The sequence below is a fragment of the Leucopleurus acutus genome, assembly GCF_964270905.1.
Source record: "Leucopleurus acutus genome assembly, chromosome: 15".
Lineage (NCBI taxonomy): Eukaryota > Metazoa > Chordata > Mammalia > Artiodactyla > Delphinidae > Leucopleurus > Leucopleurus acutus.
In genome coordinates this window covers 18022729-18311086 of record NC_139157.1, presented here as the reverse complement: position 1 = coordinate 18311086, position 288358 = coordinate 18022729, and the positions used below count along the sequence as shown (strand labels likewise).

The 288358-nt window shown below is 36.1% G+C and overlaps 1 protein-coding gene across 4 annotated transcripts; it reads left to right on the top strand.

The window, feature by feature from the left end:
- The first annotated feature begins 93711 nt into the window (after positions 1–93711).
- Positions 93712–260883, top strand: STXBP5 (syntaxin binding protein 5). Of its 4 annotated transcripts, none has more exons than XM_082855293.1 (28): positions 93712–94640; positions 95833–95930; positions 121428–121509; positions 124665–124765; positions 143674–143808; positions 145582–145645; positions 149569–149652; positions 157247–157370; positions 167215–167293; positions 182952–183106; positions 184305–184377; positions 185709–185856; positions 186060–186127; positions 186392–186432; positions 187245–187465; positions 187955–188133; positions 193142–193267; positions 195630–195781; positions 205489–205551; positions 210008–210067; positions 210170–210217; positions 226468–226518; positions 231824–232063; positions 235197–235566; positions 235874–236039; positions 246880–246991; positions 255136–255356; positions 257106–260883. In XM_082855293.1, the coding sequence occupies exons 1-28, from the start codon at positions 94485–94487 to the stop codon at positions 257145–257147; spliced, it is 3459 nt and encodes a 1152-aa protein (XP_082711419.1). In that variant the 5' UTR covers positions 93712–94484; the 3' UTR covers positions 257148–260883. The 4 variants fall into 4 exon arrangements, with proteins under 4 accessions (XP_082711419.1, XP_082711418.1, XP_082711420.1 ...); XM_082855292.1 differs by having other exon boundaries at positions 205486–205551; XM_082855294.1 differs by lacking the exons at positions 210008–210067; positions 210170–210217 and having other exon boundaries at positions 93713–94640; positions 205486–205551.
- Positions 260884–288358: the final 27475 nt, after the last annotated feature.

The window sequence follows — 288358 nt, the reverse complement described above, 5'->3', positions numbered from 1 at the left end:
TTGAAAAGGACATAATGCACATGTTCCAAGGCCAAGGGAATCATGAGGTCTTCCCCCTCGCTATTATGTTATTCTAACCAACCTATAGAACCAGCCACAGAGTACAAAACCACGTAATTGTTTGGGACACCACCATCTAAAGAAAGATTCAAAGTACGTTAAATAGATGGTAAAAACCCTGACCCCAGAAGCTGGTACCTTCTTAAATCTTTCCACATCACTGACAAGAGATTGAGGTGTGAAGGACATTCAGACCACTATTAATAAACTCTGGCCCAGGTGAGGTTTAAGACCCCTATTAAATGTTTTTTCTCATTATAACCGTTTAATTAATTAGACTGATTTCTCTTTTTTTTGTAATAACATTGATATACAGTATTATGTATGTCATAGGAATACAGCCCCATTTTCAGGGATAACTGAAGACCCCTATTAAATTTAAAGGTAAGTGTATCTGAGGATGCTGTTGGTCTCAAGTTGATGGCAGGAACAGGGCATTTGCTAATTCTCTCCATTTCAAACAAAACTATTTTAAAATGAAAACTTCTTCTCCCCCACCCCAAAATGCTATAATAAAATATTAACATCCATTCTCATAAATAACAGGTGATTTCTGAAATGTACACCATTTTCACAAGCATTTCCTAAGGTGGGTTTTTCAAAAGCATGGCTGATGCTGGTTTCTAAAATGATCTTCTATCGGACTGACAAATTCATTTAACGGTTTATTTCTCCAGCAGCTTGAGTGACTATTTCCCCTAGACATCTTTTGCAGAGCCCATACCCTAAAGCTTCATAATTCCATTAAATCAGTGCACAGCTGGGCAATTCTTTCTTTGCTCACATTATAGTGATCCCTGGGGAATTTATGTAAATCTGTGGAAATTCATTTTCAAGTCTGTACTCTGAAAAGGAGGATGCATCCTCATAAGCAAGCTAAAAGCAACATGTTGGAGAGCTAAACTAAACGTTCCATCAGGAAAACAAAACCATTTGCTTTCATGTGTAGGCTTTACCCAAATGCCACCAAAATTATAAGACAAAAGATTTTTATGGGGCTTCCCTGGTGGCACAGGGGTTGAGAGTCCGCCTGCCGATGCAGGGGACACGGGTTCATGCCCCGGTCTGGGAAGATCCCACATGCCACAGAGAGGCTGGGCCCATGAGTCATGGCCGCTGAGCCTGCGCGTCTGGAGCCTGTGCTCCGCAACGGGAGAGGCCACAACAACAGTGAGAGGCCCACGTACCGCAAAAAAAAAAAAAAAAAAAAAAAAGATTTTTATGTAGTCCAAATAGATACCAAGGAAAGTGTAGCTGAGCAACTATTGCAGGGCACAGCCTCCTTTCTGGTACCACCACTTAATTTCACTTTGGGCGATGCTATGGGAATGGGTTCAGCCTTAGAATTCATGGGCCCTCAGGAAAGACTTCTCATACAAGGGTAAAAAGACATGAACTCCCCTAGTCCTTCAAAGGGCACCAAAGTCAACCGCAAGAAACCCTGATAAGACCAGAGAGTCTGAAAATTAAAGGACAGATATTGTGAGCTGGAAAGAGGACAGGCCTTATTTAGTTAGACTTACCTGCATTCCAATCCTTTATTAACTGAGTAAATCACCTAGACTTCAGGGTCTCAGTTTCTTCCTCTGTACATTAGGGATAATAATTCTTTACAGTTATAAATTTTTAATGAGTTAAACTATGTAAAGCGCTTAACCCAATACCTAGAACATGGCTGATGCCCAAATGCCCTCACCTGGACCAAAAGATAAGGTCTGAAAAGATCTAGGCTACAGAAATGAGGAATTCCTCCACTTAAATGTTTTGGGTCCTCAAATAGCTATGGTGCCTTCCCATCTTAGTAGATCTGCCCACCTTTCCTACTGCTGGGAAAGTAAAGCTAAGGGACCCATGGGAACATTGACTCAATATTACCACATCCCTCTCTTCTTAAGCCATCCCACCATTTACTCTTTTGAGCATAGACCTTCTCATATCTGAAAACTCCAGACTCTGTTATCTCCATCACTGGCCAATTTCTCACATCCCTAACTAACAATATCCCTCATTGCTTTCTTACATATCAACCACAGCCTCTCAGCCTCATGTGTCTTTTTGTCTTTTGTCTCAACTGCTGCTGCATTAACCATTAACCAGCTCTGCATGAGTTTGGAATGATTTGATTCAGGCAGAACCTGGCAATGCCTTACTTGAAGGCCATGCCACGTGCCTCTCATCAACTTAGGACTTTCTTGTTGACACTGAGGTGTGAGTGGTCTTGCTTAGTATCCACAGATGCATTCTGGAGTTTCAGGGAAGTCCCATCCCAGCAGAGCAAACCTTTAACCAACGGCTGACAAGAAAAATAGATAAATACTTCCCCTTTCTCCTCAACTATCTATAGTCCTGAGATGTCCTTTCACAGGACAGTCCAATGACAGGAAGCAGGCTTAATTAGTGCTACTAGTTCAGCAACACACCTTCCAATTATCTTTCCCTCCTTCCCTACCTTGGTTCCTTTATACTCATTCTTGCTTCCCTTCAGAAAAACAGTAGCATAAATTATTGTATCAGGCTCTGCTTTCTGGGATACTCAGGCTAAAACACCTGCCCCTGCTGAGGGGACATGACCTGTACCTGTACCAGGTAACTCTCCCCATTTTGCAGGGGAAGATTGAACAGGGATGAACATCTAACACAAAGGCTGCCACTCTACTGCCTAAGCCAGTAAGCAAGACTCTAGACCTTGTCTGAAAAGATGAGCTACACAAACTGAATTCCTCTCTAGGGAACGGGAAATACAAAATAATAGGTGAAGCTAATTAGCAGACTGTGTCATAAAGAGAGAAGGTAGCAGGGCAGCCATGAGGGTCTAATCGATCCATTCAGCAGGGGAGGGAGGAGGAATTGTATTCATTTATTTGTCATTGTAACCCAGTACCTGGTACAGGGCCTACCACATAGTAGGAGCTTAATATACTTTTTGCTAAATGACAAATAAAACTTTACTCCCACTTTTCTCCTTGAGTTTAACTCCTCTGCACCCAATCCTTCCCTGAAGTCGGGACAAGAATCATCTAGCATTTTCTCAACCGCATCGACACTAGTATCTTCCACTCCCTGTAGCGCACAATAAACCACACCTTAAACCTTGCCATATCTCTTAACTGCTTCCCCTTCAGAAGCCTCTTGAAATGCCTCTCCCTGACCATCACATGTTCTATTCTGTCATCTCCCTTCTGGCATGCTCTTTTCCCTCATTGTTCTTCCTTCATCACGGTCCTTCATTCCTTTTCTGGCCTTCCTTATTTCATGCCTCTCTACCCAGTCAGCAGCCCGTGGTTAATTATTATAATAAATACTTCTATTCCTGCATTTAACTAATCCTTTTATAGTACACATAAAGGCATAAATGTGCCAGTTCCCACATTAACAGACCACACTGTCTGTTTTCCCCATTCTGTTCCTGATCTAACAAGCACAGCTAGAAAATACCACATCTAACTTCAGCTGGACCTTCCATACAAATGAAATTATAACTTTTTTTCTTGCATCCCATGATCTTGCTCATACCACTTTAATAATTTCTCCTTCTGTAGCCCATACCTGGTAAGTGGCAAGACCTCAAGTCTTTTTCATGATTCTCTATGCGTTCATAAATGGAGAGTTGTTTCAACTTCCTTCCCAATGGACTCAGGGACACCCTGCAAATCAGAGGATGTAGCTAGATGCTAGGCATCCACCTAACTCCATCCAGTAGTATATCCAAGCCTCAGCTAAGACCCAGCCAAGACTCCTGGTTGAGTAATTCAGTGACCTTCCCCACTCACTGTGTTACAAACTTTTTATACATGTTTAACCTTAAAAATAACTCCACAAGGCTCTCGTTATCTCAGTTTCCATATGAGGAAACTAAGATCCAAAGAAGGTTGAGTAAATTTCCATAGGTCACAAAGTTAAAAAGTGGCAGAGTTAGTATGAAACCCAAGCTTTCTTATCCCAAACGATGCTCTACTACTTTATAGTAGTCTTTCAAGACTACTATAAAGATACTTAGCAACTTGTTTTTATTCTCAATGACGTCAAAATAATACTAAGCCTTCAGGATTATATCCTTGGATAACCGACAGTATCACTGTTATTGTTACTAACATGTTGCTTCCTTCTTTCTCCATCAACCCCTTCTTAGATGCTACCAATACTTATGAAATCTCTCAGAGAATAGCTTTCCTTTCCAGCTCCTAGTCATTATTTTAATTCAGCCCTTTGCCATTATCTTTGATCAATTGGGAAAAAAAGGGGGCTTCTAATCTGTATTCTCTCATCTCGGTATCTTCTTAACTCAATTCATATTATTCATAATTGCTATCTTTCTCCAACAGTTTTCATCACATCATTTTCTCTTCTACCAGAAAAGTTAATAACTCTTCCTTTTTTGATAAATGTAACATTAAGTGACTCCCCTCCTTCATCAATCCGTCAACATTAAACTCAGTTTCATCTTTTATGCTATTTTTCACTAGAATTTCACCCTCAAGCCTTATCCTTAAAACACAATGTATGGACTTCCAACTCAAAGAACACTACTTTGTGTTATTTGTTCAACAAGTCTATACTCCTAAAACTATCGAAATGACCAAAGAAAAAGTTTTAAGGGTAAAATATGTATCAGTGTTCGAAAATATTGAGTTTTCCCTTAAAAGTTGGAAAATTTGACAATTTTTATAAACTATGGTCCATGCCAGACCAGATAAAGGGAAACAATGACCACAATTCAAATCAACCGACAGAAGGGTGGAAAAAGTAGTATGTCCAGATAATTTGGATAAGACACAAAGGCTAAAATATATCTGGTTATTGGATAGACTATAGCCCACAATCTTGAAAATATTCTTCTGGATCCAGAAGAAAGTAAGGAAAAACCTCAGGGATATACTACCAGAGAGAGAGAGAGCACCATGAGTTGAAGCTGGAGCGGAGAGGAGCAAGAAAAAATAAAATCTGGGGTTACTATGAGGGAAATGCTGGTACTGAGATACTAAGCCTGACTCAGGGTTGGGTGAACAGAATCTAAAAGTCCAACATTAGAATGAGACCCTTGATTCTGAACAAAATGGATGGACCTAGGTCAGCAGCAACCAGGGAATCCAGGCAAACCAAACTCAATCGTCCTTAGAGGAAAGTACTTCGATTATAACCCCAAGGATTTCCATAGATTATGAAGTCATCATAAAAACTGAGTAAACCCACAAGGAGAATGTTTACCACAGCAATGAATAAGCAGAAAAAATATACAACATATTTAAAACCACCCCCATAACTTCAAATTGTAGAATTACCATCTATAAATGGGACGAAGTGAGAATGTAGCATTGACATATATACCCTTCCAAATGTAAAATGGATGGCTAGTGGGAAGCTGCTGCATAGCACGGGGAGATCAGCTCAGGGCTTTGTGACCACCTAGAGGGGTGGGATAGGGAGGCTGGGAGGGAGATGCAAGAGGGAGGGCATATGGGGATATATGTATATATATAGCTGATTCACTTTGTTGTACAGCAGAAACTAACACAACATTGTGAAGCAATTATACTCCAATTAAGATATTAAAAAATGATAAAATATGAAATAATTCTAAATAAAATACTGAAAGAAATAATAAATTCAAAAAAGGAAACAGCCATGATGAAATTATTTTTAAAAGATCAAGCCACTGTTAAAAATACAGTTTTTAGAATGAAAACATAATCATTGCAATTATAAAGTTTCTCTATAAGTAAACTAACAACTTAGATAAAGCTGAAGACAGAATTAGGAAATTAAAAGATTACCCTAAAGGAAGTACACAGAATGAAGCAGACAGAGAAAAAGAAATGCAATATATGAAATTAAAAGATAAATAGACTTGAAGAACTGAATGAGAAGGTCTCATAAAGTAGTAATAGAAAGAATGGAGGAGAGGAAATATTCAAAGACATAATGTTTGAGAATTTTTCAGAACTGATGGAAGATTCTGAAAGATATATGAAAGATGTCCATACCGACACATATTGTAGTAAAAGTTCAGAACACCACAGCTTAAGAGATCTAAAAAATAGTCATTTCTTCTACAAAGAAATGATAACTATCTAAAGGCAGGCTTTCAATAGCCACAATAAAAGCCAGTAGCCATAGAATTATGTCTTCAAGAAATTATTTCAAGAAAATAACTCTCAACCTACTATTTTGTATCCATCAAAATTTCTTCAGGATTGAGAGTGAATTAAACATATTTCAAGCATTTTTAGATGAACAAAATCTGAGAGAAAAACAGTATACTTTCATAAGAAATTTCTGAAAGATATACTTCTGAAAAAAAAAAAAATCCCAGAAAGAAGATCTAAGAAGAAAGGTGAGCAGAAATTGGTAAACATACAGATAAATCTATATAAACTGTGTCTTATAAAATAATAAATAAAATGTCTAATTTGGGAAGTTAAATGATAGAACTTAAAGAGTAATAATAGCATGGAAGTCAGAAGAGATGATTGGAATAATTGTTCCAGAACCCTTGTATTGTTCAGAAAGGGGAGGGTATAAATGGTTGATTAAATTTAGTCATTGTTAAGTTAGTGGACACCCCCTTAAAATGTCAAAATTATAAAAGAAAATAAGTTAGAATATATCATTTCTAATCAGTAGAGTAAGATAATTGGATAATAAAACAAGCAAATTTGAAAGAAAGAGAAAGAAAAAGGAAAGAGAAAGAAAAAAAGAAAGAGGGAGAGGGAGGGAGGAAGAAGCATACAAAAAAACAAACAGAAAGTATAAATGAAGATCATAGAAATAAGTAAATATATATCACTAATCACAGTACTTATGTATTGATATATAGACCAAACTTGCCAGTTAAAGACAGAAATTTTAAGGCTAAATGTAAAAATTCTACATTAGACACACCTAAAATATAAAGAGAAAATTGTTGAAAGATATGTCCAACAAATAATAGCCCAGAGAAAGCTAGGGAGAGCTATATTATTAATATAAAAAGAGTCTTTAAGATAAAAAAAATTATTACGAAGAACAAGTGATACTACCTAAAGTTTCAAATTACAGTAAGATTTAACAACTAGGTATGTAATATGGTCCTATCTCAAATTACACAATGCAAAACATTCAAGAACTCCAGAGAAAAATTGATAATCATCATGATAATATAAGAATGAAACACACCTTCTTCAATTATTGATAGTTCAAGCAGAAAAAAGTCTATAAAAATATGAATATTTTGGACTACCAAACTTGATTTAATGAAGACAGATAGATAGATAGATTTCTTCTCAAGCACACGATACATTTATCAAAATTGAATACATTAATCCATAAAGCAAGACTCACCTTACATACAATGTATATGTGTGTGAATATATATATGTTCTACATTATACAGAGAGAATATAAATAGTCTGTGTGGCATGTGTTTTTGTGTACTTGTATATATATTGCATTCTCTAGCCACAAAGCAGTTAAATCAGAAATCATTATTTAAAGAGATGAATTTTTAACATCTTCTCATGAAAAATTTCTAACACATGCAAGAGTAAATGAAGTAGTATATGTTGAATGCTCATGTATCCTTCATCTAGCTTCAATGATTATTCAACTCGTAGTCAATCTTTTATCATCTATACATCCACTCCCATCTGAATTTTTCTGAAGCAAATTCATCCATAAATATGTACTCTATAAAAGAAGGACTTTTTTCTTTAACAGTATGATAATACCATTATATATATTTTAAAATACATAAAATTCCTCAAATATCCAGTCAGTGTTCATATTTCCTTGATTATCTTATATGTTTTCTTAGTTTGTTCAAGTCAGGATCCAAATAAGGATCATACATTGCATTCAATAGATAAATCTGTTAAGTCTCAAGTGGGTATATTATTAAGACCCCATATGATTGAAATTCTAAAACCACACTTCCAAATAACTCATAGACCACAGAAGAAATGATAATGGAACATTGAAAATACTTGTGACTGAACAAAGAGCAAAATACCAACGTAGTATTACTTTGAAAAGCAATGAAAGCAGTAATTTGAGGAAAACTTTACACTTTAGTGCTTATATTAGAACAAACTGTGGAAATTAATGATTTAAACATCCAACTTAAGAAATTGGGTAGGGGGTAGAATGATAGACTATAAACAGAAAACAGAAGGAAGAAATTTAAAGCAAGAAGGGACTACTGAAATAGGAAACTAAAATATAACATGGGATCAATGTGATGGAATACATAGCTCCAATTCTTTGACACTCATCCCATTGATAGGAGGGGTCTATTTCCCCTCCCCTTAAATCTTTGTTGTGCAACGACTCTGACCAAGAGTATGGCAGAAGGGATGCTTTGCCAGCTCTACGTCTAGCCTTTAAGAGGACATGCAATTTCCACTTTCCATAGAACATTCTTAGCATTTCAAGCTGCAATGTAAGAAGTATAAATACTCCATTGGAGAGGCCACGTGGAGCAGCCCTGTGATACATGGATAGAGGGAGAAATCTGGCTGAGCTCAGCCCTCTAGTTCTCCTTGCCAAGGCATCAGGCATGTGAGTGAAGCGATCTTGGACTCTCCAGACCAGACCAAGAACCAATAATACCACCAGGTAAACCCAGTCAATACCATGTGACGCAAGAGAATGAGCCAGGAAAACTATCCCTGAATTCCTGACCCACAAAATCATGAGATAATAAAATGGTGGTTGTTATAAGCCAATAAATTTTCAAGGCTGTTACACAGCAAAAGATAATGAGAGTAATAATGCCAAAAGTTGGTTCTTTGAAAAGACTAATAAAATTTGTCTCTAATCTCTAGTGATATTTGCCAAGGGAAAAAAAGACATAAAACATTTTTTTTTAATTAAGGAAAAAAAGGGCTTGGATGCTAACTAGACTTATTGCGGTGATCATTTTGCAATATATACAAATATTGAATCATTATGTTGTACACAAGAAAGTAATACAATGTTATATGTCAATTATACCTCAACTGAAAAAAAAAAGGACTACGTATCAGACTATATATCGAAGAGGAAACTCTGGATTAAAGCCATCAGGCAGGATGGGGACAATCTGATGCAGCAGAACAAGCAGTTGTTTGAGGTTTGGATTCTTCCACTAATTAACTTCGGGAAAGTTATTTAAATCTATCAGACCTCAGTTTGATAAAAATGAACTAACTAAAGCTCTTTCTATAGTTATAATTCTTTGACATTGTGATTTTTCATATGTTTAGTCTCTGCTATTTATAGGGGCTGTACTTAAGAAATAGTGAATTCAGGGCAAGGAACAAAGTAGAGTTCAGAAGGTAACCAATACTACTTGTTCTCTTTGCTTAAACTGGGGAAAATAATTTGGAGACTAACCTGCCTTTTTTTTTTTTTTTTTTTTACAAAATTTCACTATGTCTATTCAAGATCTTTTTGGGTCAATAAAGTCAATAAATATCTGTTGAATTAAATTCACACCAACACACAAAAAGGTTATTTCCCAGAATAAAAGAAATATCACATTAGCTAGTCTGATAGACATAGCCTACGATGAAAGAATTAGTTTTTATCCTTATATATTCTATACAAACACTGTATACTAAATTCTGGTTTTATAAAGATTTTTCAAGACTTTGAGAGTCCTACAAATGGCTCATGCTACAAATATGATGTGAAGCTCAATTGCATTTAAGTGCTTATCGAAAACATGGCCACCATTTCTACTTTGCTCTACATTTTCAGCAGTAACTTAAAAGTTCTGTAAGACTTAACAATTTATTTGTGTCTTTCTGTTGGTTTTTAACATGGAATTTAGTTAATGATGTTTTGTAGCATGTTAAATTTCTGCTGATATTTTGGAATGATTTTGAACCTTATGGATGGAGGGGGTGGAAGGGCCATAGTTCCATCAAAATGTTCTAGCTTGTTACCTTAGAGGAAATAAAAAGCTCTATCATGTTTCCACCTTAGTTTCTGGTGAGGAAGTTTATTAGTTTAAATGCCTTTTTAAATTTCAAAATACTTGTATCTCAATTCTAAAATTTATTGTACAAAAAAAAAATAGCTAGACCAACTGACATAATGAACAGGTTATAGGCTGCAATGGAAAGATTAGGCCATCCTAAAAAAGATATCACCAGGATTTTTGAAATTTCATTTTAAATTAGCAAAGCCATTTCCCATATTCAGTTGTTTTCTAATGAGGATAAATATTTGCATGGTAAAATTAAGAAACAGTTATGATTTAATGTATGCAGTATAAACATAAGAAGCATCATACTCACAAATAGATACAGATTACTCTTACTCTGAACATATAAAGACATCTTTAAATAGATATAGCTATATAATATTGACATATTTATGTAAGAGTTCTTTACATTCGTACTACAATTAAGATTAGGACATCAACCTTGACGTTTACCCATTACTATTTCAAAAAATAAAATGAAAAAACCCTAGCCACATGCTTTTTTATTTCCAAGTGTCTTCTTTATCTTTCTGAGCTAGTTCATCTACTACAAGGCATTAATAATTTATTTCTTTCCAAGTTATTTTTAGGGTGCTTTAGCTTTATTAAGCTGTCTACCAAATGCTAAAACATTAAATAATGAGTTTTCTCTTCTATGCCTACCCCATAGATAGGAGATTTCTTGCTTCAAACCTCAGTGCACACATGTAAACACAATTACTCAAAACAAAGCAACAAGTGAGAAGGAGGATTAAAATAAGAACTCAGACATTCTAACTCACAATCCAGCATTCAACCCCCTAGAACTTGCTGTTTTCCTTTGTCCTCTTTGCTGTGAACCAAGATACTTGTTCTTTAGCAGGGTGTTTCTGCTGCAAATCCAGTTGCTACTGCATTATGCAATGAAGTCAGAAGCCTGAGCTTGTGACATCAATATAGGTTGCTATGGTAACTCTTTCCATAAGTATTACAGGTTCATTGTAGGCTCAAAAAAGAGGACTTCAGCAGAGTAGCAAAATAGCTGGCATTATTCAGCCTAAATTACAACAGTAATTGATGCAAAAAATGTCTTATACTAGCTATAGTAAATGCAGATTTTTATATTTATGTCGTTATTGAAAGTCATTTTCTATTTTTTTGAAAGAAATGAAAATTCTTCAATAGAAGTAGCATTGCCACTGACCTTCTGATATAACAGATCTACATGATCCAAGCAGAAGAGAGTCACACTGTAATATAGTTAATTATTCCCCACATTGTGTCATTCCAGAAGTCAAGTAATGTTATACATTATCTGTTATGAATACATTCATAATAGCATGATTCCAATCCAGTTTTCTCATTACAGGCATTATAAAAAGGTCCCACAGAGCTGTTTGTATGAAAGCAATTTTAGATGACAAGTTTTCTCAATGAGTGTGCCTATTTTTACCCAAACAATAGAAAAGATCACCTTTTTATTGCACATGTTCATCCTTATTTCCCTGAATATTTTTGCTAATGCCTCAGTTTTAACGGTTAAGTCCATCTCCCTGTGTAGGAGACATTTGGAAATATTCTTTATCCATTACATTCTTCCAACCTGAATTTGAAGCTTGTGGCTGACAATTACAAAGCCTGAATTCCTTTCTTCCATAGCTCTTTTTTTTTTTTTAAATCATCTACCATCATCAACATGAGGATGTTAGTTCAATTCTGCAACCATGCTCAGGCTAGCCACTAGGGTTACAATGTGTCGGGCATTAGGTATAAGAAGCATAAGACATACATGTCACGCATGTAATAGCAGCAACAACACTAACAATATTTACTGAGTACCTGCCATGTGCCAGACACTATGGTAAGCACTTTACATCCATTATCTCATTTAATCCTCACAACAATACAGGGAGAGAGGGAAGTACTTTTATCCCCATTTTCTGCATCGGAGAACTGAAGCTCAGAGGGGTAAAGTCACTTGCCTGAAGTTGCAGAGGTAGCTAGGGAACACAGCTGGCATTTGAACTTAGATCTGACTCCAAATATTTATCTTTTGACAGAAATTAAGGAAAATTTGTTACTGTGTTAAAATTTAAAATTGCATCACAATCCTATTGATAAAGAACTCCTTCACATACACTTCACTGAAGCATAAAGGCAATGATAGTCTTCAGGTTGACTTCATAAACACTTTGGATGACTGACTTTCCTGTTTTTGTAACACTCAGCAGTTCAGAAAGTGTTTGCATGAAGATATTTTTATTCCCTTAGGTTATAAATGAAAATATCTCTCAAAAATATTGGTCTATACCTTTTCTTAGACAGTTGCATTGATATTCTCATACACTCCAAGCTACTGGACTATCTTCAGCTCAGATAAATATATTAATAATGTGTATAGTGTGGCGCAGTTTACAAATCATACTAAACATTCACCCGTTCAGCACATTTTCACTGAGCCACTATTATGAGTCAGGCACTGTGCAAACTGTTAGATATGAAACTACAATAAAAAACTGAAATGGTCTCCAAATTAAGGAAGCATATAGTCTAAAATGGGAGTCATTGATCAAATAACAGCATAATAAATGTAAAACTGGAACTGTGTCCAGACAGTAGAAAATAAGAAAGGCTGAAAATAAACAATCTAAGCAATTCAACCCTGAATGATACAAAGAGAACAGAAGAAACACAAAGAAGCAGAAGGAAGAAAATAATAAAAGGAAAAGGAAAACCTGAGGAAATGTAATGCAACATATGATGGGAACATCAACACAGCCAACTTCGTTCTTTGAAAAGACAAATAAAATTGACAAACCTCTGGCAAGGGTGATCAAGAAAACAGAGGCAAGGCAAAAGTAAACACCTTTTGAAATGACAAAGGGAACACAATTAGAGATACAACAGAGATTAAAAAGGAGATAAGATGCAATGAACTTTATGTTAATACATTTGAAAGCATAGATAAAAGGAACAAACAAAATTGATCAAGAAGAAACAGAAACTTAAATAGGCCTAGACACACCAAAGAAATTGAATTAGAAATATAAAAACTTCCCAGATCAGAAGTGTGGATGGTGTCACAGGTAATTCTACCAAAATTTAAGAATGGATAATTCCAGTCTTACAAACTCTTCTAAATAATTTTTAAAAGCAGGAACTATCCAAATAAATTATTTTATGAGTCTAGTATAATTTGATTAAAACAAAAAGCTAAACAAGAACAGTATGAGAAAAGAAAAATAAAGAACAATATCTCCCATGAACATAAATACAGAAATCCTAAATAAAGTATAAAATCCAGCAAGTGTAATGAAATGCTGTATCCCTCTTTTCTTCCAAATGCAACCATTAATCAGCATTTTTGAATCTATTATTCTCCACTTCTTATTTTACATCTTAGTAATAATACTGAACTGTGGCATTTCCATGGACATACCTTACATTTCTCACCTCTGTGCCTTTCCTGATAATAAGTCCTCTACCTTGGCCATTCCTCGTTTAGCTAGATAACTTACTTAATCTTGAAAAAAATCACCTCATCCCTCTCTCCTTCTGGCCAGAACTTTTTCTTATGATTTACCATATAGTACAAAGTATTTTAATGGGTGTCTTTCCCACAAAGAACCATATGGTTACAGATTATGTCTTTTTCATCTTCTAACCCTTGGCTATTAATATGTGCCTGGAATGGCACTAAATCTTCTAAATCAACTTCATGTAGTTTGCATTTCGACCACATAGTCAGTCTGATGAACTAATACAATGACCTTCATTTAGATTTTCAATATCACTTATATTTACCTCCAGTACTCAGATGGTAACCTTATTTGGAAGTAGGGTCTTTACAGAGGTAATCAAGTTAAAACAAGGTCATTAGGATGGGCCCTAATTCAACATAACTGTTGGCCTTTTACCAAAAGGAAATTTGGACAGAGAGACATCTGCAGAGGGAAGACTATATGAAGGAAGAATGCTATGTAAAGATAAAGGCAGAGATTAAGGTGATACGTCTACAAGGCAAGGAATGTCAAAAATTGTCACAAATCACCAAAACCTAGGAGAGAAGCCTGAAACATAGTCTACTCGACAGCCCTCAGAAGGAACCAACCCTATTGACCCTTTGATCGTAAATGTTTACCCTCCAGAACTGTGAGACAATAAATTCCTCTTGTTTAAGCTAAGCCACCCAGTTTGTGGTACTTTGTTACAGCCCTAGGAAAATAATAAGTATCTTCAAGAAATCTTAGAATAAATCTAAGCTTCTTGCTAATGAATAAGGCAATTCCCAACACTTTCTTTCATTGGGTACCATATTGATAGAGCCAGTTCATGATAAAAATAGCTAGATCGAAATTTCACCTGTGTTTTTATAGCCTCACAGGGAAAATTTGCAAATAAATTTGTACAACCTAACACATTGCCACCATTTGCTAAAAGAAGGTTAATATTTTTTCTGGAGAGAATGCTTTCCTTTCTTCCAGAAAACAGACATCTGATTCCTAAATGATCATTAAAATTTTTTTATTCTAGGCTTCTAAGACACATCTAAATACTCAGAATGGATTGTTTACCCATCAGTACATAGTTAAATTCACATTAAAACAGTCTCAAATATCAAAAAAGTGTTTTATTTTAACAACAATTAATAATTCATCTAATGTCTAACTTTAAGGGGTCTGATGGGAAGCACGGTGGAAGATTCTTACTGAGGTTTTGGAAGAAGACAAAAACATGACATGAATCATAGTTAGGAATCTATATTAATAGCCACATTACCAAAGAACATACAGAGCTAAAACATTAAACATTTGCTATGTTCCTGTCGAACACTGCAGTCCCCTTTAGGCAAAAAGGCATAAATAAATGTGTCCCTCTAAACTTACTTTTTCCAGATGGGTGGAACTTGAAGGATGCTCTGAGCCAGCAGAATGGTCACTCCCATGCACCTTCAGGGGGAAACGTATGGCTTTTAGTAGAATCTAACAGAGTCACTGATCCTGTTCCTGGACTTGATATGATTTCCTTCCTTTCTCCCGCCTTTCTTCTACTGTCCTTCCTTCCTTTTTAGTATAAACGTGCTTTTCTATTAAAGCAATGCATGTTTGAAGTTTTAAAGAAGCCCCATTGTTTTGTGCACAGAACTGTCAAAATGAAGGAGCATTTTGAAGCAGGCATCCTGTTTCTTATTTTCTCAGTTCTGAGTATGAATTTAGCAGCATAACATATTGGTTGGGTACATGTTTCAGAGTCAAATAGCCCTTGTCAAACTGACAAGATCTCTTATTAGCTGTATACAACTTTAGGAGTAGTATTTAGCCATCCTGTGCTTCCACACCAGTAATTAAGGATGAAAATTGTACTGCCATCACATGGTCTGAGAACCAAAAAAAGATGGTACCTGAAGAGCACATAACATAGGGACAACCACCTGGTGAATACTTAATAAATGTAAGCTAATAATTATGCTTATAAAGAAAGAAAACACCAATTATATGACATTCTGGAAAAGTCAAAACTATAGCAATGGTAAAAAGATCAATGGTTTCCAGGGGTTTGAGGCAGGGAGGGCGTTAGGTGAGGTTTGAACACATTAAGCACCTTTTTAAGATGGTATAACTATCTGTATGATACTATAATGGCAGATATATGATAGCACACATTTGTCAAAATGAATAGAACTTTATAACATAATGAGTGAACCTTACTGTATGCAAATTTTTAAAAAAACCTATTTGGAGGTCAGGGTATTCCTGGATGGAATGAAGAATGTGATAAAACTAATTATATCATTAATGTATGAAATAAATATAACCATTACAAATGTATGAAGCAAACTCACTGCAGGGGCTGGGGGGAAAAGAAGACCTAAGTAAGTCTGGAAATGAATGAAGTCTAAAAGACTCTAGGCAAAATAAACTGTTACATAAGCACTGTGTGTTGGTAAAGTTGATTCTCATGAGGGTATCAGTAATTTTGATACTGCTGTACATATATACTGGAATTGAACAATTAAGTAATTAGATGCTGGATGTTGGAAGCCAGGTTTCTCACTGTAGCTGTGGGAGATTACAGATAAGAAAGAGGAGGAGGCCAGAATGAGCCATGTGGTAATAGATGAGCATTGGAGACATCAGTATGAACGCATGTTTAGCTTGGTATAGATACAGATGATTACATATAGAAATAATTACAGAAATATGTACATACATGGGTTAGTATATACACATATAACCCCTTGCTCTGTCAGTAGAGAGGGCCTAGAAATAATGACACCCCAGCAGCAACAAGCACACCTATCATTCAGATCTTGTTTTCTAATACCATATTCCAATTTTAAAACATCAGGGCTTCTTGGAGAAAGGCTGATTCTAGGACTGAGACAAAAAATATATAAGATGATCCTAGAGCATCTTGTAGTGCCAGAAAGTAAAAAAAAAAAAATGCTTTTTAATAAATAATGGAGTATGCAAAGGGACATAGCAGACAACTGAAAAAGTCCCCAATTGTCAGGTTGGAAAATCTTATCAACAAAATAAGTGGCATTGGCTTATAATCCAAAACAAAAAATAAATCTATGAGTCCATACTGATATAAATAATTGAAAAAATAAATAAATATCAATCAATAAATAAGGGAGAATAGACAAATCTCCCACACAGAAAAATTCCAAATAATTAGTGTCAATACTCTGCCCTCGAGGAGGTGAAGCATAAATTCCCACACGTTGGATGTGAGCTGTTCATAGTGACTTCCTTCCAAAAAGTACAGTATAGAAAAGGGGGAGAAAGAGCAACTTTATAGAAAAGAAACCTGGCACACTAACTCAGCCAAGTGACCAAGGTCAACATGGACAGTAATAAGTCATGTTGATAGTACATACCCTTGACATGACGCGATGAAAATGGCACTTTACCTTTTTAGTCTTCTTCCCAAAAACCCACAACCCCAGTCTAATCATAGAGAGAACACATCAGGCAACTCCCAATTGAGGAGCATTTTACAAAATACTTGACCAGTACTTTTCAAAACTGTCAAAAGTCACCAAAAACAGGGTAAGTTTGATAAACTATCACAGCCAAGAGGAGCCTAAGGACACATGAGGACTAAATACAATGTGATATCCTGGAGGGGATCCCCAAAGAAAAAAAGGACATTAGGTGAAAACTAAGGAAATTAGAATAAATTATAGACTACAGTTAAAATAACATATCAATATTGATTCAAAATTGCAAAAAATAGGGCTTCCCTGGTGGCGCAGTGGTTGAGAGTCCACCTGCTGATGCAGGGGACGTGGGTTCGTGCCCCGGTCCGGGAGGATATATGGGAACTTTGTAGTGACTTAATCTGTTTTAAAATTTAGAATTTGTTTTAAAAAAGAAAAAAATTAAAGACAATTATATTGAACCTAAAAACAAAAACATTAACCAGTATTACTAAGTATTATTTTTTTTAATTTGGTAGACAATTAGTACAGGAGATACCTAGCAACTACTAGGACTTATAAACTTGAATGGTTTAATCATTACTCCAACTAATCCTGATCTAATTATTATACTTGATTCAATTCACGTTGAATCTCTTCTCAAAGTGAGACCCTCCTTAAAGTTCATCTGTTATGTTCAGAACCTTTATCACCCACTTTAATTTGCCTACAAGGAAATCTTACAGATGTCAGTGGCTTTTATACTCAACCTGCAGTTCCTAACACTCTACTCCATTTTTCAGCACTCCTTGATTTATAGCTCAAAGGCCAATTTGCCCTTTTCAATCCAGTGAAAAACTATTTAAAAAGCAAGAGGTTAGTCACAAATTACATTAACTTACTAGTAACACAAATCCACACATGATGATTTTTCCCAATGTAAATTAGGTTTCACATCACTTATGTCTCCTGTGTTTAGTTCTTGGCCTTCTGAAGTCAGAGTTTACATATTTAGTTTTTTCCTCAAGTAATTCCTCATCCAACAAACTTCACCACCCACAGTAGATTTTATGTGGTACTATTTTCTTTTAAAAATGTGAAAGTGCAAAAAAAAACAGTAACTTAATAGTTTTCTATATGCTCCCAGGAAGTTGTTCCTTCCCTCCCTACTGTAACACAGAAATGTACCTCTCTGAATTGAAGTTTTTTGTGACGCCTATGCTTTGGGGGGGCTTGAAAGTGACTATGAACAGAGAGATGAAAAGTAACAGTAGAGACAGGAAGTTGAGCTCCGCTATCATACAGTTTTTGAAGGAGCTGTTTGCATATGGTTATTCATCCCATTTCTCTCTCCTCTGCACACTCTAGATTATACTCCATAATCTCCCTATCAGTGTTCTCAGGTCTTGCACATGTAGAACCTGATATGAGTATAAGATAAGCATAACTTAGAATTTTATGATTCTTCACAAGGTCCTAAAACACCTAGAGACAATGGCCCTTGACTTAGATGGGGCAGGTAGAAACATAGATGAAAAGAGAGAGACTGAGAAATTTCACCACTTCTCAAGTGCTCAAAACCAGCTCATCTATTCCCAAGCCCAGTGGACCTTCCCCCCCACACGCTGTGTACATACCACTCGGAGCCAACTTGAACCTACATCTGGAGGATATTTTACTCAGTGTGAGTATCCCCTTTCTTCCCTCTTGGTAAAGTATAAAGTGATGTGGTAAGTTGGTGATCAGCTCAGTGCTCCTACCTTGTTTACTGGAAAGAAAAAGACTTCCTCTGGTGACTGGTAAAGGGAACCAGCCTTGTGTCGAGATTGAAACTCTAACTTGAAAATTCCTCCCAACCATAGAGAATATTTGCAAACGAAGCAACTGACAAAGGATTAATCTCCAAAATTTACAAGCAGCTCATGCAGCTCAATATCAAAAAAACAAACAACTCAATCCAAAAATGGGCAGAAGGTCTAAATATACTTTTCTTAAAGGAAGATATACAGATTGCCAACACACACATGAAAGGATGCTCAACATCACTAATCATTAGAGAAATGCAAATCAAAACTACAATGAGGTATCACCTCACATGGGTCAGAATGGCCATCATCAAAAAATCTACAAACAATAAATGCTGGAGAGGGTGTGGAGAAAAGGGAATCCTCTTGCACTGTTGGTGGGAACGTAAATTGATACAGCCACTATGGAGAACAGTACGGAGGCTCCTTAAAAAACTAAAAATAGAACTACCATACGACCCAGCAATCCCACTACTGGGCATATACCCTGAGAAAACCATAATTCAAAAAGAGTCATGTACCAATATGTTCACTGCAGCTGTATTTACAAGAGCCAGGACATGGATGCAACCTAAGTGTCCATCAACAGAGGAATGGATAAAGAAGATGTGGCACATATATACAATGGAATATTACTCAGCCATAAAAAGAAACGAAATTGAGTTATTTGTAGTGAGGTGGATGGACCTAGAGTCTGTCATACAGAGTGAAGTAAGTCAGGAAGAGAAAAACAAATACTGTATGCTAACACATATATATGGAATCCAGAAAAAAAAAAAAAAGGTTCTAAACAACCTAGGAGCAGGACAGGAATAAAGACACAGATGTAGAGAATGGACTTGAGGACACGGGGAGGGGGAAGGGTAAGTTGCGAGGAAGTGAGAGAGTGGCATGGACACATATACACTACCAAATGTAAAACAGATAGCTAGTGGGAAGCAGCCGCATAGCACAGGGAGATCAGCTCGGTGCTTTGTGACCACCTAGAGGGGTGGGATAGGGAGGGTGGGAGGGAGATGCAAGAGGGAGGGGATATGGGGATATATGTATACATAGAGCTGATTCACTTCGCTATATAGCAGAAACTAACACTGTATTGCAAAACAATTATACTTCAGTAAATATGCTAAAAGAAAAGAAAATTCCTCCCAACCAAAATTCCAGCCTGCCCAAATTTCTATACAGTGTGGCTTCTGAGTGAAATGGAAAAAGCAAGTGGAGCCAATTTATATACCCTATACTTTAACATATTTGGTAATTCACAAGCCTTAGAAAGCCTTATGCAGCTGAAAGCTTGGTGTCTATGGTTGAGTTTGTGTGTGAGTGTTGGGCTGATTTGCCTTTTTATGCACCTGAAAGTCAGTTACAAAAGGAAGATAAGCTATTTTGTGAAACTCAAACTCTTTCAACCATAGTACTTGTGACAACTGCTACTGCATGTTTTATCAAATGACATGTGGACTTAAATTGAGATAACACATTTTTAAGCTACTGGGACTCTTTGAAATTAAATGTACATGCAAGGTTATACACATTGGAGATGCTAGATCCCCACAGAACCATGAGATAACATGGTATAGAAGACAACATAGCTATTTGCACCTTGCCTCACCTCCAATTCTGGAAGCTGGCTTAATTCCATAACCAATCCTGACTGCGTCTGGTCAAAGGTATCTTGTTCTGTTCCACAGAAGCCCTGTGAATCTGACTTGTCCCTGGTCATCTTCATTCTGTAGTACCCAAGGGAGGCCAGATTATTTTACAGTCAAACCTCAGAAATGTGCCTGCCCCACAGCAAAGCAAGCAATCCATTTAACACCTTAACTTTTCCAACCAGACCAGACCTAACCTAAAATTAACCCTTCCATACAAAGTGACCCAAATCTGGTGTCTGAATACAGGCCTTTTAAAAGACTTGTCCAAGGGAAGGCATAAGACTAACTACTCCAGTGTACTCACAATCCTTCTTTCTTCTGCTACCACCCCCCTGCCCAGATCCCACTTCTGTGATGATTCTGGATTAGCCTACTGAGTGCAGGATTCAAAACTAGAGGCTCAGGTTCTCATAAAAATGTTCTGCAACTTTAGGTCAAAATCACATTATTCATTGTGGTATTTTGCTCAGTTCCCAGCCAGGGTAATTTTATTCAGTTCACCAAAGTATGCCTTTGCAGTTTCAACTGAACTCCTTTTTTTCCTCGTTATTAAATAGAATAGCCAAAAAACTATAGGTCTGCTAGTTTTCACCCTACAAATAGATATATTTTTCGGTAGGCGAAGTGATGCCCTACTTATTCCCTTTCCCTGCCACAGATCTGAGTCTTGTACTAACCGCTCTGACTCTCCGGGACCTGCAAAATTGTCAGTGCCTTTCAGTCTAATCCCTTTAAACTTTAAAAATTATTATTCTTCTGACATATTGTTTTTTTATGTCATGCTATTTTTCAGAGAAGTGGTTAGGAATGAACAAGTGATTATAGAAATGAGCCTCTCCAAAAAGAGGAAACATAAAAAATAAAGGTGACACTGAGAAGCAGAATCTCTTTTTTTTAAGCTCCAAGCTAAAGTACACTGCCCATCGCACTGTGAAGGAATTTTAAGTAAAACTCAGTTTCCTTTTTTTTTTTTAAGATTATATCATGTGCACTAAGTTTATAGAAAAACAGCCTCTGCTCTTATGGAGCCTGAGAGTCCTTGCTTTATCACAGGAAGAAATCTGCAGACTGTCAGGTTCTAAACAGCTGTGGGTTCATTCATTGGTCAGAAGGCAGCATGATGACAATGGGCCAGGGGTGTTTAGGCTCTGAGGAGTAGTACGAGTAAACAACACTTCCTAACATCTAGTAATGAATAAGGTTCTACTTAGTCTTTCCCCCAAAATAACCCCTTGTCACTTTTCCCATTCACCTAATACTCCCCTATATAAATCCTAGTTACTGTAATTTTACTTGTTATAAATATGCTCAGGAGTAGACCTGGTTTTACAGAATCAATCATCTCTCTACTCATTGGTGTCTTTATAAAATTTTAGACTAGTAGAAATCCAGTAAACTAATACATGACAGAGTCAGATCTACTACAAATGGCTGTTGCTGAACAGAAGCAAGGGCATTATCTTGACATTTAGTGATAGAACTTTAGCAAATGGCAGTTCTTAGAAAAGAGTTTAAGTGGGAGTGAATTTTGAAGGCCTCTATAAGAATAGGAAATTTTGCAAACATCATATGTATAATTGTTCTTGCATTACCCAAAAATTTAAGGTATGTAGACTTGAGCTCACAAAAAAAAGTAAATAATAGATGTTCTCTTAGTCAACAGTTAACAAATGTTTATTGAGTACCTACTACATGCCAGGAAATTTCTAGGCACTGAGGATGCAATGGAAACAAGGCAATGTCCCTATTCTCAATATAAGCTCTTATATTCAGAAGAAGAAAGAAAGAGGGTAAACATGTAAATAGACAAGATCATTTCAGGAGATAGTAAGGGCTATGAAGAAGATAAAGTATAACTGGGAGTTACTGATGAGACGGCATTTGAATTGAGATGTGTTGAAGTCATGCATATCTGACCATGTCTTTATAAACGTGGTTCTGAGATTGGCTTTCCCAATTTGAAATGGGTGTTTCTGAATAAAGGCCTTACCTCCATATCTCTCTCCACGTACCTTTTTTTTTCTTTCCCTATCTTTTTTCCTGTGTCTCCCAATCTAACCTTCCTCTCTTTCTACCTTTATGCCTACAGGTCACTCTCCTTTTCCTTCTCTCTCCCCTTCCCCTTTTCCCTTATATCTTCCATTTTGCTTTCTTCCTACCTCTTCCCCTCAAGCTCATTGCTCACTCTCTGCAATGTTTTCCTTAGCTTCTTAAAAAACGTGCCTGCCTGGCCCACTGGGGCCACCTGAATTTCTGTTCTAACACTTTCCTTCTTACTTTCCTTACCGTAGAAGGAAAACTCTTCTACGTAGAGCAAAACTCTTTGCATTTCTTGAGGAATTTAACAAATATAGTCTTACATTTGCTTCTCTAAAGTAGTTACGTCCTTCTTAACTTACTTTAGGCTTTGAGCTCTCTCTCTGTGCCCCTTACTAGGAAAAAAAATTGAGATATGCAGTGTTATGCCAGGTCAATAATACATAAATATTTGAAAATTTTTGAGTGTTTTGATTCTCCTGAATACACGTAAATTTTAAAACACAGTGCTATATTTTATATTTGGAGGAAGTATGTGCTCCAATTTTATGCTTTTAACTGCAATCTCATCGATGTGTTTCAATGATTTTCTCTACAATTAAAGTATGCAATTATCTATACTTATTATGAAAGTCATCTTAATAGAACTTTTATTAAAACGGTGAAGGCTTAATGTACCATAATAAGACACACTGAAAATATTTATTTTCAGCTACAGCCTCATAAAAGATGTACATTTCCTTAGAAAGGAACTCTGTACAGAACTATTTTGTGTTAATTCTACTAAAATGGAAGTACCTTTTACAAATTAATACATACATAAAGTAACACATTCTGGTAGGTAATTTCTAATTTTTGTTGTAATTTTCTTGAATGAAACTATAAGTTTGAAACTCTTTACAAAGTCAATAAATGACTTAAATAAGACTGGATAAAAATAAGAAAGAATAAGGACATAAACATTTAAACAATGTCAAACAGGACTCACTGTAAAGATATTTCACCCCAATACATTCTCATTTCAGAAATATGGTAAATACTGGGACTTCCCTGGTGGTCCAGTGGTTAGGGCTTGGCCCTTTCACTGCCAGGGCCCAGGTTATATCCTTGATCGGGGAATTAAGATCCTGCAAGCGGTGCGGCATGGCCAAAAACTAAACTAAAATAAAATAGAAAATTTTAAAAATTAAAAGAAATGTGGTAAATACTGCATGTTTATCTGGTAAAATATACAGTAATAAGACACATCCTCAAACTGATGAAACTCCTGTATGTTTAGAAGATTCTACCACCGCAGACAGTATTCCCCGGCCAATAACCCTCCCTCGACATGCTCACACAGTGTCCCATCTAGCTGCCAGCTTTGGCCTAAGGAGGTTATAGTTTGGCCCCACAGCTTAAACAGGAAATTTTTTTCTCAAAAGGGAGTACACCTTTATCTTCTGAATTTAAGGATAGGCAGGCCCATCTTCCAGAAAGCAAAATATTCCAAAGAGGAAACTCTAGGTGTAAGGGGACCACGGTGAAACGAGAGCGCCAGTAGAGTCTGAGGGCTGTGGCAGAAATCTGGGACATTGGCTACTGGGTATTCGTTTCACTCCACACCAGGACTTCAAGGGGTAATTCTAGGACAGACAGAAGTGTTAAACAAAAGAGATTTTCAGCATGTTCTCAAGTGAAAAAACCTACTAAGTCATTTCCACTTCACTCTTCTTTTATTTTTTTGTTTGTTTTTTGCAGTACGCGGGCCTCTCACTGTTGTGGCGTCTCCCGTTGCGGAGCACAGGCTCCGGACGCGCAGGCCGAGCGGCCATGGCTCACGGGCCTAGCTGCTCTGCGGCATGTGGGATCTTCCCAGACCGGGGCATGAACCCGCGTCCCCTGCATCGGCAGGCGGACTTTCAACCACTGCGCCACCAGGGAAGCCCCACTTCACTCTTCTGACGTAATTACTCTGTGCCTTCATTTCCGCAGTTTGAAAATGGGAACTGGATAAATCTCATAGTGATGTTGTGGGGATTGAACTAGTTAATTCAGTTAAAACACTTAGAATCAGGCCTAAAACATATTTATCATTCAGTTAATGACAGCTATTGTCCTTGCTGCCACTGCTGCTGTTCTTATGGTAGTTAATAGTACCAAATGCAGAGATGGTACTAATTATGCGGTTGTGGGACTTAAAAGGATCTGTAAATCTGAAACATATACATAACCTAGATGCTAGAAACATCCATGCTAACCATCTTTTTCTAAGATCCTTGTCAGATATACTTCATCATTAAACTCATCTTTCTAACTACCTAGAAAGAAAGTTTTATAAGTCTAGTTTTATTTAATATATTTTAGGCAAATATGCTTGAAAATGCTTTAAGGAATAGAGAAAACAAATTCAAATTATGCTCCTAGTTTTCAGGGAAACAACCAACATAAGACACCATTAACATCTGTGGGAGAGTTATTCGGAAACTATGGGATTTACCATGTAAAACAGATAAGGAGGACTTTGCCTATCTTGGTAAATTGTTTGCAAAATGGCTGATTTAATATCCTTCTCTGCACCATGGGGAGTTCCCTCCTATGATGACTCTGCATCTGGCCATGTGACTTGCTTTGGCTGAAAGAATAATAGCAAATGTGGTGCAAGCAACAGAGTGAAAGGTGGTTGTATTAGTCAAGGTTCTCAAGAAAAGAAGAACCAATAACACTCCCTAACACCATACACAAAAATAAACTCAAAATGGATTAAAGACCTAAATGTAAGGCCAGACACTACCAAACTCTTAGAGGAAAACATAGGCAGAACACTCTATGACATAAATCAAAGCAAGATCCTTTTTGACCCACTTCCTAGAGAAAAGGAAATAAAAACAAAAATAAACAAATGGGACCTAATGAAACTTCAATGCTTTTGCACAGCAAAGGAAATCATAAACAAGACGAAAAGACAACCCTCAGAATGGGAGAAAATATTTGCAAATAAAGCAACTGACAAAGGGTTAATCTCCAAAATCTACAAGCATCTCATGCAGCTCAATAACAAAAAACCAAACAACCCAATACAAAAATGGGCAGAAGACCTAAATAGACGTTTCTCCAAAGAAGATATACAGATTGTCAAGAAACACATGAAAGAATGCTCAACATCACTAATCATTAGAGAAATGCAAATCAAAACTACAATGAGATATCATCTCACACCAGTCAGAATGGCCATCATCAAAAAATCTACAAACCACAAATGCTGGAGAGGGTGTGGAGAAAAGGGAACCCTCTTGCCCTGTTGGTGGGAATGTAAATTGATATAGCCACTATGGAGAACAGTATGGAGGTGCCTTAAAAAACTAAAAATAGAACTACCACATGACCCAGCAATCCCACTACTGGGCATATACCCTGAGAAAACTGCAATTCAAAAAGAGTCATATACCACAATGTTCACTGCAGCTGTATTTACAATAGCCAGGACAGGGAAGCAACCTAAGTGTCCATCATCTGATGAATGGATAAAGAAGACGTGGCACATATATACAATGGAATATTACTCAGCCATAAAAAGAAACGAAATCGAGTTATTTGTAGTGAGGTCGATGGACCTGGAGTCTGTCATACAGAGTGAAGTAAGTCAGAAAGAGAAAAACAAATACCATATGCTAACACATATATATGGAATCTAAAAAAAAAAAAAGGTCATGAAGAACCTAGAGGCAAGATGGGAATAAAGACACAGACCTACTAGAGAATGGACTTGAGGATATGGGGAGGGGGAAGGGTAAGCTGGGACAAAGTGAGAAAATGGCATGGACATATATACACTACCAAATGTAAAATAGATAGCTAGTGGGAAGCATCCGCATAGCACAGGGAGATCAGCTCGGTGCTTTGTGACCACCTAGAGGGGTGGGATAGGGAGGGTGGGAGGGAGGGAGACGCAAGAGGGAAGAGATATGGGAACATATGTATATGTATAGCTGATTCACTTTCTTATAAGGCAGAAACTAACACACCATTGTAAAGCAATTATACTCCAATAAAGATATTAAAAAAATTTTACAATGACTTTAATATATAAATTGGCCAGGTTTCTGGAAATTGCAAGAGAATTTTTAAAATAATAAATAAATAAATAAGTTTTAAAAGTTCATTAAAGAATATCAATAAACTCCAGTATATTAAGAAAGCATAGAAATTAATTAAGAGTAACAAACAAAGAAAAAGAGTGAAAATGAAATCTACAAAACTTGCAACAATAGAAGAAATCAGTCTAATATATAATATGTGTACCTGTATATCAGTCCTAAAAGAGGAAGTGACTTTGGTAAAGATCTAGTTGAACTTTACCTCAAATTAGAGAATCAAAGCAAAACTGTGGAAGGTCATCAGTAAACATCTGACACTGATGTAAATGCAATTGTAAATTCAGTTAAAATGTTCAATATTGAAGGTAACATTATTTGATTTTTGTTGATAATATAATAAATACAAATTTTGGAAGAAAAAAGAAACAGTAGACTTTTATATTATATAAAATATTAATATTATATTATTATGCTAAAATATATTAATATTATATTAATGCATATAGGTTTATAATTTAATATATTAAATATACTATAATGATAACATTTATAATACAATAATATATTATTTGTATGTATAAAACCTATTGGTTCTGTTTCTTTTTTGAACACTAATACAAGCATCTTTCACTCCTCTGCTTGCATCACATTTCTCTCTCACTCTCTCTCTCTATAAATATATATATATATATATATATAGAGAGAGAGAGAGAGAGAGAGAGAGGGAAAGAGAGATTTATTTATTCTAAGGAATTGGCTCAGGTGATTATGGAGGCTGAGACATTTCATGATCTGCCACATGAAAACTAGATACCCAGAAGTGCTGGTGGTGCAAGTTCCAGTCCAAGTACAGAAGACTGATGTCCTAGCTTGAAACCAGTCAGGCAAAGAGAGCAAATTCCCTCTTACTTACCCACCTTTTTTTCTAGTCAGGCCTCCAAGGAATTGGATGAGGCCCATCCACACTGGGGAGGGTAATCTTCTTTATTCAAACTAACAATTCAAAGGTCAGTCTCATCTCAAACACCCTCACAGACATACCCAGAATAACGTTTAACCAAATATCTGGGCACCCGTGGCCCCATCAAGTGGACACATAAAGCTAGCCATCAGTGTTCATCAGCGGGCTTCCCCTCCTTTGCTGCTGGACTCTTCCTCCATCATGTAAACAAGTTCAGGTGAGCCAGCCGGAGGCTGTGGGACCACATTGCAGAGAGAGACTGCAAGTCCACCTGTCTCAGCTGAGGTCCCAAATGCATGATTGAATTCCACCTCCACCAGCCAGACCACACAGGCCCACAGAAATATGAGAAACAATAATTGAGGTTTAAACCATTAGGTTTTGAAACAGTTTTTTATATAACAAAAGCAAACCGATTTGCTAACTGAACACAGTTTTAAAAGCTGATGTCACAGTTAAAACCAAGACCATATTCTAATCTGTGCTTAATAAATTTCAGTCTAAGACAGAAAATTCTACTCTGTACCTGTTGCTTGGATACAGAGCATGTGAAATATGTAAAACTATTTTGGTTTTTTGTTATTAGCATCAAAGGATTTATACAAACTTTTAAAATAACAGATCGAACTTTTAAAAATCATAGTTGAGTAGACACAAATGTAAAATGAATCCCAAGGTCAACTTACATAAAATGGCAAGAAGCAAATTAAATTTTATGGGAGTATAAAAAAATACTGGAGATACCACTTCATTTCTAAAATAATGACATAAACATTAACTTCAATATCAAATAGTAAAAGTTTTTGTAATATAATTCACATTCTATAAAATTCATTAAGGTGTACAATTCAGTAGATTCTAAAATACTTAGAGTTGTGCACAAATACCAGAATATTTCATCACCCCAAAAAGAAAGCCTGTACCTGTTAGTAGTCACTGCCCTCTTCTCCCCCCGCTAGTCCCTGGCAACCACTAATCTACTTTCTGCTTCTATAGATTTGCATATTTTGGACATTTTACATAAATGGAATCATACCATATGTGGCCTTTTATACCGGCTTCTTTCACTTAGTCTTGTGTTAAAGTTCATCCATGCTGTAGCACTTATCAGTACTTCATTTCTTTTATTGCCAAATAATATTCTACCAGATGGATATACCGTATTTTGCTTATCCATTCATCAGTTTATGGGCATTCAGGTTGTTTCAGTTTCTTACTACTATGAATAATACTGCTATAAATATTTGTGTACAACTTTTTGCATGAACATATGTTTTCAATTCTCTTAGATATACACCTAGGAGTGAAAATGCTGGGTCATATGTTAACAGTATGTTCAACATTTTGAAGAACTTCCAAACTGTTTTCCACAGTGGCTGCACTATTTTTCATTCCAGTCAGGAATGTATAAGGGTTCCTATTTCTCCTGATCCTTAACATTTGTTATTTTCCTTTTTATTTTTTTTTATTATAACCATCCTAGTTGATGTGAAATGATTTTGGTTTTGATTTTCATTCTCCTGTAACTAATGATGTTGAACATCATTTACATGCTAATTTTCCAACTGCGAATCTTCATTAGAGAAATATCTGTTCAAATCATTTGCCCATATTTTAGGGTATTTTTCTTCTTCTTTTTGAGTTGCAAGAATTCCTTATATATACCAGATACAATGTTCTTATCAGATATATGATGTGTGAATGTTTTATTCCATACTGTGGGTCATTTTTTCATTTTCCTGATGTTCTTTGAAGCACAAAAATTTTTAATGTTGATAACGTCCAATTTGTCTATTTTTCTTGTGTTGCTCATGCTTCTTGTGTTATATTTTTAAAACTATTGCTTAAACTAAGATCATGAATATTTACTCCTATGTTTTCTTCTAAGAGTTCTATCACTTCAGCTCTTACTTATAGGTTTTATCCATTTTGAGTTAATATTTGTATTGATAGATAGGGTGAGGAAGGGTCCAACCTTATTCTTTTGTATATGAATATGCAGATGTCCCAGCATCATATGTTGAAAACACTATTCTTTCCCCCATTGAATTGTCTTGGCATGGTTGTCAAGTCAATTGACCATAGATGTGTGGGTTTACCTCTAGACTCTCAGGTTAAAATGTTATGTGATCTATGTGTCTATCCTTATGCAAGTACCACACTGCCTTGATTACTGTAGCTTTGTAGTAAATTTTGAAATCAGGAAGTGTGAGTCTTCCAACACTGTTTTACTCTTTCAAGATTGTTTTGGCTTTTCTGGGTCCCTCACATTTCCTTGTGAATTTTAGGATTAGCTTGTGCCTTACTGCAGAAAGGGGAGTTGGAATTTTGATAGGGATTGCATTGTCTGTAGATCACTCTGGGGAGTACTGTGACCTTAACAACAGTAAGTCTTCCCACCATGAGCAACATATGCCTTTTTATTTATTAGGTCTTCTTTAATTTCTTTCAACAATGTTTTGTGGTTTTCAGTGTACAAGTCCTGTGCTTCTTTCGATAAATTTATTCATAAGTATTTTATTCTTCCTGATGGAATAGTAAATAGAATTGCTTTCTTAATTTCATTTTGGGATTTTTTTATTGCCAGTGTACAAAAATACAATTAAATTTTGTACAGTCATCTTGTATTGTGTAACTTCACTAAACTCTTGTTTTGCTCTAATACGCTGTGTGTGTGTACACTTAGTGTTTTATGTGATACATATTATCATATATATATGATATTGTCATCTGCAAACAGAGATACTTTTACTTCTTTCTTTCCAATCAGGATGCCTTTTGTTTCTTTTTCCTGCTTAGCTGCCCTGGCTCATACCTCCAGTACAATGCTGAATAGAAGGGATGAGAGGGTACATCCTTGTCTTGTTCTTTATCTTACAGGGAAAGCATTCAGTCTTTCACCTTAACTATGATATTAGCTGTAGGGATTTGTAGATGCCCTTAATTAGGTTGAGGAAGTTCCCTTCAATTCCTAGTTTGTTGAACGTTTGATGCTGAAATAGTGTAGGATTGTGTCAGATGTTTGTTTTGTCAAATGTTTGTCTTGAATTTTTGTCTATTGAGATAATAATTTTTTCTTTATTCCCTTAATATGGCATATTACAATGATTTTCATATGTTGAAACAACCTTGCATTCTTCGGATAAATCTCACATGGCCATGGTGTTCACTTTTTATACGTTTTGGATTAATTTGCAGGTATTTTGTTGAAGATGATGGTATATTTATTCCTAAAGGATATTGGTCTGTAGTTTCCTTTTCTGTGATGTTTTATCTGGTTTTGGTATCAGTGTAATACTGGCCTCATAGAATGAGTTGGGAAGTGTTCTCTCCTCTTCTTTTTTTTTTGGAGGGTGGGAGCTATGTGAATAATTGGTATAAATAATTTTTTAAATGTTCGGTAGAATTCACCAGTTTGCTTAGTGATATTCCTGAGCTAATTCTGTAAAGTCTCTGTTCTTTGTCATGTGTGGCCACTGAAATCTTCTTCAGTTAGCTTAAGAATCAGCTAATGATAAGTAATTTTTTTTAAATTCCTGAAACCAATAAATCTCCCATTCTTTATTGAGGAGCTTTGTACACATGTTAAAGTAATCTCCAATACTCAGTTTACAACTCTGTCTTAGCTTCCACTTCCTGCTCGGCTGCTTCAAGGTCAGCCAGAGGTGAGAACTAAGGGCCTTCTCAGGTTCTTTCTGAGAATGCACACAGCACTACACATGTGCATGAACTTTTAGATTCCCAGGAACACGTCCAAACTTTCCAAAGCCTCTATGGACACCTCATTGCTCGGCCTTTTCTTTTCAAGCTGTTTTGGTTAATCTGTTGTCTGTGCCAACTGTTAACTATCACTTTAGGCATTATGGTTTTGAAACATTTGCCTGTAAATGTTTTTCATAAATGCCCCTTGGGGAGAGGCTTTTAGTACTGGGCAACCTTGAGTCAGATCAAATAAAGACAAGCTTTTCCAGTTGGAAAACCATCTAACAGACCAAATAATATCAATTCTTTGCGAATGCAGCTTTGAAAGAGCCCCAGCTCTGTTCTACTTCCTCAAGTATTGGGAATGCAGGCTCTTTTTTTTCAAGGCCACTGCTGAGTTGGGGAGTGGGAGTTTGGAGTTGCTATCCTTACCAATATTTGGTAGTTTTTCTTGAATAAATACTTCCTGGCTTGCTTCCTTTGGTTAATTTCCAGAGTTCTGGAAAAAAAAAAAAAAAGATCCTATTTTGCCAGTCTGTTGATGTTGCTGTTGTTGCTTTTACGGAAGGATACATTTTTGGATGCCAGTTTCACTACGCATCTCCATTAATAGTAAATTAACCTCATCAAAATTGAACTAATATGATACAGTCAGTTCACCAGTATTGACCAGTAATCTTATGACAACTCAATCTTGCATACTAACAGAGGGAAAAATATACTATAATTAATTAATTAACTAAAATAAATAAAAATATGCTAGTGCAAATCAGGTATTTCAACCATGAAACATGGCTGCAGGTAGTGACACAGGAATATCTTCTGCAAATATGAAGAACAATTAAGTATAAGCATACTTGTGTAAGAGAAACACTATTCAATGGCAGATCCAGGATCTAAAAGAATAACTCAGAATTTTTAAAATTAGGACTAGAAATTATAAGATGCAGCTAAGAAATTAAGAGTAAATTCTATTCGCAGAGTTAACTCATCAAAATGAAAGCAAAGGCTCTTTATTAAAAACAGCCTGCATAAGAATATTAAACTCACTTTGTACTTAAACTCTCATCAAGGATGATTGATGACAGAAGAAAAAACTAAGAAGGAACATATTTTTGTGACCATACTTTTATTTGCTGACACTACAGAAAACCAAATCTCTACTACACAAAGAATGAGTTCATAATGGAAAAACACCGAAGCATCTAAACTTGACTGTATACTGTACTAAGGCAAAAACAAACTCAGAAAATGCTCTATGTGAAAACAAAGTTGATTTGCTGTTGATCGTATTGGTAATTTTGCATTTTCTTTCAGCTAGAGGTTTATTTTAAAATTCAATCTCCCCTGACTGAAATGAGGTTTTTAAAAATCGTGTATTTCATATTTGTCCTCACAGCAGTCAATGAGGTAGATGAGATAAACAGAACTATTCTGGGAGACACAGAATTCTAAAGTAAATGATAAAGTGTGCCTTAAAGTGACATGCAGTACTTTGTGACCACCTAGAGGGGTGGGATAGGGAGGGTGGGAGGGAGACGCAAGAGGGAGGAGTTATGGGGATATATGTATATGTAGAGCTGATTCACTTTGTTATAAAGCAGAAACTAACACACCATTGTAAAGCAATTACATTCCAATAAAGATGTTTAAAAAAAAAATGAAATGGACTAAGTGCTCTTTCAGTTGGATCATTCAGTATTTAAAAGGCCACTTTAATCTGATACCTTTTGGGGCACAGACAACAAAAACAGTTAGTTAATGATTGTGCATCATTATAAGGGGCAATTTAGAAGTGTATACAGAGCCAAACCCTACCTACAAAGTCATCACAAACCCCTAGGTTAACTAAGAGGACTGCCATTGTCCTTCAAATTACACCACATGGCTTTAAGAAGCTAACATCCTTCTAAGAGTTTGCCTGTCTCTCAGGATAGTGGATTAATCCCTAATCTCACTTATCTGACTTCCCATTGCAATTACAGTCACTTCTACAATGTGAACAATTTATCATCCACTATTAGTTTTATGTGTTTTAACACTGTCTTTTTATGTAGATAATATGCTCCAGGCGTTCTTAAATTTCTCTATCACCCTCTCCTCTCCTATCCTCTCTTCTTTTATTCACGGGGTCTCCTTATTCCATTCCATCCCATTCTTTCCTGGGCAACAAGTGCCTCAGTGCTTCCCTCTGCTAGAGCAATTCATTCAAACAGTTTTGAAACCCTAAAATCTTGCCTAATTAATTGAAAGAAACATTTCAACTTTACAGTGGTTCTGTCCTGTCTAAATATAATTTTGAGACTTTCTCCTGTTTCATTCCTCATTTTCAAAAACTCACTGTCCAGTCTTATGCCTGTAGAGGGTTGCCTATTTTACTGTCCCCATTCCTCATTATCTAGTCACTGAAATATGGATTCTACCTCAACTATGCCACTGAAACAATTCCGAAAAATGGTACAGATGAACTTATTTGCAAAGTGGAAATAGAGACACAGATGTAGAGAACAAACATATGGATACTAAGGGGGGAAGGGGGTGGGCGGGATGAACTGGGAGATGGGATTGACATGTATACACTACTACGTATAAAATAGATAACTAATGAGAACATACTGTATGCACAGAGAACTCTACTCAATGCTCTGTGGTGACCTAAATGGGAAGGAAATCCAAAAAAGAGGGGATATATGCGTATGCAGAGTTGATTCACTTTGCTGTACAGCAGAAACTAACACAACATTGTAAAGCAATTAGACTCCAATAAAAATTAATTTTTAAAAATTCCACCTCTAGAGATTTTGATTAAGTAGGTCTATAGTGGGACTCAAGAATTTGCATCTCTAACAAGTTCCCAGGTGATGCTAGTACTGCTTGTCCAAGGAAAGTACTTTAAGAACCACTGGTTTAAATCACTGACCCAAGTTTCCTACTATGTGCAGCCAAACGCATTTTAATGGATAAAGCTACGCACTCCATTGTCAAAACCAGAATCTTGTGTCTCACTCCAAACTCTCTTCTTTTCTCCACATGTATAATCTATCCTGAAATGTTATTCATTCTACCTTCTACATATTTGTATGCTTTTTCCATAGGGAACATCATTTCTTAGTTTAAGGCACCGTCATCTCTCCCTTGGATTACTGCAACACTCCAACTAGCCTTCTACTCCCACTCTCTCCCCTTTTAGCAAGCAGTTCACTGCCATCAGGGGAAGATTTCAGAAATGCAAATTTTGTCATTTCTCCTTTGCTTAAAACTTCACAGAGGCTCCCCGGCCTTCTAGTACCTTGAACAGCACTCCTCGGTCCCACATACTGCAGACCCATTCCTGGTCGCTCTGCATCTTACACTTGCCTACAACAGCTTTAGGTTTCCGGAATGTCTCTACTTCAGAATGTCTTGAGTTCACTGTGCTCCTGGCTCCTCTGTGCCTTTCATATACTCTTCTGTTCTCTTCCACCCTAGCCCTTCTCCTTTACTTGCATGGACCTTATTTATCTCAAACTAAAGGTTCTGTTTAGATATTTCTTCCTCAAAGGATTCTTCCCTGATCTCCCAAGTATGGGTCTGAGACACCTCCCTCGAGCTCTCACAACACTCTTTGCTTCCCTTCCAACAGCATGTCTTTTATTGCCTCGTAATGACCTCTCTCCTCATCCGTACACTTAGGGGGATCAGGGACCATGTCTACCTCATCCGCCTTATGAATCCCTCACATAATGCTTAGGACCCCATTGCCATTATCCTCTCGTCATCTTCATCATCATCTTCATCATCTCACCTTCCTCCTCGTCATCTAACAGACACTAAACTAAAGGTCTTACATATTTAATGTTCTAACTACCGTATCTTGCCCATAAGGAAAATTAGGTCCAAAGAGATGAGGTAATTCACCCCAGGGGGCAGTTAGCAATGAAAGGGCAGGATGTGAACCCAAAGCGAGTCTAACCCTAGAGCTCACTCTCCATTCCTTCTTCTTCTGCTAACAGTACAAGGACCCCTGATTTTCCTCCAAGAAACCACCCCCTCTCCACCGGTTCCCCACCTTCCCTTGCCTGAGATCCCACTTCTTCTATTACCAGCCATCCCTCCCACCCCCGGCAGCACACCTGTGCCACACATCCAGTGGCCTGCGGGAAGAGGCGTAATTGCAGTTTGCCAGAGGGGTGCAAAGCCTGTCACTGGTCCCATTCTCAGTTCACCCAGGTATCTCTTTACCACTCTCTGGGGAATAACTGCCCAGTGACCCTTTTCACTACACAGGTAAGACTGGGCGTATATTGGAAACAAAGTGCTATCCTTTCAAGAATTTATGTAGTATGCCCCAATCCAAATTCTGAAAACACTAGGTTCTAAGAGGAAAAATAAGTGTCAATGGACTCTTTAGGTTTGATAAATTAATAAAGCTAATAGAACAAAAAGAAAAATTATTCTGAAATACAAAAATGAAAAATCCAACTGTTTATAAAGCCCATCTCCAGGCCTCTCCTGACACTTGCACACTCCTCTGTTGCTATCCTGTCTGTCTCTGTGGCATATGACAAATTCTGTGAACTCTTGAGCACAAGGACTGTTTTTCATCCCTGGATGCCCATCATCGACAACAGTTCCTGACATAATACTAGTGGTCAAAAAGAATGCGAAAGCAGTTGTGCATATAACCCAATGCTTCCATCAAAGTGTCCTCCCTCTCAGCAAGATAGCTGAAAAAGAAATTTGGTTGAATAATTTTGAATTTGAGCTTTAAATTTGTCTGACCAGAGGCGAGTGTTAGTATCTGAGAATTAAAATGGAAAGTTAAGTTGTCCTCTCTTCTGTCATCTCCCATCCTCTGAGGCAGAGAGATTTACATAACTGTCACCCTGCCCATATTCCATCCAAATTTCACTTTGCTGCCACGCATGGCCCCTCTGACCCTGAAGTAGCACTCTCTTACGCCTTAATCAACTTCCTTCACTCTGGGGCAGCCTATATACAGCCTCTCATTTTCTACACAGGCAGGCATCTTGATACCATTCAGTATTGTCTAGTGACAAGGCCACGCAAGATAGAGCAGAGGGAAGGGCAAGGTGAAGGACAGACCCCGGGGCTTTCCTGCCATCACTCCTCTCTTTCCTTAGCCAGGCAGTGGCTGCCCTGGAGAAACAGTGCACAGATGTCTGGCAGCCCACTGGAGCAATCTATTCTTGACACTGAAGAATTTTTTTTCTAGTCAGCACTGTGATAATGTAATGAGTAGACTCAGAGCCTCAAAATTAAAGTTTCCTGAGAAAAGAACATCCTGAAGATTGTTTGACCTGTATCACTGAAATTCGTTTTGATGCGTGGTGACTCAATCCTCTTTGTTCATTGCAAACATAAACAGGGCTGATTTTTAAGGGTGTGCCTGGTTAAACATATGGTAGACACCCTCTTTATTAAGACTAACACCTGGTTAGAAGCTGCGGTTTATTTTGTGGAGAGTGTTTAGTTTTCACACAGAATAGAAATTGAGAAAGAGGTAGTTAAATGATATTGACAGATGTCAGATCATGAGTGTCCTTCTATATCCTTCATTTTTACTACAAAGGACATTATTAGGACACTTGGCAAAACTTTGAATGGGGTCTGAAGATTAGAGGGAGGTGATGTATCATTGTTAATGTCTGATATTGATGGTTGTATTACCGTCATCTTGGGCACCTACCATATGCAAAGAACTGTGAGGTACAGAAAAAAAGGACAAGAATTGTCCCAGGTTAATTACAGTGTAACAGGAAAGATACCAGGTGCATGTAAAAGACGGGACCTCAGACACTCCTGAGAGAAACTTTAGTACAGTTTTTTGAACCAGGGTTTCTCTATGGTCCATTAGAATCTTTCTTCAGCTATTTTTACATCTTGATTCTGATATTTTGTCCTATTTTAAGGGACTTACAGAGTTTGGTTTGTTAGGTTGGGAAAGAAAATCTTATGTACTATTTTGTTTTAGTGGTACATTCCACAAAGCTTAACAGTTCTTCCTTTATTTACCTTGTTTTTCTAGGAGAAATGTATGGAATTAAAACAGACTAAAGGACCAGGCTGTATAACACTATTTCAGGAACCTCAAACTTAAAGCCAAGGTACATGAGCTCCAACCCTCACTCTATTAATAAACTACTTGCTGTGCAAATTTTGGAAAATATTGACCTGTCTCCCTCAGGAGGTTGTCCTGAGGAGCATATTAGATGATTTGTAAAAGTAAGTTGACGGGGGCTTCCCTGGTGGCGCAGTGGTTGGGAGTCCGCCTGCCGATGCAGGGGACACGGGTTCATGCCCCGGTCTGGGAGGATCCCGCATGCCGTGGAGCGGCTGGGCCCGTGAGCCATGGCCGCTGAGCCTGCACGTCTGGAGCCTGTGCTCCGCAGCGGGAGAGGCCACAACAGTGAGAGGCCCACGTACCGCAAAAAAAAAAAAAAAGAAAGAAAAAGTAAGTTGACAACCATTGTAAAGTAATTATACTCCAATAAAGATGTTAAAAAAAAAAAGTAGGTTGACAAAATATAATATGCAGTATAAAAATAGGGTGTCATATTTAAAGAAGTTACTAAAATAAGATAAACACAAAGCCTGTGTGAAAAAGAACACGTGAGACTACTTGTTGCTAGAATTACCTATTTTCTCTGCATACTTTCAAAGACCTTTGGAGTAGGGAAGACTTTCTGAATCTTAAGTGCTTGTCTGAGAAGTCTAAAGAGGTAGAAGTCCTCTTCTACTATGTGATATTTAAATTACATCTATAAGTAAATTTAACCCAATAGGTGCTAGACTGTATTTTTGGTTATTTGGCGTAAAGGTCCAAATCAAAAATTGAAGTTCAAACTCTTCTCTCTGGATAATTTGATCAATTATTCCTTAGAACTATTTAGAAATAAGGCATGACATAACCAAAAGACCAACTGACTATGACTAATATCATCAGTGTGGGGAGCCTAATTGCATAATTTGGGCTCAAAGTGGATATGAGGAAGTGGACCCCATTTTCTCCTGTGCACAGAGCTTAGTTCATACCCCAGGCTTTCACAGCACTGAAGCCACTCACAAGAGAATAAGATTCTTACCCAAATGTCTAGGACTTTGTTCCTGCAGCATAGCATAACCACCTAAGCCTTACATCTAATCATTATTTCCTTCTATCTCAAACAGTAACCCTTACATTTATTAGCAGAAAACCACCGTATAACACCCTTTAGTCTACATTGCTTTTTTTTTTTTTTACTGTGATGCTTATATTCTCAGTACTACTTATGTACCATATTTTCACAAAATTAAAAAGGGTTAAAAACTTTTTTTTTTTTTGGTCTAAATATCGAAGATCAGCTCATTCAGGTAGTACAAAGTAGATGAGTTTTCTAAAAGAAGATTTCTTTTCTTTCATATGTTCTTTGCAGGCTGGCCAAGAAAATGTATAAATACTCCACCAACTCACATCTTGTTACGAGTCATTTGATTACTGGTAGCTGGCATGTAGAGCAATGAAAATGCAGTTTTAAAAACTTAAATGCTGAGCTGGTCGCACTCAGACACCAGGCAAATATAAATACGAATCCTGTGATTTTATCATAAGGAGGCTACTTGTCTTATTTATTTCCAGCTTCCAGCACAGTGTCTGATCAGAGTAACCACTCAGTAAATATTTGTTTTATATGATCTGGTAAAATAGAAACAGCCAGAGAAAATAGCTAGATCTGAATATGGACTGTGGTAAGTTTTCTTCTTTGCTATGCTTTTCCTTTCTCTTCTAGAAGCCAAAAGTGTTTTCTATACAGGTAATTCACACCAGCAATTCCCTTACAGCAAATTTCCAAGTAACTGTAAGTCTCCTTAAAAGGTTACATAGAGAAAGTCACTGTTCACAGTGGTTAGAAAGCATTCTAATGAGACAGACTGCAGCTTTTTGAAAAGAATATGAAGTAACCTGAGCCCTGCACAATAGGCTCTTACCCCAGACCACCCTGTACAGAACTGCTCTTACAACACGATTTGCAGGGGGAACAATCACCAAGGAAGAATAAATTAAACATGCAACCATTTTTCAAAGTGAGTTATTTTATATTCTAATAGTTTTTATATGAGACACTTTCTAATTAATCTCAAAATCTTCAACATAAGCAATGAAAAATAAATCCTTAAATTTCTTTTCTCTAGGCAAAATGTAAAATTGAGGCTAAGAATCTATACTGATTGTGGGTCTGGTTCATCCAATGACACTGCAAATTCTTTAACTTTCTTCCCATCTCCCTACAAAGTATTATAAACCAAGAAGAATTTTCAACTTAAACATCATTATAAATTTAGGGGATGTGGTAGACACAAATGACAAATCTGTATTAAAATGAAAATATAGACACAAGGTCTAGAAACATTGTTTGTCTGTTTTTAATTTGTTTAAATGGATGTGCTCTATGTCGTGAGGCCAGGAAGGAAGCAAGGTTATCATGTTACAGTCAGAACCTGGAGAAGTTAGAAGCCTTTGTCCAGACAGGTATGGACACAAACCACCCAGAGGAAGACTTTTCCAAGCTTTGAATATGCCGGTGCAAGAAGGAAAGAGTACAAAAAACAACTAAGATAAAAAGATCAAAGATGGTGGGTCTGAGAGACAGTAATACGAGGTGGGCGTGAGAGAGAATGAGGAAGTAGAGGAGGAAAATCAAAGATAAATATGTCTATTCCAACGTACTTGAAGACTTTTAAGAATGTTTATATACACAATGGAATATTACTCAGCCATAAAAAAGAATGAAATAATGCCATTTGCAGCAACATGGATGGACCTAGAGATTGTCATACTGAGTGAAGTCAGACAGAGAAAGAGAAATATCGTATGATATCACTTATATGCGGAATCTAAAAAGAAATGATACAAATGAATGTATTTACAAAACAGAAACAGACTCACAGACTTAGAGAATGAATTTATGGTTATGGGGGCGTAAGGGTGGAGGGAAAAGATAGTTAGGGAGTTTGGGATGGACATGTACACACTGCTATATTTTAAAAGGATAACCAACAAGGACCTACCGTATAGCACAGGGAACTCTGTTCAATGTTATGTGGCAGCCTGGATGGAAGGGGAGTCTGGGGGGAGAATGGATACATATATATGTGGATACATATATATGGATATATATGGATACATATATATGTGTAGTTGAGTCACTTTGCTGTGCACCTGAAACTATCACAACGTTGTTAATTGGTTATACTCCAATATAAAATAAAAGGTTTAAAAAAAAGTGTTTTAAGCTAGGACGAAGTGAGAGAGTGGCATGGACATATATACACTACCAAACGTAAAATAGATAGCTAGTGGGAAGCAGCCACATAGCACAGGAGATCAGCTCAGTGCTTTGTGACCACCTAGAGGGGTGGGACAGGGAGGGTGGGAGGGAGACACAAGAGGGAGGAGATATGGGGATATATGTATATGTATAGCTGATTCACTTTGTTATAAAGCAGAAACTAACACACCATTGTAAAGCAATTATACTCCAATAAAGATGTTTAAAAAATATAAAATAAATGTGATGCTAAGAACTCCAAAAAAAAAGAATGTTTAGATACTTTGACATGGTAATTTTACTTCTAGGAGTATATAATAGAGGAATAGTGCGAACTTTGAATAATGCATAAGAGTAATTTATGTTGGAAAAATACTGGAAACAATCTTGTGCAAAAATAGGAAAATATTAAGTAAATTATGAAGCACTAATAAGATGTTTAATCTTGAATAGAGTATTTCAATGACATGAGAAATTATTATGGCAGAATGTTAAAAAGAAAGAATAAAATTGTAACTAGAATATAATGTCAACTTTGAAAATAAAAAAGAAATAAAGCTTGAAGTAAATATTTTTAAATGGTAAAAAAAAAAATAATTATAAACATGTCCATTCCAAAGAGAAATTCCTGGGACCAAAGACAATGATCCCACCTACTACATGGCCAGCAGTGGTTCAAAACCCTTCTTAGCATATTTGAGTTCGTAAGACTTTATCTTCTCATGACTCTTTGTCCCTAGCCCCTGCACCTACTCATGCTGTTTATTTCACCCCATGTCAACCTAATCTGGAAACCTCAGTATCAAGCAATTTTTTTTTTTTTTTTTTTTTTTTTTTTGCGGTACATGGGCCTCTCACTGCTGTGGCCTCTCCCATTGCGGAGCTCAGGCTGCGGACACGCAGGCTCAGCAGCCATGGCTCACGGGCCCAGCCGCTCCATGGCATGTGGGATCCTCCCAGACCGGGGCATGAACCCATGTCCCCTGCATCGGCAGGCAGACTCTCAACCACTGTGCCACAAGGGAAGCCCCTTCATCACTTTAAATATGTCCTGCCAGTCCCTCCTGGCTTGCAGAGTTTCTGCTGAAAGATCAGCTGTTAACCTTATGGGGATTCACTTGTTTGTTATTTGTTGTTTTTCTCTTGCTGCTTTTAATATTTTCTCTTTGTATTTAATTTTTGATAGTGTGATTAATATGTGTCTTGGCGTGTTTCTCCTTTGATTTATCCTGTATGGGACTCTCTGTGCTTCCTGGACTTGATTGACTATTTCCTTTCCCATATTAGGGAAGTTTTCAACTATAATCTCTTCAAATATTTTCACAGTCCCTTTCTTTTTCTCTTCTTCTTCTGGGACCCCTATAATTCGAATGTTGGTGCATTTAATGTTGTCCCAGAGGTCTCTGAGACTGTCCTCAGTTCTTTTCATTCTTTTTTCTTTATTCTGCTCTGCAGTAGTTATTTCCACTATTTTATCTTCCAGGTCACTTATACGTTCTTCTGCCTCAGTTATTCTGCTATTGATCCCTTCTAGAGTGTTTTTCATTTCATTTATTGTGTTGTTCATCACTGCTTGTTTGCCCTTTAGTTCTTCTAGGTCCTTGTTAAATGTTTCTTGTATTTTCTCTATTCTATTTCCAAGATTTTGGATCATCTTTACTTTCATTATTTTGAATTCTTTTTCAGGTAGACTGCCTATTTCCTCTCCATTTGTTAGGTCTAGGTGGGTTTTTACCTTGCTCCTTCATCTGCTGTGTGTTTTTCTGTCTTCTCATTTTGCTCAACTTACTGTGTTTGGGGTCTCCTTTTCACAGCCTGCAGGTTCATAGTTCCCGTTGTTTTTGGTGTCTGTCCCCAGTGGCTAAGGTTGGTTCAGTGGGTTGTGTAGGCTTCCTGGTGGAGGGGACTGGTGCCTGTGTTCTGGTGGATGAGGCTGGATCTTGTCTTTCTGGTGGGCATGTCCACGTCTGGTGGTGTGTTTTGGGGTGTCTGTGGCCTTATTATGATTACAGGCAGGCTCTCTGCTAATGGATGGGGTTGTGTTCCTGTCTTGCTAGTTGTTTGGCATAGGGTGTCCAGCACTGTAGCTTGCTGGTCGTTGAGTGAAGCCGGATCTTGGTGTTGATATGGGGATCTATGGGAGATTCTTGCCATTTGATATTACGTGGAGCTGGGAGGTCTCTTGTGGACCAGTGTCCTGAACTTGGCTCTCCCACCTCTGAGGCACAGCCCGGATGCCTGGCTGGAGCACCAAGAGCCTTACATCCACACAGTTCAGAATAAAAGGGAGAAAAGGAGGGAAGGAAGGAAGGGAGGGAGGGAGGGAGGAGGAAAGAAAGAAGAAAAAGAAAAAGGAGGGAGGGAGGAAGGAAAGAAGATCAAATAAAGTAAAATAATATAACGTTAGTAGAATAAAAAATAAGAAAAAAAATTCTTAAAGTAGAAAAAAAAAACGTACAGACAGAACCCTAGGACAAATGGTAAAAGCAAAGCTATACAGACAAAATCACACACAGCAGCATACACATACACACTCACACAAAGAGAAAAAGGGAAATAGATAGATAGATAGATATCTTTCCTCCCAAAGTCCACCTCCTCAATTTGGGATGATTCGTTGTCTATTCAGGTATTCCACAGATGCAGGTAAATCAAGTTGATTGTGGAGATTTAATCCGCTGCTCCTGAGGCTGCTGGGAGAGATTTCTGTTTCTCTTCTTTGTTTGCACAGCTCCTGGGGTTTAGTTTTGGATTTGGACCCGCCTCTGTCTGTAGGTCGCCTGAGGGCGTCTGTTCTTCGCTCAGACAGGATGGGGTTAAAGGAGCCGCTGATTCGGGGGCTCTGGCTCACTCCGGCCCACTCCGGCCCACTCCGCCGGGGGGGAGGGAGGGGCACGGAGTGCGGGGCAGGCCTGCGGCGGCAGAGGCCAGTGTGACATTGCACCAGCCTGAGGCGCGCCGTGCGTTCTCCTGGGGAAGTTGTCCCTGGATCCCGGGACCCTGGCAGTGGCGGGCTGGACAGGCTCCCCGGAAGGGGGTGTGGACAGTGACCTGTGCTCGCACACAGGCTTCTTGGTGGCGGCAGCAGCAGCCTTAGCGTCTCATGCCCGCCTCTGGAGTCCGCGCTTTTAGCCGCGGCTCGCGCCCGTCTCTGGAGCTCCTTTAAGCAGCGCTCTTAATCCCCTCTCCGCGCGCACCAGGACACAAAGAGTTAAGAAAAAGTCTCTTGCCTCTTCGGCAGCTCCAGACTTTTTCCCGGACTCCCTCCCGGCTATCCATGGCGCACTAACCCCCTGCAGGCTGTGTTCACGCGCCAGGCCTCTCCCTGCGCTCCGGAGCCCGGGCCTCAGCTCGCAGCCCCGCCCGCCCCGGCGGGTGAGCAGACAAGCCTCTCGGGCTGGTGAGTGCCGGTCGGCACCGATTCTCTGTGCAGGAATCTCGCCACTCTGCCCTCCGCACCCCTGTGGCTGCGCTGCCCTCCGCGGCTCCGCAGTCTCCCCGCCCACGAAGGGGCTTCCTAGTGTGTGGAAGCCTTTCCTCCTTCACAGCTCCCTCCCACTGGTGCGGGTCCCATCCCTATCCTTTTGTCTCTGTTTATTCTTTTTTCTTTTGCCCTACCTGGGTACGTGGGGAGTTTCTTGCCTTTTGGGAGGTCTGAGGTCTTCTGCCAGCGTTCAGTAGGTGTTCTGTAGGAGTTGTTCCACATGTAATTGTATTTCTGATGTATTTGTGGAGAGGAAGGTGATCTCCGTGTCTTACTCTTCCGCCATCTTGAAGCTTCTTCCGGGTTTTATAATTTACATGTCTTCATACGATTATTAGATATTTTAAGTACAAATTCTACATACATCTAGATATATCTTTATACCAGAGAAGAGCCTCTAATTGTAAACCCAGTGACCATGAAAATTATAAGAATGAAACAGCACTTCTATTTTTTTCTTAAGAGTTGAATAAATCAAATTCTCTTCCCATTTGCTGTGATTCAGAGTATTTGTAGTTTCTAGGTTAAATGTATGGAGTTAGTGAAATGCCACTAGAAATTTTAAGACTCATAATACATAAAAAAGACATTTTTAGCAAGACAAATATTAGAATAATACTGTATCTTTTTATTAAATGTATTCAATTTTTATAGAAAGAACAGTCAAAATTTTAAACTCAGGTTTGGTTTTTTAAAAAAATGCTGTAGGGCTTATTTGTATTTTTCTCAATACAGTTTATAGTGTTTATTTATAATATATACCACATTATAAAATATTCCATAGAACTTTTATAAGGATCAGTTTTACAGCAAAATGTCTGTAATATATTAAATGTGCTTTTCAAATAATTTTGACTATAATAAAACATTTGAGCAAAACTCTGCTAAGCGTATCTTACCAGAATCCACTTTCTATGTCTGACCTTAAATTACTTTGAAATAAAGAGTAATAACATGATACATAACCATACCTCTAATGTATAAAAGATACATTTATAAGGAAAAATATATGCACACTTTTTGTCTGATGGAATCATTGCCCTTAATATAGATCACAATAAATGAAATGGTCTTTGTTTTTCCAAGACATCCACTCATCTTTCTCTCTTTAGAAATCCAAAACTTCTAAAATTCTCATTTCTGTGATTTGTTTATTAAAATTTGATGAAAATTTTACATTGATTTGTATAAACTTTGAACAGAATAATTTTTTTTCATTGAATAAATTTTTACTGAGCGTCTACTATGTTCCAGACACTATGTTAGGCCCTCCGGATATGCTGATAAACAAAATTATTATGATCCTTGCCTTCACAGAACTTAGAAATTGAAGGAAAATTAGACATTTCATAATAATCTCACAAACAAAAACACAGCTACACACCTGAGGAGTCCAATGAAAGAGAAGCACAGGTTTTACAAAAAAAGCTTAAGAGGTTGAGGGAAAGGGTTAACTTAGGTTAGGGAAGTTAAGGAAAATCTATCTGAGGGAGTAACTAGTTCTGCCTGGAAGAAGAGAAGGTTTTAGCAGGTGAAGCACTGGAGGAGGAATGTTCTAGGCAGAGAAAGGAGTGTATGCAAAAGGCTTCCAATACAAAAGAGCTCCATGCACCTGAGGTACTGAAAATGGCCGGGTAGCAGCAGCCTGTGGGGATGATGGGAGATTGAGGCCAGCAAGATTGACAGTGGTCAGAGCTCACCTGGTCTTATATGTTCTTTATTGAGATAATTGGCACAGCCTGAATGGGGCTTCAACATAAGACGGTAGTGATGTTAACTTCCTGGTTTTGATGGTTACATTTTGGTTACATAACACAATGCCCTTATTTGTAGGAAATATACACTAAAGTACTCAGGATTAATAAAGCATCATTTGGGCAATTCACGCTCAAATATTTCAGGGAAGAAAAAAGTTCTTTGTGTGGTACTTGCAACTTTTTATTAAGCTTGAAATTGTTTCTAATAACGAAAAAAGAAACAAAATTGGAGAGTGAAATTTCCTTTCTCCTACCGTTTAAGAGATTTCCATTCCATTTTTGTGGTTTGCTTTTTTTAACAACAATAAACATGTGAATGGAATAATTTTGCAGTATTCAAGGAAATATAACTTGTGGGGCAATTTGTCTTCCTTATTAGATACAGATTCATGTAATATGTTTCCTGTATATTCAGAAATGAGATATTAGGAAGCAGGTGTGTTTTTTTAACACCTTTATTGGAGTATAATTGCTTTACAATGGTGTTAGCTTCTGCTTTATAACAAATTGAATCAGCTACACATATACATATATCCCCATATCTCCTCCCTCTTGCATCTCCCTCCCACCCTCCCTATCCCACCCCTCTAGGTGGTCACAAAGCACCGAGCTGATCTCCCTGTGCTATGTGGCTGGGAAGCAGTTATTTTTAACCTAGCACTCTAACTGGTCTTTCTATAGACAGATACACTACTCTGTGTAGACAGGTGGTTTGGAACAGAGAGAGGGAAAAACAGGTTCCACCTGGGTGATCTACCTGTAGAGCACCTTTCTTTGACCCTTCAAAGTTCAGTCTTCGGGCTTTCCTGGTAGCGCAGTGGTTGAGAGTCCGCCTGCCCATGCAGGCGATACGGGTTCCTGCCCCGGTCCGGGAAGATCCCACATGCCGCACAGCGGCTAGGCCCGTGAGCCATGGCCGCTGAGCCTGCGCGTTCAGAGCCTGTGCTCCGCAACGGGAGAGGCCACAACAGTGAGAGGCCCACGTACAGCAAAAAAAAAAAAAAAAAAAAGTTCAGTCTTCCCCCAGGCTCTAGGACAGGAAAGACACTATCAGGCCTGCTCCGAACATTTGAGGAACGAATGGAAGCCTACATACCAAAGGTTGGAATATTTTTAAATTATAAACCAAGCTAATAAACTATCAAATAAAATATATTTTATCTTTCTTGACAGTATACCTTCATAGACATCTAGAAGGTGCATTTAGAATTTATAAATAAAAATTTGAATTCTATCTTAGAATTCCTCCCTAGAATACATAGTTCAAGGAAGAATGACCCATACCCATTCTCTTCCCACATCAGGGTCCCGCCCACATGCAAAGGCTGTTCCTCACACGTATGTGGACATCTCCATAGAGAGCTACTCCCTCTACCCCTCTACCACCACCCCTTGGGTCTAGGAATAAACTGTAGGAATTGCTTCAGTATCTCAGTGATTCTCTTGGGATTTCCATTACATGATTTTTTTATAACATTCCAGGACTTTTGATAAATATATATATTCACGTCTAATATTAGCTAAACATTATATGTTTACTAAACACCTATAGTTTTGTTTACATAGGTTCTTCTTTTCTTTTCATGTAATATAAATAATAACTTGTATAGCTCTTCAGCATGTTTTGTTGCTTAAGAATAAGGCTTGAAGATCTATCCAACTTTACCTCTGATTTTGCCCTAAAAAATCATAGATATCATTATGTACATCAGATTGAATGTACAATGGCCAGACCATGTAAATGGAACTCCGTCACACAATCTATAGCAACCAGCTCAGGAAATCAAACTATTAGCTAGAGTAACCAGCCCAGAAAGCCAGCCTGCTAACTGTAAGTCAGACTTGTAGGAACTAGCAACTGACCCAGGAAGTTAAACAATAATCCCTAAAACAGTTAGCCCACATGGCCAGGACTTGATTAATAACTGACAGCTTCCCTAACTTTTGTTCTGGCTTCCAACTTAGGGCCAATTAGGGGGCATATACGCACCCCTAACCAATCACACAGGATTTCCCACTTCTACTTAGCCCACCTACAGCTTTCCTATACCAACAGCCTTCAATCACAGCACACCTGAAGCCTTTGCTTTTATTTTGTATAAAGCTTTCTGGCTCCTCTGCCTGTCTTTGCGTCTCTACCAAACACAAGTAATAGTGGCTGACTCTTTTCCTACAACAAGCTCAGAATAAATAACCTTTGCTTGTTCTCATTTAGTTACTCTTTGTTTATTTCCACATGTAGCAGGCTTTATATCGTTTATTGTAATGAAGCAGTTGGCAAATTTAACTCTAACATATGTTTGGTTAATATTTATTTATTTTTAATTTACTGAATTAAGTAAATAATTTAACAAATAACTATTTATTATTTTATCATTAAAATCTCAGTTGGACTTGTGTCCTTTATAGAACTAGCTATGGCTCTAGTAAAAAATGGAATTTAGACTGCTTAAAAAATATATTCACAAGGCTTTATTCATTTCCACATTTAGAAATAAAAGCAAACTTTTCAACAGTAATTTATGCAGTGAATGATAGATTCCTTGAGTTCTGCACATAAGGATGAGTCATCACCAGGGTGTTTTATATAGTGAAAAACAATGCTCATACCTATAAAGACTTTTTACATAATTCACTTAACAAATAGATGTTAAATCTGAATATATAATTGATTTTATTATTGCAAAAGCATTTGGTAAGTGGAAGAAAACAGCATGAAACTTAGAGCAGTAGAATTCTAACTCATCATAGGTTGAAAATTGACATGAGTTCCCAGATATCTTCTTAGTCCCTATAGTAAACTGTTTACGAGGTCTGTGACATGAAGTTATTTTAAAATTCAAACCATGAATCAGAAGAAATAATTCTGAAGACATAAAGTAACTGGTAAATTCTAATTCCAGTATTTTCTGTTCTCCGCAAATAGTAGCAAAGCCATTTCCAAATTGCAGCCATCTCTTCCTCTCCCCTTCACTGGGTACAAATCTTCCTCCAGTCTTCCAACTCACTCCCAAAGTCATTTCTTCAACTTTTTCTTCTTCCATTTTCCCAGGAATTTCTCAAGTTGTAGATGTGAGGTTCTCCCTCAGAATCATCGGAAGGCACCTGTAAAAATGCAGTTTCCTGGGCCCCGCCCCAGACCTTCTGAGGGGCCAGAGGAATGTGCATTTTCACAAGCTCTCCAGGTGATTCTATTGCACATCTGGAGTTGAGAATTACTGTTTAAAACAATTGTCTACCTCAGAAATCTCGTCAAATCTCTTGGATTCATAGATGGTTTAATATGATGACAGCATAATATATATTTTTAACCTTAGTTTCTTTTTTGAAATTGAACTGGTTTCTCTAACTTCTGATACGATATATTTACTAGATAACTTACTGTCAATCCACAACTCAGGAAAAATAAAACCAAATTTGTCATATTTCCTGCAAAAGAATCTCCTGCCCTTCCTTCTATCAGTCTCTTAGTTACCAACTATTTAAACATTTAAAAATAAGAGTCACTAATCATGTAGCTTCTTCTTTCATTAAGTGTCTGACTATAGGCAAATTTGATCTTTAAGTCAATTACTATTACCTGAGCACCTACTATGTGCTAGGAAGCGGTGATATAAAGATGAATCAGGGGCTTCCCTGGTGGCACAGTGGTTGAGAGTCCACCTCCCGATGCAGGGGACACGGGTTCGTGCCCCGGTCCGGGAAGATCCCACATGCCGCGGAGCGGCTGGGCCCTTGAGCCATGGCCGCTGAGCCTGCGCGTCCGAAGCCTGTGCTCCGCAATGGGAGAGGCCACAGCGGTGACAGGCCCGCGTACCGCAAAAAAAAAAAAAAAAAAAAAAAGATGATCCTTGCCTTGAGATACTTACAGTCTAAGTAGCATGACAGTCCAATAAATAAATAATCCTCTGTGCTAAGTGCTATGGTATGAACATGTCAAAAGTGCTAAGAATACATAGATAGGGAACCAGTTAATGATTCCTATGGGGACTGTGAAAGGTACAAAGAGGAGGCAACATTTAAGCTGGCGTTATCTGAAAGATAGGTAGCTCACCAGTCAGAGAGCAAGGAAAGGACATTCAAAAGAAAAATATAGGACCAAGAACATGGGGATATAAAAGCAGGTTGGATAGAATAGTTCTTTTCCTGGTACATGCTGTGGAGTGACTGTGGTATAGTCATAAAGGTGGGCTATGCCCAAGTTATAGAGTATCTTGTGTGACACGCCCAATAGTTTGGGTTCATTCTATAGGCATTGAGAGTCACCAAAGGGCTCTGTTTTCTTTTTAATTAAATTATTATATTTAAGAAAAATGTAGATGTAGGAATTTAAAAGTCAAATTTTAATGGTTCTGATGAAACTAGGGGCAGGACAAGAATAAAGACGCAGACGTAGAGAATGGACTTGAAGACACAGGGAGAGGGAAGGGTAAGCTGGGACAAAGTGAGAGAGTGGCATGGACATATATACACTATCAAATGTAAAATAGATAGCTAGTGGGAAGCAGCCGCAGTGCTTTGTGACAACCTAGACGGGTGGGATAGGGAGGGTGGGAGGGAGACCCAAGAGGGAGGGGATATGGGGATATGTGTATACGTAGAGCTGATTCACTTTGTTATACAGCAGAAACTAACAACATTGTAAAGCAATTATACTCCAATAAAGATATTATTTTTTAAAAAAGTCAAATTTTATTACAAGGCTTAAAATAAAATCAATATGTTTTCTATTTCATCCCTTTCCATCCCCAAGTCCTGCTCTCCTCAGGCAGCCACTTTCCTTACTTAGAGTTACTCCTAGTATTTGCCTCCATATTTCAAAATAATATGGACCATTGAAGAAATTTCATTGTGAAATCAACAAATATCTGTATCATTGAATCTTTTCTTTTGGCTGATCTCTTCTACAAAGAGGAATTCTCTGGTCTCCTGCCCAAGAGAGGCAGTGGGATCAGGCTTCACTATTAGTTACACAGATTCTGACTCATCCATCATATGTTCTACTTACTTGACTTTTCCCTAGATGGCAGTTTCTGATGCTTAACATGTCCAGTAGACTTCCTTTGATCTGAAATTACATCAATTATTTACTATCAAAGAAATTATTACATTAATTTCAGCTTTATACTTTGAAGATTATAAGTCACCTAAATTGTATATAGCAACTGGACCTAGTTTCTATGAGACAGATGAGGAAAGTGAATACAGCTATAGTAAGGGTAAAGGTTGGGAAATGCTGAAGTCTTCTAATGTAGAAGTCAGTAATCTATGGTGCATGGGCCAAATCTGCTTCACCACCCATTTTTCTACAGCCCACGAGCTAAGAATGCTTTATATTTTGTAAGTAGATTAAAAAGCTCCAAAGATGGGGGAGACCTTCAAGATGGCAGAGCAGTAAGAATTGGAGATCACCTTCCTCCCCACAAATACATCAGAAATACATCTACACGTGGAACAACTCCTACAGAACACCTACTGAACGCTGGCAGAAGACCTCAGACCTTCCCAAAGGCAAGAAACTCCCCACATACCTGGGTAGGGCAAAAGAAAAAAGATTAGACAGAAACAAAAGAATAGGGACGGGACCTGCACCAGTGGGAGGGAGCTGTGAAGGAGGAAAGGTTTACACACACTAGGAAGCCCCTTCGCGGGCGGAGACGAGGGTGGCGGAGGGGGGAGCTTCGAAGCCACGGAGGAGAACGCAGCCACAGGGGTGCGGAGGGCAAAGCAGAGAGATTCCCACGCAGAGAGATTCCCACGCAGAGTATCGGTGCCGACCGGCACTCACCAGCCCGAGAGGCTTGTCTGCTCACCCGCCGGGGCGGGCATGGGTTGGGAGCTGAGGCTCGGGCTTCAGTCGGATCGCAGGGAGAGGACTGGAGTTGGCTGCATGAGCACAGCTTGAAGAAGTTAGTGCACCACGGCTGGCTGGGAGGGAGTCCGGAAAAAGTCTGGACCTGCCGAAGAGTCAAGAGACCATTGTTTCGGGGTGCGCAAGGAGAGGGGATTCAGAGCACCGCCTAAATGAGCTCCAGAGATGGGCGTGAGCCGTGGCTATCAGCGCGGACCCCAGAGATGGGCATGAGACGCTAAGGCTGCTGCTGCAGCCACCAAGAAGCCTGTGTGCAAGCACAGGTCACTATCCACACCGCCCCTCCTGGGAGCCTGTGCAGCCCGCCACTGCCAGGGTCCCGCGATCCAGGGACAATTTCCCCAGGAGAACGCACGGCGCGCCTCAGGCTGGTGCAACGTCATGCCGGCCTCTGCAGCCACAGGCTCACCCTGCATCCATACCCCTCCCTCCCCTGGCCTGAGTGAGACAGAGCGCCAGAATCAGCTGCTCCTTTAATCCCATCCTGTCTAGTTGAAGAACAGATGCCCTCAGGCGACCTACACGCAGAGGCGGGTCCAAATCCAAAGCTTAACCCCAGGAGACGTGCGAACAAAGAAAAGAAGGGAAATCTCTCCCAGAAGCCTCAGGAGCAGCAGATTAAATCTCCACAATCAACTTGATGTACACTGCACCTGTGGAATACCTGAATCGATAACGAATCATCCCAAAGTCGAGGCGGTGGACTTTCGGAGCTACTGTAGACTTGGGGTTTGCTTTCTGCACCTAATGTTTTTCTGGTTTTATGCTTATCTTAGTTTAGTATTTAGAGTCTATTATCATTGGTAGATTTGTCTATTGATTTCGTTGCTCTCTTCCTTTTTTTCTCTTTATATATAGATATATATATTTTTTTCTTTTTATATATAGATATTTTTTTCCTTTTTCACTTTCTGTGATTGTGTATGTGTATGCTTCTCTGTGTGTTTGTCTGTATAGCTTTGCTTTTACCATCTGTCCTAGGATTCTCTGTGTCCGCTTTTTTCTTGTTTTTTTTTTAGCATAGCTTTTAGCACTTGATATCATTGGCAGATTTGTTTTTTGGTTTGGTTGCTCTCTTCTTTCTTTCTTTCTTATTTTTATTACTTTTTAATATTTTTTATTTTTAATACTTTTTTTAATTTAATAATTTTATTTATTTATCTATTTTTTTTTCTTTCTTTTTCCTCCCTTTTCTTCTGAGCCATGTGGCCGACAGGTTCTTCGTGCTCCGGCCGGGTGTGAGGTCTGTGCCTCTGAGGTAGGAGAGCCGAGTTAAGGACATTGGTCCACCAGAGATCTCCTGGCTCCATGTAATATAAAACGGCGAAAGCTCTCCCAGAGATCTCCATCTCAACGCTAAGATCCAGCTCCACTCAACAACCAGCAAGCTACAGTGCTGGACACCCTATTCCAAACAAGTAGAAAGACAGAAACACAACCCCACCCATTAGCAGAGACGCTGCCTAATATCATAATAATGTCACACATCCCAAAACACACGAACGGATGTGGTCCTGCCCACCAGAAAGAAAAGATCCAGCCTCAACCACCAGAACACAAGCACCACTACCCTGTACAAGGAAACCTACACACCCCACTGAACCAACCTTAGCCACTGGGGGCAGACACCAAAAACAACGGGAAATACGAACCTGCAGCCTGCAAAAAGGAGACCCCAAACACAGTAAGTGAAACAAAATAAGAAGACAGAGAAACACACAGCAGATGAAGGAGCAAGGTAAAAACACACCAGACCAAACAAATGAAGAGGAAATAGGCAGTCTACCGGAAAAAGAATTCAGAATAATGATAGTACAGACTATCCAAAATCATGGAAATAGAATGGAGAAATACAATAAACTTTTAACAAGGACCTAGAAGAACAAAAGAGCAAACAAACAATGATGAACAACATAATAAATTAAATTAACAATTCTCTAGAAGGAATCAATAGCAGAATAAATGAGGCAGAAGAACACATAAGTGATCTAGAGGATAAAATAGTGGAAATAACTACCACAGACCAGGATAAAGAAAAAACAATGAAAAGAATTGAGGACAGTCTCAGAGAGCACTGGGACAACATTAAACGCACCAACATTCAAATTATAGGGGTCCCAGAAGAAGAAGAGAAAAAGAAAGGGACTGAAAAATATTTGAAGAGATTATACTTTAAAACTTCCCTAATATGGGAAAAGGAAATCATCAATTAACTACAGGAGAGTCCCATACAGGATAAATCAAAGGAGAAACATGGCAAGAAATATTAATCAAACTATCAAAAACTAAATACAAAGAAAAAATATTAAAAGCAGCAGGGAAAAACAACAAATAACATACAATGGAATCCCCATAAGGTTAACAGCCAATCTTTCAGTAGAAACTCTGCAAGCCAGAAGGGAGTGGCAGGACATATTTAAAGTGATGAAGGAGAAAAACCTACAACCAAGATTACTCTATCCAGCATGGATCTCATTCATAGTCAACAGAGAAATGAAAACCTTTACAGACAAGTAAAAGTTAAGAGAATTCAGCACCATCAAACCAGCTTTACAACAAATGCTAAAGGAACTTCTCTAGGCAGGAAACACAAGAGAAGGAAAAGACCTACAATAACAAACCCAAAACAATTAAGAAAATGGTCATAGGAACATACATATCGATAATTACCTTAAATGTAAATGGATTAAATGCTCCAACCAAAGACACAGACTGGCTGAATGGATACAAAAACAAGACCCATATATATGCTGTCTACAAGAGACCCACTTCAGACCTAGGGACACATACAGACTGAAAGTGAGGGGATGGAAAAAGATATTCCATGCAAATGGAAATCAAAAGAAAGCTGGAGTAGCAATTTTCATATCAGAAAAAATAGACTTTAAAATAAAGGCTATTACAAGAGACAAAGAAGGACACTACATAATGATCAACGGATCAATCCAAAAAGAAGATATAACAATTGTAAATATTTATGCACCCAACATAGGAGCACCTCAATACACAGGGCAAAAGTTAACAGCCATAAAAGGGGAAATCGAGAGTAACACAATCATAGTAGGGGACTTTAACACCCCACTTTCACCAATGGACAGATCATCCATAATGAAAATAAATAAGGAAACACAAGCTTTAAATGATACATTAAACAAGATGGACTTAATTGATATTTACAGTACATTCCATCCAAAAACAATGGAATACACTTTCTTCTCAAGTGCTCATGGAACATTCTTCAGGATAGATCATATCTTGGGTCACAAATGAAGGCTTGGTAAATTTACGAAAACTGAAATCGTATCAAGTATCTTTTCCGACCACAACGCTATGAGACTAGATATCAATTACAGGTAAAAATCTGTAAAAAATACAAACACATGGAGGCTAAACAATACACTACTAAATAACCAAGAGACCACTGAAGAACTCAAAAAGGAAATCAAAAATACCTAGAAACAAGTGACAATGAAAACACGATGATCTAAAACCTATGGGATGCAGGAAAAGCAGTTCTAAGAGGGAAGTTTATAGCAATACAATCCTACCTCAAGAAACAAAAAGCATCTCAAATAAACAACCTAACCTTACACCTAAAGCAATTAGAGAAAGAAGAACAAAAATACCCCAAAGTTAGCAGAAGGAAAGAAATCATAAAGATCAGATCAGAAATTATGAAAAAGAAATGAAGGAAACAATAGCAAAGATCAATAAAACTAACAGCTGGTTCTTTGAGAAGATAAACAAAATTGATAAACCATTAGCCAGACTCATCAAGAAAAAAAAGAAGACTCAAATCAATACAATTAGAAATGAAAAAGGAGTAGTAACAACTGACACTGCAGAAATACAAAGGATCATGAGAGATTACTACAAGCAACTATATGCCAATAAAATGGACAACCTGGAAGAAATGGGCAAACTCTTAGAAAAGCACAACCTTCTGAGACTGAAACAGGAAGAAATAGAAAATATAAACAGACCAATCACAAGCACTGAAATTGAGACTGTGATTAAAAATCTTCCAACAAACAAAAGCCCAGGACCAGATGGCTTCACAGGCAAATTCTATCATGTACAGAAGAGCTAACACCTATCCTACTCAAACACTTCCAAAATATGGCAGAGTGATGAACACTCCCAAACTCATTCTACGAGGCCACCATCACACTGATACCAAAACCAGACAAAGATGCTGCAAGGAAAATAAAACTACAGGCCAATATCACTGATGAACATAGATGCAAAAATCCTCAACAAAATACTAGCAAACAGAATCCAACAGCACATTAAAAGGATCATACACCATGATCAAGTGGGGCTTATTCCAGGAATGCAAGGATTCTTCAATATATGCAAATCAATCAATGTGATACACCATATTAACAAATTGAAGGAGAAAAACCATATGATCATCTCAGTAGATGCAGAAAAAGGTTTCAACAGAATTCAACACCCATTTACGATAAAAACCCTCCAGGAAGTAGGCACAGAGGGAACTTACCTCCACATAATAAAGGCCATATATGACAAACCCACAACCAACATCATTCTCAATGATAAAAAACTGAGACCATTTCCTCTAAGATCAGGAACAAGAAAAGGTTGCCCACTCTCACCACTCTTATTCAACATAGTTTTGGAAGTTTTAGCCAGTGCAATCAGGGAACAAAAGGAAATAAAAGGAATCCAAATCAGAAAAGAAGAAGTAAAGCTGTCACTGTTTGCAGATGACATGATACTATACATAGAGAATCCTAAAGATGCTACCAAAAAACTACTAGAGCTAATCAATGAATTCGGTGAAGTAGCAGGATACAAAATTAATGCACAGAAATCTCTTGCATTCCTATACACTAATGATGAAAAATCTGAAAGAGAAATTAAGGAAACACTCCCATTTACCATTGCAACAAAAAGAATAAAATACCTAAGAATAAACCTACCTAAGGAGACAAAAGACCTGTATGCAGAAAACTATAAGACACTGATGAAAGAAATTAAAGATGATACAAACAGACGGAGAGATACACCATGTTCTTGGAATCGAAGAATCAACATTGTGAAAATGACTATACTACCCAAAGCAATCTACAGGTTCAGTGCAATCCCTATCACACTACCAATAGCATTTTTCACAGAACTAGAACAAAAAAAAATCACAATTTGTATGGAAACACAAAAAACCCCAAATAGCCATAACAACCTTGAGAAAGAAAAACAGAGCTGGAGGAATCAGGCTCCCTGACTTCAGACTATACTACAAAGTTACAGTAATCAAGACAGTATGGTACTGGCACAAAAAAAGAAATATAGATCAATGGAACAGGATAGAAAGCCCAGAGATACACCCATGCACATATGGTCACCTTATCTTTGATAAAGGAGGCAAGAATATACAATGGAGAAAAAACAGCCTCTTCAATAAGTGTGCTGGGAAAACTGTACAGCTAAATGTAAAAGAATGAAATTAGAACACTCCCTAACACCAAACACAAAAATAAACTCAAAGTGGATTAAAGACCTGAATAAGGCCAGACACTGTAAAACTCTTAGAGGAGACCATAGGCAGAACACTCTGTGACATAAATCACAGCAAGATCCTTTTTGACCCACCTCCTAGAGAAATGGAAATAAAAACAAAAATAAACAAATGGGACCTAATGAAACTTAAAGGATTTTGTACAGGAAAGGAAACCATAAAAAAGACGAGAAGACAACCCTCAGAACAGGAGAAAATATTTGCAAATGAAGCAACTGACAAAGGATTAATCTCCAAAATTTACAAGCATCTCATGCAGCTCAATATCAAAACAACAAACAACCCGATACAAAAATGGGCAGAAGACCTAAATAAACATTTCTCCAAAGAAGCTATACAGATCGCCAACAAAGACCTGAAAGGATGCTCAACATCACTAATCATTAGAGAAATGCAAATGAAAACTACAGTGAGGTATCACCTCATACCAGTCAACATGGCCATCATCAAAATATCTACAAACAATGAATGCTGGAGAGGGTGTGGAGAAAAGGGAACCCTCCTGCACTGTTGGTGGAAATGTAAATTGATACAGCCACTATGGAGAACAGTATGGAGATGCCTTAAAAAACAAAAAAATATAACTACCTAGCAATCCCACTACTGGGCATATACCCTGAGAAAACCATAATTCAAAAGAGTCATGTACTGCAATGTTCACTGCAGCTGTATTTACAAGAGCCAGGACATGGAAGCAATCTAAGTGTCCATCAACAGATGAATGGATAAAGAAGATGTAGCACATATATACAATGGAATATTACCCAGCCATAAAAAGAAACGAAATTGAGTTATTTGGAGTGAGGTGAATGGACCTAGAGTCTGTCATACAGAGTGAAGTAAGTCAGAAAGAGAAAAACAAATACCGTATGCTAACACGTATGTATGGAATCTAAAAGAAAAAGAATGGTTCTGAAGAACCTAGGGGCAGGACAGGAATAAAGACGCAGACGTAGAGAATGGAGTTGTGGACACAAGGAGGGGGAAGTGTAAGCTGGGATGAAGTCAGAGAGTGGCATGGACATATATGTACTACCAAATGTAAAATCAATAGCTAGTGGGAAGCAGCTGCATAGCACAGGGAGATCAGCTCGGTGCTTTGTGACCACCTAGAGGGGTGGGAGAAGCAGAGTGGGAGAAGGAGGGTGGGAGGGAGACGCAATAGGGAGGAGGTATGGGGATATATGTATATGTATGGCTGATTCACTTTGTTATAAAGCAGAAACTAACACACCATTGTAGAACAATTATACTCCAATAAAGATGTTAAAAAAATAAAAAAATTTTAAAGTAAAGATTTCAAAGTAAAAAAAAAAAAATCCAAAGATGAATACTATTTCATCATGCACAAAAATTATATGAACTTATAATTTTAGTGTTCATAAAGTTTTATTAGAATATTACAGTATTCAATTCTTACATATTGTCTATGGCTGCTTTCATGTTACAACTCTGTAACTGAGTAGTTGTGACAAAAATTGCATGGCTTACAAAGCCTAAAATATTTACTATCTGACACTCTTTACAGAGAAAAGTTTACTGACCCTTGTTCTAGAAGAATTAGTTGTGGCAATGCAAAGAGCACTAGGTATGAGGACTAAATGCAGGTAGTCTGCGTAAAGAAAATAGATCAGTAGTAGACAAACTGGGAGGAAAGGTTTCTGCCTCAAGTTTTTTCTACAGTTCTTTCTAATAGTCATCATTCTTCTGGTTAATATTAGGTCATGGAGCATTATCCCTGAGCAAATTTCAATCATTAATATTTCTCCATGGAACTTTCCATTTCAGCTTCCTCTCTCACTCTCTCCTACATCATTATTGTCTAAACCACTTACCAATATATCTTTAATTATCTGCATACTTACACGCACATGACCTGTTGCTCAAATTAACTGTAAGCTCCTAGCGTTTGTTTTTTTTTAAGAAAAGGGAGACTGCTTTACCCTCTTTTGTTTTCTTATATTTCTAAGACCTAGAATGAGATGCTTATCCATGATGCTCATGAATGTTGAAGGTGATAATAATCTCCTGGGCATTTTTTGCACTTTTTTCTCAGGGAAAAGAAAATAAATCCTACAAAAAATATATTTCCAATTCTAAGAATTCCAACAAGATAGACTTTGATGGAGCTGAACCTTTTAGATGAATAGCACAGTCTGGCAGTTTGGAAAGTACCCAATAGAACATGTGTTCTTTGGTTGAACAGTTGATGAAAAGAGGCCTTTAGATCTCTCTTGATTTCCTTTCTTTGGGACTCCACCCGGTTGTCCAACACACACACACACACACACACACACACACACACACACACACACACACACACACACAGACACATACACATACACACACACCCTTCAATCATTCCATCCTGCTGTATTCAAAATCAGAAAGAAAACTTCTTGACAGAAATAAAAGTAGAAGAGCTTTGAAATAAGCATGTGCTAAGAGGTAGAGCAAAAAGAAAACAAAATCCAAAAATACTTCAGGCCGATGTAGCTTGTGTCTCTGAATTTCACCCAGGATTCGGAGGAAAGAGTGAACTGCAGTTTTCATTTAATTCAATAAGACTCCCATTTGGCAGGGTTAACCTTTTCCCTCTTGTGTCTTCATTGTGACTTAGTTGATACAAATTGCTTTCATTAGGGCATTAATGGGCTTCTGGCTGTGGTCTCAAATGGAACCTGTTGCAGTGGTTCAGTACACAAGTAGTCAGGATGCTGTTAACTGTGGTTTAACATTAGGAAGCAGGCTTATAAATGATTGTTGAAAGGTTCTACCTGAATGGAAATTTTGGAGCCTTAAGAGATCTAAACAGAATCACAGATTACACACCTTTCTGGACTAAGATGAAATCACTGACGACATTCTCAAACCTTATTCAGTGACATCATCTGTATATTTTATGAAGGAAGCCTTGGTATATTTGACGCTAATACATTTCTCTAATGTGACCAAGTAAGAGTCAAGTTGGAAGAAAGGGAAACAAAGTGTGTAACATGGGCTGAAGGATTTGCCAAACAGAATGCAATGGAATGCCAAAGGTTCTGAGACAGACTTTGAGGAATGATAGGACGGGAAAAACAAACTGGCAATTTTTCAGAAAGAATAATAAAGATTAAACCGTTGGACTTCCCTGGTGGTGCAGTGGTTAAGAATCCGCCTGCCAATGCAGGGGACACGGGTTCGAGCCCTGGTCCGAGAAGATTCCACATGCTGCGGAGCGGCTGGGCCCGTGCACCACAACTACTGAGCCTGTGCTCTAGAGCCTGCGATCCACAACTACTGAGCCCGTGTGCCTAGAGCCTGTGCTCCGCAACAAGAAAAGCCACTGCATTGAGAAGCCCGCGCACCGCAACAAAGAGTAGACCCCGCTCACCACAACTAGAGAAAGCCCGTGCACAGCAATGAAGACCCAATGCAGCCAAAAATAAATAAATAAATAAATACATTTATTAAAAAAAAAAAATTAAACTGTCATTATCTCTATCCCCACAATGCCAGCCAGCTGATGATGCAGAGATACCAGGCTGCTTTGGAGACAGTTTTCCCAGCTTGACTCAGAAACACAGAGGACAACATATATCCAAGATGTTTGGTACTTTGCTACTAAGTTTGGAACTCAAATGTGAGGAAATATTTCTTCAGTAATTTCAGTAATCCCATTCAAACCACAAAATAGAACAATGGACCCATTGAGCATCCTCCATCTCCATAATAATATACACTGAATATCCCTCATTGTTTGTACACTGTAAATTGCAATAATGAAGCTGAGAACATGGAATGTAGTAGGCGCTTGGTAAATATCTTTCGAACGAATGTATGGGTGGACTACTAGCTAAATAACAGGAGGTCTGGGTGTATGGCTGCACAAATCCCGCCAGTGCCGATAAAACAAAGCATAAAGGAGTTTGTATGTATCATATAAAGGCAAACATTTTAAAGACTAGGTCCAAAGCAGATTTGCTTATAGAATGCTATGTGGGAGAGTTCTTGGTGAACACATTTCTAATTGTGATAAAAATAGCAGCAGCACATTAAACACATTTGTTTATTTATTATCCAGCAGACATTACCAAATTAGTGTCTGTTCTTGTCGTTACTGTTTGATAGATCCTGTTTATTAAAGAATCAATGATTTCATCCTTGGAGAGAGAGGGATTTGTGATATTGCTATGGAATCTTTCTGCTATTCATTTGGGTAACATTTTGATCTTCTCTGGAATAGTACACATTGATCATGGCATGAAAATATTTTTTGTCATCTTGTGTGAATAGTACCTAGAATTTGGAAAATATGTTATTCCACATGAAAGTTGAGGAACTTGCTTGAGGGCACATAGAAAATTAGGGACGGGACAGAATTATGTGTCCCAAGATTTAATCTGACCCTAAATTCTTTTGCTCAGAATAATGCTCTGTATTAATCCTTTAATTCCTAGGAACACATGCCCTTCTAACCGAAAAGCCGCCTTTCTGAAATTTCCTTTTGTAAGCTCCAATAACTATTTTGTTTCCACTACTCCTTGAAAACAATGTTTTTGTTTCAAGTGTCACAAAATCAAATGTCTACAGGGGCCAGGCAGGTAAAATACACAAATGAAGTGATGAGACAAGTGGTAAGTGACCCTGAGCCCCAGTTTCTGGGGGATGTAGATGATGGGACTGCGAGAAACTGGAGATAAAAGCCCAATGTTGAGGATCCAACTTTCTGAGAGAGGGCAGAAATTCACATTTGTGTATAAGGCTTTTAAATTTCATTGTGTTTATTTTGGTAACTAATTAAAATGTAAAACACTGTCCAGGCCAAAACCACAGGCCAAACTAAGCATGTCTATGGGCTGCATCTAGTGAGAGGGACAGCTCACTTCCTTTTTATACTGCCAGATTGAGCTGCTGGGGGTATTTCGCTCTGTTTAGATTGGCTTTTAATTTATCATCAATCAATCACATCGAAGAAAGTACAGGAATGTCTTCAGTAATGCCAACATAGATGGAATTGTATAGCCTCCCAGGATGGCTACTCAGCAGGACAACACATTTGAAGTTGAGAGGTAGTGTTGTCTGCTAGTTAAGCACATAAACTCTGCTGCCAGGTTGCCTGGGATCTTTCACTTACCAGCCACGTAACCTTGGGCAACAGATGTAATTTCTTCCTGGCTCAGTTTCTCATCTGTAAGATGAAGATAATGACAGTTATCATGACAGTTACATGAATACACACACATACACACACGATACTTAAAATCTAAGTTAGTGCTATCTAATTATTTGCTATTACTTATTAATCACAAATCATAGTATTGTTGAAGAGTAACAAACGTTTACATGTTTATGTCACATTAGACAGCCACTGACTCCACAAGTGGCCTCAGAAAACTTTCTTCCTCAGACAGAACAGGTGCAAGAATCAGGCTGCTATGGTTAAATTCCCACTATTTTGTCTTTAACACCAAACGCCATCACTTCTTGGAAATGTCATAACTGCATATTTCAATGAGAGGAATATATAAACAAATTTTCAAAATACTAAAAATACTAGCAGTTAATAATATGTTAAGCTATCTTTTCATTTTTCCCTTTTTTGGAGATGATCCATTTTAAAGTCAGGGATATTCTGTTCCAGAGTTGAAAGGCAGAAAAATTAAAGGAACTTTATTTTCCTCTTTTATAGGTTTTTGAAGCATGAAACTTATTGACAGATGCTTGAGGTAGATGTAAGTTACCATGCTATTTCATCCAAGACTGTTTTCACATTCTGGAGGTTTTAGTTTTTTTAAAGGGTACCCCCAATTTTTTTGAATGTCTAGAAATAGAGAAAACAGAAGGTCACATGTCATCTTATCTATGTTACTGAAATAATCATATGTTTGTGATAGTAAATGATGACACAAAATTCATTTTCTGTGGCACAAGCATATTTACCCACCAATGAAAATTCAAGATATACTGCCCATTAAAGATTCCATAACTTTGTTTTTTATTTCCTGTACTCCTATAAATAAAGTTAAATTGTCAGGCCCATGTTCTTTCATTCTACCAAATCCTTTCTTCCCAAGGCAGGAGAAGAGAATCGTGAACTCTCAAAAATAATGCTGGTTGAATTTATTAAGGTTGAGAACATCTCCTTCCACTCTGATCTCATCAAGTGCTGCTAGACAGTGGCCTTATGCTCATGTGAAACCCAACCCAGGAGCCAAGAAAAGCAGAAGTGTAGAAGCACTGACTCACATAAGATGGGAAGGCACATTAGAAATAACAGACTCCACACACCACCTCACCCTCCATTTAACAATGAAGTACCAATGCCCAAAGCGGGATGTGATTTACAAATGTACAACTGGATATCCAGGGGCCAGAAGCCAAACCTAATATTGCCGATTGATTACAATATCTTTTCTATCCTGAACTGTGTCTACAAGCTTCTAGAAGTGTATTAAAATTGGAGATGCATAACTTACAACATTAACTGGTTTTCCTCTCATAACTATTTCAAAATGCTCAGTTCTTCTCAACTATGATGGGTGATTCATCAGCATACAAATCACCTGAGGTCTATGGAAACTACAGATTCCCAAGCTCATTCCAGACCTACTGGACGGGGAGGAGATTTAGAATTTGGCTACATGCAGTTTCAGTATACAACTCAGGGGATTGTTATAAAAAATAAAGTTTGAGAACCACTGACGTCCAGGATCTGTGATGTACATTAATACAGGTGGAATTATTGGAATAGGGAAAAACATTCCTATTTAATTTACTCACAAATTGACAAACTTTAAAATCTCAAACTTGAGTGGTTAAACTGCTTTAAGGAATAGTTGCTTTATAAATTCTAAATGTGCTCTCGTGTATGTGTACTTAGTGATTTTTCATAGTCACTTTCTCATCTGGTTTTGAATCTCGGGGAATGACCCAAAATGACTCTTACTCAACAGTCAATGAAAGCATTTAGCATATATAAGGTTAAGGAGTTGTACTTTGCTGCACTTAAAACAGATGTGCAGCTAGAATTTCATCTTGTGTTTCTGAAAGGAGACTGTACGTGCAGGGTCAGGGCATCTCAAACCCAAACAATGGCATAGGAACTATCATCTGAAGATGATGCTTTTGTGGCACACTATTTTCTTGATTTATTCCTTAATGTAAAAGAACTACCATAATTAAAATGAAACATTAATATAGGTTAGAGTTTAAATTGTATATCAAATTTAGAAACATGACAACTTTTAAAACACATTAAACCAGGAAATGGCATTTCAAATATAGAAGATCCACAGACAAATGTTTAGAATTTGAACTTAAATTTGGCTCTCTTCCTTGCCCTGCAGCCACTATTTCCTATCAGCATCATTCAGAATAAACCTGGCACTCTATGTACCATGTGGGTGAATTGAGGCTTTTTTTGAGATTCTATTTTAAGACCAAAAATATTTTTGTTTTAATTTATTGGTAAATCCCCATGGATGCATGCTTAATATTTCATGACAAAGGAGCTATTTCTCCTGGTTTTCGGAAAATGAATATAATATTACATCATTTTTGTATTCTTATTGTGGTAAAATATCTCTGCTTATTACATTTCCAGTATGCATAATTCATTTTTATTATTGCCACATTAAACTGGAGCTGTTTTCTCGATGACAGCTATTCCTTTTAGACAACTAGAAACCCAGCACTCTTCTACCCATGATTTTACATCTTATAGGAAATGAATGTATTTAGAACAATAGTCAAAATTAATTTAACAATAGTCTAGAAAGATTAAGAAAGTTAAAATTATCCTTCTGAATTGTCACAAATTCATTGAAGATAATGAACATCTATAAAGTAGGGTGCATTATGCACCATTTTCATTACATTTTCCATGCATTTGTTTTACATTGTCATATAAAGCTAGAGCCATCTGTAATATTATCACACATTTTATTCACAATTATATTAGGACATAGGTTGAGTTTCAAAGATTGCTTTCTGCAAATATTTGTGCAAAGATCTTAAATAAACTAGGTGGGGCTGGATAAATGTTTCCCAAATTTGTACTAGATTGGTTCTATAATGACTCAGAAAAATATTAGTATGCTTATATCTAAAATTTTATTGGGAAATGAGGGGCAGAGAAATTCCATCTGATTGGCTGACATTTAGAAGAATTAAGACCAATAATCAACCACTTCCCAGGAGACAAATGCAAGGATCCAGATCCTTCCATATCTGGAGTGTTATATGAATGCAAATCTATGACTTGCTGTGAAACTCTACACCTGGGACCACATTTCTGCACCTGGTCAGCCTCACACTTCTTTTTTTTTTTAATAATTTATTTATTATTTTTTGGGTTGTGTTGGGTCTTCGTTGCTGCATGCAGGCTTTCTCTAGTTGCAGCGAGCGGGGGCTACTCTTCATTGCCATGCGCAGGTTCCTCATTACCATGGCTTCTCTTGTTGCGGAGCATGGGCTCTAGGTGCATGGGGCTCAGTAGTTGTGGCACACGGGCTCAGTAGTTGTGGCTCACGGGATCTAGAGCACAGGCTCAGTAGTTGTGGCGCACGGGCTTAGTTGCTCCGTGGCATGTGGGATCTTCCCGGACCAGGGCTCAAACCTATGTCCCCTGCATTGGCAGGCAGATTCTTAACCACTGCGCCACCAGGGAAGCTCTCAGCCTCACACTTCTAATCAGTAATCTCTCCAAAGTTCATTCCGGGTCAGTTGTGCTAAATTCTTTACAATCCCATTAGCCTGTAAAATTATGAAATCTCATTCTGCAGATGAGAAAACTAAGAGTCTGTGCCCTTAATAACTGTAGCATATAATTGGAAACATCTTTTTTTCTTTTCCTTTTTTGTACATATTTTTGTTTCTTATCCTTTTACATTTGGTTGCAATTCCTTTTCTTTTACTAAAAATATTACCTAGGTGAATATACATAATACATGCTACCATATTGCACATAAATAGTGTAATATGTCCTAGGTTCCAAATGTAGATATTTGTACCTTTCTGAAAATGGGAAGCATCCTTTTTTACGTAAACGAAACTAGTGACTAGTAGTGTAATATCTTTGGACTGAGAAGTCATTCCAGTCAATCCTAGCCAGTATTCTTCTATTGCAGAATATTAATAAGGCCTTGTTGTCTATAAACACTTAACATTTTCAAAGCGGACAACTGATTATTACAACTCCAAGGTAAGCAGGAAAGAAATTATGGTCTTTACTTTAGAGATGACATAACTGAAAGGAGGGGAACTCCAGTCAACCGACCTACCCAAGATTATATAGTTAAATAATGGCAGAGTTTTGTCTAGAACCTTGGCCTTCTGATGACTCATTCAATGTTTTTCTAGTAGAATGTCTCTCAAATAACACTTAACTTTCTGATTATTCAGTCTTTATAGCTCACAACTTTTATGAATTTGATAATTTTTTCAGAAATAAATAACTGTATATGGAATACAAAATTGAGCTGAAAACAAAAAGATATGGAGATATAAAGCAAAGATGTAATAAATTCCAAGCATATCATAAACAATCATAAAAAATATTTTCTGGAACAATGGATTTGAATTCTCAAAAAATTTATTCTCCTCTCTGAATACCTACTTTCTCTGCTTATCCATTATCCCTGTTTTTCTACGTTCTGTCTGTAGTTTTGTGTCTATTTCCTTTTTCCTTTCTAAGGTCCTAAATTTTCATATTTTACAAGTCTAGCAGCCATATTAACCAGCCATAGTTTTGTCTCAATTCAAATTTTCAGTAGATATAACAAATATACTCAGCCCTGTCTTTGGGTATGTTTCAATCAAATATGATAAATAGGGTGAAGACTCATATATAAATAAAACCACTGAAGCCCACCAAGTCAGGATAGAGGGCCAGGCAAACACCCAAAGCATGTCCACCATTAATAAACACTTGTAGAACATTATCCTAATTGCCACAATAAAGGAAACACATGGTGTTATGGATGAACATGGAACACATGCTTAAACTAGACCAGAAAGCATCAAGGAAAGTTCCTAGAGGAGGTGATATATGAGGTGAGATTTGAAGGATGAATGGCTAATAAGAGTTCAGGAAAGACAATGAAGTAGTGTGTTTAAAGCAACGGAATCAACATATACAAAAATAAGAGGTATCAAAGAGTTTGACATGTTAAGGGAACTGTAGGCATTGCAATATGAATAAAGCAGAAGGTTAGAAGGGGAGAATAACAAGAGATAAATCTGGAGAGTTCAATAGGGACCAGATTACAGAATGTTAACCAGGCTCACTAAGGGCTGCGATTTTACCCTAGAAACAATAATACTCCTTTAAGGAATTATAGGATTACCTTTTAAAGGAATAATAACCCTTTAAGGAATTTTAAGAATAGTTATGGTATGGAAATTCTAATAATAATGTTAACAATAGCTAACTTGTTTTGAGTCCTGCTGTATCTCAGGAACCATGCTAAATGCTTGGCATCTAGCCAACATTAGTTCTCATAAAAACTCCAAAAGGTAGATACCGTGAGTATCCGTACTTTTCAGATGAGATCATTGAGCTAGTCAGTAATAAAACCATAGCCAAGAATAAATTTGAGGGGAGCAAGATTAGAGACAGAAAAAACAGTTATTGGGTTGTTGCATCAATCCCAGCCTAAGATGACTGGGACTTCGTCTAAAGCAACAGACAAGAGCATGGAGAGGAAGGGTTGGAGAGGCAAGCGATAAAGGCGTCAGAACCAAGATGTTCAGATTCGATATGGGCGAAAGGGAAAGGAAGTAGCCAGGAGTAACTCCATGTGCAATGGAGAGGTCATCTGGGATGATAATAATGCCAGAAATGAGAAGTAAATTTGAAGAGAAATATGTTAGACTTGAGACATCTCTGAGATACAAAAGTAGAAATACCTAGTGAGCAGTTGAATATACAAGTAGGGGACTCAGGAGAGGCACCAAAAAAAAGGTAATTGCTCAAACAATTGTAAGGTATTTCTCACTCACATGAAATTCTAGAGCAGGTATTTCAGGCTGGTGGGTGGCTCTCCCTCATGCAATTATTCAGTGGCCCAGGCTGATAGTAGCTGTTCCAGGTTCAACATGTGGTTTCTCTAGTCTCTGTGCTTGGAGAAAAGAGTGGAAGTTTGAGGCCAGAGAAGTCCTCTTAAGCAAGTGAGGAGGAAGTTGCATATGTAACTTTTAATCATATTCCCCATGCTAGAACCACTATATGTCCACACCTATTGCAACAGGGCTAGGAAATGTGATCCCTAGCTTAGTTGACACAAGCAGTCAAAATTCTACAATTATGGAAGAAGCAATAGCTATAGAAGAGTAGCTGGAGAGTTTAGAGCCTTGGAAGTGAATTAGATTACCTAGAAAGAATGTTTAAATTGAGAGGAAAAGAAGGCCAAGAATGGGATGGACATATTAATAGTCTTTTTCAGTCTATGTGAGGGCCATCAGGGAGATTTCCTTGTCTTTTTGTAAATCTTGAGTCACATTTCTTACCTTGCCCCCCTGCTTTTTTAGCATCTGATAACCTAACTCTTGATTATCTATTTCATAACATAAAATACTACGGTAAGAAATGACCCCATTTCCAGTTACAATGCCAGGTTTATCACCCTCACCGCCAAAAGTATACTGTAGTCTCAACCTTCTGCTTTATCTTCAGAGAAGGTCAGCTAAAGCCATTGAAAGCATTTTATAAAAATTTTGTATAACAGGTAATTTGTAGGACAATTAATATATTAGCTAAACGAGGTTTAAAGGGGTTTGAAGGGGATGAATGATGGTCAAACGCTAATAAGATAAAATTTCACAGGAATACATACAATACAGTTTCAAAAAACTAAGTTCATAAGAAAAGAGGTATCAGACCTTGCTTGACAACAGTTAACATAAAGACCTCAAGTTTTATTTGATCACAAGATCAATATGCAGGAACGCTGTGATACAGCTGCTAAAAATGTAAAGCAATTTAAGGCTTTATTAGTAGGTTTGGCACACACAACAAAAAATGTTGGTACACAAAACATTTTACACTGAACAGTTGGGAGCACCATGCTAGCATTTACAATGTATAGTCACCTTGAATTCTTCCTCTCCCTTTTGCTTACACTCAATTAATATCCGGTCCCATCTATTCTAGTTTTTAGGTATTTTGTGACCCTTGTAATATTGAATTGGAATTGGAGATGTGAGTATGAACTCATTTATATATATACACACATACATTCATACCCATAATATGTATACCATATAATTTTACAGAAAGAGGTATAAACACATGTATCAGTGTGTGTGTACATTTCTTAGATCTGTCAAATGGATGGGCCTATAAGTAAAGACACCACAAGAGCAATGATCACATCTAACACCCAGAATTTTGTCTCTAAATACCATTTTCCACTAAAAGGAACTAGGGATCCTGAGAGAAATGAGCCCAGGGTGGGGCAGGGAAACCATAAAATGAGTCTGGAACTTTCTGTTGTACCAGAAAGTAAGAAAGTGCTAAGATAGGGACATGTCAAAAAAAACAGGGGATCCAGCTTAATGAATACTAAAGAGAGTGAATGAATGTTTGAAGAGCAAGAAGATATTTACACAGTTTCAGCATAATCACCACAGGTTACTTATTAATTACAAAGAGAAAAAATAATAACTTTATAGTAAGTTAACCTAACAAACACAAATTTATTAAAGTTATCAAGGCTAATGTTACTCGTAACAAGACAAAACGATATGATATGCTTCCTGATATGATACCTGAGAAGGACACAACATCACTTCTATGCTGTTACACTCAGAAATACAAAACCTGAAGCTAATTGTAAGGAAACATCAAAGAAACCCAAACTGAACGATATTCTGCAAAGTTATTGGCTTTACTTTTCAAAAACATTAAGATCATGAAAGAAAAAGAAAGGCTGAGGAACTGTTTTGGATGAAAGGAAATGAAAGAAACATGACAACACAACGTGTGATCCTGGATTGTAACCTGGACAAGAAAAAGAAAACTATATATTATTCAAACAAGTTGTGAACTTTGAACAAAAACTATGAATTAGATATAACATTGTACGAATGTTACACTTCCTGACTTTGATAGAGGTACTTTGGTTATGTAAGAGACAGTCCTTAGGAAACACATATTAAAGTATTTGTGCATAAAAAGAAGATATAGAGAGAGGGAAAGAACAAATGCTAAAGTAAATGGGGCAAAATGTTCAGAATTGTTGAATCTGGGTAGAGGATATAATAGAGTTCTTTGTAATAGATTTTGTAACTTTTATGTAAGTAAGGAATTATCTCAAAATTAGAAGCTAAAAAGATAAACTTCTGCATCTGACCCAAATAATTAGCAATAGGTCATTTCCCGAATCTGGTAAATACTTCCAATGCAATCTAGGAGGTTCAATCTGCAATATACAAAGAAAAAAATGGAAAAGTGTATAAAGTCTTTGGTTTACATTACCCCTGTTTTTCAATATGTCTTATTAAAACATAACCTGTACCCGGGAAATCATTTCGTCGTCCAGCAATCATCAGGTAGTCAGCTTTCAACAACGGAATTTCAAAAACTAAGAAAAATATAAAACTAGATCTAAAAGACTATGTTTTAGGATACTAAGTGTGACCTCAAATAATCTAAAAATATGCCACAGGTGTCACATTTGGGCATTTTCATCCTTAGGATATATCTGCCAGAGCTAACATTGAATGCTAAAAAGAGAATTCTTAGCAGAGCGCTCTAGCCTCAGAGTTATAATTCAACTTCACTAGTCACTAGATGAATTTTAAAAGATACCACTTATATATTTAGTATATTTGTATTCCTAACAAGAACCCTATAAATAAAATACTATTACCCCAGTTTTACAAATAAACTAAAGTGAAGAGATGTTGAGTAATTTTCCGAAGTTCACACAGCCTGTAAGAACATGAGCTGAGACTCGAGCCCCATAGCGCCACCAAAGAGAGTGCCTTTTCTCCTTTCTCGTCTCTACTGCTATGTGACTGACATAAAGACTCTAACACACATATTCTAAGAGAGACTTTGCTCAGGTGTGGTAAGTAGAAGAAATTCTATATAGAGTCAGTGTAGCTATCCTCTCACCGAGGAGCGTCCAAAAATGTTATTCATACTGGCAAAAATACATATGAAAAAACCTAAATGTCCAATAATAGAAATTGGTCAAATGAATCGTGGTAGATAACATTTTCAGAGAACGCTAATGATCATAAGAAAACAAATGCCATAAAATGATCATTAAAAAAGAGAAGAATACAAAACTATTTAGACAGTATGATTCACGTATATATACCTATAGAATAGATTTAGTATATATATGTGTGTATATACACATATATAGGAAAAAGGCTAGAAGGAAAGAAATGTTTATCACTGAGTATTGCAGGTTACTTAGGTTTACATTTGTATACCTTATCTTTATTTTCAAAGCTTTCAAAGAGTAGTCTCCATTATTTCTATAATTTAAAAAAGCCAATCAACAGCACTAAAAAGATTCGATGTAGCTTTTGAAAAGATAAGAAGAAAAATAATAGACAAGTAAACCTAAGAAAGCTGGGAGACTGGGTCTATATTCATCAAATAGGCCAGGAAGTGAAACGAGAGAGTCCCAACCAGTTGCAGGCTCTGTAAGGAAGAGATCTGGTGAGTCACTGACCAAAAGGGCTAGTAAACAGTATGGGAGAATTGTCAGTCTCACAAATACCCTCACGTAGGTTTCCAATGATGACACCGGTGCCATCTTCTAAGTAAGGGATAGCAAAAACAAGTCAAGAGACGTGTAGTGTATCTAGTGTTTATAAAAACATTCAGAGAACAAAATCAAAAGTAATAAGTCTTTGAATTCAGAAATTAAAAAGAAATGAAAATAGAGCACTGAAACTATTCTGTACAATACTGTAATGATGGATATGTGGCATTTTGCATTTGTCAAAACCCATGGAATGTACAACATCAAGAGTTAACCTTTAATGTAAATTATGGACTCCAGGGCATAATGATGTGTCAGTATAAGTTCATCAGTTGTGACAAATGTACCACTCTCATGTTGATAATGGAAGAAGCTGTGCATGTGTGGAGACAGAGAATATATGGGAACGCTCTGTACTTTCCACTTAATAGTACTGTGAACCTAAAGCTAGTCTAAAAAATAAAGTTTCTTAAGTAAAAACTAAAATGAAAAAGAAATAAAAATGGAATTTTCTTATAAAATCTAACACAGTTCTCTAATCATTCCAACTTTAAGCTATGAAATCACTGAAGGAGATTTAATTGGATTGATTTAACTTGGATTGATTTAATCCAGTTGGATTTAATCGAATTTAAATGTTAATATGTGCCTCTATATTTTATGCCTACATTCCCTAAGAAGTAGAATTATTTTTTAGGTGAGTGTGCACATGTGTGGGCACGTATGTGGACTCATAGATGATAGAACTAGCTACTAGAGATAGAAACAATTAAAGGCAAATTCTTGCCCTTTAAGAGAGTGGATAGTCTAGCAGAGAGGCAGACATGCAGTCAGGGCCACCTCTGCTGACATACATGCTGTGTACTGCATGTACTCCAGGGGGTCATCCACATAGCTGACTAGGAAATGACTGTTATAACTTGGAATTGCTTGGCGGTCCTATAAAAAGTTACAGAACAAAAAGAAGGGTGGGCCATGGGGGCCTACACGACTAGGCACCCAGTTTCTTGGGGGCAGTGATGGAGGCTTCATAGACCAGGTGATGTAGAACTTGAGACTAACAGGATGAAAAGATGACTGCACATTCCAAGCATGAGCAAAAGCAGAACTGGGGAAGAGAAGATAGTGTTCCATGCGCCTGTAATGTAAAATGCAAGGTGAGTAGTGACAAAAGATATAATGGTGAATTATGCAGGGACCAGAGGGTTAGGATAAAGAAAGTGAAAATTTTATACTAAAGGCAGGGAGTGAAGAGACATGAGGAGATATGAACAAGGACATGACAAGATTCGATTTTCATTCTAGAAAAATAATCTTTGGGCAGCAAGGAGGTGTTCCACACTAAAGACAGGAAGCCAGTGAACTCAATACAGCAATAATCTAAGGGAAAATAATGAGGATCCAAACTGGGGTGAGTGGTGCAATGGGGAGGAGAGGAGGAAAGAGACCAAGAGCTACGGAGAAGGTAGAATCCTGGGAGCTGGCATCTAACTGAACATGGTGGTGAAAGAGAAGACAAACTCACAAATGACTGCCCAGGCCACCTGGCTTGGTCACTGGATGGATGATGATAGTCTTTTCTGAGGGGGAGAACATAAGAAAGGGATCATGTTCCAGGGGAGAAATGAGCATGCTGAATTAGGAGTGCCTGTGTGGCATCCACATAGAAATGTGCTGATGACAGCTGGATATTTGGATCATTTTCCTTTCACTGAAATAGAAGAATCAGTGCCTTCAGGATCTATAGTTCCTCTCTGTTTGCTATGTGGACACACATGAGAGGACCACACAACCTGTCAGCTCAGAGACGACCTTCACCCTGGGAGCAGGGAAAGAATGATGCTAGACTTGAACCAAGGTAGACAGTTTCCTCTCTCTAAGGCATCATTCTTCTTCTGCCTGGGCTGCTGTTCTAGAGAATGCTGGCAGGATACAGCGTGTGTTTTCTCTCTGATCAGGAGGGTGCCTAGCTAGTGTCTTCATACAAGAAAATGACACAAATGAAGCTGAGTGTACACACAGTGAGTATTTAAAAACATCCAGTTCAGAAGAAACAAATAAACCACTAGCTATCTTGCTATATTAGCACCAAAAAAACACATTTATTATTAATAATATCACTGAATGAAGCCCTCTGGTAGGCATTCCATAAAAATCATTAAACACTGTCCATCATCCAAGAGATTCTAGAGAACAAAACTTCAAATATAAAAATGGCACACAGAAACTCAGCTTTAAAGTGATTGAACATGAACAAACACATAAATATCAAAGTGTGTAGTTTGAGGAATGGGGAGCTCAGAGATCTGTACTTGGAGGCAAAATAAAATATAGAGAAACAGACGCCTCCCTTTCAAACTACTAGGACATTGAGGACACAAAACTTTAGCTGTGTGTAGAATGATGAGTTTGGACTTCTGGGAATAGGAAAACTTTCCACATAAAAGAAACAGCCTAGAATAGTTTGTAGGAAGAGGTGGGATAATCTGATAAAAGGAGAACTGTGTCAGTTTTCCTGGGGAGAGCTAATCTGTTGGATCTCTGAGGTAGAGAGTAGGGAATCATAGTTGCAACTTTCAATGGGGAGTCGTTTTGATTAATGTTACTGATATAATGCCTGCACTTATTACTTAATAATAGTAATTGCTAAATTGAACTATGTAAGTTATGAGTACATATAAAATTCACCCCATATTGTGGCTTATTAGATAGAAGTAAACTTCGAATTACATCATAGTTTTCTTATGCATTCTTTCCAGGGTTAATTTGAGTGCTGTTACTTCTATTGTTATAGGTTTCCAGTTTTCAAGTATAATGACAATGTGCTTAAAAGTGCATATTTTAGCAATTAAAAATACATTTCTATTTTAGGTGAGGGAAATAAGCTGCATAACAAGAGGAACTCTTGAACAACAAAGAAATTCTTGTCATCCAAATATCCTTAGTGATTAAAAAATAAAAAGAAATTGAAAAGAATTCAGAACATGTTCAGTACTACAATATTTCTGCCACAAAATATTGGTATGATGAGCATGTTTATAATTGCAACCAAACAACCTTCACCACTGGTAACTATAGGGGTAGAACAGCTTTTGCAAACTATAGCTTGTTAACAGAAATTTACCAGGCTAGAATTCTTTTATTCCTTATAAACATTAATGATAATATTTATTTTAAAAAAACACCCAAATAAAGGCAGTGATTTATCTTTTTAAATTTACAAGTCAGAAAGACAACACATGGGGCTTCTCTGGTGGCACAGTGGTTAAGAATCCACCTGCCAATGCAGGGGACACGGGTTCGAGCCCTGGTCCGGGAAGATCCCACATGCCGTGGAGCAACTAAGCCTGTGCGCCACAACTACTGAGCCCACGTGCTGCAAGTACTGAAGCCCGCGTGCCTAGAGCCCGTGCTCCGCAACAAAAGAAGCCACTGCAATGAGAAGCCTGTGCACTGCAACGAACAGTAGCCCCCACTCACTGCAACTAGAGATAGCCCGCGTGTAGTAACAAAGACCCAATGCACCAAAAAATAAAAGTAAATTTATTAAAAAAAAAAAAAAAAAAAAAAGGACAACACGCAACTGTCATTTAGAATTGAATACTTTTTTTTTTTTTTGCGGTACGCGGGCCTCTCACTGTTGTGGCCTCTCCCGTTGCGGAGCACAGGCTCCGGACGTGCAGGCTCAGCGGCCATGGCTCACGGGCGCAGCTGCTCCACGGCATGTGGGATCTTCCCGGACCGGGGCACGAACCCGTGTCCCCTGCATCGGCAGGTGGACTCTCAACCACTGCACCACCAGGGAAGCCCAGAATTGAATACATTTTTAAATCTTCATCAAGCTGATCTGAGAGGGATTCACTTCTCACTCCAGTGTATGCCAAAAACTGAGAACAATAATAGCAATAACAAAACAATTTCTACTGAGCATGTACTATATGTAAGGCATTGTTCTAAACGTGTTCCATGTGCTGAGTAATCTAAACCCCAAAATCCCTGTGAGGAAGTACCTTACATGATGGGAAAAGTTAGCACTATCTACAGTTTTAGGCCCTGAAACATTCTCATAAAGATTAGTTAATGTGTTCTGAGTATTAACAGGGAACAGGATACAGTATAAAAATTTCAACTCCTGAATTAAGATACTCACAAAGAAATTTAAGGATGTACTATAGGAACGTCATAGTAATTGGACTTTAAAGAAGATTTTTAATGAGGAGAAGAAAATTTGGCGGATGAAGACTGTGGAAATTTTAGAGCTGAGTCAGATTTGGCCCAGAAGAAGAATTCACAAGAAAAAGGATATTGAAAGGAATGGAGAAAATCTGGTAGAGGATAGGGACTCATCTTTAAAATAAAGCCAAAGCATAATCCTGGTTCTGTTGCTGTGGTTTTTGTTTTGGGGGGTTATTTGTCATTCTATAACTTGAGCTATTCACAAAGGCAGTGTGGGTAGAAAAAAGGGTTCTAGAGAGAGGGTCCAAAAAACTGAGTTTTCACCTTTACTCTGTCATTTATGACATTTATGGCTGTGTGACATTTTACAAGTAATTCTTCTTCTCTGAGCTCTATTTCCTCACTCGTAAAATAGGGGCAATGAGAGGTAAGTATTGTTGTGAATATTAAATAGATAATATCCTTTTAAAAGTGTAAAATGCTATACAGATGAAAGATATCATTTGCGTTAGTTTCAGGTTCAGTCACTGAACATTATTCTTCCTTTTCTTGATGTTTTTTCTTGCTGGCATAACAAAGTATCTTGGCATCAGCTTAGAATTCAACTATGCTAAGCTTTTGAAATTCTTAAGTAGAAAGGCAGTTAGATGACAGAAAGGGAAAGTGTTTCTGAGCCTGGAGCAGGACTGAATTCCTGAGCCCACACTTCAACAACACCTATACTCAGGTTAACAAGCCCCAAGTTAATAGAATTGTTCAGCCAACCCAGTCCATTGCTCATCAGGGAATCTATCCTTTGTGGACAGCTCCGGGCAAGGGGTAAGCCTGATCTTGGAATCAGACACAACGGAACAACAGATAATACAAATGACCAACTGAACAAGTCTATATTGTGGTAAGAGATAGTCTATTTTCTGATCACAGTAGATATATCTTGGAGAAGTTTAGGTTAACGGAACGTTACTGTATATATCGTAGGTCTAACCCTCTTCCTCACCACCCTGTCCTGATGAACTCAGCTGTAACAGTGTCCGGAGGTTTGGTATTACACAACAGTGAGTAGGGGAAGGAGAGGTGGCCAGTCTGTGCCTCAGAGTTACGGTGGTGGTGGCTGGAATCAGTGGAAAAATATCATACTTTGTGCCCAAGGGAGTGCCATTACCCCAGAGCCAGAGGTAATGGCAGAAAATCATGTAATGTATCCACTGGGGCAGAACAAAAGCCTGAGCCAAGATCTGGAGTAAAACAGGACAGAAGAACTGAGCCAATGAGGCAGGAAACCAGCCTAACAGAATTATGATTTGCTGTGCTGACATTCAGTGTAGATTCACTAAAGGAAGGTACAATTAAAGAGTGTATAACTAGAGTGAGTATAATACATACACGTATATTTATTATTGTTGTTGTTTTCATTTGGTTTTTGTTTTTTTCTAACATTTTGAATAAACACCTCCATACATAAAACATTTCAAGACATAATTAATTATGGATTATTGATTATGGGGACACCAGCATCAGGCACCATCACAGCAACATCACTCTGACCACCAGCTGTGATGCTGAACCTTAGGATTGTGACAGTCTTTTGAGTTTTCTAGTTGTTTGGATTGTGAGCAATCAAGAGTCTATGCAACATTCTCCAAGTTACCGATTTAGAAAATACATGAATCACAAAAAGTAAATAAAAAGTCAGTGCCAACAAAGGAAAATCACAAAGGCACAGATAGTAAAATATTAGGAGGAATGACATTTATTCCAGTAGCTGCGTAGAAAATCCACTAACAGCTTGGACAAGTGACTTGAAGTGAAATACAATGAGAACCTGGGAAAAAGATAACTGACTCCTGGAGAATGGTTAACTAAACCTGGGAGGAAAGACAAAGTCAAGGTGAATTAACAGAATATTTGCTATAGATGCTGCTTAAAACTTTGATTTCGAATCTTGAAATTTTCACTGATGAGGTGTAATATACCTCTAAATTCTAATCATGTCCACAGGTTATAAATAGATATAAAAACTTGACGAAATGTTTTAAAACAACATATAACGTGATAGTTTTTAAAAATGGAATGGGAGACAGAAATTGAAACATGGAGAAAAAAAATAATGCTCATTTGTCATAAATTCTGAAATTTATACCTACTATTCCTTTCCTTAGGTAAAGGTCAAGGGGGATAGTAAAACCTAGAGAGGTGGATGGCTTAAATTCTTCAGGGAAGCATAGGTTCAGACGTGTTATGTGGAGGAGCTGGGGTCTCATATAAAAACTACTGCACTGTGCAATGTCATCTAACATTGATAATGTATGTCAGAGTGCCTTGGTCTCTTAACAAAAAGGATTGTGGGATGTTATGTGATTTTATGTTGCTGACAGCAGCCCTTGCCTTACCTTGAATCCATGACTTTAGATACTCTGGATGTCAACATGTTTTCCCTAAAGGGAAAAAAAAAAAACTGTGACACTTTTCAAAGTATGTAGGAGAAAACCAAGGTGAATGTGGATAACTAACTCTTGGGATTTTTATGATAAAAGTTAAAATAAAATTGATGACTTCTTTCTAGAGTTTATAAAAACTTACACCAAAATAATAATAACAGTAATAATAATAATAATACAAGGATGTGGAATATAATGAAATATGGTACGATAAGTAAAATGAGGTATTTAGGACTTCTGCCCATTTTTGGATTGGGTTTTTTTTTTTTTTTTATTGAGCTGCATGAGCTGCTTGTAAATTTTGGAGATTAATCCTTTGTCAGTTGCTTCATTTGCAAATATTTTCTCCCATTCTGAGGATTGTCTTTTGGTCTTGTTTATGTTGTTTGCTGTGCAAAAGCTTTTAAGTTTCATTCGGTCCCATTTGTTTATTTTTGTTTTTATTTCCATTTCTATAGGAGGTGGGTCAAAAAGGATCTTGCTGTGATTTATGTCATAGAGTGTTCTGCCTGTTTTCCTCTAAGAGTTTGATAGTGTCTGGCCTTACATTTAGGTCTTTAATCCATTTTGAGTTTATTTATGTGCATGGTGTTAGGGAGTGTTCTAATTTCATACTTTTACATGTACCTGTCCAGTTTTCCCAGCACCACTTATTGAAGAGGCTGTCTTTTCTCCATTGTATATTCTTGCCCCCTTTATCAAAGATAAGGTGACCATATGTTCGTGGGTTTATCTCTGGGCTTTCTATCCTGTTCCATTGATCTATATTTCTGTTTTTGTGCCAGTACCATACTGTCTTGATTACTGTAGCTTTTTAGTATAGTCTGAAGTCAGGGAGGCTGATTCCTCCAGCTCCATTTTTCTTTCTCAAGATTGCTTTGGCTATTCGGGGTCCTTTGTGTTTCCATACAAATTGTGAAATTTTTGGTTCTAGTTCTGTGAAAAATGCCAGTGGTAGTTTGATAGGGATTGCATTGAATCTGTAGATTGCTTTGGGTAGTAGAGTCATTTTCACAATGTTGATTCTTCAATCCAAGAACATGGTACATCTCTCCATCTATTTATATCATCTTTAATTTCTTTCATCAGTGTCATAATTTTCTGCATACAGGTCTTTTGTCTCCTTAGGTAGGTTTATTCCTAGATATTTTATTCTTTTTGTTGCAATGGTAAATGGGAGTGTTTTCTTAATTTCACTTTCAGATTTTTCATCATTAGTGTATAGGAATGCCAGAGATTTCTGTGCATTAATTTTGTATCCTGCTACTTTACCAAATTCATTGATTAGCTCTAGCAGTTTTCTGGTAGCATCTTTAGGATTCTCTATGTATAGTATCATGTCATCTACAAACAGTTCTCCAAAGAAGATATACAGATTGCCAACAAACACATGAAAGAATGCTCAACATCATTAATCATTAGAGAAATGCAAATCAAAACTACAATGAGGTATCATCTCACACCGGTCAGAATGGCCATCATCAAAAAATCTAGAAACAATAAATGCTGGAGAGGATGTGGAGAAAAGGGAACCCTCCTGCACTGTTGGTGGGAATGTAAATTGATACAGCCACTATGGAGAACAGTATGGAGGTGCCTTAAAAAACTAAAAATAGAATTACCATATGATCCAGCAATCCCACTACTGGGCATATACCCCAAGAAAACCATAATTCAAAAAGAGTCATGTACCAAAATGTTCATTGCAGCTCCATTTACAATAGCCAGGACATGGAAGCAACCTAAGTGTCCATCAACAGATGAATGGATAAAGAAGATGTGGCACATATATACAATGGAATATTATTCAGCCATAAAAAGAAATGAAATTGAGTTATTTGTAGTGAGGTGGATGGACCTAGAGTCTGTCATACAGAGTGAAGTAAGTCAGAAAGAGAAAGACAAATACCGTATGCTAACACATATATATGGAATCTAAGGGAAAAAAAAAAGGTTATGAAGAACCTAGAGGTAAGACGGGAATAAAGACACAGACCTACTACAGAATGGACTTGTGGATATGGGGAGGGGGAAGGGTAAGCTGGGACGAAGTGAGAGAGTGGCATGGACATATATACACTACCAAACGTAAGGTAGATAGCTAGTGGGAAGCAGCCGCATAGCACAGGGATATCAGCTCGGTGCTTTGTGACTGCCTGGAGGGGTGGGATGGGGGGGGTGGGAGGGAGGGAGACGCAAGAGGGAAGAGATATGGGAACATATATATATGTATAACTGATTCAATTTGTTATAAAGCAGAAACTAACACACCATTGTAAAGCAATCATACTCCAATAAAGATGTTAAAAGAAAAAATAAGGTATATGGATGAGCAAGTGGGTATGTTAATTAGCTTGATGACAGTTAAAAAAAAAAAAGAAAATGAGGTATTAATCAACATGATTTTTCTCTCACTCATTGTCTGCCCCTCTAACCACCCTCCTGCTTTTAGGCTCAGATGTGGATTCCTGTTTGGTCCATTGGGAGATTGTGAAAAATTTGCTGGCTATCAAACAAGACATCTTAATTTTTAAGCTTAAATTTTAAAAAGCAGATTTAAGAGGCAGACTAAAGTGATGAGGGGAAGAAAAAGGAATTCTGTCTGTTCTTTCTGCCCTCCCCATACAGACATGAGAAGGGTAGGAAGGAAGGGTTGAAGAGTTAGGTGTAAGCCTGGGGAGCCCTACTCCTCCCACATCCTCAGATGGAGTGCAGAGTTGGGCAAGGGCACCACACAAACATAACCATCTTTTCAAGTATCTTCTTTCTCCTTTCACTCCCTTTAAGTTTGATGATCCACAAGTGGAGAACCTGTGCCTTCTTGAATCTGAGCAGAACCCTGCAGGGCCCCTCCAAGTACAAAGGTCCCTCCGTGTCCCCTACCTCTTGTTTGTAGAAAAGCTGAGGTATCCCAGGCTTCCCCTGAGTCACAAAAGAGCAGGCTCAAGCAGTTAATGATTAGGACAATACAGTCACAGAATCTTAAATTCCTGTCTGATGCACATTCCTGAGTTGTTTTACAGATACTATAACTGCCACTAGAGGGAAAATGCTAAATGCATGATGACCAGGCTATAGCTATGACATAAGCTGCTCCCTCTTGAGCAGCACTGAATCTATGGCTAGCACAATTCCAAGAACTGGCTTCAAGAGAATGGGATTAACACTATTGCTCATAATAATCTGCATCCTTGTGGGCATCAAAATAACCGTGGCTTGTTCTGACCATATATGTAAGCGGGCAACTAAAGCTGTCAGCAGAGAGATGCTGCAGACCCATGTCGACATCTTCCACTCTAAGAATATGGTGCCCTATGTCAGCATGAAGAAGTTACAGAAGATGAACCTTCACCCCTAATCCCATAGAAATGGAATCATGTCTGACAGTGGGGATTTATAAACAGCTCTTTGCAGGAAGCAGCTCTTTACAGGAGGCCCTTTGCCTTGTCATTTTAGTAAAGCTATATCTTAGCTAATTTTTTTTTAAATTTATTTATTTATATTTTGACTGTATTGGGTCTTCGTTGCTGTGCGTAGGCTTTGTCTGGTTGTGGCGAGCGGGGGCTACTCTTCGTTGTGGCATCTCAGTGTGGTAGCTTCTCTTGTTGCAGAGCATGGTCTCTAGGCGTGCGGGATTCAGTAGTTGTGGCTCACGGGCTCTAGAGCGCAGGCTCAGTAGTTGTGGCACATGGGCTTAGGTGCTGCATGGCAATGTGGGATCTTCCTGGACCAGGGATCAAACCCATGCCCCCTGCATTGGCAGGCAAGTTCTTAACCACTGCGCCACCAGGGAAGTCCCTATCTTAACATTTACATGAGATGCCCCCATGCTTAACTTACCTCTGGCCCAAGCACACCTTTCAAATATTTTGCTCACACAATGCCTCGCATAACCTGTTGATCCTTTTCTTAGATTAAAGAAGTAGAAATGAAGAATAAGTGATTAACAGATCGTTTCCCCAGCTTCCCCTTCAGTAATCTGGAGAGCAGACTGTGTGAACAAGATAGAATCTAAAAAAACATCACAAGAAGTCAATCAGCTTGCACACAATGGGAGATGGTGAGAATCTGACCCCCTAACTTAATGATTTACTAAGATTATTTCCCTTTTCCCTTTAAAAACTTTCATGGCTGAGCAGAATCTTCAGAGTTGGTTCTGGGACATGAGTCTGCCTTCTCCCCAGGTTGCTGGCCTCCTGAATAAAGCAATCTTTTCCTTTTCCAACCAACACTGGCTTCTCAAGTATTGGCTTTCGAACGGCGAGCAGCTGAACCTGAGTTCAGTAACATTCTGTTCTAGGTGAGGTCCAGGGAAACTGTAAGCTCCCCAGAAAAGAAAGCACCCACCCCCATCTGGTTGGTGAATCCAGTAAAGTAAAAAGATAGCAGGATAAAAATAAATTAAAAAAAGAAATATTCTCAGCTATTATGAAAAAAAAAACAACAAAAAAAAGATAGCAGGACAGTAGGCATGAGAAGGCTGAAGAAAGGTCCCCTGGTTTGAGTCTCACAACTGGACAAAGGGAGTTCATATTAGATGGGCACTCCCCCCTGGAAATCTGTTGAGTCCATGGTTACAACTCAGCAGACTGTCATCTGCAGGGAGTAGAGTTGGCCTCCTAGGACCATCTCTTTGCCTTTGAAGGACTGTGATTTTTTTCCTGTGCTGAAGACCTGGCAAGTCAAACCAAGGCTGAGAAGTTGACACTTCTCTTTCTCCACCAGGGCAGCATTGAGAGAGGGGGACAAAAAAGCAAACACCTTGGAATGACTGAGTTTACAAGCTTATGGTTGAAAAAGCCCTTAGTTTACCTGATGTGACAAGACTAATTTTCTACATCAGGTTCAAAAAAACGGAGGGTGGGCTTCAAGTCAGGAAATAATTTTAGCATTTGAAGATGAAGAAAGTTTCACTTTCTTGTACACTGTGAACTTTGTGCCTGCTGCTATAATAATCATGTTTTAAATAAGCTCTTTTGGGGATCTCTGTCCGTTTCCCAAATATCCTCCTGGCTAATTATTTGGCTGCCATCAAAGCAGCAATCTGAGTTGTATGGCAGCCAAGAAAATCTCAGATCCTACGAGTGCTAATTGGACATAACAATTCATGCTCAGGGGCATCAGGCAAAATGGACTTTACTCTGCCAGAATTGTTTTGGCTTCCATTTTTTGGTTAGCCTCAATCTCTCATTCAAAGTTTTCTGACCCCTGAAGCTACTTTCCTGGCAAATAGCACCCAATTCTCCACCCAGGTATAAGAAATGCTCATTCCACTGGATCTGGAGAGGCCAAGGCTTCCTATGGGAGAACATGAGGGTTTGCAGCTGGGTAGAGTTTTGTGCTTCTCTGAAACTTGATCACTTTAGAATTAATAAGAGCAAGTACGAGAATTAATTCACAAGGAACTAGAAGTCCCTTACAAAAAGGTGGAAAAATATGACAGGGTAAGGGGTCTGGAGTGCAGATGGGAAGTACTGGGGTAGTGTGTGTGTGTGTGTGTGTGTGTGTGTGTGTGTGTTTGGGAGGGAGGGAGGGGGTAAAATGTGGAAATGGATCACACAAATATCTGGGGAAAGAGAAATATTGGCCAGAGGTCAGAGGTTGGCTAAATTCAGCCCACTACCTGTCTATGTAAATAAAGTTTTATTGGAACACAGCCACACTCTGAGGTTAATTGTCTATGGCGGCTTTTGTGCTATATTGGCAGTGTTGAGTCATTGTGACTGAAGCTGTATGTGATCCGTAGAACTGAAAATATTTACTCTCTGGCCCATTAAAGAAAACATTTGCTGACTCCTGGTTTATGCAGAAGGAATAACAAAGGCAAAGCCCTAAGGCACAAGTGCGCCTGTTGTGTTCAAGGAATAGCAAGAAAGCAAGTGCGGCTAAGGTGAGTGAACCGGTGGAGCATGAGAGGAGATAAGGATGAAGAGAGTAGGACAGGACCCTGCAGGGCCTTTACAGGCCACTGTATAGAACTTTGACCTTTACTTAGAGTGAGACAGGAAACCACTGGAGGAGGCTGAGTACAGAACAGACATAATCAGACTTACATTTTAAATTGATCACTCTTTTTACAATAGATGAGAGCGGGTTAGTTTGGTATATACTGTAATTATCCAGATGAAAAATTATTCAGGCCTGGACTAAAACATGAAGGTGGAAGTTGTGAGAATTTGTCAAATTCTTAATATATGAATATCTTGAAAAGATAGTGCTGATGAGATTTCCTGGTAAACTTGAAATAGAGATGTGTGTGTGTGTGTGTGTGTGGCGGGGGAGGCTTGGGAAGTAGGTGGTCCCAGTTTACTTTTATGGGCCTGCACATCTGGGAGGACAGTGACCACGAACAGATGAAAGGAAGATTGTTGGGGGTGTAAGGTATAGCTTGTGGTTGGAAGTGAAGAATTCAGCTTGGACAGTAAAATTGTAGATGCCTTTTGGATAACCAAGTGGAGATGTCAAAGAGGCATATATGAATCACATCCAGAGTTCAGGGGAAAGGTTTGAAACAGGCATACAAATTTGGGAGTCATCAACGTTTAGATAACATTGAAGTCACAAGAACAGAATAAGATCACCTAGAGAGTTAGCTACAGATGTCACAGAGAATGACTTTAATAGCTACCATTTAATTTCAATGTATGTGACAGGTTTTGAACTAGGAACTTTATACTTTTTGTCTCTCATCTTACAACCCTCTACTTGGGTTGTATTTTACACATGAGGAAATGAACACTTAAGTGACTAGTCTGACACTACCTAGTTAGTGACAGAATCCAGGTATGCCTGCCTCAGTGGTAGAGCCCTCTCTTCTCTGCCAGGACATAAGGAATAGAAATACAAGAGTGAGCATCAGCTCTGCGTATCTGAATAGTTAAAAGAAGCAGCAGAGCTTCCCAAGTAGGTTACCCATTAACACGACATTATCACCAGATGGGTACCTCTGCTCTAAGTTTCAACTGTAGTGAGACGCTTCTTTAAGGAAACCACTAGGCTGGTGAACTGTGATAATGCTATCATGGAACTTCCTTCTCAATTTCCTGAATTTAACAAACTCTCTCATCATGAATAAGCAGAACATTTCTCATTTAAGAGCAGATTAAGAGGTGGACACTGCAGAGGAATTTATGCATCGATGTCATGCACTGCATTGTAGGCAAACTACAGGTTACTAAGGTTAGATGCTGTTACAGGATGCTGGACAAATCCTTGATTAAGTCAGAGGAAACAAACCTCGTGACTGAAAACTGCATATGAATCATTTGAAACAGCACAGAGACAGAGAATATTACTAGTAATTGATGTGACCCAAGATGTTACTAAAATCCTTATAGTGTTTCTTTCATCCTCACAAAGTAAAAGTTTCTTGTTTCACTGATAGTCTCAGACTTGATCTTGTTTCCACTGGCCTCTCAAAAGTGCAGTCATTCAAACTGCTAAAAAAATGTGGAGCAAAGAAAAGCCTGTTATCCTCCTTCCCTGTCTTCCTACAGGCCTGGGCTGAAAGGAGTCATCACTTATTTTATGCCTACAAAAATCAAAAGAGGCTCATCTCTCCACGTTGAAGGGTAAATAGGAACTAACCTGTGTGCATAAGTGAGAACTTCCACTTACCCCAGTAAGGGAGCCACACCTTGGGGTTACACCCTAGTTATAGTTATGAGGAAACCAAGGAAGGGAAGTTGCGTTTGGGGCCTGCTGAACAAGATTAAGTCTTGGTGGAAATATTTAGGTCACGCTGGTCTGGACAAAACGTAGTGGGAGTAGTTGGAGGTTTTGGATGAATAATAGAGAAGTGAGTGATTCCAGTGTCTTTCCTCCTCCACCTTCATGTTTCCCAACCCCAGGTGCTGCTTCCATGGTAGCCCATCCTCTGGAGCAAGGTACCATGACAATGAGTACATACCCAAAGGGAGAGTGTTATTAGTATGGAGACTTTGAAATGATATAAGGTAATAATCCTCAGGAGAATCAAAAGATGCATTTGACATTGATGCTTGTCGCTCCTTTTAGGGATTTTGCTTCTTTATCACTGTATTGCCATCTTATTGATTGCCACAAGCAAGTTGGGTCGTGTTTGTATTTCCCACAACACCGAGCAAAGTAGCTGTCACCTAGTGGGCACAGAGCACATGTTTGCAGAATGGAATACTAATCATCACCCTGCTGGTAGGTACACATAAGCAGCAGGATTCAGATTCCTGATCCTCTGTTTTTGAAACTGTACTAGTACAGCACACTTCTGTTTCACTCTTACTTTATAGACTTTAGACATTTTGTGTCCCCAACATCATGATTATTATCTCTCTGGATGTATTTATGCGCCAGGAACAAATAGAACTAAACCACTCAAGTGTACCTAGTCACATTTCTTGTCCCTTCCCTGTGAAGAGTATTCTTTGTGCTTCTGGGCTCTTCACTCTTTTTTTTTTTTTTTTTTTTCCTGATTAACTGAGAATATTAGCTGAGTGTCAGAGAGAGGGGATTGAGGATGCTACCCAAGAAAGTATATAGAGAAGAAAATGTCAAGAGGTTTGAGGAGGGGGAATTCAGAGATAGTGAGTAAGCTATCCAGCAAAGCCTGGGCTATCTAAGGAGAGAGGGATCTGGGGTATTGGAAAAACTGCCATGAGGTGGGGAAGAGTTGGGGGCGGTGGTTATAAATAGGTGAAGAGAATTCTGGGGCAGTCGTCCTAAGTATTTCATCATCCTTCAAAGGTTATCTTAAGAAATCATTCAAGAAAGATCTAAATGGTTCCCCAAGGCTTTGGGAGCTAGGGTGTGTGTGTGTGTGTGTGTGTGTGTGTGTGTGTGTGCGCGCGCGTGTGTGTGTGTGTGAGTTATTGTGCTGAGAATTAAAAGGCTCAGTTTTATTTGGGGTACAGTTACTATCTTGTATACTGACTTTAGTAGCATTTTGGTTTACTAACATGCTAGTAGGTTATTTAACAGAGATTTTTCATTAAAAATTGCATGCCTGAAGGAACTTAGTTTGTGTCATTGGTCACAGAACCAGGAACAGGACAGTGGCCACTGGAGGTAGAATTGTGACCACAGGTGTATGAAAATAGAATAACAGCGTACTATAAAAAGAGCAGATGACAAGGAGGCCAGAGGTTACCTAAAAGTTGAACTTGTTTGACCCAGAGTTGAGGGAAGCAGATACTACAACTACAGATTTGTAGGCACATGGTTGTTGGACTAAGTGTGTGGTGTTTATTAAAAACACAGTCAAGGAGTCCATTCTGAGTTTAAAGCTAGATACCTGGTCCTATTTTGAGGAGCTCCACCTCTTGTATTGAGACTATGCTTACCCATCTTCTATATACATCCTCCCACACTTAGTAAGTATCCCTTGCATATTTTCATTGTTGGTATTATTCTCTTGACTCTTGATGGGTCCTTGGAGAGAGGTTGCTCCCACTCTCCTTATGTTAAGGTTTCTGCTTTGATTCCTTTTGATTTCTCAGGTCTTTAGGATTAACCAGAGAGAAAGGAGAGTTGGCATCTAAGAGTTCTACAGCCAGATGGCGGAGACCTGTGACACAGCTGTGTCTAGCCTCAGCGCCAGAGACGGAAGGCCCTGTCCTATCAGCCAACCACAACTGACACCATCTCACTGGGCTGCCGTGTCAAGTGATTCTCTCTGAGGGAAAAAGGGTTCAGTTCGCTGTTAGCATGCTTGCACTTGACTATTGACCTGTGTGCTGAGTAGCGTTTAATTTTTTTTTTAAAGTGTGGCCTGACAATTCCCTCAGAATCACACTTGGTGTGCTTGACCTCCCCTAAGGAATACTTTTCAGAAGTATTATCATATACAATTTATTCTCTTTTGTGTGTGTATGTTGGGCGGGGCATATTTGGAGACAGGGGACAGCTGGGGTGGAGAAGAAGGGAGCACTGGGGTTGGGGGTGGAACAAAATATTAACTTTAACAGCTTTTCAAAGCTTATTCAGTTTCCACAGTATACTAAATGTATATTATACAGTGTATATTCAATATTATACACAGTATAATTAAATTTGTACTTTATTAATTGCATAAAGTACAAACTTTGTCATTAGCTCTTCAGTCCACAAATCAAATATAAGAAGTCATTTACAACAAGATTTAAATCCTAAAATAAGATACTGAAATTAAAAATTCTGGGAGCGTTATTCCTCACCTCAAATATGGTCCCCGTTGTAGGAATATTGTTCCCATTGTAAAAAGAGAATTTGAAATATTTGAGAATTTACTGAGGAAATCCTGATTGCCCAGTTTCTAAGTTTTAAGAATCTGACAGTATTTTTCACTTATATTACTGAATGCCTCATATCTTACACTTAAATGCTCATTTGGTTCAATTTGTTTTGTTTTGCACTTCTGGAATTTTCTCTTCCCTTTAATTTACTGACTTTTGCTAGGCATTTTTGTATTCAGTTTAATGATACTCTTACAAATGATATTAAATAGTGATAGAGGTAATCTATGGAATAATGAAGGCTCATTAATATCTGCCTAATCAATTTTTCTAAAAGGCTAGAGCTTGACAAAGAAGATCACAACGTAGTGAATCCTGTTTTTTCCCAGACAAGGCTTGTTTATTTAGCTGATAATATTTGTCGAGTCCACTCAGGTACGAATGGTAACTGGAGATTATCCAGGAGTCATAAATGTGGAAATTACATTGTAACGTCACTCTTCTAAATGCTCGGGCCAAAAATGGGGGCATCATCCTTACCTCTTCTCTTTCTCTGATACCCACCCTCCTGTCAGCAAATCCTCTTGGCTCTACCATTAAAATATAGTCCAGAGTCTGACCCTTTCTCACCACATACTATTCCACTCTAAGCCACCATTTCCTTGCTGGATCACTGCAGTAGCCTCCTAACTGTAGGGAGAATTGTGAGTCTAAGGTAAAAATGACAGTGAAAGAAGGCTACAATATCTCTACATTCCTTTACATTTTGGGCAGGTCGGGGCTAAATTTCTGGCAGAATATTTGATCGCAAGAACAAGAAACCTATTCAAACTCATTTACACAAAGAAGGAAAGAAAGTGTTGCCAGATTTCACAAGTAATAAAGACTGGAAACTGGAAAGTCAGGAATGGAGACTTTTCTCTCTACCTCTCTAGACTCACTTCTCTGTGTGTAGTTTGTGTGTCTGGTCTGTTCTCCTGGGTTCCATAGACGTCTGCGCACTCTCAGCTTTAATCCCAGCTCTGCATGATTTTCTAGTTGAAACTGATGAGCATCTTTATGACTCAATGCCAGATTCCCAGAAGAAGATGATCTCCCGGGTTGGCTTATTTCAGGTGTTTGCCTTTGATCCAATCAGTTTAGACCAAGACATATGGTCACCGGATCAAAACACAGTTGCCCAGTTCCAGCATTTCAGCAGGGCCTAGGGGACCCGTTCAGAAAACGGGTCATGAACTAGGCAAACTAACATCTCTACTGCAATTTACGGATAATTTAAATTCAATATTCTGTTAAATGCTGTAGTGAATCAATTATTGTCATGCATACATCCTTTGGGACTCAATAAATGAAAATTAAGTTGATATAAATGAATGCTAGCAGGTGAGGTACAGTTGGTCTACCTTCCAGAAAGCTTTCGCCAATAACATAATTTCTTTTAAAAAGATTTATTTTTAGTTTCTACTTTATTCCTCTCAGTCAGCATCCATCTGCCCCTGTGAGACCAATAACAGAGCCTTTGTTAGCCTGGTAGCCTTTAAACAAAATAATGAAGATCGGCAGATTGTTATGGGAATGTTATGGATTCTTAGTCGTTGGCCTTTCTTTCTTTTTTTTTTTTTTTGCGGTACGCGAGCCTCTCACTGCTGTGGCCTCTCCCGTCGCGGAGCACAGGCTCCGGACGCGCAGGCCCAGCAACCATGGCTCACGGGCCCAGCCGCTCCGCGGCATGTGGGATCCTCCCGGACCAGGGCACGAACCCGTGTCCCCTGCATTGGCAGGCGGACTCCCAACCACTACGCCACCGGGGAAGCCCAGTCTTTGGCCTTTCATACCAAATAATTTAGTGAGCTGCCTTTTTGTGTGTCAATTTTTTTTTGCATTTTAATTTTCATTGTATTAACTAACTATTGTTTAGAGCTGTCCTGACTCAGCTAAATGTAATATAGCTATTTATAAGTTGTCAGTGGTATATATTATTATGCCATCATCTCCTGGTCCATTCTTCAAAATGCTCAGGCCAAAAATGGGGGCATCATCCTTGCCTCTTCCCTTTCTCTGATACCCACCCTCCTGTCAGCAAATCCTCTTGGCTCTACCATTAAAATATAGTCCAGAGTCTGACCCTTTCTCAACACATACCATGCCACTCTAAGCCACCATTTCCTTGCTGGATTACAGCAGTAGCCTCCTAACTGTAGGGAGAATTATGAGTATAAGGTAAAAATGACAGTGAAGGAAGGCTACAATATCAGGTAAGAAAGCAGGTAAGAAAGAATTCCATTTGGGAGAATGTCACTTACCCAAAGGCAGAAATCTATTAAATTGTTTTGAATCAGCACACTGATTCACTCATGAAAACAAAACAAAAATAAATAAATAAAATTTTGTTGAGAGATTACTATGGGTAAATACTATGGGTATGCTATGTGCTAAATTTTAAAAGGAATAATACAAATTATTGAATTTTTAGTCATTTTATTTTAGACTTTAAATTCCTAATTAATTTTAATTCTAAATTAAAATCCTAATTTAAAAATCAATTGATCAATTTAAACTGACAAGAAAAATGAGTTTGAGGATCCATTATTTTATCTTTGCCATCATAAAGGTAGATATTTGGGAGCACTGTTTTTCTTTTTTTACCTAACAGAATTCTGGATATGTCTCTGAGCTAGGAGAAGATAGACGGCAAGTTCACAAAGCTAACCTACAGTAGCAGATACGCTCCATATTCATCTTAAATTCTACGTTTCCTCTATGAACCAAAGTTTTGGGAATGCCACGATGAGTTCATAATCTGATGAGAGGGATGAGGTATGAAAATCAAAACAAAATTCCACAAGTCAAAAAGGTGGGACTGGCTTATATTGGTGATCTGTTGAAGTTCCTTTCACCCCAAGGACACTGATAGTAGTTTTTCCATTCTATTATGTGTAACTAATGTAATGCAAACTTTACATTTTTCCCTAGTTTATCCTCCAAAACCCTAGGAAGCAGGTAGTATTAATCTTATTTTTCACATGAGGAATCTGACCCTTAGGAACAGTAAGGAATTTGCCCGAGGTTGCCCACATTACCACGGTCTGGATTGAAATCCATGTCTGGCAGACAACAAAGCCTAGGATTTTTCCACTCTACCACAAGGCCTTTCAGCAAGAAATTGTCCCTTCTCCAAAGGGTTTCATAATCCAATGATGACAAATCATCCAACAGATTTATTTTCAAACTAGATGAAAAGGTGGATCATAATCTTCTGCGGGGAAGTGATCTCTCTGTTTTGCAATTTACCCCTATGGAGGCATTTGTATTTTTAAAAAGCTCCCCAGGTAATTATGATCCCCTCCCAGCTGCCTTCCAATGCTCTTCTCCCTCCTCTTCACCTGGTCTCCTCCTCCTCACCTGGACTGAACTATGGTGAATTCACCATCGCCGGGCCTTTTCCGGCCAATTAATTTACCCTCTGCATTCCTCTTGCGTGATGCCATCAATGAGCTCATCACATCTATTCACAATTACTGATTTACATGAGGTTTGCCACCTTTTGACTAGGGAGCTTGTTGAAAGTAAGAGTTGCATTTTGCGTCTTCAGTACGTAGCACAATGTCTCACACTCAATAAAATGTGTTTCAGAGGACTAAACTGGTAAACAAAAATCCCAGAGCCACTTGGAAATAGCCTGAGAAAAATCTTCAAATCTGGTTTATCGCTCGTTACACCTAGTGAATTAACTTTGTAATTCAGTAAAAATTAAAACACAAAACAATTTTCTAAGTTCCACGCGTAAGCCATCGCCCTTTGATGCGGAAGCTCCTCAGAGAACTACGTTTGCCGAAATCCCTGAGGCCCAGTCGTGGTTGGTTTGCTGACGGTTGTTGAAAGCCTGTCACATCAACCAATACTGTGACGAAAAGTTCCCTGCGCAGGGCAGTAGGCGGCCAATCACAAAGTAGAGGGCGGGCACTTTTGATTTGGCTTCAGAAAACCCTCAGTAGCTCAGAGCCCTCAGGGCTAGGGAGTTAGTAGCCTAGGAGAGTATCCTTCCTCTCCAGCCCCTCCCCACGAATTAGAGTTAGTCTTTATGCGCTTGCATACTTCTTTACGTCTTCCTTAGTTTCTACATCCTTCCTAATCAAGTACCTCTGCTTCCCATCCACCTTTCCTTGTTGAACTCACTCTCGGGAAAGGGAACCCGCATCATTAATCTCTCCTCCTTTTCAAACTTGAGACAGATATTTGTCTCTAAGCATCCAAGTGGGATTGTGACAGTGAAGCAGTGGAAAGGTTTGAGCGAAAACTTCATTCTTCCCTCCTTTCCCCTTGCAAGAGTGGAGAAGCTACTGGGGATTACTTAGTGGATAATCAGCATTACCGGGCGGATTGAAGGTCTGAGTGTCCGCGCTGTGTTTACTTCCACCCTCGCTCCCGCTCGCTTCTCCACCCACGCTAGCGTGCGGACTGAATCCAGGGCTGGCGTGTCACTGGTCGGGGCAAACACCCGGCCCTGGAGCCGTTTCCCTTTGGCATCCTCTTCCCATTCTAGCAGCTACCTGCCATTGGCCATGCTTTCATCCTACCAACAGTAACAGCTACAGGAAAGAATTCATTTTTCCCTTTCTAGGTTCATCTTTCCTGGTACCCTTTCTAAGTCTGTCATCCCCTTGCCACAGACATAACCGTTGTCTAGACGCTGTTTTTCAAAATCCAAATCCAAATCAATCCAAAACAAAGCCCATCAATAAAGCAACAACAATAATATTGCAGCCAGCAGGCGGGAGTGTATGCCTCATTAAAGGGTGAGAATATAAACCCCCGCTTCAATGACCGATTTTGAAATAAAGGATTCCTGCTGCTTGTTAGTCATCAACATTTTTACTCTCCCAGCTGCAGGAAAAGCAGCTGCATCCTCTGGCAAGGCGATTGAGATGGGAGAAATTTAGCCACGGTCTGGGATTTTCGCAGAGGATAATTTAAGCCCCAGCTCCACTCCGGTGGCTGAGGAGGGGGTGGGTACGAGCGGTGCGCATGCTCAGCAGCCCGGCTCCGCCGAGGCCCAGCTGCCGCCACCGCCACGGCCGGTGTTGTAACCGAGGCTGTCGCTGCTGCTCCGAGCGGGCGTTGGTGCCGTGTGCCGAGGCGCCCTGTCAGGCGAGAGGGAGCGGCCGGGCGGGAGCGCGGGCGGCGGCGGAGCCTGAGGTGGGCAGCCGGGGCTCTGAAGGCGCGAGGGCGGGCTGAGCCAGCCTCGGAGGAGCGAAGCGGAGAGCTCTGGGACCCACCCCGGGCGCCCTGCGTGCCATGGCCGGCGGGCAGCGGCGCTGAACGGCCGGGAGGCCGAGCGGCGGCGGCGGACGGAGAACCGGCGACCCCCGGGAGGAGGAGAAGCAGGAGCGGGAGGAAGCGCCGAGGGACTGCGGGGCCCGGGTGGGCGGCGGGGCCGCGGGCCATGGACTCGGCGGCGGCGGGGGCGAGCCGGGGCGGCGGCGCGGCGCAGAGTCAGCCCGCCGCCAGGTGAGGCTAGGCGGAGCGGGCTCGGGGCGCCGCTGCCACTGCTGTGCCGCCGGGCCGCGGAGCGAGTCGGCGGCAGCGGCGGCGGCTCAAGCGGCGCCGCAGCAGCCGCGGCGAGCAGCGGCGGCCTCGTAGGAAGAGAGGTCGGCGCCCGGGGTTCTGGCGGCCGCGGTTCTCCCGTCGCAGTATATCCTGCTCGGATTATCTTTTGCTTCTCCCCAGCTGCCTCCTTCCCCTCACACTGACACTCTGTCCCACACCTCCGCGTCCTCGGTCGAAGCTGCCCTCGGCCCGGGCTGGTTTCCCCCCGCCTGGGGACGCCCCTTACCTCTCCTCCCGGGCTGCGGGGGACCCCGCCGAGACCATGAGGAAATTCAACATCAGGAAGGTGCTGGACGGCCTGACCGCCGGCTCGTCTTCGGCCTCGCAGCAGCAGCAGCTGCAGCAGCAGCACCCGCCTGGGAACCGGGAGCCCGAGATCCAGGAAACGCTCCAGTCCGAGCACTTTCAGCTGTGCAAGGTGAACGGAGCGCGCAGACCCGCGAAAATCGGGGTCGTTTTAGGGGCAACTCAGGCTTTACACACGAGTCGAGGGATAGAACGCCAATAATAATCATACCTCGAATAAAGGTCTAGCACACTTTGCTTGGTGGGCTATTTTGGAGATTGACATCATCTTACTCCTTTTCGTTGATTTTCACGTGCGGCAGTCATTTCAAGGTTGCTTCTAACGTATTATACTGACCTTACTCTTACGGCTTTTATATTCAAGCATTTTAATACATAATTCACTGACTTCCAAGTTTCCTTTGGGAACAGTGTCTAATGAATGTTGTTTATCAAAAAGCCAAACGTGTTCAACTAGATATTTGCTCATCACTTTTCCCTTAAAATGTGGTAGGAGGCTTAAAATATGAAATCATAGGGTCTTTCTATCATTTTGTTTGGTGAAAAAGTTAGAGCTATGATTTTTGCCTATTAATGGCACGACAGTTGCCATAGCGGTCTGTAATTCAGAAAGAATGATGCAGCGAATTAATTCACCAGCTGCTCAATGAGAAATACAAACTTGTGTTGGTATTAATACCAGGCATTCATAAGTCAGAGTTTCTTAAAAGTGTGTACATACTTTTTTGCCCCAGTGTCCTAAAATTATTAAGGATTTAATAGCAAAATGCAAAAATATATGCTGTGTTTATTTTCATTCTGTTACAGTTGCAAAATGATGAGATAGATGTTTGCTAATTGCTTTACTGAATCCTTAATTAGAGTAATTATGACAGCATTTCCTTAGAAGTACTTGTATTTAGCATCCAAATAAAGTAATGATGAAGTTAGCACACTTGAAAAAAAGCATGAATTGCATTTTTAAATGAATATACAGAATTTTTGACCACTGCAAACTTCAGTAATTTGTTCTCAGACATAATAGTATAGAATATTAAATTTTCTTCTAAAGCCTACCACTATGATGGAAAAGCAGAAATTAAGGTGTAACCCTGGGATAGTGTTTTTGTTTTTTTGGTTTCAGATTCTATGTGCATAGGTTTTTGTTTGATGTAGACTTCATAGTTTTTTTTTTATAGCAGTGCATGTATATGTATTTTGCATCAATTATAATTGCTTCTCGGTTCTAATACCTCTATTGACTTTTCTGTTTTAAAACTTTGCTTTCTGCCTTGGTTGCTGTGATGTCACTTGCCCATCCCTAGACTGTTCGCCATGGATTTCCCTATCAACCCTCAGCCTTGGCCTTTGATCCTGTACAGAAGATCCTGGCAGTGGGAACTCAGACTGGTGCTTTAAGGCTGTATCCTTTCATTTAATTTAATTTTATTTTTTAACTTTTACTGTATTCTCCCCAGTCCTTCTGTATTGCTGATTAGTTGCTTTTCCTGTTTAATGCCAAAGAAATGGTATGATCAGGTATTATGTGAAATCATGTGGTTGTATCTCTCCCCATGATTATACTTGCATGCAGGTTGTATGTTGCTGTGATGTTTCTTAGCTCAATTTATAGTAGCTAAACACGTATCCACATAGAGTTCTAAAGTTTTGCTATAATAATTACTGTCTTTGCAAGGAAGTAGAAGTTTCTAAGGGGAAATATATCTGCTTATACTAGTGGTCTATTGAACGGACTATGTAGAGGATGAGGTTTAAAGACAATAGCACAAGGCACATTTTATTTGCTTTTTTAAAAATATTGTGCATGGTAGATGTTGAAATTATGACTATTTATTCTAATGAATTAGAGGTTGAATTTGAATTTGTTTCTGACTTGTCCATCTAGAAAAATCATTAGAAAACAAATACAAGTTTTATATAAATAGATATGAAGTATTGCTATTTCTAAAAGTTTTAGAGCATTTTGTTAGTATAATGCAAATGGAGAAGTGTACTGTCTTGATATGTTTTCCCTTTGATGGTCTACGTTTGTTATGTATATGTAAATACTGTTAGGTTAGCTGTACTCTTAAGTATTAGTATAGAGGATTATTTTTCTTGGTTATGCATGAACTGTAATTGTTTTGTCATAGCATTTTTTTCCAAATACCTACTCATTCTTCAAGATAATTTTTTCAGTCTGAACAATGGAGAATACTTCACAATTCCTCTCAAACTATTTAACTTGAAATAAAATTGTGTTTACTTTTACTATGATATTTACCCATATTAACCTAAATGCCCTTAATTTTAAACTTAAACATAAAATTTTAAAAAGAAAATGCTTTGTTCATCCATCAGTAGGATATCTGCTTCCTACATATTATTGAAGTAACATGTTGGTAATAAATAGACGAAAACACTAGATGATAAGAAACACGGAGGAGCAGGAAACTTTACTCCCCACGTGTTAGATTTATCTGGCTCCTGAGAAGGAGGAGGGGAGCCTGCATTTGAGTTAAACATGTGTCTTACCTTTTTTTATAATCTTTTAAAATCTTCATTTCAAAGTAGTGCTATACGTGGTATCAGGGTATTTTATTTGTGATTAGTGTGCTATGTTCAAAATGCTTATAAAAGTTTTCACTGAATTGTGTTACTAAGTGAAGTCTATCATTCATAGTAAATACCAGTAGTGCACTCATACCTGTAAATATGGTAATATCTGACCAAGCTAGATCTGAATCTGTGAATTTCTAAGACAGTATATCTAAATAGTTCTTACCCAAATATCTAGATAGTTGACACTAAAATATTTTTTACTTTAATTGTATAGATATTTTTATTCCGGTATCCAGTGATCAATACCTTCTAGTTTAGGGTTCCTATTTTAGTCTTGTGAAGATGGGAATAAAATTAATTTTGGTAGTGTGGGTGCTAAGTGTTCAGCAAAACCCCGTGTAGTGACAAAGTAGTGTGGTATTGGATCCAGATGGACTGTTTAGAATGAAAAGCCAATTTTTTTTTTGTTCACAGTATCACCTCTGGACTAAAAGGGGGAAAAAAGAATTGAATTAAATCAACTATTTTTAGATTATTTTGGTTTTCTTTTAAGTGGGTTCAATTTTTACTATTTTCCCAGTTGAGACCCAGTGTGGTCTCAATTTTCTTACGGTACATAACTTTTTTCTTTTAACAGCCAGTCTGCTCCTTTTATAACTTAATATAATCATGAGTACCGCAAGCAAGGCTGATTTTATAAAACCAAATGTTTTTCTTAGACAAGACTTTTTACCCCTACTGCATTTGAGGAATTAGCAAATTACACAAAGGGAGAAGTTAAAATTAAAATGTTAGGCATAATGCTAACTGTCAAATGAAAAGGATCAAGTGTACGAAATCATCACTTATATGTCTTTTGCTTTTATACATTTTTTATAGTTAAATACTGTATGAAAAGTGAATCTGTAATTTACAGTTACACTCTAAATTTTTTTTAGAACCTCTCTTATTGTATTTACAGTGAAGTTAGGAAAGCAGTTTACCAAATACATTTTTATTTTACCTTTTTACGAGATTTATATGAACATTGCATAGTGATAAATTGGTTTGCCTACCAGTAATACCACTAGTCATTCCTTCTGTTAGGTTTAAGTAGGAGATAAGCTTATGAGCTTTATTATGGCTTTGATTTGTAGAAAATCTAAAGTAAAATAGAAATATTTTTTTATTTTAAAGTAAAATAAAAATCTTTATCTAAAATAAGACTAAGATCTTTTTAGTTTTACATAATTTCCACATACGTGGCTTAAAATTTGTTAATTTCTCTGTTCTTTGTTTTGAAAGCTAGACAACTGTAGTTTATTTCAAAGCTCCATATTGGTTTAATGTGCAGACTTAATAATAAATTTCTTCTCTTGCCCTAGTTCTTTTATATTTTTCACTGTTGCATGTGGCTTCTTACAATCCTTCTCTTTATTTTCTTCTCATATTAGACTCTTGTAGTCTGTCATACATTTGTTCTAAAAGATGTCTTCAGAGCAGAAATATACTTGTAAATAAAGTCTTCTTTCATCTAACTGTCGAGCAGAGTAGGAGGATTTCAAAAGTGGGACTGGGTTATTAGAATTTGAATTGCATGTCTAATTTAACTAATAGAATGTCTTCCTAAATGTTGGAGGACTATACTAAGTTATCTATTTTGAGGTTAGAAAAAAAATGATGGAGAATTTACATCTGATATCTAATGTTTGTAGACAAGAATTGTGAAAATTTGAATCCTTAAACAGTATCTAACAAATGATGAAGCAAGATAAATTTAATGTATTTGCTGCATTAACGTATAGCAAATGGCTGATGTCATTATAAACATGACTTATGTTCAACCTTTTGGCTTCTGGAGTGAATATGAGGTTGGAATGAACTTACTGATAGGAAGCAGGGAAGCATAATTTTATATGCCAAGTTGTACAGTAGTGATTTAATTATCTTAATTCTCCTCCTTTTGCCATGTAGAAATAGGTACAGTTAGGTTCTTCTGAGTAATCTAAGCATCAGAACTATTGAGATAAATTAATCATCTATCCCCATATGGAATAAGTAAAGGGGAGAAAAAAGGTTCTAAGTGAAGAATGAAGGCATTTCTAGTAATTCTGCTGTTGTCCTTATCTGGACTCCTGGTTTACTAGTATAATTTTGAAGTGCTTCATAGTCTGTTGTAACTATGGGCTACCCTGATCTTATTTTAAGGTATTTTCGTCTAAACACAACAAGGTTGTTTTATGTATGAGTATTTCAAGGACTGTGCCAAAAAATGGACTTTCAAATTTACTTAATCTTTGTAAAAAATTGAGTTTTTAAGTATCACAATTATCAAAGGATCTCATTTATTGTCTTACTGACTTGTGGAAAATATAGTAGGCAGTCTCTGCTTTGATAAGGCATGGGCTTGTCTTTTAAATTGCAGTGTAATTTTGCTGAATGCAGGCTTACAAAATGATTGCTGTACATTGGAGTTCATTTAACAAGCACTTGTTAAGCGTTAACATTCGATTATGAATTGTGGCCTTATTTCTTGTTCGTGTCTTGCCACTAAAGAATTATGCGTCCTTGAGTTAGTTTTTTCTTACTTTTAAAATGAAGGTGCTGTATTAGATGATTTCTTCGAGAAACAACTTTGTGATTCTAAGTAGCTATATATTGTTCTAGGTGAGTATGCAAAAGAAATGAAAATATGATTCTTATGTTCAAGGACTAGAACTAGATAAACATAATTGAAATAAGAGTTATTTAGGGTCTACTCACATAACACAAAGTCAGATTACAGGGAAGTTTATTGCGTTTAATGACACTTCTGCACATTAGTAGATGAGGCTTGAGAATGGCAGGGAAGGAGGAGTCGGAAAATTATTCTAGGCTAACAGTGTGGGCAAAAGTAGAGAAAAGGGATCATGGTAGTTTAGAGGAATACTAGAGACTGCTTGGAATTGTGATCCTAATTGAGTTGGAGGGAGAAATAAGGAACCAGTAGGTGGAAAACCTTGAGTGCTAGCCTGAGTTATCTGGGTGTTATTCAGTAAGGAATCATTGTAGGAATCATTATATAAGGAGATATGCTCTCAGGAAGACCTTGTGATTTTTAGGATGATTAATAATGCAGTGGTGTCATGGATGAAAAGAATAGAACCAAGGGAACCTTAATATGTAACTAAATCCATATGGGTAGTAAAGTGGATTCAAAGCAGGGGTAGTAGAATGGGAGCTGGAGAAGGACTTGATGACTTCTTTGTATCAGATCTTAGAGGGAGCAACTAAAGGTGGTGATAAAGTTTTCAAATACAGCACCGAGGCAATTACAAGACAGAAATGGAAAACTTGGTAAAGAGTGTGGCAGAGTGATGTGGAGTTTGGAATTATGTAATCTTTTACTTTTATCCTATTGCCATTTCGAGAAGGTAGCCTAGACTGATTTTAGCTTGAGAATTTGATACGCTTTTACATTTGATTTCCTTTGGGTTGGTCCTCGGTGATTTCCTGGATTTTGTTATTGAATCGAAATAATTTAAAGTCACTGTTAGCTGTTTGGCTTTGTCCATTTATCCTTGGTCAGTGTCTCTCAGTAGTGCTAGTATTTGGGGCTGGATAATTCTGTGGGTTTGCCCAGCACATTGCAGGCTATTTAATATCCCTGGCTCCCACTTACCAAATGCCAGGGTTACCTCTGCTGTTAGTGTGGTAACCCACATGCCCTCACACACTTCCAGGGGCTCCTGGTTGAGAACAACTACACTTTGTCCTAGTTCTTCACCAGTTAAGTAGGAATAATAACCCAACTAGTTCATGAAGTGAGTGTCAGGATTAAATGCAATAATGTGTATGTTTTTAGGACCATGCAAGGACTGTTTTGGTGACTATTCAATATGATATTATAAATATGAGAGTTTTTCTATGGTTTTAATGTTCAGTTCTTTCATTCATTTATTTCAGCAAATACTTGCTGAGAAGCAGCTAGCTGCCAGGCTCTGTGTAGGAAGGCCTTAATTTCATTATTTTTGTAGCTGATATAGTCAGTCTTCGAAGGAAAGGTCTTAAAGTACTGTTTTTGTCTTCTTTAAAATGGTTGTGTTCTTTTCAACCACAAGTTTTAAGGATTGCTATTTAGATGTGATAAGATAATATGTGAAAGTTTGTTTCACCTAGTAGGTGATAAATGATTGTTTAATGGCTTTGTACTATAAGATAGCTAGCATTGCAATGTTTGACTTGCTGCTTATTAATTTTATTTTATTGTAATTAACAAAACTGGAAAAAAGGTTTGGAAACAGATTTTTGTTCAAAGTAGTTAAAAATGAAACAGTTCAGCTAGAATTTAGCCAAATTTTTGTTACTCTTCTACCCCGCCATCCTTTTTGTTCATAGAAGAACTCTAGTCATTTGAAATTCTAGCCGTAGAGGAAAATCAAGGACTTCGAAATACTTCTACTTCTCAACTCTTAGCTCCTCACTGAAGAGGACTTTGTATAAAAGGAAGAATGAGTACTGTGTCAGCTGTAGGTTATGATTCTCAGTGTGGATTACTGCAGCAAGGAGAATAGGCACATTTACTTTAGAAACTACCAGAAAAGGTGTCTGCCTGGAAGCAGTTATTTTGCAATGAATTTCCTGTGGAGGGAAACAAGGTATGATAGAATCTAAATGGGTTTGAAAAGGGATATGTTAATTACTGGGGAATCAAGTCTGTGCTTGGTAAGCCTTTTTACTTTAAGTAAAATGGGTTTTTATTTCTGCTAGGTATTCTCTTTGTTTTCCATTTGTTTTTTAGTATAATTTGCTTTTAAAAATATAACTTGACTTTGCTATCCTGACAGAAAAAGGTAAAGGAATGTTCGAAGAATTCCCTTATTAAAAGCTTGTGTTCGGGCTTCCCTGGTGGCGCAGTGGTTGAGAGTCCGCCTGCCGATGCAGGGGACACGGGTTCGTGCCCCGGTCCAGGAAGATCCCACATGCCGCGGAGCGGCTGGTCCCGTGAGCCATGGCCGATGAGCCTGTGCGTCCGGAGCACAACGGGAGAGGCCACAACAGTGAGAGGACCGCGTACAGCAAAAAAAAAAAAAAAAAAAAAAAAAGCTTGTGTTCTAGTCTTCAGACTAATTTTGGATAAGCCAACTAAAATCTCTAGGCTTTAGTTTCCTTTTCTGTAAAATGAGGAAATTGGGATCTGTGATTTCTAAGAGTCCTTCCGGCTCTAGGATCTTGAATTTTTGTCTGTGGAGGATTTGGGAATGCTCTGAACCATCTCTGTCTAGAGTTGTCTTCTGATTGGTTGTTCTGAGTATCTGTTAAAGAGGGTGAAGTGTTGGACTCAATCCCATTGTGGGTCCCTTTACTTTGTACCCGTTGCCTGCATTCATAATAAGTCAGCAGATGCACAGTTGTAAACTTTTATTTACAAAAGGGAGGAGGAAAAAGCATGTGAGATACACTTTTTTCGTTGATGGAACAGCAGCTCACATTGAATACTAGGATGGTGGGTTGTTGCTTTTCCTTTGTTTAATCGGTAGGGCCTCATTAATGACATAGGAAACTTGGGCCATTTTCAAATATTATTTACAAAGTTTACTTTCCTTTATTGGGTGTTAATGGTCAGGATGTAAATTAAAATGAGATTGCTTAAAAATAATACTAATCATATGATTTTATTAATTTTTATGTAAGAAATTTAATAGAGACTAATTTCATTGACTTGCTAGCATGTAATTTGAGTAATTGTATAGTAAGTTGGAAAAGTAATAACTAGCACTGTGCATGTAAGTAAGTGGACTATAGGGGTGATTATCACTAAAAAGATAAGCTTTGGGTGTCACTTTTTGACTTTAACTTCATGCATTGGAAGTGACACCTTGTTTACAAGAAGGAAATTAATAATCAGAGTGTCAACGCTCTGATTGATAATGCTTAAATGAGAATATCCTGTCCTGATTTGGTGCTATCATCATCGGAAGGTATATTCAGTATCTTGGGATTGCAGATTAATGAAATGTCTTTGGTTCGAACTAAACAGATGTCTGTTTAAGAATATAGCAGAATGACAAAGAGAAAAGGATGTTTTACTATATACTACCTTTTATATTTGAATGCCTTTTATTAAACATAATATAGTACTATAAAACTTCCTAGGAAGCAAAACAAAGTGACTGTTGACTTGATTTTTGTAAAATAAACTAAGAGTTCATAAACTATAATCATAAAAGTCTACCAAAAGGTATTTGATACATCTCCCTTCCCTTAGTCACATGTGATGTAAATCATTCTAAGGAGGAAATATCAATAGTACCTTTGGATTTAATTACTCAAACTTCTTCCTGTGAAGATGTTCAGGCTTCTATATAATAGGTCTTGTACTTTAATTTAAACCTATTTCTAATATTTATTTGCAACACCAAAGAAGAAAGACAAGTTAGTTGTCTTCCACATATTGTTATTACAATTTTTAACATTTTTGAAAAATTTAAATAACAGTCATCTACTTGCAGATTTAGCAGTCCCAATTGCTTTAATCTCTCATTCTTTTGTATTTCATTTTAAAGAAATTTTGGGTACTAGCTCTCTTTTATGTGTAACTTTTGTTTTTATTTTTGGGCTTGGGTGGAAGGAGGGGAAGGGGAAAGAATCATTGACAATTTATTCCTTACTACTCAGTGTTCCACAATGGGCCATGTGTTTAGTGATTCCTTAAGTCTAGAACAGTGTTCCCCAACCTTTTTGGCACCAGGGACCGGTTTCATGGAAGACAGATTTTCCACGGATGGGGGAGGGGGGATGGTTCAGGCGATAACGCGAGCAATGGGGAGCAGTGGGGAGCGGCAGGTGAAGCTTCCCTCGCTCGCCTGCCGCTCACCTCCTGCCGTGCGGCCTGGTTCCTAACAGGAACCCTAATGTGTTGGGGACCCCTGGTCTAGAATACATTTTTCCCTGTTAAAGTAATCCTTTAAAGCCCAGTGCCTTTCTCTTTGTGATGTATTTTTGGTTTTAATTCCATCCCTTTTTCCACCCATGTAGCAATCTTTTTCTTAATTCAGCATTTAAAATCTAAATTTCTACATTACCATCCTTTATTCGTAATATCACATCATCATTAAATGGCTAAAACTAGTCCTTTTGGAAATTATAGCTATAATATTGAGGTATTTTTATTTTAAAATAAACTGTCAGAAATGTTAAAGCATATGAGAAGATGCAGTAGAGTCCAAAGCAGTGCAGATCAGAATCGAGCAGTATCCTCTGCCTTATAAAGAGGCCAGAAATTAGACAGTGGTCAATATACAATTATACAATCAAAACAGAAAGAACATACAGATTCTTAAATGATTAGCTTAATATCTTCTCTACTAAAGATCATATAAAAGATGTGTGTGTGTGCCTACAAATGAAGTAATGAAGGTCTAAATCTATAATTCAGGAGTCTGCAAACTTTTTCTGTAAAGTGCTAGATAGTAAATATTTTGGCTTTATTGTCTCTGACCCAGCTACTCAGCACTGCCAGTGTAGCGCAAAAGCAGCCATAGACAATATGTGAAGGACGGAGTGTAGATATTTCAATATAACTTTATTTATAAAATCAGGCAGTGGACTAGATTCAGCCCACAAGCTGAAGTTTGCCATCCCTTCTTTAGTTTATTAGGCTTCCTTGCTTTTAAATTGGAGAGGAATACTCAGGAAGGAATTACTACTGACATTTTTATAGTTAAGTTTCATAAATTACACTCGCATATCCGTTTAATCTTTTAGTCATAAATAGAAAACTATTTTAAAGAATCAATGATATATGGTACTGCTATATACCAAGTTAAATTATTTTCATAAGTATTTTTTGATCCTATGAAAGATGCATTATTTTTCTGGTGAATTATAATTAGTATGATAAGATGATTTATCAGGCATTGTTTGGGGACAATTCAGTGATCAGTTCTATTATTGAAGTATTGTTTGAGCCCTTTACTTCCTAATTTTAATTTAAAATATATTGGCATTTGTAGCTTTTTCCTAATATTTTCATTAATATTATATAGAGCTATGTAGAAACATTTAGATACTTTTAAAAATAACAGTGAATGTAAATATTTTATTAAAATATTGTGATTTCTTATATGTCTGCAAATTTTGATTAAAAGTAAATCATTTATATTGTGGGAGAAAATAACCTGAAAAAATGTATTAACAACAATAACAAAAAAAACTCATAAAGCTCGTAGAAGCAAATTTAGGTGCATTGTTACCTTCTTTAAGAGTCAGATATGTTGCATGTCCCTTCTTGGAATGAACATACATGGGACAAATTGAAAACATTATATCCGCCATGAAAAATGTTTATAGTTGCTCACTGTTTACATCGTTTTTCATTAGCAGTAAATATAAATTTTATTCAGTAAATAAGGCTAATTTCTACTTAGTTTCATTTCTCCAACTGGTGTTAATCCTTTTGGAAGTTGTTATATAAGACAAATGAAATGATGACATACTGAGCATATTTCTTTATATTTACTGGTGCTATGATTTAAAAATGAATCTTGATCTAGAGTAACATTCCCTTAAACTGGGAGTGAATACAAAGGTTTTTAACTAAAAACAATAGCTAATACTTTTGGTTTTAGTACAATCTTTGTTTGGAAGTTAGGGTTTGCTAAACACAGGATGTTAATTGGAAAAATAATATAGACTTAGAAATTATATGGTAATTATTGTTAAATAATGTTTTGTTTTATGGTTTTTGGTTGTTTCCCTTTCAGTAAGTGCTCTCTGGAACTTCTGAAGCTTTTCCTGGTGAGGTTGTCTGTTGAAGAGAGATTAATCCTACCCTTTCTTGAAAGTACATAATCTTTTCTTGTAATAGCAGCACCTCTGCTTTTTCACAGCAGTACTCTGCCAAAAGTGACTATAAATCTAGTGGCATCAACTATTGCAGTACTTTCTGCCAAATTGCTTTCCTTTTGTGTATTTTTTCCTTTTTGTCTTTTGAAAGGGAGGAAAAGTATTGAAACAGATTTTCCATCTATGCAGTCTTTGTACTGTATTTTTCATAATGTGTTTTATTTTTCTTTTAAAATTCACTTGGCCATACTTAAGAACTTAGCCATTAAGCATCTGAGAATGGATGCTGGGATAAAAGATTGTTATATGATATGTGAGAATGTATGTTCCTTTTTGTTTCTTTAACCCAGGCCATGATTATTTATGACTATATTTCATAGACGACTGAGCAAATGGTTCATTTGAAAGTATATTTATGTATCAAACGCCATTCTGAAGAATTGCCTATGATAATAAATATAATTCATTTTGACCCCTTTAGAGACAGTCCTAACTCCAAAGCAGTAAATAATAAGGATGAATATTTTTGAACCACTCTATTCAAAAATAATAAAAAATTCTTATTCAGAATAATAGTGGGAGATGTAACTAGAGGCCTATTTCAACCCAGTTAATGCTATAATTATATTTTAGTGTAGATGCTGCAATTACTTTGTTTTGGTGTTTCACTCACATGAAAAGAAAGCAGTTGACTGACAATTTTTCAAATACCATTTGACATTTACTGTAAAATATTACAATTGTGTTGGATTAAGGAAGTTTTAAATGTTGACCTATGCATCTTTCATGGTTAATTTTAGCATTTCGTTAAATTTTTACTGTAGAAATAGTGCACATTATAGTTTTGCTTAAATAGCAGACTAGCAGGATGTTAGAATTGTGAGTGAGCAGTAAAAATTATGTCTACCCTTATAATCATGAGAATGTGGCTAGCTTCATTTCTTAACATATTAATTTTTTGGCAGACTTTACTTTTTAGAGCAGTTTTGGCCTCACAGCAAAATTGAGCAGTAAGTACAGAGATTTCCCATATACCCCTGTTCCCACTTGGCACAGACTCCCCCATTATTAGCATCCCCCACTAGAGTGGTACATTTGTTACAGTTGATGAACCTACATTAACACATCATCACCCAAAGTCCATAGTTTATGTTAGGGTTCATTCTTGGTGTTGTACATACTGTGGGTTTTGACAGATGTATAATGACATGTATCCACCATTGTATTATCGTATAGAACAGTTTCACTGCCCTAAAAATTTTCTGTGCTCTACCTTTTCATCCCTCCCTTTCCCCTACCTCTTGGTAACCAGTGATCCTTTTACTGTCTCCATAATTTTGCCTTTTTCAGAATGTTACATATTTGGAATCATACAGTAAGTAGCTTTTTCAGATTGTCTTCCACTTAGTAATATGCATTTAAGTTTCCTGTGTTTTTTCATAGTTGATAGCTCATTTGTTTTTAGTGCTATATAATATTCCATCGTCTGATGTACCACAGTTTGTTTATCCATTCACCTGCTGAAGGACATCTTTAGTTGCTTCCAAGTTTGGGCAATTTTGAAAAAGTGGCTCTGCATATCCATGCACAGGTTTATGTGTGGATATACATTTTCATTTCCTTTGGGTAGATACCAAGAAGTGTGACTACTGTATTGTATGAGTATGTTTAGTTTTGTAAGAAACTGCCAAACTGTCTTCCAAAGATAGCTGTACCATTTTGTATTCCCACCAACAATGAACAAGAGCTCTTTTGCTGCACATCATCGTCATCATTTGGTGTTGTCAGTTCTGGATTTTGGTTCTGGATTTTGGCTCTTCTAATAGGTTTGTAGTGGTATCTCCTTATTCTAATATGCATTTCCCCAATGACATATGTGGGGCATCTTTTCATATGCTTATTTGCCATCTGTGTATCTTCTTTGGTGAGGTGTCTGTTAAGGTCTTTGGCTCATGTTTAATTGGGTTGTTTGTTTTGTTATTGTTGAATTTTAAGAGTTCTCTGTGTATTTTGGATAATGGTAGTTTATCAGATGTGTCTTTTGCAAATATTTTCTTCAGGTCTGTGGTTTATCTTGTCATTCTCTTGATACTGCATTTCACAGAGCAGAAGATTTTGATCAAGTCCAGTTTACCATTTTTTTCTTTCATGGATGGTGCCTTTGGTGTTGTATCTAAAAAGTCATTGCCATACACAAGGTCATCTAGGTTTTCTCCTACGTTATAGGAATTTTTATAGTTTGGAGTTTTACATTTAGGTCTACCATCCATTTTGAGTTAATTTTTGTGAAGGATGTAAGGTCTGTGTCTGGATTCATTTTTGGTGGTACGGGGAGGGGAAGCGTTGTTAGGTCGTAGTCTTTGAGCAAGCCTGTGCTTCTGGACTGTGAACTACACAGGCGCTCCTCAGTTCCCCTCTCCTCCCACTTCACTCAGAGGAGTTAGGATGGCTAGAGTGGGTTGAAGTTGTATATTTCCCTTCCTTCAGGTCAGTTAGGCTCTGATAAGCCCCCCAGCAGTTTAGGCTCTCGTTAGTTTCTCCAGAGGGCAGACCTTGTTATGAACAGAACGCTCCAGTGTATTTAAAAATGGTTGCTTTTCCCTTTCCCCCTCCTGGAAGTGGGAGGGGATTTTTCTCAGATAGTCACTGTGAAAACCTGGTAGAGCCCATGGAGGTAAAACTCACTAATGTATGGGGATCCCTCCCATGACTGGGTCCTCCTGGAGTTTCTAACAGACTTGTCTACTTTAGGCCTTCAGCAGTTCATCAAGTACAGTTTAGGTTTTCCTACCCCAGCACTGATTCCTGCAGAGGTGTCTGCTGGTTGGTTTGTTTCAGTAAGTTGTGATTTTCTGTAATGGCCTATCTGCGTCTGCAATTTTAGGGACAGCCATTTGCCCTGTGACCTCACTTGTCTTATGAATCTAAAAAGAGTTGTTGATTTTTAGTGTGAACAGCTTTTTATTTATTGTTAGGACAGAATGACAACTTCCAAATTTCTTATGTGCTGGATGACAAATAGGAAGTCTGTGTTAATTTTTATAGGTGAAAAACACATGATCTTCAAAAAGAGGTTTTTAAATTGATGTTTGTCAAGCAGATGAAACTATAGAGTTAGGGGTACTGTACTATGAAAGTGAAAATAATTGCTGTTTGACAAAGGCTTTGTATTGCAAATACATTCATAGGTCATAAAATACAAAATGAGATGTTCTTCACTATCTTAAACTTGGGTAAAGACTTAAGTTCTTGTTTTGAGCATGTTCCTATCAAGTTGATTAGGACTAGTTCAGATGGAAGTAGCAAATTTTTAGAAGTTTGGAAAGTAAGACCTGTGATGAGATATTAAGGGGACTCATAATAATTTTTCAGACTTTCTTTCTTCAAACAGAATAATTTAATTATATATATATACACAATATGTGTGTATGTATATCAATATATGAATTTTGTGGAAGATAATGTTTAGTTATACTTTAGCCCACAAGGTTTTGCAATTGTTCTGAACCATGGCTATATACGTTAGAATCATTTGTGGAGCTGGAAAAAAAAAAAAAAAAAAACAATGCCCAAACATGTGTTTGGATTTCTTCTCTAGATATTCTGATTCAGTGAGTCTGGCATGGGGTTTGACATCTGTAATTTTTTTTATCTTAAATGTCCATGGATGCTTATAATGTAGAGCCAGAATTGAGAAGTACTGGTTAAATGTTTGGTAGACAGGGTAGTAGTATTCTTAGTGAGGCAAATGATAGATGAGAATTGTGTTCAGTACAGTGTGTGTAGAAAGGATGTCATTTTAAAGCAATCATAACATCTTGAGATTTGTGGTATAACCAACCATAAGGAAATAAGCTGACACTTTGCTCTATCATTGCCTTTGGAGACAGAGCTGTGAAGCTGTACAAAATATTTATGAAGATGGAAAGGAACTGGAATTCCGGGTTTGAATTATTCCTCTTCCTAGCAGTGTATCGCTGGATATGAGAACCAGCAATAAAAAAAAAAAGACCATGGAGTCTAATTATGAGGTTGAAAAGTCTAGTCTCAAGCTTGCAGGTGATCCTCACACTGATGAGACGAAGGAGGCAGGCGAAGCACTTCACAGAAGAGAACTCTGCAGCACACATAGGTTGTCTTAGTTATCACAGATCAGGATATGTATTTCCATTTTTTCTCTGGCTATCTGCTACTTTCAGAAATTTTATTTTTTTGAATAGGTTGTATTATCTTGACCAGGATAAATGTATGATGTACTGCCCCTTTTATTTGTTGCCCCCCATTTATTCCTCATAACAGCATAGATAACAAAGAAATGAAAGCTTTCACGTGCTAATTGATTTGTTGTTTATGTTCAGGGTAAATGGTAGAGTTGGTCTGATGCTAAAGTTCACCCTCTTTTTGTTTTAAGGATGCTTTCATCAATATTCTTTGACCACACTATGGTGGTATTTAGATTTTAACTTCGTTATTGAAAAATAATCACATTATGGTTCAAGACTTAGGCCATTAAAAATAAAAATCATCCACTGATCTTTTATTCACAGAAAAGTAAGCCAATTCAGAGTAGACACCTTGAAGGCTTACTAGACTACTTAAAGAGTTATGAATTACCCTGTTTGCTAAAAGTCTAAGAATGTACTAAAAGAAATGGTAATAGAAGTTAGTGGAAATCTTCAGGGTTTCTGATGGATTAAAATTGTGCTCTTGGGTTTAGTATTTTTACTGTGGCAGGAAGGAACAATTTACCCTTAAAAGTCTTTCTTGGTTTGTTAGCAGAATATCTGCTCAAAGAAAGTTATTTCACAGAATATTACATAATTAAACATGGGATAATTTATTAGTCACTTATGAGTTCATGAAAAATACAGCTTTCCATATTCTTATTTTTAAACTTTGCAGGATATAAGCATATCTTCAGAAACTGTACAGGATATCAGAGTTCTCCAGTTCTTTTCCATTTTATAGGTACTCCAATCTTCTCTTTCTAGGTTGGAAAATTGAAGATGTCACTTCTGTAGATGTTGGAATAATGCCAGTACTTTCTTTGCCTTTTTCCTTGGTGACAGGAATTAATGAACAGATTCTCTGAGAAGGTACATAATCTTAAAAATCTTAACAGTTTCCTAAGTATATACCACTCTTGATATTACCACATTCTTCATAAAAGTAGAGGTTGTCAAATATGTGTGTAATCAGTGGTAGTGGCAGCAGTGAAACTTGCCTAGGAGTTGTACTTTCAGAACTTATCACTGGCTGGGGTCCCATTGCCTGATTCTTTTACTATATTTTATTCTACTAGTCACAGGTGATGCCTGTTGAAGGAAACAAGGAAGTACCAACAGAATTCAATATAATTATATAAAAAGGAAGGAGGAAAACAAAAGAACAGCGTGGACATAGAATACTGTAAGACAGGCTAAAGCCCAAATGAACTGACGATCGTGAAAGTAATTGGAAAGTGTTTTTTCTTTTCAAGCTAAATTCTTGTCTACAAAAATGAACACCATTTGGGAGTATCTGTGCACCTATCTGCTCTCTTGCTTTTATATTTCCATTACTAGAGTTTAAGACTTTTGAGGATAGGGACTATGATTTATATCCCCAATGCATATTAAAGTTCTCAATTAAGAGAAATGAGTGGGTTAAGCAGACATGGTTAAGGAATATTCTGTTGCTTGCTCTCTTTACCTTTTAAGAGCTACAAGATGGGAAATGTGGAGACAAAGTAGAGTCTTAGTATAAGAAGCTCTGCTTTGTTTCTTCTTTTATTTGTGTTATTATTGCCATCCAAATGGTAATTTTTTTCCTGATAGGCTATAGGGTCTTAAGCGTTTGTGCGATAAGATTTTACAGTAGTATATTTAGGTATGGGTCTTATTTCATTTATCATTCTGGGTACTTCCATCTGAAGACACATTATTATTATTATTTTTTTAGAAGCTAAGTAAAATACATTTTTGACCTGTTACTTCTTTGATAACATTTTTTTCTCTTATTCAATGTTAACCTTTCCTAAAAGTCTTTTATAGTGCATTTTTTTCTTATATTTTCCAAGTTTTTTTATCTTTTGGCTGTACTTTTTTTTTAGCAGGTTCTTAAAACAAAGTTATAGCAGACATATATGTTCAGCTTACTATCTTGAACCAAAGCATCTTTTCCCTACTTTTTTTTTTTTTTTTTTTTTGCGGTACGCGGGCCTCTCACTGTTGCGGCCTCTCCCATTGCGGAGCACAGGCTCCGGACGCACAGGCTCAGCGGCCATGGCTCACGGGCCCAGCGGCATGTGGGATCTTCCCGGACCGGGGCCCGAACCCTTGTCCCCTGCATCGGCAGGCGGACTCTGAACCACTGCGCCACCAGGGAAGCCCAGCAAATTGTTTTTTATATTGGAATTACCTGAAAATTTTTTATATGTATATTTTAAGGATTAATGTGTATTTTACACTATTAGATGGAACATAAATGATCATGATTTATAAAGGAAAAGACATATTTTTCTTGGGATTTTTCTTACGTGTTTCTAAAACCATACTATTTCTTTATATGATTGAGGTCTTCATTTGTTTAAGAGAACACTGCGTTTTCATTGTTTCTTATCTGTTGAATACTTACTGTGTTCAAATCTTGAATGAAATTAAAATGTTTAAAAATTGGGTGCAGGACAGAAAGAAAAAAGCTTAATTGCAAAAATGTTTAGTCTTATTTTGCCCTCTTACTATGCTGCATTTCATTTAGATTGCTAAATAGTTATATTCATTTTTTGCTTATAAAAGATATTTTTAAATCTCAGATAAAAGGGATTTTTAAATTATATTTAAGAATATAATGTTTTAACTTGTTTCATTAGTAACTACAATCATTTTTGCTTTAAATTCAGTCTTTTATTTTTGGCTATTTGTTTTCATTCATTCAAGCTGATTCTTTTTTAAGATATGTTTTATTGAAATATTTGAATATACCATAAAATTCACCCTTTTACAGTGTACAGTTCAGTGATTTTCATTATATTCAGAGTTATGCAATCATCAGCACTTTTTAATTTCAGAGCGTTTTCATTACCACAGTAAGAAACCTTATACCTATTAGCAATCCGTCCCCATCACCCTCTCTACCCAATCCTTCACAGCCACATATCTGCTTTCTTTTTCTATAGATTTTATTTAGGACATTTCATATAAATGTAGTCATATAATGTGTAGTCTTTTATGATTGGCTTCTTTTACTTAGCGTGATTTTTCAAGGTTTATCCGTATTGTAGTGTGTATTATTTCTTTTTATGGCTGAATATTCCATTGTATAAGTCTACTACATATTATTTATCCAGTGATCAGTTGATGGACATTTGGATTTTCCTCTTTTTTGGCTATTATGAATAATGCTGCTGTGAACATTTGTGTAGAAGTTTTGTGTATGTATGTTTTCATTTCTCTTATTTTTATCCATAGCAGTGGAATTGCTGAGTCATATGTTAACTCTGAGTATATAATAGAGGAATTACCGCTCTATTTTCCAAAGTGACTGCACCATTTTACATTCCTCCCAGCAATAATTGAGGGTTCTAATTTCTCCACATCCTCACCAAACCTTGCTGTTGTCTTTATTACAGCCATACAAGAGGGTGTGAAGTGATATTTCATTATGGTTTTGATTTGCATTTCCCTAATTACTAATGATGTTGAGCATCTTTTCGTATATACTTTGGCTATTTGCATATCTTTTGAGAAATGTCTTCATTTTTCTTTCCCCATTTTTAAATTGGGTGGTCTTTTTGTTCAGTTGTTAAAACTCTTTACATATTCTGGATATTAAATCCTTATAAGATATGATTCACAAATATTTTATCCCATTCCGTGGATTGTCTTTTCACTTTCTTGATGGTGTCCTTTGAGGCACAAATGCTTTTAATTTTGGTGAAGTCCAATTTATCTTTTTTTTTCCTTTGTGGCTTGTGCTTTTGGTCTTATATCTAAGAAACCATGACTTTATCTGAGGTCACAATGATTAACTCGTATGTTTTCCTCTAAGAGTCTTATAGCTTTAGCTCTTACATTTAGATCTCTGTTCCATTTTGAGCTAGCATTTGTATATAGTGTGAGATAGGGATCCAAATTCATTCTTTTTCATGTGGATATCCATTTGTCCCAGTACCATTTGTTGAAAAGATTATTCTTTCTCCATTAAAGTGTCTTGGCATCCTTGTCAGAGTCAATTGATCATAAATATTTGTTTCTGGACTCTTAGATCATTCCATTGATCTATATATCTACCCTTATGCTAATACCACACTGTCTTGATTACTCTAACATTGTAGTAAGTTTTGAAATTGGGGAATTATGAGTCTTCCAACTTTTTTCTTTGTCAAGATTATTTTGCTGTTCTGGGTTCCTTGCATTTCCATGTGAATTTTAGGATCAGCTTGTCAGTTTCTGCAAACAGCTGGGATTCTGATACTGTGTTAATTTTGTAGGTCAGTTTGAATATTGCCATCTTCACAATTATTATGTCTTCTGTTTCATGAGTATCGGATGTCTTTCCATTTACTTAGATCTTGTTTCAACAATGTTTTGTAGTTTTCAGTGCACAAGTCTTGTACTTCTTTGGATAAATTTATTCCAAAGTATTTTATTCTTTGTGACATTCTTATAAATGGAATTATTTTCTTAATTCCACTTCAGATTGTTTATTGCCAGTGTGTAGAAGTACAGTTGATTTTTGTATATTGATCTTATGTTGTGCAACCTTGCTGACCTCATTTATTCATTCTAATAGTTTTTTATTGAATTTTTTATTGTAAATTTTCAGATTTTGAATTTTCCATCTACAAGATCGTGTAGTGATAGTTTTACTTTATTTCTTCCTTTGCAACATGGACACTTTGTATTTCTTTTTCTTGCCTGTTTTCCCTGGCTAGAACGTCCTGTATAATAATGTTGAGTAGAAATGGTAGAAGTGGACATCCTGTCTTTTTCCTGAGCTTAGCACAAAAGCATCCGGTCTTTCAGCATTAGTATAATAATGTTAACTGTGGGTTTTTCATATATGGCCTTTGTCAAGTTGAGGAAGTTCCTTTCTCCTTGAGTGCTTTAACGTGGAAGGGCATTGGATTTTGTCAAAGGCTTTTTCTATTGGGATGATCATGTGGTTTTCTTCCTTTATTTTACTAATACAGTGTTTTGATTCTGTTTTTTGAAGACAGGGTTGTTTACTCATTTTAGTATCTTATTTAACTTTACTAAGAACTGTTCCTCTCACATGGCTATAGTCTCTAAAATGTTTGTTGGCTCATCATTTTACACATGATGATATTTGTAAGGAGACTATTCTATTCTAGTTGAAATTTTGAGATGCAGAACTCCAGATTTTGAGAAGGAAAACTCCAGCTTTTTGCTTATTCTGCTTGTCCATAGTGCTTCATTATTAAAATAGGTGTTTATTACCATGAACAAACATGAAGAATGAACCTAGAAAAAAATTTTTGATTCGTTTATTGTTTATGCCTAATTGGTTTTATGGTGTTTACTTTCTACTAAAAGTTACATTTGGTCTAGTTTTATTGTTTTAGACAAGTCTGACTTTAGTGATACTGATTTTAAGTATTTCCTCATTGTTAATTCTTCAGTTTTAAAATGACTTAAAATAAGTCAGGAAGTGACATTTACATGTGAAAATCGGCTGTTTGGGCAGTGAGGTTTGATTTGTGTGTGTCTCTGCCTATCTGTGTATGTTCTGGTGTTAGACTGTTTGGGTTCAAACCCCAGCATCCTTACTAACTAGCTGTATGGCTTTGGCTAATTTATTTAACCTTGTTGTACATAGTTTCCTAATTTGTCAAAACTGAGCTTATAATAGAGGGTACTCCTTCTGAGGTAATACATGTATAGTGCTTGACACATTAAGTGTTCAACAAGTCTTAACTACTACGATGATGATGATGTACTTAAAAGCCTCCAAATTCCTCTTTTCTCTCTCCCTTTCCAACCAAATATATATGTATATATAATAACCATTTAGACATTTGGATGAATGCTTATTTTGATTTTTAATTTGTGGTACAGTATTATAAAATAAAAGATTTTACTGGATCTAGTCTTTGTTTCTGCTTATCTGTCATTACATATGTCTTCCTGATTATTCTTCATTAACTGGTAGGTTTATTATGTTATTTTTTTCCTTAAATATTTCTTTTTCCCCTATTGCTTGGCATTACTAAGTATTAGCAGTTTTATTTAAATATGCAGGACATTTGGTCCTGTCTAAAACACTCATAAGACATTTGGTCCATGCCAAAAGTTTCTTTAAATTTAGTCCTATCCAAAATGCCCATGAGCATATTTGGTCTACGCAAAATGGTTTTGGACAGGACCCAATATCAAGAACCTTTTGGTGTGGACCAAATGTCTTATGGTTGTTTTAGACAGGACTGAATGTCTGCTCACCCTGAGGATCATGTCTGAACTCAAAGATCATGTCTGTATTCAACGACTCCGCTCCCAACCAGACAGCCTTGCCTTCTGCAGCTCCTCTTCAGGAGTTCTAATGGTGCTTATCTGGACAAAAACCATGAGTGTAGCTGTGCAGGAAGTGTCTGGCCTGTGTCATGGGTCAGATAAACTGCTGGTTTACTCCAGAAACAAAGAGGACTGGTTGGTTAGGTAGACATCAAAGCTCTTGATAGGTGAGCAGTAGAAAAATTGAGACTAAAGGTATCTAAGATAGGAAGATTGCAACATTTTTAAAAGGATACATTGGAGGTCAGAATTAGAAAGTAAGATAAATTGACACCAAGAAATATTCAGTGTAGCTTTTAATTTGGATTTGCCTTACAGTGGATTAAAAGGGCAGATGTCAGATCAATAAGTGAATATTTCTACATATAAAAAATATCTTTGCAGATTATTTATATGTAATCTTTCCTTTTGGTTTTTCTTCATTTTCATTTCAGATGCTTTGTTTTCTCATGTAGTTTTGAACATAGCCACAATAAATGTGAATTTTCCAAGAAGACCTTTGTTGTAGTGAGTGACCATTTTTTAATAAAACTGTTAATACTTAGTAATGCCAAATATTAGGAGAACCATATATGCAATAATCGTTAGAGGTAGGAAAGGATATGAATATTTGCATCTATGACATGGTCTTTTGTGATCTAATATATTGAGTTGACATTCTTACATTACGATTTGTTCACTGTAAGATAACTTTAATTCTTGTTAAAGCAGTGAATACATTGTGTTAAATAACGATAATAGCCACCATCTGGTTAGTCTGCAGTTTTAATTCTCACCACCATTCTGCAAGCTAGACTAGATAGCATTTTATAGAGAAATCTGAGTGGTGTAATAATTCTCCACAGATCCCAGCAACTAATTACGGAGCTGGCATTGTCTTGAAAGTAGGTGTCTTAATTCTCGCTGTGCCTCAGATGTTCCTGTGGCACCTAAACAATAACAGTGGACACAACAACAACAACAAAATACCCACTCAAGCTTCTTCTCCAGCAATTTGGGTTTAGTAGATCTGCAGTAGAGCCAGAATTCTGATACCACCAGGATTGAGAACTGCTTGCTCTGAAACTTGTGTTCTTTCCACACTAATATCTCTTGATTATATATAAGCAATATCCATTACTTAAAATTTAATTTTAAACTTTGTTATTATGAAGTAATGATTTGTTATAAAATTTTTCCCCATAGGGCTTTTTTAGTGTTAGGACCCTTCAGGGTTGGCTGCAGCACAGTACTACCCTTTCCAAAGGAAAAGGGAAATAAATCAGTAGTAACCTTGGGGAAAAAAAAAAAAAAAAACACTTCTCTAAGCCTCAGAATTATCATCTGTGAAATATGGATAACAAACATTATTTATTTATTTTTGTCCGTGCCATGCGGCTTGTGAGATCTCAGTTCCCCGACCAGGGATTGAATCCAGGCCCCAGCAGAGAAAGCCCAGAATCCTAACCACTAGACCACCAGGGAGCTCCTGGGATAACAAACTTTTAAAGTTACTGTGAGGATTTAAGAAACGGTGGCCAAAACTTAGTAGATACTCAGTAAGTGGTTCTTATTTTTAAGAAAATATATTTATCATCTTAGCTAGAAGTAAAATGACTATATTAATACTAATGTCATAAAAGTATAATTTTGTCTAGAATAGTGTCACACACAGAGTAAGAGTAAAACCTTTCTTGATCTCCATATAACTGACTTCCTGGATTTACAGACACTTTTTTTTTTAATCTATTTAGTTTTTCATATTTTATTTACTTATTTGGTTGCACCAGGTCTTAGTTGTGGCAGGCATGCTCCTTAGTTGCGGCATGCATATGGGATCTAATTCCCTGACCAGGGATTGAACCCGGGCTCCCTGCATTGGGAGCTCAGAGTCTGAACCACTGTGTCACCAGGGAGGTCGCTACAGACACTTTTCATTCTCTGTGAATAAATACTGATAGATGCCCACAGCATACTGAAGTTTCAAGACCAGTAGGCTATTTTCCAGGAGGCCCAAATTAGTAAATGTGTTTGCATATTCTTTACTTACCATGAATCTGTTTTGTGTATTCACAAATCTGTTCGTGCCTTTTATGTTTGATATTATAATCAAGAAATTCACTTTAATAATATATAATAATGATGAAATGTGAATGCAAATAGTGTTTTTAAAAATACAAAAATCCAAAATAGATACTTTGGAAAGACTTCATGAAGGTTAATCAGTTAAAATTTCCTGTCTGATGCAATATGGATGAGAAAGCAGTAGATGACTGGAAAAGAAATAAGAAGACTCTGTGCGAATGTTGCACTGAGTTTGCATTTCCCGTATCTTTAGAATGCCATTTAAAAAAGTAAACTGCAAATCTTATACCCGGGTAGTTCCAGCTATGTTTTATTTAAGAAAAACAATTCTGAACCCTAAGTAATAGATCCACACTTAAAGAAAATAATCTTTGGCGAATATCACAAGATTAGCAGAATTGTGTATGTTTTATGAAAAAATAGGTAAGTAGAATATTTAATCCTCTACAGAAAGAAAATAATCTTTGGCGAATATCACAAGATTAGCAGAATTGTGTATGTTTTATGAAAATATAGGTAAGTAGAATTTTTAATCCTCTACAGTAGCTTTTTTTTTTTTTTTTGCGGTACGCGGGCCTCTCACTATTGTGGCCTCTCCCTTTGCGGAGCACAGGCTCCAGACGCGCAGGCCCGGTGGCCATGGCTCACGGGCCCAGCCGCTCCGTGGCATGTGGGATCTTCCCGGACCAGGGCACGAACCGGTGTCTCCCGCTTCGGCAGGCGGACTCTCAACCACTGTGCCACCAGGGAAACCCAGTAGCTTACATTTTTAATTAACTTAGTTAATCCTGATCTGGTCAGATAAGAGAAATTTTACTCCATTTATATAAGGTGGGAATATAGAATATGCTAATTGGTGCCAGAAAGAATTTTAACTGGAAAGATTAGAATTACTTAGAAATTAGTAATTTCTTAGACTTACTTAGAAATTAGAAATACTGGCTAAAAGGTGAAGGTCTTTGCTGTCATCTGACAAAAGAAATGGATGAACAGAAATGTAGACCTATCTTTGACCTATCAGGGTGTGACGTAGCACTACCAAGTGCCAATAGTAGCAATTTCAAATTTAGCTTCATGTAGTTGCATTTGGGTAATTGATGTAGCAAAAATACTACTGATATTAATAATAGTAATAAAAATTTTGAAGTATTTAAAGAGTAGGGTACTATAGGCTAAACATGTTCAATTAGTCTACTAGTTTATAAAATAATAGAAGAGTTAATTGCTAGTAATAAAATAAAAACCATTGAAAATAAATATCACCTAGAAAGACTTCTAGAAATCAAAGGAAAAAATATATAGAGAGAAAATAGAATTTAACCTTTTGGTACAATTATTTTTAATTAAGAAGAACCATAGACCTGTTGTTACTTGCTGGGTAAAAATATGAATGAGCACAATAATGAAATTCTTTTACACTTATTATTTTGCTGTCTGCTTTGTACCAGTTGTCATTGAAATACCTGTCTATATATATTGTGGCTACCTATACATTCACATTTATTGCATTTTGTTTGTTATGCATTTTTACTGATATATCTTCTCTGTATGTATTGGCTAGGAATTCATTTAAAATCATCTTCTATCGTGTTTTTTGGTTAATAGTATTCACTAAAATAGAGTGGGCAAAATTCACTTTCATAATATTGCATGTATGGTACAGAATGTCATTTGTTAGTAAATTCATTATGCTTTGATACTTGCCACATACCCCAGTTTTCATTAATATCTATGTATTTCTTTTTCGTTATGTAATATGTTTTTCATGATTTTTCTTTGCCTTTCTAGAACTTATTGTATCTTCCTCCATATAAATCGTACACAATATATATAAAAAAAAGAAGAACCATAGGGCATGTACTAATAGAATATAGAAATAGTCTGTTCACTTGAATGTGACTTTGTATAAAGAGGGCTATAATTTTATTAAATCCCATCAAATTTTATTTTTAGATTTAACTTTTTATTTTCAGTTAATATTAACTAGTGAAAATATTAGTGTAGCAGTGTGTTAAAATGGCTAACTTATCTCAAGTTTATGAAGGTAAAAAGCGTATAACAGTACCTGGCATGTAGTAAGTTCTGTAAGTGTTTGGAGTTTTTTGTTTTTGTTTTTTTACTCAGCATAACTTACCAATTAAGAGTATAGACTCTGGAGCTAGAATGCTTATTCAAATTCAATTTCTGCTATACTTTCTAGTTGTATGACTTGGGACAAGTTAATTTCTCTGTGCTTCAGTTTTCTTATCTGTTTATATGGGGGAAATTACATATTCTTCATGGTTGTGAGGATGAAATGAATTAATATATATGACAAGTTTACTATAATGCTTAACATATAGAAAATGCTGTACGTTTCCTGTTATATGCAAATTAATGGATATTTACGTATTAATCTGTGTTCAAGCGTATTGTAAAACATTGATACATTCATTGGTGATATAACCTGCCACAATTACAAACATAGTTATGTGGTTCTTCATTATATTTTTAGCTTACACTGTTTAAAAATGACACTACAGGAATGAAAGATGCCAGTAAGAAGATTGTACCTAAAAGCAATATTCTAAAATGACATTTGTCTACTTTTCAGATTTGTTTCTTGACTTCAGCAAAATTGGAAGCACTACAGATCAACTCCCTTTTCTCTTCTTTTTACTTTAAGGGAAAGAAAAAGACTTGGGCCAGAGTAAAATATATCAAATACATGTAGCTTGGTTCTGTATATTGCTATTTTTAATTGTTTTTTTCTAGAAGGGACAGTTGTCTTATTTCTGTTAGACCTGAAATCTCTGAAAATTCTGATTATCAACAGGAACTAGCTGATTAGATTGCTGTGTAATCACCTAACTCTAAATCTCAACCTTAGTAAATAGCCTGTATCAGGTCATTGAAATATTTGAGTCTATTATATAACTTATCAATTGCTATAAAAAAGCTCACACATACCATAAACTCCTTAATGAAATTAATGACAGCTTTGGTCGTCCAGGAGTAGAATGTTATTGCCAGCATGACAGTGGAGCTGCAGTAATCCAGCTCCAGTTCCTGATTAATGAGGTTAGTGAATTGCTTTAATCTCACCAGCTTATGTATGAAATAGGGCCACATCCCATCTTTCAGAATTCTTGCATGCAATTATATTTAAATATTTGAACAAAAATGAATTTCTTTTAGGTCAGAGCTAATAGTAATTCACTTTAAGGCATCATCACAGACAGTTACATAAATAATGTAAGATGTTTCTCAAAACAGTATTGAAAATAGAATGGCATAAGGTAGATCTTTTTGGTACGGTGTGCTGCATTTAAATTTTATTTCAAGAATATTGAAAGTTATGTAACATATAAAAATCTACATTAAAGTTTTTTCAAAGATTGACCTTATTATAAATAACAAATTGTATTTCTCCAGTGGGTTGTTTTGAAATACATCCAGGAAACCAAAGTCCATTAGAAACTGGTTATTGTCCAAAGTTCTTGTTGTGTCACTTATTGGTTGAAGTAATTGATGCCTTTCTTTCTGATAGAGTGTAAAGTTTGGAAGGAGCTAGAGATACATCATTTTATTAGCAGAGTAAACAATGTGTTTGCATGTCTTAAAAAAGTATGAGCAGCTCTGACAGTAGATGTTTACTGCAAGTAGTGACAGGCAGGAGAAGCTAGAAGGAAAAAAGCTAGAAGGAAAAGCTAGAAGCTAGAAAAGCTAGAAGAAAAATTACTCTAGAAAAGATTCTGCTATACTTAGATGTGAGGATAATTTGTGGGCATTCTTTTTGCCCCTAAGTCCTTGGGTTTCATGGAATAAATTTCTAGATGTATATGAGAGAAAAAAAATACTTGATACTTTCGGCTTTTGATAAATCTTTTCTTCATATCAGAGGATTTAAGAGAGGCAGTATTGATGTAAAGAGTTAAAGAGGGTAATATAAAAATTTTAGTAAAACTGTGATCCAAATGATACGCAATCGTGTAGGTTTTTCAGGGTCAGAGGAAGTGTTTAAAAACTTCAGTATTCTGTATAGGGCTGAATAATAGGCATCGTAAAATGTTAAAATACACATAAAAATATCACAGTGTAGAAAGTTGTTGAATCCATATGTGAGATTATTTTTCCTTTTTTAAAAAAAATTTTATTATGAAATAATTAGACTGGCAATTAGTTTCAGAATAGAGAGGTCCTATGTACCCTTCCCCCATTTCCCCCAATAGTAACATTTTATGTAACAATAGTAAAATATTAAACCAAGAGAAAGACATCAATACAATACTCTTAACTAGACTACAGACCTTATTTACATTTCACCACCAGTTTCTACATGCACTCATTGTGTGTATGTGTGCAGAGTTTCATGCAGTTTTATTCCCTGCATACATTTCGTGTAATGACCAGCAGGAACAAGATTACAGATCGGTCCTGCTCTCAGTCCCTAAGCCCTGGCAACCACTAACCTATTCTCCTAGATATTTAGATATTCTCTAACCTATCTTTATACTTGTGTTGAGATTATTTTTTTTTAAGCAGTATGAGCCAATGTAAATAACACATTGCAAATAGATTACTTATATGCCTAAATTTTAGAAATCTTAACTAGTTGATGCTCTCATTATTCATAACACAAGCTGCTTTTCTATAGAATTTATCATAAAGTTCTTTGCTATGACTGTTACTTTACATGCTTAAATGTTACATTTTAAGTACTTAAAAATGACAGTTTTAAAAAAATGCTTAGCAGAATATGAATATTTACATGGTGATGGCTATGGGAATCTGACAACTGGGAGTAGCTGTTTGCTTTCAGTTTTGGAAAAGCACATGTAGGTAAGTGAGCCACCACAGGCGGTCAGCTGTGATTGCCATTTTGGCCCCACATCTTCTCTTCTTCCTTGAAATACAAAGATGGGGCAAACACCTTGAGAAAGAAGATGACCTGGTCTGAAACTGCTGGAAGTAAGAATGAAGAGTACAAAGCTTTGATACTCTGAATCCTTTTAGTTTCTCTGCTTCAAAGTGATAGAGATAAGAGGATGCTTTCTAGTGAAAGGAAGGGTATGTGGGCTTCCTATATTTCTGTTTTCCAATAGTCATGTTGTAGCAATAGGAGTTACACAGTAGAGGAGCCCTCATAGAATTTCAAATTGGAAAGTACTTGGAGAGATCATTTAATGTAAATCTTGTCTTCAGAGCTATTTTAGATAAATGATATAAATAGAAAAGATATTTTCTCTTAGATAAATGAGAAACTCTCCTATTTTAAAAGAGGGAAATTTTAAGATTTCTCATAATAACCTAAAGGACTGGAATTGCAAATCTTTTTTTGAAATTAAAGTTCTTCGTGTTGCGTCTTTTGTCTTATTCTCTCAGTGCAGATAAGGAGTATCTTCCTCTTTTGAGGAAAAACATTCATATGTCTTAATAAATCAGCCTTAGCCTATAGATTCTTAATCCTATTCACACATCAGAATCACCTCTGGAGATTTTAAAAAATACACCTGCAATGGTCCTTGCTCTGAAATTTCTGGTTTGTCAGGTCTGGGGTGAGACTGAGCCCCCTGCATGATTCTCACATACTGCCAAAGGTTTTCTTCTCCAGACTTAATAGTATTTAATAGTATCAGCTGTTTTAACTTTCTAAATTAGTCAGATTTTTCAGCCCTTTGGACACTGAAATTATACAGTGCTGAATGCTATTTTTGTTTTCCATATCATTCTAGTAGTAGAATTATGATCCAGGCAGAGTACATTCATAAGGATTCATAAGGATTTGTCTTAAGGCAAATAAAATGGGAAGGTTACTTCATATCATATATTCATAAGGATTTGTCTTAAGCCAAATAAAATGGGAAGGTTACTTCATATCATATAGTCAAGGAAGGATGAACTATAGGGACCAAGTAACTTATAGTCTGACTTCTAATTTTACATAGCTAGTTATCAACTATAACTATATCCAACTAGATCCTAGTACACTTTTAGTTAATAAGGTTAAATTATACTTTAAATTGTTGAAGTTGAAACAATTTTTATACATACGTATACACATGATACACTCTTTTACATCTGCTGTTTAGAATTTGGGTGAGGCAAATGTTTCTCAGAACTAAATCTATTGGCAGAGAGTTTTGAAATTTGGGAAGATTTTTTTGGTAGCTCTTTAGTAGCATTAATGTTTGTAAATGTGTTCTATATAAAATATATTACACTTTATTTTTAAGGGAGCTCTTGTGAGTGCCTTGGCTGATGACACCTTACATTTATGGAATTTACGTCAAAAGAGACCTGCCATACTACATTCACTTAAATTTTGCAGAGAAAGGTAAGAATTTTCTGTTATTTTATATATATATATGTTATTTGCTATTCTTTTTTGAAATTTTCCTTTGAATTTTATTCTTTAATTTCATTTTTCTGTGATGGATTTTATGCACAATCTAAAAACTAATTCAAAAACTTCAAAGCATATATGATAAAAATCAAGTTTCCTTCCTTTCCAGACCCATCTTCCTCTCCAGAGGCACCCACATAAATTTCTTTTGTGTCCTTCTAGAAATACTTACAGTCTGTATACATAAGCAGAAATCTCTCCATATAGCTATTTTATTTGCATAAAAGGGAAGGCATTACATATTCTTTCTGTAACTTGTGTTCACTTAGTAATATATCTGATAGGTCGTTTCACATTGGTATATTTAAACCTTCTTTAGTCATTTTCATAACTGCATGATATTTCATTGTATCGAAATGCCATATTTTATTCAGTCAGACTTCATCAATTGACTGGACATTTGATATATCCAGGACTGGATTTGATATAAGTGGACACATATCATTTTTAGCCTGCTGTTCATTATGCTCTGTGATGTTACATATATTTCTTTGTCCACTTACGCAAGTATATCTGTAAGATAAATTTGTAGACGTGGAACGACTTGATCAAAGAAATCTCTCACATGACCTGAGTTTTGTGCTTTGATTGGAAAGGCCATTTTCACTCCAATTTTATTAAACGTTCTCCCATATTTTTTTATAGTGCTCTTATAGCTGCATTTTTATGCTTAAATTTTGATTCATATGGAACTAACTTTGGCATGAACTGTGAGTAAGGAATATAGTCCCCCCTCCCCCATTGCTTATCTGATATATTTTTGATGTGTGTTTGTGTGTTAAGGTTAAGAAGTCTAGCTAGTATCTAAATGCAGTGGAGTTAGTGTCAGGCCATGCCTGGGGGAAGGCAGGCATCAGACTGCCCAATCCATGTCCAAGGATCAGGCCATGTCCCTGTTTTGATAAATATCAATCCATTCAGGTTGTATAAACTGATCAGTCTGTTTGTGAGCCTGGGCTTCTGCCCACAGTGGCTTTCTAAAGTAGGCAAGCTAAAGAGGCTGCTGGGAATATAGCAATCCAGACTTTTCTGGCCAACGTCAGGGCATGTCTACATTGTATGCCAGGCCAGAGCTGGCAGGGGGTCAGTAGCAAAGTTTGCTATTGGGCTACATCTTGTCTGGGAAGATAAATCATCTAAGTGGCTTGGAATCATGGTTCTACTTCTAGGAGAAGTAGAAGGAGGGGTTAATGGAAGGAGGGAGGGATGAGATAGGGAAGGAAAAGCAAGCAAAAAGTCAAGGTTCATTCTTTTCTGCCTGATGGGAGTAAGGCTATCTCAACTTGCTGGGCAGAGTTTCTTTGTCTGTTTGCCAGTGGGATCTCAAGGGGAGCCCTCCATCAGCCTCAAATGCCATAGGGCTGGTGGAAATAGTGGTGGGCATCTTAGTCCCAGTACATATCTTCTTGCCGTCAGTCTCATACTGGAAATGGAAGTGTAGATCTAGCAGAGTTGTTGTCAACCTGGTGCATTTTTACCCGCCAGAGGGCATTTGACAATGTCTGGAGACATTTTTTTATACAGTTGGGAGTTGGGGATGGGCGAGCAGTGCTAATGGCATCTAGTAGATAAAAACAGGGCTACTGTCAAATATGTTACAAATCGCAAGACAGCCCCCCATTCCATAACAAAGAATTGTCTGGTCCAAGATATCAAGTGTCAAAGTTAAGAAAACCTGTGCTCTAGCACATCAGAGTGGTGTCATTTGATTGGTGTAGTGCTGTAGAAGTTCTCTTAAACCACCATCCACTGAAGGGTTTCTTCCAGGATGTAGAATTCTAGTAGAAGAATATTCTCCAGTGGCGTGCCCATATTCCTCATTGAGACACAGGAATGTGGCAATATGTGGTCCAAGTTCACAAACATACACTGCAGGTCATCATGGTAATCTTCAGGAAGGATCATACCTCAAGGAGTTTCAGAGTGGTCAGTCCCATGATTGTCTGGTACATAGTAAGTCTCCTCTATAGTACCCCTAAGGATGGTCTCCAAGAAGTTCTGATAAATGTGGATAAGGAACAGTAAGCTAGTCTCTAAGGTACCTGTAGGCACATATCTTGACAAACAGAAGGCACCTTTGTGTGAAATACAAAAAAGTAGCCCTTCTGGGTGGATGCAGCTTCAGAGTCCACCGCTCCCCTCCTTGGTTGGGTGCTGTTATTCAGGCCACAGCCTGTACAATTGTATGAGGTGATCCTAAAAGTTACAAATGGAATGAACTGATGGAGTTCCCAGCTTTGAGTTCTGTAATACAGTTTACCCACCTCACCAGCAGAAACTAGTTGATTCTGTTCAAAGTTGAGCTTCTCGTCGGCCTTTATTAGGACAACAAGAAACAAGAAACGGTAGCATGAGTAACTTGGTCCTTGAATATCTTCTTTGGATGAAATCCTCTAGGATGGCTACAAACCTGTATGGCAGCTTTTGTACTTGCATGCTAAGAAATGGGCCTGATGCCTCATGGATGAACCTTGTTATATTCTCTCAAGACGAAAGTTCAGATTTCCTCAAATGGCAAGAAGGAGAGAGGTGGCATTTGGGAGGAGCCTACTTTTCCTCAGCACCTGGTTACAGGTTGGGAGGGGAAGGCATAGTAGAGGCTTTCCTCCAGCTCTAGCAACCTGCCTATGGTGGCAAGGCTTATTCTGCCCCTCACCCTGAGCTCTCTGTCATTCACGACTTTTCCTAATGCCCTGTAATCAGTACTCTGATGGAAGCCTTCTGTTGGAGCAGCTGCCCCACGCAGGGGAGGGATAGAAGCCTGTCACTTCCTGCCCATCCTTCCATCTCTCTTATTTGTAGAAATCCATTCTTTTCTTTACACAGCTGCCTTGCATGCAGTTTTTATATCTGTATCAGGATAGTCTGGTGTTATGCTGTGGTAACAGAATACTCAAAATCTGAAAGACTTAAAAGAGCAACAGTTTATTTTTACTTATGCTGTATGTTCTTTGTGGATTTGCTGGAACTCTCTTCCTTTTCATTATCAGTTTTATTCCAGAATCCTGGCTGAGGAACAGCCAGTCTTTACAATATTACCAGTCACTGAAGCAGACAGAAAAAGAATATGGTGAAGCATGTTTTGGCTCTTAAAGCTTCTGCCTAGAAGTGATACTATCTCTTTCACTCTCATTTCTTGGCCCAGAGCAAGTCCCATGGCCATCCCTAGTTTTACTCATCTAACCAAGAAGGAAAAGAGCTAGAATCTTTATGAATACTTGTAATAACTACCACACAGCTTATTTTTATTGTTGACATTGAAGTACAATAAGCAGTAGCCTAGTTAGTTTTCCCCTCATTCCACAGTGGATTTGGGCTAACTTAATAGTTAAGTTACTCTATTTCATTTTTATGCTATTTGCATTTTTATTTCCGAAACTAGGAAAGGGAGGAGAAATATGAAAATTTTATAAACCAGTTTTATTACATTCTGAACAAGTGTTAAATAATTCAGAGATTTTATTGTAATATTGTCTTATTTTAATAACTAGTTAAATTCTCTTATTTTAGTAGAAATTCACATAAATAGAAATTGTAATGATTTAAACTATTTTTTCATAATGTAGGTTTTTTTCTGGTTTTAAAAAAATTGTGCTATAATATACGTAACATAAAGTTTACTCTCTTAACCATTTTTAAGTGCACAGTTCAGTAGTGTTCACACTGTTATGCAACCATGTGATATGGATATTTTGACAGAATTTCACTTTTATGGTTTTTAAGAAAAAAATATAGAAATTGGAGTCTCAAGTCTTGGTTTAACTACATGAATTTAGACGTTACTTCACTGCTTTGTGTGTTGGTTCTGGTAGAAACGGAATTTGACACGTAAAATTCTATCTGGCAGTTGCCTTATCAGAATATGTTCCATTTAGCTTCTATGTTTTTTTTTTCCTTTAAAGGAAGTTTAATTGGAGGAAGTTGTGGGTTTAAAAGCAACTACAACTGTCAGCTAGTCTTTCTTCATCACCTTGAATTAGCATGACCAATATTCTTATCCATGTTAAATTTTTGCATAACAGTTTTTAAATAAGAATAAACTATATATCTGGGCTTTCCTATTTAGGACTTACTATTCCCTAAGTGAAATTTCAGAAGATAGAATCTTTTCTCCATAAATATATTAGACCCCTGAATTGCTGAGTCTGTATATTGAAACCAATACATTTCTTTTAAAGGTATGTTTTCTTTTACTCTAACACTCTGAGTTACAGTTTATTTACTCTGACTTAAGCTTTTTCATTTGATGATAGATACATCTATTGGTTTAGGGAATAAAATAAGCATGCATGCATTCTAAACTAATGGTTAGGAAAATACAGTCTTATATGGATTAATAATCCATTAATAATCAAAATTTCATCTTAATAATTATCAATGGAGCATCAATGTCCAAAGTCCTCTAAAGGGGAAAAAGAAAAACTGATAAAAGGAGTAATCCATTCAGATAACAACACAGCAGTTGGGAGAGTTGATGCTTATAAGGTACTTCAGGAACTGACTGCTGCCGTAGCATCAGATTTTCTTAGTAGCATAGATAAAATAATGTAGAAACAAAAACTTAATTTGTCCCATTATATTCTTATTATGATACTACCTAAATACTGTGTTTTGCCTATTTGTGAGGCTTACAGTTTGCTTAGTCTGCACAAGAACAAGGCATAGCTGTAAAAGAGAATTTAGCTAGATATCGCCCCTCAAAAAGTCTACACAGGTCTTCCAAAGCTTTTGAATTAATTCATTCACGTATTTAACAAGAAAAAAATCATAATCTTGGAACAGATTCTACACCTAGAATTACAGTTTTTGTGGTAATGGCAAAATATTTTTCTTTGAAAGCAGGTTAATGAAAAGTATACAAGCATTAGAAATGAGAACGATTTGGTGAGAGAAAATTCAGGACTGGAACAAAGGAATGGAGTGATATCCAGGCTTGTTAGGAAGGCAGGCAGAGGGGTCTACTACTCCAGACTAATTCTAATCCACAAAAAAGAGTTGCTTGTTGATATGGAAATGATGAGTCACCTTGGGAACTTTAAGTGTAGAGAACCACATACTGAGACACAATTTAAAAAGGAAACAAACATTCTCAGGGTTCAGAGAAAAAACTTTTGATTTGTTAGCCTTGAGACTGTGAAAGTCAGGAAATGTTGGATAACTTCCTAGAGTAAATTAGTAACTAAGAAATCCTGACAAGGGAATTAGAGACAGTCAAAGAGACTGGCCTAGTTGCACAAGGGCTTTATAATGTACTCAGGTATAAAAAGATATGGAAGGAGGAGATACCTGTAACAAATACCTACAGATGTAGAAATCACTTTGGAATTGGGCAGTGAGCAGAGGAAACATGATAGAGAGGCCTAAATTGTTTTGACAGGCTGTTTGCAGGACTCTGGACTTGGAGACTGCTGCCAGAGAGAGCTCAGAAGGAAGAGAGGAACATGATTTTGGAAATTGGAGGAAGTTCCTTGTTATGTAGTGGCAGGAAGCTTAAAGGAAGTGTCTCTTGCACAATGTATAAGTGGTAACTTGTATATTTAGCTGAGGAGATTTCCAAGGAAAGGCTTGGAGGTGTGATCTGACTTTTTCTTGCTGCTTTATGGTAAAATGCAAGAGGAGAGAAATAAATTGATGGAAGAATCATTAAATGAACCAGGACTTGATGATTTGGGAAATTCTTACCCTGATCTATATGGCAAAAGGGAGATTGCTTCTGAAAGTGTGGCAGAGGGAAAAACAAGAGGGTGTGGCTGAACAACTTTTCACTAAAAATCTTCTATAGACCAAAAGGTCAAAGTATTTAATCACATAAAGGGCTCTTTTAAGATATTGAGAATCTTACAGATCTTCTACAGAAGATCTACAGATCTTCTCAACCAGATAGCCTGTAGGAAGTTTGAGTATCATCCCTCAGGCCTCTCAGCAGCAGCCTAGATAGAGAAGGTGTTATCTCCAAAAGATTTGTGGGTGTGACTTTTGCTAATGCAGAAGACCCAGTGAAATGTGTTCAAGACCCACAAGTTTCTTGAGAAAGTTGTACAGCAGAAATGTTGCCAGCTGGGACTTAAAGAAACAGAGTACAATGTGAAAGGAGGCTGCATCCGGAATCAGGCCCATAAAAGTACTCAGCTGTAAACAGTTGCTGTCTTTCATGAAAAAGGATGATTAGCGGGGCAGAACTGAGAGCCACAGAGGCTTATTCCCAGGCCTTGAAGCTAATTAGGACAAATCCAACGTTTGCCCACCTGGATTTCAAAACTGTTATGGAGTCCTTTTTACCTTCCACTTTTTTTCATTTTGAACAGGAATTTCTACAATTGTTATCCTATACCTGTCCAACCATTGAATGCTTGGAGTGTTGGGGGCAGATAATCTGTCTCTTCAGTTTCATAGGTCCACGGATGGAGTGGAATTTTGCCCAAGATCTATCTATACTGAATGGTAACACGCAGGACCCTCATCTGCAACAAATTTAGATGATGAGATTTGGAATTTTTGAGCTGAGATTTTGAGATTTTGGACTTGAATTAATGTTGTGATTGGTTGAGACTTTGGGAATATTGAGATGGGTGAATGGAGGGATTGAATCTTTGGAGGGTAAAGGGAAGACTATTAGAGGCAGAATTCTAAGATGGTCCCCAAGAGTCCTACCCCCCTGGTAAACACACATCTTCTCCTAAGTATTCAATTCTAATCAAGGTACTGCTGTGGAGGGATTTTGCAGATGTAATTGAGATCCCAAATCAGCTGACCTTCATAGAGGGAATGTATCTAATTGGCTTTAGACTTGGATTATCTGACTTAAAATGGCAGCAAGTACATGGAATTGCCCTGCCTGGTTTGGCTTATCTCTGGAATTCAGTATGGTTTAAGTGTCTCCCAAAGTATGAATATACAAGTAACTTGGGTAAGATACAGGCACCCTAATGAACATCTAACTAATATTAGGGGAAGTGGACTGAAGAGTGCATGGTAGGTAGATAAACAACCAATGTCCACTGTACTTTTCACTGCCTTCAAAATGAAGTTGAAACTTAAATATTTAGCATTCCCTAAAAGACCTTGCAAGATCTGTGACTCTTCTTTTTAGTCACCATAATTTTATTTCACTATATTCCTCCCTCTCTTTATGATTATAGTCCAGCCACCCTGGCTTTTCAGTTTTTTAATGAACTATCCTCTCTCCTGCTTATTTGAATGAGCTGATCTCCCTGCTCAGAAGACACTTAGGATTCTCTTTGAAGTCTTGTCATTTCCTTTACAGGTTTTTCTGTAAGTTCCCAAGACTAGGTTTTGTATTACCCCACAGTCTGGTGTTCTTTCCCTAAAATAGCACATACCATTCTTACTCTTATTGCCTTGGTTTCTTGATTATCTTCTCGATTAGAAAATAAATGGTAAGTATTTTCCTTATTTTATTCTCAGCAGCAGTCTCAATGCCTGACATCTAGTAAATGCTCAATAAAAAATGTTGGATTGGTACCACATTGCCATTGCAGAAACAGAGGGGAATCTCTTTTTTCTAGAAGGCATGATCCTCCACAGACTGTGTTAATTACCTGGGAGATAGGTTCTAAGAAGGAGAGTGTTCAAACAGAAAAAACAACAAGAGTATTTGCTCCAACTAACTTTATATATAATCTTTATTCCTCTCACTAATCCAAAACTGGCTAGGTTGTTTGATTACCCTTGGAGTGCTATTTGGTCTTTGGCTCATAGCAGAGCTTTTAAATTTTTTCTTTTTTTGTAAAAAGAGTGAGATGGGAGAACAGAGCTTTGAGCAGTGTATTTCTTTTTCCTAAACCAGCATGCCTGTGAGGTACAGCAGACTTCCATCTGTAATAATTTGGCAGGGATTTTCAAAATGAAAGTGAAAATTTTATTTTTCATTTTCCTGCCTTACCGTATTAGCAAGAATTTCCAGAATGGTGTTCAATGATATTGTTGATAGCAAGTATCTTTTTCTTTGTAATAATTTTAATAATACTGCTTCTAGGGTTTTACTGTTAAGCATAATATAGGATGTAGATTTAAGATAGAATTTTTCCCCCTATGAGTTGGTGGTCAATTATGGAAGTTAAATTTTAATTGAATGCCTTTATAACATCTTTTTAGATTATCATGTGATTTTTCACTTCCCTTTTCCATATTGATTTAATCTATGACATTAATAGATTTCCTAACACTAAGCATTCTTGTATGCCTGTGAAATTTTTTGAATAAAGTTGAAAATTATTTTATATTGTTAAATATGATTGTTAATATATTCTTCAGGGTTTTTACTTCTGTTCGTGAGATTGACAATAACAGGAAAATGTTATATTCCAATTTTGGTATCAGGGCATCCTTCCCTCATATTAAAGAATTGAGTAACCTTTCTGTCTTCCTTCCTGTTCTAGGTCAGAGAAATTAATAGAGGAATTATCTATTTTCTGAATATTTTCAGAGTATACTTAAACTTTTTAGGGCTAGAAATTTTTTTGTACATACTTGAAATATATTCAGTTTCATTTATGGTTATTGATCCTTTTTGTTTTCCTCTTGAATAAATTTCATGATTCAGAGTATGATGAATTTCATTAAGATGAGAGGCTTGTATCCCACTGTATTCTTGTGTACTTAAATTTACTTTTGTATTTTCTATATTCCCTTTCTCACTTTGTATTAACATATTTCTAATATGATTTATCAGAAGTTGTTCTGTTTCACTGTCTTCCAAATGAAGTAGTTTGTGGACTTATTAATTTTATTCTTACCTCTTATTGATACCTAATTTGTTGATTTTTATCTATCCTTCTCTTTAGTCTAACTTAAAGTTAAAATTTATTTATTGTAATTTGCTTAAAAATAAAAATACTTTAGAGCAATGGGGTGAATATGATAGAGACAGTGATAAGATAAAGGCAGAAGATGGAGATTTCAGCCCAAGAATTGCAGGGATCTTTTGGGTGGAGAAGACGGGAGAAAACAGAACAATGGGGAGAGAAGTAGTGATCAGAGGCACAAGTGAAGAAAGTTTTGTGGAGCTAAAATATCTTTAGGTTGAAAGGTCTAACTTCTGACATAACGAATAAAATTAGAAATACCTTTTTGAGCTATATTCTAACATTGTCAACTATGAAAGAACTCAAAAACTATAACATTTATCTGACACTAAGCCCCCCGCAATACTCATTCTTTCAGACTTTGTTAGGAAGCTGTAAAGTTAGATGTGTCTTAGAAGAGTAAGAGTAACTGCTAAGATAGAAAATATATAATATTAAAACCATTAGAGAAGGAAATGAAAATAAATAAGGGTCAGGAAAAGAGATAAAATGATAGAAAGAAAAAGGATGTTTAAATAAGGTTAAAAACTTAGTTCAACTATATCAGTAATGAAAATCATTGTAAATATACTAAAATCATCTACTGAGATTGGATTAAAAAACAACAAAATACATCTATTAAACTGTTTATAAAAGATATACATAAAGCGTAATTACACAAAGTTTGAAAGTAAATGGAAGGAAAAGGGAAAAAAAGCACAGATCGTGCAACAAAGGTTACAGTGTTCCTAGAAATAACACTAGCAAAAATGTATACGATCTGTGTGGAGAAAGTACTAAAACTTTATTGAAGGAATAAAAGAAGATTTAAACAAATGGAGAGCTTCAGAGGAAGGAATACTCAAGTTTTAAAATGTCACTCCTCTCCAAATCTATAAATTCCATAGTATTTCGATCTAAATTTTAACACCATTGTTCATTGGACTTAATAAGCTGATCTAAAATTCATTTGGAAATAAGCTGATCTAAAATTCATTTGGAAAAAAGAAAGGCTCAGAGCAACCAGGACAGTTTTGAAAAAGAAAGATGATGGGGCTTATTTTATTAAATATCAAAAATTATTATAAAGGTATAGAAATTGAAATGGTACAGTGATTACAAGAGAAAGAGAAATGAATGAAAACACAGTAAATGGACTCTAGAAACACATATATGAATAGAGCAAGATCACACACACTTGGTATATGACAGAGGTGGCATTACAAACAAAAAGAATGCAATAAACAAAAGATGCTGTGACAACTCTTATCTAAATAAGGAAAAGTGGTCCCTACCTCATAAGTAAAGTAAATTGCAAGCCAGTTAAAGACTTAAATGCGAAATGAACACAGAAAAATTAAAACTTGTAAGAAAGTGACACAGGGAATATCTGTAAGACCTGAGCCAGGTGTGCTTAAATAGCATACAAAAAAACTCACAAGCTAAAAGGGAAAGGATTAAAAGTTCTGTACAACAAGCGCACTTACCATAAAGTTAAAAGACAAACTCCATCTACCAGGTGCTGATGCATAAGAACACAAGATTCAGAATAATTTGTACAGTACTCTTTTTTAAAAACAATGACTCCCTCCCCACCCCAAATTTATGTTGTCTTATGTGTATTCAATGAACACGGAGAAAAAATATGGAAGAATATGTTGTTCCAGGCTGTTAATATGACTTATGGAAAGAGTAAATTTTAAAGGAGACAAACATAATAAAAACTAATAAAAAATGACTGAGATAGTAAGTTTGCATAAATGTACAAATAGGGTAATATTTATGTGTGTGTGTATATATATACACAGAGAGAGAGAAACTTCTTTAATAATCAAGCCATAGACTGGAAGATATGTAGAGTATACCTATCCAAACAGTAAAGAGCAACCTAATATAGAAATGGAAAAAAAGTATAGCTAACAGTTGCTGATGAGTACCAGATTGCTTTTATCATAGCATTTGTTATATAAAAACACTCTCATCTTCATTCCTCAAGATAATATCATTGAAAACAGAACTTAAAGAACCCCCCCATACAACAAGGAACAGTTTGTTTGGGGTTTTTTTCAGATGTTATTTATTATTTCTGTAGTTGACATATACTGTTTTCCTATTTGATATTTACTGTTTTACTTACTGATACTCAGTTTTTTTGATAGCCATTGATGATGTTACAGTAAGGTCTCATTTCACAAGGAAGGTTAATACTATGATTTATTTGGCATATTTCCAAAAGTTCTTAAATGTTTTGTAAAAATTGAGATGTAATTGATAAAGCATATAGTAAATCAGTACAAATGTAAAATGACCTTCGAAAATCTCTGAAGCTTATTTTTTGAAATATTTATTACATTGTACTGCTGTGTTATAGATATGATGAAGATTTTTCTAAAGTAGCTGTGACAGTTTATTAGAAGAGATATGTGGGACTACAAATAAAAAGGAAATCCTTTGAACAGATTTATAAATTGCTTTCAGCTGACTGCTGTTTTAATATATTTCCATGTTCATTTATGCAAACTTAAATTTTCATCTAATAACAGTGTAAGGTACAATTAATTTAAGAAAAGTATCTAATATTTGCTTTTTTATTTTCTTTTGCATTAGTTCACTTGATAAACATTGATTAGGATTCTGGTTCATGCAAATACTGTCATCAATTCCAGAAAGATACGGAAGTTATAATTGTCTAAGGTAGATGAAATGACGAATTACAATGCAATGGAAAACGTGATATAAATGTAGTGAAATTCCCTTATGAAATTTTGAAGATTAACCGGAAAAAGGACATATCAACATGTTTGGGGAATTTTAGATAAAGCATTACAAAGGAGCCCATATGAACAGATTTATAGAGTTAGTAGTAATTTCCTACACTGACGAAGGGGAAAGGGAATTTCCATTATGTTCAGATGTACTAAGTCATAAGGCAGTCTCACGTGTTTTGGGAACTGTATCTTGTTAGACATTGTTAGGTGTCTAACAATGATAGGATAATTTTGAAAACAAGGACAAGGTCTACTTCTTGAAAAGCGTTTTATGCGATTATAAGAAAGTTATTCTTAACCTTTTTCCAACTTTAAAACATTAAATGAATAATGTTGTCTGAACAAGATACATTATAAGTGGGTATTTTTTTGGTTCCTATAAACTATCATAGATAAGTAGCAGATATGGTATATTTCTTTGCTGTATTAGTCAGGGTTCAACACAGGAACAGAAAGCACTGTAGATATTTTTAGCATAAAGGGATTTAATTCAAGGATATAGCTGTTTATAAAATGTTTGGAAGTGTGCTAGAACTATTGAGTTTTAGAACTTAATATTCCTGCCTTACAACTGCGTCTCACCGTGTGCATCTAAGGAGATCTGGGAATGCTGTATCTGGTCCCCACTGCTATGTCTTAGTGCCTCTTACCTCTCAGGTTTTTATGAACATTCTTGTCAGCGGAAACAGCAGGAAGATGGTCTCTGCCTCACTTTTGCTTATAAATCTTAAGCACATTCAGTTAGTAGAAACTTAATTTCATCTAGAATTCCAGTTGTAGGAGTGTCTGGTAAATGTAGGTTTTAGCTTTCTAGCATCTGCAGTACAAGAAGGCATGTAGGAGGATATGGGAGAGGCTGCTGAATATCAGTTGACCAAATCCAGCACACTTTACATCTATAACCCCCTCTCTCAGACATGTGTACGACAGTGTGTCACTAAATATTGCTTCAGAAGCATTATGGTAGAAGATAGGAAGCCATTAGAGTTTCAAGTAAGATAATGGTGTGTGTGACCTCTCTTGGCTTTGAAAGATAACTCTGGATAGGGATGGTGGGAGGGAGATGCAAGCTGGGATGGCATATGGAGATATATGTATACATATAGCTGATTCACTTTTTTGTACGGCAGAAACTAACACAACATTGTAAAGCAATTATACTCCAATAAAGATGTTTAAAAAAGAATATCTGATTGTTAATTAACGTAATAAATCCTCACAAATTTTTATAGTTCATTTGTCCATTTAACAAATATTTATTGAGTACTTATTAGGTGCAAGATAGTGTGATTTTGCTGAGACTATAAAAATGGTGACATATTTCCTGTCATGTCGGGCTGATCAATGGTGGTATAGGGACGTAGAAGAGCTTATTGGTTCATATTTCTTTCTATGGATTAAACTGTAAAGTTGTAATCATCTGTGTATTATGCCCTTGCTTATGGATGATTAATTTCAACATAGGAGGCTGTGCATGTTCTTTTGCTAAAGAAAATTGGTGATAGTAAATCTTCCTAATATGGAGCTTGTTGACTACATAGTATTTGAAAAACTGCTGCTAAGGATAGTGAATAGGATATACGTATCACTCCCTAAAACTTAGCATGTTACACATTTTTTTAAAGTCCTTCAAGCAAGTATAAAAATTATTGTGTTCCCAGTAACGCTTTGAGTAGGATAAGTATATCTGTGTCTAAGTCCGGTATGGGGATTCAGAATGCAGCTCCATTTAGTGACATACTGAGGGAATGCAACTTTATCATCTGTGTATTTCTGTTATATTGGTTTCAGTCACCCCCTTTTTTTGGCTTAACTTGTCCATTTTAAAGTACCTTATCAGTCTCAATTTAATATGCCATTCTTATAATATATAACCTTATTAGTGTTCACGGAGTTTTAATGTTTTCCATGTGATCTCAACTATATGTATTACAAATTATTTTTGGTATAACCTTTTGCCTTAATAATGTCAGCACATAAGCTTAAATTAACTTGGTCTCCTGGTATCAGTAAAAACTGAAGTCACTGTCATTTATTATGATCTTTATCACATTAAAATAAAAATTGATCTTTATAATTAAAGTGCGTGAAAAACAATAGTCATGAATTTGGGGGGGTTTTGTTTTTTAATTTATTTATTTATGTATTTATTTTTGGCTGCTTTGGGTCTTCGTTGCTGCACGCGGGCTTTCTCTAGTTGTGGTGAGCGGGGGCTACTCTTCACTGCGGTGCGCAGGCTTCTCATTGCGGTGGCTTCTCTTGTTGCGGGGCACGGGCTCTAGGCACGCGGGCTTCAGTAGTTGTGGCTCACGGGCTTAGTCGCTCCGCGGCATGTGGGGTCTCCCCGGACCAGGGATCGAACCCGTGTCCCCTGCATTGGCAGGCGGATTCTTAACCACTGCGCCACCAGGGAAGTCCATGAATTTGTTTTTAATCTAAGGTAATGTTTTAGCTTCATGATACATGCACTTGCATTCCTAAAAAGTTTTCCTGCGGTCTTCCCCCTTCCCGCCCCGCCCCGCCGGTACGCGGGCCTCTCACTGTTGTGGCCTCTCCCGTTGCGGACCACAGGCTCCGGACGCGCAGGCTCAGCGGCCATGGCTCACCGGCCAAGCCGCTTCGCAGCACGTGGGATCTTCCCGGACCGGGGCACGAACCTGTGTCCCCTGCATCGGCTGGCAGACTCTCAACCACTGCGCCACCAGGGAAGCCCTGTTTCATGACTACTTTTACTGAAAAATATTAGATTTCTATCATGCATCACTTTCTTAGATTCATTAAATAACAACAAATCTCTCTATATGTATATGTGTACGTATCAGACATGTACATAATATATGTATATAGTTTTTAATTTGTGTATATAGTTTTAAGTTTGCTAATATACGTTATTCCTGTTAAATAATCAATTAATATAATAGTTTCATCAATTTAATTATTACATAAAAGCTTACTTAGTTATATATTCTCAATTTTCAACAGAGGAGGCTAAGATTCTTATTTTGTAAACAAGGAAATAAGGTCATGTTTATATAACAGATTGAAAAGACACTCTTAATTATAATAAGTAAAGTCTAGTTTGTGTTAACCACCAGTTTTATGTTTTGGTAACTGACTGATTAAATTGCCCCAAATTTAGAATCTTGCAGTTCTTGGTAGGGCATGTTGATTGACTTGCTTTTTTTAGTAATATGTTTTGGGGGACCACATTTTCTTATTGGCCTTTCCCTAAATCACTGGCATGGTATTATTTTATTTGATTGCAGCATGGAATTTTATTTTTCTCACTATTCCTAATCCAACCTGTTCATTACCCATTAAAATTTTCTAGTTAAGGGCTTCCCTGGTCGTGCAGTGGTTGAGAGTCCGCCTGCCGATGCGGGGGACACGGGTTCGTGCCCCGGTCCGGGAAGATCCCACATGCCGCAGAGCGGCTGGGCCCGTGAGCCATGGCCGCTGAGCCTGCACGTCCGGAGCCTGTGGTCCGCAACGGGAGAGGCCACAACAGTGAGAGGCCTGCGTACCGCCAAAAAAACAAAACAAAACAACAACAAAAAAATTTGCTGGTTAATAAATTATCCAGTTAATTGTGATAAAAACTATTTGACTTTCCCCCTTCTCGGTTGACTCAAATAATGATGGTAATAATGTAACAGAGTAATTTTTAAATTTGGTGGTGCATTGTACAAATACACTCCTATGATTCGTAATTTTTTTTTAAAGTGTACAAGACTCATTCTAGGGACAGTATTAAAGTCTTCGTGTCAGATCAGTAAGTAAACAGTTTAAGTTCCTGCTTAATATGTTAAATATCAAATAGGATAAAGATTAAAACATAAAGTTTCTTAAAATTTCCCAGCAATGTAAGTTGGTTTTATAGTTGACTGGGGAAAAAAATCTTACTATGGCAGCTCATATTGCAAAAGTGAGCCTAGGGAAAAGTTCTAGATATTTTTCTGAACAGTAAAAAATTTATTCTTAAAAAAAAAAAAAATTATTCTTCATTTCTTTAAATATTTGAGAAACAGCTGTAGTATGGTATTGCTGTGCTAGGAACAGAAAATACTGTATGATATATCCAAAATGTCTGCCCTTAAGGAGATAAGTTCAAACTTTGTAAACACATTATTTAAATAATTTTGTTAGTATTAAAATCAAAGATGGATCATGTAATTGTATTAAGACAGTAACTACTGTTTTTTGAAGAATAATGGGAAATTGCAAAATAGCAGAACAGATCAGGAAGTTGGATATTTCTGATTTTTTAAAATCAAACTGTCATTATTTTGACTTATTTATTTTGAAATTATTTTTGAATTTTCAGAATATTTGAGCTCTATTCATGTTTTAGTTTAAGGCACATTTCAAATGAAATATTTGGGTTTTGTTTGTTTTAATATTTATTTGGTTGCTCTGGGTTTTAGTTGTGGCAGGCAGGCTCCTTAGTTGTGGCTCGCCAGCTCCTTAGTTGTGGCATTCGAACTCTTAGTTGCGGCACGCGTGTGGGAGCTAGTTCCCTGACCAGGGATCGAACCCCTGTCCCTTGCATTGGAAGATGGATTCTTAACCACTGGACCAGGGAAGTACCAGAAATAGTTGTTTTTATGATATTTATTGCATTGTTCATTTTGTGTCTGGCATGCTATTATTGTACCTTATTTTCTTCATGTCATTAAAATTTGCCCTATAACTTCTAATTGGTAGAGTATCACTTAGTTTTTTATAATAATTAGCTAACATTTATTGAGCACTTACCTGTGTCAGGCCCCATTTTAAGCATCTACCATGCTTTGTCTTATTTGATCCTCAGGTGAACACTAAGGTAGATGTGCTTTACCACTTGGAAACTGAGGCTCTGAGAGACGGAATGGTTTACCGAAGGCCACATGCTAGTGAGTGACAGAGCTGAAATTAAATCCAGGCAGTTTAACTCCAGAGCTTGTGCCTATGTATTAATCAGAGTCACAATCTTATTTTTCATAATTCCTAAAGCCACAAATCTCTGAAAACAAAACATTTTAAAATAGCTTAATTAGGTATAATTGACATATAATAAACTGTACATATTTAAAGTAATAAGCTATGTGATAAGTTTTGACACATACACTCATGAAACTGTCACCAAACTGTCAATCAAGATAGTGATCTTACCCATCACCCCAAAATGTTTCCTTGTGGTAATCTCTCCCCTCTTCTGTTACTGGCCTCTACCCTCACAATCCAGGCAACCATTGATTTGCTTTCTGTTACAATAGCTTAGTTTGCATTTTCTACTGCATATAAATTGTATGTGGAATGATAAAATATGTCTTTTTTGTCTGGCTTTTGCTCATCTTAAGGATTTTGAGATTCATTGGTGTTGCATGTATGCATGTTGTATGTTGTATGCATGTCCTTATTTACTGCTGAATAATATTCTAAGTATATAACACAAGTTTTTCATCCATTTACCTGGTGAAGGACATTTGGGTTATTTCCAGTTTGGGTCTGTTGCAAAGCTGCTATGAACATTTGTGTACAGGTCTTGTGTAGACATATGCTTTCCTTCTTTTGGGTAAATACCTAGGAATGGGATGGGTGGATCATATGGTAGGTGTAACTTTTTAAGAAACCTCCAGTGACTATAGGTAATAACACTGTGTTATGTATTTGAACTTTGCTAAGAGAGTAGATCTTAAATGTCCTCGTCACAGGAAGAAGAAAATTCTTACTATACCTGTGGCTATGGATGTTAACTTGACTTACTGTGGTGATCATTACGTAATACATACATATATTGAATTTGTTGTATAACTGAAACTAAAGTTATAGGACAATTATATCTCAAGTAAAAGAAACTGCCAAAAATTATACCTCAGAAATAATCAGTGTGTTTACAAGGTGCTACCACCATATTAGGTAATATGTAAATACTTACTATGTACCTTGGTAAAATGTGGAAAATTCTGAATTCTGAAACCTATATGGCCCTAAAGTTTTCATAAGGGTACTGTGGACTTACTGCCTTGTGAAGTAATAAGGTACTATAAGATGTTTTTTTGATTCAGTAGTCATTTCTTTGCTTTGTTAAATTTACATAAACCCTTTGGAAAGATGACATGCTATCATATAAAACACTCAACAAAAAATATAGATGATGAACCTTAAGTAATTATCTAAATGAACATTAACTCTAGGAATTAGTGAGACCATGAGTTGCATGTATTTATTTGAAGTGTTTTCATCTTGAAAATTCTCTGTAATGAAATTATGTTAATGGGAATAGCAAATGTTCTGTATGCTATATCTTGCCTAATGACTGCTGTCAGTTTGAGGGTTCAGCAGTGATTATCATCATTGTGTATTATTGAAAGGGCTATTCCATTAAAATTTTAAATAGTATATTTTGAGAGACACAATAGGTAGTCTGAAAAAAATGAGCATTATATGGTTTCATAACATACTATCTTTATTTGTTTTTCCTAAAAATAAGTTCTACAAAAAGGACAAGGTATTTTCCATTCTTAACCTTGTTATCAACTGAGCTTATATAGAAAATGTTAGATATTGTTGGAATGATTATAAAGTTTAATACATGCATGTAAATTATTATAATGTATCAATGAAGGACTTTTATATCATCAGGACTTAGAAGGAGATAGTTTTGAGTATATTCCAATATCAGTGTCTAAGCCTAAGTACAGAGGATCTTAGCCCTTCCAAAGGCTTACAAGTTAGTGAGGAAGGTAGACTCTCTTACAAGGCAAGCCTGATAGAGATACAAAAGTGTTGAGGTATCAATTTGAGTGAAGGTGGCATTTTAACTAAATCTTGAACAGGAGAAGAACATAAGGAGGAGGAGCATTTTGCGTAGAGGGGGTAGTCAGCACAGGTACCAAGATGGATTCGTGTGGTTAATAACTTCTGAGAAATACGGTAGTACCTAGGGGTGATGTGTTAGACTCACTTTGTGGCTTTGAAAGTTACATTTGTCCTACGTCTGAAGTAACACAGTGAATGACATAGCCAGATTTGAAACACATACTAATGTCAAAACTCATCTTCTTTCTATCAGGTTATGCTGTCTATTTACTGTAAGGACTTATATTTGACATTAAAGTTGAATTAGCATAATTGAATATTAACTACAGTGAGTTGATAAATCTGATGGTTGTATCTTTTTTTGCTTTTCCTAAATTGTATATGTCATTATTAACCCTCTAATACAGTTAATAAAGTTTACCAGATATTTTTATGATTTCCTTTTTGGATATATTTTCTCTTGCAGGGTTACGTTTTGCCATCTGCCTTTCCAGAGTAAGTGGCTCTATGTGGGCACTGAACGAGGTAATATACATATTGTCAATGTGGAGTCCTTCACACTCTCAGGCTACGTCATTATGTGGAATAAAGCCATTGAACTGTGAGTTTGAGCAAATATTCCATATCTGAAACTATCAGTACCATATATGATAATATTATGTAATAGCTAATTAGTAAATATAGAATTAAATTTTTAATATTAAATACAGATTTATCAGCCTTTTGCAAGTATTGCCCCATTGGCAGTTTGAAAATTTAAATGCTTTACATATATCTGTATAGATACATATACGTATTATATATAAATATGTTCACGTATATATAAGCTATAGCACAAGTTTAATAAAACCATTATTCTTATTAGGTGAAAAACATTCCAGATTTTTTTCTGTTCATTTATCATCTAATTATTTTTCTTTCAAATGCTTGGTCATGCCCCACTAAATTGATTTCATGACCCACTAACAAGTTGCCACCAATGTTTAGAAAACAATGATCTAAACCACTACTTGCTATGTTTTAGTAATTACCAAATATAATGTAAATGTTTATAGTGTAACATTGCAGAATTAATTTGACAGTTAATTTTCCTTAGTTTTGATATGGTAATGATTGCTTTTGTTTAACAGTAATGACAACAAAAACTGTGTTGTGCTATAGGGCCCTAAGGATCTTTAGTGCTAACTTTTCACTGTCTTAGAATCTTATCTCTTTCTCTTATTTTTTTCATATATTATTTAGATATAAAAATCAGAATTTAAGGATATTGGCAAGGTTCATTTTCACCATTTCTTCTTGTTTTTAAACAAATAGTTCCATATTGTTGCATTCCACAGAATTTGACATAAGGATAAATTTGTGGCATATCTCCTAAGGAATGTGTTGTTGCAGCTGTAATGGTGTATTAAGTTTGGTTTTCCTTCCTTTATCAGGAACATTGTTATTTCTCAGTCCCTTGGAACAAGGTTTTCTAGGTCTGTTCTTTGAGTTGATCACAACATATAGTGGGGAGGCCTGGTGCAGGTGTCTGTGTGGTTTCACAAGTGGCTCTCAATGAAGTGGACTGGTCTCTCAACTCTTAGAGTTTATGAATGGGTTATTTCTGCTTATTTCTACTCTATAGACATCAGTTCAGCTACATTCTTATCTGTATGACTTCTTTTTTCTCTGAGCAAATATTGGTGGCATTATTTTGTTGATTTTTTAAAAGCCATAATGGAATTTTTCTTATTTTTGGTATGAAGTGTGTAATTAGATGAGATGCCCCAACTGGAGGCTAGAATTGAGTAAAATAAAGATAGCAATATTTTAGATGCCGCTTTATTTTAAAATATTAACTTTGAGAATTCTACCATGAGAATAAATTTTCTGTGCTAAAATACAAAATTGAAGATTCTTTCCTATACAGAAAGTGTACATAATTTTTTTTTTTTTTTTTTTTTTTTGTGATACACGGGCCTCTCACTGTTGTGGCCTCTCCCGTTGCGGAGCACAGGCTCCGGACACACAGGCTCAGCGGCCATGGCTCACGGGCCCAGCTGCTCCACGGCATGTGGGATCTTCCCGAACCAGAGCACGAACCCATGTCCCCTGCATCGGCAGGCGGACTTTCAACCGCTGCGCCACCAGGGAAGCCCAAGTGTACATAATTTAAAATTTTTGTGACTTATATCAATGTGAGAGTCACTATTCTTCCTGATTCCTATTTTGATCCATATTGAGAACTATATATCTGTTACTGATCACTTGCTGAAATGTTTTCAACCTTTGTAAATATATCTTTATTTTCCATTCATTATTCTTATTGTAATGAGTATGTAATAGTATTGCAATTTTTACTTGAGAAAAAACATCTTAACTTTTTTTCTTTTAGGTCATCTAAATCTCACCCAGGACCTGTCGTCCATATAAGTGATAATCCAATGGATGAAGGAAAGGTAGATTTTTTAAAATATATATATTTATTACTTAAATGCATGAATTTTGTATTTTTTAAATATGCAAACCATTCCAGAACTACACTTACTCTGCAAAGTTGAGATTGATAACAAAGGTTGTATATCATATATACTTAATTGCTTATTTATGCATTATGAAGAACAAGTGAAAATTAAAATATTTACATTTTAAAGAAGAAATCTCTAAAACAAGTAAAATTTAATAAATACAGTTAAAGGTTGTTAACTTGTTTTTGGCTTATTTAGAATAATTCCCCTTATTTTCTGATAATCCTGACAAAAACCATTTTCTTTTGGTCTTGAATTCTTTTTTACACTAGTTAAACAATTTTTATAGCACTTATCACATAACATCTTATGTTAGAGTTGTCTCTGTATCTCTCTCCCCTAAATTTTTCTCCATAAATAGCTCAGATCAATATAGACTTTTTAAAAATAATACTTAATTTTTTTATACTTGAAACCAGTTTCATGCAGTCATTACCTAGCTATTGTTAATTTAGGTTCATTAGTACTCTGAATAATAATAAAATTTTATTTTCCATGAATCTCTACTTCCTAATTCAAACCAATCTCTCAGTAGTTCTATTTAATGATATTTTTTCTACTTACAAAATTTCATGAAAATTAATCTACATCAGTACCAGAAAATTAATCACTATCAGAAATCAGTGAAATGAAAGTTCTGGATTTTGTGATGTTTATTCGGGTTTTTCCTTTTCTCAGTTAGTGAGAGTGGTAGAGCCTATATGTTGTGTTAACACTGTTCTGTTAATACTGGGAAAACAAAAGGATAGCGGTACTGTTTAGAGCTAGCCTATATCATACAATTGTATGGTTTGAGAGAAACTACATGAAGCAAGTTACAGTAACCTATATCTTCACTTTACTTACTTATTTTTGGTATAAGATAATTGTCTAAAAGCCAGTCTTTGAGTGGGAGACCTGGTGGAAGAATTGAAAACTTCCCTTTCTTCTATGTTGAATCAGTCAGTAAGTCATTTCAGTCCTTCCATTGCAGTGTCTTTTCTATTCAATCTCCTTATGACCACTGCAGTTCAAGGCATTCCAACCCATTCTTGAGTCATTTCCAGATCAATCTTCCTAGAGTGCCATTTTAATCTTATTGCTTTCCTGTTCAAAAGCTTTCAGTGGTTCTGCAGTATCTAACAAGCAAAACAATGCTTCCTTAAAACATAGCCCTAGGTTTCATTGTCTTTGAGAACATCTTTACCTGAATGCTATGCTGAAGCAAATAGTTATTGTTGCCCAAATGTGAGCTGCTCTTTACTATCTCCATCCCTTATTTATATAAGTCCCTCTGTTTGGAATTCTTTCCCACTGTTCTTTCTCTGCTGAATTCCTACTCACATCTTGAGGCTCAGATTAAATACATATCTTTCATGATACCTTTCCTGATAATCATAACATAAAATGCTTTCTCTCACTTCCAAATTTATTAGCACCTTAGTTGTGCAATTTTCTATTTATAAGTACCACATCCTTCAGTTAGTTCTTCTATTTTTTAATATTTAGGAGATTGTAGGGATTAAAGTTTAACTTATTGGCACAGATTTCTAACATTCTTAGGAAGATACAGCTGGCTAGAGAGGTTAAAGTTTACTTTAACCCTCTTATGTTATTAAGATCTGGATGGGTAAAATTTTTTTTTTTAAGTTACATAGCTACTAAGTGGCAGATCTAAGGCTAGAGCTTAAGTTACCTGTGTCCTAAGCAATCCAGTATTGTTTATACTGTATATCAATTCTTAAATTTTATATTTTTCCATCTCTTTCCTTATTCCTGAAGTTCCTCTCTTACTTCCCCCATCAGAAAATGCCATATACATGTCCAAGATATTTAGAAGGACTAGAAAAAGGTAAAGGAAACAAATACCAGTTTTGTTTTTTTTTCCAGAAAGAGTATGTATTTCAGATTGCCGAAGAAAGAAGAGTTTATGTTAGGAAAATTAAGTGTACTTCCTACCAAGGTGGGAAAATCTATTTTGTTAGTTTCAATGACTCATTCTTCCAAATGTCCCCGTAGTCTGAAATCCACTAAGTTGCAATTTAGTTAAAGTTACTGGGTCTGTCCCCAAATTTGTTCATATCTCCAGATCATATGAACAGTTATTGGCTAGCTACCAATCATTCATGTATTTATTAAACAAATATTTATTGAATAGCTACTATGCATTAGGCAGTATATTAGATACTAGAGACATATAGATGAAAATTCATTTACTTGTGTAAGAGAAGAAGCATCTCCGTCTGTCCAGAGGAATTGAGTAGGCTTACCCAAGGAAGCAACACTAAATGCTTAAAAGTGAATAAAAAGTGAATAAAAGTGAATTAAAAAAGGAGAAGGTTTCAAGCAGGGGGAATACTGAGATTTGGAAAATGCCAGTGCAGGAAGTGGTAAACAGTAGAGAGTTTGTGAGGCAAGAAGATGTATTTCATTCCGGAACTTATTCATTCACAAAAAATGTATTCATTCACAAAAAAAGTACCTACAACATATCAGGCTCTCTGTCTTATGTTAGACGTATAGTAGTAAACAAGGTAAAACCAGTTCTTGCTTAAATAGACCAGTGTTTCAGTTTGCAAGAGAATTCAGATAAGGAAAAAGACATTATTTTATTGTCTAGTGACCCTTCAGGTTAAAAAATGTACAGGTTGCTGTTGGAGCACATAGGAAGGACATTGGCTTACATTTGGTAGGTCAAGGAAGACTTTCAGGAAGAAGTGATAGCTAAAATGACATGAAGGATTAGTAGGATTAGTCCAGCAAAAAGGATGGCATTTGAATGGAGTGGCCCAGTTAGGGTGACAGCATGGGCAAAGGCGTAAAGGTAAGAGAGAGCATGACCTGAAAGATATAATGGAATGTATTGGGTAAGAGGGATGTGGAAAAGGATGAAGCTGGGGAGGTGAGCAGAGGCCAGACCATGATGTATCTTGTAGGTCAGATTATTCAGTTTGGACTTGATCTAAAAATAATGGTAAGGCATTAAAAAGTTTTAAACAAAAAGCTACATTACATGATCAGATTTGCATTTTAGAACTATCACCCTAGCTACAATATGGAATGGGTTAAAAAAAAGGGCCAAGACTGGAGAGTCAGAGAGACCAGAGACTAGAGAAGAGATTTTTGTATCTTGAACCAAGAGAGAGACATTGGAGGTGGAGGAAAGTAAATTAGAGAGATATTAGAGTGTACTTTTTAAATTACTTGATGATTTTACCTGGTAGGGGAGAGACTAGAGTTAATGATGACTCCAAGGTTTTTGCCTGAGCGACTTAATGAATATTAAAAAAAAAAAGAATGCTGAGAGAGACACTGCAATAGGGAATACCAGAAAAGGAAGGTAGGGAAGAAAATAATGAATTCACTTTGGACACATTTATTTTGAGGTTCTTGTGGAATAAATATGTGAACATGTGGCCACTGGAATTATAAGTCTGAATCTCATGAGAGAGGTCCAGGCTAGATATAATTTGGAACTAATCAATATATAGATGAGTAAATGAGATTGCCTGATAAGGTGTTGAATTAGCAAAGTCTGTAAACTTTAAAGCACATGAAAATGTTAATTTTTATTGGTGACTTACATTAATTAATGAAAATATACCCTCTGGACTTCAAAATGGTACTGTTTCATTTTCAATAATCAGTTGTATGATATATGTTGAATCCCTAATGATCAAAGGCATATAAATATGCAATGCAGTATTCCCATATGTCATCCATGAGATTAGTAATTAGCAATGCAGATGTTTAATTATATTATAATTTCATACCTTAAGCATATGAATGATAATAATTATCTTTATTATCAGCAAATAAATGTTTCATATGATTCATGTCATTCCTAGGTAATGTGGCATTTTCTTTTATTACAGCTTTTGATTGGCTTTGAATCTGGAACAGTAGTGTTATGGGACCTCAAATCAAAGAAAGCAGACTACAGATACACCTACGATGAGGTAATAACTATTTTTGCTAACCAAAAGCTGTTGTCATCTCTCTAGCTCAGGATGGCTTCTCTAAGAACTTAATTAGTGATTTTTTAGGCAACCTTTTTAATTGCAATAACACACAGTTTTTGCATATATATGAAATAATATATTAAAATAGGTCAAAAGATAGAAAAAAAAAATCTCGCAACTCCTATCATTTGGCCATCCAGTTCCCTTACCTCACATCGCAATGTTAGTTTCTCATGTATTCTTCCAGAGATATTTTCTGCATTTACAAACAAATTAATAAAGTATGCTATTTTAAAATTTTATACAAGTGATAGTATGCTGTAAATATTTATAGTTTGCTTGCTTTAGGATCCAAATAAAGACTGTGATTGATCGATTTTGTCTTTTTTTGCCCTCAGACTTCCTATAAATTGGATGGTTTACTGAGGCATGATCATATTTAGTTTCATTTTTAGCAGGACTATTTCATAGATGATGCTGATGTTCTTCTACCAGGTTGAATATTAGCGTCTGTTTGTGATATTAGCAGCCAGTGATGTTCGAGGCCTAGATCTATTAGTGCGTAGTTGTTGCAAAAAGGGAAGTTCTAATTTTATAATTCCTTCTCTATTATGTGGGACACTTCAGTAAAGAGAAACTTCTTGTCTACTCTTTTGGTTATATAGTAGGACAGTTCAGATAGGAAAGGCAGGATAAATGCTTGATTCTTTTTATTTCAGTATTTACTCTAAAGGGGTTGTTCTCTAGTAATCTTAATGACGGGTAATTTGTTCTTGTTTTCTGTTTCACTATGTACTCAAAGATTTAAATGTATTTCATATGCTTCAGTACACTGAAGTTATTATCCTTATTGATTTTCAAATTGTCCCATCTTTGGTCAGTGAATCTCTTCCAGTTGTTTCCCGAGTCCTCTGGTGATAATACTCTTAGATAGCTTCCTTGCCATCTGTTATAACAAAGTATACCTATTAATCTTGTATATTTCTGTCCCAAATTTATAATATCTTTTTCCATGAAACTGGCTTCTTTCGGTGTGAAATGGTATCTAGTGACCCTAATTTGGGTACCAGGAGTGTTCACAATTTCCAATTCAGTGAATAGATCTAGGAACTGTGTAAGTGGTTTTGTTTGCTTGTTTTTGAGAAATATGTCATGTGTTCATATCGATGCTTTCAGTTACTCAAGCAGACTACCTTGAGCAACTGTAGCAATACTTGGAATACTTTGTAAATGTCTGCGTATTATCTTTTAAGCTTGACTAAAAGAATTTCCTTTGCTTTCATAGCTGTATACTTTTTGTATTTAAAGCTTTTTAGTTAGTAAGTATTCTGTGGTTCACCAATCAAGATCTTGAAATTATTTTAAAAGAATACTTTTAATAAAGAGTTCTTGTCATTTCTCTGGAAGATTTGGCCTGTAGAACTGTTTCCTATGTCAAAATGAAAGCACATTCGAAAAACTGACTTTTTTTTGTTTTGCTTTTGCCATTTAAATAGTTATCTTGGCTTTAGCCACTATGGAGTCACAGGGAATTTACCATCTCACCTTAAATACACTGGAAAAATACATGAAAGAACAGTTTTTAGAAATTAGCAGGTAGCGTAGAACCGGGATTCCTTAGAGAGGGGAAACAAGGTGAGCCCTTCAATTGCCTTAGCTTATGACCTGGAGAGATCTTCCAGGTCTCAGCCCATGAAGGGGGGAAGGGGGGAACCTAATTTAATAAGCCCAACAGTCTCCCTGAGTTGAGGAGGCAGATTTGGGAAATTGGGGAAGATATCCATAGCTTATAAGACAAGGTAACAAAGAGTAGAGAACTGCCTAGAGATAGTTTTAAAAGTTCGCAAGGAGCCCTTCACCCTGCGTCTTCAGCTGAATACTGATTACTGCATGGGTGTGAGGCTTGGAAAAGATCCACTGGAAAGGAGTAGGTAGAACAATTCTCATAGCACACAGAGGACTGAGAGTAGTTCACATTCCCAGCAGAATGGAGAAAGCTTGTAGTAGACAGGGCATCAGGAAGAGTGCTGAGAAAGGTACTGCCTCAGTAGTGGGGCCAAACTAGCCCTGCATTACAGCCTGGCTCAGCTAGCCTAACAGAGCTTAAAAGCAAGCCTTAAAAAGTCTAAGCTGTTTCCAAGCAGTATTTTTAACTGCATCCCAGAAAAAAGGCTCAAAAATCTTTAAAAGAGTATAACAACCCATCATAAATTTCACAATGATCAGCATCCAGATAAAAATCTATGAGGCATGCAAAGAAGCAGGAAATATAATGCAAAAGGAGAATAAAACACAGTCAATAGAAACAGACTCAGAAATGATACTGATGGTATAATTAGTAGACAAGGATAATAAAACAAATATTGAACAGACTCCATATGCCCTAAAAGGTAAATGAAAGCATGAAAATGTTGAGGAAAGACATGCAAGACTTCAAAAACACAAGTGTAATTTCTAGAGATGAAAAATGTCTAAGATGAAAAATTTTCTCTGGATGGGTTTACCAGAAGATTTGATATTGCAGAAGAAAAGCTTGATTAACTTGAAGACACATAGCACACATAGCACACATAGAAATTACTCAATATGAAAGATGAGCAAAGAATGAGCAGAACATCAGTGAACTGTGGTACAACTTCAAGAAGACTAATATATGTGTAGTAGGAGTCTCAGAAGGGAGCATGTGGACAGAAAACATATTTGAAGAACTAATGACCCAAAGTTTCCCAAATTTGATGAAGACTTTAAACCCTATAAACTTCTAGAATATACAGATATCTTAGAAGTTCAATGAACTCCAAGCAGAAGAAACATGAAGAAAACTACACAAAAGCATGTCATATTTCAGTTGCTTAAAAGTAGAAGCTGGGCTTCCCTGGTAGCGCAGTGGTTGAGAGTCCGCCTGCGGATGCACGGGACACGGGTTCGTGCCCCGGTCCGGGAGGATCCCACATGCCGTGGAGCGGCTGGGCCCGTGAGCCATGGCCGCTGAACCTGCGCATCCGGAGCCTGTGCTCCGCAACAGGAGAGGCCACAACAGTGAGAGGCCCGCCTACCGCAAAAAAAAAAAAAAAAAAAAAAAGTCTGCATATAAGTGGACCTGCATGATTCAAACCCGTGTTGTTCAAGAGTCAACTACACAGTATACATATACTTACACTATACTTACATAGTATATACATTACTGTAGCATAAAGTTTACTATACTATATATACATTATTGACATTTATGTTTACATATATATATATATATATATATATACACACTTGGGTAGCACATATGTAGTATTACAAGTAATGGTATTAGACTATTAGGAAAAAAGAAATCTTTTATCAAGTTGTATTTGTACTTTAAACATTGCAGAAATAATGGGAAAAGTTGTGCATGTTTGTTGTATTTAAAAGTTCACATTTGGCTATTTCTTTTTGTAGGGTATTTTCTGTTACCTGTTTCTCTCTGTTATCCAAAATATTATGAGCTATTGGTCCCTGTAATTAGCTAGTATTTATTTTTGGAATGCTTAATAATTTAATATCTTAAAAATAAAAGGTACTCTTAAACAAAGATGTATATTGTTTTCTTTAGCAAAGTAGAAATATTAGTTCTCTTTATATAATATATATACTTATGTATATGTTACACATTTTTATATATGATAAGATTAGAATGTTTTTATTTATAAGTTCCAGATGACACTGTAAACCTCTCTTGTACTTCTTTTATCACTTTAAAAAAAATATATTTAAGTAGCTTTGTGTATAGCTTCTTAACATTACTTATATTTTACAGAAATAATTTCATCTATTAAGGCGACTAAGAAGTTGCTTATTTTAACTTTTTTTAAACAAATAAATATATTTATTCATTTATGGCTGCTTTGGGTCTTCATTGCTGTGTGCGGGCTTTCTCTAGTTGCAATGAGCAGGGGCTATTCTTTGTTGCATTGCACGGGCTTCTCATTGCAGTGGCTACTCTTGTTGCGGAGCACAGGCTCTAGGTGTGCAGGCTTCAGTAGTTGTGGCATGCAGGCTCAGTAGTTGTGGCTCACAGGCTCTAGAGTGCAGGCTCAGTAGTTGTGGTACATGGGCTTAGTTGCTTCACAGCGTGTGGGATCTTCCTGGACCAGGGATTGAACTCATGTCCCCTGCATTGGCAGGTGGATTCTTAACCACTGCACCATGGACTTCTGGGAAGTCCAAGAAATTGCTTATTCTAAGATTGAGTTTATGGAATGTCATGTGTATGTTTTGGAATAAGTTTATTACTATTTTAAGATTTTATTTAGAATTTTGTTAGAGATACTTTGACCCTAAAACATTGTATTAAATATTGGCATTTAAAAATACAACTGAGGGACTTCCCTGGTGGCACGGTGGTTAAGAATCCGCCTGCCAATGCAGGGGACACGGGTTAGAGCCCTGGTCTGGGAAGATCCCACATGCCGCGGAGCAACTAAGCCCGTGTGCCACAACTACTGAGCCTGAGCTCTAGAGCCTGTGAGCCACAATTATTAAGCCCCACATGCCACAGCTACTGAAGCCCGTGTGCCTATAGCCCATGCTCCACAACAAAGAGAAGCCATCGCAATGAGAAGCCCATGCACCTCAACAAAGAGTAGCCCCCTGTTGCCGCAACTAGAGAGAAAGCCCATGTGCAGCAACAAAGACCCAACGCAGCCAAAAATAAAAATAAATAAATAAATTTATAAAATAAATAAATAAATAAAAATACAGTTGATTGTCTATCATCATTTAAATTTTAAAATGTGATCCATAAACATTAAATTATTTTATTTAACTTAAATGTATAAGCATATGAGGAACCCAAATAAATGGACATTGAATGATGATACTAAATGATGACTTTGTATGTAAGTAAAACTCTTAACTTCCAGTTACATGGTTTTTGGGCTGCACTTGGCAGTTCAACACATTCTAGTAGGATAGCTTTTAGATTCTGTTGACCATTAAGAACAAGAAGTGTATCAACTTGAATAAAAAAGAAGTAATTTAAAGAGAACGTAGGAGAGTGACTTTTTAAATTTTTTACAGACAAAATTTAAATAATCAGAACAAAAATTTGAAGGGTAGCAAACTTTGGTCATATAAAAATATTTTTCATGAACATTGGGGGGCATGTATCTTTTCGAATTAATGTTTTTGTTTTTTTTTGGATATATACCCAGGAGTGGAATTGCTGGATCATATGGTAACTCTATTTTAGGTTTTTGAGAACCCTCCATACTGTTTTTCACAGTGGCTGCACCAATTTACATTCCCAACGACAGTGTATGAAGGTTCCCTTTTCTCCACATCCTCGCCAACATTTGTTATTTGTGTTCTTTTGATGATAGCCATTCTGACAGGTGTGAGGTGATATCTCATTGTAGTTTTGATTTGCGTTTCCTTGATGATTAACCATGTTGAGCATCTTTTCATGTGCCTGTTGGCCATCTCCATTTCCTCTATGGAAGAATGTCTATTGAGTTCTTCTGCCCATTTTGTAATCAGGTTGTTTATTTCTTTGATGTTGAGTTGTATGAGCTGTTTAAATATGTGGGATATTAATCCCTTACCAGTCATATCATTTGCAGATATTTTTCTCGCGTTCAGTAGGATGTCTTTTTATTTTGTCGATGGTTTCCTTTGCTGTAGAAAAACCTTAAGTTGAATTAGTTCCCATTTGTTTATTTTTGCTATTATTTCCTTTACTTTAGGAGATGGATCCAAACAAAATATTGCTGCAGTTTATGTTGAAGAGTATTATGACTATGTTTTCCTCGAGGAGTTTTATAGTATCCAGTCTTTCATTTAGATCTTTAATCCATTTTGAATTTATTTTTGTATATGGTGTTGGAGAATGTTCTAATTTCATTCTTTTATTGGGTTGGCCAAACCATACGTGTAGCTGTCCAGTTTTCCCAGCATCACTTACTGAAGAGACTGTCTTTTCTCCATTGTACATTCTTGCCTCCTTTTTCATAGATTAATCGACCATAAGTGCATGGATTTAATTCTAGGCTCTCTATCCAGTTTCATTGAGCTATGTGTCTGTTTTGTGCCAGTACCATACTGTTTTGATGACTGTAGCTTTGTAGTATAGTCTGAAGTCAGGGAATATGATTCCTCCAGCTGTTCTTCTTAAGATCATTTTGGCTATTCAAGGTCTTCTGTGTTTCCATATAAATTTTAAAATTATTTGTTCTAGTTCTATGAAAAATGCCATTGGTATTTTGATAAGGATTGCATTGAATCTGTAGATTGCCTTGGTAGTATGATCATTTTAACAATATTGATTCCTCCAATTCAAGAACACAGTATATCTTTTTATTTGTGTCATCTTCAATTTCTTTCATCAGCATCTTATAGTTTTCATAATACAGACGTTTTGCCTCCTTAGGTAGGTTTATTCATGGGTATTTTATTCTTTTTGATATAATGGTAAATGGGATTGTTTCCTTAGAAGATATATGCACCCCAATGTTCATAGCAATTGCCAAGATGTGGAAGCAACCAAAGTGCCCATCAAGAGGTGAATGGATAAAGAAAATACGGTGTATATATACAATGGAATACTACTCAGCCATAAAAAAAGAATGGAATTTTGTCATTTGCAGCAACATGGATAGACTTTGAGGGCATTATGCAAAGTGAAATGAGTCAGACAGAGAAAGACAAATACTGTATTATATCACTTATATGTGGAATCTAAAAGATACAGCAAACTAGTGAATATAACAAATAAGAAGCAGACTCACAGATAGAGAACAAACTTCTGGTTATCAGTGGGGAGGTTGGGGAGGGGCAATCTAGGGGTCAGGGAGTGGGAGGCATAAACTGTTGGGTGTAAGATAGGCTGAAGGATGTATTGTATAACGTTGTACAACACAGGGAATATAGCCAATATCTTGTAATAACTGAATGGAAAGTAACCTTTAAAAATTTTATAAAAATTTTAATTTTTTAAAAAAGATAAATAAATAAATTTTAAATAAATAAATTTAAAAGTTTAAAACTTAAAAAAATGTTTTTCAGATAGTTTTTAAGTGGCTCAGACATATAAAATAAATTTCAGATTTTAAAAGTCACCTTAATAATTACTGTGAGAAATGGGTAACCTGTCTTAAAGCTCAGTCTGAGGTATTTTTAATTGACCTTAATTCCAAATGTACATTTTTGTCTAAAAATTCTAAAATTTTAGTTAATTTCTAAAATTTGTTTTCATCTGTCAACGCAACTAGTTTTTCCAATGGAATATTCATTATAATTGCTTGGTAATTTATGTTTAGTTATAGTTTATTGTAAGAATACATTTTGTTTTCCTGAACTTGTCAATAATACATATATCACTATCATATTATCCTTACGCTCACTTAAGGAGTAAATAAAGTAAAAATCATTAAAATAGTGTCAGAACCAAATTAAATCTCATAATGACAGGAGGACTGAGTTATGGGAATTTAAGATTAACATTATTGACGTTAGCTTGGGAAATAAGAAAAAGCTTAAAATGAAAAATTAATTATGAATAACTTGGTGTTTAAATAAAATTTTGTTTTTAAAAATGGAATTCTTTACCCCTCTTCTATAGGCTATCCACTCTGTTGCTTGGCATCATGAAGGAAAACAATTTATTTGCAGTCATTCAGATGGCACTTTGACTATATGGAATGTGAGATCCCCTGCTAAGCCTGTACAGACGATAACTCCACATGGTAAGAATGTATCCCTTTTAAATACCACCTAAATTGTGATGCAGAGTAAACTGTTTTGAGTTTGCATTTGGATTTGTTTGTTTGTTTTTGATGTTAGGGATGGGTTTTCTTTCATTCTGAATTTTAAATATTTATACATATAGAAATAATTTGTAACAACCAGGTAAATAAAATCTCAAATAACTATATTTGCGGTTGAAATTGCAAATATGAGCTTTGAGAAAATGAAGTTACATAATCTTCTGAGTATTCTTTTCTCCAGTAGTCCAAAAAGTAGATAATTTTGTGAGTGATGTAGGACTTACTTTAAACTGTTGTCATCTTAAAGTTATCAATTGCAAGTTGCTAATGTATATATAATATGTACTGAAACACTTGGAACTCTAAGAAGGTAATTTTATACATTAAAGTATTGTTTTCAGAGTCCCCAAAATGACCCCAAGTTTGATTCACTAGGAAGACTCATAGGACTCAGCAAAAGGATGCAAAGCAAAATCAGTACAGGGAAAAGGCACACGGGGTGAAGTCTGGAGGAAGCCAGGTTGAAGCTTCCAACAGTCTTCTCCCAGTGGAGTCACACAGGACATGCTTAATTCCTCTAGCAATGAGTTATTACCACATGTGTGAAACGTTATCTACCAGCAAAGCTCACCTGAGCCCAGAAGTCCATAGTTTGTATTGATGTCAGTCCACAGGTACCCTCTGCTTTAGCATGTACCAAAATTTTAGATGCTCAGAAGGAAAGCAGAGATTGGTCATAAACCATATTGTTTGTATAGATAATATAGCATAGTGTGCCACCCTTATCAGTCTTGGAATGGTGGAAGCTGTCTTGAAAGCCAAGTTACCAGTTGCCAACCAAGAGAGCTAATCTTACAAGCCGACCTTTCTAGGGATAGCGGTCTCAAGCTTGCTTTGTTAACTTTTTTCTGTACAAGTAATATATACAGAACCTCCATGAAGGTTTTATTAGGGTGCTTATGAACATATTATGAAGACCTTGTTTGAATTTTGGATGAGGGCTAGGAATTTGTATTTCTTTATTAATCTGCATTCTCCCAATTCTACCCTAAGAGGTTCTTAACCAGCAAATTTAGGGAAATAAAAAGGAAATGTTTTTTAAATTGGTAGCATACTAAAAGAGTACTTTTGTAGTTATTGCTAATGTTTCATTGTTTGCTTTAAAATATGAATGCCCACTTTTTTAAAAAAATTGGTACATTCTGAATTATTACAATGTAGAAAATAAACAGTCAAATTAAAAACTTATCTTTCTGTAGCAATATGCATTTTTAGACTTGTTTGTTTCCTAGTAAAAATAATAATTCTTTTAGCCACATATTGTAATATATTTTACCATGGCTTTTTGGTAGCAGTCATCTTCTGGAAAAGCACTTATTTTAAGTTTGCTACAGGTCTATTTATGTGTGCCTCCAGAAGATAGCCCTTTTGATAGTAGGTTCCAGTTTTCCCTAATATATTTTTGTTCTTCCTTCTGTTAGTGCCGAAGTCCCTAATCTTTGTGGTACTCCTTAGTATTCCCATACATTTTAGCATCTCCCAGCCCCACTGGAACCTAGGAATTCAGAAAACCAAAACAGTAGATGAGTAGTTTCAAGACCTTTAATTTCAAATCCAGAAGGAAATAAAAATAATATTGAAGATGGTAGAAATATGTAATATTGGTTTTAAAGTTTTAAGTTTATCTAAATTTTTATCTGTTTTTGTAAGTCTAGTACAAAGAGGTTTTTTTCTTTCAGACCATTTGAGAGTAAGTTTTCAACATATTGCCCAATCATCCCAAAATATTTCAGTATTTGTTTCTTACAAAGACATTCTCCTATATCACCAAGTTTTGCCATTTATCAAAAGGGTCTATATGCAGGATAGATTTAGTTGTTATGTTTCTTTAGTCTCATTCAAACTGGAACTGTTCTTGAGCCTTTTCTTGACTTTCCTAACTGATAAATTTTGAACATTACAGGTCAGTTATTTTATAGAATGTGCCTCCATTTGGTTTTGTCTGATGTTTTTTCATGTTTAGATTCATGTTGTACATTTTCAGCAGGAATATCCCAAAAGGATTGATGTGTTCTTTTTGCAGCCTCAGGTGGAGCTTATGTTTGATTTGTCCTAGTGATGTCTCATACTCTGATCCCTTGATTAAGCTTCTGTCTACTAGGTCTCTCCATTATAACGTTATTTTTTCCTTTTGAAATTAATAAATGTTTTTGATTTTTTCTTGTAATCAATAAGTGTTTTGATTTGGAGGAAATATTTGAGACTCTGTAAACATACCATTCCTCATCAAATTTTTACCCCCTGGTTTTAGCATCTGTTGTTGTTTCTTGGATGGATCACTTATTGGTTGCCAAATGGTGATTTTCTATTTAATCTTGATACTTTTTTTATGCTAAAATCTTAAGACCTTGAGAGCAGACTTTTAGAAGTAGCATAAATAGATTTCTACAGGGTTTGTAATATCTTAGCAAAAAAGGGTAACTAGTTAAAATTACTTTTTTCAAACAAGACAAAGAATTTGATATAATATGTTTTTTTCAAAATTAGAATCCAAACAAAATGTAAAAGTACATTTTTTTCTGTGGCAGATGTTAGGAAGTTGGATGGCGTTTGTTGGCACAGTATAGGAGCCTAAAAATGTAGATCATCAGAAGTACTGTTTCTTTATAAAATATGAATTATTTTCAGCAACAGTAATGTGGTAGATACCTGCCAAAGTTAAATTTATGCTGATAGTTGAGTTCAGTGGCAAAGCTAAGTGCATTTTTATACATTAAAGCACAAAAATGTGTTTTTCATACAGTAACAAGGTATCACATATTCCATATATACATATACCATATTTGTGGTATGCAGTTTTTGGTATACTAAATATTTGCTTTGATGGATTGAAATTTACGGCTTTTTTTCATTACTATCTTGTGTTGTGGATTTGATGGATTGAAATTTAGGGCTTTTTTTCATTACTATCTTGTGTTGTGGTCTCTTGTTCTTACTTTCTAACAGTTACGGTAAATCTTGGGTTTTTTTCATATCTAAACCATGTAAGGTAGTGGTTAAGTATATCTTATTCTTAAAAAAAATTAATAAGCTTGATAATTGATTAGAACTAATTGTACTTTTATTTATTCATTCAACAAATATTGGTTCTACTATGTGATAGGCACCATTCTACACCTTAGAACAAATAAGCAAAATGTAAGTGAAAGTACCTGGAAACTGACATGCTATATACATATGCGATTATAGTAAATATAAATTTGGATATCTTATTTACTTGGTAGGATAGGACCAAAAGATTTTTAGATTAGTTTTCCCCAAAATGTATTTCACGATACTAATTTTTCCTATGTTAATGAGTTATTTGGTGAAAAATATGTTATGATCAAAGAAGTCTTAGAAATGCTGAATTAAAGTTGAACATTTTCTTCACTACAAGACTTCTTAATCTTTAACGTACACTATGAATTTCTAAGAGGGAAGGTACGTATACACATGTATACATACATATATACGATTGACCCTTGAAAAGCGCAGGGTGTTGAGGTGCTCACTACTGCCTAGTAGAAAATCTGCATATGACCTAAAGTCAACCCTTGGTGTCTGTGGTTCTACATCTGTAGTAGTCTAGTATTTACTACTGAAAAAAATTTGCACATAAGTGGGCCCATGCACCTCAAACCCATGTTGTTCAAGGATCAACTGTATATTTATTATTTATGTTGGTTTATATATTAATTTATTTTATGTAGCTTTTCCCAAACTTATTTGACTTTAGCATCTTTTGTTCACAGAGCATCTTGTGGTTGTCTAGGGTTCCGTGGAATACACTTTGAGAAATGACGGCCTGGTGCTTGAATTATAATTTAATTATAAGACAGTTCCCCAGATTTGGTAGCTATGTTCAGTTTACCCTCCGATGGCATCATTCATTGCCAAAGCTGTTTGTTAGTGGACTCTTATTCTGAGGGGCATAGCAGTTATCTAGATAATGATGATAAAATGGCCAAGAAAGGAGAATTATTTGAATTCATTTAAGGTAATTTTCTGATATAAAGTTGTATAATTTTATGCATATCAAGATGGTTGATAGTCATATTTTTTCAGAAAGTCTCTATTTGGGTGTCTGAAATTACTCGACAGATGATTTTTGACCAAAACAAACAAAAAGTGATATCTCCCTTTAATCTAGTTTTTATGAATATCAAAGAACATTTCCCTGGCAGTCAGACAATCTGATGTAATTCTAGCTCTGCTGTCTGTGAAATACTTTGTAGAGATAATTACTGTTTTCTGGGACTTCGTTTCAGCGTATGTAAAATGAAAGGATTGAGCAAGGTGATTTTTAAGGTGTAAAGTTTTATGATTGTGTGGAAATTAAGCAGGATTTGTACCATCTATTGACTCTGCAAAGTCATTTCATCTTGGTGGGCTGTAAGTTCTGTATGTCTGTATGGTAAGCCTAGTGGGTAAGCCCTACTTCCCTCTCTCTCTCTTTTGGCTTGTTTCCCTCCTACGGCAGATAGGTTTTCATTTTTTAGGAGGGAAGAACTTTGGTAGTCCTGGCATGGCTCAGGTACTTACCCTGAAGCAGTCATCATGGTTAAGTGATTTGCTGACCCAGGGCCCCAGAGGATCTCCCATGTAACCCTGGGTATGTGCGTGTGATGTGTTGCAGCGTGAGATTTTTCTGCTATTGTCATGTTCACCAAAGTCAGATTATTCTCAGAGGAAATGGAGATGGTAGATAGTCAAAATCAATAGGTATCCATTATAGGAAATGACATTTTAAGATTTAGTTCGTGGAGCTTATTCATCAGTACAATCAATCCATTTATCAAAGAATAACCCAGGATTAGAGAACTTTTATTCTGTTAAACGTTGCTGAAGGAAAGATAAATTCAACTTCACATAAGTAAAGCTAACTTAATGTAATATTTTAAGGATGTGACATATTAAAAATTTCTATTAATCTACTTTTAAGATTTACCTGAAGCATAATACATTCAATAAATAACAAATCCATACAGCAGTTCTTTAATGTAGTCCATTACAGAGTTTTCCCTAGTTTTTATATTTGAGTGTTATAAGATAGCAAAGAGCAGAGCAAGGTTATTTTAGTCAGAAGGTACAAAGACATAATCAAAAGCAGAGTATTCTTGGAAAACTGTTAATAGTTTAGTATGACCAATGTTTAAAATTCCTTTGGGCGAGTAGCAGGAAACTAAGACAAAACTGCATACAGAGGCAAAAGTATACCTTGTAGTATGCTAAAGAGTTTGGACTTCATGATGGAGACCTAGGAAATGATTTTATAGTGAGAAACATAAAATTTATATTTGGAAATACTGCTTTGATGGTATTGCATCAGATGAGCTGGGAGCAGAAGAGGGAGGTCAATTAGGAAGCTGTCGTTAACAGTAAATAATGAAGATATCAATTGTGACTGCTAATGAGAAGAAATGGACATGCATAATGAAATTCTGGAATTAGAATCAATAGGACTTTGTTGATTGTGGCTGGGTAATTTTGGGGGATGGGAAGCAGGGCATAATAAGAGACAAGAAGAAATCACATATGACATGGAGGTTTATGTGATTTATTAAGTTGAGTTTTATATTTAACCAGATCTTTTCAATGATTTATCAAAGTAGTTCACAGGTAGTTGAAAGAGTAAGCACACATTTTTCTACGGAGGTGGCGTAGCAGTTAAGAAGTGAAATGACACTTAATGGTGAAATCCAGTGATGCTCTAAATGTCGTTTAGCTATATGTGCTGTATAAAATCTTAGCTAGTGCCTTATTACTTGATTTGATTTAGAAAATGGTTAGTCTAGGATTACAGATGAATGAACCTTTCAGGAATATAAGCAATAATCAGTGGCATAATTTTAAAAACCTGAGTTGAAGAAAGATCAGAGTATGCAAATCAAAAGGACTCACTAATTTCCAAGCAAGATTAATGAAAAATCACTATAAAAACTGTAACATTTTTAATTTATAGAGATAATGAAACTACTCTCTTAGCATCCTTGTATGCATCCTTGCATCCATGCATTCTGTCCAAACTTTTATAAAAAATGTTTATTTATAAAGAAGTAAAAATCAGACCGGCTTTAAACTTTAAGTTTAAATGCTGGACACAGTAGAGCAATACCAAGAGACTATTGAGCAAGACAAACCTTAAGAATTTTGTACCTGGTCAGGTTTCATGTATCTGGTCTTCTTCAGAGCAAACATTTAAATTCCTGACTGAAAGGTCGTATATCTCTGAACAGATTGAAATAGAGGTTGAAATTCTTACTTTGTTCCTTGTACAGCATGAGGGACTAGCTTTCAGATTTCAGCCTCCTTTTTTCCATACCTTTCTGATTACCCCAATTCTCTCTCCCACCTCAAGAAAGCAGTCTTCTCCCCTGGCAGTCCTTTCCTGTCCCTTGATCTGGTGTTCTACTTAACTCTATCACTAGTCACTTGTTGGTTCTTGTAAGTTAGGATGCCAGAGGTTCAAGAGTCCATTGCATCATCATTTTCTGCATAAAGAGATGAAGAGATGTTTCCCTAGGATCTTAAGGCAGGATTAGATGTTCTAATAGCAGTTGAATGGTGTGTATTTATAAAAATTTAATGTAATAAAAGTGCCATTTCATATCAGTGGGGAAAGCTCTGATGGATCAGTAATAGGGCTGGCAGGTACATACCTGTATCACAACTCGTCACATTGTACACTTTAAATACTTGCACTGTATTGTCTGGCAATTATAGCTCAATAGAACTACACAAATAGTGCTGAATTTATTAAAGAAAAAATACCTTCCCTATATCAAAATATACTTCAGAAAATAAATGTAGTAAATGAAACTATAAAGCAATTACAAGAAAAAGCAAAAAAAAAAAAAATTGTAATGATATTTGTGTGGGGAAGAACTTCCTAACCATGAAACCAAAGAGGCGGTGACAAAAAAGAATGATAGTTTTTTTTCATACACATACACATATGATGATACGGGATCGTAGCGTACCAGCCTCTTCTCCCTAAATGTTCCCCGACATTAGCAGCCCAGTCCCCTTTCTTGCCCCACCAGGTAAGCTATGTCAAAAATCTTACAGGTGTTCTTCCAAAATATATGCATTTCTAAAATCGTATGTATTTACACACACATATATAAACATATGAGATTTTTTGGTCATTGTTTTACAAAAATAGAACTATATTAGTCTTTTTTGCATCTCACTTTTCTTAATCCACTGTACTTGAGGAAAATCTCTCCATGTCATCTGGCACAGCCCTAATTCCTTCATTTCAATGGTAGTGTATCAGCCAATTGTTTGTCTCACAAGTTTTCACACTGTATTCAGCCATGCCAAATTGATGGGCGTTAACTTTATTTTCAGTTTCTGATCACTACAGATTGTGCTGCCTTTACCTTTCTGTACGTATTCGATAGGAATTTGTCCTTTTGTTTCTGTGGAATAAATGCTTATGAGTAGAATTGCTACTCCTTGAAATTTACTAGTTTTACATATTTCTATTTTTCATAAATGTTCTCAAACTGCTTTTCAAAAAGACTGTATCCTTCACATTTTTACCAGCCATGTATAAGTACCTCTCTTCCATTGTTCCTGCCAGCAGTGGTACTATAGCTCATTTTACTTTCTTTTTTTGTTAACTTCCTGTTGGCCCAGAGTCTTAGAGTTGGCCAGAGATGAATGACTGGGGCCTTTTCCTTTCCTAGGTCTTTCCTGGGCATGCACACTGCCTTGCACATGTATACAGCCTTTTAGATTCCTAGAGTATGTCCAGTTCTTCAGGATTTTTAAAATATTCCTGCCCAGGATCTTATTTGCCTCAACTAAAACCACAGCCTTAGGCAGCTGTGATATTGCCAGCAGATTGCTATTATTTCTGTGATGCCCTGGAGGTAGGGCTTTTTGTCTCCTGAGCTGATGTCTGTTCTGTCAAATGAAATTGCCACAATGCCTTGGGAGTAGAGTTTTTCAGGGAGCTGCAGATTGGGACAAAGTACTGATTGCCCTCTAGGGAATCTGGTTTTAATGGAACTGCAGATAAACTTCAGTCCTCTCTGTTGGCTGATGATGCTGTTGCCTTTTCATGGTACTGGGCCACTGAGCTGGGGAACAAGGGGAATAGGAATAGCCCTTGTCAAAGCATCCCAGTCCCCCTTGTCTTACCAAGGTTTGGTCATTTCCATTGAGTAGATTATGTTAACGCTCATTTTGTAGCTTCAGTTAATTTGCAGAGTTTATAGTAAGTGAGCGAGTTCAAGGAGGTCACACTTTGTCATTCTGGAAGTCAGTCTCCTTTTTTAGTTTTGTTAGCTGTTCATAGGAATTGAGTCCACCATGTGAACTTTAAGGTCATTTTGTCCAAATTTAAGAAAAGCTGTTGGAATTCTAATTACATTAAATTTGTAAGTTAATTTTGGAAGAATTGCCATTTTAGGATTTTAAGTTTTCTTAAATAGAAACATGATTAAGACTGATAGACTTATTTAATCAATCACAAGTGACACTAGGGATAGTATTTGCAACATATGGATACAATGTTAATGACCTTTGAATATTAAGTTTATTTTTAAATATAAAGAAGATAACATACAAGCACGGGTAAAAGATATAAGTTATTTTTAAAAGAAGAAATACAGATGATCATAAAGCCTAAGAATTTTCCGTTAGGGATTAAATCAATACAAATTAAAATGAGATACCCTTTCCACTTACCAAATCAGAAAAAAAAAGAGCACTGTTCAGGCAGCGTGTGGCAAAATACCCTCCTACACTTTCTTCTTCCTTTCTGGAATACAGTTCTACCTAAGTATCTCTTTTCTAGAAATTAATCCTAAAGAAAAATTATTAATTTATTCACTGATTAAATAGTTACTGAGTGTCCACTCTGTGCCAAACAATGTTTGTCACCATGGATGTATCAACAGAAAACACACACTTAAAAACCTTTGCTTTCATGGAATTTACGTTCTTGTTGGTGAGGCAAACAACAAACAAAAGAAAATACAAACTTCATTAGAATGAGCTAGTTACTATGGGGGATAAAGCTGGGAAAGAGGAAGAAGTGTTGGGATAGTGGTGTGTGTTTGGGATCTTCACAAATAGTATAATAATGGTGAGACTGATTAATCCCTAAGAAATGGGAATAATATGTTTTATTTTCTTTAATTTTTCTGAGTTGTTAATACAATGAACATGTAAAAATAGATAATAGAAATCAACCATTTTAAAAATAATCAAAATTCTTTGACAGTATGAGTTTCTGACACATTTTCTAGAGGTTGGTTTATTTTAGCAATCTTCTGGACATTGCAATGGATGGCTTTTACTTTAAGAGAGTAAATGTAAATGAGTAAGAGAGTAAATGTAAATGTAAATTTATGCTAATGAATTTATTAGCATAGGGATTTAATTTTGCAGCCTGTCACTTTGGGTGAAAATATGACTTAGATTTATTTTTCTCAAATAAGCTGTTTTAAAACTTGAATTCATTGAGCAAATTGAGACCCTATTTTGCTTATCTTCAATTAAGAACACTGGAAAGACTGAATTTCTCTTACTAGAATTTTATCACATAAATGTTGTTGACAAGTTATTTTATTTACTTTTTAGCACTGAATTTCAAACAGTAAATTGATCATTTAAAATATCTTATTTTGTATTAAATACTTCTTTCAAGACCACTTTAAAATGTTTCATGGTGGATTTCATTATATTTCATTTTATAAACTGTCAATGTATAAGAATTTAGAGTAACTTAGAATTTTAGAATTTAATGCAGGAAAATATATTTTAGGAAAACAGTTAAAGGATGGGAAGAAGCCAGAACCATGCAAGCCTATCCTCAAGGTGGAATTCAAAACGACTAGACCTGGGTAAGATTTTACTTCACTGACAGTATTCATTGAATATAATTACTGAAGTAGCACTGACGGCTCTCTTATCATTTATTTTTGAAAGCCTACTTTAGAATGGTCTAACCCAGTCATAAATTTTATGCTTTCTTTATTTAGCAAGATAACTAAAGTGGATAATTTTAAGATAAAATATTTCATTGTGTTCTCTCTGTCTTTAGTAATTTCACAATATATCTTGGAAAGTTTGAATTATTTTTCTTGTCCAACTTTATATGTTCTATTAGCTTAGTCTTCAGTAGCAGTAGTGTTTATTCACTAGTGAAAATTGTGGAATAAGCAATGAAGAAAAAAGATTTAAAATTTAACCTGTTTATACAATATATGTTCATTATGAAAGTTATAAGTATTCTTCAAAAATTAAATCTTATTTTAAGAATATTTGGCAATTCCAATAATAAATACAGCTTAATATCAAAAGAAGATCATCAGTAGTATTTGAAGAGACTGATTTACACTGTGAATTAGGTATAAGATTTATATGGTTTTTACGATTTACATATCTTACATATGTTTTTTGTATATACCAAATGTTATATTTAAAAATATAATAAAGGAAAAAAATTTTTAAGGTTTCTTTGAAAATTCCACATCTCTTTAACCTCTAAAGGAGTCCCTTTATTTATGTTCTAGTTTCCTAGGAAAGGTGTATGGTTTTATTTACTAGAGCTATGTTGTAAGAAAGTGAATTTATGTAGTGTATATGGTGCAGTGGTTCTCAGATTATGGTCCCTGGGCCAGCAGCCTTAGATGAGAACTTGTTAGAAATGCAAGTTCTCAGAACTCACCCCAGACCCACTGAATCAGAAACTCTGTCTGTGGGTGAAGCCCAGCAATCTGTTTTTACTAGACCTGCAGGAGATTCTGATGCACACTAAAGTTTAGAACCACTGGCACATTTTTTTATATACCAGCTTATAACCACTGGTTATTAAAACTGTCCTACTTCCCTTTTCAATCTGTTCTTTTCTCAATCTAATTCAACTCAGCCTTTTTCTCATTCGAAGAAAAGATAGTAGGCTGAAGAATCTTAAGATTGCTGTTATTTTTCCTTGATCCCCTTTAGCCTCCCTCTGGGACCCAGAAGATATATTGTGTTCAGACAAAAGATTGACTGAACTCCAAGAGGAATAGCATCTGTTTAATTGACCGTGGCATCCCTCACTGTGTGACCTTTGGCACAGAGTTATTTGACTTCTTTGTGCTTTAGTTTCCTCATTAATGACATAGATGTGATAATAGGTCAAAACGTTGTTGTAATGAATTAAGTGAGATAATCATGTATTCAAAACATTTCACACAGTGCCTGGTACATAATGAACTTTCTATAAACGGTTGCCCTTATTTTTATTGGGAAACCTCCAACCACCAATTGCCTTTTATTTGCTGTAGTTGTTCTATGGCAAATGTATGTGAATAGGAAAGCATAGCAGCGAAACGGCGTGGGGTGGGGAACCAGAAGAAAAAACCCCATGTTTATAATACAACATAAAATGAACTGTCTAAACATTTAAACTGACAGTGCTAACTGTCTTCTCAATTATCAAATCATTTTAACAACTGTTGGTTGGCAACAAAGGCAGAAGTACAGGGAAGATTTTTGTTTTTTCCTCTCTGTGTTCTACCTATTCCCGTTTTCACTCCTATATAGTGGTAATATTTATAAGTTCCTGGTTTCTTCAGGATGGCAGTGATGTTTCTCCTTTCCTAGGATCAGAAATGAAAGAAGTCTGGCTCTTTTGTATGCATTTGTAGGCACTGTTAAATAGATCCATAGGATAACCCTCTGGTAACAGTCTTCTCCAGCTTCCTAATTTCTTTTTTCACCTGGGATAAGATTTTCAGTGAATTAAATGAGCTCTCTTTTTCCTCACTACATGACTCGTTTCCTTGAGATATCGCCCCAGAATTCTAGCACATAGCCAACATTGGGAGCTACTGGAACACCCTCCCATCGAGAGCAGAATCACCCTCCAGTAAGCAAGCTAGGCAGCTCTCAACCTTTCCTGTTCCTAGCAAGTGTCTCGGGCAGGTGCCGGCAGAATGTGTTCTATCAGTTCATGTTGGCAAATTACCAGATTTTATTAGAAGGGCCATCCTTCCCTGCTCAGAATCTTCCACATTTTCTTCTCTTTACCTAGAAATAATTCAAGGCCGAAGGATTCCCTCTCACCCATTATAGTTCAGCATAGATGTCACTACTTTTAAGGATGTCTTGGCCATGTGGACTAGATTGTGTCCCCTAGTAATATACTCTCAAAGCATGCTGTATTTTTCCTTTCTAAAACTTATACTTGTCATTAATAATGAAATTATTTGTTTAATCCATGCCTTTCCCATTAAATATTCAGACTGATGAAAGCGTGAGACATAGCTCTCTCACTTCTAATTGTCCTAGCAGAGTGTTATTGAACGTAAGGAAGAAGATAGGCTGGTGTATAGAAAAGCACAGCCATGAAGACTTAGCTGTTTTCTGTTAATGATAAACTAGCTGTTACTGTTAATGTTAAAGGTAAACTGACAAAAAATGGAATCAAGATGTTGTGTAACTTTTATTTTCTAATAAAGTGTATATTACACCAGGGGAGACAAGATTTTTCCCTTACATAGGGGAACAGTGACAATTTAGTTAATATTACATTTTAATAGCACTTTTATTAAAGATATGCAGGTATTCTTTATATGGCCAGTTCTTAATAAAGAGTCAAAAGTTAAATGTTAAGTCAATTCTGTTGAAGCTGTTTTTCGTAAAATCTAACGTGACTCAGGTGTGAAGTCCTGCAGCCGTTGATGCTGGAGCAAAGTGATTAGAGCCTGAGCTCTTGAGCCGCACCACCTGGGTCTGAAATCGGCCTCAGCTGTCCACTCAGGTGCCTCCTTCGGCAAATCAACTAAGCTTTCTGTGCTTGCTCCTCCTCTGTAAGGTGGGAATGAGAGTAGTATCCCCCTCAGAGTTGTTACGAAGATTCAACGATTTATATAGAGCACCAGGTTGAAGGGAAGCCTCTCTGTTAGGGAACCTAAAAGTGAATATGATCACGGCTAAATATGGCAGTTTAGTTACATTTGGAGAAGCACAGCTAAGAGGTTAATTTACTCCCTTTCTTTATAACACATGCTATGACAAGCCTTTTGTGTACAGGACCAGAGAGTAAATATTTTGGGCTTTACAAGCCATATGGGTCTCTTGCAGTTATTCAGCTCTGCTACTATAGCCCCAAAGCAGCTGTAGACAGCTCTTAAATGAATGAATGCAGCTGTGTTACAATAAAACTTTATTTATGGACTTGGAAATTTGAATTTCATATAATTTTCAGGTATCATTATTTTGGGTGATTTTTTTAACTATTTAAAAACGTAAAATCCATTCTTACTTTGCAAGCCATACAAGAACAGGCAGTGGACCACAGTTTGATGACCCTTGATAGGCACACACATACATATGCATGGTGTAGTTAAGTTAATCTTTAAGGAAAAGTTGGGCTTTTGTGTTTGTTTTCCACTGACATTACCCCACTCCCACCCCTGGTGCCAGAATTTGTTTTCAAGTAGTTGAGTAGATGTGGTGATTTCTTTAATTTTATATGTGGGCTAAAAGCTGTAGGTAGATTACCTATGTAATATTAAAAAACAGATTACAGTAAAAACTCAGGGTACATTCATGATATTCATGAAAATATCTAAAGATCTATTTCAATAATCCTCACAAACTTGCTACCCTGGAGTTTCCCCCACTGCTACCAGTGTTGTGTTTCTGATGAGAGAATCCTAACTCTCAGAAGCCCCAAAACTCCCCTGTGCACAGTTATTTCTCCAGAACACGGGCTCACTTTCTCTGATTTTTATCTTTCTCGACTGTAGATTGTTCTTAAATAACTATATCTGTTAACACTTGTGCTGCCAAAGTGCTTTACGCATATTTATTTAATCTTAGCAACAACCGCATGAGGCAGGTATTATCTCACGGATGAGGAAACTGAAGAAGAAAGGTTGAGTAACTTGCCCAAAGTCATACAGCTCATAAGCAGAAGAGCCCAGATTTAATCAAGTCTGTACTCTTACCTGTACTCTACTACTGCCTGCTCTCTGTTCACATTAACCACCAATCCCCAAGATTACTCTCATACCTGCAGATCTCCCAGCAGCAATTGCTCTGCTAAACTATTGCTGAAACTGCAGATGAAGAAACTCACCTTCAATTCATTTACAGATATGTCACTCAATGAGAACAATGTTTTGGGATCACAGATTTGGTAATAGTCTTTACATCAATAAGTATGTTTGTATATTCTCATTCATGGAGCCTCTGCTTTTCTCTGAACTCTTGCCACCAAAGTATTGTTCAGCAGATGTTCCATCTGCTAATCCATCTCTCTCATCCATCTCAATTCTTGCTAAGCCATAGCAGCAAGAAGAGAAACCACATTCAGAATCACAAGTTGTTTCCTTTTGTCTTAGCAATTCTTATATTCTTAGTTGAGACAAAAATAGCATCTTATATCTTGAACTCAAGACCCTTACTTAGATGGCTTGGCTTTCAAGCACCAAGAAGAAAAGAATTAGTAGATAAAGTGAACATCCATTATTTGCCAGGTACTCTGCTCTGCAATTGGAATGCATTATCTTTCATAATTCTCATAACAGCACTATGACTTGGGTACTTTTATTGTCTCCTTTTAGGATTATAGATAATGAGTCATGGAGAGCTTAAGTAACTTGCCTCATGAAGTAACAGAGCTGGAATTTGAGCCCAGGTTAACTCCAGAGCTGGAGCTCTTAATCAGTGTACTAGGCAGTATCACAAATAGCCTGGGTTAGGATGGGATTCACAAGTCACTCAGTTCACCAAGAACTGTATTCTCTTTTATATTTGCTAGTTTATCAGGTCATCTTCTTAAAGTTAATATTAAATCATACTCAATACAAGTAATCACACTACTGTGAGATGAGAGATCTGGATAACTTAATGCAAGTAACCCTAGCTACTCAGGACTAGAGAGTTTCACAGATTGCTTCCAGGCTGCATATTTAATTCTAATTTGATGATTCCCACGTTTGATTTTATGGTATCCCTTTGTGGTCATGGCACTTGGTCTTGTACTCACTGTTTAGGAAAAATCCACAAGCAGATTTACATTTAATTGTACCTAATGAGAAAAGACCTCTTTGAGTCCATGGACTCTTAAAATTTCACATGCATCATCAGATAACCTTCCCTGTTTTCATGTTACTTTTACCATGTTGGTCAGCACGTTTCAACCTCAAATTGGCTAATTCTCATTGTATCACTATCTTCAGAGACATTCTTATGACCCACCACAGATTTATCTGTATTATATTCATTCTCTCAAAAGGTGAACATTTTCTCCCAGTCTTACTCTTCAAACCTTGTACCTAACTGGGTTAAATTATTGTTCACTTTCTTGATTTTAAGATAACATCTGACGTGCAGTGCCTTAACGAACACTATTATTGTATAATCCTGTGTAGCTAGAAAAGTGAGACTACTAGATTGATAGCTGTCTTCTGACATCAGAATACTTCATTTAGTAGCTATATAAGTATATGCTCAAGATTGGGTTTTCTGTCCGTGGCTTCTATCAATTTAAAGTACTAAGATTCCTCTATTTTTAAGCTTCTCTTATATTAGGTGTTTTTTTTTAATTTTAATTTTTTATAAGCAGGTTCTTATTAGTTATCAATTTTATACATATTAGTGTATATATATATTGATAATTCATTACTGCTAAAATATAATTGATATCACATATTTAATTCAGTCTACTGATAAACAAATCCATTTTTGTTTCATTAGCAAGTTTTACTTGTTAACTTTGTTTGAACGTAAACATGTACCAAGCCATTGAAATATATTTAACCAGTAGTGGTTACTAGAATGGAGGTGATGTTTCCTGAGTGTAAGACAAAGAAGCACATATAGAATGGTTCCCTGACAGCTCAGAACCCTTTAGCACCAAGGCTCCCAGCACTGGTATTTTATCCTGAAAGACACTAAAATAAAGATGTAGAAAGGAAGACTAGTAGACTCTGAACAGGGGGAGAAAAAAGGAAACCCAGGATATCACATTCTTGAAGTGTTTGTAGGAGAGAGTAAGTAAGCATTGTATACTTCTGTAGAAAGATGGATTTGAATGATAACAGAAGAAAAATTAGGAGATATATATTGTAGGAAGGACTAATTTGTAAGGGTACTTTACTAGCATCATTTCAAACATGAGCCAGGATATAGGGACATTAAATTTAAGAAAGAAAAAGAAATGGGTGGATTCACAATAGAAAATACTCATTTAGAACATGTATTTAGTGAATTCACCAGTGTATATAAGTAGCAGTTATATGTCATCAAGAAGAGTAAGATGCAGATTTTAATTTTTACCTTAAATTAGGGAAGACCTCCATATGAGTCATGGCAGAAAAGAAAGAGCATTTGGAATGGGAGACACTGAAAATGAAACAATTTTTAAATTTATTTTTACATTATTATTTTTTTAACATCTTTATTGGAGTATAACTGCTTTACAGTGATGTGTTAGTTTCTGCTTTATAACAAAGTGAATCAGCTATACATATACATATATCCCCATATCTCTTCCCTCTTGCGTCTCCCTCCCTCCCACCCTCCCTATCACACCCCTCTAGGTGGACACAAAGCACCGAGCTGATCTCCCTGTGCGATGCAGCTGCTTCCCACTAGCCATCTATTTTAAATTTGGTAGTGTATATATGTTCATGCCACTCTCTCACTTTGTCCTAGCTTCCCCTTCCCCTTCCCCATGTCCTCAAGTCCATTCTCTATGTCTGCGTCTTTATTCCTGTCCTGCCTCTAGGTTCTTCAGAACCATTTTTCTTTTTTTCTTAGATTCTATATATATGTGTTAGCATACGGTATTTGTTTTTCTCTTTCTGACTTACTTCACTCTGTATGACAGACTCTCGGTCCATCCACCTCACCACAAATAATTCAATTTCATTTCTTTTTATGGCCAAGTAATATTCCACTGTATATATGTGCCACATCTTCTTTATCCATTCATCTGTCGATGGACACTTAGGTTGCTTCCATGTCCTGGCTATTGTAAATAGAGCTGCAGTGAACCTTGTGGCACATGACTGAAAATGAAATAATTTTAGAAGAAAGTTTTAGAGTGGATTTCTCATGTTGAACCCAAAGTGTACACATAGAGAAGATAACTTTCTTAAATATTGAAAGCATTGTCATATGATTATATGATCCATTCTTCTGGAAAAGTTTTTTGGTCACAGAACCAATGATCTTAGGATTAAGATTAGGTTTTAGGTCCTGAAATGGAACATTGAAGTAGATGACAAGAATAAAAAGTGTGGTAGAGGGGAGTGTGCTGGCTAAAGGATGCAGTGAAGCCAGGGAAATTAAATGATGGAAAACAAGAATTCTTGGCCCGTGCTGCAGTGACCAGCATGTATTAAGCGCTCAGTAAAATGCTTGTCAAATGGATGAATCATAATAATATCGTGACTTGATTTGTATAGTTTTTCTTGAGTGGCCTAGGAAGTAGAAAAAATTTCAGCGTAAGCTACATTTTAACAGTACTTTAATACAAAGTGTAATGACCAATACGGAAATGACATAAAAAATTGGCAAACTATTTTCATGGTATTTCATATGAAAAAATGCACCTTTTAAAAAGTTTGATTAGTCGTAAATACTGTTGTAATTCCACTATTCTAAAATAATTTTTTTCATTTGTTCATTTTCCCTAAGTCTTTTTTCACATACATATACATTTTCACTTAATTATATTCTTAGAGCATATTCAGTTTGGTATTTTTTTTCTACTTAGTATGTCTAAAGTATTATAGTTTTTATCAATTTTTTAAATTAGTTTCAAGGGCTGTGTAGTTCACTCAGTCATACCTCCCTTTTCTGAACATTTAGCTTTAATATTATAATCAGGTTTATAATATAATTAATACAGTAGTGAGTGTATTTCTCTTGACATTACAGAGACTTCAACAGAAGATTTTTACTATTTCACGATTACAGTAAATTTCCAGTGGTGAAATTTTGAAGATAAAATATTTTTATAAATCTTGACAAATTGCCACATTGCTTTTTGAAAGTATACTTTAAAGAACTGAGTATAAAATCTAATAGTTTCATCCATCTCATCAGTGTGGGATGACTTTTTTTGTTTTATTAATTCACTACCTTAAAAATCAGCATTTATGCTTTAGATTTATCTTAAATTCTCTAACCATAATTTGAACTCCTAAATGACTGCTGTTAATGGAAAGGCAGCCTGCTGTCATAATTGGGGTTGAAGTTAAATTTGTTTGTATCTGCAGGCAAAGCAGCAGTGATTCATAGAAACTTTCTAATTTAATTTTTTGTAAGCAATTGTCCAGCTAAGCTTTTATGTTTTGACGGGGACCAGAAATTATTTATATGCTTTTCTATAGTTTTGAATATGTATTATTTATTAAAATGTACAGCTTTATTTCAGACCTAATTGTTTTCAAAATTGTTGCTTATTTGTTATGGCTATTCAGATATCCCCTTCTTATACTGCCTCTAGTTGATTCATTCTACTTTACCTACTACTGAAGCTCATTCTGAGCTTTCCTTCAGTTTCTTCTTTTAGAGCCATGCCTCCTCCATCTCTAACTTGGTTCTCTGGTGCATCCTTAAAGCTTTATGGATTGTTCAAGCTAATGTAAGGGTATATTTTCCATCATTATACATCCTAATCTACATTTTGTCCCATCCCTAAAATGCTTACACTTGAGATCTATACATAGACTAAATATCTTAGTGATAGTTCACTGATTATTCTAGTACTTTTACTTAGATGTTTATTATATATATTGATATCAGCTTATATAATTTAGATTATATTTTTCTAGAGGACGAGAATCAAATCCATGTAAGGTTTTTTCTGCAATAAATGACTTCTAAATGTTCTTTTATAAACAAGCTTTGAAATCATACTTGTAACACTGTGAACCCTCATATATGGTCCATTTAATCAAAAATTAGTTCCATATGGCAAAGATTACATTAAAAAGTTTATATTTCTTTTTGAGAAAAAAGAAAGCCTAATTGTTACATAGTTAAATTCTCCTATGTGTATTGATTCTAGAAAGAACCAGAGTAATACACTAATATGAATTGCTGCTATATCCTTATAAATCTTATGCATCCTAACCAATCCGTATATAAAAACTGTAACAGATTGAAATACCAAAGCATAAGTTTTGTGGAATTTGTATGGTTAGGATAAGTCTTCTAAGCTCTGTATCTTTATCTCATTAATTTACCATGTTGATGCTTACTGTTTGTTTTGCTTTCTAGTTTAACTTCACACTATACTTGATGCTCTGTCCTGCAAAGCACAGGTAGAGAAAAGTTATGTTGCCATAGACATGGCAACTTCATCATACTAGCTTTTGTTATGATCATCAGCCGTTTGGTCTACAAGAGAGTACTGTAATTCTTCTAAAGTTATTAAGGTTCATGAAATATTCAGTTCATAGGAGCACTTAAGCAAATTTCTGCATCCAAGTTAGGGAAGGTGTTCTGAGATCTTTTTTCCCTTTCATAATTAATCATTATGGTCCATTTAATCACAAATTAATTCCATATGGTAAAGACTGCCTTAAAAAGTTTAGATTCATGAATTCTTCTTCTGCCCTTATCTCCAAATCTGTGGCTTGTAAGCCAGTCATTTAAGCGAGGATTTCACATGTTAGAGGACCGATGCTAAATAACTCTTAAAAATTCTTAAATAATTAAGGAAGACATTAAAATTTGTCTAGTATGAAGAGAATCATAGGAATTTGATAAATATCACTATACTGAATGGTCAAAAGTTGATAACTTGGAAAAGAATGCTACCTTATTTCTTTGCGTTGTACAAATAGAATCCCCTTTAACAAACTCAAGCCCACTATTAATACCTTTATTAATTATAATACCTTTATTAATTATAATACCCTTTTATATAATTATATAATCTCTTAATAATTACAGTAACCAATTAATTGTTATAACCTTTATTAAAATGAAAACCTGTCATAGCATATTTTCTTTTGTGTGGGCTTAATTTTTAGGTGTATACAAACAGTCCACAAACTAATCTAAAGACCCTTTACACTTTTAATTATGGAAAATCCCAAAGAACTTTTATTTATGTGGGTTTTATCTATTAATAATTACCATATTAGAAATAAAGATTAGAATTTTTAAAATATATATTACTTCACATGAAAATAATAAAAAAACCCTTTGCATGTTAACATAAAAATATATTTTAAAATAACTTTAAAATTCCAAAAAGAATGAGTGGAATTGTTTTATTTTGGAAAATACTGATTCAGTGAATCATTCATATCTTCTAGTATTGATGCATTTTATTATGTAATATATATTTTTAATTGTTAATATTACCACTGATCTCATCAGGAAAGTCTTTAAGTATTGGGAAGCTCTGAAGCTCAGCATGACAGATAAAAGTTTTCCAGACTCTTGATATTTTTACCTGAAAGCCTAGATTTTATCATTGTAACCAAATAATCTCAATTGTTTTTCTTAAAATAACAGACTCATTTGATTCATTTTTGAGAAAACAACTGTTACCCAAACCTAACTAATGATAGTTCGTCAGTCATCCTTTAAGCAAAAATAATAGCAATTCAGTTCATAACTCAAACAGTAGTACAAGTGCTTTTCTAGAATAACTGTCCAGTATACAGAAGCAGTGCTTTATGTATACCTCCCATTTTCTCAGCACAGTATTAAAAAGACATTTCTTTACATGCTACTAATAGAACCCCTTTTAATAAACTTAAGCCCAAGGGTCAAGATGAAAAATTTAAAATTAGTCATTTTACTGCTTCATCAAGGACATTTTAAAGTGAGAGAAAAATGCCTCTTTAACGTGTGGCAATAAAAAATACAAATAACTAGTGCTGTTTGGTGCCACTGCTTTGATTCATGCTGAGATGCCAGGAGTTTTATTCACCTACTGTTACTTTTGTGCCATCAGTGCAGATATCAACATAGTAAAAAGGTGAGCGATGTCTTAATATCACAATGAAAAAGGTTTTGTTTTACCCTTAGTGATTTTTTGGAAAAGGTCCTGGGAACCCCTAGCAGTCACAGACCACACTCTGAGCATCACTGTTGTGTGTTATATGGGTATTTAGAGGAGTTATCCGAAAGGAAATATTTTGAGGTTGCATATTTTTGATACCTTAAAGGATATGTATTAAGTCCAATTACTCTTAACAATTTAACATAACAAAAATAATAAAACATTAACATAAAATTATATTAAAATCTTATATTTTATGCAAATACTGTAATATACAAATCCACTTTACCAAAGCTGTATTATCATTGCTAAATTGGTCAGTAAATGAACAGGAACTTGTTTAAATATGTTATGTTTCTTTATTTTTACCCCACACTCATATCTTTTTATCTGAATTAGCAAAAGGGTCTTAGGGTTAGTCACTAGTGAAACATGGTCTGGAGGTGACTCCCCTAGTTCCAGAGGGTCCTCTTAAAATTGGCAAAGGTACAGATCTGAACAAGAAAGATACTGGAGTATCATCATCATCATACTAGTAAAATACTCACTTCATTATCATAGTGATTTATTCTTATGGTACCCAGGTGTTTCTCTGTTCACTCAAATAGTACTGTGATGAAAACTTCTCATAACTAAGCAGTAAACTTGTTCTTGGGATCAGTCTGTCTACCCAGCCAGGCCCAGCCAAAGAGTTCTGTGTTTACTGACTGAAGTCCATAGAGTGTGAGGGGTGTGGGGCCTTGTAGTGAGACCCTTAATGACACTAAGTCAAGGCTAAGTCAAGTAGTACCGATCACTAGGAGGCTCGACTTCCCATGCTCCACTACTCAAGGTGTGATGCATGAATGGTTCCAGTCTGCTAACTGGTCTGAGTGCAGAGGTAAAATACCATACTGTGTCCTGAAGGAGCTCACAATACAAATGGAAAGTAGATAAACACTGACAATTCAGTGTGGAAATGTTGAGAAGAGGGTGCTTAGGAACACAGGAAGGGTACCCAACTCAGGGCGGGAGGATGAGTCAGGAAAGGTTTTTTGTAGAAGATGATGAATGATTGGACTGAGTTTTAAAGGAGGAACCAAAAAAATGAGGGGGAAGTACATCTCAGGCAATGAAGAACTAAATGCAATTGTAATTATATAAGCTGCAGGTTATTAGGGTGAGAACTAAAGAAATTGTGAAGATGAAATAGGGGAGACAGGTTCTTGAGATCCTAACGGTGTAACAGGATATGTTTGCAAGATTTGGGGGTCATGTTATCCATTACCACGTATTGCTTTACTCACTGTGTTGCAACCATGCTGACCTTTTAGTTCCTCAGATATTCCAAGCTCATTCTTGACTTGAGGGCTTTGCAGTGGTTATTCCTGCAGCCTGGAATGTATATCCTTCTCCCCCAACCCCAAGATCTTTGAATGGCTGGCTCCCCTTCATTCTAGTTCCAGTTCATCTGTCATTACTTTAGGGGCCTTTCCTGACTGCTCTATTTTACAGTAACCCCTCTAGCCCCTCCCTTACATTCAGCACATCACTCAACTTTGTTTTATTTTCTTCACAGTACTTGTCACAATGTGTTTACTGTCTGTCTAGACTAGGCATGAGTGTACCATTTTATTCTCAGGCGTACAGGTGCTCAAAAACTATTTGAGTGAATAAATGGGTAGCATTATGGAACTGAGTTGAGCAAGTTCGTTATACAAATGGCTTTTTGGGTAGAAAAGATAAAGAACGTTTCACGTGGAAACACAGCTTCAGCCAAAGCTGTTATCAAGGCCAGCCAATGAGGTTGATCAGAATCAGGAAGCATATATGCTTTCCTAAAGTGTCTAGTCTCTTAAAAACTACAATCAAAATTATAAAAAGTTCAAACTAACACCTTCCTAACCTAGATGCCTTCAAAAGTTAAAGTCTTGTATAACACCCAACAACATCATTAAAGAAATTCTTTAATGAATGGTTTAGGTTAAAGTAATGGAATAAAACTTAATTCACATATTACCTAGAAATAATCTAGATCCCTAGAACTTTTAATATAATTCCAAATGCCAACAAAACCTTTGAATTTTTACAGTTTTCACCATCTAGGATTAAAATATTTAATTTTATTTTATCATTGTATTTAAGACAGGTTTTTTTTCTTGTAAACTATTTCATTAATATTTACGCCTCAAGATTTGGGGCATTACAATGAAAAAAATACATAGCCTGTGGGATTTGTAAGTCAGGTGATTCCTGCCTGGTAAACTGCACATAAAATAAGATTTTTTAAAAACAGTACATAAAATAAGAAAATATATATATATATGCATTTATTGCTGAATTATGGAAACCTTTATTATTATGAAAAAGAATATTACTGTGGTATTCCTTTCAAACTATTTATCCATTTATTTTTATCCATGTTTTTTTCACTATATTTTTTTCTCCTAAATTTAGAAAAGAAGTACAGGCCATTTACAAGGCCACTGAACAAACACATAGTTGCCTTTTGAGGACAAACCTACCTAAATGCCATGGTGTTATTTAATACATTAACAGTTTGTCCAATAAGCTGATCACTTACCTGGCAATACCTACTTGGTATCTCCATGGAAATTTTATTCTGTAGTGTAACTCAGCATCTTCCTGTTCATGGTTCTTACCTTAATAATACTTGTGTTTTTTTTTTTAAGTTGGCTATATGTAAAAACAAACTTGTCAGACTATTCTTGAAATACTACATATAAAATACCTGGCCCAGGCCTCTCACTCTAAGAGTATAAGTTGTTAGACTCTTCACCCTTCTTCTTAGTATTTTATATTCAGTTGTATGTTATATTTCAAAATACAGATGAGAAGAGATATATTCTGTTTATTCATTATATGTGATGAAAAGTAGAAGAAAATTAAATATACTTTCCTGACCACAGTCAATAATCACAGTAAGCCAAGAGATTAGAGCAATGAATATATGGGTATACAGTTCTATTCAGGACAAAGTTTTAAGCTCTGGTTACTGTCACTTAGCTGAAAAACTAAGATTACCCAAAACAGTTTAGCGCTGAAAAATCTAGACGTTAGTAAGTTAGACAGTGGTTAACGTAACATACATTTCTGTTCATTCATTCATTTACCAACGAGGCACTCTTTTGGATACAGCAGTGAACAAAGTGGACAAAAACCCTTGCCCTCATGGAGGTTACATTTTCATGAGGAAAACAATAAGCAAAATAAATTAGCTCAATGGGTGATAATGATTATTTGATGATAATGACAATGATACTAGGTAATTCTTACTAAGGGTGGTCTGTGTGCCAGGCACTGGCCCCAGTGTTTTGCAAATATTAATTCAATAATTGTCTGAAAATAGATATCACTCTATCTCCATGTTATAGATGCAGAAGCCAGGCATAGAGATTAAGCACCTTATCCAAGGTCATACAGAAAATAAAGCCAGAGCTGAGATTTAAACAGACAGTTTAGTTCCAGAACTAGCACTTTTAACCGTTACATATTATTACATACTGCTTGTACTAAGTGTGAGAGGAGGGAGATAGCTACACTGGACTTAGAGTAAGTATTATGAAACTACCTAAAAAAATTGTAAATGAAGAGATTTAAGAAACTCATGCATGGAACATTTTAAGTCATCTATATAATGCACCATAAACAACTTCCCCACCAACCAATGGGAAGGTACATGTGGCAGATCAAGAGCTAATTTCCTTAGAATGCAAAGAACTCTTACAAACCAATTAGAAAAGAGTTACTAATCCAATAAAACATGGACAAAAAACATGAACAGGCAGGTGAAAGATAAAGAAATACACACATACCAAAACATAGGAAAGGATATTTAGGGTTTTTTCTTTTTTGCATATTTAAATATATTTCAAAGTAGATCTAGATAGATCATTAAATTTAATAATGACTAATAGGGAAACAAGAGTTACAGGGCTAATTAGAAGTGGCAAAAAGGCAGCTGATAGATGTGCATGGAAGTTGTAGTTTGAGAGCATACCAGCCAAGGTTCTAGGAGACAATTAAGCCCTACAGAAAATGGTTTGAGCGACCATTTTTCTCAAGGGTGATTTGTAGCTAGTACATTGTTGATGCGTCAATGAGAAGTTAATTCATTACATACAATGGCTGCCTTAGGGTATTAGCATTCTCTCTTAGAATTTCTGTTGAGAAGGTCTGGTTATTAGGATTGGAAATAATGACAGTACCTTTAAGAGACTTATCAGGAGAAACCCAGAGAGAATATTTTGAAAATTGTATGAAAAGGGTAAAGGGAAAAAAATTAGGGACCAAAGGGGAGGTATGAGGGTCAAATGTGGTCAGTGTTCATTCTTACTGTAGGTTAATTTTCAGGAACTCACCTGGGTCTTACCTAATGCAATTTAAAAAGCTACATGTGAGTATTCAATTAAATGATTCGTAAAAATTTAAGATTTTATTATTTCACTAAAAAACAATTTATGATACAGCAAGAAAATAGACTCCACTATGCTATTTGTAATCCTGACTATGTATTTTATTTCTAGGGAACCTTTTATTATTTTATCAGGAGGTTTGTCATACGATACTGTAGGAAGAAGACCTTGCTTAACAGTTATGCATGGGAAAAGTACTGCAGTGCTAGAAATGGACTATTCAATTGTTGATTTCCTGACGCTGTGTGAAACCCCATACCCAAATGGTAAGCTTTGTGTCTTTAAAGTTCATTCGCTATAGATAATGTTATTCAGAACAAAGACCTATTTGTTATCTAAGTAGTTTCCTTATCCTGTTGTGCCAGTACTTCCATGGGAGAGATGCTGCCTTCATAACTTTGTAAATTTTATTTGAGAAGTAAGTTTTGTTTTTAAACTGTATCTGTTTAATATTACATATTAGTAGTAAGTGCCTTTGAAGAATAAACAAAACTGTCCACATTAAGAAACATTTAAAAATCCTCTAAATTACTAATGTATTAGTTACAGTTCTCAAAAAAAACAGAACCAATAGGAGATTTTAGAGAGAAAAAGAGAGCAAGAATATGAATTTATTTTAAAGGAATTGTGAAAACTTACTGCAGACTGAAAATTCAGGAAAGAGTTTGATTTGCAGTCTTGAGTCTGAATTCTGAAGGCTGGAATCTCAAGCACGTTTCTGAGTTGCCATCTTGAGGCAAATTGCATTTTTCCGAACACCTTCTGTCTTTGCTCTTCAGGCCTTCAACTGATTGGATGAGACCCACCCACATTATCTAGGATAATCTGCTTTACTCAGAATCCACTAATTTAAATGTTAGTCACATCTAAAAAATACCTTCACAGCAACATCTAGACTGGTGTTTGACCAGACAGCTGGGCACCACAATAAAGACAAGTTAACACATGAAATTAACCATTACAACTGGCACGTTATTATTTCAAGAGGAATTTATCTGGATCTTTTTTTACTTTATTTGAAGCTAATTGAGATATAAATATGTAATGCATTTTATAATTAACATGCACATAGAAAATACCCAAGAAAGAGATTATAATATTATAGTAGTACTCTAGTGGGTTCCTGTGAGATCCAGTATGAGTTGTTCTTATGGGTATTAAGATTTAAATTTGGGGTTTGTTGTTCATGTCCTGCCTTGGACTTTGCAATACCATGGAAGGTACTGTGAGCTTCTTGTCTAATTCATCTTTACAGAATAAATAATTTTTTATGGGGTGTTATATAGATTTATCTCATTTAAAACATACTGGCCTTGCATTGTATGAAGTGTAATATCAGAATGTTAAATACTTGAGAGAATGGAACAAAATAAAATAAAAACTAAGCAAGAAATATTTGTTATCTCATTTGCTGTCCTCTTGCATATTTAAAACTATTGTTAATGCATTGTTTTCCTATTCCAGATTTTCAAGAACCATATGCTGTGGTTGTTCTACTAGAAAAGGATTTAGTACTTATAGACCTTGCACAAAATGGGTAAGAAATAAAATTTGGTGAGCAATTACTTTAGTGTGTGGTGAAAAAAAGAGTCTTTTTAGCATAGGATTGGCTGTTTCATTTCTTTGAAAATGCTACATTTATATCCATAACCTGGACCTCTGTTTAGAACTACAGATAAACATTTCTCATTACCTGCCAAATTCCTCTGTTACGTTACTCATAGAAATTTCTTGTTTAAGTCAAAATTTGTTGAATTTCTGAAATTTCATATGATTCAACTTAATACTTGCATACTCTGGGGGCACACAAAATCAGATATGTCCAAAATTCATCCCCATCACAGCTTTCCTCCAGAATAACTCTTGTAGTCTCTCCACCCATATTCACTTTCTGTTGCCGTGTGTCATGAACATTGTCAGGTAATTTTACATGCAGCCCCAATCTTGTTACTCTTTTCTTTAAACCACTATAGTTCTCTATTGGTTTTTTGTGTAAAAACAGTTTCTCAGCCTGCTACTCTACACTGAAGGAATTAAGGGTACATTTCCAACCTGGTGCCTGTTCGCTAGAAAAACTGAATGGTGTATTAAACAAACACCACACTTCCATGTCTTTTCTTATGTAGCTCCCAACAGCTGAAGCATTCCACTTGCTTCACTGCCATCAAAAATCCACATAACTTTCAAAGGCAGCCTCTTCAAGCTTTTCTTATTCTCTCTTAACCACATATATCATATCTGATCTATAAATTCTCACCATAGCTCCTTTGCAACTTTTTGTGGTATTTCCCATATTCTTCTTGTTCGTAGATGATAGTATGTTTACTTATAAATTTTTTGAATGGAAGAACATTATATTACTTATTTGTATTTCTTGAGAGATAATCATTAAATATGGTTTTAAACGAGTTTACCCATTCAATATTTCAGTGTTTCTCAACTGGGGGCAATTTTGCCCCCCGAGAGATATTTGGCAATGTCTGTGTAGACGTCTTCTGTTGTGGGGAGGGGTGCTACTGGCATCTAGTGGTAGAGGACAGGGATCCTGCAAAACATCCACAATGCACGGGACAGTCCCCATAATAAATTATCTGATCCAAAATGGGAATAGTACTAGATAGGGAAACCCTAAAGTGTAAGTGAACAGTATTATTTACCTTACTTTAAGGCATTCCTAAATTCACATCAACTTAGTGTATGCTACCTGTAATAACGAATTTTTTTTTCTTCTTGAAAATAACAAGACCATGTGGAACAAAGGATAACTTATTATTAAATAAGTTTAAATATTTTTTTAAGTTTTCATTGTTGTATTAATCATAGGTAATAATTCATTAAGTTAATATTTTTCTTTTCCTGTTGTTAAAGGTATCCTATATTTGAAAATCCCTACCCTTTGAGTATACATGAATCCCCTGTTACATGTTGCGAATATTTTGCTGATTGTCCTGTGGACCTTATTCCTGCACTTTATTCTGTTGGAGCCAGACAGAAACGTCAAGGTTACAGCAAAAAGGTACTGAACATGAGTTTTAATAATTACTGTTACATTTCAGTATTTTATATTTATCACCTTGGAGTGGTTGATAATGATACCTTTTCTAGAGAAATTAAAATCCTTTTTGAATATGAAATATGTTGTGTGCTCTTGTCATAGATGTATTATGAAGATATATAGTATCCTTGGAAATTGCTTTATACAATAATCTTTTCTTATAGGAATGGCCCATTAATGGAGGCAATTGGGGCTTGGGTGCTCAAAGCTACTCAGAAATAATTATTACAGGGTAAGTAAAAGTCCATTTTCACCTAATGAATCAATAATAAGTAAATATGATTAAGACTACATGAAAATTAATTGGGCAGGTAGTGCTTGCAGTAACATAATAAGAAATAAGTTATTGTATAGAACCTGCCAGTTTACCCTAAATTTTACCTTTTTCCTCATTTTGGTGACTGTCTTTTTAAGTAACAATATATTTAACTTCAAAGAGAGAAATAATGTAATTTTTTTTTCTTCAACACATTCTTAACTCATTTGCTTTTCACAGGCACGCTGATGGGTCAGTTAAGTTCTGGGATGCTTCTGCGAGTAAGTATTCTGAATCATGTTTGTTACATGCTCTATATAGCCTGTTTTGTAATGATTGCATAACCAACATTTAATTTGAAATTTAGAGACTATAAATTTAATACCTGACTTATCAAGTATATGAGTTTAGAATTTATAATAAAGACATTTTAAGGATGTTAATTAGTAAGTCAAGAATAATTTTCAGCAGAAATACCCAAGTCCTTTCTTCAAACCTTCTCTTCCTAACTCAGAGACAGGAAAAGTGGGCATATGTTTCAAATCAACAGAAATCTGCTGAATAATTTTAATGCCTGATTCTAAACTTATCTTTGCAAAATATATATGGTCGCTACATTAGCAAAAAAGGAAAGAATGCTTTGAATGAATAATGTTTGCAATTAGAATCCAGTTAACTGAGGGTATATTATGTTTCACCATGTAGAAGTGTTAGATAATATTTGTACCTTTCAGAGAGAAAATATGTAGAAAATAAATCTGCAAAGCAAAATATGTGCCTTATTGTTTTTATTATATTTATGCAATTGTTTTTTACAAAATCTTTTTGTTACTCTTTTTTTTTCAGATAATTTAAATTCATCGTAATGGTGTTTTTTTTTTTTTTCTTTTTAATGAATACAATGAGTACATCTTTTTTGGTCAGTGAGTACAGTGAATGCATTATGTAAAAGAATAGTAGAGAAATGTAGACCTAGGAATAAAACTGTGGTTCAAAAAATATAGTTTATCTTCCTTACGTGATATGACTGATTAAATATTACCTGATATTTGTTCCTTTTATATTAAGATATCATATTTTATCTTTTTTTTAGTAAATCTACAAGTATTATATAAATTAAAGACATCTAAAGTATTTGAAAAGTCAAGAAATAAAGATGACAAGCCAAACACAGACATTGTAGATGAAGATCCATATGCCATTCAGATCATCTCCTGGTGTCCAGAAAGTCGAATGTTGTGCATAGCTGGAGTTTCAGCTCATGTCATTATTTATAGATTCAGCAAACAAGAAGTGATTACAGAAGTCATTCCGGTAGTAGTCTCTTAATTAGTTTCAATGTCAGATGTCTGACATCTTAAAGTTTTAGAATTATTTAGGAGGTTCTTTGCAGTCACTTTTAAAACACCTCAGTATTTACATTGCCATCTATCTTCTGTGACAGAAAGTCATATTTCTTTGTATATCTTCTTACTGAACATTTAAATCTTTAAATATATTCTGTTTCATTTAAGGAAAGATAATATAAGTATGAGCATACTCTAATTTAGTATTAACAGGAGTGCCGTAAATTCTAAAATCATAATGCATGTGTGCATGTACTTGCACACATACACATGATCATTTTTAAAAAGCTGAGTCAGGAACCTTTTTTCCTTTGCTAAATCCTTACCTTCAGAAATCTCACTAAATTTTTCCTTTAAAAGTGTTCTTTCCACTGTAGTGTACGTGTGTGTATGTATAAACTGTAATAAAATGAACAGTAATTATTAGGAGAGGGTAAACTTTTTACTTTTACAACAGATGCTTGAAGTTCGATTGTTATATGAGATAAGTGATGTGGAATCTCCAGAGGGTGAACAGGCACCACCTTTGCCAACACCAGTTGGAAGTGCCAATCCTCAGCCCGTTCCTCCTCAGTCTCATCCTTCTACCAGTAGCAGTTCATCTGATGGGCTTCGTGATAACGTCCCTTGTTTGAAGTAAGTTATCTAAAAATACAGGTGTTTTGGAAGTTATCTTTTAATTTAGATAAATTGTAAACATTCGTAAAGTGAAGTAACATCTTCCTGTGATGGAGTACAATGACATAACCACATCTCTTTTTGTGTTTCGCCGTGGTTAATTCAACTCTTTTTTTCTGTGGCACCAAGAGAAATATGATTGCATTCCATGATTTTATCCTTAAAGTACTAAGATTTGATCTCTAAACATACTGGTAGATAAGCATGGATCTTTCCTCTATATAGAACTTCGTCTTCTAAATCCGTCATTGTTTTTTAGTCTGGATTTATATGTGGATCAAATGTATATTTAGGCTGCTTTCTTCCACTCTGAAAATTCTGTTTTTTCAGTCTTTAGAGATTCAGTTGTTGGGTAATCATTTTCTTGTCTTTTTCTGAATCTTCTCTAGCATCACAGTATCGTTATTTAAATGCCTTTATTGTGGAAATCCAGATTTGAATACATTTTGCTTTTTTACAGGAATAAATTGGACAAGGTTTAGTTTTCCTTTTTTTCTGTCCAATTTATATTATTGAGTGGTTAAATTTTGTTAAGCATATGTGCCTTAAATATGGCACAAAAAGAAAAGAGGAAAGAGTTAAAATCATTGAAGGAGTTCATGAAGACTTATTAAAAGTATTACATTTACAGAGAAGTCGGTTAGGGCAGTGACTGAAAACTGATCGTGGAAAACGTCAGAGATTCAGTACAAGAGTGGGAGACAGAAACCAGGCTGTAGTAGGTTCAAGCTGGGGCCGGTGGCGAGAAAGACAGTTTGCATTTGTTAACAGAACCGGGATTTATACTGTTTTGGTTTTAGATCTGCTAGAATCTTTTATTGGTGAATAGTTCAGCAGTTCCTGTGGAGAATATCCGTGTAATCAAAACTGCATTCACCCCAGAGATGAGGCAGTTTGGTTTATGTGACAATCACTTGTGATATAAATCTATAGAAGAGTAGTGTTTGTTTTTTTTTAAATCTGCTTTATATGTTTACATGAATTTGAGGTTGTGTGTTCTGTGCCAGTGGTTCTCAAACAGGGATGACTTTGCTCCTCAGAGTGTGCTTGGCAATGTCTGCAGATATTATTTGTCACAACGGGAAGAAAGGGTGCTACTGGCATCTAGTGTGTAGAGGCCAGGGATGATGCAAAACATCCTACGGTGCGCAAGACAGTGCCCCATGACAAAGAATGACCCGGTTCAGAATGTCAGTAACGCCGAGGATGAGAGACTGATCTGACCTAACGAATATAAGCATTGAGGTTAAGCACCTATCAGTACATTCTCAGAAAGGTCTCAAGTTTCTCCTCCCTCTCTCCCCCCTCCCCCTCCCCCTTCCCCTTCCTTTCTCTCTCAGGTATATATACACACACCTCCTTTCTGCTACAGTCTGGCATATGTTTAGAGAGAATGAGACTTGGTAATAAAAGAATTCTACATCTTTCCCTTTTGTTACTTATTCTGTACTACTATACTTTAAACTTAAATTTGTAAAATTTTTGTTAATGTCATTTCTTCTGATTTTAATGTGTATTTCTCCTGCTTTTTGTCAATTTAATTTTTATAAGCATATAAGGTACAATTTGTCTTTGAGGTTTATTTTGGTAACGTATTTCTGGTAACAAGTTTGAGATTTTTGTCTAAAATCCACACCTTCACTAGTGACTTTTTAAAATCATAGGCAATTTGAGTTATATTTCTTTTTTTTAACCATTTTAATAGTTTTCAGGTTAATGCAGTTATTTATTAACTTCATATTGTTTTAGTCCACAATCTCAAAAGCCAATTTTTAAAAGTCATAAATATAGCTAAATTGATGTGAAAATAACTAATACTTAGATTTTTTTGTTTGTTTTTATACAAAATGTTTTTGTACATAATTGGGTTGGGGAGTTGTTTTTTTTTTTTCTATTGAAGTCTAGTTGATTTACAATGTTGTGTTAATTTCTGCTGTATGGCAAAATGATTCAGTTATACATACATATATATATATATATATTCTTTTTTTAATATGTTTTTCCATTATGGTTTATCATAGGATATTGAATATAGTTCCCTGTACTATACAGTAGGACCCTGTTGTTTATCCACTCTATATAGAAGAGCTTACATCTGCTAACCCCAGCCTCCCACTCCATCCCTCCCTGTACAGTAATTGTTTTTCTGAAGAAACATTTTAAAAGCAGCTATTCAATTTACTTCTTTTACCAATAAACTTTTGGTTTTATTTAAGTATTTTAGTTGTGCTTTTGCAGGGTGTTAGTCCAAACCTACAAATTATTTTGAAACTACAAAGCCTCCAGACATTACTTTGACATTTAAAATACATTTGTACAAATTACAGAGCTTTTTATAAAAGTTCAACCTTTATCTTTAAAAAGTAAACAAATTAATTTGTATATATTAAAAATATTAAATGGTAACTTGCATATAACCATTGTAGACATTAAACGTAACGCCCACCCAACCCCCATTTTGTATTTTTAAAATCTAACATATTTCATCATTTCTTGATTCGGTTTCTAATTTTTTACCAAATGGGGATTTTTCAGCAAGTTTGACTTATTTTTGCTTTAGAACTTTTTTGTTCCTTCAAACTAAGTAAAATAAGAATTCCATGACTTCTGTGTGTCTTCATCACTTACATCTTAAATGTGCCCTTATATGCACTTCTAAAATTATCCCTGAATGCCTGTTTCTGCTCTTGAGAATCTAATCTAATGTGCACATTAAGTATGCCAGAGGGAGGGTAGACACTTCCTTGAACCTTATCTAATTCATACAGGGAGAAAACAGCACACTCAGACTCTACAGGCTGTGCTTATATCAACAGAGGCTGTCTCTGGTGGAGGTGAAATGCTACTCAGTCTTTATTTTTGTCTTTCAAGAGGGATGGCTGTAGCCAAGCGTGGGTGTTTCCCTGAGGGAAATCAAAACTTCTGCATCAGCCAGTGTACTGTTCTGAGTGTATTAACTGGAAGACTTTGCACAGGCAGATGTGACCGCAACTCAGTTTGTTTTAGGGATACCCTCGGTGATTCACGTTTACTCTGAAATTTGGACAACATCCTGACCGTTTTCTTACCTAGAGTGAGTCTAGCAAGTAGGACAGCAAAAAGTCTGATGTCATGGTGTTCTTCACTAGAAGCACCAAGTAAATGATCCAAAGGGTTCTCTGAGTTTAGTGTCAGGAGATTGAACATCGAATAGACTTCCTGCTGTCCTTCCTTTATACACTCACTCCAGAGCAGAAGCCCCAAGAATTGTTGGAGTAACCAGGCTTTATATGTGTTTTGCAAGAACAATTACTGGAGAGAGTCTTTGCAATCAAAAATGTTCTCACTTTAAAGTAAAAGTAGATTTTTTTTTAATAGTAAAAGTAGTCACAAATAAATTGTTCACATTTTAAAAAAAATTTATCTTCCAAAATCACTTGAAGTTTGCAAATATGACAAGGTATTATATCTAAGTAACTTTATTCCTTAGAAAGTCTCACATTTATAAACCACCCCTCCTTCACTCCCTCTAACATGCTTATAACAAATTTAACCAGTATAAGTTTTGTATGAACTCACTCAGTACAAGTGAGTATAACTGTTTGCTGAATAGTTCACTTGAAGATCCTACCTCAGAGTTAACCACATCTTCCTCTAAAACTGGCTCTTCATCTTGACATCTTTTATCTTTCTTTTTTTCTTTTTTGGAACTTAGAATCACTGACTTCTTTTTCTCCCCTCCTCTATCTCTAATCAGCCTCCAGCTCATTCATTCATTCAGTAAATATTGAGTACTGCCTCTGCTGGAATATTAAAAGTAACTGCAAGGTGTCTACCTTAATGGAATTTACGAGCCCTTTTGAGAACTTACTTCATGTGTTTGAAATCTACCTTATTATTTCGCATCACAAGGATCACAGGAACTTCCGCATGGGTCTCATTGTACTTCGTCTTGCATGCCTCTACGGTTAATCTTTCCAAAATATTTCTTATAAATCTTCACTGGCTTTTAATACTTTAATAATGAAAATATATTACTTTTGTATCATCTGACCATTGGCAAAACTCTTTCATAGGCACTCACAGTGCTGTCATACTGTGATTAGGTAATATTATTCCCACTTCTAGACAGGAAGACGACTAGGAAGTGGCAGAACCAAGACTCAAACTCAAGCCTTTTTGAGAGCCCTGAATTCTTTCTACCAACATCAAACCTTTGCAGCTGGACCTCAAAGACCCTGGAAAGTCTGGCCCTGGCCTGTCTCGCTATAGTGATTTTTTTTTTACTGTTACTACACACACCTTCCACTGTGACCAAACTTAGACACTTGTTAATTTTTGACTATGGGTTTTTCTACTTCTTTATCTTGTTGGCATATTTTTTGCAAAAGCAATTTTTTTTAACACTATGCAGCAGTTATTACGGGAAGAGTCTGCAATCAAAACTACTACCAACTCAAAGTCAAAAAAGATTTTTTTAATAGTAAAAGTGGTTATACAAACAAAAATAAATTGTGCACATTTTTTATACTTTTTCCTTAACTCCTTATGTTTTGAGCCAGTTTTCATTTAGTTATACCATACCTTTTTCAAGTTTTAAGCCTACTTTTCTAACTTGGATTTTTTTCTCTAACTTGATTTTTTTCCTCTTAATACCTAAGTCGTTGCTTCTCTTCATTCTTCTCCCCATCCTTCCCTATTCTTCTTTCATCCCTCTCTACCCACTCCTCCCCTTCTCCCCCTTCCCTTCTCCCCTCCCTCCCCAGTTTATATGTGGAACTTACATATAATTTCTTATTTTTGTGATTTATCTAGGTGTTTCATCTCCAGCTAGACTAAATGATTATAGAGGACAGGATTCTGATTGTGACATTTTTTAATATAAAGTTATTTTTTATATAGTTATGTATGCGTGACTTTATAATTACATAGGCTAATAAGATAATTGAAGATGGGTTAACAGGTAACATGCTTTCCTTTCTTACAGAGTTAAAAATTCTCCACTTAAGCAGTCTCCAGGTTATCAGACAGAATTAGTTATTCAGTTGGTATGGGTGAGTGGAGAACCACCGCAACAAATAACCAGTCTGGCAGTTAATTCTTCCTATGGATTGTGAGTATAATTTCTGTGTTTCTCCATCTCTTCATCGTATTCCATGCATTTTTATATTTTTAAAAACGGAATGATCTTTATTATAGTATCACTTAAAAAGATGTTGTATAACTTTAATTTCAGACCAAACTCAGTGTTTATTTGCAACATAGTTCTGTTTTGAATAATTTACTCTGGATATGCTTATACTGCTTCCTGATTTAAAGTTAAATATCTTATGGACCAGTGAACCTATCCTCTCCTGGAAGTACTCTGAGAAATAATTTCCTTGTTAATGTTTGGTATAATGAAGGTCTAACAACATCAACCCAGAAGACTATGTTCTAAATTGATTCTGTAAATGTTGAAGCATAGCTGTATAATTTGTTCTTTCTCCTTCCATAGTTAACTTGTGTAAATTGTAAAGGCATAGTAATAGTTAAGTAAAGTATTCATCTATACTACAGGTGTATTTTTATTTATCAATTCATGCCTTCAAGTATATAGTGTTAGTAGTACATACTTTCCATTATAATAGGATAGATTGATTTATTTTTTAATAAATAAATTTATTTATTTATTTTTGGCTGTGTTGGGTCTTTTTTTTTTTAACATCTTTATTGGAGTATAACTGCTTTACAATGGTGTGTAATTTCTGCTGTATAACAAAGTGAATCAGCTAAACATATACATATATCCCCATTTCTCTTCCCTCTCACGTCCCCCTCCCACCCTCCCTATCCCACCCCTCTAGGTGGTCACAAAGCACCGAGCTGATTTCCCTGTGCTATGCGGCTGCTTCCCACTAGCTATCTCTTTTACATTTGGTAGTGTATATATATCTATGTCACCCTCTCACTTCGTCCCAGCTTACCCTTCCCCCTCCCCGTGTCCTCAAGTCCATTCTCTACGTCTGCGTCTTTATTCCTGTCCTGCCCCTAGGTTCTTCAGAACCATTCTTTTTCTTTTTTTTTTTAGATTCCATATATACGTGTTAGTATACAGTATTTGTTTTTCTCTTGTTGACTTACTTCACTTTGTATGACAGTCTCTAGGTCCATCCACCTCACACCAAATAACTCAATTTCGTTTCTTTTTATGGCTGAGTAATATTCCATTGTATATATGTGCCACATCTTCTTTATCCATTCATCTGTCGATGGACACTTAGGTTGCTTCCATGTCCTGGCTGTTGTAAATAGTAAAAATCAACATTGTGGTATAAGAGAAACCACATGCTAACTATTCAGTCTAGAGCTATTTATTATGTGTAGGTCACTGTCTGCTTCCTTGATTCTAGCCCTAGGGACTCATTCATCTTTCTTCTTCCTCCTTATAGCTACTACCACCTACTCTATCTCTTGCAGTTGTGCACCCAGCTAAGACAGGCTGTAGTCTGAGATAGTATTCTCTAATGTCTTTTATTTGGGCCCCACCATGTAAGAACACAAACGTTCCCCTTTTTAATATTTTACTGCCCACAGCCATAAGAGAAACAGGGAATAAGAAAAGGAACCAATAGGATGTTTCAAAGGAAATTGCAAATCAGTTGATCACAGTCCCCATTGGGCTCACAGATGTATTTTGTTTAGCCTTTTTTGTGTATTTTTTAAATTTGAACTAGTTGCCAAGACTATTTAATGTGAAAATCCATATTTAGAGCTTTAATTGAAAACTTTGATTATCTGGCCTATGTCTCCATTTCTGTTCGGCAGTAGTCAGGAGGAACTGGGTTGAAGCTTCCCCTCTTTAGGTGGGCTGTCCACTCTCCAGTTCACCACAGTCCTTAGTTGGCCTGTTTACTTACTTATATAGCCCCTCTATATATTTTAGCTTTCGATTCCTGGCTTAAGGGATCTTAAAAGAATAAAATTCCTTTATTCATAGTTGCTTTGTTCATAGTTGGTTTGTACTTCCCGACTCATAATTGAGAAGGTATTTGGAATAGTCCAAAGGGAGGCCTCCAAGATTTATGCTTTCTACTTGTTATTCTTGACTATAGGGATTACCAAAACTTTTCCAAAGGTATAATCCCCTACTTCCCTAGTGCAAGGGAGTGTCTTCCCCTGAGGCATTCAAGATACCCCTAAGTCCGAAAAATAGATGTCATATTGCCTAGTGTGGAGATTTATGTCCCTGGTTGAGTTCCAACTCCTATGCCAAATTTTTTCTATATTAATTTGTAATCATTAATATCTACAGAAAATCTGCACAGTTCCATCAGAAGGCGTATGTAACCTGTATTTGCATGGCCGTAATAGTGTTTTGTTTCAAAAGGAATTTTCTTAAAGACCCATCATGATTTTTTAGCCCTGTAGACTGCAATATGTTTTCTTGTAGCTGTTTATCTGTGCTAAAATATTTGCTCTTTCCCTATTCCTAGGGTAGTTTTTGGCAATTGTAGTGGCATTGCAATGGTTGACTACCTCCAGAAAGCAGTACTCCTCAACCTGGGCACTATTGAATTATGCGGCTCCAGTGATCCTTATCGGAGAGAACCCCGGTCTCCTCGTAAATCTCGACAGCCTTCAGGAGGTAAGAAGAAAAAAGTCCTGAGCTTTAGGATTTCCATAAATGCTGAGTTACTTCTGTGAATATAAGTACTTCCATTGGGTAGATAGCTTGTCTGATTTCATCTGTTTGTATAAACTGTATCAGCCTGCCTTTTTGTTTTGTGTTGTTATTAGCTTATGCTTTTGTTTTTAATATTCTAGAATTTTATTTAACATTGGGAAAGAACCACAGTTTCAGACTTCTTTAGCTAAATTATAATGACAGGAAAATTCATCCCATTATTACAGAACAAAAGTTAATTTCACAGTTCTGTCCCTTTTATTGCGAGACCAACAGTTTATTGTTTTGACTATTTAATTCAAAGGAATCATTTCCCATGTGAAAAAAAAATATAGATGCAAAAGTGAATTTGAACTCTATGAAATACAGCGTTCTCTGATAGCTTTGATTCAATGCAAGCCCAGATCCATTAAGAATTCTCTCCGTAGCATTCTTTTGTGTTTGCTAGGTAATTAGTCTTATTTTAAATGTTTTAATACTAATTCTTCATGGAACACATGTATAGTTAGCTGTTTATAATAGTACTCCTCACCTTTTTTTTTCCAAACCTCATGGCACACACAGAAAATGGCATTGGATCTCTGGCATATAGGGATATATTAATGAGGCCTCTAGCAGTAACTGGCCTCTGGGCTCCAGACTCCCCAGGACCTGCCCAGCTGGACCAGGGATTGAGGGGAACTCCATCTGGGGCAGACTTAACCTAACCCATTTGCAGAATGCCATCGGGAAGCTCTGATCTATACTTCCTAACTCAATCTCTCTGAATTAAAATTCTTTCTGAGATTCATTTCTCAGTTGCTTTCAGGACATTATTAGCTGATACTAAATACTTCTCATAATTCATGAGAGAAGAAAAGAAAAAGGTGATGGAATGTAGACCTTACTATCATTTTGGTGATAGTTGAATATTTTTTTCTGTTTTTGTTTGTGTGATCATTTTGTCATGTGTTATCTTCAGCAGAAATTGTTGTCCCAACCATACCATTCTAGTATCTTTGTCTCCTTTTTTTTTTCCTTCTGCTTTTCATTGCTTCACTAAGGTATGCTGATTGTGACTTCTTGCATGTGCGGCGTTTCTAGCTTATATTCTGAATCTGTGAAAAAACTCCGTTCTTCTTTTTTAAGTAAGTTATTTATTCCATGTCGGTAAAGTCATGACAGTGTATTTTGTCTGTAAAATTATTTTTTCTCATTTATTTTTAGAAGAGCCTATTAAAGCATCCTATATCTAAAATAATATACTCACTATTTAAATTCATCTCATAATATGTATATGAAAACAGCTGTTGAAATGTTTGTGTCACAATCCAGCTTCTTTATAAAGCGAAGGAACTAACATTTAGTGTCAGAAAGTTAAACATTGTCTTGATAGAGGAGTAGTAAAAGTTTTATTACTCCTGAAATTAATTAATTTCTTTTCTTGTTGGTACCTCATCATAGTTTACATAAAATTACTGGAAATTAAATACCTAAATTCATCCAAGGATAGAGATCAGTTCTACCGTGTGATTTTAAATTTTTTTTCTTGAATTCCATTGCATGCTACTTTATTCTGTAGTAAACCTTACAATATTATTCATTTTATTATTTGCTTCATTTTGTATTGAAGAGTTACATGTTTAGGCACAAGAGAACTACTTGAGTTTTCATCATCGGTTTAAGATATTTACTTATGGTTGTTATGCTCACTTGAACAATATTTAGGATTATGTTTTAAATAAAAATTAAAAGAACATTATTTTAAAACATACTTTAACATTTTAAGAATATTTGTGCCTTCTAAAATATTTATATTTCAAATAAAATCAAATGTAGAATAATTGGTACTAAAATTCTTTAATTGCATTGATACGAAAATGATATTTATGCTAAAGTGTATATTTTATAATACGTTCTTGAAGTGTAGCCCAAGTACCATGAAATTGTCCTTCTATCTTTTGTAATAGATCAGTATGAATGGAGAGATTTGTTTTTTTTTTCTACTAATAGGTGCTAATATATTTTCATAAAGAATAAGATGGCACTCAAATTATTTTATAAGATAAAATGTTACTGTTTAAGTTTATGTATTTTATAGCTGTATAAAATATCTACAGTATTTTCATAATAAAAATTATGAAACTGTCACAGGGACAGGTAGTGATAAAGTATTTCAACTACGTGTATATATATATATATATATATATATATATATATATCTGCTGATAGTCTTAATTCTGTTAAAATTGAAACGTGATAATATACGTCTTGGTTTGTTGGCCACTTTTTCACTCAGTGAAGGACACAAAAAGGAAATTTCTATTCTGAATATAATATCTAATGATGTGAAAGTAATAGACACATGAGAAAAAGTGCTTACTTAGGCTTGAAAGTAGATAAATATAGAATTTAATAAAGAAGGAAATTAGATGCACAAAGCTGTATCTAGACTTTAGGAAAGATATTTTCAAAAGTTATAGAGAGGAGGCTCTAAAAATGAAGTTTTGGGCTCTACAATTGCAGTTACTGTCAAGTCGTCAATATTTTCGATAAGACAGTAAAAGAGAAATAGCCCAGTAGTACTAGTTGAAATTTCTGTCTTTGTGTTTCTTATAAGAAATGAAAGAGACTATATAAGAAATAAGGGATACAGTCAAGGATGGATAAAAATGTTGCATAGACCAGTAAGTACTGTGTTGAATTAAGGCTGAATTCCCCAAAATGAGAAATATAGCAAAATGTTTGGTTACAGTGAAAATATTGTTAAGGAAGGACTAGGATACCACTTTAAGGATGATTTGCAATGATAGTTGAAAAATAGAGTATAGAACTAAATCACTTTGTTTCTCAACTCTCCATTAAGAATGATTTTTCTCTCTGGAAATTATTAAAAATAATAAAGAGAAATTAAAGTTTAAGCCACATTATGCAAATAAGGCAAACCAAGCAATAATGAAAAGATATCTAGAGAATTTGTAAAGAAAATTTGTAAATGGTACCCCCAATTGATGAAGGTCAAATATTTTACAAATCAGTAAATTTGATTTACAAGTCAGTCAGAGTTCTAGAATGATTTGCTAAGTAGTTGATGCCTTACATGCATATTGAAAATAGAGATAATAATAGAAGTCAGCAGGAATTCACTAAAAGTAAGTTGTTCCAAAATCAGCATTACTTTTTTAATCTGGTAGCTACATTGATAGTTCATGGCAGCCTGTTGACATAATATTTCCTGAAGTTAATTGGGTATTTGATAAAGAATTCCATGATACTTTTGTGAACCAGACAGGTGGAAGTGACCTAAATACCTAGTTCAATTTGATGGTTGCAAGATTAAATCAGGAGTCAGCAAACTACAGTCTGCGGGCCAGATCTGGCCCATGGCCCACTGCCTGTTTTTGAAGTACAGTTTTATTAGAGCAGCACCATGCTAATTCGCTTAGGTGTTATCTATGGCTGCTTTTGTGCTTCAATATTAGAGCTGAGTAGTTGCGACAAATTGGCCCCAAAACCCAATCTGGACCTTCACAGAAAACATTTGCCAACTCCTGGATTAAAGCATGGTACCTAGTGGGTCGGTTTGTGGCCTGATACTAATTTGATGTAGTGTGCCTCAGTTAGTGGATATGTAATACTGAATAACATATGATTATGCTTTGTTGAACATTTTAAATAGTTAATTAAACTTCCTGTTTAAACAGTTGAAAGAGAAGGTATGTTTATTTTTGCTGTTTAAAAGATAACTAATACATTTGATGGCAGAATAAAAACCCCAAAGGTAATTATAGGTAGAAATCATAAGCTTAAACCAGGGAAATGAAGTTTATCAGCAATAAATGTTAAGTCCTGTGTTTAGATTATAAAGATACTTACATGTATACAGAACAAAAACCTGGCTCAGGCAGTTCATGTGAACATGCTTGGAGGTTTCGTTGTTAGTTTAGGCAGATTTGTGTTAAATCTCAGCCCTCTTTTTATGTGTGTTATATTAGAGAAGATGCTACTCTGAGGCTCAGAGTCCTCAAAATGGGGGTGATCACCTCATAAAGTTAGTGTAGTTATTAAGTGAAAGGGCATATGTAATGTGCCTCATCTTGTGACTGGAATATTGTTGGCGTTCAAGTGGTTGTTCTGTTACCACAATTTAAGGTATGCCAATAATATGACATAACTGCTGAATGTACTAGTGTGAGAGATACAGAAGATTTTAAGTTATCCATTTATATTGTATTTCTTCCTCTTTTTAAAGCAGGCTATAGAGAAAACAATTTGGGGCCCAAATGTACTCAAGAACTTCTGGCCAGTAAAATATCTATTACAATGACAATGAAATTGACTGTCTCTAGACGTAATTAGGTGTTTGTCACTGAATAAGATACCTGAAACACTCAGTGCCTCAGTTTCTTCTTCTGTAAAATGAGGATAATGCTGTCTACCTCATTCGCTTCAGTGAGAGTTAAATGTGTCAAGAACTTTGTAATTGTCGTTTATTACCAGCTAGCTAATTGGGTTGGGATACATTTGGGCAAAACCTAGATAACTGTATTGCTAGGAATATTGCTTGAAGGGATTCTGGCAGCAACAGAGAAAATGGGTTAGATTATATGCTATGAAATCCTTTCATATATATTCATTCAATTATTCAACAAATATTTATTGAGCACCTACCATGTGCTATGCACTGTTACAGGTAATAAAACAGACAAAAATCTCTGTCCTCATAGAACTCACTTTATACTGGAAAAGACAGAAGTTTTAAAAGATAGGTAATGTACAGTAAGTTGCATAATCGTGCCAAAGGGAAAAATAATTAAATGAGGGGCATTTGAAATATCAGTGACAAGGGTGTTACATTCTAAATAAAATATCTTGAGCAAAGATTTAAAGGAGACAGCTGTTTTCCGTGACGATGTCTGTAGAGAGAACATTTCAAGCAGAGAAGAGCAAGTACAGTGGCTCAGAAGCAGTGTAACTGGTGAGTTCAAGGTTACAGTGAACGGTAAGTGTGGCTGAAGTAGGGAGAGTAAGGGAGATGGGGAAGTACGTGGAAGGAGAGGAAATAAAGTCAGAGAGGATACACCATAGCCACATAATATATACCACAGTCGTATACCATAGGATCATATACATCAACCAGTCACGTGGAGCTGGACTTCGGCTTTTACCCTAAGTCAGACAGAAGGCACGGAAGGGGTTTTTAGCTCACTCAGTAATTTAATATCTAAATTAAATTATCACTATCACACTCTTTAATTTAGCTTCTTAAATGTTTCTTCCTAGGCTATTTTAAGAATGGGAATTATATCTCATGCTACATTTTTATAGAGTTTAATAGCAGTTGACAAAATACCAAAGGCTTTAAATTTCAAAATTTACTTAGTACCAGGCTCATTGTAATACTGGACTATATAATCACTACTATTTATTTATTTACTTAATTGAGGTATGATTGACATGTAATGTTATATTAGTCTCAGGTATACAATATGATGATTTGATATTTGTATACAGTGCAGAATGATTGCCACGGTAAGTCTAGTTAGCAACCGTCACCTTACGTAGTTTAAAAAATTTTTTTTCTTGTGATAAGAACTTTTAAGATCTACTCTCTTAGCAACTTTGAAATATGCAATACAGTGTTATTAACTGTGGTCATCTTGGTATTCATCACATCTGCATAGCTTATTTATTTTATAACTGGATGTTTCTACCTTTTGACCCCCTTCACCCATTTCTCCTCCCATCCCCTGCCACCTCTGGCAACCATCCATCTTTTTAGATTCCACATATAAGTGAAATTATATGGTATTTGTCTTTCTCTGCCTGACTTACTTAATTTAGCATAATGCCCTCAAGGTCCATCCACATTGTCACAAATGGCAAAATTTCATTCATTTTTATGGCTGAATAATATTCCATTGTATATGTATAACTCATTTTTTCGTCCGTGCATCCACCAGTGGACACTTAGATTGTTTCTATATATCACTACTGTTTAAACACCTGCTATCTTAGTGTTTTATCAAGAAAAAGTTTATTTATATATACAGATATTTTGTCAGAGATTAATAAATGCATACCTGTAATTACATATGTCATCTTAGAACTGTAAAGACTAGTTTTATTATTTTTTTTCCAAAATCTTTAGTGTGATGAAAGTTGAAAAAAAAAGAAAAAAACTACTTGTTGTCATTCAAAAGCTTCCTATCCAATGAAGACAAATAATATATAGTTCAAAATAGAAAACACGCCTCATAAACCCAATTCAGTACTCAATGTTCTCTAAATGTTACTGTAAGAGCTTTCTTAGGGACTGTAGAGGTTGTGACATCATGAATTTTACCAGAGGAATAGAAAAGCAGATACTGGTCATATGTGCACATATGTCGATATCAGATCCAACAACTTCTGAGGCCTAGTCTTGCAGCCTCTTGTCTGTTGCCCAGCTATCCCAAGCTCCTGGTGTGTGTTTATTTGTAATTTTTAAATACTTTGGAAGAATTCTTTTCATTTCTATCTCCAAGCAAATTAATTTCCATATTGTTTACTTTGCATTTTGCCATGTCTTATAGTTTTTGTCTATAGCGTAAAATACCTTGCTAGGATTTCTCCTAAGAATTGAGGCCATCCTATAAGATAGATTAGTTTTATATGATTCATATATATCTGAGAAAAGAAAGTATTTCTTTAGAGCTCTTTTAAAAATGTGATAGTATAGTTTTTAAGAGTTATAGCCCTAGAAGAAAAGTAATGTGCAGTACAGGCATACATCTGAGATATTGCAGGTTCAGTTCCAGACCACCACATTAAAGCAAATGTGGCAATAGAGCAAGTCACATGTATTTTTTGGTTTTCCAGTGCATATAAAAGTTATGTTTACACTATACTGTAGTCTGTTAAGTATGCAGTAGCATTATGTCTAAAAAAACACAATGTACAGACCTTGATTTTAAAATACTTCATTGCTAAAAAATCTAACAAACCATTATCTGAGCTTTTAGCAGGTCATAACCTTTCTGCTGGTGGAGGGTCTTGCCTCAGTGTCAAAGGCTGCTGACTGGTCAGGGCAGTGGCTGCCGAAGGCTGGGGTGGGTATGGTAACTTCTTAAAATAAGACAACAGTGACATGTGCTGCATCGATTGGCTCTTCCTTTCACGATTTTACTCACAATCGAACCCTCTCAAACCCTGCCGCTACTTTATCAACTAAGTTTAGGTAATATTCTAAATCCTTTGTTCTCATTTCAACAATCTTCCCAGCATCTTCACCAGGGGTAGATTTCATCTCAAGAAACCAGTTTCTTTGTTCATCCATAAGAAGCAGCTCCTCGTCTGTTAAAGTTTTATCATGAGATTGTAGCAATTCGGTCCCATCTTCGGACTCCCTTTCTAATTCTAGTTCTCATGCTGTTTCCACCACATCTGCAGTTACCTCCACTAAAGTCTTAAACTTCTCAAAGTCAAACATGAGGGTTGGAATCAACTTCTTCCAAATTCCTGTTAATGTTGGTATTTCAACCTCTTCCCATGAAATCACAAATGTTCTTAATGGTATCTAGAATGGTGAATCCTTTCCATATGGTTTTCAATTGACTTTGCTCAAATCCATCAGAGGAATCGCTATCTATGGCAGCTATAGCCTTACAACATGACAGAAATATATGTAAAATGTATATATATATAGTATATATTTTTTAAATATATAATATTATTTAAGAAATATAATAAAATGTGAAAGTTGAAATTACTCCTTGATCCATGAGCTGCAGAACGGGTGTTGTGTTGGCAGCCATGAAAGCAACATTAATCTCATAGTACATTTCCATCAGAGCTTTTGGGTAACCAGGTACATTGTCAATAAGTAGTAATATTTTGAAAGGAATCTTTTTTTCTGAACAGTAGATCTCAACAGTGGGCTTAAAAGATTTCATAAGCCATGTTATAAACAGAAGTATTGTCATTCAGGCTTTGTTGTTCCATGTATAGAGCATAGGCAGAGTAGATTTAACATAATTCTTAAGGTTCCTAGGATTCTTCAGAATGGTAAATGAGCATTGGCTTCAATTTCAAGTCACCAGCTGCATAACCCCTAACAAGAGAGTCATCCTGTCCTTTGAAGCTTTGAAGCCAGGCATTAACTTCTCCTCTCTAGCTATGCACGTCCTAGATGGCATCTTCCAACAGAAGCCTGTTTCAGTTACATTGAAAATCTGTTGTCTGGTATAGCCACCCGCATTAATTATCTTACTGGATCTTCTGGATAACTTGCTGCAGCTTCTACATCAGCCCTTGCTGCTTCACTCTGCCCTTTTATGTTATGGAGAGGGCTTCTTTCCTTAAACGTCATGAAGCAACCTCTGCCAGCTTCAAACTTTTCTGCAGCTTCCCCACCTCTCTCAGTCTTCATAGAAATGAAGAGAGTTAGGGCCTTCCTCTGGATTAGGTTTTGGATTAAGGGAATGTGGTGGCTGATTTGATCTTCTATCCAAACCACTGAAACTTTCTCCATATCAACATTAAGGCTGTTTCACTTTATCATGCATGTGTTCACTGGCGTAGCACGTCTAACTTCCTTCAAGAACTTTTCCTTTGCAGTCACAACTTGGCTAACTATTTGGCTCAAGAGGCCTAGCTTTGAGCCTGTCTGGGCTTTTGACATGCCTTCCTCACCAAGCTTAATTATTTCTCATTTTGGATTTAAAGAGAAAGGGGAGCGACTGACTCTTCCTTTCACTTGAACACTTAGAGGTCACTGTAGGGTTATCAACTGATCTACTTTCAATATTATGTCTCAGGGAATAGGGAGGCCTTAGGAGAGGGAGAGGAATGAGGGAAGGGCAGGTCAGTGGAGCAGTCAGAACACACACATTTATCAACTGAGTTTGCTATCTTACATGAACATGGTTCATGGTGCCCCAAAACAATTAAAATAGTAACATCAAAGATCACCGATCACAGATCACCATAACAAATGTAATATTTCAGACTTTTTTATTATTATTATGAGAATTACTGAGATGTGACAGAGACACGAAGTGAGTAAACGCTGTTGAAAACAATGGTGCTGTAGGCTTTCTCAGTGCAGGGTCGCCACAGCCTTCAATTTGTAAAAAAATGCAATACAAGCAAAGTGAAAAGTGCAGTAAAACAAGGTATGCTTTTATTTTAAATATTGCAAACTTGGAAGCACACAATATTTTCTTAATTATTATTCAGTGATATTTAAGGGAGGTACTTGAGATATACTTAGGGGAAACCACTTTGGGGTTTGAGTTGAGAGTCCTTATGATGTAAAAGTCACCAAATTTATTACCAAGTATTTATTCTCCTTCAAGTGAAATCCAATAAGAAGTATGTACGTCATATGCCCTCAAATTGCCGACTTTAAACAAAATCCTGTGTTATATCTAATGTCCCTTAAAAATAGCAAATTATCTCTTTTGGAAATTGTTTCTTATTTGTTTAACTGATGACTGCTGTGTTAGTTTGAGGTGTTTTAATATCAGAATACTCCTATATTCTGATCTCAAAACTAATGAGCATAGTATCAATGCCAGCGTAGTCTGCTAACCTGCTGGGGTTTTTTTTTTAATGGGCTGTCATTAAATACATACTGTAAATAGGAGGTAAAACTGCACTTACATAAACTTGTGGTGTGATTTGGTTTTGGTTTTGTTTTTTAGCAGGTCTGTGCGATATTAGTGAAGGGACTGTAGCTCCAGAAGATCGCTGCAAATCTCCAACTTCTGGTAATTTGCTTTTTATTTTATTAATAATTATAATTCTACAAAAAATACAGCTTGTCAAATTTGTACAGATAAGCGTTTAAAACACACCTACAGGGAACTTCTGTGTCACATATTTATTCTTAAAATCATAACTATTCTTTGCATTCTCATTAAGTGAAAAGAAATGCATTAGATAAAAATCTACAGCTACTACCTGTTAAGAGTCATGTAACTGTTTACTTAGCTTCTAATATTTACACTTTTTTGGGAAAATGTATTTTACTTCTTACCATTGGATCGAAGTTTTCGTCATCTACAGTTTTTGTCTTTGCTGTCAGCATGCCTGGAGTCATCTGGTAGAATAGTGCTCTAATCCATGAATAATGTTCACCTAAATGTTATGAAAGATTTTTAACACTTATCTAATGGTGACTGTGGACAGTTAGAATAATTGTAGACTAGTTACATTTGATTTTGATCAAAGTAATATGAGATATAATTTTATAGCTGTATTAAAGCATTTGTCCTTTCTTATCCGTATATTAGTCTTATGTAACCTATGTATGTATTAATATTTCAGAGTAACATTACTTTTTGAGTCCCCGTACAATTAAGAGGATCCTGAATTCACTATGCTTTTTAGTGGATTGAAACTTTGCTAAAATTTAATAAGGTTAACTTCATAATTTTAACTGACAGATTTATTAAATCATTCTGGCTGGGGATTTTCATCAGCTTTCTACTGGAAAGATTGTTCTTAACAGAAAGTAACACTGTTCTTAGACAGATGTTGATCCTTGCGTAGGTAGTTCTACATCAGAAATAATTTTAAGAATGGGGAAAATTGAGAGGTGCATATTACTTTACTCCCTCATATTTCAGTTTACCATTCTGTTGGATCTAGGACCAATAGGACTTTTGTGAGGTTTTCTTTTTAAAATTGCGTTGTCCTGATATTGCTCAAGTTAATCATTTCTTTTCTTAAAATGCATGCACCTTCTGGTTTTCTTAATATTCAAATTTCGTATTTAAGTACACTCATTACACCCATAAAACATGTGGAATACAGGAATCACTCATATCATTAGCACCTAATATTAAGCCTGAACGTTGGTAGAATAACATTGAACAAGTAATATGGAGCAATACGTACTTCCCATCTCACAGGACTAGAGTTATTTCTGAATATGATTTAGAATTATAATATCTCTTAATTATGACTGTTCTTCCTCCAACCATATACAGTACTATTCTGATGTTCTCACCTTCCCTAAAGGCCATATGAATGCACTTGTCAATATGTTAAGACTATAGGCCACATTTGATAACTTGGACATGTGATATATTGTCTTTCAATATATTAAATGACTATCAAATGTGTTTTAACAAGATTCAGCCCAAATAATACTCCTTTTCACCCTAAGTCAGACTTTAATAGGTGTATATTTCTAGCAATTTGGGATAACCCAACGAGAGGTAATTGTAGATAAATATGTAAGTACACTTCAGTATAATTATTCAATAGATAAATATAAAAGATGCATACTGGTAAAAACCCTCCAGATTCTCTCTTGTACCAGAGAAACTCAGACATCATTCAACATTTTCAAATATACTGTGCTCTTTGGTTCACATGAAAAGAAAATATAGTTTTAACGTGCAGAAATATGTATGACACCAGGCATCCTTTTAGGTGAATTTTAAATACAAAGGAAAAATTGTGACCTCAGAAATCACTGATAAATCACAAATTCTCATCTTTAGATATAACCTCTTAGTTTATTTAGTTTAGTCTTTGATTATGCTCTGAAAGAGCGAAGAGTTATCTGAAGAGTTATATTCATTCATGCATAGCAGAAAAGACTGCTTTTACAAAAAACAGTCCACACTTTGGTAGACAACAGTTGTACCTAAAACATGTTTCATATACCGGGAGATGGATGTCAGTCATGCATAAGTACTAAGAACTACCATAGAAACTAAAATAAAGCTCTGGAAATAGTTGCTAGAAAACAATGTTTGTGTTTATGAGAGAAGAAATGTATAAAAAGTGGGTTGGGAGTTCAACTGAATTCCTAATACATACTAAGAAGAGGACCTCTATTATAAAAATGAAAAGTAACCATATGCCCTTTATCAAAACCAATATGTTCATTTGAAATAATACGTATAATTGAAGAGAAACTTTTCTGAAAAGCTTTTAAAACCCGTAATCAAGATTTGTGATCTGAACAGTTTAGCCAGCTGATATCAAAGCTCTACTCAAAAATCATCCTGAGAAAATCCAAGTTATGAATATAGTTTTCCCTTTCCATTTATCTTTAAATAAACCAACAATCTTTCTGAAATAGAAAATTAATTCTGCCATCCTGAATTAACATAGAAAATTATTTCTGCCGTCTTCATTTGATCTTTATTTCCAAGAACTCAGATTGCTTCACTGAGCACTTCTCTAATGTTGGGATATATTTTAGTGCTGCTTCCAAAATTTATGTGTGTGTGTATGTATGTATGTATGTGTGTATATGGATATATACATTTCAAATTGAAGAAAACCCAAGGCCACATACCATGAGATGGTGCCCTCAGGAGTTTCTGTGTACCCTAGAAAAAAACAAAATCTGTGTGTATTTTCTGTGTTTATTTAATCTGAATTTTAAAATATATTCAAGTAGGAAATGCTAAAAACATTTTTGGAACTTTTTCATGAGCTGTCACAAAAGTTATGACAACTGGTAGTAGGCATTTTCAGTTCAAGGAAAAATATATCTGCTTCTTTTATTCACATTTACGGCTTATGTTGCCTATTTTTATGTTAGAAATACTGGGCATTTTTATAATTTTATATTCGTGTTCAGATATGCTATCTTGCTATTAGTCTGATATGAAATATATCAAATAAAACAAGTGTTAATAAATATTTGTACATCCATGTGGTTATGTAGTATCAGAGATGAATAATATTTTAAAGTATATGTAACATCTTGTCATAACCATTATCTTCTTTGAATCTGAATTATATTATGTGAAAAAGGAGTGTACCCTATTTCTATTCCTGAAAATGTTGCTGAGCTCAGTGTTACTTATGTCATATTTTTTGATGTAGGATTTATGAGGATCTATAAATGCTATTTAGCAAAAATAACATCATTTTAAAAGAGGAATTTTTATAAGACTGTTTTAGAAGTAATCGGATCCTGCCAATGTTGACAGGCTTTACTTGGTCTGAGAAGAGACTTCAAAGATGTTTTCCACCTGGCCACAGAAAGAAAGTACGATTTTGTGGGGGAAGGTCAAATTTTGACCTTATTTGTGAAGGCTCAGTAGTTTCACTGGGATAAAAAAAGGAATCAGCATAGAAAAACCATTTTATTTACTTCCAGTTATGTTCTAGATAGTCACTTCTAGCAGAAAAGCTATATTCGTTCAGCAAATGTTTACTTAGAGATTCCTACATGAAGAGCACTCCACTGAATCCAAAAGAGATGCAAATACCAATCACATAGAGTCCCAGCTTCTCAGTTCAGTTCAGTGGGAAAGGTCAGGTGTATGTAAACTTAAAATATAAGGCGTTAAGTGATTAACATAAGAGAAGTAACAGGTGAACTTTTACAGGAATTCAAAGAAGGGGAGGTGATTTATAGCTGGGGAGATGGTGAAAATTTTAATGGGTGAGATATCATTTGAAATGTGTTACAAAGATAGGTAGTTTGACTCTAATAATAAAGTCAACTAAAACACTACTTAGGATTCCCTTTATAATAAAAAGTTTGTGTTAGAAATTAAAGAAATACAATGAAAATTAGGAACACCTTTTTAAGGAGAAAGGACTAAAATCTTAATTATAAAAATATTAGATAAACGTATTGAAAGTCACAGTTGAAATAAAATATTTCTTACCTCATTAAATTTAAGTAAATATTTGAACATATCTAAAATTATAAGTATCATCCTCAGTATTTTAAAGACCTCTATGGTACTAGTAGAATTTATATATGATTTTAAAGTTTGTATCTAGAAAGCTAACTCTAAAATAAACTTTACCAGTATAGTACTTATACAGGACTCTAAGTGCTACTAGATAAACCTTATTCGGTTAACTAATATCAAGAATTTTTATGTTTTCTTTCAGAAACAGATAACTTCTTATATTTTTCTTTATCTGTTCTCTAACTTATAATATATACCAAGATTTTGCCAAATGGTTGTAACTTTTGGAAAAATTATTATACATTAGGGTTAATATTTATACATACTAGAGATTGGTCGACGAAAGATAATGCACTACTGATTGCTGTTCTTACTGTAATATTATAAGAATTATTATTAACTATATACATGATATTTTCTTCTGGCCAGTAGTATGGGAACTTGTTTTAAGGGTTACCAGATTACTTTGTTTGTACTTTTCCCTGTGACAACTCAGCGTTTGTGACTGACTGTGTGCCTGTTCCTTCCATTGTCTTCATTTGTGTAGGTTCTTCATCACCACACAATTCAGATGATCAACAAAAAGTGAATAATTTTATAGAAAAGGGTATAGTATCTTTATTTTACAGTATTTTCTTTTAATTACATTTAATTCATGTAGTTTACTTTGAATAGATTTTGACATTTTGTATCAAAATATTATTTTCAGTGAAGATCAAAAGCAGAAAGTTTTCCAAGATGGTAGCCAGTGATATAGGTAGGAAATAGACATTTCTATTTTGTTTCTAATCCTTGCTATTTGCAATGCTAACTCAATACCAGAAAATTATCTAATGCATTGCATTTTGTATATATTAATTTGTTATTCCTATGCTAAACAATCATCTCCTGGGCTGTGTTTCTTCTAAACTCATTGGGGCAATAATTATTAAAAATCAGTTAAACTGGGGTTGCAGTTCTTCCTCTGACTTAACAGTGAGAATTGTTCTATTAATTTTTATTTTTGCTTTATTTTAAAATAAAGCAGGGTTCAATTTATGCCATATGTAGTGCAGTTTTACACTCCAAAGTTTTGAAATTTTTTTCTTTATAGTTTTACTTGTATTTTTTCCTACCTGTCTTCTATCCTCACATTATCCAGACTCCAGATTTCAAGGAAGTGGTTCTTTAAAATATTGACTTGTAGTCCGTAATCTGTACTACCCTTGGGTTAAATGGGAATTTTCTACCACTCCTTCCCCCCAAGTAAAAATGAGTGCTACTTTGAAATTAATTACTCAGTCCAAGATTTTCAGAGTTTCAAACCGGGGGATAAAATATATAATTAAACTTTAGGGACATAATCAAACTAGGGTTTTTTAGTCATAAAAATTTGAATTTTGTCTGAGGATTTTTGTGTGTGTGTGTGTGTGGTACGCGGGCCTCTCACTGTTGTGGCCTCTCTTGTTGTGGAGCACAGGCTCCGGACGCACAGGCTCAGCGGCCATGGCCCACGGGCGTAGCCGCTCCGCGGCATGTGGGATCCTCCTGGACCGGGGCACGAACCCGTGTCCCCTGCATCGGCAGGCGGACTCCCAACCACTGCGCCACCAGGGAAGCCCTGTCTGAAGATTTTTACAAGCCTGAGAAACACCATTTTACTAAAAGAGAATACGTTTAATCTTTGATGTAAATCCAAAAATTTATTACACTGTTAACATATTACTTATTTCCCCCGAAACTCCCACAATTCATTGAATTGTCTTAAATTAGATGAATTTCTAGGCAGCTGGAATAGATTTACATTTTTTCAACTGATGAAGTTTAATATGTGGTAAATTTCTAAAATTCTTAGAAGTAGCATCCATATTGTTGGCATGTTGTAAATTGAACCCTGTTTAGTCATATTAACATTGGCAGACTTTTAGCACCTCTGGTCATTTTCTGAATAACGCGGTTTATTCTTGGGCAAAGGGCTCTTCATTTATGGAATATCAATTATTTATCTGTTTGTATTTGTGGTACTTTAGTGAATCATTTGGTAACATTTAAATCACTTTCATTATCTACGAGCACTACTGCATACTTCTTTTTCAACCAATTTCCTTTTTAGTATATACTATCTTAATAGTACTTTAGAGGTTCTTTTACTGTCATGTAATGTAAAAAGTTAGAAGGGACTTTTCTATGTATAATTTATCAAAGAACTTGTAGAATTTAATTACCTAGGAATTTTACCTTGCATGAAAGTTACTTTGTACATAATTAAATTTTTCAAATAATTTATCTATTTGATTTTCGATCCTGGGGTTATGTTTGCTTTGTTAAATGTTTTGACTCACTTTCCTTTTTTTTCTGGGTTATGAATAGAATATGAAACATGGAATATCTGAGTGTGATTATTTGAAAGACTTTAATAAATTTCTTAGGACTGAGAACATTATTGGAAGGATAGTTCTTTGGTAACATAAAAAAGAAAGCAAGAATGTTACCAGCAAGTTTTTTTGTCATGCCACTTTCTGTAGTTATATTTTTGGGGAAACATTAACTTTATTCAACTTTTCAAACTTATGTTAGCTATACAGTTATAAATAATTATTTTTCATCTCCAGAAACCACTTTTATATCTCCTATTTTATATATAATTTTAATTGTTTTCAGTTGGAATCTTTCAGTATTTTTTTTGAAGTATAATTGACTTAACAATATTATAATAGGTTCAGGTGTACAACATAGTGATTCAGTATTTTTATACATTACCTACCATACAAAGTTATAGTATTTGTGACTGTATTCCCTGTGCTATACATTACATCCCTGTGACTGACTTACTTTATAACTGGTAGTTTTTTAATTCCAACATATATCCCAAGGTATATAGAAGGCAAGCTTACTTCTCAATTTTTTCTTCATTCAGATGGAGACTATGCCATTTTAGATAGTAAAGTTTTTTCAGTTTAAAAAAAAAAACAGTTTATCTCCCTACATTAGTGTCTAGTTTCGTAGTAAGACTTAGCATAAAATATGCTACTGAAAAACACATAAAATGTCAATGAAACATTGGGAAAAAATTCATAAAATCTCCTAAAGACCTCTCTCTTTTTCTGTCAATACTTAAAGCTTAATAGTATCAAATGTGCTAGGACTCCTTGAGCGTTCTGACCTCACTACGTTCCCTATCATCCAATCCCATACTTGCTCTAAAGGATCCTGACCCTCATAAAATTATCACCTTGTTCTTCTTCAATCTACAGACATTTATTGCTTTAGCTTAGGCAGTTATGCTGTGGCCTAATAAGGGAAGGCATAAGAATTAAGCCTCGAACCTCCAAGATCATCACTGGTGAAAGAACGACCTTATGTGGAAGGCTGACAGAATGTATTGGCTCTGAAGTTTTGTCCCTAAGTTTCACTTACACTTTGAAAGTAACTGCTGCTTGTGTCATATCAGAGAGGATGGGGCCAGGGGGTGTACAGGATGTCATTCTCACTTTAACAATCTGACCCAACCGTGGAAAATCAACTGTTTTTTGCTGCCTGACAGGACAGCTGAAATAGCTGAGACAGTAACAATTTTTTAAAAATATACTTAACAATTACAATTTTCCTAGCACACTGTAGCAACCATTTATAAATATTTTTTTCTTATTTAATCCACTCAGTAACCTCAGTTAGCTACTTACTGTTATTTCCCTGTTTAACAGATGAGGACACTAAGAGTTAAAGAGTATGTAGAGTATCTATTGGTTACACAGCTAGCAAATGTCAGAGCCATGATTTATACTGAGCTTGTCCAACTCCACTGTTTGTCCTCTTCAACAATATCCTGTATTACCTCTTAAGAAGATTTACTGAAGGCTGTAAGGATTCAAAAACAAATCTGTTGTGTGATTTGAAACTAGATAATCTGGCTCTGACCCTGTTCTATCTACATGGTAACCTGGAAAAAAGGTGGCTCATGTTAAATTCTGTCCAGGCACTAGGTCATGGGGGCCATCATGGTACCCATCACGCAAATATAATATGCAGTGCCTGGAAGTCTACCTTCCTCAAAGAGCAGACTCAAGTGAAAGTAAATAGAGTGGACAGTAGGGTTCCCGAACCCATCTACCCAAAGCCTGGCTTCATTGTTTGTTTCCTGACCAACAGCTAACTCAGGTAAACGATACTGACAATGACTTCATTGTTCGTGCATAAGAATAGCAGCCTAAAAAGACATAACTTTAGTCTTGTGAATTTAACAGTAAAAATATAGCATAGTATAATGCAACTGCAGCATCCCTATGCATGTAATACACATATAGTGATTTTTTTTGCCTGTTCATACCTTATGAATAATTTTTGTTAGTAAAATCTTAATGGCCAACATTTCCAAAATCAATAACTTTCCTGTAGTTAGTTAGCAATTTCTGTAAATCATTTAGAAAATAAGATTGCTTATCAATTTTTTATTTGTTCATTATTTATATTTTATAAAATTTCAGAAATATATAAAGCTTTTTATTATTGTAAGTTTATATAAAAATAGTCCTAAAATATGTATCTTTGTTAAACTATTAAACAAATTTTTCATGATATGAATAAAATATGGTCCAGATGTTAGCATTGTTTGGTAGATCTTGAAATTACACGATTAAACTTCTCTAAAGATCATTCTATTTCATTATGAGTCTATTTCAGTCTGAAAGTAGATTTCTAGCTGGATTCTATAGTCTACAACCCTGCCCATGCCCCATTTTATTACTAATTTTCATATAGAAGGAATGATTACATGAAACTGTGAGGGGGAAATAATACTGGAGATGAAAGAATAAAGATTCAAAAGTATGGTGACTTAATTAGTGCTGTGCCAAAACAAACAGAATAGCTCTATTTTTTCTTAATTGGGGTGTAGTTGCTTTACAGTGCTGTGCTAGCTTCTGCTGCACAGCGAAGTGAATCAGCCATACGTATATATGTATCCCCTCTTTTCTGGATTTCCTTCCCATTTAGGTCATCAGAGAGCATTAAGTAGGGTTCCCTGTGCTATACAGCAGTTCTCATTAGTTATCTGTTTTATACATAGTAGTGTATATATGTCAATTCCAATCTCCCAATTCATCCCATCCCAGTAGCTCTATTTAATGGACACCTCCTAAGTTCTAGATATTATACTAGATATTTGTCGTATGATATTTATTAATATAGGAAGGATAATACCTCCAGGGCCCTTTTTATGTCTCAAATGTTTGAATTAGCAGTTACTTGGGGAATAATTAATTTTCTTTCTTAGCAAAAACTGAAGTAATTTTTGAAGTCTACTTAAATGAAGATAATGTCCAAGTGCTGTTTTCATGAGTTCTCCTATACATGAGTCCCAATGATCCCTTTTTTATATTAAAGTGTTCTAACAAACTTAAATCTGTTCTGAACCATTATATTCTAAATCACTAACTTATTAAATCCTACAGTTTTAAAGCAGCTCAAGCCCCTTTATTTTTCAAGAAAAAAAATTGAGCCTATCCAAAGAAATATCCCATGATCATGACTTAGTCAAGATAAGAATCCCGGTCTGTTCACTATACACTGTACCATGTCACTGCTCTCATAGCGTATGGTCTCTTCTTGTGCTGTCTTCCCAATTCTTTTATATTTACAATTCGAAAAATAAGTTCTCAGAGGTTTATTTGGAGTTCGCCATATGAATTTGAAAAGGTTTGTATGAAATTAAATAGAATTTTAAGTTTTAAAATTATTCTAATTCATTATAAAACAAATTAGTACTGATATTTCTAGTTTATATTCCCCAATATTCAACCCAAAATGTGGCTGCTACATCTATAGAAGTTCATCTTTACATTTAATCCACAATGTGGCTACTGAAAGAACAGAAGCTCATCTTGAAAGAGAAGATGAGTCAAGTGTGCAGTAATACCGTTTTTACAGGTAACTTTAATATTTTCCACTTTGAAAAAAGCGTATTACTTACTTTTTTTTTTTTTACATCTTAATTGGAGTATAATTGCTTTACAATGGTGTGTTAGTTTCTGCTTTATAACAAACTGAATAAGTTATACATATACATATGTTCCCATATCTCTTCCCTCTTCCGTCTCCCTCCCTCCCACCCTCCCTATCCCACCCCTCTAGGTGGTCACAAATTACCTAGCTGATCTCCCTGTGCTATGTGGCTGCTTCCCACTAGCTATCTACCTTACGTTTGGTAGTGTATATATGTCCATGCCTCTCTCGCTTTGTCACAGCTTACCCTTCCCCCTCCCCATATCCTCAAGTCCATTCTCTACTACGTCTGTGTCTTTATTCCTGTCTTACCCCTAGGTTCTTCATGACATTTATTTTTTCTTAAATTCCATATATATGTGTTAGCATACGGTACTTGTCTTTCTCTTTCTGATTTACTTCACTCTGTATGACAGACTCTAGATCTATCCACTTCATTACAAATAGCTCAATTTGGTTTCTTTTTATGGCTGAGTAATATTCCATTGTATATATGTGCCACATCTTCTTTATCCATTCATCCGATGATGGACACTTAGGTTGTTTCCATCTCTGCAATAAACATTTGGGTACATGACTCTTTTTGAATTATGGTTTTCTCAGGGTATATGCCCAGTAGTGAGATTGCTGTGTCGTATGGTAGTTCTATTTGTAGTTTTTTAAGGAACCTCCATACTGTTCTCCACAGTGACTGTATCAATTTACATTCCCACCAACAGTGCAAGAGGGTTCCCTTTTCTCCACACCCTCTCCAGCATTTATTGTTTCTAGATTTTTTGATGATGGCCATTCTGACTGGTGTGAGATGATATCTCATTGTAGTTTTGATTTGCATTTCTCTAATGATTAGTGATGTTGAGCATTCTTTCATATGTTTGTTGGCAGTCTGTATATCTTCTTTGGAGAAATGTCTGTTTAGGTCTTCTGCCCATTTTTGGATTGGGTTGTTTGTTTTTTTTGTTATTGAGCTGCATGAGCTGCTTGTAAATTTTGGAGATTAATCCTTTGTCAGTTGCTTCATTTGCAAATATTTTTTCCCATTCTGAGGGTTGTCTTTTGGTCTTGTTTATGGTTTCCTTTGCTGTGCAAAAGCTTTTAAGTTTCATTCGGTCCCATTTGTTTATTTTTGTTTTATTTCCATTTCTCTAGGAGGTGGGTCAAAAAAGATCTTGCTGTGATTTATGTCATAGAGTGTTCTGCCTAGGTTTTCCTCTAAGAGTTTGATAGTGTCTGGCCTTACATTTAGGTCTTTAATCCATTTTGAGTTTATTTTTGTGTATGGTGTTAGGGAGTGATCTAATCTCATACTTTTACATGTACCTGTCCAGTTTTCCCAGCACCACTTTTTTTTTTTTAACATCTTTATTGGGGTATAATTGCTTTACAATGGTGTGTTAGTTTCTGCTTTATAACAAAATGAATCAGTTATACATATACATATGCTCCCATATCTCTTCCCTCTTGCGTCTCCCTCCCTCCCACCCTCCCTATCACACCCCTCCAGGCAGTCACAAAGCACCGAGCTGATCTCCCTGCCCAGCACCACTTATTGAAGAGGCTGTCCTTTCTCCACTGTACATTCCTGCCTCCTTTATCAAAGATAAGGTGACCATATGTGCGTGGGTTTATCTCTGGGCTTTCTATCCTGTTTCATTTATCTATATTTCTGTTTTTGTGCCAGTACCATACTGTGTTGATTACTGTAGCTTTGTAGTATAGTCTGAAGTCAGGGAGCCTGATTCCTCCAGCTCCATTTTTCGTTCTCAAGATTGCTTTGGCTATTCGGGGTCTTTTGTGTTTCCATACATGTGTGAAATTTTTTGTTCTAGTTCTGTGAAAAATACCAGTGGTAGTTTGATAGGGATTGCATTGAATCTGTAGATTGCTTTGGGTAGTAGAGTCATTTTCACAATGTTGATTCTTCCAATCCAAGAACATGGTATATCTCTCCATCTATTTGTATCATCTTTAATTTCTTTCATCAGTGTCTTATAATTTTCTGCATACAGGTCTTTTGTCTCCTTAGGTAGGTTTATTCCTATATATTTTATTCATTTTGTTGCAGTGGTAAATGGGAGTGTTTTCTTGATTTCACTTTCAGATTTTTCCTCATTAGTGTATAGGAATGCCAGAGATTTCTGTGCATTAATTTTGTATCCTGCTACTTTACCAAATTCATTGATTAGCTCTAGTAGTTTTCTGGTAGCATCTTTAGGATTTCTATGTATAGTATCACGTCATCTGCAAACAGTGACAGCTTTACTTCTTCTTTTCCAATTTGGATTCCTTTTATTTCCTTTTCTTCTCTGATTGCTGTGGCTAAAACTTCCAGAACTATGTTGAATAAGAGTGGTGAGAGTGGGCAACCTTGTCTTGTTCCTGATCTTAGTGGAAATGCTTTCAGTTTTTCACCATTGAGGACAATGTTAGCTGTGGGTTTGTCATATATGGCCTTTATTATGTTGAGGAAAGTTCCCTCTATGCCTTCTTTCTGCAGGATTTTTATCATAAATGGGTGTTAAATTTTGTCAAAAGCTTTCTCTGCATCTATTGAGATGGTCATATGGTTTTTCTCCTTCAATTTGTTAATATGGTGTATCAGATTGATTGATTTGCCTATATTGAAGAATCCTTGCATTCCTGGAATAAATCCCTTGATTATGGTGTATGATCCTTTTAATGTGCTGTTGGATTCTGTTTGCTAGTATTTTGTTGAGGATTTTTGCATCTATGTTCATCAGTGATATTGGTCTGTAGTTTTCTTTCTTTGTGACATCCTTGTCTGGTTTTGGTATCAAGGTGATGGTGGCCTCGTAGAATGAGTTTGGGAGTGTTCCTCCCTCTGCTATATTTTGGAAGAGTTTGAGAAGGATAGGTGTTAGCTCTTCTCTAAATGAATTCGCATGTGAAGCCATCTGGTCCTGGGCCTTTGTTTGTTGGAAGATTTTTAATCGCAGTTTCAATTTCAGTGCTTGTGGTCGGTCTGTTCATATTTTCTATTTCTTCCTGATTCAGTCTTGGCAGGTTGTGCATTTCTAAGAATTTGTCCATTTCTTCTAAGTTGTCCATTTTATTGGCATAGAGTTGCTTGTAGTAATCTCTCATGATCTTTTGTATTTCTGCAGTGTCAGTTGTTATTTCTCCTTTTTCATTTCTAATTCTATTGATTTGAGTCTTCTCCCTTTTTTTCTTGATGAGTCTGGCTAATGGTTTATCAATTTTGTTTATCTTCTCAAAGAACCAGCTTTTAGTTTTATTGATCTTTGCTATCGTTTCCTTCATTTCTTTTTCATTTATTTCTGATCTGATCTTTATGATTTCTTTCCTTCTGCTAACTTTGGGGTTTTTTTTGTTCTTCTTTCTCTAATTGCTTTAAGTGCAAGGTTAGGTTGTTTATTCGAGACGTTTCCTGTTTCTTAAGATAGGATTGTATTGCTATAAACTTCCCTCTGAGAACTGCTTTTGCTGCATCCCATAGGTTTTGGGTCATCGTGTCTCCATTGTCATTTGTTTCTAGGTATTTTTCGATTTTCTCTTTGATTTCTTCAGTGATCACTTCGTTATTAAGTAGTGTATTGTTTAGCCTCCATGTGTTTGTATTTTTTACAGATCTTTTCCTGTAATTGATATCTAGTCTCATAGCGTTGTGGTCGGAAAAGATACTTGATACAATTTCAGTTTTCTTAAATTTACGAAGCCTTGATTTGTGACCCAAGATATGATCTTCCTGGAGAATGTTCCATGAGCACTTGAGAAAAATGTGTATTCTGTTGTTTTTGGGTGGAATGTCCTATGAATATCAATTAAGTCCATCTTGTTTAATGTATCATTTAAAGCTTGTGTTTCCTTATTTATTTTCATTTTGGATGATCTGTCCATTGGTGAAAGTGGGGTGTTAAAGTCCCCTACTATGAATATGTTACTGTCAATTTCCCCTTTTATGGCTGTTAGTATTTGCCTTATGTATTGAGGTGCTCCTATGTTGGGTGCATAAATATTTACAATTGTTATATCTTCTTCTTGGATCGATCCCTTGATCATTATGTAGTGTCCATCTGTGTCTCTTCTAATAGTCTTTATTTTAAAGTCTATTTTGTCTGATATGAGAATTGCTACTCCAGCTTTCTTTTGATTTCCATTTACATGGAATATCTTTTTCCATCCCCTCACTTTCAGTCTGTATGTGTCTCTAGGTCTGAAGTGGGTCTCTTGTAGACAGCAAATATATGGGTCTTGTTTTTGTATCCATTCAGCCAGTCTGTGTCTTTTGGTGGGAACATTTAGTCCATTTACATTGAAGGTAATTATCGATATGTATGTTCCTATTCCCATTTTCTTAATTGTTTTGGGTTCGTTATTGTAGGTCTTTTCCTTCTCTTGTGTTTCTTGCCTAGAGAAGTTCCTTTAGCAGTTGTTGTAAAACTGGTTTGGTGGTGCTGAACTGTCTCAGCTTTTGCTTGTCTGTAAAGGTTTTAATTTCTCCATCAAATCTGAATGAGATCCTTGCTGGGTAGAGTAATCTTGGTTGCCGGTTTTTCTCCTTCATCACTTTCAATATGTCCTGCCAGTCCCTTCTGGCTTGCAGAGTTTCTGCTGAAAGATCAGTGGTTAACCTTATGGGGATTCCCTTGTGTTTTATTTGTTGTTTTTCCCTTGCTGCTTTTAATATGTTTTCTTTGTATTTAATTTTTGACAGTTTGATTAATATGTGTCTTGGTGTATTTCTCCTTGTATTTATCCTGTATGGGACTCTGTGTGCTTCCTGGACTTGATTGACTATTCCTTTTCCCATATTAGGGAAGTTTTCAACTATAATCTCTTCAAATATTTTCTCAGTCCCTTTCTTTTTCTCTTCTTCTTCTGGAACCCTTATAATTCGAATGTTGGTGCATTTAATGTTGTCCCAGAGGTCTCTGAGACTGTCCTCAGTTCTTTTCATTCTTTTGAAAAAAGCGTATTACTTACTCTTAATTGTCAAGAATGAAATTTCAGACAGGTATTTTAAAACCATTATACAAGTAGGGATTCCTCTAAATGAATTCTTTTTTCTTTTTCAGGATGACTAAAATCCGAAGAGTATGGCATATTGTGTACTCAAACTCTAATTCTATTTCTTAGTGTATTTTCTGTCAAATTTCATAATAAAATCTGCTCAGCAAAGTCTGTTCGTTTTATTACCGGTACTTACTGTGTATGCGTCTCTCTATAGAATCATCTTTTTCTTACATTAGAAGGATACCCAGTGATCTTTCTAGAAATAAGTTGCTGTTTGCTTCCTAACATAAAGAAAATTAGTCCAAATTAAAGTTACGTTACTGAAATAGTTTTTCATCAACTATCGTTTGAACAGAACTATTGATGTGGCAATTTATTTTCTGTCATTACTTATTGTATTTATTTGCTATAGTTGCCATCTGAAAATACTGCAAACTGGGTCTCTTAAATAATAGAAATTTACTTTCTTTAGAATAGTTCTAGAGGCTAGAAGTCCAAGATCAAGGCATTGACAGGTTTTTTTTTTCTTTCTGAGGCCTCTCTCCTTGGTTTACAGATGGTTGCCTTCTTTCTGTGTCCTCACATAGTCTGTTCTTCTAGCCACGTGCACCTTTAAAGGTCGCCTCTTTAAAGGTCCTATCTCCAAATAGGTCGTATTGTGAGTTAGTAAGGGGTAAGGCTTCAACGTATGAATTCGGGGGGAATAATTCAGCACGCAGCACTTACTATGTTACGTTTATTTACTACCTTCTATAGGAAATGCTTTGAGATGTTTTTGATTATGGTGATATCCTAGACGTTAAGTTTTATGAGTTTGTGGAAAGTACGTAGAGACAGGAAAAATAATGAAGACAAAAGCTCTAGGAGTTCAAGAATTAAGAGAACTTGTCATAGCCAGATCTTTACCAGACAGGTATTAGTATCTTTTTAAAGTTTCTCCTTCATCTTAGGTAATGGATAAGTGTTTTGTATTTCCAAAAGTTGTCCTTTTGATTAATAAGCCTGTATTTAATTTGTCCCCTTTTTCTCTCTTTTTCACTTCATGAAGAAATTCAGCTTCTTTCTAAAAATTCTAACAGTTTTTGTTTATTTTCATTCATTGCCATGTTTATTGAACATACACATTAAGTGCTAGACACATGCATAGATACAGTAATTTGCAAAATAAATTCTGTTCCCAAATTCATAGAATTTATATTCTAGGATGGGAGGTAGAAACTGACATTATTAGTTCAAATGACTATTAAAATAGTGTGTGATAGGAGAGTTTCTACTTCTTGGTCCCACTTCCCCCCCCTTGGATTGCTTGCTCTATCCTACAAGCTGATTTTTAGTCTTTTTTTTTTAATTATTCTGATTGCTTTTATTTAATATGCATACATTTCGACATTATCCATGAAAAGAGTTGCATTGTATCTCTGCAGGTGAGAAAAGTGATATTGTCACTTTATTCTAACTATTGAACTGCTCTCGATGTAAACAAAGATCCATTTGCTTTTTTGGCATCTTCTTCATACTGTCATAAGAAGAAGTCATTTTACCTTTTATTGTTGGTACATTGTTTAATATAAAAGTCATAGTTCTGTTTTCCTTTAAAAAACCTTCCTTAGAAGAATAAGAACACAGTGGGTAGAAAAGCTAAAGGAAAATTTCAAAGCATCTGTTTAATTTCAGAGAAGTGGTAAGAATCTCTATAATTGAGAAACTTCTCTTTGCAAAGAACTAAAAAGCATCAACCGTGAGGGAACTGTCATCTATGGTATAATGGCCCATGCAGTCCCCTTGCCTTAAGATTTACTTCTCTTGAACATCATGCATCTTTCCTTGGTGTTGAAACTACCATTGCAGACATGATTGTTGTGATTAAGTGTAACTTCATTATTCTTTACAATCAAACGCAGCTCTTTACTGCTTATTCAGCGAGCCAGCTTGATATTCTCATTCTGGTTTATAAGAAGAGAGAGCAAACACTCAGGTTAACAGCCTGCTGAGATCCATCTTTGACTCCAGTTTTCTTCAGACTGAAGAAACTTCTTTACTGTCATTCCCATTGTTTCAGCTGTGGACAAAGGCATAGAAAAAGAGAGCTATTTTATAGTTTCTAGTGACAGAGGATTTCAAAGCAAGGAAGATACTGGGTACCAGGGCAAGAGTTGAAGAATACACAGATAAAGAAGAGAAAAACAGGCAATTTGCCTTCCAAGAACTCATTCAGATCATATGTTTTCAGTTTGAAAACCTCAGTGGAAGCTGAGTAACTTCAAAGCATGAGCAGAAGTTTCTTTTTCAGTGTGGTGAAATCAGGTGACAAGGTAATTGTGTTGCAAGGGCTTCTGAGACTCCTGAGAAGTAAAAATATGAGCTTCAGAAAATGCTGGATAAAGTCTGCAACTGCTTCCTCACAAAATTACAACCAGAGTACAGTTTATAAGCCAGGAGGACTAACTAGAGGTTCTCCAGAAGTGGATCTGCCTCTCCTGGACCTGCCACCAAGGAGGTTGATTAAACAGACCTGAAAACAAGGATATTCCTCTGAAGTAGTAACAAAAACTGAAAGATAGAAACATTTAGCCTAAATTTCAACTTTAGACCTTGGGTTTGGAACTTAGCCTCTCACAGAAGACAACAGTAAAACTAGTCAAAATACATGAGGCTCTTATTGCCAGGCATTGAGCAGTCCTGGACTGTCATCCTCAAGAGAAAGAAAAAACATGAGGTGAAAAACAGTTCTCTGCCAGAGAATACTTTTCCTGTTGCAGTGCACAGTGATTAGAACCCAAGTGGAGTTGCAGTCTCATTAAGCTAAGGAGGAAGAAGTTGGAGTTCTGGGCTTCTAAAGTGACTGGAATTTGTGAGGGAGGGCACTACAGAAAAAGGAACTGCTTCAAGGGGGATTCCTAGACTCCCTGTGGAGATTCAATGCAGGTCCTTGCCTTAGGGCTGGGCCACATACGAGCTGGTCAAGACTTCAGTAGGCCTACTTAACAACCACCTGCTGTGAGGCTGAGAGCTGGCCAGTGATATCAGAGGTCATGGGATGCTGGGAGTAGAAGTAGTGAGACCTTGCTGAGCACCTCATTCATTCTGTTTATATCCCAGCAAGGCCACTCTTGAAGAGTAAGGATCAGTTCTTAGCATAAGAGCCATACCCTAGAACAAAGTTCTAACTGAAATAGACCCACCCTAACAAAGAATAAAACCAAGCTTGTTATCCACCAGTAATTTAACTGCATGGCAGAACAAAACTCAACACCAGTTAAGGTTGATGGTATAATCCAGGCTCCCTTCAACATATTATCTACTATTCAGTCAAAACATATGTCCACATTCAATCAATAGTTCCTAGACAAGTGAAATAAAAATTCAAAATCATGAGAAAATATGACCCATAATTAAGAATTTAAAAAATCAGTAGAAACAGACTATAAGATGACTAGATGTTGAAATTAGCAGCCAAGAGTTTTAAAGCAGCTGCTATAATATTATATGTTCAGGTACTGAAATGGGAACATGGTCATAGTGAGTGAACAGATGGAGAATATCAGCAGAAAATTAAAACTTTATAACAAAGTGAAATACTAGTACTGAAGAGTTCAGTATCTGAAACTATATGATCAGTTCATCAGATGGGTTTAGTATCACTAGATGGAGACTACAGAAGAAAGGGCTATGGAACCTGAAGGCATAAATATAAATTACACAGGAAATGCCAAGGAATTAAATCTTTTTCCCCCTCCACCGCTTCCCCATAAAAATATCTTATGAATTACTCAGGTTTATTTCACTTCTTATGTTTAGATATAGAACTTAGTTTTTGAAATGAACTGAAAAAGAGGTTGAGCTTATAGTTGTGCATGCCATTCTATATTTATATCCTAAAAGTCTTTTTCCATTTTCTTGTTTTAGTTAATTGGAATATTACCATAGAATTAGAATAAAGAAATATTGGGTTGTTTACAAGCATATTAATAGCTCATCTGTGTAACATTTTACAGTTTATGAAAAAGTCATTTTATTTGTTTATTATTCATAAATAATAACGTTTATCAAATCCACACTGTGTGTAAGGTATTATGCCTAATGTTTTGCTTATGTCATCTTATATAATCTTCACAACTATGAAATTGTCATTAATATCTATTCCCATTTTACAGATGAGGAAATTTAAGGTTTAGAGAGGCAAAGTGATTGGCCTAAGGTCACACACCTAGTAGTTGGTTGAATTAGATATAAACTCATATTTGGTCTGATTCCAAATCCAGTCCTAACCACCGTACTTTACACTTCCACATTTTACAAACTAGATGTTGAAGCTTCTTCAAGAAATGTTCGCTGTGGACTTACTGTATCTACGTACTGGGTTTGATGAATTAGTCTTGTTCCCTATCCTGAAGTTGCTTTTAGTCTAGGGACGTTGATGCTCTCTGTGGTCCACATAGCAGCAGCAGCAGCATCTCCTGGGAGCCTGTTAGAAGTGCAAGAATCTGATTTCACAAGATACCCAGGTGACTGGTGTGCACATTCAAGATTTATAAGCACTTGATTAAGTTTCAGAATAACTTAATCAAATCAGAGTAGCGGGGTCAGGAGAGGCATCCACATCATCTGATTCTGAAAGAGTATCTTTAGACTGTACCTGACTGATTTTTCTCCTTCAGATATTGTATAGATATTATTTATCAGTCTACGTACATTGTACCTTTGATATTTGGTGAAAACCTCTGAATTCTTTCAAAAGTTTAATATTGCATTTTAAAAAACATTTTGAGAGGGGTATAGTATCTTCTAGGTTTAAGAGAATTGGATATTAAATACAAGAGCAGCCATTTATATGAGATCAACCAACCATAGATTTGGCTATTTTAGTTTTCTATTACTTTTTGTCTTTTAACTGAGATTGATTAAGTCTGTGTGAAAATGGGATAAGACTGATTCATATATTTGACCCATTGTTGTTATTTTTTAAAGGATGCTAATTAGATTAATGAAGCTTAGAAATAAATACTTGATTTCCCCCTATCCCTTCCCAGTTTGCCTAATGCCTCTTTCCTAACACTGGATTTGTCATTTTTTTAGATGTGGAAGTTATGTACTATGACTGGATTTCTCTTTGCTTACATGGCGCCCTTATGGACTAGCAGGGTCTGTTCTTTAAATATCTCCTAACAGTCCAAAATTTAACCCAATATACACATTCATGTATTAACAAACAAATGCTTTTTCAAAATTTCACATAGGAAGCACTATTCTGTTACGCATGCACTGCCACTAACATAATAGATATAGTTAAACACCTCCTAACTTTAAATCACTTCCTAGATTTAGGCAATAACTGATTTTCAGGATGGAAAGTGAATTTCAGTAGTTTTTTACCTAGGCTTTTGTATTATTCTAATCCAAAATAGAAGTATCTGTAGTTTATATTTTTGTAAATACTCTAGTTTTAGACTGAGCATGACTTTGTTTTTTTGTTTTTTACTAAAATGTAAATTGAGTTGACATATATGAAGAAATGGATGAGCCAAATATTTTTGTGAAGTAATCAAATACTTCAATTTGATTGTAGATATAGGATGTCCTATATTCAAGAGATTAAGTTAATAAAGAATGAGCCTAATAGCTGTGAAGACGAGGAGCTGGAAAGATTTTATTGTATCACATACCCAAATTCAGTCTTATGCCTCTATTGTCCTTATCCGCAACACCTTCTTTCTGAAAAATGATTTTGCTTCCTTAGAAAAGCCTAACCCTTTCCTGTGAGCCTAAGAAATAGTTAATAGTTAGAATTTAAAAGGCTTTCTTGAAGTGAGAGCTTCAAGCACTCAAAGGTGTTACAATCAAGTAAGTACAAACTTTTTAAAAAGTTGAAAATAAGATTTACTTTCCACCCATAACATTATTAATCATATCTTAATTATCTTAGCATCTAGACTTAGTAAGAAAAATATTCACTCCTATCTTGAAGACCAGTTGGTATGAATAAGCATGAATCAGATATTCTTCAGAACTTTAAAAATGCATTTTATTTTTCAGCAAAAATGTCAAGGAAGTTAAGCTTGCCTACTGACCTAAAGCCTGACTTAGGTAAGTAAAATAAATAAATGAAAATACATAGTAGTTAAACTCTCTTTAATGGGAAGACAAGGAAATCAGGAGATTTAAAATGACCATAGACTAGATTTTCATTGAAAATCAAGTTTAAAATGACTGTTTAAGGATTAATAGCCTTCAGGATGCTCTCTGTAGATTGTAAAGGATAATTATAATATAACTTTAAGCAAATCAAAATAATATATTTCCTCAGCCCTCTCATACTTTATCTAAACAAAATTTAGTGTAAGATTAAAATATGTGTGATTTTGGATTAATTTCTATTAACCGTCTCAAAACTTATTTTGAACTTTATTATTTATAAACTTATTTTATGAGAATTTAATATTTTCAAAATAAATGACTAGTTTTCCGTATTACAGTGAATCTCATACCAAGAATCATTATTACTTTTTGACGATAATAAGGTGGAAAATATATCTTTTTCTGTAGCACGCTCTATGCAACCTATCCATTAGGAAAGCAGAGTGAATATATTCACACATTCCTTCTGCTTTATATCCAGCTCCAAAACAGCTCCCTGATATCCCAGGATAGGGACAAATGACATTTCGATAAAGACAAAATAAGATTCCATGTAGTAAATATAAAGCAGGATTTCCATTTTAATTTTAGGATTTCTATTGCCTTTAAGTGGATAAGAAGTATGATGCATACGGATGATTTCACGCATGTTTGTCTTAGAAACAACTAGATTTTCTCCTTTTCATTTGCTCACCCACCTCATCTTCTCACTGTTAATTCTCTAGATTCCTTGACTATCTTCTTATGCATAATACAGACTTAGGTATTGGTCCATTTCACCTTACTGATTTTAGCATTTCCAAATCATAGTCTTATCTCAGTTATACTGATAGCATGTTATTATGAGTGAGTAGGCATAATATCTTCCACTGTCATCAGTGAAAGTTTCCATTCCTGAACATAGGAAGAACAGTTTAGTGGAACCCTGTAATACCCCTGCTGTTAAGGGAACCAGAAATAAATTCTAGAATGTTTTGAGAAGAGCATAGTTCCCTTCACTATAAAAATGAAAGATGCCATTTGAACCCACATGTATCTGAGGCTACCGTTAAGCATTTTTTTCCCCAAAAAGAGGATCCAGAGTTTTCATCAGACTCTCAAAGATGCCCATGATTTTAGTAACACTGAATACTACTACTTAAAATGGTTTTGTGTCTTTTATTACCTAAAAATCTGTTGAGAAAACACATGTAGAAGTACTTTTTAAATTAGTAAAAATAGGATGTCAATTACTTTTTAAAAGAATATTCACACTTATGAATTATTTAAGTAATTTAATCAAAGTGTGTGCTCTGTGCTTTTATAGATCATCTTTATTCAGTTTATCTTTTACTTGTGTGCCCGTGTATCTCAATGCCCTAAGCTAATTATAACTTTGATTAATATATATGTTGAAACAATACCCATGTTGCCTCAATAGTTTTCCCTTAAGTCATTGTGCTACTGAACTATTTTTTGATAGAGATTCTTAGCTGGTAATTCTTTTACATTGGCCAGAGAGTCAACGGGGAAAAACAACTATTATCCATAGGCTCAAACTGCCAAATGTTGCTAAAGTAGCTGAGCTGTTGGACTTTTCCTGCAGCTATGGAAGCTTCTGTGAATAGAATTCACTTTTGTTTATAGGGGAATTATGCAACATTGTACTTTCACCATAGCTTCACCCTAGATTCCATGGCCCACAACTCAGGAATCATGGGCGATATTGTTAGACTGCTGATGTCACTTTTCAAGTGTCAAGAACAGGAGGCAAAATATCAAACTGTTATGTATCTTTATGTGAGTAAGTATTTTGTCCTAATTTTTACCCTGACCAAATTTACCTCTTGGCACTATGTTTTGATTGGGGGATATAAAATTTTGTTGCATAAGGCTCTATGTGACAGGAGAGTGTGATATACACAGGTGGAATGTTCTAGGCATCCAGAGAATAACAGGAAAGCAATGATTTTATGACATGGTTGTATCACTAGAGCTGGATGGAGGCATTAATGACAATTTTTTTCTGAGTTTAGATCGGCCAGAAAGACCACATGTTCCAGCTTTTTTTTTTTAATCTAAACACTGAACTTTAATGCTCAATAATAATTAAAACACTCCACTCGTATGATATTGGTGATATGACTAATCCCACGTTTATCTGGAGTTGCCTAACAGATGTTTTAGACTTGAACATGGGCACAAATCCAAACTCTTCCATTAACTAGCTTTCTCAGTCATTTAACCTGTCTGAGCCTCTACTTCATTATTTATTAAATTATGGTGATAATACTTTTCAGGGTTATTATATAGATTCAATAAAATGATAAATGTAAAGTTTATGATAGTATGAAGCACATGGTAGGCCCTACTTAGTGGTAGCTATTTCATTTCTGCTCTTATTAGTAGAATGAAAATAAAAATTTCTATTCCATTTGTTAAGCTTGCCCAATTTCTTATATTTAAGCCACAAAGACCCACAACATCTAACTTGAGAGCAGTCAGTGGCAGTTACAATTCGTGAACTGCTGAAGATTCTAACTTGTTTTCAAACAGTTCTACACAGATAAAATAAGCAACCTAATTCTCTAAGTTCAGAGTTGATTCTGATTCAGTTCATTTTCCCATATTGATCTAGCCATAGGAGTTTCTCTGGCAATCTAATTTTTATAGAGAAGTCATATAATAAAAACACAGTTGTAGTTTATGAATTTTATATAGCTAAATTAGTCTATTAAATTAAAATAATGTTTACTTGGCCTGTGAATTAACATTTGAAGTATAGATTGTTGCGAATCACCTATTGTAATTTTAATAGATAACAGTAAAGGTTTTCATACAGCTTAATTTATATTGAAATTTATAATATTAAATTTTCTTGTATCACTGATTTTCATTTTTATCACTAGGTCATAACTGATAATATAGGTGAATATGTCTGTTCATCTTGTTATGTGTATGTCTTATCAAAGTAACAAATATTTTTATCATTGGAAAATAAATTTTAAATTTCTGTTTTTTTACTAAAATAACTTTGGGAACATAAAGAGTTAACATTTGGAATCAATACCATATTACTCATCCAGTAATGAGCTGTTGCTTATAGAAAGTTGTTTTATTTACATTAAGTAGTTCTTTTCTACTGTGTCATAATCTGTAACAGGAAGCACAATCTCAGGCAAAAGAAAAGCATTTTTAGAAACTATAGTTAGAAATAACCCATGCTGTTGTCATAACTAGTGGTTTTATTGTTTTCAGAGGCTAACTGTAATCAAAATTATGTTGTATATAATTATTGTTTAACCTATGAATCTAAATTTGATTACAAGAAGCTTTTGGGGGGTATAAGTAGGATTCAATTATGCCTTTTTTATTCAGTAATATACAACTTAGAAGACTTGAACGTGTTTTTCATTTTTCACAACATTATGAAGTCATTTCTTTCACAATAGCATTGGAAACATGTGATTTGAGGAATGATTTATTAGATGTGAACAGCAGAAACTACTGGAAATTTTAATATATCCCAGTGGTGTAGCAGAAACACATCGCTTCAGATACTTCGAACTGTAGGTCTGTCTTCAGCAAGTATATGTTGAATACCTTCATATGCAAGGCACTATGCCAAATTCTGCAGGGCATCAAAAGGAGAGAGCCCTTGTTCTCAAGAAATTTACAGTCACATTAGAACAAGGCCTAAGACAAGTCAGAAATAACTACAGAACAAATGTACTATTCATGCCAGGGGGGAGATAAAAAGCTATCAAGATTCAAAAGAGAAAAACTGTGTATGGTTTTAGGAATCAGGATAAACTTCATGAGGATGACAGTACTTGAGATGGAGAATAAACACCATCTAGATAGGTGGAGAAAAGGCAAGGGCACGAATCAGAAAGAAAATCACAAGCAAAAAAGTAGGTAAGCTCCAGGTATGTTTGGAGAACATTGAATGGCTCGGTTTATTTCCCACAGTGAACTGAAGCAGGGCAGCACTCTGGCAGATAGGACCGGGAGGGTAGGTTGAGATATTTTGTGGAGTCTTAAAAACCTAGTAAGAGTGTAAGAGGAACTGTTGCGGATTTTTAAGATAGAGGTGATAGAATTAAAACTGTACCTTGTAAATTTTAGTTGAGTTTTGATAGAACAGTAACAGAGTGAAGGTAGGGAGATCTCTTGGGAATTGTAGTCTAGATGAATGGTGATAAAGGCCTGAACATAGGGTGATGGAAGTTGATTAGTAGTGGAAAGAAGGAAACAGAAACATTAGAATAGCGTAGGACTTGGCATCCCATCAGAGACGTGTAAGTAAAGTGAAAGGGAAGAACCGAAATTGGGACTCATTTCAAGTATTGTTTTCCTAGGAGAACAGAGGTGTCATTAATATAAATAGTGCCATTAGAAGAATTTAGAGCCTTGGGGAAATGATGTATTTTGATTTTGCCTAGTGAGACATAATAGGAAAAAATCTTTATAAGCGTTTGGAAATGCATTCCAAGAGAAAAGAGGCCAGGGCTTGAAACAGACTTGAGATTGGCCACAGAGAAGGTAGCTGAAGACAAGAGAGGGTTTATTAGTATAATTTACGAGTATCCCTGTCATTACAGACAGAGCCGGGTAAAGGGAATATACCTGGCATCAAGTTAAGTATGAGCCAGATACCAGTTGTACAGTTTAATGAAAAACGCCTTAGATGAACGTTGGTTACAGTTAAAATCGCATTTAAAACAAAAATAAAGCTAAATTTTTATGGATTAAGGCTTTCATATGGACAGATTTGAAGGAAAAAAGTCCATCATACAATAAATTTGAAGGTAACATCAGAGTACTTATAAAAGCACTTTTTTTTAAGGTAGAAAATTGAAAATACCCACTTTCCTGATTCTATCTACTCATGAATTATATTACCAAAGGAAGAAACAGCACCATGAGAAAGGGTAGTAAGGGCTAAGATTGGAAAAGCAGCCAGGATACTAACAGAGAGCCGCACCAAAACCACAGAGATCATTACATCCAAAAACTCACTGAGCTCACTGGGATGACTTCAGCTCAGTTCTGAGAAGTGTGGATTTGTCCCTCTGTGTTTCAAACACAAGCAAAGGAAAAAATTGTTAGCATAAAAGTAAATTGTTTTTCTTTTCAGTTAAAAGAAACTTAAAATTAAATATGCTGTAGATTTTATCTTTTTGCAGATTAACTATTTGGCAAAACTTATACCAAGCAAAAAACATGATATTTTATAACTTGAGCCATCTCACAACATTTTAAATCGTTTCAGATATAAAAGATAATTCCTTCAGCCGATCACGGAGTTCAAGTGTAACCAGCATTGATAAAGAATCCCGAGAAGCAATCTCTGCTCTTCATTTCTGTGAAACTTTTACTCGAAAGGCAGATTCAGCCCCCTCCCCATGTTTGTGGGTTGGTACTACATTGGGAACAGTGCTTGTCATTGCACTGAACCTTCCCCCAGGAGGAGAGCAAAGACTTCTTCAGCCAGTAATTGTGTCTCCAAGTGGTATGTATGCTCTGGTGCTATACTTCTTTTGAAGGTTTGCTTTAGTATAATTTAATAGAAGACTTTGCTTTTCATTTTTGAATCAATCTAAGTCTAAATGGGGATAGTTATAGTCTTATGTTTTTAATTGTAGGAATACATGGAATAAGATTCCAGAATATCATTTACTTATACAGCCATTCAGGTTTTATATTTTTTTAATCCTAGAATCATGTCTAAAATGATTACTACAAAAGAAAATGAGAAAAACAAACAAACAAAAAAAAACACTGTTGTTCTACTGCATTCTAGGATACCTCAGAATAGTATGTTCTATAAGCAAAAGGATGGTACATATTTAGAGAAAAAACAGAAAAGTATATTTTTAAACGTTATACACTTGGCTATTTTTAATCTCTATGTGTGAAGTCTTAAAATACATTAATTTTCTTCTTTGAAGAATTAGAAAAGGTGATTTAATAAAAAAATGTTAAGAAGAAAAAATCTACAGTCTTCCTATATTGAAAATGAGATTGAATTTTATCACATGTATGTGGAATCTGATAGGTCTTGAAATAATTGAGAATTCTGGTTTCCGTTACTAATCTATGCTGATCTAGATAGAAAAAAACAAAAACATGGTTTTGCTTACTAGTGTATTTCTTGTTTATATAGTACATTTTAACAATACTTAGAATTTAGAATTAAAATGTAATTATGGGGCTTCCCTGGTGGCGCAGTGGTTGGGAGTCCGCCTGCCGATGCAGGGGACACGGGTTCGTGCCCCGGTCCGGGAAGATCCCACGTGCCGCGGAGCGGCTGGGCCCGTGAGCCATGGCCGCTGGGCCTGCGCATCCGGAGCCTGTGCTCGGCAACGGGAGAGGCCACAACAGTGAGAGGCCCGCGAACCGCAAAAAAAAAAAAAAAAAAGTAATTATGATTTCTAGTTCTACCATTTCTGAACTACCTTTACATTAAAGGAACAGTTTGATTTATTCATTCAGCTCAATAATTTACTATATACTACATACCTAGTTGTTAGAAAAAGTTACATAATGATGAATTTCTTAACCAATCTCATTTCTTATTAGCAAACAAGTATATGTATTGGAAAAAAAAAACTAGAAAGATGAAAATCAAAATGTTGATAGTAATTATCACTGAATAGTGGGATTGTGGGTAATTTTTATTCTTTTTACTGATTCGTAGTTTCTAAATTTTCTACAACAGACAGTTTGTGATAAGAAAATGTTTCCAATAAATAAAAAAGAGAGAGGGATTAAATATAAATAATCTACTATTAACTATATTAAAAAATATTTAAGATTTTTCCAACTGACAATAAAGTCAAATTAGCTGTAAATCTACTTTGATATGAAATAATTTTCATGTGTAAGAAAGAACCTTTGGGTTTCTTTTCAACGTTGGAATCTTTGAGGTTTGTTTTTAATAGGATGCCTATTTTAAAGTATAACAATGACATTTATATTATATTATCTGTATTGGAACTATGAGGAGAAGAGAAGTGTTTTCCAAGCAGGTGGGTTTCCATGCCTAAGAGCCTGAAATGGTCTATTTTGTCCCCAACTGTTTTTTGTTCTGTTTTTTTTTTTTTTTTGCCTTCAAGAGGAGAACTCAACAATTACCACTACCCTGCTGGAAAACATACTATAATCCTGCCAACTATAGGACAAGCATATATTTAAATATTGGTACATTTTTAGAAAATCCACTTACTGGAATTACTATATCTCATATATGTTCATATGGACTATAAACCATTCCCAAATTAGCAAACCATTTAAAATAATTAAATTGTCTACTTTCCAAACCTGGACAATAGACTAACGCCAGATGTAGCAAATGAATTGCAGGATGCCCAGTTAAATTTGGACTTTAGATAACATATTTTTTAATATAAATATGTCCCATCTTTCTCTTTGGAAAAATAATGCAGAATTTGGGACACACTTATACTAAAAAAAGTATTGATTATATATCTGAAATTCAGATTTAACTGGGCATCCTTTATTTTATCTGGCCACCCTGCAATAGACAAAATATATAAATGTGAAGAGGAAAGGAAAATTTTGTCTTCTAAGAAAAATTTTGACAGAACACTGGGATCTCTTCCTCTTAGAAACAAAAGAATATAGTATATGGATAATTTTTTGCAAACTATAAAATATAAGTATAAAGTAATAAAATATGAAAAAAATCCTCTAAAATAAAAACTGAAATGCTAAATCGGTTCTATACCTTCCCTTCTATTGCTTTCCAAATCCTTAATAGTATCATTTAGCTTACTTAGAAATGAGCATAAATCATATTTACCTATTCAAGGATATGGAGGAAAGGGAGTCCCATTAATTAAAGTAAATCAAGAAATATAACTACTAATTTAAGACTGTAAGTTGACCAAAGCAATGTCTGGAGTGTATTTGACATTTACTGGTAGTAAATAGTTTTTTTGAAGTAATGTTTAGAAATATGTGGAAACTTTTTTTTCTCATTGACCCTGTAGATCAGTTCTGTCCATTAAAAATGCAGTGTGAGCCACATATAGTATTCTAAATTTTCTAGTAGCTGTTTTTAAAAAAGTAAAAAAATTAAAAAAGTGAAATTAATTTTAGTAACATATTTCATTTAGCCCAGTCTATCCAAAATACTATCATTTTAGCATGTAATCAGTATTTTTATATTATTGTGGTATTTTCTTGTAATTTTTTCTTTGTACTAAGCCTTCAAATCCAGCATGTATTTCACTCTTACAACATGCCACAATTTGGACCAGCCACACTTCAAGTGGCTAGTGGCTGCCATATTGGACTGTGCAGCTCTAGATGCCATCTGCTTACTCTCATACTCAATGGTAGTACACTTGCCAGGTATGAGGCCTAGTTCCACACATCCTAGCGTTTATCTGTTTGGTAGCAATTATAGTTACACTTATTTATTTGGTAGCACTTACTGATATCTTTTTCCAGATTCAAATATCATGCTTGAAGTTTGAATCCTATCAGTGAGCCAGTGTACAATTTCGGTTCAGTATACATTTTACATATTTTTGAGTGTCTAGTATGTGTCAGAGTTGGAATAAACATATTTACTGTGGGATTAAAATATTTTTTATTTACTAAAATTACAATTTTAGGTACTATATTGAGGTTAAAAGGGGCAGTCCTGAGAATGGCATTCCTGGATTCCACAGGCTGCTTAATGCCACCCGCATATGAATCCTGGAAAGAACACAATGTTCCTGAAGAGAAGGATGAAAAGGAGAAATTGAAAAAACGAAGACCTGTCTCTGTATCTCCCTCCTCTTCTCAGGAAATTAGTGAAAACCAGTATGCAGTGATATGTTCTGAAAAGCAAGCAAAAGTAATCTCACTGCCAACTCAGAACTGTGCTTATAAGCAAAACATTACAGAGACCTCATTTGTTCTTCGTGGAGATATTGTATCATTGAGTAACAGTATCTGCCTTGCCTGCTTCTGTGCCAATGGACACATTATGACTTTTAGGTAAGAGTTAGATTTTTTCTTTTTTTAAACACAGATATAACATTTCCTCCCTCAACACATAATGTTGCAGAATTATATTCAGTTTGAAAGAAAGGCTTTTATTTGTTTACAGTCTTATACACTGAGAATTTATTTTCATTCAGTTCATAGTGAACAAGTATGTGAGGAAAACAAATCAGTTTTATCTCCCACTCAGGTGCACTAAATCATAAGGTTTATAAGTTCCCTGCTATTTTTACCTCCTCTAGTATTTGTTCAAGACTAAAACCTACCTGTTTATTAACAAGTTTTTAATTTTTTTCTCAAGTTTGCCAAGTTTAAGACCTCTATTGGATGTGTATTACTTGCCCCTTACCAATATGCGGATAGCCAGAACGTTCTGCTTCACCAACAATGGACAAGCATTATATCTTGTTTCACCTACAGAAATCCAGAGACTCACTTACAGTCAAGAGACCTGTGAAAATCTTCAGGTAAATAACAAAAATATTACTATAATTTCTTCAGAGGTGAAATATTTTCTAAGGTCCCTTATATTGTCCATCCCTTATACTCACAGCAGTGAACAAATAGGCCTACATGAGAAAACTCAAAGCCTTTCTTGAGAGTTTGAGAGCACATGTTTTGAGATTGGTGATAAAGTGTCTTCATCAAACTCTTGTTATAAGAGGGACTCCATCTCCTTGATCCATATTTTTTCTCTCCAGTGATGTCAAAGAAATACAAAATACTACATACATTTTATACCCACTCTCCACATAGAATAAATATCTATTATACAGAAACAAAAAAATCCTTTTTAAAGACCTACGTTAATGTGAATATAATTGTATCTCTTTTAGAGCAAATGTGTCATTCCTTCTCATACTCTGTAGTCATGAGGATGTATATGCATTATAAGAAAAAATAAGATTTGATAGGTTTCCTCTGAATATTTTTGTTCATCTATTTGTGAGAGATCACAAATTCTTTAAATACAAAACTATATCTTTTTTAAATATTGAGTGCTTTATTTGCTTGCATATATATTAGAAATTATCGGTTTAGCGTCAACTTTTAAAATAAAAGTGCTCTTAAAATGTTGTAGCTAAAATGTTAATCGATATTTGATATATAGAGGAAACCGTTATTTAAGGGAACTTCATAATGAAAGTTTTTGCAATTTATCAGCCGTATTTTCCTGGTTTATAAATTTGAATTTGTGGCTTATTTTTAGAACATGAGCTTTAGAGTCAAGAAGACTGAATTTAAGTCCTAGCCATGCTAGTTACACAATTATGTGACGTTAGACAGGTTTCTGTGTCTGAGCTTCATTATCTTTAAAATGAGGATAGAAATAACATCTAATGTCATAGGGCCTGATGTAAATTAAAGGAGATAATACACGTAAACTGCTTATTATTAGCACAGTGGTTAGTACTGAATATATGTTCAGTGTCAGATGTTTGTGTTATTTCAGTAAGGTAGACTATACTAGAAACATACTCTTAAATGATATCATTATAAATCTTGAGAGTGAAACAAAATTACATATCTGATATATTAAATTCCCATTTACATTTGGGTGGATGTGTTTTTTTAAAGATTCCTAAATTTCTGAATTAAAATTATGCTTTTTATGGGAAAGGTAAAATTTTCCTTAGTGTTTTCTTTCATTAGTAAAATGTTACTCTATTAAGAAATAATATGGACAATTGAATATATTCTTAATTCATTTCAGTCTGAAATGTGGTCTTAATTCAACTACTCAAAATTCTAAACTTCATCACTTTTCTGGAATCAATTTATTCTATCCTTGGATCAGTGTTTTATTATTTTAGTAAAAATCAATAGCAGCTACAGCAACTTTACCTATTTATGTTTAAATGAACTGGTCACTTAATAGTACACTCAATTTATCTTGATAACTATCTGCTATATGCCTTCATGATATGGTAAGTGAGAAATGAACTCTGTTCAAGGACCTTGTGATAGAATGTTTTCTTTGGGTAATATTGGCATTTTATTTACCTCTGTATTTTCAGTGCCTAAAAATAATGCCTTGTTAAAAACCTGTTGACTAATGAACTCTGTGGTTTCCAGAGAACCCTATTACATTGTGCATTTATTTAACTTTAACCAAAAAAAAATTAGGAAGATATTTATAAACATTAATGGAATTTTTAGCCAAGATGGAATAATAGGAACCAGATTAACCCTCCTGCCTGAAACAACAAAGCATACACAAACATGAAATAATAGTTTTCAAGATCCTAGACATCAGGCAGTGAAATGAAAGTAATCCCTGAGAGACAGGAAACAAAAGAGGTGCCCCAGTATTCATGCCTTGATGGAGTTTCCAGAACGTTGCAGAGAGAGAACACTAGAGATCTACAAAGGGTGCAAGAGTACTCCGTAGAGTTCTGTTCAGCATATACGTATGGATAAACTCTCTGGCCAGAGAAAGAACCGTCTGAAAGGAATAGAGGATTAGAGGGAAACATGCCTTTTCCCAACAGCCAGATGGGAAGAACTTATAATTCATTTATGAGTGTTCTAGTTTCCTAAGGCTGCTGTAACAAATCACCACAAACTTGGTGTCCAGAAACAACATAAATTTATTCTCTTACACTTCTGAAAATTAGAGGTCTGAAATAAGTTTCACTAAGCCAAAATCTAGAGAAGAATCTGTTCTTTGCCTCTTCCATCTTCTTGTAGCTGCCAGCATCCCTTGGCTAGGGGCCGCATTACTCCACTCTCTGCCTCCCAGGTCACATTGCCACCTCCTCTTGTGTGTGTCCAATCTCCCTCTGCCTCTCTTTTTAAAAAGACACTTGTAATTGGATTTAGGACTCATCCAGATGATTCAAGATAATTTGCTCGTGGCAAAATACTTCATTACATCTACACAGACCCTTTTTTCCTTACAAGGTAACATTTATAGTTTCCAGGGATTAGGACCTGATGCCTTTAGATGACCATTTTTCAGCAGACTTCAATGGGAAATTGGGTAAAGTACTCAGGAAGGTCTTGGCTCATTAGGGAGGAATACTTAGCCTTAAACTGAGCACTGCTCCAGAGTTGCCTAACAAATCATGAAAGCAAGACCCAAAAGGGTCAGAATGTTTCCTAGTATCCCAGAATGAAGCTCAAGATGACTCACAGTAAATTAAAAATATTCAACACCCAACAAAATAAAAATCATAATGTCTGGCATCCTGTCAAATGACCAAGCATGCAAAAAGATAGGGCAGCATGACCTATAATGAGAAGACTAATCAGTCAATAGAAATCAAGACATAACTGACACAGACACTAAAATTAGCGCAGAAAGACATTAAAGCAATTATAGCTGTATTTCATGTGTTTAAAAAGTTAAGTAGGAATATAGAAGATATAGAGGCCAAAGTTGAACTTCTAGAGATGAAAATCCACAGTGTTAGAGTTGAAAAATATACTGGATGGAATTAACAACAGATTAGACATTACAGAAGAAAAGATTAGGTAACTTGAAAGCACAGCAATAGAAAAAAACAATTGAGCATTTATACTTGGAAAATTTATAGCACTGAAACACCTATATTATAAAACAGTATATTAGAAAAGTTCTCATCAAACCAGTGACTTCAGCTTCTACCTTAAGAAACAGAAAAAGAAGAGCAAGTTAAACCCAAAGTAAGCAGAAGAAAGAAAATAGTAAATATCCAAGTGGAAATCAGTGAAATAGAAAACAGGGAAGCAATAGAAAAACATCAATGAAACCAAAAGCTTGAGCTATAAAACCAGTAAAATTGGTCTCAAGCCAGACTGATTATGAAGAGAGAAGTGACTTACCAATATCAAGAATGAGAGAAGTGACTACTGTAGATTCTACAGATGTTAAAATGGATAATAAGGAAATATTATGAACAACTTTAGGCCAATAAATTTAAAAACCTGGATGAAATGGGCAAATTCCTTGTGAGACACATATTACCATAGCTCACTCAAGAAAAAATAAATAACCCGAAGAGTACTATAGGGAAATTGAAGTTAGAAACCTTGGACAAAGAAAATTCCGGGCCCATGTGGCTTCACTGGTGAATTCTATCAACATTTCAGGAAGAAATAGTACCAGTTCTATACAAAACTCTTCCAAAAATTAAAGTGGGGAAATGCTTCCCAACTTGTTAATGGTAGGTTCATAGAATATGGTACCAAAACCAGACAAAGATTTTAAAGTAAAGAAAATTGCTTATAGACCAATATACTTCACAAATATAGATGTTAAAATTCTAAAGGAAATTTTAGCAAATTGAATCCAGCGGTATATCAGAAGGATAATTCTGGTCATTATAATTCATCATGACCAAGTAGGATTTATCCCGGGAACATGGAGTTGACTTCACATTTGTAAATCGGTCCATGGAATTCACCATATTAGTAAACTAAAAAAATAGGAAGCAGTTGACAAAATCTAACATCCATTCCTGATTTAAAAATAGTCAAACAAGGAATAAGTGGGAACTTAAAGAGCATCTAGGGAAAATCTACACCTAACGTAATACTCACTGTTGGGATACTGAATTCTTTTTTCCTTAAAATCGGAAGCTAGAAAGGGATGTTCGCTCTCAACACTTCTATTCAGTGTTGTATTTAAGGTTCTAGCCAGTGCATTCAAGCAAGAAAAAGAAAGAAAAGTCATCTCGATCGGAAGGGAAAAAATAAGCCTGTTGTTATTCACAGGTGACACGATCATCTGTATAGGAAATCCAATGAAATCTACTTCTAAACACTACTAGAATTTGACAAGGATGCAGGGTATGAGATCAATATGGGGAAGAAATTTATTTCTTTACTAGCAATGGACATTTGGAAATGAAAATTTTTAAAACACCACTTATAATAGGAACGAAAAATATCAAATACTTTAGGATAAATCTGACAAAAAATATGAACGACTTCTACATTGAAATTCACAAAATATTGAAAGAAACTGTTAATAACCTGAATAAATTGAAATATGTTCTTGGGTCACAAAACTCAATATTAGGATATTGATTCTCCCAAAATTGACCTATAGATTCAAGGCAATCCAAAACAAAATCCAAGTGGGATTTTTTTTTTTTTTTCTGTAGGAATTGACAAGTTTACTCGAAAATTCATGGAAATGTATGGGAGTAGGCAGAATAGCAGAAAAACTCAAAAAAGAATAAAGTTGAAGGGCTAACACTACCTGATTTTAAGAACTATTATAAAGCTACAGTGATCAAAAGAGCATGATATTGGCATCAAATTAGATAAATAAATCAATCGAACAGAGTAGAGAGTCTAGAAGTAAACCCACACATACCTGGACAACTGATTATTTTTGTTTCTTGAAGTATAGTTGATGTATAATATTATGTAAGTTATAAGTGTACAATATAGTGATTCACAATTTTTAAAGGTTATATTCCACTTATAGTTATTATAAAATATTAGCTATATTCTGTGTGTTGTACAGTATATCCTTTTAGCTTATTGTATACGTTATAGCTTGTACCTCTTAATCCCCTATCCCTATGTTGCCCCTGTCCCCTTCCATCTCCCCACTGGTAACCACTGGTTTGCTCTCTATATCTGTGAGTCTGCTTTTTTGTTATATTCACTAGTATGTTGTATTTTTTAGATTCCACATATAAATGATATCATACAGTATTTGTCTTTGCCTGACTTATTTCACTTAGCATAATGCCATCCAGGTCCATCCATGTTGCTGCAAATGGCAAAATTCCATTCTTTTTTATGGCTGAGTAGTATTCCTGTGTGTGTGTGTGTGTGTGTGTGTGTGTGTGTGTGTGTGTGTGTTGCATCTTCTTTATCCATTCATCTGTTGATGGACACTGAGGTTGCTTCCATATCTTGGCAGTTGTAAATAATGCTGCTGTGCATGTATCTTTTCAAATTAGTGTTTTTTGTTTTTCTCAGATATGTAACCAGAAGTGGAATTACTGGGTCATATGATAGGTCTATTTTTAGTTTTTTGAGAAGCCTCCATACTGCTTTCCACCATGGCTGTACCAATTTACATTCCCACCAGCATTCCTAGTGTACAGGAGCTCCTTTTTCTCCACATGGGCAACTGATTTTGACAAAGGCAATGCAATGGAGAAAGAATTGCCTTTTCAACAAATTATGCCAGAAAATTGGATGTTAAAATGCAAAACATAAAAATGAGCTTTGATCCATGCCTCTCACTATATACAAAAATTGATGGATCAAAATGGATCATAGACCTACATGTAAATCCTAATACTGTAACACTTCTAGAGGGAACCTAAGAGAAGATCTTTGTTAACTTGAGTTGGGCAAAGATTTCTTAGCTATGACACCATAAAAGAACAAATTGATAATTTCAACATCAACAAAATTTAAAACTTCTGCTCTTCAAAAGACACTTAAGAAATAAAAAGATAATCCATAGACTGGAAGAAAATCTTGGCAATGTGTCTGATAAAGGATCTGTATCTAGAATATGTAAAGGACTCTTAAAGCTCAATAGAAAGAAGACAGACAACTCAGTAAAAACATGGGCAAAATATTTGGACAAATGCTTCACCATGAAGAGATGCTTGACATCATTAGTCATTAGAGAACTGCAAAGTAAAACCACAATGAGATATTGTTAAACACTTACTAGAAAGGCTAAAATTAAAAAGAATACCAACCTAAGTTTTGACAAGGATGTAGAGAATCTAGAACTCTAATACACTTCTGATAGGAATGAAAAAACAAAAACAATACAACCACTTTGGAAAACAGCTTAGCAGTTTTGTAAAAAGTCAAACATCAATGAACGAAAGACATAGTCATTCTACTCCTAGTTTTTTAACCCAAGAGAGAAGTAAATTTATATTCATAGCTGTTTTATTTGTACTAGTCAGAAACTGGAAGTTACCCAAGTGTCCATCAACAGATGAATGCATGATCAAATTATAGTATATCCATACAGTAGAATACAACTCAGCAATAAAAAAGAGTGAAATGTTGGTAACACTCAGTATCATGGATGAATCTCAGAACAGTTATGCTGAGTGAAATAAGCCAAGCAAAGAAGTGTACATTGTATGATTCTATTTACATAAAACTAAAGAAAATACAAATTAATCTGTGGTGAGAGAAAGCAGATTGGCAGTTACTTAGAGATAGGAGGTTGAGAAGGGGGTTGAGAGAAGGTTTTACAGAGAGGCACAAGGAAATGCAAGTGATGGATATTCACTTTCTTGATGGTGGTCATGATTTTACGGGCATATGTGTATGTCAAAACTTGGCAATTTTGACACTTTAAGTATATGCAGTTTATTATGTCAATTACCTCAATAAAACTATTTTTAAAAATTAATGGATTTCAGGACTTTTTATTAGCATTAAAGTGCAGTTAGTCAAAAGTATACGTTTATGGATCGAAATACTTAAATTTCTTTCTACAGCATTATTCTAACCATATCTTGAGTGAAAACACAAGGAAAATTTACAAGTTGTCTTTCAAATTGATGACTTGATTTATCTGTGAAACTTAAATAAAACTTACCATAATCATAAAGAGGTGGAACATACCGATTAATTCAGTTTAAACAGTTAAGTTAATAACTGTTCTAAGCACCTCAAGATTGTAACTTATAAACAAAACTCCATGTGTTCACTGTAAAAAATCGATGACAGTTGAACTGTTTAGGTTCTCTTGAATATATTATGCAGCAATACTGAAATTTATTACTGTGCTTATCTTGGAAGATATTTATGTAGTCTCAATATTCTTAGAGAGTTTTCTTAATCAAAGTTATTAAAATCAGTGATTATTTGATGTAATAAAGAGTTTAGTTATTATAAATAATACTGCTGTGAATATTGGTGTTTTCATTTTCTTCAGATATGTACTGAAGAAAGTGGAATTTTGGATCATAAGGTAGTTCTGTTTTTAGTTTTTTGAAGAACTTCCATACTGTTTTCCATAGTGGCTGCACCAATTCACATTCCCACCAAGAGTACACTATGGTTTCCTCTCCTCCACACCCTTACCATCATTCATTATTTGTAGGCTTTTTGATGATAGCCATTCTGACAGCAACCAAGATATGGAAGCAACATAAGTGTCCCATCAGCAGGTGAATGGATAAAGAAGATGTGATAGATAGATAGATAGATACATGCATATATACATACACACATACATACACACACACACACACATACAATGGAGTACTACTTAAACATAAAAAAGAATGAAATTTTTCCAGTTGCAACAACACATATGGACCTGGAGGGTATTGTGCTAAGTGAAATAAGTCAGACAGAGAAAAACATACTGTACATTATCACTTATCTGTGGAATCTAAAAAATAAAACAAATGAATGAATATAACAAAACAGAAACAGACTCACAGATAGAGAAAACAAACTAGTGGTTACCGGTGGGGAGAGGGAAGAAGGGAGGGACAATATAGGGGTAAGGGATTAAGAGGTACAAACAACTATGTATAAAATAAATAAGCTCTAAGGATATATTGTACAGTACAGAGAATATAGCCAATATTTTGTAATAACTTTAAATGGAGTATAATCTATACAAATATTTAATCACTCTGTTGTACATCTGAAACTAATATTATAAATCAACTGTACTTCAATTTAAGAAAAAAGAGTAGTGACAAACAAAGCACTTACATTGACTCATTCATGAAATTAGTCCTATATTTTACCACTTAAGCTTATAAACACAAAGGACAAATGAAATCCAACTGTCTAACATCAAACAAGTATACTTGTTTCTATATATACATATTTTAGAGTAGTTTAAAAGTTCCAGACATCGTTTCAGACATACAGTTTCCCATTACTAGATGTAGAGAAATATCACAGATAGTACAAATCTATTTCGATTTCACCAACATGTATTAGTCATTAAAGTTAAGTGTTCTAAAGCATAAATTTATCATAATTAAAATCCTTATTTAGATACAAGTGAAAAAATACCTATAGATAGTATTTTATATTCTTGAAATATGTACGTTTTTAACGTCAATACTTCTCCCCAAATCCTAATACTAACTGCAGACAGTGCAGACTCATTAAGAAAGACCTAATTTTTTTTTTTACATCTTTATTGGAGTATAATTGCTTTACAATAGTGTGTTAGTTTCTGCTGTATAACAAGGTGAATCAGTTATACATATACATATGTTCCCATATCTCTTCCCTCTTGCATCTCCCTCCCTCTCACCCTTCCTATCACACCCCTCCAGGCAGTCACAAAACGCCCAGCTGATCTCCCTGTGCTATGCGGCACTTCCTTCAAAGATATCTATTCACAATGTTAATCTAATGATAAATGACTTGCATATTTTCTTATTTGTTTCATCCCTATGTGAAAGGAGATTTTTCTATTTTTCTATTGTATACATCATTGAGTGTCTTGAGTGTCTGATCTTGGAATTGTATGTTATCTTCAGTTTATTAAAAATAATCTTCATTATCTTTAATCCTGGTAACATTCCCGAGAGGTAAGTATTTTTATCACTTCTTTATAAAGTTGAGGAAGCCAGTTCCCTGGGAGACTGATTTGCCTAAGCTTCCTCTGCAAGTAAAAGTCAGAGGTGAGAGTCAAACCCAGGTCCACGTGGTTCCAAAGTTATACTCATTCCAGTACACTGTAGTGATTCTTGATTTATAACTGTAATCTTTGGATTTTTAAATTTCTTAACTTTACATTTGTAAGATTGCAAGCTCATTAAACACCAAATAAATTAAGAGCTGTAAACCATAATTCTAAAGTGAGGTAAATTTCAAAAAACATTTTTATGCTGTGACTCTCTCTCTCTCTCTCTCTCTCTCTCTCTATATATATATATATATATATATATGTCATATTACTCTTGATTTAGCATAAAAGACACTCAAATGGTAGCTATTTGCCATTTGTTTTATCAATTTAATAGATACAGTTTAAATTAGAATCTGTGAAGTACAGTATAAAAAAGATTGGAAATATGCCTAAAATCATCTTCTTTATATAGGCTAATATAAATTTGAATTAAATAATAGGTATTAGTATATTCTATGGTGGGTTTTAGCCAGTTTGATTTATTGACTTCAGGAAGTTTTTCGTTCTACTTTTACTCCACTTTATAGAAATCCAGAGGAAGAGAATGAAAATGTAAAGCCTTCAATCCACTTCAACATTGTAAATGAAACTCTGTGTTGTATAGTGTTAATATATATTTCCTTTCATTTATAATCTGGTTGGAGAGACAGCATTAATATGGATAATACTGGGAATTCCCTCATGGTTCAACGGTTAAGACTCCGTTCTCTCACTGCCGTGGGGCCGGGTTCAATCCCTGGTTGGGGAACTAAGATCCCACAAGCTGCGCGGTGCGGCCAAAAATATATATATGTGTACAGATATACCTAAATGTAAAATCTTTGGACATCCTTTATTAACTTTCTTAGCCCAGCCCTAAGGAAGAAACTCTAAAAAGTACATACTTTAGCTCCAACTGTAATAATGTAATATCAGAATACAACAGAACTACCTGGAACCAGTGGTGTACTTGTCCTTTGTATCATAGCTACTTCTCTTTAATGGGCAGAAATGCAATCCCAAAGCCTCACTATACTTTTATTTTGCTTCTAATGCTTCCCAAAACTGCCTTGCAAATAATATTGCTACCATCCTTTTTTTTTATAGAAACTCCTCTTCCCTCTTTATGTCTCATCTACAAAGTCAGTAAGATGTCAGCAATTTTTCTTGTCTCCTGACTTACTTTTACCATTTCTGTGCTCTGAAAAATATTGACAAAAATTTCAATATTCAAAAAAAATTTCAAAAAAGAAGTATGTATGTCTTTCTAAACTACTAATTTTCTGACTCAGCTATTTTGGATAATTCCAAGACTGTGTATCATCATTACACTGGACTTTTCAACTTGCTAATAGATTTTCTTCTTTCTAATTTAAGAAGACCTAGTTATTAATCCAGTTACCAATTCCTGATAAGAGTTATATGAACACTTTGTCATTAAGATTGGAATCTCCTTACAATTTAAGCAGGAATATCATCTTTGCTTAAAATGTGAAAAAAGTAATCTAGCCAAAGTAGCAAGCAGCAAGTTATTCTTAGTCAAGTTAGTCTTAATAACTTACTGTTTGACCAAGTCAGAATGTTCTAGATCTGATCATTTGAAGTGTACTCATTGTTTGTGAACCTCAACAGGTAATGTAAGTTTGAGTTAAAGAGTTTACAGTGATGGTTTTGTGAATTATAGTTTAGTGTCCCTGAAGCTTTAACAATTACAATTTGTTTTGATTTTAAAGGAAATGTTGGGTGAACTCTTCACTCCTGTAGAAACACCTGAAGCACCAAACAGGGGATTCTTTAAAGGCTTGTTTGGAGGTGGTGCACAATCTCTTGATAGAGAAGAACTATGTAAGTTGATTTATTTAATTTGGATAATATGTCTATAAAACAAACATCCAAGCCATATAAATTTTTCTTACATGTATAAATTATGTTCACCTTTTTCCTCTCTGTCACAACAATTGATAGACCCAAGTTTTTGCAAAATACATAAAATTATATTCTGCCATATTCTAACTCAAGTCAGGGGAATAGTTTACTCTGGAAACCAAAATCGGAATGGCTTCAGGTGACTAAAAAGGAATATTCACAGCTTTAAATGAATAATTTTTAAAAATTTTTTGACTTTCATTAAATATGATCTACATTATTTTAATTCTGTAATTGACTTTAGTTGATGACCTTAAGTTTGAAAACGTTTTTACTTAAACATTTATTTTATCTTACAAAACTTCCAGAACTAGTCTCATTGCACTTAGAAGGTTATTTAAAATATAAAATCTCGTTCATCTACTACCTTCCATAGAATTGGCACAAATCAGAAATTGGTCCTTGAATGAACTAATGAATCAATGAATGTCTGCCTTTCTTTCAAATAGGAGCTCTTAGCTATCCTTGAATTTTTATTTTCTTTTATTCTTTATTTTTTGCTAGAATATTTTAGAATTTCCCTTTTCTGTTTGGTTGACTAGAAAGACTGTAAGATTAAATACCAGCAAGTAAGTGTGTAGTGCAAGTTCATTTTAAAAACTTACCCAAATGATTGTTCAGTCATCTGGGTAATGAGGATTGGTCAGTTTTAATTCATTTAAAAAATGAAGATTGTTCTTCAAGTCACGGGGGGACGGATATTTTAGAATAACATTCTTACTGAGGTTAATAGACAAAGTTATACAAAATTCAAACATATATACATTTTTTACTTCTCGAAAACATCAAAGAGCTAACAGTATAGTGGAGACAGTATCCGTGGGGAAAGGTGGTGAGCGTGGCAACCTGAGGCCACTTTTACCCTGGAGTACTTTGCTAATCTAAAGCAGCAAGCTGAGATTCTAAACTGTGTTAGGACTAGCAAGGTAGGCTCCCAGAATTGGCCAAGATGGGAACCCTGATAAATAACTCTTTCTCTTTGCAAAGACCCCAAAGGGCCACAGCTTAAGAGTAAAGGTGAACTGGAAGTAAATCAGCACATACAGACACACAGACTTTCAGCTCAGCCTGAGATGATCTGAGTGGCCCAGAAAACTTTCAACTTCAATTAAGATTTTTTCAAACTGCTAAAGTCCCCAGCAACTGGCAGATTCCAATGAAAATGTTCTCTAAAGAAAGATAACATATTCAGAGTCCTCATATCATTTTTAGAAATAGTTTTTCAAATATGTAGTCAGGTAATCTGGAATACTAGGAATCAACACCATGATCAATAAAACAGAAAAAGCCAAAGCAGAATCACAGGTACTTCAAATATTGGAGTCATCAGACACAGACTATAAAATAATTATTCATATTATGTTCAAGAGGATAAGTATCAATACCGTGCCTGAACATTTTATCAGGTATCTGAAAACTATAAAATCAATACAACAAATGTGTAAAAGACTAAAATGAAATTCTAGAAATGAAAGATTCAGAAACCAAGATTAAAAGCTTAGTGGATGAATTTAACCACAAATTAGACACAACTGAAGAAAGAATTATATAACTTAAACGTAGGTCAAAATAAAACATCCAGAATGTAGCACAGAGAAACAAAAAGATGTAAGATACATAGGAGAAGATAAAGGAAATAGAAGTTGCAGTGAGAGGGGCTAACATATGTTAGACCTTCTCAAGAAGGAGATAGGAAAGAATGTGAAGAAGAATCAATATGTAAAGAGATATGGCTGGGAATTTTTCAGAATTGATAGAATACAGCACTTCACACATAAGAAGCCAATTAATTCCAAGAAAGATATTTTTTCAAAATCCACAACTAGATAGGTCACATGAAAATAATGTGCATCAAGAACAAAGAAAAACTTTCAAGTGGCTAGAGAAAAATGATAGGTACCTTTTAACAAGTTATGGACTGAGTTCTCAACAGCCAAGGTAATAGGATGATCTTCTATCGTCCTATTATCAGAAGATAGTACTTAATCTAGAACTATATACTGAAAAGAAAATATTCTTCAAGAACGAGAGTTTTAGACAAGTGAACAAATAAGCCTCACTATCACACTAAAGGGAATGCTAAAGGATGTACTTCAAATAGAGGGAAAATAATCCTGATGGAATGTCAGAAATATAGGAGACAATGCTTTGGAAAGAAAGTAATAAATACATGCATAATTATAATTACTGAAATCTTTATAAACTGTAAAGCAAAGTCTTGTGGTATGTGTATACACATATAAATAAACAATGTGATCCAAAATATTGCATAAAATCAAGGAAATTAGAAAGGATAAATGGATTTGAGGTGATCTGAGATCCCTGCATTTTTTGAGAGACTTGTAAAAAGATCTATTAGCATTAATAAGTTAAGGATTCTTGTTGTCATTTCTAGGGTGACCTCTGTAACCTAGAAAAGTAGTACATAACTTGATGAATAGCAGGAAGATCACAGTCCTTCCAAAAGGAGGGAAGAAAGAACACAAAACAGGTGAGATAACTAGAAAGCACATGAAGGATGGTAGATTTACTTAAGTATAAATAACCGTAGTAAATGTAGGTAGAATAAATATTCTAGTTAAAAGATAGAGACTATCAGACTAAATTTTAAAAGAAGGATAAGTATATTGCTCACAGAAGACACATTTAAAATATAAGAGATAAATACTACCAAATGTAAAATAGATAGCTAGTGGGAAGCAGCTGCATAGCTGTGACCACCTAGTGGGGTGGGATAGGGAGGGTGGGATGGAGACGCAAGAGGGAGGAGATATGAGGATATATGTATATGTATAGCTGATACACTTTGTTATAAAGCAGAAACTAACACACCGTTGTAAAGCAATTATACTCCAATAAAGATGTTAAAAAAATTTTTTTAATAAAAAATAAAATAAAATATAAGAGCACAGAAAGATTGAAATTTTAAAAGGAAGAAAAGCACAAACGCAAATGAATCATCTGCCTGGTACGACTATATTAATATCAGAAAGAGTAAACATTAAGGCATTATTAAGTATACCTAATATTTTGACTTCAGTATATATAAAAAACAAATATGGACATAACTGCTAGAAGAGACAATTTCTCAATCATAGTGGGGACTTCTAAAATATATCCATTGATTGAGATATAACAGCAGATAAAAAATAGGTTGCAAGGGTACAGAAGATATTAACAACACAATGAAGGAACTTAAACCTAAAGAACATTGCAGAATATACATTTTCAAACACATACAGAATGTTCATAAAATGTATTCTATTGATATTTGTAGGGAAATTATAGATGAATACTGAAGTATTTTGGAGTAAAATATCAATTTCTATAATAAATTTTTAAGTATTCCATTCAAAAATTATATATATACAGACACAGTCAAATGGCAAAAAAAAAAAAATGTTCTCTATTACCAAAATTAGGTCATGGATATATGGATGTTTATTATACAATTCTTTTTACTTTCCTGTATGTTTGAAACTTACATTATAAAAAGTTAGGGTTTTTTTTTAAGTTTACATTATGTTAGATGATTTTTTTAAAAAAATCAACAGATTCCAATGGATTAGAATTAAGAATGTGTGATCTAATCACAATGCAGATGGTATGTCAAGACCAAGTTTGCATTGTTCCAGGAATTCAAAGCTGATTTATTATTTTTTAAAAAGTTAATTGGTAGTTCACCACATTAACAGATTAAAGAGAAAAATCATACCACCACCACAATAAATGCAAAAGAGATGTGTTAAAATTCAGTATCCATTCATGATAAAAATTCCTAGAAAGTAATTTGATAAATTATAGCTACAAATGATACAACATTTAACTATCAAAACTCTATAGCAAATATCACACTTAGTACAGGAACATTAAAAAATATTTAAAATTTTTCCTTTGACATAAGGTATGAGATATAATTCTGTTACCACATATATTCAACGATGTATTAAAGTCCCTAGAGACTTTAAAAGGGAACTAAAAAGAAATAAAAGGTACAATAATAGGATAGGGAGAACAAAATAATCACTTGTGAATGTTTGATATGATGACATATTTAGAAAGCCTAAAAAATCTGTAGCTAAATTATTAGAAATAATAGTTTAGTAAAGTGACTAGATGTAATCAGCATATAAAAATAAAATTCATTTATATCATATTAACAGTAAAAAATGAAATTTTAAAAATCGCTCTTTGTATTAGTTTTCCATTGCTGCTATAACAAATTACCACAAACTTAGTGACTTGAAACAACAGAAATTCTATTATCTTACAGTTTTATAAGTTAGAAATCAACATGGGTCTCACTAGTGTGTTACCAGGACTGTGTTCCTTGTTGGAGGCTTTAGGAGAGAATGGTTTCCTTGCATTTTTCAGCTTCTAGAGGCCATCCACATTCCATACCTGGTGATGCCTTCCTTAATCTTCAAAGCTAGCAACTTTTTTGCATCTCTCTGTTTTTCTGAAGCCACATTTCTCCGCCCACAGCTGGGGAAAGCTCTTTGCTTTTAAGAACACATGTGATTATACATTGGGTTTACCTGTATAATTAGTCTACCTTTAGGTCTTTAACTTAATCACATCTGCAGAGTCCCTTTTCCCACGAAGGTAACATATTCACAGGTTCCAGGAATTAGAGTGTCGTCATCTTTGGGGGTTTGGGGGGGCATTATTCTACCTACCACAAGAGTATCAAAAAAAATCAAATACCTAGAAATAAGTCTTAACAGAAGATGTTCAGGGACCTCCATGGGGAAGGTAGAAAACTATCGAACTTCGTTGAGAGAAGTTAATGACCCAAATAAATGAAGAGATATACCATGTTCGTGTGGTAGAAGATGCAAGAAGAACATCCCTTCTCTCAAAACTGATATATGCATGTACACAAATAAACATTTAATGAAGTCCTTATCAACACCCCCCCAAATTTTGTAACTGATTCTAAATTTTATATAGGAATTCAAAGGGTCTCACTACTTCTATTAACATTATACTAGAGGCTTTAACCAGGACAATTAGGCAAGAAAAGTAAATACAGGCATGCAGGTTTGGAATGGAAGAAGTAAAATTACCTCTCTTCACAGATGACATAACCCTGCGTATAGCAGATCTTAAGGAAACCACACACACACAAAAAAAACCATTCTAGGGAGTTCCCTGGTGGTCCAGTGGTTAGGGCTTGGCACTTTCACTGCTGTAGCCCCAGATTCAATACCTGGTCAGGGAACTAAGATCCCACAAACTGCACTGCGTGGCCAAAAAATTTTTTAAATTAAAAAATTTTTTAAAAAACATTCTAGCCAATAAACAAGTTCAGCAAGATTTTATACAAGATCCATATAAAGAATCGATTGCATTTCTGTACACTAGCAATGAACAAACCAAAAATTAAATTAAGCAAACAATTTCATTTATAATAGCATCAAAAAGAAAAAATACTAAAACATATACCAAACATATGGAAAACATATACTAAAACATATACTAAAAACTTCGAACATCATTTAAAGAAATTAAGACATAAATAAATGGATTAATATCTTACATTCATGGATTGGAATATTTAATATTGCTAAGATGGCAGTACTCCTCAGGTTGATCTATACATTCAACGCAGTCCTTGTCAAAGTCCAAGCTGGTTTTTTGAAGAAAGAAACAAGCTGTTCCTAAGATTCATATGGAAATGGAAAGGATCCAAAATAGCCACACACACACAATTTTTTCTGAAAAGAAGAAAGAAGATACAGAACTCACACATTTTGATTTCCAAAGCTGCTACAAGGCTGTAATCATCAAGAGGGTGTGGTACTGGCATTAGGGTAGATACATAGACATGGAATAGAATTGAGAGTCCAGAAGTAAGCCCATACATGTATGGTCAATTGATTTTCTACAAGGATACCAAGAAACTTCAATGGTGAAAGAGTGGTCTTTTTGACAGATGGTGTTGGGACAATGGATATCCACATGCAAAAGAATGGATTGGACCCCGACCTCACACCATACACAAAAATTAACTCAGAGTGGATCAAAGACCTCAGTGTAAGAGCTAAAATTATAAAACTCTTAGAAGAAAACCTAAGTATAAGTCTTTGTGACCTTAGATTAGGCAATGGTTTCTCAGATATGACACCTAAATCATAAGCAACCAAAGAAAAAAATAGGTAAATTGGATTTCATCAGAATCAAAAGTCAAAAAAGATAGTCTGATATCTCATAAGAGTCTAATATCGAGTATTAAAAAATTCTTACAACTCAACAATAAAAAACAAATAGCCCAATTTTTAAATGGGCAAAAGGTTTGAATAGACTTTTCTCCAAAGAAAAGATACAAATGGCCAATAAACACACGAAAAGATGCTCAATATAATTTGTCATTAGAGAAATGCAAATCAAAACCACAATGAGGGCTTCCCTGGTGGCGCAGTGGTTGGGAGTCCGCCTGCCGATGCGGGGGACACGGGTTCGTGCCCCGGTTCCGGGGAATCCCGCGTGCCGCGGAGCGGCTGGGCCCGTGGGCCGTGGCCGCTGGGCCTGCGCGTCCGGAGTCTGTGCTCCGCAGCGGGAGAGGCCACAGCGGTGAGAAGCCCACGTACCGCAAAAAAAGAAAAAAAAACCCACAATGAAATACCACTTCACATTGACTAGGACGGTTGTAATCAAAAAGATGTACAGTAACAAATCTTCTCAAGGATATGGAGAAATCAAAACCCTCACAAGTTGCTGGTGGAAATGTAAAATAATGTAACCTCTTTGGAAGACTCTGGCAGTTCCTCAAGAAGTTAAACATAAAATTATATGACCCAGCAATTCCACTACTAAGTATATACCCAAGAGAATTGAAAACACATGTTCACGCAAAAACTTGTACAAGTGTTCATAGCAGCATTATTCATAGTAGCCAAAAAGTGAAAACAACTCAAATTTCCATCAACTGATGAACAGATAAACAAAATGTCATATATCCATATCCATACAATGGAATATTATTCAGTTATTAAAAAGGATGAAGTACTGATACATGCTACAATATGGTTGAATCTTGACAGTAAGTGAAAGAAGCCAAACACAAACCCACGCAGTGTGTGAATCATTTGTATGAAATGTTCAGAACAGGAAAATTTATGGAGACAGAGAGTGGATTATTGATTGCCGAGGACTGAGAAGTGGAGCAAATGGAAAGTGACAGCTAATAATCATGGGTTTGTTTGGGTGTTTTGTTTTGTGTTTGAGTAATTAAAATGCTCTAGAATTAGTGATGGTAGTTGTACAACCTTCTGAATAAACTAAAATTTACTGAATGGTTCAAGGCCAAATTTTATGGTATGAGTTACATTTCTAAAGAAAGAAATGTATGCGGAAGAAAGAGGGAATCTGACATCAGTCTTTAACGTATTTTAAGACTTTTGCAGTTATCTAGGTGTTAGGTGATGAGGGTCTAGGTTATAAAGGGAAAGGAAGCAATGAATTCCTGAGATCTTTTGAAAGAAGAAGTTGATCTATTTGGTAAGTGACAAGATAAATGGATAGAAAGAAAGGAATGTGGTTATCTACAACTTTTGGAGACTGAAAAGAAATACTGAATAAATTCTACATTTTCCTTCTAAGCCTAAGCATAGTATTTCAAGTAAGAGAAAGTGTGGTATAAATAAACTAAAATAAATATGTATATTTAAATCTATGTCTTTGAATTTAAATATTTTTAAGTTAATTTATCTTTAATTTTTTGGACACTTAAGAGTGATTTTTTTACTGTTATTAAAGTGGTATCAGTATACCCATTATTCATTTCAACAAATAATTACCAGTCACTTTTTTGCTCAAGTTCTATTATATGAACTAGTATAGAATAGAATATTTATTAATGTACGTTGTGTTTTTGTATGTTTGAAAAGTATCTACAAATTATTAAAACAATCATAATTAAAAAGTAATAATTATATAGTAAAATAAATACTTCAATTATATTGTCAATCAAGTGTGTTTTAATGCTGTCAGGTAGTAGGATTTTATTAGTAAAAAATTTTCATTTTCTGGGTTACTCTTTCATTTATCAAATCGTTCAGTTGGAGAATCATCCTCGGGAAAGGCTTCAAGAAGTCTTGCTCAGCACATCCCTGGCCCTGGTGGCATCGAAGGCGTGAAAGGAGCAGCATCTGGAGTTGTTGGTGAATTAGCACGAGCCAGGTTGGCACTAGATGAAAGAGGGCAGAAACTTAGTGACCTGGAAGAAAGAACTGCAGCTATGTTATCCAGTGCAGATTCATTTTCTAAACATGCTCACGAGGTATGTCTGTCAAATATTTAAGCCAAAAAGCCTAGGTAAAGCAAGTATGAAAACTACTGTATTTTTATAGCTGTTGTATTTCTTCACATGAATTTTCATGTATCCTCAGTATGGTTGCAAATTCCTAATTTTTTTCCGCCAGCGGGAACCATTACAAGAATATGTCTCAGTAGCCTTTGGTCTCTTACTGTAGCCTCACCTTCAGCCTTTTTGTAAACAAAGCCAGTGGCTTTGCAAACAGTTTCTTAGGGGTTACAGTAACAACAACAAAGCTAATTTTCCTAAATGCCTCAGATTCTACTACAGACTTCTCCTAGAGAAGGAAATAATTTGCCTCTTGATCTTTAGGTAGAGTTAAATAACTGAAATTGGCCAATGTTTTTATTCAATGAAACAATACTAAATCTGTCTGTAGACCAGCTCACACAGAGGAGTAATGTGCATTTTTGCAACGAATTCATCTTGATGAACTAGGAAGTTGTGGTGGAGCTTAAAAACAGATGCTCTAAAGTAGGGGATCCCTAACTGGCCTTCTTTCAAATACACTTTGTTAGCCAGAATAGTACCCTTGAAAAACTGAATTTAAAAGCCATCAGGTGGAATACACGTTCTTCATTTCGACAGAGTTCTGCCACTCCTTGATGCTTTATACTGGCCTACTTCACACATTTAGTTCCTAGCCTAGCCCTCAAAGGCATTTTGAGTGTATTATCTGAAGAAGCCATATTAAGGTTATTTTTATATTTGAGTACCCACTCTGTCAGTAATAGCTCTTCTTTAAACTTTTCAGTCAAAAGTCACCTCCTCCTTGCTCAATAATGTTGACAACTAGAATGTATGAGAGGTAACTTGACTTGGGAGAGAATTGTCCAGGCTTTCAGAGAGATTCAGAGATCTTTCGTGAGTCCATGTACTAGGCCAACACACCTCAGATACAGGCTAGTGCCTTAAATCTAGGTCAGGCCTTTTGTTGGCATAACCGTGCCCCTGACTGTGATCTCTAAGGCATATAACAGTTCAGTTAACCTCAGATATATCTACAGTCAAAATATTTAACAAAGAGCTCAATCCCTAGCTGTTCGCTCTTCCCTTCTACCAGACGTTCCTGAGCCATATGTGAGAGTCTAAGGAAGACAGTACGTTGAGGTGGTTAAGATCATGGGTTCTTGAATTAGACTCCATGGGTTCAAATCCCAGTTTCACCATTGTGTTACTGCAGTTAACCCCTATAAGCCTCAGTTTCTTCATTGGTAAAATAGGGAGACTTTAATAATGCCTAACAGATAGAGTTGTTGTGAGGACCAAGTGAAATCATGTAGAGAAAGTATGTTATACAGTGCCTGGCCCAGAGTTAAGTGCTCAGTACACTGTAGATGGCAGCAGTAGTAATTTCAGCCTTTCATTCTCCAGGTTCTTTAAGTATTATTTTTAATTCACTTTAGAGAACTGAAAGTTACCTTATTTTTTAAGTTATTAGCTTAGGTCACCAAAGAATGCACTGAGCCAAAATTTACTTATGTCTTGTCTTTAGGAAATGTGAGGACCTTCCAGGCTAGTTCTTCATAGTTACATTCCTTTTTCCTTGAAACGGAACAGTTCCTGCTTCCTGCTTTCCATATAAATACTAAATATAAAAATGAGAGGATGTTTCAGAATGATATCATGTTTTAGAAAAGTATAGCAACCAGTTGTAAGTGTTGTTATTCTGGCATTTTTAAAATGTGTTTTTTTGTGTTTTCTCCACTTTAGATGATGTTGAAATACAAAGATAAGAAGTGGTACCAGTTCTGACAACCAGAAATCCAACTAAGTCCAACTTTAGCCAGAAGGAAAAAGAATTTTCCTATTTTATTTTATTGATTTCACTTTAGGAAAGTTAACATTAAAGAGATGTTCATCACTGGATACTGCTCTTTCCTAGCACAATCATGCACTGTTTGACCTCAGTCATGCAGCTTTAACTGAGGAGTGTTCACACACACTCAACGTGGAGTATATGCTGTGGGCCAGCTACGAGTTGACGGTTTGGGAACTAGGATGGTCACATGTTACAAATGAAGAAACAGAGGGATGTTGAGGGGACATAGCAGGGACTTTTCCTGGGTCAGTCCTGTATAAAACTTTCACATGCTGAAAGATTCTGTGCTGTCATTATCTGCCATCGTTGTTTGACCTCTTTGAGGGAGAGGCAATAAGTCAGAAGTCCTGAAGCTGAAACAGTTATATTTGTGTCACTGACTGACTTATAAACGGCTGTCTTGGACTTTCCCTCCCTTCAACTGACTGGTCATCAGTATCATTAGCGAAAAAGAAACAAACTGTTTATTACCATATCTTTAGACAGATAAGCTGAATGGTGGGCTTTAAATAATAAAAACATACACATAGTTGACTTGTGTATGGGCTACTCTTGGATTCTTGTTATTGTATACTTGTGTTTAGTCCATATTTTGTCAAAAGCAAAACAAGGCGATACATCACTTTTCATTGAAAAGAAAAGTGTAGAGCATGACTGAACTGCTCATCATTCTGGGAGTTTCCATGTAATGGCTATGCAGTGTGGAAAGTGAGAAAAACCTCCATTGTGGTGAGGAGAATACTTCAATGTCCCTTGTCCTTGTTCTCATTAATTCAGCTAAACGTGGATTTGACCAAAATAGTTACTGGTTAAATTTGTAGAAATGTTGAAATTGGCTAAGTTTTTAATTTTGCTTGAATTTTTATAAAATGTTTAACCTAATGTACCTTTGCATTACTTAATTAAAATTGCTTAAAAAAATGTTTCATTATTTCAGTAAAATGTTCAACTCCCTTTTTAATATGCCCTTTACTTGCTAACAGTTCCAGTACACTCAGGTGATGAGCCAATTAAATCTTAGTGCACATGCTGTCGCATGGAAAAAATCACAAGCATCCTTTGTCAATAATTATCTATGTAAGAGTCTAGTCTGATGACGTACAAAGTATTTTCTGTAGAAATATACTATAAAACTGTTCATGTCCTTTCAAGGTTTTAAAAAGCCAAAAGGAAAGGAAAATATGTGCATTTTGGTAACTAAATTATTCCTGTATTGGAGTATAAAGCAGATGAGACCATCAGTGGACAATAAATGGTTGGTCCCTAGAATAGCACACAGACAGAAAAGAGATGACAGGGTAGATCTGAAGTAGGTAAGCTCATTCTGCAGGCTCATCTGAGATTATTACTGATTGTTCTTAAAGCAACAAAGGATGAATAATATAGAAGATTATACGTAGTATTAATGAAATTTAAATATTTTCTTCTATAAAAAATAGTTTCAAACAGTTTTCTTTTGTCATTAAGAGATAATCAGAGCACAAACTGATAGCAAACATGATGGTTGTTTTTCTATTCCATATGATCATTAAAGGTATATTGTAGAACACCTTAATTTCACAGTCTGTTATGCATTTTTCCTCTTTCCTCTTTTCATTAATAAAGCTCTTATGTTTACATTTTATAACGTGCACTATGGGATATGAAAGTTTACATTAAAATTTACTTTAAATATCATTAGGGAGGGATTAAATAATATGTGATGGAGATAACTGATCAAGCCAAAAGAAATATTTTAAAAATAGTCATTCTCAAAAGTTTTTGACTTTGTAGAAAGTACCTATGAGTAACATTTCTGTTAGTTAATGTCAGCTATATGATGAACATGTAGCAGTTTACAAATTGTTTAATTTGTATCATATATTATCTAATAAACCCATTGTTCCATGATATGTCACAGGAAGTATTAAGCCGTTTTTTAAAGGTACAGTTTTGTGAATGTCACCAATAAAATCAGTAGTTAACGGATTTGAAGTTGAGAAGCACTAAGTAAAGTAATATACTGGTTGATTCCCCATTCATGTGTAAGGGCATATTAGCTCCAATTATTTAATTTGCTGTGTTATTTCGTGTTAATTGTATATCAACTTAATTTTTATATCAACTGTCATTTTTCCTGTTGTATATAAAATGAACCAATCTTGTAATTATTTTCAAATAGAGAAGTTAGATACATTTACCTGAGATGGGTTTTATAAGAAAATCTTAAATCAATATTTCAAGTTATTTTATTTCATTTTTAAATTAATCTACAAATTATGCACAGCAAACTAGAAACTCACTTAGGATTAGAAAGCTTGAAGTATTTTTGAAAATAGGAAATAAGCTTCTCAGAGTTATACTTGATTCAGTCTGTAGATAAGAGACAGTCTGCAGTAATAAACTAACCCAGGGAATTTATTGTAATTTGAGAGGTAACATCTCTTATTTTTTTTCTAACGCAAAAAGTTGCAGTCACCAGCAAGCCAAGATTTCAGGAAAACAAACCAAAAATTAAAAAAAAAATAGTCAAAATAGAAAATATTAGAAAAGTGAAAGATTTTTGTGTGCTTCCTCCATATCTTCAAACATTATTCTTTGTTGCCTGTGTCCTTGACTCTCAAATCATTGAAGTATTCACTGATTAGCAGTTTGTCAGTAGGAAGTGGTTTCCCTATATGTACCACATATCTGGTTCATTTCACTCTTCAAACTAAAATCCATATGTATTTGCTTAGAACGTTATTTGAAACCTTATATTCTGACCACTTCTGTATATTACAACATTTGAAGTTTTCAATTATCTTAATCCCCTTGGTTTGCATTTCAATTGTACAAGGTGTTTCCAAAAATGGTTATGGATATAACTGAGCTATTACTAACTTCTTAATTTGCTTTTTTTATGGATGGGAAAAAGTGCTGCTAATTGTCTATGTTATTATGTGTACTGTATTACAATTTAAGTACAGTACTTTAAAGAAAGAAGCATTTTCTTTTGCTTAGAACTTTTTAATTGTAGGTTTCTCTGAAGTTATTTCATGTAGATATGTGTTTTAAACAAGTCTGAAAGTGTTACATACTTTTAGGTTACAGGGGGTGGTGAGAAAACAGCTGAGGAAAGAAAAAATATGTGAAAGATACCATGGACTTCAAAGTTTTACCCTGAGTTCTGTATTCCATATATGTTTTGCTTAAGGCATTTTTTCATGTGACATTCGAAAAGCTATATCCAAAGGTAAATTTTTTGTGGCAAAGATTTATTTTACATTTTAACTTTTGGGATTTTGTTTATTTGTTTTTCCAAAATAAAGAGCACTGAACTTCAAACTTGAATTTTTTCTGCACTTTTTTATGTAATGAAAACTTTTTATTATCATTTAATTCACATTTCTCCGTTCAAATCAAGTGATACATATGTATAAAACATACCAAAATTGTGAAATGCTGCTAGCTGCACCTTAAATGATCATAGTTTTAAAACCTTCAATAAGGTTTTATATAGTTTTGAAGGAAAAAAAAATAGTAAAATCATTTGCTGTTTGTTTCAGCGTTCTAGGTCTTAAATTATTGCAACACTTTCAGATTTGTTTTAAGATCATACAGTAATGTGTTATATTTATACATACTGCTAGAGAATATACTTTTAGTTTTAAAATGGAATTTTTATAAATGTACTCTTTAATTTTAAAAATGGTGAACTTGTTAAGTTTAAGTCAAAGTACTTAAAAAGTATGTATATTATCCATACAAAAAGTTATGTTTTACGCTTATAATAAGAAATATTGGTATCTCATATCGAGATACAATTAATTTTAAAGAATCATACATCATTCAAAAGTCTTCACACATGACAGGAAAGATATCATTACTATGGTTTAAAAGAAACCCTCTATTGAGCATTTTCAAATATTAATTTTATTTTGGGGAAAATGCCCACAACAATAATTACAAGATCTTTCTCAATAGCTGCAGCTTGCTGTTGGATGCCTACCTTAATTATTGTTTTAAAATATATATATATTTAAAATAGTTTTCCAGATATTTTCTTCTACCTTTTTTAAAAATAAATTTCCAAAAATGAAAACAGAGTTTATGTATTTTTGTCAATGATGGTTTTTATTTTGTAGTTTATAGAATTTGTTCCTTATCAGTTTGATACTTGATCAAATATTCCTAGACTTTTTAATCTGTATTTACTTTGAAAAAGAGCACTTCTCTATCTTAAGTGTCCTCCTTTTTTTCTTTTCCCTTTCAGGGTGTTTGTTCTCTTGAATTGATATTTATGCCCCAAAATTATTTTTTTTTCATTTGAAAATGAATGTGAAGATACTGTTTACAGCTTTTGTTAATTATACTTTTCATCACTCTGATCAATTTCTTGTAAAGTGCTATGGGGATGATTTTTCCTGTGACTCTTAATGATCTTACTGTTACCACAGAAGTTTTAAAGCTTCTGTGGACAGAAAATAGTTGTAACAACCCCGACAAAAATCAAAGGGGAAACTTTCGCTTACCTTTCTCAGCTGAATTAAATGGTTTTAATAACTTCCCAATTATCAGGGTTATAACATTGCTTTCTTCAGTTGCTCACACAGTCTTAAATTATTAGGCACAATTCCTTTACAAATTGAGTACAGTAGTCCAGGATTACGTGTAATTAAATTGCTCTTTTCATCGCACTCTTTGCATCAGAAAAATCGTGACTGTGTTCTGCCAATATTTCGCAATGAGGCTTATAGTTTAAAATTTTATACTGTATGAGTTGTAAATAAATCAGTATTAATTTATTGTAGGTTGTTTGGCTCAGGCATTTAAAATGGATATAGGCTAATGACAATGGAATCCTATTTATTTGGGAGTTTGGGGTTTTTTTTATACTTTTGCAATGTGTTTTGTGTTGTTTAAATTTTCTTCAACTGAGGACAACGTAAGGAGGTGGAAACAGATTTAACATATCAATAGAGAGCAACGCAAAGAGGGTGAATCATGTTTTAAATTAAAAAAAAATTTTTGTGTAAATAAATGGTACTGTGATACTTTAGGTGTGACCTCTGCTTAACGTGGTAGTTAGAACCAGAAAAACATTTTGCTTTCGAGTTATACTATTGGTTCATTGTAAATGCAACACCAAAACCAATATTAAAAAGAGCAAGATCAAGTTTTTCTAACATTGTCCACTTCAGGGGTAAAGCATGGTTGGTATAGAGCTCAAGCTTGTGTACACCTCAAACTGTACATGCAGGTAGTTTTCAGTTGCTGCACTTTTTTTTTTTTTTAATCTTGCTCAGTCCGGTAACTATCTCAAAGGTGATTGCTGGAATATGCATTTTAAATATGATTTAAAAACCCATCTCTGTGTACTGTTTCATTTAAAACAAAAAAGCACTATTGCAAACACTAAAAACGTGTTAAACTTTGTAGTTATTTTGCATTCCTGTACTTTACAACTGTCATCACAGCAAAAGGTTTAAATTAGGTAATGAAATATTTTTGTAAATAAATACCGTTAAGCTGGTATTTTAAAATAATGTATTATAAATTAATGTTTCTGGAAAATGTTCATATATATGTATATGAATGTCTCTTTATGCTGAAGGGCTCTGATTGGGCAAAATAAAATATTCTAATCTCTCCTGAAACTAAATAAGCCCTTTTTTCTGGGAAATTTGTTTTAATGTTTTTCTCTGAATTGTGGAATTAATCCAGTAGTTCAACCTCAGCAAATAATAGATAAAATAGATTTCTACATGTGCAAAGGGAAAGTCAAGCTAATCAGGTAATTCAAGTAAAACAAACTGTACTTTTCTTAACGATCTGGACTTTTTGGTGAAAGTTACCTGCTCCTACATTGAGTGGGAAGTACAGTAAAGGGTGAGGGTCCAGACAGTAGGCACCAGCTGTAGATGAAGACATCTTGGCCTTGGGTGTGTACGGAAATCCACAGCATCTTGTTAAAATGCTGATTTGGATTCCAGGTGTCTCAGGTGGGGCCTGATTTTGCGTCTCCGATAGGCTCGCAAGTAATTACAGATGCCACTAGCCTATGGAACATACTTGGAGTAGCAAGGTTGTAGATAATTTCCATAAATGACCTTTTGCTAGTTGATATTATCAGTATCGGTGTCCAACTACTTGTGCCAAAAATGAACACCACATTAATGGATATAGAATAATGTAGCTCAAAGAGGACCACACGTCCTTATTTATCATTGTTTCCATTGCATTTCAGAATAAAGACTATGGTAATTATTAAATTGAAGGTTTATTTGATTTTGAAATCTGTATCATCTTAACTGCCCACAAGGTGGCAGTCATGTGTCACCTTATTGTCAGCCTTTAACAAGAGGCGTTTACAGTATGGTGTAACAAGGGAAAACTGCAGACTTTGCAAAGGTTAATTTTTATGATTGATACTTTTCATCCAGAAAATCATTAAAGTCTTAGATACGGAACTGACAAAATATCTAAGTTATTTGTTGTAAAGTGATGTAGATCTTTTGGTAGTGATCTGCTATATTATCAAAAATAGTATTTTTCCAGAAAATATAGGCATAAAGTGATAAAGTTTTAAAAAGTAGAGAGACTATCTTCATGTATCTCTGTTCATGGCTTTTTAAAGAACCTTAATTTAGGGTGTGTCCTGTTTAAATGGTACAGTGCTGTCCACTGTTTTAGACAGAAATATATTTGTCATTGTAACTCTTCATAGGTGTTTATGAGACGATTCTGATTTTCTTCCATTACTTTAAAAGATAATGTGATTGCTCTGTCATAAAACTTTTTTTAGTTTTTGTACAAATGTGATCTTTTAAAGAAGAAAAGATTTCTCAAAGTCATTTTACTTTTTCAAATTTTAATTTACATCAATACTCTAGTATGTATTCACTCAAAACTTATGGAAATATTCTGACCTTTAGTTTTGGTCACATTATCCAATTGTACACTATTTTAAAAAACAAAACCCCATAGTTTTTCATAACTGCTTCTAAAAACAACATAACATTAAGCTACACGTTTAATTAATAAAAACAGTTTCAGGTAATACAGAATATGTTGTTACTAGCAAAGTCTAGAAGTCTGAGAGCTTCATTTAAATATCAAACTCAAGTCCTTAATTTACTTATCTGTTGCAAATTTCTGTCATCCATGGAAGACCTAAGGTACAGCTCTCAACAGGTACCCTGACGCAAGGTTAACCAACAGTGTTACTATTTCACAGTGAGTGTGTGTGTGTGTGTGTGTGTGTGTGTGTGTCTGCTCCCAAGCAGAAGACCCCTTTGTGCATCTCTCCCTAATTGAGTTTTATCTCCGAATGTTTCTCTCACCCTCCCTCCCTCTCTGTTTCTCTTTCTGTCTTTCTTCCCTCTCCCTATCCCCAATGCCTCTCACTCCAAATCTCTTTACTCTTTAGTAATGTTTATTTTAACCCAGCACAGTTCTTTGCCAATTTTGAGCAGAAATACTATAATTTCTTAATGTTTCTCAGGGTCTCCCCCTAAATATTGGGTGAATTTGTAAATAATTTTTAAAAGCAATAATGTCATCCCAACTCATTGTGACCTCCAGACCTGCAAAATCTCAACAGATAAAGTAAAAACAGTTTAGCACACAGAAGACCTGTGCTGAGGCAGAGATTTTTAAAACGTAAACGCTGGAGGGGTGTGAGGTGACAGAACGTGCAGGCAACGCTCAGTGCTGGCCCACCCGCTTCCCTAGGGTGGTTAACCAGATGATGACTTTGCTTTCGAGATCAAAGATTCCAAGAAACCATTAGCATCACATGGGTGTAAAAGCCAGAAAACTACATTTCAGAAAATGTAACCTCCCTGTCCCTTTAACAGTAATGTGACTACAGGTACCATTAGTCTAAGCAGTGGTTCTCAAACTTGAGAATCTGAATCTCCTGGAAACCTTGGTAAAATGCAGATTGCTGGGCCACACCCCCAGAGTTTCATATTCAGTAAGTCTGGAGTAATAAGAATTCGTATTTTCAACAAGTTCCCAGGTGATGCTGATCCTGCTGATCTACAGACCACACTTGGAGAACCCTGATCTAGAGCAGTGCCCTAGAGCCAGTTTCCCATTTATATCACAGATATTTTGGATGTTTCCTTTACTATCCTTTAATGAAATTCATAGATAATATATTTTCCTATATATGTAATTTTTAAAAATTGACCTAATAACCTAATACACTAAACATATGAAATGTGATTTATAATTTTAAAACTGTTTTTTAGTATGTAAATCTTAAGGTTATACACTAGAAGAACTACAAAAAAAAAAAAAGGCCCCACGAATTTCCAAAACACTCCCCAGTAGGGTGGTCCCTTTTTCTGGCCTCCCTCCCCTTCTAGAACTCACTCCCCCCCTCTACCATGGGAACCACTGGCCTAGAGAATTCCTGAGGGGCTGTCAAAAATATGTTCATAAAAGCTCTGCCATGGTGTAGATAAGAAAGTAGAGAAGTCTAGGCTACCTAAATGCTAGTTTGGATTTTTAGTGTATTTGCACTAATTCCTCTTATAAGTTCACTTTCTCTTTTACATTTAATCCATGCTTTTGAACTAGTTGGAGTGGATGAGTGAGCCCGGACTTACCTTTGTAAATTTGTGTCCGAAGCTCGCAAATCTTAATGTTTGGTGTGGTGCTCCTAACAAAAACTCCTCGTGATAAGACAGAGCAGTGAATCCATTTATAAGATTTCATTACATAACTTTTCTAATGGTTAGTCTGTTGGAAACTTTATTTACTCCTCCTGATATCACCAAAACTCAATGAGTGATTATTGGTTAAATGTTAGGCCAGTGGATTTGCCTCTCATTTCATTCCGAGTTTAGCAAAAGTGGGCATTATATGTAGCTCCTTTCAAATGCCTAGCATGTTGGCCTGCGTATGAAGGCCAGTTTTCCATCCCTAAATTTGGTACTAGTTATGCCAGTGAACTTTCCAAGTTACTCAGCCTCTATTTGCCTGTTTCCTCATGTATAAAACTAGGCTCTAAATATTGGCCTTACCTACCTCACAGAGTACTTGTTGGGATATAATAAAATAACCTCTGAAAATGGTTAGAAAACAAAATTACTACACAAACACAAGGCTTTATGACCTTAAAAATAGTAGTCCCTTAGGAGCTCTGTGAATCAGAAATATATGTGAACAGGAAAGAACAAGTAGCAAATCTAGTACCAGGATCAACAAATCAGGTAATATTAAAACTGCTATAATCAGGATAAAAACAAATTGATACATGGTCTTTAATAAAGTAATTAATGGAGAATCAATGAATTAAAACATGTTTGAATTTAATAAGCACCTTTAGTTCAACTGAATTTCATCTTTGTGGTGTGGGACCCCAGGGAGCCAATCCAGGATGCATTTATCACCAACTATCATCAAGATATAAGATCTGATTAAAATTAATATGTAGTTGCCTTTCACAATAGAACAACCAGAATCCCAGTGCCTGGCAATTTTTTTGTAATAATTATGTTCAAATTTATAAACGTAATTTTTTTTCTCCCTGGTGTAGAGAATAAATACATTGAGGGGGTTTAGTCATAGCAGAGTTAACATATATTTTCACAGAGCATTTATAAAATACCTCTATAAATAAAAATAAAAATTGTCTGAAATTAGGATGTTGCTTTCCTGTCCTTTTACAGAGCAGATTACCTTTCAAAGACTTAGTTTCCATTTAGCTGGTAAGAGAGAGACTGGATCAGGCCAAGGTCCAAGTCCTTGTTTGCTGTTTACCAACAATGTGACCACACCTTACTTAACCTCTTTTAAACACTTACTTCCCTCAGATATTAAATAAGAATGAAAGCAGTACCAATTTATAAGATTGTCATAATACAATGTAACAGCAGAGGGACCTCGCTGTTAGGGCACCCTCTGCTCTGCAGCCTTAGAGACATAGTGTACAGATGAGCATGGGCTCTGGAGGGAGAAACTGAAGGTGTCCAAAAGAAAGATGCTACGTAAATCTGAAGAAAAAATTAAAGAAAATGTCTACATTGTTGTAAAACATGTGCTATACTAACGCTCAGTGCATTTCCAAAAGAGCTGAGTTTAAACTGAGTCCTCATTCTGGATATTTCATACATATTGTGCAGCTTACATTCATTAAAGTAAGTGAGTATGTATTTACTCACGTTTTCGTTCAACAAATACTTGAGCATATAATATATACCAAGCAACACATTCAACCATCGACATATGAAGATGGTTAATTAGACAGAGCTCCTGATCTCAAAGACAAAGACTTGGAAGTAGCTGGTAAAATGCTCCAGCAAATATCACGAATACTCTCTGAATGAGGAGAAAGTTTGAAAAAATTCAACAAAAAATATGAGATATAAAGAACCAAAACTGACAAAGGACTAAAAAGTATAATACAAAAAAAAACCTCATTGAATGGAATGAACTGAAGAATTGTAATAACAAAGGAAAAAATCAGGGAAGTTGAACATAGGTCAAGAGAAATAATCCCCTGAGAACAATAGAGAGAAAAGAGATTGAAAGGAAAGATCAGAGCCTTGGTGACCAGAGATCACAGTCAGCGTAATCAGTGCTTTGATAACAGTAAGGCCAAACTCTGAGGAGAGGTACCGACTTGGTCTTAGAAGGGAAGGTAGTGCTTCCCCAAAGGGAGAGGGGAATGAAGAGAATCCAAAGGATGAACAGAACTGGGCTAAGCAAAAACTGAAGTGTCATAACGTCATTCCAAACATTTAGGGTCAATTTGGGAAATGCAAGCAGTTCTGAGTGACCAGGATATATGGAAGGAGGGAAATGCCAAAAGTTGAGCCTGTGGAGGACAGATGGTGAATTTGGACTTAGCCTGAGAGGAATGTGAAGACACTGGGGAGTTTTAAGCTGGCAAGTAAAGAGATTAGATAAGTGGGTTAGAAAGATGGCCACAGCCCCAGGCACGGACACAGTCATTCACTGGATTCAATACGGGAGGAAGTAAACTCCATGCTGGCTTCAGTATGAAAGTTCAGCCTGTTTCGGAACAAAAATGCTCTGTGGCTTTCACTGAGTGGGTAGAAAAGTAGAAGGAGAGTGCCTCCCCCTCTAACAACTAGAAGAAGCCAGGTAAGCTACTGGCCAAAATCATAACTTGTCTTCAACCCATCAGAGACCTAAATCACAAGGTCGCCACATGACAACAGAGCAAGTCTCCATCATCACCAGGATTCCCTTCCCCCCGGCCCCGGCCCACCTTGGCAGTCCCTTCCCCTGTATCCGCAAAACTCACAATCCTTAGCAGACGTCCCTGCTCTCCAAAGCGTTCATGTCCTCCACACTGTTGCCCTCACTGTGCCCTCATGACTCTTCTCACTGTCACCCTCTAAGTAGAAGCTACATTTCCCCCCTTATATTCCAAGTCCCTAAGGGCCTAGAAGTGGGGCAGGGATCGGGCTTGCTCTCCTTACTTCCTTGAAAATAAGAAACAATTAGACGAGAACTCCCTCCTTGTCCTACCACAAAATGTACCAGCCTTCTTGCAACTCACTCATACCGAGTCCCTTCTGTCCCAATAGGAGCATTCAGGCTCTAATGGGACCACCCTCCCCACTTGTACACCGGATTCTATCTCTTCCACCTGCTCAAGGATTTGCCTCCAATTTTCCCCTCTCGCTTCTGCATCAATTTCTCTCTCTCTTCTGAATCATGATCATCAGCACATAAACATACTCCAGTATCTCCCATATTTAAAGCAGACACTCCTTTGACCCCCAAGTCACGCCTCTCCAGTTACATCACCATTTCACAGCAAAGTGATCAAAGTTATCTGAAATCACAGCTTTCAAAGTTCATTTCCTTTTAACTCTCCCCAGTCAAGCTTCTCTCACTTTCATTCTCCTAAACCTGCTCTTGTCAGGTTCAGCTGTGACTTCCATGTCATCAAACCTCACGGGGATTCTGCTCTAAGCAGCATTTGATGTACTTTCTTCTCTTGGATTCTAAAGCACTGGCCTCTCCTCGTTGTCTTTCTTCTACAGGGAATGCTTTCCCGCCTTTTCCTTTGTAAGTTTCTTCTTCTCTACTAAACAGTAGGATGCCTTCTCCGTTCCGTTTGGTCTCCTGGCTTTGAATATCATGACTCTGAAATTTATATCTTCAGCCAAGATCTTTCCATGAACATTACAAAATTAACATATTCAGAACAGAACTTTTATGTTTTGGAACTAGACAGAAGTGGTTGCACAGCCTTGTGGATGTACTAAATGTCACTAAATTGTTGACTTTAAAATAGTTAATTTTATGTTATGTAAATTTGACCTCAAAAAAAAAAAAAAAAACTAAAAACCCAGAACTTTTGATTTTCTTCTGCACCAAAATTTAGTCCTCCCCTAGTATTCCCCATCTCAATAAACAGCACAGTTACCTTCCTCAATTTCCCACTTTCCCTTACATCCAAATCACGAGCAAGTGCCATCACACCTACCTCCAAAGTTTCTCTCCAGCCTGTCTATGTCTGTCCATCTCCACTGTGGCCACCTTCGCCCAAGCCTCTACCATCCATCCCTACAACTCTGATTGGCCTCCCTGCCTCTCTACAGTTCGTGCTCCACACAGCAATCCACATGATATTTTTTAAATGTAAATCAAACTATATTACTCCCTGTTTCAAGCATCTAATGGATTCCCATAATACTTAAAATAAAAGCCAAACTCCTTACTAAGGCTTATAAGACTCTCTATGGTCTGACCCCCTCCTACTACTTCTCTGCTCTAAACTCTAACCACTTTGTTCTTCACTTACTATGCTTGAGTCACTTTGGTCTTCTTTCTTTTCCTTGAAAATGCCAAGTTTATTTCTACTTCATTTGTTAATTTGTTCATCTTTGCTTCATTTGTTAACTTGTCTTTTTTTCTCCTCTTAGAAGGTAAATAAGTGCCTTAGTCCGTTCATGCTGTTATAACAAAATATCACAGACAGGGTGGCTTAGCAACAACAGAAATTTATTTCTCACCATTCCGGAGGCTGGGAAGTCCAAGATCAAGCTGCCAGCACGGTCACATTCTCATAAAGACCCTCTTCTGGGTGGCAGATTGCCTACTTCTCACTGTGTCCTCACAGGACAGATGCAGCTAGGGAGCATTGTGGGGTCTCTTTCATAAAAACACTAATCCCATCATGGGGCTCCACCCCCAAACATCCACCCACCTCCCAAAGGCCCCACCTCCAAACATCATCACCTTGAGCATTAGGATTTCGGCATATGAATTTGGGGGAACACAGACATTCAAACCATAGCAGTAAACTCTAGAAGCAGGGAACTTATTGGTCTTGTTTAGTCCCATATTGCAAGTAACTAAAAAGTCCCACATAGTAGGTGCTAAATAACTGTGTTAAATAAATGAAAAAAGGTTTTCTCCTCTAGCTTTGTTTTTCACAATATCTTTACAGTCTCACAGCACTATAAGATAACAAAGCTCTACGCCCTATTTCAGACTAAAAACATAATTTCCAAAGCGATTTGAATTAAATACAAAATAATAAACAGAGAAACGGAAATAAGTATATTGAAAGAAAATTTTAAACATGTGTACAATTGTGGGGTGATTGATATTTTCCAAAGCAACAAAGGAAATCAAGGCCATTAAAGAATAGACAGATGTATTTATCTCTACACACACACAAAATTATTATACAGCAAAAGACGAAACAAAGTCAAATTTTTTTAAATGTATAGAAAGAATAATTTTCAATACATATGACAAGATTAAAAGTGATGTTTCTATTATACCAGAGGCTCCTATTAATTAAGAAAATGATGAACAACCCCAAACAAGCAAATATATGAATAGGCATCTCATAGAAGAGGTGAATCAGGTGGCCAATAACCATATAAGAAGATGCTCATCTTCACCTATACTCATGAAAATATAAAAGAAGCAATGAGTTGCCAGTTTTTACCTGTCAAATTGACACAACTGTTTTTGTTTTTGTTTTTGTCTTTGCGGTACGCGGGCCTCTCACTGCTGTGGCCTCTCCCGTTGCGGAGCACAGGCTCTGGACGCACAGGCTCAGCGGCCATGGCTCACGGGCCCAGCCGCTCCACGGCACGTGGGATCTTCCCGGACCGGGACACGAACCTGTGTCCCCTGCATTGGCAGGCGGACTCTCAACCACTGCGCCACCAGGGAAGCCCTGACACAACTTTTAAAGAACAGCTAGATCCAGGCCAGGAAAGATTCAGGAACAAGTAGTCAGTTCATTGCCTGTGAGATTTGTGGCTGATTTGTACCTTCTCTCCTAGTGTCTGGGCTGGCCTTCAGTGACTTGCTTGACAAATAGAATACAGAAGAAGTGACTGAAAGGAATTGCAAATGCTGGGTTATAAAAAGACCTGCAGCTTCCACTTGAACCCTGAGGCTGCCATGTTGGCAAGACCTCTATTTTGGAGATGACATGAAGGGGCCCTGAGAATACGTGGAGAGAGAGAGATGTCTGGCCAGCCCCCAGCTATGCAAGTCATCCCAGCTGAGGGTCCAGACACATGAGGAGCAAAAACCAAATCAACCCCTCTGGATGACGCTCAATTTGCAGACTCATGAGTAAAGTAATTGATTGGTGGTGTTCTTAGCCACTAGGATTTGAAGTGGTTTGTGATACAGCAATGGACAACCAAAACAGGAATGAATTGCTACTACCATTCAGTAAAGTAACCTGGTAACACAACTAAAATAAAAATATAATCCCCTTCAAACCAGAAATACCACTCCTTGTTCATATATTGTGTGTACTTGCTAGATTCCAAGCGTCTTATGAAAGATGCAGTGGGAAGAGAAAAGGAGTGAGAATCAGAAACAAAATGGTTTTTTTCTCAATCACCGTAGCTGGGCACTTATGGCCATCCCAGATCGCCACTCGTGGACTTAATTTTTTCAGCTGTCCAATAAGCTGATGACAAGGTCTGATGACCTTTTCTAGTGTTTCATTTCTAACATTTAAAGAAAAAAAATCCAATAGTCAAATTTATAAATTTAGAAAATTTTTATAAATTTGTATTTCTTTGGGGGACGAGAAGAATTCTTAAATTCTTTACCCAGCCTCCTAAAGCTAAATATTATCTTAACTGAATGTACTTCAGGTACATTTAGGCACCAAAACCATTTCTTTAGTACTCAACGATAATGAAAAGGATTTCACAAGGTCCAGATAACGAATGAAGACAAATGTTTCTATAATCCTCTTTCCATAAAAGTACACAAACTTGGGCTTCCCCGGTGGCGCAGTAGTTGAGAGTCCGCCTGCCGATGCAGGGGACACGGGTTCGTGCCCCGGTCCGGGAAGATTCCACATGCCGCGGAGCGGCTGGGCCAGTGAGCCATGGCCGCTGAGCCTGCGCGTCCAGAGCCTGTGCTCCGCAACGGGAGAGGCCACAACAGTGAGAGGCCCGCGTACAGAAAAAAAAAAAAAAAAAAAAGGACACAATCTTCATTTATCTTCAGGGATGACATCTGTTCCTTTAAAAATATTTCCTTTATTAGTTGCACTTCAGTGTCTGTGCCTCTTCCCGATTCTTACATCTATTATAGACTGTCGAGCCCTCAAATCTCTCAGCTGAGACTCAGATCTGCTGACTCCCTGCATGCCTCCTGCTGACCGATGGGCTTCTTTCTCATGGAGCTGCCAAAAGAGCAAAATGCACAAATTGTACTTTGCCCCTATTATGACTCTGGTCCAATAGAATTCTTGTCAACTACCGTATTTCACTTCTGCTTCTGCTCACTGAAATGCATGATTTATTTTATAATTAATAGGGTGTTTCTAAATGAATATAAAGTATAATTGATTCAAGCTAACTTTTGAGTTTTTTTGTCTTGTTTTTAACTCATGCAACATCTTTCTTGACACAGTTTTCTAGGTATCATTCATCTGCCAAAAAGAGCCAATGTCTCAGACTAGATACCTCTGAGATGGTTAGTTTTATGTGTTAACTTGACTGGGCCGTAGGATGCCCAGATATTTGGTCAAACATTATGCTGGATGTATCAGTGAGGGGGATTCTACATGAGATTAACACTTCAATTGACAGACTCAATAAAGCAGATTGCCTGTCCCTAAGTGTGTGGGATCTTCCAGCCCACTGACAGCCAGAATAAAACCAAAAGACTGAGGCTAAGCGGGAATTTCAGACCCTGACTCTTTGAGCCGGGCGTGTTTGCAGCTGAGGGTGAGTGCAGCTTAGGCTCATACTGGGACTAAAACCACACGTTTAGTATTGAATAGGGACTACTTTTAAGGAAAGGAATATTCCTTGGAGTCCAGGATTATCCCTTAGAGTGTAAACTTTTTGCTTACTTACATTTGGCCCCAATGCCTAGAATTGTGTTAAAATACACAGTCATCTCCTAACACATCCCTAAGCCATCCCCCTCCCACCTTAACCTTCCCAGCACCTTCCTTGACTGTCCCTCCTGCTCGCCACGCACTTCGCACTTTTCCCCTTCCAAGGCCACAGCTCAAATGCTTTTCCTGTATGAACCCGTCTTCCCGGCCCATCCACCCACAGTAAATTCCCTCCACTTCTGGGTAGTAAGTTTTTCTTTTTTACATCAGCAATTGCCAGAGGGGAGTTTAGGGGCCGCTTCTGGCACCTGGAGCCCACCCACCCCAAATTGCCCCTACCCAACCTTGCTCCCACCCCTTCCCACGAAGGCGCTTCTGCGGGAGCAGGCGGCGCCTGCGCAGTGGCCGCTCTGCCCCTGCCTCGGCGCCCCGCGGAGGCTGCTCCCGGCCGGTCACGGGCTGCGGGGGCATCCCTGCCCACTCCCAGCCCGGCCCCCGGGCTGATCCTCTAGCCGGGGAGTCTCTCATCTCTCACTTTATCATTGCCTTGGGAAACCTCTCGGGCTCCCCGTGACACGTTGCCAGTCCCCGAAGGCAGAGAGCCTTCTCTCTGGATCAGACAGATGTTTTGCCATCCACGTGCCCTTCAGAGCCTTCTTTGGTCCCACGACTACTGAGACTTTAATTTCTCTTCCACCGGGATTTCCAAAACCCCAAACCAAGGGTCAGACCGAAGTTTGGTCCCTCGGTCTCTGTCTCTCGCCACTGACTTCAAAAGCACTTCTATAACTTTAATTTTTACTTCGTAATTAAAGGAATTTAAAATAACCAACACGGGTCAATCCAGTGTGTGTGTATACATACGGCGTACACGTAGACGGAAATGTAAATGTATGCCAGTAGCCAAGAGTTTAGTGTGTTGATTATTCCTATTAACAGTAGACAGAATATGGTCCTTTTTTTTTTTTTGAGTTGAATTCGATTTGCTTAACTTCTGAACTTACTTCCCATCATCCTTCTTGACACAACTATTACCCATTTTGTTCCTGGGCTAGACATTGTATCCAGCCGTTAGACTGAAGTTGTGTATTCTTCTGTTTTCTTTTCTGCTTTATTATCAAGCTTTGGTGTCTTCAGATTTTAGATCTCTCTTTGTTTTGTAATTATCTCCAAATCAGTTTCATTATTTGCAGAATGTCTCAAAACCTAAAAAGCCCTCTGTGTTCAGCACTCTGAACTTACCAAAGAAGGTGTACAACAGAAACATCCAGGAAGTTCTTTGTTTTTCTTTACCCTCATTCCACTTGACTGTGTCAGAGATAGGATGAAGAAGGACAGCAGATCTCATTCATAAAAACGAGGTGAAAATTCAGAGACTGCGAATTCTGGCTCTGGCTTTGACGTTCACATATTTACAACCACAGGGAAATTATTTAAGCTTTTTCTCTGGTGTATGACACACTTGTCAAATCATGTAGGATTTATGATAAATGTCACGTGTGATATATGATAGATGTTGAAAACTAAACATGGGCTTATCTGTTGGGCAGGATAGAACAATTAGCAAATTCATTTATTACAACAGTAGTTTCCAAATACTAAAGATGAACAGAATCACATTTTTGACCTCTAAAAAATGCAGATATTTGAGGTCCATCCCAAACTGGCTGCATCTGTTTTTTAAGGAGATCTCCTGATGTAGAGGCAGGCAGGAAGACTCCCTACAGTTGCAGGACAGGCTTGAGAACTGCTCCTGCAGTGAACACTTACCATCCATCTTTCAGAGAAATTAGTTCAAGCTTTTGTCATCCTGCCTAATTTATCAGTAACTAATGAAAGATGACCATGTTTGAATAATTGCAGACATGCCAAATTCGGAACCCATGCTGCTCACAGCAAGATCCAGGCTGTCAGTATGCTCATGTACATTTCTCTGGAACTAGACATGGAAATTTTACTTTAACCAATTAATGATTAGTCTTTATTTAAAATGAAACTATAAATAAGTGGAAAGAGGAGGACGGGGTCAGTGCTTTCCATTGTATACGTTTCTATTGTATATTTCAAAGACTCAAAAAAATTGGATGAAGTGAAATCTAGGCAAATTATTACACCACCTAAAAGGAGAACCTTTAAAGAAGAATCTCAGATGTGGAAGTGTGCCTTTGGATACTAGGACACAAAGAAGACTGTTCAGCAAATTCACCACTTCTTAAATAACTTTGTGCCAGAAAAAAAAAAAAAAAAAAAAAATCACCACCACCCCCGCCCCCCGCAAGCAAACATTTTCCCCCCAGAGAAGTATTCTTAAATTTTTTTCTCCAAAAAAGTAGCCCCGGGGGCTTCCCTGGTGGCGCAGTGGTTGAGAGGCGCATCCCCGCCTGCCGATGCAGGGGACACGGGTTCGTGCCCCGGTCCGGGAAGATACCACATGCCGCAGAGCGGCTGAGCCCGTGAGCCATGGCCGCTGAGCCTGAGCGTCCGGAGCCTGTGCTCCGCAACTGGAGAGGCCACAGCAGTGAGAGGCCCGCGTACCGCAAAAAACAAACAAAACAAAACAAAACAAAGCAAAAATTAGCCCTCCCCAATCCTGCTTTTTTGTATACTCTTTTTTTCTGCCATTTCAAAATAATACTGAGTTAGTGGCTTAAAGGGCATCACGATTTTAATCTTTTCTGATACAACAGAATCTTGGACTGTAAAACATATTTATAATAGGCAATGTTAGCTGGGTCAAATTTCTCAATCCTTCTAATCCCCCTTCCCAAATCAACAGTTTATCTTGCAGAAACTGTGTGCCTCTAATAATTATGTCAGTTAAAACTGGGACTTCAATCTATCTCTTGGTTTATGGACAAAACAGTTTCTTACAGTCAAAGGAATCTTAATGCAGTGTTTCTTTGGGTTCTGTTTTACAGGTTACTTCCTAAACATCCCTAGAAGTCACCCCTTCATCTCCTTTCCCAAAATACCTTCTTTGCTTCAGAGACCCCACCTGGTATATGACAACAGCTTTCTAATATCTCACTTTTTTCTCTAGGCCATCCTGTATATACTAGTTAAAGTGATCTACTATCTTCTATGCAAATCTAGCTGGGCTAATCCCTCCTTAAAAACAAACTCCCCAATCTCCACAGCAAAGATTTTCAATAGGTTTTATGTCCCAACACACCTAAGGAAAATCATGTTCCTTGCTATTACACTGGCACATTTTCACAATGATAATAACCAGAATGCTGTGCCCCAAGTCCCCACCTACACCAAGACAGAGCAAGTAGGATTTGAAAAGCTCCACCTCACCTCAAGAACTCTGAACAGGATCCCTGTAATTCCATCTAGTACTAATTATCCTCTACTCTTCCTTGTAGCCCCTGAACAAGTGTAAATGCACTTTTGGCATTGACAAGAAATTCCCTGGTAAAAGGCAGGTCCTTCCGCATCTCTGTGCCTCAGTTCTTGAAGGGCATTCTGTTCCATGGAACACCCCGTGGGGCTCCGTAGTCAACAGCGTCGAGCACAGTCTGCGTGCCATCCCTGGACCAGTGCTCAATCCACAGCTCTCCTTTCCTGTCTCCCATGGGACTGATTTAGCCCCAGAGTTCTAACAGATTTCAGACTCCAGGGACAGAGACAGGGCTTGCTGCTCTCTGGGGCTTTGTAGGAACAGTGGCTTGGCTTTGAAGCTGGGAACCTCGCCCATAGTGCTTCTTCAAGGTCGATAGAATAATTCAGGACGGGGTCAGAAGATTTATTTTGGGATCCAGAAAGGGTGCTGGTGGAGCTAGCTGAGGGGGGACCTGGAAGAAGAACTTAGAGACTTCATTTGGAAATTCTTCCATTTGCACCAACTTGCCATTAAGATAATGGATTTAAAAATAACATAAAATACTAAAATGAAAAATGATAGTAAGACAAATACAGCAAAGAATAAAGAAGATAACATGGTGTATACATAATATAAACTAGTTTACATATGTCTATATGTAAGAGATAATATCAACCAATATCCTTAAGCTGATTTAAGTAGCTTAAAGTTACCAATAACTGCTCTGAGGAATAGAGGCTACCAAGTTGGGAGGACATTTTCAGGGGAGAGTTTGTTTAGTCTGGAAAGTGTGTCCTTCTTGTTTTTTGTTTTTCTGTTGGTTTCTTATTTAGGGTCCCTACTAAGTATCTCATTTTTCTTGGCAGAGTGACAATGAATACTATCTAAAATTGAAATATGTAGTTTAAAAAGGGAATAACTGTATTTTATTGATATTTTCATAATCTTGTTTCTTACCTTTTTAGAAAGAAATTTTTTTTTTACTGTTAAGTTTTTTCCTTTCAGTTTTGTTGAAATGTAATTGACATACAGCACTGTATAAGTTTAAGGTATACAGCATAATGATTTGACTCACATGCATCATAAAGTGATTATCACAGTAAGTTTAGTGAACATTCATCCTCTCATACAGATACAGAATTAAAGAAATAGAAAAATCTTTCCTTATGTTGAGAACTCTTAGGATTTATGCTCTTAACTCTCATATGTAACAAACAACAGTGTCAATTGTATTTATCATGTTATACATCACATCCCTAGTGCTCATCTATCTTATAACTGGAGTTTGGATCTATTGACTTCCTTCATCCAATTCCCCCTCCCCTCACACACACACCACACCCCCCACCCGCCTCTGGTAACCACAGATCTGATCTCTTTTTCTATGATTTTGATGGTTGGTTTGTTTTTGAAGTATAATTGACCTACAACACTATGTTAGTTCCTGTTACACAACATAGTGATTTGATATTTCTATACATTTCAAAATGATCGCCACACTAAGTCCATGTCATTTCCCTACTGATAACTATTAGGAAAACAGCAAGTCAAAGTACGTATGGAGAGACCACCGCCGAGTCTGTTTGTTTGTTTGTTTGTTTGTTTTTTGAGAGACTGATCCAGAAGACTCGTCTTCCAGAACCGTGCAGCTCATGATAATATACAAACCTGGTTCTGTAAACAGAGCGAAGAGCAGAGCCAGGGCCACACTGCAGTCATCAGTTTTACTGGCTTCTGAGAAGAGATAAGCTTCCAACGGAAGATTTTCCCAGTTTAGAAGCCGTGGGAATCATGCCTTCTTCCTCGGACTTCGGAATAGCCTCTTTCCAAGCTCATCTCTGTAGAGGCTACATAAAGACGTCCACAAGAGAAATGGCAGCTGCGGCAGGTTCTACGGGAGCGTGCAGCCGGGAAATAAGGTCAGTTTTAGGAGGAGTCTCTTAATAGAATTAGCATTAAACCAGTAAACTATTCATTTCATTTAAGGTGGTGGGTTCAAAGGTGAGAAAACAAGAAAAGACCACTAGCGATCAGAGAACATTTGTCCCATCCACCTGTGGAATCCGTGGACCTGGAGAAAGCCAGATGGACGATGAGAAATCTGTACACACACCTCCCCTTTTCAACAAGTGACTCGTGTATCCCTTCCAGGTGCTGCTACATATCCATATGGACTGATGTCATAAAGCATCTGAGACAATAGTCTCCAAAATGGGGCATCTACTCCCCGGGAAATGTGCATGACAGAAGAAGGAGGGGCAAGAAGAGAATATTAGATAAGTCATTTGTATTTGCTTTTATCATTTCCATTTTTGTGATATTTGTAAATTTAAAAATAAAACTATCCTTTCACATAGTGTTGGGTGCTCAAAAGCTCTTTACTTGATAAAGATGAGTGGTAACAAAGATTAGAGCTATGGACTCTAAGGACATTCAAGTTAATAATATGCATTTGCAGTTTCAGAAACCTGACCACATTCAAGTCATTTATGGAATTGGACTCCCCCACTCCGGGGGTCCCTGGGCTGTCTGTGCCCTCCACACGAACCCCTACGAGCCCCTTCTCCCACTGAGATGCATCCAGTGCACAGCAGATGAGGCCCAAGGATCAGAAACTGCTCTGAAGCTCTGACACAGATTCGTGGTTTCAGGATCGTTAAGAGATCATTAGAAAGGAGGGATTGCGGGTTTAAATTAGAAGGACACTGACAGACTTATAATTAATAGAAATGAAAATTGGTAATTAAAATTATATCTTATTTCTCCCTGGTGTGATCTCTATTTGCTACTTGGTTTAGTAAAAATAAAATCTTTTGATAGAATTTGTCAACCCCAAACAAATGTTAAGAAAGTAGAAAAACATTTTAAAAGCTTCACTTTCTAAGGATGACAAACTACCTCACTCAGAGCTCATGTTTAAATTAGATTGTGTCTTGATTTAAAAATATATGTTTTTTAACTTTTTTTTGTCAAATTGTTATGGGCTGAATTGTGTCCACTCAAAATCCATATGTTGACGTCCTAATACCTCAGAATGTGACCTTTTTTGGAGATGGCTCTTTAAAGAGGTAACTGAGGTTAAATACTGTCATTGGGGTGAACCCTAATCCAGTCTGAGTGGCGTCCTTACAAGAAGAGGAGGTTAGGGCATAGATAAGTACAGAGAGAAGATCATGGGAAAACACAGAGGAAGATGACCACCTACAAGCCAAGGAGAGAGGTCTGGCATAGATCCTTCCTTCATGGCCCTCAGAGGAAACCCACCCTGTTGACACCTTGATCTCAGACTTCTAGCCTTCAAAAATGTGAGAAAATAAATTTCTGTTGTGTAAGCCACCTAGTCAATTTAGGAATACCCAGTAAATTTTAGGGACACTAATTTCACCTCTTACTGAATTAACTTTTAGAACTATCAGAATTCAATGGTCCATAGATTAATTCTGTCTGTAAAATTTCGTCTCTACTATCAGCAATTAACATACAACTTAAGATAGACTATTGAACATGTTAATAAATATGAAACATGTTGTTTGTTGAAAATTTTTATTCATCAAATTATCATCTGTGGTTCCAATAGTGTACATCTTATCAAAAATTTCATCTTCCTCTTAAAAATGATTCAGAATAATCTCTTTTTGCTCCAGTGAAAAACATTCAAATATGAAAGGAAACTGCACACTATATATGCTGTATACTCCAAAGTAAAGCATTCTTCAAGAGATCTGAGGGCTTTCACATATACATTCAGCACTTTAGATGTAAATTCACTGATGAAATGAACTTTAAATAGTTCCTCATGACTACAAATATAACTTTTGAAATGTGAAGTTATTAATTGCCCTCCACCACCTCTTGGAATCATAGAAGCTTTCCAAAAGTAGGTACAGATCGCAATGAATTGTTGATGATGTCCACCATGAATGCACTGAGGAGGATATCTTCATAAGGGGGAAACACACAGTACATGTGTTTGAACCACACTCGTTGTCTCCTGTTATGTGCTGCATACTGATGGCTGAGCTTACATAGATGTTTCACTCTGACTCATGCTGTCACAACCAACAGAAAAACCAGCACAAGAGCACTTGTTACATACGTCAGGAATGACAAGTCCATTGTGCATAAGTCATATTCTAAAACCATCAAGGGTCAACTTGATGCCTTGATGAAGACTGAAATTAATTGGGTCACCTAATCAGACATCCAGGCCTGGTATATACCACAGAGGTTGAATTAACCCAGTGGTTCCAGCTCCAAGATGCCATGATTTCCTTGGCTTTCTTCAGCGCCATGTATTGACTTCATTCCAGAGCTGGGAGCCAGATGACAGCAGCATCTCCCGGGCTCACATCTATTCACAAGCACACCCAGGGGCTTCAATAGGCTCTCTTCAGAAGAGTGAGGAAGAACTTTCCTAGCCCTAGAAAACACTTCATCACATCTCATTGGGTCATGCCCATCCCTGACCTAAACACAGTGATGGGGAATGGACCATTCTTAGACTAATTAGTTCCATCCCAAAGGATGGAGTCAGCCTTCCCTGAGGAAACTGAATGTATGAGATGTAGTGAAAAGTCCAAGACAATTGAGGCCCTGTTAAGAAGGAAGAAATAGGGAATTCCCTGTGGTCCTGTGGTTAAGACTCAGAGCTTTCACTGCTGGGGCCCGGGTTCAATCCCTGGTCAGGGAATTAAGATCCCACAAGCTGCGTAGTGCAGCCAAAAAAAAGAAAAAAAAAGAAATAGAGGAATGTTGTAGGATTGGCAAATACTCTACACTACATGAGATCCCTTCTTTATAGAGACAGCCCAGATTGGTAGTTAAGAGCTCCACCTTTGGAGCTATACTGACTGGGTTATATCTCAACTCCTCTACTTACTAGCTCTATGACCTTTGGCAAGTCACTTAAACTGTGTATAGCTCAGTTTCCCATTTGTAAAATGAAAAGTAACAATAATGATGCTTCTTATAGGATTATTGGAGGACTACATTAGTTAATATGCATGAAGTACTTAGAATAGAACTCAGCACATAATAAGCAATTGGTTTCCAAGATACAAAGTTCAAAATAAAGTTCAAATGTGATGACGTTCTTTTAAAAAACCAAACACATGGAAACACTTATATCATCAAAAGAGTTACTATTCAACTAATATTCTTGAAGAAATACTTAACTCCAAGTAAACTCATTTTCCCATCCAGTCATCTTATGAGTTGTGATTAGAAAAGGACAATCACGTGAACAGAGCTGTAAAGACACCATTATAAAAATGATACAATTACCAGGAACCCTATAATGACAGTCTCCCAAACAGAAGTATTGGGACAAAGACCATAGTGTTACTCAGTTATGCCTTCTTGGGGACTGCCCCTGATTGCCTCTAGCTGCAATTCCTGCCAGACTAGGTAGTAAGAAGGGTAGGAGTTGTCAGAAAGATACCAACTGTCTCCACTGCATCTAACAACAGCGTCCTTAAATTGGGCAGTGGCAATTTTTTTAAAAGGAAGGGAACACTTTGTTTCTAATATAAGACCCTACATAAAATGCCCAACGCATGAAACAAATATGAATGAGTTTTTTCTGGTAAAATGAGGAGTGGGGGATTGCAGAGTACTTTTAACCATGTAACCCTGCACAGGGCCAGAGAAGTGGATCTAAAACATTTAGATAAACACAAACAAACAAAAAAACCCCACAGCATCTTAATCCAGATGAACAAATTATTATTATTATTTTTTTGCACAGGCTCTGGATGCGCAGGCTCAGCGGCCATGGCTCACGGGCCCAGCCGCTCCGCGGCATATGGGATCTTCGCGGACCGGGGCACGAACCCGTGTTCCCCGCATCGGCAGGCGGACTCTCAACCACTGCGCCACCAGTGAAGCCCCGAACAAGTTATTTTCATTAAGGTTTAGACTTGTGTCTTGTGTGTGGTATGCTGGTATAATTTTGCTACGTTAGCCTACTGCTTTCCTGCTGTGTGCTTGAAATGTGAATGCTACTAAAAGTTGGGTGAGGGTTCTTATGAAGGCCTAAACTGTTTTCAAGTTGCTTTGGGGGGTGGTGAAGTCTGATGTCACAGGAGCTAGAGACTTCCTTGAAAGAGTCATAAAGGGTCAGGGACCAGGAGTGAAAGGACCAGAGTTGGGATAGGGAAAATTCAGTGATTGCATTTACCACACCAGGCAGAGTAAACTCACAATTCCAATCTAACTTATCATTAAAGTGACCCATAATTTATTGAAAAATTGAACACGCTTCTGAGACTGATAGGAGTTCCATTGCTAATTGCTCCAGGAAACAGTTGCAACTTGTGGATACCCTATCCATCACCACGCCCTGCCCCAAGCACACTCTCATATGTACCCACATCTCTTCATGACTCTCTTGATCTTTTCACTCGATCTGAACACCTTTGCATCCTCTTATGTCAATACTGAAATTGGACTCTGTACCACTAGAATGCTTTCTTTTCTGTAGTTAATAGTATGGTCAATTATCGAGAGTTGTCTGAATGAATCATGGACCAAAAGCCTTTCTCTCAATAATAAAAAAGCTGGTCAAGCAATATATTCAATGATAGCTGTAAAAAGCTTCGTAAAATGAAGACATTCTGAGGTCAAATAGAATTTGTGTTCTCCAGAATAAGCACTTGGAAATCTCTGCAATCAGATTCAGGCTTTCAGAGAAGGGAGACTAAGATGTTGGACCATATATTAAACTCATTAAATTATACCCGAGCCTCTTTGGTTCAGCGGACCCTGAATGCATGGCTTTGCTTGATTGCTTTACAGAAACTTTGGACACTTATTTAGTTATATAATAAGTGTAATTTGGGGTGGGGGGATGCCTTTGATATTGCTTCCATGAGAAATTTTCAATTCTTTTCCCCAAACAACAACAAAAGTCCATTTCTTGAGAATTTTTATTTTATTTACTCTGTTGTTCACTGCCTAAAATCTCAGGTTTACATGGTGGAGCAAAACCCCCATAGTTTCCAGAACTTTGGGTTTCAAGTTGTAGTGTTCTTTTTTGCCATACTTATGAGGAAATATAATCTAATTATTTTAGCTGGGGTAAGTTGCGAATTACTTCATAAAATTAAGGATTCCCTAACTTTGATAAGACTTAAATTTTACAATGGATTTTTGCATGTGTTATTTCAATTTTTACAACAAGCCCATAATACAGGTCACTTTTATGTCATTTTAGGGCTGAGAAGAATGAAGCTCTAATGGACTGAGCGGCTTGCCCCAGATTACATGGTCTGCAAATGTCAGAGCTAGACTTGCACCCAATGGATTTGTATCCACTTCACTCTCACAACACCACCACGGCCTCCTAACACTCAAGATAAATGGCAACACCTGAATTCTGAATGAGCGGATGCACTTAGACTCAATAAATGGAAGTCCCCCCTAATCTCTGGATTAGGCTCAAACTACAAACTATTATCCTCTCCCTAATTCTTCTATCTCTCCTTTCCTTTGAATTATATCATTTTCTCTGGCATTTTCTTGACTACTTACTCCACAGCAGTATAAAGGAGTCCCATCTGGATGTCATCAGTTTGGGAAATTTCAGCCTACAATGCATATCTTCCAGCTTGGGGAAGCCCTCATAGACAATTAAACAAGTTCAAAAAAAAAATCTATTTAGAGAGAAAACTCCTTTCACTATATAACCCTTTCCTCTGCAACACTTTTTCTAAAGGAACTTAGCACATTCAAAGTTCCTTGCATAAAAGTTCCTTTTGATTGTCTATTTTTCTCCAAAACAAAGGACACAGTGCAATGATACAGTGGCTCTTAAGCAATACATTAATTCAGTCAGTCTGTGGTATTATTAATCTTGATAGTTTAGTGTATTTCAAACAGATCATCTGCATCAGAATAACCTGGAAATTTGCTTAAAGTGCAATTCTTGGGCTCAATTCAAGATTAACAAATCAAAATATCTGGCAGAGGAGCTGTGGAATCTGCATTTTAAACATAGACCCAGGGAGTGGCCTGGTGGTATAGTGGTTAGGATTCTGGGCTTTCCCTGCCATCGCCCAGGTTCAGTCTCTGGTTGGGGAAGTGAGATCCCGCAAGCCGTGCTGCATGGCCAAAAAACCCCAAAAAAACAACAAAAAATAGACCTGAGTGATGCTCGGGTCAAAGTCTGAGAACAGCTAAGGAGCCAAGGCCATGCAGGCGCAAGGTGCAGCCACCACAGACTTCTCCTAGAGCTTGGAAATCATGGCACCGAGACTCAGACCTTCTGAGGAAGGTGACTGGGATGTTGGACCATGCATTAAACTCATTACAGCTGGTGAGCCTCAATGGGATTATAGTTCAAATCCAATGGGCAGATGAGGAAACTGAAGTCCACAGAGGATAATTAATTAAGGAAAAGTTTTTTCCAATATTATTCACAGTGCCAAACAAAACAACGATTCAAGTGTCTGCTGTTTGGTTTTTTTTTTTCTTTGTTTTGCGGTACGCAGGCCTCTCACTGTTGTAGCCTCTCCCGTTGCGGAGCACAGGCTCCAGACGCACAGGCTCAGCGGCCATGGCTCACGGGCCCAGCCGCTCCACAACATGTGGGATCTTCCCGGACCGGGACACGAACCCATGTCCCCTGCATCGGCAGGCGGATTCTCAAGCACTGCACCACCAAGGAAGCCCATGTGGCTGCTGTTTTTAAATCTCTGTGGGTCCTCGGCACTCCTCCCAGGCAGTTTCCCGCCACATCTCATATTTATATACTTGTATCTTACAAGTGTTGAGTTTAGATGCAGATGATTAGTTGACATAATTTTGTATTCTATAGATATTTAGTCAAACATTTGTTAAAATTTATTAATTTGGGGCTTCACTGGTGGCGCAGTGGTTGAGAGTCCGCCTGCCGATGCAGGGGACACGGGTTCGTGCCCTGGTCCTGGAAGATCCCACATGCCGCGGAGCGGCTGGGCCCGTGAGCCATGGCCGCTGAGCCTGTGCGTCCGGAGCCTATGCTCCAGGACAGGAGAGGCCACAACAGTGAGATGCCCGTGTACCGCAAAAAAAAAAAAAAAAAAAAAATTTATTAATTTGATTCAGCAGTTTTCCTTCAAGATATGAAATCTCTCTTTTTAAAATCACAAACATTTCATGGTACCATGAAAAGGTTATAGGCCCCAGGCACTGTGCTTATGGTGTCCAATGGATTAAAGAGCGCTGGCATCCTGTATGACCTTGCAGATCAGCCGTTTATTACAGTGTAACTGACTGGCAGGCTGCGTCTTACAGACCAGTTCTCAAATTTTCAGTTTCAGAAATGGCTTAATCAGTTCACGTAAAAGTGATCAGGCAAATGATACTGACAAGAGATGGAGTGGTAAACCAGAAACACGATGGGATAATTGACAATGAAAAACACAATAATCAATCATTTCCAATGTTCATGGCATCATTGTGGCATATAATCATCTCTGGAGGGAAAATGACTTAAGTAACTTAAGTATGGGAGTCAGACTATGAGTCATTCCTATACATCTGAGACTGAAGCAGGTTTGTCTCTTTGGTTACCTCCCTCTACTAAGGAGTATCTGGCTGTATTGGTCATCTAGGATAACACTTGCCAACATTTTACTTGGTAATCCTGGGCTGTATGATGAGTGTACGGTTAGTTGTATACAAAGCTAAAAACTCTTTTCCAAAGTGGGTGCACAACTTTGCATTTCTCTCAGTATTGTATGACAGTTCCAGTGATTCCAAATCCTTGTCTGCCCTTGCTATTGTCAGTCTTTTAAAAAATTATAGCCATTCTAGTAGGTGTATGACAGAATCTCATTTTTATTTTAATTTGCCTGTCACTAATGAGATTATCTTTTCATGTGCTTATCTGTCATTTGTATCTCTCCTATTGTGAACTCAAATCTTTTGGTCATATTTGCCCAGTATTTTGCGGTATTCAACAAGCACATTCTGTAGTTTTGCTATATCTATTCCTAAATTTTTCTTTTTTTATTTTTGGAGCTATTGTAAATGGTACTTTAAAAAAAGTTTTCAGTACATTTCTACTATGTAGAAAGATGATTCAGTTATGTGTGTTGACCTGGTATCTTATCCTGTGACTTCCCATATGAGTACTAGAAATGTTTTTGTACATTCCTTGAGATTTTTATTGTGGACAATCATGCCTTGTGCAAATAGGGACAGTTTTATTTCTTATTTTTCAATCGGTATGCTACCTTCCTATATCTGTCTGTCTGTCTGTCTATCTATCTATCTATCTATATCTAATCTGTCTTGCCTTATTGTACTGGCTAAGGCTTCCAGTACTATGGTCAATAGGAATGGTAAGAGTGGCCCTCCCTGCCTTGCTTTTGATTACTTTATTTTTTCAGTTTTAAAATTTCACCTTGGTCCTTCTTTATATCTTCTATTTCCTTGCTGAGGTTATTTTTCCATTTGTTTCCAGAATGTTCACAATAGCTGGTTGAGATATTTGTTTAGTAGCTGCTTTCAAGTCTTCCTCAGATCCTTCCAACATCTGTGTCACGTAAGCATTGACATCTGTTGATTTTCCTTCCCTGTGAAAGTTGAAATTGTCTTGCTTCTTCACATATTGAACAATTTTAGGTTGTGTCCTGGATATTTTTAATATTATGTTCCAAGATTCTATGTCTCATTTAAATCCTGTGGAGAATGTTGACATTTTTGTGTCAGTAGGCAGTTGACCTGGTTACTTTCAGGCCTCAGGGTCCAACCTGCTTTCTGTGGATGGGTTCTAATGTCAGCTCTATTGTCAAAGTCTTTACAGTTCTATTCACATTATCCCATTTGTATGCCGCCTGATTGTTATTTGGAGCCATGAGCGTGATTGAATGAATGAAGTGAAGAAAAAGAAACGGGTGTTTCTGTACTCTTTCTGCTCCTTGAGGCAGAAGTAGAAGTTTTCTTCTGAAGACGTGCCATCTGGTCCTCAGTTACTAATTCTGGGTTTCATGCTGCGCTGCCTTCAGGCTGGAAGATACCAGAGGAAAAACGGTGAATTAACTGCTTTTTTGGTGGTACCTAGAATTCTGGTCTTCTTTTCCAATTTGCCTAGTACTATTTACTTTTCAGAGTCCTCAAATAGATTTTCCATGCATTTTCCCAGTTTTTATAGTTGCATTTAGCAGAGGAGAGAGAGTGGCAGGTACTTATTCCATTTTGCCTGGAACTGGAATCCTCTTTGCCTTTCTACATCCATTGACTTTTTTAACAGCTTTATTGATATATAAGTTGCATACCATAAAATTCACCAATTTAAAGTGTACAATTCAACGATTTTTTGTATATTTGCAGAGTTGTGTAACCACCACCACAATCAATTTTAGAATAGTTTCATCATCCCCCAAAGAAATCCCATATCCATTAGTAGTAATTTATCCCATGTCCTCAATCTTTCCAGACCTAGTCCCAAGCAATCTACATTCTGCTTCTATAAATTTTCCTATTCTGAATATTTCATATAAATGTAATCATTCAATATAGTCTTTTGTTATTGGCTTCTT

Excerpts from the sequence above, each read along its gene's own strand:
- STXBP5 (XM_082855292.1), top strand. The coding sequence starts at position 94,485 with ATGAGGAAATTCAACATCAGGAAGGTGCTGGACGGCCTGACCGCCGGC. Across the intron at positions 121,510-124,664 it reads TCCAGTTCCTGATTAATGAG|GGAGCTCTTGTGAGTGCCTT; the intron begins GTTAGTGAATTG and ends TTTATTTTTAAG. Across the intron at positions 193,268-195,629 it reads GTTAATTCTTCCTATGGATT|GGTAGTTTTTGGCAATTGTA; the intron begins GTGAGTATAATT and ends CCCTATTCCTAG.